Source organism: Poecilia mexicana, unplaced genomic scaffold (assembly GCF_051168715.1).
Source record: "Poecilia mexicana isolate PSO_F unplaced genomic scaffold, ASM5116871v1 scaffold_8, whole genome shotgun sequence".
In the NCBI taxonomy this organism is placed as follows: Eukaryota; Metazoa; Chordata; class Actinopteri; order Cyprinodontiformes; family Poeciliidae; genus Poecilia; species Poecilia mexicana.
In genome coordinates, this window is record NW_028263377.1 from 4,364,642 (window position 1) to 4,613,037 (window position 248,396).

Here is a 248,396-nt window from a genome sequence, read left to right on the forward strand (position 1 = left end):
AAGCCAAAAGCCAAAGAGGAGAACAAATCTCCTTAGTGGACGACTCTTGCTGATTCTAACTGAAAGTGTAAGTAACAACCAGGAAATGGCAATCAAATGTACTTCAGTAACTAAGGGTTACAGTGAGCCAAAGCAATGATAAATCCAATATTCTGGCAGGTTGCTGGTTTGACATTGTCGGCCCAGACAGTTGGCAATCTTCTCATGAAATGACGTCCAGACAGGAGGGCTGGTTGTGCAACCTTTGGGAAGGTAAAAATCTCCATGAGCTTCAGATTTGATCTGAAGTTTAAATAAACTAATCTGGGCATGAATGGCATTAATTTGTTTTGACACTCGAGTGTGTGTGGGTGTGTGTGTGTGGGGTTTTTTTTGTTTGTTTTTTTTTACAATTTTGCGTCCTGGGTGGCATGTTTAAACAGCAAACAATTGCAATCATTTTCAATAATAAAAAAGTACATGTGCAAGTTTTAATCTAATTTTCTCTGATATGTGCATTGTGTGAAAAATATACATACCTGCTAAAAATTTTGCATCCATGCTCACCGATATTTGGTTAAATCTTTTTGAGCAAGTTGCAGCTTGACAAAACTCTCGGTGGGTATTTTACCTGCAAAATTAGATTTGGCAGAGTTCATGATTCAGTGTTCCTAAACAAAAACCAGTTTTTAAACTAAAAACACAATTATCCAACGACGCTGAGAACTGGGCTCTGGGATTGACGTTCCACAAGCTCAGCCAGTTTCCACGAAACATTTCACCAACCCTGAAGCCGGAGGCTCTAATCAGCTCTCTGTCAGCACACAGGACGATCTCCGGCCCAAAGCTCGTCTCTGGTGCAACCTGTAGTCCTATAACCATCAGACGACATCTGTGAGAGATGTCGTCTCTCAGAGAGATGCAATGTCGTGCATTTAAGTAGGAATGCACAACATTGGATTTTTGGCCGATATCTGATATGCCAATATACTGAAACTCATTTGGCCGATAACTGATAACAATGCCAATATTTATCCAAAGCTTGCAGAATGAACTGCTGGTGAGGCTTCTTTCTTCTCCACGGTTAACTGCTCTCTTGCTTTCCTTTTTGGCCACCATGGACTCATCGTAGTGGTCAGAATGGTGGATTTCGAGATGGTTAATGAGGTATAAAGTGTTGTAGGACTTCGTTGTCGCTCCTTCTCTCATCACTGAGCGGATCTGTTATCAGTTTCTGACACTTTAAAAAACTTCCATACCGCTGACATTTTCACCTGGTCCTGCTCTCCCGCGGTGATCAGATTAGTTTGGGGCACGTGTCGTCATGACTGCTGTGCTGCAGCCATTATTGGCACTGGTTTGTCATCTAAAAACAAAGCCTTTTATATCGGTGAGTTATTTTGATGGAATAGCCAATGTCCAACCTTACATTTTACAGCTAATATCTGCTGATACCGATACCATGCTGATCATATTATGCATCTCTAGTTTTAAGAAGAAAAAATGTCTTCTGAGGCCTCGTCTCCTACAACGGCACAAAATTGCCCGTTTGGATTTTGGACGAAAGCAACAATCATGGGACCTTGAAAGGTGGAAGAAAGTTTTATACTCTGATGACAAAAAATTTAACTTTGACATTACTAGTATGACAAGGATTCCACTTGAGAAGTTTACTACACAGCTCAGTAAATTGGGCGCCATCCTGGCCTTGTGGGCTGAGGGGTTTCCTACCATGGAACAATGAAGCCTGTTGTGAACCCGACCAGACATTTGGGGCCAGATTGGGCCAGAATTATTTGCTTGATGGTTGGCTCTGGATTAGACTCAAGCATTTGATAATATGCACCACATGCAATACATACAGTGCACTGTAAGCCTATTTCAATTTAGTCATTGTTTCCAATAAAATGGTTACTCAGTTTTTTTTGTTTGTTTGTTTGTTTCACTCCCATTTCTTCTTTTTTCATCTAGAAGCTCTACAATACAAAATGTAAATTCTTGCCATTTTTCAACTTATCTTAATTTTTTTTTTATCTGGAGAGTACCTGGCAAAAAAGAAAGTTCTCAGTATTGAGCCTTGGGGAACACCTGCTGCAGAAGTGTGACCAAGCCAGACATGTCACAGCAGCAAAACTACTAAGCCAATGGCAGCAATCTGAAGATCAGAGCATCAGCCCCCTCTGGAGGAGCTGCAAATATTAAATAAAACCTCTTGACAGCACAAGCAGAAATGCTATACTCTAAATATGAGATTTAGAGTATAGCAGAAAGAAGAAAGTCATTGTTGTAAGAAAATTAAAAGAAATTCTGTTTGCAGTTTGACACCAACAGGTGGTGCGTGGAGGAAAACTAAACCTCTAAACCACGAAACACGCGGAGGCAGAATCATAATCTGGGCTTTCTTTAGCAGGAACAGGGAAGCTGGTCTGATTTGGTAGTATGATAGATGGAGCTAAATAAATGACGAAAACCTTTCACTCGACAAAAGGGAAGAATTCCTAATCTGATGCATGTCTAAACACAGCATGGGTACACCCAGGGTTATCACACCAGCCATGTCATGTCCCCTTTATTTTAGGAAATGCCTTGTTTCGAGGAGGAACCTGAGCTCAACAGGCCAAACTGTAACCTTTGTTGAGGTCAACTAAGACTTTGACTCACCCTCCAACTTTCCCTACGTAAAGCCATCTCAGCCTGTCTCTCTCTCACACACGCCCTGCTCCCTCCCTCCAGTCAGCTTCTCATACACAAACATATCGAAGGAGACACACGTGGGCGGGTTGACGCCACGCTGTCTGCAGCACGTCGAGGAGTATTGTTATTAACTGCAGTGTGAATAGACGCGGCAGCACATCCCTCCGCTCTCTGGCTGCTGCAGGGCTCGTCTTTGTTCTGCACGCCATAATTACAGTCTTAGCAGCGAAGGCGCACAGGCAGCGTTGACCTCACCTCACGGGGCAGGAGAGGTGCAGCACTTGGGTTTTTACATGTGATTTTTTTTTCCTGTCAGTCTCTGTTGTGCACGTGATTCTCACTGAGCCATTCAAACAGATTGTGTGAAAGAATAGCACCGATGATTATGTCACAGAGGACATCCACTCCATGTTTTGTTGCGATGCAGAGACCCTTACCAGAGTCAATGACAGCGGCGCTTTATGGGACCAGGAAAACATTTCAGGTACATGTGAAGGTGTATGAGTACATGCACCTGCAAGATGCAGAGTGCGAGGCTGCATGATTTGTTCTACGCTAGCGTACGTAGATAACAAGAAAACCTCTGGCGGATATCATTGTACTGCGTTGTGCTACTTTGCTACATGAGAACATCGTTTGTGACGCATTACTGTTTTCTGAGTTGGGAGGAAGTTAAAGGTCAAAAAGCGAATGCGCCTTTTGACGACATGCTAAAATCACAGTGCCACCCAGTGGCCTGGCATGACAACTACAGCCATGGTAGTTTCATCTATACTTGGAACTTTACCCCAATCAGTATCCGAGAACACTATGACCAGACGGGTCAGGTCTTCTCTGACACGTTTAAGGCTACAACATCACACATTTAATCTCTTTTGCACAAGAAAACTCTTTTTTATTTATTTATTTTTATTTTTTTTATTTTTTTGCATTTTGTTATTCTACAACTAAAAAGTAGTGTATAATTGTGAAGTGCATGTATAGTCATTGTCCGGCTGAAATGTGAAGTCAGCAGGTTTTCTTTTCCAGCTTCCATGTCTCTAGTTATCCCCATGGCATGATGCTGCCACCATCATGTTTTGGTAAATGTCTTTTTTCTTTAAGTAATTCACTGTCAGTTTTCTAGTGCACATAATATTTTGTCTGCAAGCCAAAAAGTTCAGTTTTGGTCTCATCTGACCTGAACACCTTCTTCCTTCTTAACTTGTGACTGAAAACTGGACTTGAAAACTTGATGCATAAATAGACTAATATCTCTCCTGTCAACAGATTCCGATTCCCTCACGTGAGCTGTGGATTTCTGCAGCTCCCCCAGAGGTAACTGCTTCCCTTCAGTTCCAATCGAGGCCAATTGGTGGCATTAGATTTTATTTAGGGGTACCAGAGTGGGAGACGAGTGAATGGAAAAGTACAACAAGCTTTCTGGATTTCAATACGAAAAAGCTGCACTTAGAAACCTGCAATTTTCATTGCACTTTATAATTGAGCTCTACTTTATGTCGGTCTGTCACATAAAATCCTAAAATATACAGAGCTTTATGGCTGGAGGCTGATAAAACCTAACAAGATTTATTGTTTTTTTTAAGCACCTTTCTGTTTTAGCATCAACATATCCACACATTAGGAGGGCAGTTTCTCCAGATTACCGTTTTTCTGCACTATCTTTTCCTAAAGGTGTAAACTGACCTTCAGCTGCTCCACAGTATCTCATCTCCTCAGACTGACAGCAGATGACAAATGACCTGCCTTCAGGGCGACAAGTAAGGGTTGCAGATATCAAAGCATAGACTGCTCTTCCTGCGATGTAACTGCTTCAACCACAAGAAGAAGAAAAAAAGCATTTGAGAGGAATGATTTATTTATTTATTTTTTATGCTTAGAGTCTTTTTAAACTTGGATCTGGAGCTGCAGTATTGGCTAATAGACTCGCACAATTTAGTTTCAAGAGACGTATAATTTGCACTCACACTGGCTGTCTCTGGCTCTCACTTTGAAAAAAATTTCCCCCCCAAAAAAGAAGAGAAAAGAAAAGACCAAGTAGAAAATCAGCAGTAAATAACAGCGGTGGTACAGAAGGCAGGGTTTCACCCAGCGCACCTCGAGGTGAAGGGAGGGAGGAGGGACGCTGGCATCGGATAAAAGCTGGGGAGTCTGCTGGGATGTGTAATAAGTCTCCACACATCAGCATGTTGGTATAATAAGCTGGATCTAGAAGCTGGAGAAGAAAGCAGGAGAAACATGCCGTAACACTGCACAGTGTGTCAGACCTGCTCGCTCTCCTCCATTTGTGTTGCTCCTTTTGTCGGCGGTGCCTTCAGGCTCCACACAGCAACTGTTATTTTCCAGTTACAGTCATAAATTTGCTTTGTCGTTCAGGACAAAAAACTACCTCTGTGTTCTTCAAATTATCTTTTTTTTTTACCAATTAAATATTTTTAATGCATTTTATAGCAAGCTTAATCAATGTTTGGTTTAATCTTTTATTAATCTTTTATGAAACCGAATTATGCATTAAATACCAACTATAGGACAGGCGGTTTAAAGCTGCAGTATGGAACTGTTGTGATTTTTTTTTTCACATATTTCTCAAAACTGTTACTATGTGGTGAGAGTATGAGACAAATAATCTGAAAGAATGGAGCTCCTCTGCTTTCTCCTGGTGTTAACTGCAGAAATCCACAACCAATGAGAGTCAGGAGGAGGGTATTAGCGCTGTTTATCATCCTCGTGCATGCGCCACTCATACCTCTGAGCCCGTCATGAATCCTAAGACCAGTCAGCATGGCCACCAACAATGATGGACAAACAGTTTTCCTGCAACTGTAAGCTGTTTCTTCACCATTAGCACACTGAGCTGTGAGTACACAAGGATGATTGACAGCACTAAGACCCTCCTCCTGACTCTGATTGGTGTGTTTCTTCACTTAGTACTGGGAGCACTAGGAGAAGGCAAAAGAGTTCAACTTTTCCGCAGATTATCTGTGTCATGTTATTGACACAACATAGTCATGGCTTTACAAATATGGAAAAAAGAAAAAAACAGATTTATTTTTTTATGAAAGTTACATACTGGTCCTGCTTCAATCTACTTGAAACAGTGAAAATAATATTGGCAAACAAACAATTTATAATTTAAAAATAAAAGAAATAAAACTCAAGTATGTGGATCAGAAAAGGATTTTCATAATAAATAATAAAAGCAGACAAAATTACAATTGATCCAAAAAAGAGACACATATTTCTTTACAAAATTAATAAGTGGAAGTTTTTCTGCATTTAGTACATTACAACCACACTTACAATATATTTTATTGGAATTTTATGTGACAGAGCAACATTAAATAGTTCAGAACAGTGAAAAAAATCTGAAGTGAAACATGATGAGCGAACGTTTGTATATTCTTCTTCTGTGCTTACGTTACATTACAGCTATTTGTTTAAAGCTAGTTATCAAACATTTCAGATTTTTATCTGTAAAAATATTTCTTGAAACATTGTGTTTTTCTTTTACCTCAGTATTGTCCTGCGTTTGGGTGTTGAAAATAAAAAAATGTCAAGTTTGTGGGCATAATGTGAAAAAATTCAAGGGGTGTGAATGTCTTGACAAGTTAATTATACCAAACAGCAAAAAAATATTTATATTTTTTTAAATAATAGTTTTGATGACATGGCCGTAAACTTTGTGAGTCAAACAGAGAGAGGATTCTGGTGACCTGTGTGGTTATCGACGCTGTGATCTACAGGAACAACAAGCTGACGTTTCCTCTGATGACTTCTTGGAATCAAAGTGAAATAAAGACATTTTCATGTAACTCAGCTAACATGCCCTCCATATTTAACAGGAACTTTTAAATCTGCTCAAAATCTCGTAAGAAGCCACAGGAGAGAAATGTTTTCACTGCCGGCAGTAATGTTCAGCTCTGCTGAAGAAATTTGAGTCTTCAAGAGATTTCCAGTCATCAGACAGATAGATCTGATAATTAGAATGAAGAAAAGGAACACGGAGAAATGTTCAGTTTATGATTTATAAGATAATAATCACTGATTATTATTTGATCCAGAGCGACTGGGAGACAAATCTTGAACGCAGCTTGGTAAAAAAGGAAGTCCTGATGTTATCTGATTTTGAAATGAGACGACTGCAGGCTGTCCAGAGCTTTATGACAACATGTCATCCTTTAACTTAATGTTGATAAATTGACTGAGAATCCTTTAAAATGGCAACAGTCCAAGTACAGGTCCCTGTGGAACACCATCATTAAATGACATGGGGTCATTTATGTACAAACTGGAATCTCTCAGATAAATATGTTTTTTTTTTTCATTTTCCTTTGATCTTGGTTATATGTTTAAGTTTTCAAGTCTGTTTGCTCTGAAACATCCAGAACAAACTAACAGGATTTTCTCTCAGACTGTTTTGGGTCAGATCAGCAGTACTGTACATAAATATCAACCCCAATGGAATCTGTTCTTAATAGCTTAAGATATTTTGATGTGAGTACAGTATTTTTAATAAAATATGCAAATGTGTTGCAAAATGAATACATAAAATGTCTATCGCAAAACAACTCAAAAAACAATAACAGTATCTAAGTTCTTCTGTCTGTCAGGAGAATTACAGTATTTGCTTTAAATATGACTGTTGTTTGAACATTTCTTTCTTACAGTACTACATTTAATGGTCATTTTTTCTCATTTATGTAAGAAAAAAATTAGGATTTGATTACAAAACCTATTAAATTAGATATAATAAATAAGCTTAGCTGCTTTCATTAACTTCACAAGATATGTTGCTTTAAAAACCAACTGAAAAAGTAGAAGAAGAAAAATTCTTCTAAAACAGTGAAGGGATGCAAGTAAAAAAAGAGGCTAAAATTAAAATTATAATTTCAATTTAAATGGTGAAGAAAAACACATTAGAAATAAAATGTTGCAGAATATATATTTATGTAAAAGCAAACAAGTTGAAGTTAACTGGTCAGAGGTGTTGAAAGGAGAAAATGCAGTGCTGCTGGTAATAAGATCTGAAAGTGTGGAATGCGACTGTATAAAAATCTCTCCCCCTTTACTCTAATACCCCTGAATTCAAGGCCTTTCAGTGGAATTTTGTCTGAATTGTCAAAAACAAACTGTGTCTCCGAACATTACTGTGATTTCAACTTCCTGGAAAAACTTTACTTCTAAAACGATGCAAGACATTTTTTTAACTGTCTGTGTCTAGATGTTTGTTTCCAGAACTGCATGTTTCTGAGTGGAAATCAACAGCTATTTTAAATAATCTTTTTTTTATTTTTTTTTTTATCACTAACATCACCTCCTTGAGTTTTCTTGTCTCTCTCGGATTTCTCTAGGCCTTCACACATTCTGCAAAAACACAGACATTTGTTATTTTACTCAAGAGCAAAGTTGTGACTGGTCAGGACTTCACATTGTTCAGCAGAACTAAAGGACTTCAACTGTCTCCCACTGCATATTTCTCTCTTATCCATTTGCATTTTTTAAAGTTTGCGTTTTGCCATTTTATGTTGGGATGCTCTTTTTTTTCTTTTTCTTGGAAGTACAAACAGTTCTGAAGAAAATACTTTTATTTGGTCGTTTGTAGGCTTGAATTTTCTTTTATTGAAGCATTTGTTCATAATCTCCAGATAAGTCTTTTGTCTCAGATGCTCAGAACGGTGACCAACACTTGGTTCTGTTTCATTTATTTTTAGCTTTTCCTGCTAAAATGATCCCAAGCATGGTAACAGAGGGTCAAAGTGAGGGCTGAGAAGAAAAACATTTCTTATTTTTTATGTTACAAAATGGATGATTTTAGGTTATTAAAAAAACTTTTCATTTCAATTTAAAGGTTTTATTAGTGTTTCTTCACTACACAAAGGCCCTAAATGGACCATAACTGTTAAGAAGAAAACTGGGAACAAAATTTCTTTATGCATTTTCAGATAGCATACTCTGCTGGAACTAAATAGTTATGTAAATATGTAAATATATGTTTAACCATCGGTTTGAATTTAGTTACTTATTTATTTATGTGCCCTTCAGCTGTTTGACAGATTGCTGCTCTACTTTTAATTAGCTAAATGCCAGTTGTTTGCTCTCAGGGCTCCATAATGGGCCCTGGTGGCCTGTTACTGCTGCTCCGTTATTGGAAAGAAGCTGCTGGTGAATTTGATTTAAACCTAAAAGAAACACAGGATTAGAAGCTGGATACATTTATGGTCAATTTGAGAAATTACCTAAATAATTTGTGGAAATCTGCATGCACTTCAGAATAATGCAAAGGGAGGTTTAGATTTATTTATTTATTTATTTTCTTCTTTTATTTAAAGCTGAATTTTAGAAAAGGCCTACAGTCCAGGGATTCCTCTGTGACTTCAGAGAAATTACAGAGTTCGAGCTTTCAATTGGAAAAAAAGAAGAAAAAATCCAAACTTTGAGTTTCTCTATAGAGCATCGATGTTTGTTGCAGAACCATAGGCGACTCGCTTAACATGTGTGCGCTATTACATATAGCCTCATTGCATAACGAGCAGGTTTTATTTTGCTCTGATTCAAAACACATAGAAAATAAATGTGCTAAGTCATGGAGTCTGATCTCTTAGTAAATATTTTCACATTCTCTTTAGGCTTTGATCAGATTCTTTATCTCCTTTTACTACTATTTTTTTAAATCTTTAAAATACAAAAATTCGAGAGAAGAAATATCCCAAAATATGCTGAACAGAAAGAAAAATAAAATAAAAACCGTCGGTTTTAATGCGCCGAATGTATTTATTTACCTACTTATTTATTTATTACCTCAGTCAATGTGTTGTCGATTGTGCAGCACTGATCCCTGAAATAATTTAGTCGACAATCAGCGCGTCTCAGCGCCGCATCCCGCCGGTTTGGTGCTGCGTGTGATTTGTTCGCTCCGGTGACGCGCTGCAGCCAATCAGTGCAGTGCATCTCTGCGCGTGGAGAAGGAATATATGTGTGTAAGCATACGCGCGAGCGAGTGTGTGTATGTGTGACGGACTAGGCTGTGATGAAGAAGAGGATCCCACGCGCCAGTCCTCCGCGCGGCTTCAGTCCTGTTTACAACACCGGACGAAACGAACGTCAGTGCAGTAAAAGTTGATTTATTTTTTTTTTTTATTTTTTTTTTTCACCAGTAGAAGGAAACTTGAGAAGGATTGCTGGGAGCTCCTCGTCTGACTGCCTGCTGCTGCTGCTGGTTGTTTTGATCCAGCTTTCACTTGCATGACTCTACTTGACTGGACGTAATGGCTTTTTCACGCAGAAGGTTACAGAAGCCTTCAGCTGGGATGTAGCGGAAGACGGAGCCGCTCAAAGCCGCAGCTGTAACCGCCTCCTTCCCTCAGCAGCTCGGCTCGTCGTTAAACAGTTCGTGCTGATGAAACTCTGCTGAACATCCGAGCGTCGGTGGGCTGTTTATGATGCCTCCCGCCTGGAGGTAGCTCTTTTTTTCTTTCTACCTTTCTTTTTTTCGCACCGCAACACAGCCCCTCACATCAGCGATGACTATGAGCTCTATATCGGACGCGTTAGTCTCGGCTGATCCTTCAAAGTCGGCGTTTTTGGAGTTCGGCGGCCACGGCTACCCGGGACACCAGCAGCCCCCCTCGGGCCTGGCCCACAACCATTACCCGGTCCACAGCCTGCACGCTGTCGGGGGCCACGGTCAGCACGACGGGCCCTTCGCGGCCGGAGCATCCTCGTATGGCCGCTCGCTGGGCTACCCGCCGTACCACGCTCCGGTGAGCTCGCATCATCCCGGGACTTACCTGCCCTACCAGCACGGCGGCCACGGCGGCGCGCTGGGACACACGAGGCTGGAAGACACTGGTAAGTCCTGAGTGTGGTCTGACTGTCTTTATCAACATTTTTACATACACACACACACACACACACACACACACGCGCGCACACATTTATTAGAAAACTAAATTCTTCCTTATAAACATAACATTGGATTGAACATTGAAAAGTAAAAATAGGATTCTTACAGACGTAGTGGGTAAAAATTTATAAATAATAAATTAAATATACGATATATTAAAACAATAATAATAGTGATTATTATTATTATTATTATTATTATTATTATTATTATTATTATTATTATTATTATTATTATTATTATTATTATTATTATTTTGCGCTGTATAAAGACCACCCTATAAAATGTTGACATTAAGCATGATGCCATGGATAGGACAGGATAATAATAATTATTATTATTTTAATAATAATAATGGTGGTAGAGTAAATGAACAAACAAAAGGCTAGCGGGTCTCCAGGCTGTATACCATGACAGCAGGCCGCAGTGGAGCCCAGTAATTGGATCCACACACAGGTCGGCCACAGCGCCGCGTTTAAGGAGCATTAAGGCGGGTAGAAGTTCTCCACACCGGGGTTGCGGTCTCCCGCAGCGGGCCTCATATTCCTCTATCATCATCCCGTCCGTCATCTTCTACCCGCTGATTGGTGTGGCCGGCTGCCTTCATTCGATTTAAATTAACGCCGACAAAAAAAAAATTGAAAACATGAATATTGTGATTTTTATTTTTATTATTATTTTTCTGTCTAGTTCTTCCACAGTCCCATGAAGAGCCAGTAGCCTGGCATGTTTATGGATGTGCCTTATATAATAACTAGGCTACACCCTCCAGGAAATTCAGCTGAATAATCATCAAAAGACGTTTTGTTTCCCCCCTTCGAAATTAGATCGAACAATGAAAAGTAAAACTGTAGGTGTTTATAAATACATCTATTCTAATCTTCGGGGCGATCAGAGGGGCTCACCGAAATCAACCAATTCCTTCACGTTGTTTTAGTCAAATTTGAACCAACATATTGAGCATGTCATGTTTTCTGGCCTAAATAAACACTAGAACTGGTCAATTTGCAAAAGTTATGAAAGAGACGGAAGTCCTGGGTATGTAGTGGGAAAAAAACCCATAAACATGAATAATTCTGCATCTGATTAATATCCCATGACCCTTGTAGCTTAAGTTGAAATTCGAAGTTAAGTAAAATGTGACATTTATTTATTTCACTTTTCAACAGTGAAAAAAAAAACAACAACAACAACAATAATAATAGTATTTTTAATAGTGATACTGTATTTAGAAAATGTATTTATGTTAATTTAATTTACATTTTGGACTCATCAACATCTTATTTTGTAAGTTTCAGAAATATAAAATCACTAGAAATCCAAATTTATAAATAAAGATATAGGTGATTTGACAGAAGTATTAGATAGAATAGAAATATTTCCTCCTGATGTGAAAACGTCAGTTTATCAGGATTTCATATATTTGTAAGGCATTAAACCAAAAGCCTGACCAAGAATCATTTGAAGTTTTCTGTGAACAAAACGTTTTTTATTGATCTTTAGACTCAACATAAAATAAATTAAACCAACGATTTTCTAAAAGAGAAAACAAAATAATTATACACATGATGTCTATAAATGACCTAAATCCTGATATAATTGTTTCTTTGTGTGTCTTATGGTCTGTGCAGTATTTCCCTCTCTTGGTTTGAGGTTCACAGCACCAATTCAACGGTCACCTTTAACCTTTCCTTTCATATGTGATCATCAGGTCTGTGGAATCCTGAACACAATCCATAACCATGCTAAAAAAAAAAAGAAGTTTAAATCAAACTGAAAATGATCAGCTTCAAGGTTTTCCTCTAAATGAGAAATCGAGTTGAGGATTTTGCGAGGCCGTTTTTTGTCTCCTGGTCTCCTGCCCATCGCTACAGCAGCTCAGTTACCCAATCTGACCTCTTTTTGGGGCCTCGGCTCCAAAGCAACTGTCCTCTCCTCCCACTGCAGGCGTACAGTTCACGTCATGTAAACGATCCTGGGAAAACCTGCTCAGAGTGACTTTCTAAGAGGAACACAAAGAAAAGAAGGAAAGCCCTTGCAGCTGAGCTGTGTGTGTTCTCAGTATTTGTTAGGCACACAGATTTTAAGAGGATCAGCAGGATTCATCATGCATATGCTCTCCAAAAAATATCTGTTTTACACTCTTTAAACGTGCATTAGGTCATTTAAAGAGCAGAGTTTAAATCAGTGTGACTGAATGGATGGAGCTGCACTACCATCTGGGCAAACACAAGATGACATAGACTTTTTTTCTGTTTAACGTTTGGAATAAAATGATAAATATAGTTAAAATCCATGTAAGAATATTATACGTAAAGTAGGATGGGTGTTTATTAAAATATAATAATGTGATGCGTGATAGTTGAGACTTCCATGGTATAAACCTCAAGTAAAAATATAAAAAGACATAAAACAAATTTATCTCATGATATAAGTGAAAGCAACAATTACTGCTCCTGCAGATAAAATAATGTTCTGACTATTACAGCTGTGATTATGTTACCGTATATTTATTGTTCTTTCTGTTAAGATAAACAATGAGTATATGTAAAATCTGCCAGGGGTTACACAGCTCTGAAGGGGACTATAGCTTTTTGTCATTCTGGGCGATATTGACTGAAAAGCACAACTTTACTTAATCCTTTATATAGCAAAAAAAAAAACACACAAGTCAATCCAGCACTTTCTCTGCCACGTCATTCACAGGATTTTGAGACGCGATACGACGAGAAAAAGTATGTTTGAAGCTATAAATCTTTAAAGGCTTGATATGCCGTCACAAACAGCTTATTGATGTTTGGTAAATAGAGCAGATAGAAAAGACTGGCAAAAATACTATTAAAAATAAAGTTTTTGAGGTACTAGAGGTCTTTACTCATTAGTAACTGGACAGGCACAAGACATATGATAATAAAAGGAAATACATTTGGTTTTTCTAAGGCTTTTCACTTCACACACATCAAGTAAAATTGCAAACACAATCCTAATAAATATGTCAAACAAAATCTTAAATATGTTAAAATTTTATGTTAAAAAAAATTTGTAAAATAGAACAGAAATATCCTTTTTTATTCAACAGTTTAGAAATTCAGGTGTAACAGCAAAATCAAGATATGAAGGTTCACACAAAATATCAAAAAGGTGGTAAATTTATATCATATATATATATATATATATATATATATATATATATATATATATATATATATATATATATATATATATATATATATATATATATATATATAAACAATTAACACAATAATAGTAATGTAATGTACAAGATTATAACATAAAGAATACAGTTATCAGACATAGAAATATCTTACTCACGATCACGGAGATGTGAAACCGAGTAGGATGACATTTTACATGTGCAAAATGCACATGTGTGTCGACCAATAAAAAACACAACAGGCTGTTTACTAAACAGGATATCAGTGCAGAGCAGAAAAACAGATGTGAAATAACAGCAGAAATGTTATTTAAAAATGAGTAAAAACCAGCGAAAATGATGGTTCTAATGCTGGCATGCATGGAAACGGTTCTGAGGCAAACGGCCCGAGCCAGAACCGGTTTCAGAACTGAGACGTGTTCAGTGGCGGCGTACAGTGGACACACACTGTGTGTGTCGGGTTTTAGGGAAAGATCTGCAGGATCAGAAGGACACACAATGTCATCCAGTCTGAGATGTTTTCATCAGCAACTTAAGACTTTGAATTTAAATATAAGTACATTTGTGTAAACTTGCAGGCATGGATTTATATAGTTACAGTATTTTAAACTGGTAATCCTTAATGTTTCCTAAATGTGTGAAAGCATAGATATTTAATGGTTAAAATATAATATTCTATCAAGGTATAATCAAGCATACTGATTCAGTAGTGTGCTGGATCATTACAAAGATAATGTATGTTTTTTTATTGTAGCTATATAGTTTAATGATTTAGTGCAAACTTACAACAGATGTCGTCTTCAGGCACTTTACAAAAACGGTACAGTGTGCTGAATTAATTACTCAAAGTCGATTAAAAAGTTTCTAAGGAAACACATCAGATTGCATCAAGTCATTTCTTTTATATTATTGTGCTTATATTTTCACACATTGCCTGTTTTGTGTTTAAGAAACACAATTAATAATAATAATAATAATAATAATAATAATAATAATAATAATAATAATAATAATAATATATTACTAACCGTATCTATATGGACGGTTGATGTCCATATAGTCAATTCACTGCTGATGGCAGTGAATTGACTTTTGAGAGAAGAGGTTTTTTTTCTTCCAACTACTCCTTTTCATTCAAAATATTGTTTTATGTCAGCATGTGATTCAAACTGTAAGTAAAATAAATCAATCAATAAATAATGGTTCAGTGTATCTCAAAGAATGCTAGACCATTTAAAAAGCTTCATTCATTTTAGTTTGGTGATTTTTAATAAAAAAAATAATAATAAAATGTATTTCCCTAATTGTGAAATAGTTCCGTATTCTGCCGTTGTGCTTTAGTCAATGTTTCTTTTTTAGTTTTGCATTTGCGTCGTAAAGCTAAAGCTAGTTCCAGCTCTCCTTTTAAGCGAGGCATATTAAGCAAATTGCTCTCTTCCCTTTCGCCTCGCAGAACATGAGAAGCCCACAGCGGTGATAGAGAACGGCGAGGTGAGGCTGAACGGGAAGGGGAAGAAGATCCGGAAGCCCCGGACCATCTACTCCAGCCTGCAGCTCCAGGCACTCAACCAGCGCTTCCAGCAGACGCAGTACCTCGCCCTGCCCGAGAGGGCTGACCTCGCAGCCAAACTGGGCCTCACACAGACCCAGGTACCTGGAAATGCATGCAAAATATAGAAGCTATTATATTTGTTGTTTCTTTGTTTGTTTGCCTTCTGAAAGCACAGAAAATGAACACGAAAGCATTCCCAAACACGATTTTTAGGATTTTTAGACCAGCTAAATGATTCTACATCATTTATGTTGTGAAGCTGCTCACACACTGCAAAAACACACACTTTTACCAAGTGTGTTTAGTTTTGTTTCTAGTGGAAATGTCTTATTACACTTGAAATAAGACAAAGCTAACTTACATGTATCTTTTCAGCAACATATAGCAGGCTCTTTTTAAAAAAAAAAACAATTCTTTAATATCGATGAAAAAGTTCTAGTTCCATCAGCAGATAAATTTATTTATGACAAGACAAGACAAGACATAATCTGCTGATGGAACTAGAACTTTCTCACCAATATTAAGGATATATATATTTTTTTATTAATATATGTCCACTAACAACTAGACAAAAATACTTGGTGAGAATGTGTGTTTTTTTCCCAGTCATTGAAGCATTTTAACATGCTCACTCAAATAAAAAATAAAAACAAAAAAGAAACAAGATTTCCTGTATGTTTATATCAATCACGCCTTTAATTGTTTCTTTTGTTCACATCGAAGCGAATCAAACGCCTAAACAGGCGGCGGCACATTCCTCCACAGGTTCCTCCAGCTGGAAACAGATACCGGTTCTTTTACCTACATTAATGTAACATCTCATGAGGCGTTCATGTTCCAGCGTAAACAAACCTTGAGCTTATCTCCAAGCAGGTTCATCAGTCATTGGTTTGAGTCCAGTTGATTTTGTGGTCACTGTGTAGTTTGGCTCATAACTGCAGCAGAGCTGCAGAGAGGATCATCAGGCAGGACTTGAACAGGTGTAGAGTCAGAAAAAAAGGCAGTTATCATCTCTGCAGACCCCACACATGCTGGACACAAGCTGTTTTCAAGTTCAGGCCGGCGATACAGAGCTAGCAAAAGCTAGCCGCTACGGAGGCAGTTTCTTCCCCCGGGCTGTCACTGATGAACTCAGGGTTCCACACATACTTGCACTAATTAAAACTCCTGCTTATGTGAAAACACTGCACATATGCATGTTTATAGTGAAGAAAACAATTTATTTGCTTATTTTTATTTGCTTATATTCCAAATGTCTACTTTGAGATAAAGCCAAGTCAAATTTTAAGATGAGCTTTGAACCAGATTATTTTCCTCTTAAAGTCATGTTTTCTTTTGTTTATGCTTTTTTTTTAACTCACACTCGCGTATTTTTTCTGTCAAAAATTTAGTGAGCCACTGAACCATGTTTACTCCAGGTTACTTTATTTTATTACTTTTTTAAAATGAGATAATTTAGTATGCTAGGACAATTCAGGCTGTCCTGTGGTGCAGTGGTTAGAGCAGGCGCCCCGTATGTGAAGGCTAACGACGTCAACGCGGCTGTTCTGGGTTCGAATCTCATCCTCAGTTCCTTTCTTTCCCTTTTCTCTACACTAAAAAAAATAATAATAAAACATTCACATGTTCCCCACACCCAGGTATAAATTAACAACCGTAATTTAAGCAACTGGACATTTGCCATATAAACCTTTGTGCTGGCATTTATGCTGGATTACCTGCTGTAGACGTGGCCCAGCATCAGACTCTGACTGCCTGACGCAGTCATTACTAAAAAATGTAGAGCAGACTGAAAAACCTCTATTTAAAAATAATATATCATTATAACATTTGTTAAAACATCTATTTTTTATGAGCTAAAATATAGAATAAACACCTGCTAAATTGTGCAGTAGTTTCTGGAGCAGCACTGGGAGTTAATACGTCAGTCTGTCTGCATCCAGCTGCTTCATCATGGTTTACTTGTCCTCTGTAGCTCTAAAACGGCGTCACCTTTCCGTGGCATGACTGTCCGTGTTTTCAAGAGGGAGAATATCTTTGAACTTGCTACTTTGTCCTTCTTGGAAGCAATAAAACAAAATTGCTACTACCTTTCTGTTAGCCAGCTGAGTCACTGGGTGACTCTGAGCTCCCCTTAAAGCCCCAGAGCCTTCTCTTTCATCACACGAAAAGGTCTTTAAACCACAGGAACAGTTTTGTAGTATCTCTTTTGGTAGTTTGGAATTTGGAAACCAATAATAAAAATAATAGTAATATTTTAAAAAAAAACAAAAAAAACAACAACAAAATTATTAAAATAATTAAAAGAAGTTGGTGTTTGTTTGTAAGGGTCTTTGCTGCTTATTTTTAAGATGTTATTTGAGAAAATATTTTTTCTATTACTTCTTACTGATCACGGTTGCAAAAAAAAAATATAGCACTTGCTGTTTATCAGCCTCATATTTATCAGTATTTATAAAACACTGATGTCCTAGAGTTTATTTAAATTCAGTGTTGAGTGATTCTCTGTCTTGATGCAGTGGAGGTCGTTTACGGTCAGCTTATACCTCCAAAACCAGCTCCAAACGGTCAAAGGTGGAGATTAAAGTTAGTGTGAATGTAGATTATTTAGAAGTCGCTTTTCTTTACTTTGACTGGATTTGGCCACAATTCCATTTAATTGTTGAAAGATTTAAAAAGACCTGCCAGGCAGAGATTTTGTCAGTATTGTCTCATAGCTTTAATTAGAAGCTAAAGAAGATTTTTAACGTAAATAAAACAACATCTTAATGGTGAACTTCGTCTTGACACAGACCAAGCAACTTGTTTTTAATGCTGAATTGTATGTGGTAAAAAAATAAAATAAAATAATAATAATATAATAATAATAAATAAGAAATAATATTAATAAGGTACTTGAAACTGAATACTTTAGGTTAAGGTTAGTAAATGACAGCCTAAATATTCCCTTTCATTTCCTGTCAAACTAGGAAGACTCTACAATGCAAAAGCCTCCAAAATGTATTTAACACACAAATTCAACAGGCTGCAAATTTAGCATTAATCTCCAGAATATTCTCAGTCTTTAAAAATGAATGATAATTCCAAAAGCATTGAGGAGACTTTATATCTGCAGTTCTTTGTAATTAAGAGTTCCTGTAGCTCAGGGCTCTGCAACCACAAACCAAAGAGACGCTTTCTTGCCTTCAGTGCGGCTGAATAAACGTCGTTTAGAGCCACAAATCTCACATAATCTTTTGTGAAAAGATAACATAAAAACTGTTTCATTGAATATCTATAGTTGAAAATTTGTGGTCATTTTTTAAAGAACAGCCGTTTTAATTTGCTTTGAGGATTTAAAACTAAGAACATAGTAAAACATTTACAAAAACAGGGCTGATACATTTTCTTCTATGGAATGTTAATGTTTGTGGAAAAGGATTTAAAAACAAATCAGTCCCTGAAGTAATGATGGGAAAAAGTAATAACCCATACTTGTGTCAGTCTGTTATGGAAATCTAATGCTAGATTTATTCCATGCACAAAAAACCCCTGCTAAATCTGCGTTTGTTATATCTGTATTTTAAAAAAAAACAAAAAAAAAAAAACGTGCTGGTTCTTCACTTTTTTTGGGTCAAATTATTACGAGCCTTTGCGGAGAGTTCATAGAGCCGCCTGTGGCTCTGGAGCCACAGCTTGCGGGCCCGTGCTCTGGCTTTAACAGGCAAAATGGCAACAGTCAAAAACTAAACTCTCAGGTTGAAAAATCCATCTGTTGGCAGTTTATGGGTGTGACTCGGTTCTTTGAAGAGTAACTTCATTTGAATATTAACTCCAGTGGAAACAAACAGTAACAGAGCTGTATTATTAACATGAAATAGCATATTACTATATGTTATTATATAGTCAAAAAATCAGCAGCTACTATACATGTGGGATTTTTTTTTTTTTTTTGACACATGCTTAGGCGAACAGCTCTATCTACAGTTACGCCAGATTTGTCAGTAAAAGTGAAAAATCTGGTTCTGAGCTGAGAACAGGTGTAACATTAACTCGGACTGAGTGGGAGTACTGCAGCTGCTATGTGATACGTGTGTGCGTGTGTTGATGTACTGGCTACACATTGCACCCTGTGTCATCAGTTGAAAGGTTCTAATCCCCAATGAATGAACAGCTACAGATATGTTTACACTGGGGGAATTAGATGATCCATCGATTTGCCTCTGCCTGTTGTGGTAATAAAGCTCTGGGGAGGCAGCAGTTCGCCTATAATTTACACGTTTACTGAGGAAGTAGTCGTAGAAAGTGGACTGTAACTGACATTGGCAAAGGTTTGATAGGAGTTTAACCGCCGCGCTATTAAAAGGAGTTATGGGAATTATCAAGAATACAGGCCCAGTTTCTTTAGAAAGGTTCTTTTTTTTTTTAAACGTGAAATCATGCAATTATTTTTGCCTCATTTTTACATCATGATATAAGAATGCAGTTTATGAAGTGTTATCGGCGAGCAGAATTTCTGAAATATGAATAAAACATGATTAAAGGAGGAAGGCGAGGCATTCTTTGTACTAGTTTATTACCCTGTGTGGTTCACATTTACAGGAAAAATAAAGTTTCCCACTAAAATCTTGACACTGCTCAGCATCGGGCAGACAAACCAAATCTGCTCCCATCACTTCGACAACAGCGCCTCACAACAAAGAACTAAATCAATTATGATCACCCAGAGGGTAAAACTGGGAAAGATTAAAGATTAATTAAAGATTAACCTCAGTTTGTAGCGACTACAAACTGAGTAGTCGCTACATTGATAAGCTAATGTTTCTCTTATGCAGATGTGTGTAAGATAGCTTGCCGAATTGTTAACTTGAGTCCTCTTTTTTGTGATACTTCTTCTTTAAGGCAGAAGAAGACAAACAGTTCAACTTCAGTTATAGAGTTTTGTTTTCCAACCAAATGAATTGAAATTTCTTATCTTGCCTCGGACACTTACATATGAAAAAAATTAAGCTTTTTTGTTAAAAATCAAGTCTTTCAAAACAACTAAAAAGTGACAATTGTGCAGAGTGTAAAATTTACAGTGTACAACAGGAACTGACATCACTGTCTCATTTTTAACTCTTGTCGCTTCGCAGTTCAGTATTTGCTAATTCACCCATTGGCAGATTTTTCTGTGGAAAGTAAATTTGCCTTTTTTTCTTTTTTATTTCTTTATCCTTTCTTGCCTTCTTTTTTCTGTCTTCTCTAAAATATTGAAAAGAAAAATAAGCCTTAGAAACTGAATAACAGAGCTCCAATGCTAGCTGACATGCTATTGGTTGGTGTTTCCAGAAGAACCGATCCAGTAGTGCCCTTCATTTTTCTTTGCAGTAACAGACTATTCCCATAAAAAGCAGAGATAAGGAAGGCTATAGTGCTAAGACACTCTCAATGGTGCGTATTAATGCATATTCAGGTACAGTTGGTGTTTGAATGATTAGAATAAGCAGTTAAGGTTAAGGAGTCTCAAACGTTAACTTTTTTCCTTGAGTCTTGATGGGTTCACAATGCCTCAGAGTGTTTTGTGTAAGGCTGGAGGTGGGATTGGACCCACTGGGAGAAACTCACAAAGCAGTTTGCTGATTGGTGTGAAGCCAATTCCATTTCAATGAACTGCATGTTTGTCATTTGCATCCATGATGATTTTTACTATATCAGCACAAATCACAATCTGGATAAAATCATGTTTGTGTTTAGGGGCTTACTTTATTTTGAAAGATTAGTATGCTTTTTACCCAATGTTTCTGTTGCTTGTCTTTCTATAAAGTGACCAAAATCTTCCGCGCTGTGGTTTTTGTGGACGTTCTACTTGGTCTAAGTATAATTACGTTTTAAAAACTGCATTGTAAGAAAATACAAGAACAGTTAAAAACATTATTTTTAGCTACTCTGCATTAGCGGTAATTAGTTATTCATTCCAGTATTCGCTGTCACATAAGCAATGTCACCATTGTGTTAGAGAGCAGGAAATAGGATTTGACTGTACTTTTAAAACAAAATAATTAATTATTAATATAATGTTTTCAAATGTTTTTAGCATTAAGCATCAGAAATTGGTAAAGTTAATTTCTCACAGGCTGCGTACTTTCCCAAACCCAGTGTGTTCCATAAAACACCAATCTCAAACGACAACACCGAGTGACTTTACTGGGCTTGGTTTAGTTTTCCTCACACGGCTCGACATGTTGTAGGAAATACAGTTCCTTTTAAAATAACTAACTACGCCTAGTGTTTTCTCTCACTTCACTGACACTGAAAAGAGCAAAATGCATCTTTAGTCTTCTTCTCTCAGTAACAACTTCCACCGTAAAGAGTGCTATGGTCAATGTTATGGTCACCTGGCAATTCCTATTTATGGTATGCTTACAGATCAGAAAAGGATCTGAGTTTCAGTATGAGGGCCGGTTGTGCTGCCACTTGTTGGTCACCAAGGGATTTCAGAGGAGGCTCAACTCCATCAAGTTTAATTTTACCAATTGTTGGAGCAACACAGATGCATGAAAGTTGCATTCAACCAAACTGTCCTTATTTGTCATAAAATATGCACAACTAGCTTTGAGCATTCCTTTGTTTGGCCAGTACTATAGCAATAAACTGCCAATGAGTAAGAATGATCTTAATTAATCTCACAATAAATAAAAATGAGCTTCAGTTTTGAATTTTGCAATTTTTGTATTTTCCATTCTGATGATTTGTATTTTTTTTAAAGAGCAATTAAAAGCAGTCTGAAAATTGATTATGACACGTCATGATCTATTTTGCTTATGGTTTCTATTATGTGTTTATTTCTGTTTCATTCATTATTTTTGAATGCTGTAGTTTAATTTGAATATTGAAAATATCCTCCTGTCCCTGTGTTAAGTGTTCTCTACAAAATTAAAGTTTATTGGTCTTCGAGAGGGCAAATTGGAAAAGGGCCTCAAAAGAGCAATATTGTCGTTTATTGCGATAATTACGTGGACAATTTATCGTTCAGTAAAATTTGTGATTCTGACAGGCCTATTAACCGTCTCATTTATTTTCAATAAACAGATCGACAGCATTTTGCTGTCTTGGGTGAGGAATAGCTACTTTATACTTAGGTGGTGTGTGCATTTTTATCTCTGTCTTCTCTCTTTACCTCCTTGTTGTTGTTTGTGACACACAAGTAATCTCATTATTTAAACAAATTGAGTTTTAGAGATGCTTAGACATGAAAAACAAACACATTACCATTTAAAAGAGCACAGCTTCTCCACCTGTGCACTTGAACCTTACATGTGCATATCCACGAATCAGTCAATCTTAACAAGCCTTTGTATAAACTCTTTCCTCTCCTTGTGGTCACATGGTCAAGTGTAATTAGCTCAGTCTGCGAATGTTAATACTGTCTGTGTGTTATGTACCGGCCAAATTCTTCTCAGTACCCTGGAGCCCACACAGTAACACACCAATACAAACATATGCATCTACTTAAATACATTTAGCCCGAGTGGATGCTTTCATACACGTATAAAGAAACACACACACTTGGAGATAGTGATCATACACCCCATTGCCATCCCTCCTCCATGCCATTAGGCCGCCTGCCAAACACTGACCACTTTCCACTGAAATCACAACTGTTCCCAGACGCTGCTGAGAAATGGCACGTAGCACATTTCTGATGTTTTTTTTTCTTTTTTTTTCTCAAAAATGTATTCATCATACATATGCACACACAAGCTCACACACACACACACACACACGCATTCATGTAATTGTGGTTTATGACACCATTATGACTTTTGAGGTATTTATGGGGACAGACCTCTTTCTCTCTCTCTCTCTCTGTCTCTTTCTGTCTCTCTCTCTCTCTCTCTCTCTCTCTCTCTCACACACACACACACACACACACACACACACACACACACACACACACACACACACACACACAAAAGCAAGCAAATTTAAAGGTTGCAAGTGAATTCCTTTTGTGATGAAGATTGTGAAATATTTTGAATTTAGTGTGATTCACTGATGGTTCTCATACACACTCAATGATACCTGGAATGCCTCTGAGCATTCCAGGTATCATTAAATCTGTGGACTGCTCAAAATGTTACCCAGTATTGTGGTCCAGTTTATTGTACAAAAAAACTAACTTACAAGTAACTTTTCAGCAAGATAAAGGAGCTTGTTTGAAGTAAATAACTCTTTGATATTGATCTGACAGTGGAACAAGTACTTTTTCATTAATATTATGAAATTATTTACTTAAAATAAGCTCCTTTATCTTACTGAAAAGTGACTTGTAAGTTAGTTTTTCCTAAAAACCCTTTCTCGACTAAAAACCCAACTGTTTAGAACTGCTTTTGAAACATAATCAATGAAACATTAAACATTTTGATTAACGATGACACTTGACAATTGTTGACTGCATGCTCTACAACTTTGTAGTTTTTGTGTGTGTTTTTTATGTAAAGCACTTTGAATTGCCTTGTTGCTGAAACATGCTGTACAAATATACTTGATTGATTTATTGATCTGATTTCAAGTACAATCAGGTATCTGCACCAGAAACTAGACAAAAATACTTGCTAAGATGTTATGTTTTTGCAGTGTGGTGTTGGTAGTATTTAGTAGATAACCTCTCCTGAACGCTGTCAGTTGTCTGCTGCTTTGGGAATATGAGAGCCATAATCACTACAGAAATCCTCTCACTTGAGCTATTTTTCACTTCACAGGCTGTTGATTAACTGTTAGCTCAATAAACTTTCTTCTCTTGCTTTAGGTGTTCACTCACTGCAGTTATGATATTTAATAAACTGCTGACACTGATTAGTATCTCTTTATAATTGCAATATTCTGATTCTTATGCAAACACACAGTGAGCTTTAAAAGCAGGTCATGATGTGTTAGATTCTCTTCAATGCGCAAAATGTAGGATCTGAATAATTTTGGAGATTATTTTAAAAAACAGTTTGTTTTTCAACAACATGTGCTTAAATCAAGTTTTTATGGAGTGGTTATTGTACTTAATGTGTTTACCATCATGCAGTTTAACTTCAGAAGGACAGTGTGGTCAGCAGATACTCTTGAAAAACAAAGATCTGTCAAAGTTTTACTGTCTGTGATTTTGTGGCTAATTAGCTGAAATGTCGAATGTGGATCATTTTTTCCACGTATTTAAGTCAATTTAAGAAGTCAGAGGTTGGATAGGATTTTTATTTTATAGGATTAAATATCTGCTATAAAAGCACTTCAGACATCAATATAAATAGCCATAAACTCCCACTGTAACAATACCAAACAACCCCACTGCCAACACTGTTGTCTACTTTATTCCTTTGTGCTTTTTCCTCTTTTTCTCTTGCCAGAAAATGTTCTGCATGAAAAAAGTTTCACTTATGAATGTCAGAATCAATTGCAGACAAATGTTTGAACTGTGCTATAATTGGCGATTTGTTTATTTACCGTAAGAGGCTATTGCAATTTGATGCTTCACTGGCAGGCATGCTGGAACAAGAACGTGCCAGTTATGTTAACAACAGCATGACTGAATAATCTTTGACAACAGAGAAATGAATGGAGTGATAATCAGCTTCATTATCTGAAGGCTGATATTCTATCTCTAGCCATGCTTTTCCTTCTTTTAGTTAGAACCAGCGTATTTCACAAACCTCAGTGCCAGCATACATTAAAGCTAAGTGCTAAATGTTTCAGCATTTATGCAAATGTTTAATACTATAGCTTAGTAATACACCTGTTAGTCAGGTGTAAGATCTTAACCCGGGTTCTATATTTTTGGATATTCTTCCACTAGCTTAACAAAATAGTTCCCTTTATTCCTTTCCTCCTCGCAGAACTGGTGTTACTGGGTCAGGTGTGTAGATCAGACACTTTCTTTTTTCTGTGTTACTGAGACCCGGGCTCTGTAATGACCACCCTAAAATACTGACTGTTTCAACCTTAAGCCACTTAAGCCACTTTGACACACTTAGGGTCAGGCTTTAACTTCCTAGCTGATTTCTTGAGATGTTGTTTCAATATTTATATCTAATCTTCTGTCCTCACGATGGTTTATATTTTTAGCCACGTGTCACTGTGGTGCTTATTATGCCAAACACTTGACTTTTAGTTTCATCGGATAACAGGGACATTTTTCTACAATTGAGGGTGATCGTCTCCGTGTGTGTTTGAAAACAGCAGTCTGGCTAATCTGGCTAAAGATGGCTAATGCACAAATGAGCAAGTAATAGTAAAAAAAAAGGCAATTTTTTACAAAGGATTTTCAAAAGTTTTTCAAAGTGAGTTTTATATTATACAGATGAAGACTGTTGCAGGGCCAGCGCCAGCCGTGTGGGTGTCCTTATCTCAAAGGCTTTGTGGTGCCTGCCACCCCCGAACCCCTAGAAAAAAATAATAATTCAGTATTAGTCTCTTTATTTGGTGCTGGAAAGTTAAGGCACACAAAGATATTTTAGTGCTGTTCCCACATGTTGTATTTGTTTGATGCCAACCCCTAAAACAACAAAAAAGGTCTAACTTTACAAAGGCAACGGACTCATTTATTCATGACAAGTTTTGTTGTCCCAAGTGAGGTTCATTAGAGGGAGCTTTTGAAAACCAAGAATCCTCAAAGTCCTTCTGAAAGTCTTCCCATTAAGTTACATATTTTTTTTAGATTAACAGAGTTTAGCTCTGCTATTCAACGCAAATCTTGTTTGAAGCAGGATAGATGTAACAGGCTGGGCCTAGGGTCATTTTTCATCTCTTTGCTTTTGTAGTTAGCATTTTTCATGTTTTTCATTTGTTAAAAGCAGTTTAGTTTTGCTTCAGTAGTGAGTAACTGCATGTAAAATGATGCTTTGCTACGATTATTTTGTCTGTAGCAGTAAAATAATTTTAGTGAAACATTCTGCTTCTCTCTTTCTCTTCTCCACCGCTGCTGAGGAGGAAGAGAAATACATGTGTAAAGCATATTTACTAACATGCTTTACATATTTTTGATTTAAATATGTATTTTTTTATGATTTCCATAATTATGATGAGTTTTCATGAGTCTGATTTTTTTGGTACCTCATGGTGATTTTTCGGTGCAGTGTGTAATTTCCGTGAACATTGGACTTTTGGAAGAAAATGATTTTCCTACTTAGGCTCCATGTTGAACTGAAGACATTTTATTTAGTTTCACTTTTATCTCCTTTTAGATTTTCAGAGTTTCATAAAATATGAGCATAAAAACAGACTGGAAAATGAATGCTGAATGAGAAAAAAAGTGTAATACCAAATGCCTCGTAGAGTAACAGCCAATAAACTGTGAAAAGAATAAACATGAGTCTTCTCAGAGCTTACATTTTAAACCTTTGTTCTCAGCCCATTTCTTTTTCCCCCTTTTCTTTCCCCCAGGTGAAAATATGGTTCCAAAACAAACGGTCAAAGTACAAGAAGATCATGAAGAATGGTCCTTGTGGAGCCGAGGGAGATCATCTCGCCCCACCGCCACCAGCCTCCTCCTCTCCATGCTCTCTGTGGGACATCAGTATGGCTGCCAAAGGCCCGCCTGTCCACTCTGGAGGATACATGAACAATTTTGGACACTGGTACTCTGGACATCAGCAGGACACCATGCCAAGGACTCAGATGATGTGACTGATGGAACAGATGCCAGACCTCTTGGATCAGTTGTGGATATTATACCAGCAAGCTGAACTGGAAAGTACATGGCTACATGTGCGTTACATTGCTTACAGTCTGAGCCACTTTGGAGGTAAAAATAGTATTGAGTGGCACATCCTGCTGTGCCTAAGAAGACATACTGAGCAACTTCTTGCTGAACACTGCAGCCCTGCCAACACAGGACGATTAAAGGAGTGCAGGAACTGTCGAAGTGTTCCTTTATAGCTGTTGCTGAAATAAACTTATGGACATGCAATGTGTTTATTTTCCACAAAAACGTATATAAAAAAAATAATTGTTTTTTTTTTAGGGCTTTCTAATATTTTTTTTAAGAACTGTAATAATTCAGTTAACCTACTTGTTTGCGGATGTGGACAGTTTGAAGAGCTGAATGAAATAAAGAGTTCATGGGGAACTGAAGTTTGAGCATTTTTTTTGTTTGCTTAAAAATCTGGCATTTATTGAATACTGACCCATTCAATAAATGAAAACATCACTGAAAAGTCAATTTATTTCAGAAACCTCATCATTAACTGTAGCACAATATGTAGACTAGTTACATACAGACCGTTTACTGCTTACAGTTAATGGAGACATGATATTTAAAATGAAAACATTACAATAAAACCAATAAAGAAAACATTTTATGTTATAGCAATTTGGGTTTAATAAAAAAAGTACATTTAAAACTTACCAAAAGATTGTTTTCAAAAAGGTACTTTTGATCCGACAAAAAGTCTCATCAGAAAGCATATTTCAATTTACCGAATATTACTGTAATCTACTAACATCCAACATTCTGACTCTGTAATGGGACTTCTTGTTTGGTGGTAAGTATTGACCTGGAAAATAGACTATTTAATGACAATTTAATGTTTTATTTGGAAAGAATCTTATTTTTTCCTTTTCATTATATGGAACTTTAACAATCAAATGTTTCTCTGTTTTCTCAGTTTCTTTTCAGATACTGCAGGGCATGATTCTCTGTTTCCAGTCAGACGTATCTAATGTCATGACGTGTTCAGTGGAAGTGGCTCTCCAGCCTTTGAAATAAATAAAAAAATCAGTGCTTTGCTATCTGAGAGAGAAAATCGCTCCTGTAGTTTAAACTAACCTTGAATTATAACCTAAACACTGTTTGCTCTGCTGCCTACTTCCACCAGTCAAAGGACATTTGATCATAGTTCAGTCAGACTGAAGTTTCTGTCCAAAATGAAAAGGTGTTCTCTTAAAATAATGCTTTATTACCCTTTCAATTATTGTGCTGCTGTTTACAGTAAACTCATCTAAAGCTGCATTAATTTATGAGATAACGAAGATGAAACATTTGAAAAAATGCCTGATTGCTGAGCCATGTTGGAATACTGAATATGAGTTAAAATCCTGAATGAAAATGTGAGGTTTTTATTATCGTGCACTAAAACAATTAATCATATTAATCATGCTGAACTGATTATTGAAATTAATAATCAGTTCCTTGAGTAATTGATTAATTTTAAACTGGGGTGTACAGATAAAAAAAAGGTCATTTGCTGAAAGAGCAACACATTCAGCGCAGTAATTAAGTCAGGACTGCAAAAATATTTATACATTTTGCATATGACATAAAAGCTGTTTTCTCTGTAAATCTGTTCCACCCAACACTCCTCAAGCTTCACCTGGTTCAAATTTTGCAAAAAAAATAAAATAAAATAAAATAAAATAAAAATCTCAAATCAAGCACATTTTGTTTAAACAAAAGTTAAAGGTGAAAAGTTTTATCCTCAATAAAAATCCGACCATATTCAATCAGATGACAGTAAATTTGTCATTTACTCCAGTTTATGTTTGTATGTTTAACTTATTACAAACAGTGGACACAAATCCTCTTTCACATGTAGAAGCATTTGATGCAGACATGAGAAACATTCTGCTCCTCTGTCGGTTCTCCGGTGGCCTGAGGCAATTTTGTCTGAAGTCATAAATCAGAAGACGGAGGTCACGTCTCTGCGCCCAGGCAAACATCTGGAAACGCAAAAAGACTTGTCAGACACCGCCAATGATTTTTTTTTTTTTAAATGACCGCGTCAATTAAAGGTAATTTAGGATACAGCTTGTTAAATAAAGCTTTCTCTCTGACGGCCTAATTATCTGTAATTGTTAGTGGAGGGAATATCTTCCCTCAGTGGGTCCTGAAGGAGAAGCTCCTGCATCAGGCTGGATTACTGAAGGCTAATCCTTCCACTGCTAACCCAGCTGGTCAGCTATTACTGCAGAGACAAATAGTTTATCAGTTGTTTTTTTTTTTTTTTTTTTGTTATTCAAATTTTTGTAATATTTTGTAAAGGGAAAAAAAACATGTAACCATTCTGATATTTTTTATTTTTTACTCTTGTACATATTTAAGTGGATGTAGAATAATGCAGCAGTGGCTAAACAGACAAACGGTGCTGTGAGTTAATTCATATGAATAAAAGTTACTCCTTTGCTCATATTTTCAGATAAAAGTTTGTTTTTATCTTAAATGTAAATTTTTTCTGTTTTGTACAGTTTTGGGCTAAATTCTGAACTTGTTCTTTCGGTAACTGTCCGTTTTTCAGTGGATTCTAAATTAGCGGACAATTATTTTGATCGTCATCTTTTCTCAGGCTAATTGTTTCATCCTTAGTTTTTACTCCTTTCCCAGGGGAACCAAAAACTATACAGAAAATGAATGGAGGATTATGATTAATAAAACCAACGACCTTTGACACTGACCACATCTATACAAACCTTAGATGTTCTTGTAATGAGTTATTCCAGGTAACATGCTGATAGAAAGCTTCCACAGCAGCTATGGATTTGTTTGGGCTTCGTTCTGGGTCCAGATGTATTCCTGAGTTTCAGCTCAATATCTTGATGAAAATCTTCTCCAGTTGTCTTTGGCCCGATGTAAACGTATTAACTCTCTCACTTTAATCACTTCTTATCTTAATTGAAGATCAGAAATTTCCACAGTGAAATCGCTGAAATATATCTCAAACTTTTACTTTTTATACGGAGATTTTATGCATTTTTTTTTATTTTCTTTAAAGCATTGCTTAAAAAATCATACAACACACTGACTGTCTGAAATGTGATAAATCTATAAAGTAGTTTAGGCACAAGGGTCAGAAGGTGAACAGAAAATCAGTACCAGCCACCCGGTTTCAGTTTCTTTGAATTACTTTTTATTCACTCTTTTCTCTGACTTCTCTCTCAAGCATCCAAAAGCTCACTGATTTTATATCCAATTGGCACCACACCTGTGCTTGATTGGACACAGCCACAAAGGAACAGGTCAAACAAACAAAATCTAAACAGAGAAACATTAAAATTACTAATTAATTTACAAACTCCTACATAATGAAGTTGTCTTCAAAATAAATTACATAATACAAGATAACTCAAAAGGTTAAGAAAAACAAACAAAGCAATACACAAAAGAAAAACCCTCTAATTGGTAGAACCCAGCAAGGTCATCAATGACATCATCCAGCCTGGGCCGGCCCCTCCCATACTCCTGCCCTGCTGCAGATCCACAAGCAGAAATGATGGTGAGTACAAAGGAAAACAAATACCTTAATAAATATACCTGGAAACGAATTCAACCTATAGTCCAGAAATAGTAACTTTAACCTAAACCTACATAGATAAACACTGCAACATAATGCTAACACAAACAAACCCGGGATAGTAAGTGAAGCAAAATTGCAATGTTTAAATTAATCATTATAACCAAATATAGAAAGTAAGTGAATGAGAAAGAATAAGGGACAAGTGGTGAACACAAACTGAACCACTTTGTCACAAAATCACCCTTTTATTTTGAAGGTTTTGAAACTCCTGTGTTCTACAGTTGTACTGAGGTTGTACATCTACATTATCCTGACAGAATTTCTGACTCTTTAGTTTTCAAATTGTCTGAAACTTTTCTAGAGTTTATATGTATGGCTCTGAACGATAACCTCAACTGTGATTGTTAAACAGTTGGTGAGTTTGTGGTTCCTCAGGGACCCATGTGTGTTTCATCCAGTGCTGTGCTGATGCTGTTCTTGATGTTCTTGTAATGAGTTATTCCAGGAAAATAATTATCAGAGGGGAAGATATCTGAGCTTCATGAAACAGCATGAAATGGGATTGATAACCAACAGCATCCAATCTCAAAGTGGCAAATGAGGAATTATGTTATAAATAAGCCATGGTCAGGTAGATCAACAAAACATTCTGCCTCAATAGTCAGAACACAAAAAACCCCCACAGAAATGTTAGCTAATATCCAGGACTCTCTGAAATTGATGACATAGCTGTTTCTAGATACACAATAAGGAGGATGAATGGTCCAGTCACCAGAGGAAAGACCAAACAGCACAGACACAAACATGACCAATGTTATCTTGGATTTATAAGATAACATTTTTGGTCATGTTTATCAAGGCTATATTTGGCAAGAAAGCGACAAAGCCAATAATGAAGAGTATGGAGGAGGACTGCAGATGTTTTGGGGATGCCTAAGCTAGGAAAGCAGAAGTAGATTGGTCAGAACTGATGGCCAAGTTAGAAGACAATACTGAAGGAAAATTAGCCCCAATGTCTTGACATCTTAGTAACTTTATTGCCGTTACAAATGAACGCTCAACTTTGTTGATATTCCACTAACGTCAAAAAAACACAAATTTGCAATAGCTGTGTTTCCGTTAAATAGGAAATGTAATTAAACTCACTCGTGAATAAGTTTGTCCACTCAATAAGTCATCAAAAAAACATCCTCTGACTACTTCCTGTCGTCTTTGTCTTTTAAGTCAGTAGCTGATCACAGCAACAACAAAAAATGTTTATATTGCAGTTTTGCAAAACACACTTTATCCTAGCACAAAAACTTTTTAGCAAAAAACTGGAGTTTTTACAAAATGGCCGTGTTTCCATTGAGCAAAATTTTGTAATTCCAACTTGTGTGTATGAATTGGTTGGTGGGACGCAGGTGTTGGATCTGGAAGGACCAAAATTACTTTCCTAACATCAACACCAACAGGCCATTCTGAGGAGATCTCAGTACATTAAGTTTCTCTTTTGGATTGAGGTTCAACTGAGGTTTGAGGATTGAGGTTCTTGTTTGGTTCAAGCAAGACAACCCACTAATGCACTAGAGGCCTTTTGCTGAGAAGAACGAGGAAGTCTGCCATCTGACAAAACAAAGCTCCTCACCAAGGCGAGGTTAGCAATGGTGGGCTGCTTGTTCAGATTCCTCTAACAGTTGTGCTCCACATGCACAAGTGATAAATATGCCTTTGTCTTCCTTGATGGATTTTTAATGTTGGCCTCCTGTTTGATCTGCTTCCTCAGAGCGACATCTATCACCCGTTTCTGGACAGCTCCTAATCAGGAAACAATAACAACGTCTTCATAAGGCCGACACGATCAGAAAAACGGAGCCAGCGCTTGTCACACACGGAGCTCTGAAGTTATAACTGATCATTTTATTCTATGATACTTTGAGCCCAGCAAAAGTTAAATATGCAAATATCTTTAGAAATGTATCAGAAATTTGTAATTTATTATTATTGTGTTCAAATCCCAGTCGGTTCAACAAACACCAGAAAGTCATTTTTTTCCGGTGCTGATAACCCATGACAGAAAAAATAAATGCAAAAACATTTTCGTGCCCTCAAAGAGCACGTTTTACCAAGTGTAAAACACTGCTCACTAGTGGAGTTCCTCAAGGCCCTGTAATGGGGGCTGTTTAGTTTTTACTACACATATACTGTTTTTTTATTATTATTATTATTTATTTTTTTAATTACACTTAAATATTATTGAACTAATTCGGCTGCCATACAAAAGTCACTAAAGTGTTGCAATATGCCATCTTAAAAAGACGATTTCATTTATCATGGGGAGAAAGTTCCCAAATGACAATAAGTTACTTTTTTAACACGCTTTGATCATGGCGGCCTAAACGGACAGCTGCATAATGACGAGGACAGCACAAACTACATGACGAATAACAATCTAGACGAAAATGACATTAGCTCCATTGACCAATTTGATATTTTCGAAAATAAAACTACTTTAAAGGAAACGCGGCAATTTGAAAAAAAAATCTCTTGTTTTGTCACTAGGATGAGGTGGGTGTTTTTCTTCTTCTTCTTCAGGCGTATCGAAATTGGTTTATCTCACAAAACCATCGCATCACACAAGTCACATGATCAACAACCAGACGTTGACACGCAGAAGACAACGACTCATTGTGAGAACAAACATATTCAAGTGTGATGTTTGTTGTGCTTCTTATTTAAGGGAGACACCGCAATTGCCAATTGTAAAATTTTGCACAAATTTGTAATGGAAATGCAGCCAGTGAGAGAGACAACACAGGAGAGAGCGAGGAGGGAGTGCAGCAGCTACAGTGGGAAGACAAGGTAAAGGTCAAAGGACTGCACTGCAAAAACACCCAGTCTGACCAAGTAGTTTTTGTCTAGTTGCTGGTGCAAATATCTTAATACGCATAAATTAAAACAAAACTAACTGAAAAGGGTAACACTTTATTTGAAGGGTTGTGCATAAGACTGACATAACACTTGTCCAAGGAGTCTTTATCAATGTTTATGACTGAAGTCATGAAGCGTCAGTCGGTAAATAATGACACGTTTAAAGTACATATGCATTAAAAATGCATTTAAAGTGTCAACTTAGCATTATTTGGTAAATAACTACATTATCATGAAAAGTTGCATTAAACTGGCATTAAAAGTTAATTAAAAGAGTCAACTTTGGATTAAAAGTGTCATGATTTACCAAATGACACTTGATGACAACAGTCATTAACATTCATAAAGACTACGCGTCATGTCAGTCTTATGCAAAAACCTTCAAATAAAGTTACCCTTAAAAGTATGTTTCCAGCAAGCTATAGGAGCTAAGTAAATAATTCCTTAATATTGATGAAAAGGTATTAGCTCCATAATCTGCCAACAGAACAAGTACTTTTTAATCAATATTAAGGAATTATTTACTTTAAATAAGCTGCTATACATTACTAAAAAGTTACTTTAAAGTTAGTTTTGTCTTATTTCAAGTTTTCTATGACATTTGTGCTAGAAACTAGACAAAAATACTTGGTAGTATTTTATGTTTTTGCAGTGGCTCCTGAAGGCCTCGAAAGCAGCAGACAGCCACTAGGAGCCGCCCTGGTGTCTTCCGGGGCCACAAGCTGGGGCCCACATATTGGGGTCCACATGCACAGAGACGCAGGGCACCCACCCACCCACCACCTCCTAAATGACCAAAATATAGTTTATATAAAATTTAAGTGTGATTTTGTCCAAAATACAGATTTTTTTTTATGTGCTATAGACCGACATGTTCACATATGTTCAGAACATCCCACTAAATTTAAATTTAACAGGGAACAGAAATTTAACTGTTAATTGTTCGTTCCAGCAGCGTTCTGTGGTGTTTGTTATAGCGTGAGCAACAATAATAAATATGAAGAAATTAATCTTCAACGATAAATCTCTTAATGCCTTCATTAAGTTCTTCCTCTGAATTGTCTTCCTCTTCCTCTCCAACCAACAGTTGACTGTTGCTTCTCCAATGAGGAACTACAACATAAACTGGCTAACACAATGCTAATAAATAAAGAACTATGTTAATGGCTCAATACTTATGCTTTTTCTTCTTCTGTTTATTTGTTGGGGGGTTTTTTAAGGATCAAAGCACTTTTCTAAAAAAGGAAGAAAGAAAGAGAGGCTAGACAGCGGAATTTTTAAAGCTCTTTGATTCCACCACCAGGAGCTGCTTCCTGTTGCTTCGGGGAGAGTTCACACCAGAGAGTTTTATAGAAAACTTGGAGTCCTAATGAACTGATGAAACCCTGACAGAGGCTCAGTAAACATGGCAGCCAAGTAATGTCCACTTAAAGAGGCAGAAGCAGCAAAAAAGAAAGACAGAGGAAAATAAATCGGATCGTCACCTTCATAAGTCATTTTGTGCCAAAAGGGATTTTGGCAAAAAAAAAAAAAAAAAAAAACATGCATACAGTTTTGATGCAGATATATTCAACCATATTATATTTAGTGCTTAAAGTACTCCCGTCCCTTTAAATGTTTTATATTCTCTCATCTAATAAAATTAAATGAATTACCATTGTTCACTGACACTCCAATCCAGTCAAACTCAGTTTGAGTTGTTTTGCAAAGAAGAAAGTTTGAAAAATGTCAGTTTTCAGATACACAAAGCTGGTAGAGATAAATCCTACAAGACTTTGACAGCTGTAGCTGTGGTGGTTCTTCACACAGTCCTGATCAAGTACATTGAAATTTGTGACTATAACATGACAGGAAGTGGAGAAGTTCAACAGTTCTACTTGCTTAAGGCTTTTTAAGGCCCCATAAACAAAACTGATACAATCTGACAGGGAAAGCTGAAAACTGGGATTGGTTTCCAGTAGCTGGGGTTTAGCCGTTAAGACTAATCAAACAAGTTTAACTATTAGGCTAGTTTTTCCAGGTAGAGAACAAAATCTTTCATTTATCACGAGACAGTCACAAGTTAATGACCTCAGAAGAAAAAAGCTTACTTTCAAATGCTAATATATTGAAATGTATTTTTTGCTAATTCTTAAATGCTAACCAGCTCAAACTCAGATTAGATGAAAAGTTAATCTGGCTGAGTGGTTTCCATCGGTGGGAACATCTGATTGTTGATCATGTGACCTGTGTGATGCAAAAGAAAGTGTTTCCATTAAATTAGCAGTTAAATTCACATGTGAATAAGTTTGTTCACATGATAACCCATATAAAACATGCTGCGCCATGATCCTCTAACTACTTCTTGTGGTCTTTGTTCTGTTGTTGATCAAGAGCTTCCTGTGATGTGAAAAAAGTGCCTCCATCGCTGTTTTGCAAAATGAACCGATTTCGATATGGACAAGAAAAAAACCCAGCTCACTCTGGTGCCAAAACTTTTTATCAACATATTAAAGGTTTTTCATAATTGCCGTGTTTCCATTGAGTGAATTTATTTTCAAAATGTCAAATTGTGCAATTGTATGTTCAAAGAAATGCAGCTGGTGACTGCAGAGTGAAACATCCCTGGTCCTCTGGACCCACTGTCCCACATGGGGTCCGTGAGTCCCTGCTCCAAATGAATAGATGACTCCTCAGCATGCCAGCGAACATCTGACTGCTTCCTCAGCACACAGTCGCTTCTACAGAGTCAGATGATATGAGAAAAGTCACAAGTATTCACATTTCATGCTGTTTGATAATCATAATCAGAGTTCAAAATGCAGAAAAAAGACAGGAAACATAATAAAAAGCTCAGACATCCTGATACATTTAAAAGCACAACAGTGTGAATGCCTAAGTCAGATTTAAAATTTGTTTTAGATTTTTCTTTCTTCTAAAGGCGAGGGGTCCAAAGCGCCACTCAGTGCCCGTCTGCAGAACCCCGACTGTAAAAGGAAGGCTGGAACCATGAACCTGGAGGTCACATCTAACTTCACTTTGGCAGAAAACTTTTAAAAAATAAAATAAAATAAACAATTTGGATAGAGGTGTGTATGGAAATTCATAAGTGTCACAATTCAGTAGTTATAAAATGTCACAAAGCTGATATTCATGCATTTGAAATTTTTAATATAATAGGAGATGCAAACAACAAACTAATTATTCTGTTGCTACCTTAGATTTTTTTAAATATTTAAATCTGTAGTAACTGTTGATAACACAATATGTGCTTCATCATTTTGTCATTTCATCACACACTTTAGTACAGGAAGGGAAAACTCATTTTTAAAAATGCCACTTAAATGTGTGATTCAAATTTTGATTTGAGTCGCCATTTTAACCAATAAATTGAACAATGAATTGAATGAGGATCTATGAAATATATTAAAAAGAATATTTATTTTTTAAAAATAGAGATTTCCAATTTTATTCAGACTATCACACATATCACTGTTAGATGACAATGGCAGGAAGGTAATGGGATAATGTAAGAGATAAGAGTAATGATGAAGATGAATCATGTCTTTAAATGAATTTAAATATTCATTTGTTTTCTACTAGTTCTAGGAGGCCATGTGTGCAGGGGCCCATCTGGTGTTATCCTGCCCCGGCCCCTGGCAGAGCTGTCAGCTGGCCTGGAGGAAACCACAACTCTAGAATGGAGCAAATCTGGCCTCACGTAACATTAGGTACAAAACAAATTATTTCTCATTTATTAATCAGGTTTACACATTCATCCAAATGAAACAGTAGAAATCAATGAATGTACAACATTAACTTTTAACTTACCTGATTAAGCAAAATGTTAATTTCCATCCGTACAAACATACAAAAAAAAACAACACAAAAGACCCTCCAGATGAAGAAGTATCAGTTTTAAAAAAGCTATAAAAAAAAAGAGATTATGTTTACGCTGACAAAATAATTCTGACCCCAAAAAGAAAACAATCACCGCCGAAATTTCTGAAATTGTACACTTTGTATTCTAATAATAATATCAAGACTCTTGTTATATTTTCAACATACAGTGATTATGTTAAATATGTATGTTGTTCAATTCAATAAAATATTGCATGTTTCATTTACTATTGCGCAGATAAAAATAAAAAAGGCATTCATTTTTACATCTTTAGTTAGCAAAGTTCATCTTTGTGACCCCTCATGGCAAAATGTTTGTCCAGAATTTGTGGTTTAAATTTTGAACAGCTTGTTTAAATTTAAATTAAGTTTGAATTTGTATACTTTATTTGTTGATTGTTTGCGTGTATTTCTTTATTTTTTCTTTCTTTCTTTTACATTTTTAAGTTCTTCTCACAACCTGATAATGAAAACAATTTATTTGCAGGTCTTTATCTCAGGTCTTTCTTTCATTTATTTTTACACTTTTTATCTTGTTAGGTGGCACATGGTGCCCTGGAGTCTTTATTGTGTCTGACGTTTCTTTTCCTACATGGCTGAACAGATGCAGATCATGCAGGGAAAGGAAAGTCAAGTCAGCTCTCAGTTTTCCTGACACTTTCAGAGGTTTTCTTCTCTGTGTCGAGTTTTCCTGTCAGCTCTGCTTGCAGAGGCTGATGTCATCACCTTGTCTGGCCATCTTCAGTTTGCTCATGATGGAACTGTGATGATTTTTATCATCTCCGGAGGAAGGAAAACACATCTGAATCACATCGTATGAGAGTAAACGTGAATGCGCCTGAACTTCACACTCCACCTGGTATATTTGTTTTTTGGCTATGAGAATATAATCTACCGATGAAAAGTGTTTGCTGACGAGTAGAAACTCACAATGGCTTGTTTTCTCTGTGAAGTATCAGTCACAGGTTGCTACAAGTCCTTGTTTGCCCTCCCTGTCTGCCTTCCTGTGATGTTCAGATGCATTCCTCTGTGACACCTGGAAGCTGAGGGGATCAGCACAGGAAGCCCAGAGCCTCAGCACACATCACTGCTTTTCTCAGGGGAACTGCAGGTTCCCCAGTCAGAGGCTCCAGTAAACCATGATTACATAATGATGTGCACAGCGCTCTGCGTTGTCTTCTGAATTTTTTACCAACTGCGTTTCCATTACAGATGAGCACAAAACTTTGTCAATATTCTGCTAATGCCCCCCCAAAATACTACAGTTTTGCAATTGTTGTGTTTCAGTTGAATAAGAAACACAATTTGAAAATGTGAATGAATTTGTTCACACATTAAGTCATTTAAAAGCACACCACGCCATAATCCTCCAATCACTTCCTGTCATCTTCTCCTTCATCATTTCTGCCTGTAGTGACATCCAGCTGTTCATCACGTGACTCGTATGATGTGAAAATAGTGTTGCCATTGCAGTTTTGTGAAATACACTAATTTCATCTGAAAAACAACTTCATCCTGGCTCAAACACTTTCTATCAAAAAATTTTGTTTTTCTGAAATTGAGCAATGCCTTTCCATTGAGCAAATTTATTTGCGCAATTCCAATTTTCGCAGTTTCACCATCAGTGTAAATGCAGCTACTGAAGATCTTAACTGAGGCTTCTATATGAGCATGAGTTGGTATTTGCTGAGTATTTGCAACTTTAAATTGCTCTAAAGTTTAAATGTCTGTGTGGATGGCCATCTGGCTCTGTAGCCACCACTTGCCCTCTAAATATGGGCTCTAGGCCCCCCAACCATGCTACACTGAACAGCAGGCCTGTTTTACATTAATGTCGTAAAGGAGAATGGTAAGATGCAGAGATGGATAAATAAAATGAAATTTATCTCAAAATGTATCATAAATAAATGTTAAAAATTAGAAAAGTGTGTTTTCATTCAAACATTTTACAGAGATTACAGTTTATTGTATCATAAGCCTGGCGGGCCACCAGGCTTTACTCCCCCCCACCAGGCTAAGTTTGTTTGTTTTAAACAGTTATCAGAATTTTTTTCACCAGTAACAGTGACAGTAAAGACGGATTAAGTTGATGTACTGAACTGAGTGTGAGTGGTGAGCACTGTTGGCACCTACCTGTTGACAATTTCAATTCCTACAATGCCAAACTTGATTTACTAAAGTAATTCCAACTTGCTTGGATTGCATAGACATAATCTATGAACATTAATTTTTTAAATCTTGCAGCAAATTTTCCGTTGTTTCTGGGTCTGAACTTTGACTGGACCATTCTAACACATGAATCTGCTCTGATCTAAACCGTTCCAGGTATGTTGGAAGGGAAACCTCTGCCAAACTCGCATCTTCAATGAGTTTTATAGTTTTGTTTTGTTTTTTACCACACATTATTGTTCATGTTGACCAAATTGGTCAATGTTGGTTTCACTGGACCAGAGCACCTCCCTCTGTTTACTGGATCTTCTGCATGGCTTGTTGCAAATTGCAAAAGGGATTTTTTTTTCACCCTTTTGCAATTTGGTGGAGGTTTTTGTAAAAAAAAAAAAAAAACAGTGAAAGAGGTCAACAGTCGTTGATGTCTTACGGGTCCAGTCGTGCACACACACTAAGAGGTTCTGGCCAGTTTGTGCCATAAGAGTGTTAGTTTGCTACCTCTTTTCCACGATTAAACAAGTTTTTTGCAACTTGTGAGAAGAACAGTGAGAAGAACAATGGTGTTCTTCTCACTGTGCAATGACATTGGTGTCAACATAATAAATACCAGATCTGAATAGTTACCCTGTCAACAGATGCTACCAACAACAGTGTTGTCCTCTGCAGGAAGAAATGACTCTTCTTGTGAGATTATCTACAGATGTTGTCAGATTCTTACTGGAGTTGATGACATTAATTCTTGTTCCTTTTAATCTTTTTCCATATTTACAGTCACAGCTGCTCTCCATTCTCCATGCTATTCCCTCCACAGCGACAACTTTGCTGAAATAAAGTTTTTTAATAGCTAAGACTGGTGCTATTAAAAAAAATGTGTTGTTTAAATCCAACAAATTTACACTTACCCATGATAGACACAAAAGTCTAGCTTGTGTGTATTAGCAGCTTGTTAGCAGTAGCTTCCACCACCTTTAGTCACGAGCACTGAAGATGTCTGCCGTGCGACTCAAACGTTTCTGTAGAAAAACCCCTGCAAGAAAAATCAAAAAACTATGTAGCATGTATGGAATTAAATAGTCCTGTCATGGCAAGATCCACCTTAAGACCAGTTTTTAAATTGAATTCAAAACATTTTAAGATAGTGACTTTTAATACTTTTTAAGGACACGTGGAAACCCGTAAATCCAATATCAGTAAATATGTTATTGGCCAAAGCAGCAATGTTGGATATCAATATTGACCCAAATTTTGATATTGATGATTCCCAAGTTGAAGTGGACTTTATTTAGGGATCTCAAAGAAAAGTTTTTTTTACGTCTGGTGACGAGAGAAGAAAATAAATCGTGGCCATGACTTAATAACTCATGGGAACGACTTATTTTGTGGGAACGATTTAATTATAACAAGTCATGTCCAGGAGACAGTAAGTGGAGATTTTTCTCTCCCATGTCACCAGTCGGGCTCTGTTGTTTCCTCTTTCTTTCTTCTTTTTATGGAGAAATGATTTATAATGATTTCTTTTTACTTCCCAGTCATCAACTACTTTATGTTGTCTATCACGTAATTTTTTTTTTTTTTAATTTGAAAAACGGGACCAATATGCATTATCTAGCTCTATTTATTAGTCAGTCTCATGATGATTATTTGCACTTTCAAAACTTCACTCTGAAAACAAGACAGAAAAAAATCTGGACTAAGACGTTGCATAGAAATATTTCAAATTGTCTGTCTACATGTTACCTCGTCACACCCTTTTTCTGTCAAGTGTTTGCAAGTTTCTCTACACAGAAGCTCCTCTCCTCTCCAACTGGATCCCACATGAAAGCGCTCGGCTCCCATCTCTGTCGGTGTCAGTGGTGTGTTATTAGCATCTCCTGACTCCGGCGTGTCTGCAGCATCGTCACCTCCCACAGGCTGCTTTACACGAACGCTGCATGTGAATGTAAAATATATAGCTGGGTGCAACCTGCCTCTGTTGTCTGACTCACTCCAACAGGTTTACCGGGAAAGCACCGTCAGCACAACTCCGCGGTGTGTGCGTGCACGTGTGTGTGAACCTGGCTTTTATATCCTTGTGGGGACCTATATGTGTCTGCACTGTGGGATTGTGGGGACCACTGCTTTGTGTGGGGACATCTCTTAGCCCCCATGATGGGAATTGCTGTTTTTGGGTTACAGGTTAGGTATATGATGGTTAGGGTTGGGGTAAGGGACTGAAAATGAATAGAAGTCAATGTGAAGTCCCCACAAGACATGAAAACATGACTGAATGTGTGTGTGTGTGCAGGCGCATATGTGTGTGTGCGCGCGTGCGTGTGTGTGCGTGCACGCGCGTGTGTGTGTGCACTGCATCCAAAAATAAATGCAGAAGTATGGGAAGAACATGACCTCTTTATTTTATTAAATGAAAAATTATCAGAAAAACAATACTTAAAAGGCATTTAGAATTATATTTCTTTGTATCAACAACTTTAATTAAAAAAACTTGAGTACAGATCAGAATTTTTTCATAAATCTTCCAGCTTTTATTTACTATTTTTAGTCGCCTGGGCCGATTTTCACTGTTCTGAACAAATGGGGCGTTTTAGGGATAAAATACATCATAAGTGACTGATTTATGATTGTTAATCAAAGGTAAGTAAGAAAAACAATGTCATTGTGATGTCATTAAATGCTATGTCTCATTTCAGAAGTAGAGTATTGGAAATTAACATACTAATATTTCACTAGATGGTTTTGAAGTTCGGCAAAAATATACCTGAAATGCTTGTCTTGTTTTTCCTTCCAGTCTTTTTGTATGTTGTAACCAGCTCTGTTTATCTGCTGCTCACACTAATGCCACGCAAATAATCTACCAGAGCTGCAACATCTTAAACGCCTCACGTGCATGTCTTGGTATTCAGTATTGCATGCGCGAAAACCTTTGAAGTTCTTCGTCTGTGAAACGAGTTGATGAGGGATCAGGACAGACAGCAGGATGTCCGCTCTCATACAGAAGCTCCTCCGGATGTGACTCAGGTTCTGTTTGCTCTGCATCACATCCAGACGCTCCAACGTAGCCATTAGACTGCTTCAACCGGAGTTTTGGCAGCTTCATATAGAATAGTGACAGAAATACATGTATACTAGCCAGAGTTGGGTAATAACTAGTTACATTTACTTGAGTAACGTTTTTTGACTATTGAGTAATTTTATTATGAAGTATCTCTACTCTTTCTTGAGTAAAATTTCTGGATTTTCTTCCCACTGAATGAAAAACAAACATGTTTTGACCAAAAATCCACCAGACAAAGACACTCACCTGCAGTTTTTGTTAAAGTTTCAGAAGTTTTATACCGAAAGAAACTAAATGGAAAAATCTCCTATTGCCTTTTCTTTTTACTTCTATGAAATATTGTCAGTTTGGTTCTTAAAATTCCAAATTTTCCACTTAACTTTATGTTTTAGTCCATCTGATTATGTAATTTTTAAGTATTAAATTATTGATAATTTGATCAGTAACTCAGTTCTTAAGTAGACTTTTACCAAATACTTTTTTTTTAAACCCTCACCTGAGTGATTTCTTGGACGGCTACTTTTTCTTTTACCTGAGTACAGTTTTTGTGTATCCCCCCCCAGCTCTGCTGCTGCCCTAAAATAACTGGTCTATAAATGTCATGACTCATGTTGATGCTTTCCTGTAAATTTCCAGACATTACTGCTTTAGGCTGAAAATGATTTATATTTGGGCAGAGAAGCAATGCAATAAAAAATAAAAAACAATGTCACATTTGTAAAAATGCAAAATTTTATTGCTGTTCAAAGAAAAGTGCTATGATAGACCTGGCTTTCCGTCATTCATAATACTGAGCTCACAAAGAAAGGAAGAACTAGGATTTTAATGATGGTAAATTATGAAATCATTTATGTTTGATTTTTCACACCAGGACTTATCATTTGGATTCGTGATTGACTGCTTTCTCATCCTCTATACTAATTATATGCAGACTAACATTTTAAGCCTTATTTATGTTAATTATATCTTCTTACAGCTGATAAAAACCTATTTAACATTTAAAGAACATAATTTTGTTAGATCAATAATGAAAACCTTTAATACAGAAATGTGGGCTAAATGAAAAATATGTTTAATGCATGTTCAAAGGTTATTTACATTTCTTTAAAATTTATTTTACAAAATTATTTAGATTTTTTGAAATTGAAATATGGCACTTTGACTTCTAGTTTAGCAGCAGGGGAGATGGGAGCCTAAAATCAGAGCTCTAGCCAGAAAACTACAAATTAAACTCCACACAAAAGACACATCGACATCGAATAATAAAAAAAATCGTCTTCTTTTATCTGTGTGGGGGAGATGAAAGACGACGACAATGACTAGTTCGTAGACTCTGAAACCAAACAGAGGAAGACTCAAACATGTAAGAAAACACTGGAGAAGACATGGTGACAGCCATTGCTCAAGGGGACATGCTAACGGCTAACGCAGCACCATGAATCCATGATCCATTTGCTTTGGGATGAGTACTTTAGTTTTTTCTCACTTTAAATATAATAAAGTGAATTTCATTGTTTGTTTTTGTTTTTTTCATTATAAAGTTGATCAACATTAGATATGTTTTCTACTCTTTCTAAAGCTTTAAGCTTCTCTATTTATTTATTTTTCACCATTCAGTTGTCATTGCATTGTTTGTTTTCCATTTAACCAGCTGTCACTGGTGATGGTCAATTAGGACTTTTTTTGTCAGTTGCTTTGATCTGAAAAGTCCCCCTTATTTCAATCCCTAAATCCAGCAATTTATGGTTCTTACGCTAAAGTTTCAAATAAAAATAAAAAAAATGAAATAAAAACCAATGCCTCCAGCCAGGACCCTCCAGAAGTTTCACTTTGACATTTGAAATGTGTTGTTAATTGGTGAGATTAAACAAAGTTGAAACAAGTTGCATCAGACAGAAAATTAGAATTGTCAAAAGTGGAATAAGCACAAAACCTAATGGGTTACATTTCCACTATCTCCATTACATGACTTGTATATTCATGAGTTTTTCCTTAGTTGGAATTACTGTGAAATGTTGTCAAAAAGCAAACAAACAGTAAATAACTATAAACTTTAATTCAGGGCTTAGAGGAAATGAATCAATGTGCAAATGTGTTCCTTATTTTAATTTATTAACATCATATTTACATGAAATGCTTTACAGTATGTTTGGTACAGGCTAAAAGACTGGCTAGCGTAGCATCTTTGGGACAAATTACTGTTAAATGTAACCACAGAAATAAAAGCAGTTGTCTTCATGTTCCCTTTCTTTATTTAGAAATTCAGTCAAGATGACTTAAATAAAGACAAGTTGTTTTTTAAGTCTGTTTAAATAATAAAGATTCAAACATATCTATTCTCCTCATGCTAACAGGAGCGTCTCCACAGTTCCAGGTGGGTCCATATTATATGCAGTTTGCTTCATCCTTCAGGAGAACTCTTCTGTTTGTGTCTGTTGTGAATCATTTTCTTGAGCCAATTCATGTTTTTCTCTGAAGGGGGAAGTCTGGGTGGTTGATGGAAAACTTTCCAGCCCCTTTTGTTTGAACATCAAACCGCTTATGTTAAGATTTGCTCTCGGTGAGAGAATCGAAGAGCACAGAGTGAACGGAGAGGCAGAGAATGAGAGATGGTGACATGAGGAGCACCAGGCGAGGTGTCAGGTGAGGGATTTTAAAGTTCCCCTGAAGGGCTGCACTGCCGCAGCAGATAAGGACAAATTCCAAATGTCATGACAGCTTTGAAAAGAAATTAAAGTTGACTCACAAAAGGACATTTCTGACACGCTGAATGAATGACTCATATTCTGTTATAATGAGCCTTTGAGTTAACAAGCCGTCCCTTACAAATACAGTTTTGGTGTTATCACTTAGTCCTGTTCCCTCTGCGCCTGCCCTTTGGCCGTCACCACCAGCAGGACGTGTCCTCAGCTGAGATGGAGGACATAATTAACTTTATACCCAAAAACATTGTTAGAAAAAATCTTTTTCTCCCTGCAGTGTTAATAGTGTAAAATAAGGCTCAGGATTGTAGAAGAAATTAGAACATTTCTGAAGAAATTTAAACGAGGCCTGCCACAGTCTGCCCATCAATTGGAGCCCAGTGTTATGATGCTAAAAATTAGCTTCAATGCTAATGTAAGCTGTTGTTGTGGATGTTCACCGATACGAGGAGACTGGGTCAATCAGTCCTGGTCAATGTTCAAGGTCAAAACAACAAAGGGACCATGAGTACAGGAACCCTTCCCCAACCTGTTGCTGATGGGGATTTTTGTTGTAGTTTCTCTTTCCACCTTTTATTCAACTTTGTAGCAAATACAAGTAATTGAGTAATTAGTCGGTTTTCCATTAACGATTTTGGAAACATGTTTGCAGAATAAGTTCCAGCGTAACAAACTCTCCCTGTCCAAACCTTCAGCGCAGATGGGAGGACTCTCCTGTTTTTCTGAGATGTCCAGTCCATGCTGGTCTGCAGCCATGCGTAGAGTCAACACCTGACGAAATCACACTTTGATTTGCACCGAACCAGTAAATGGAAACACACTTTTTTATTTTCCTTCTTCTTCTTTGTTTTAAAAGTTTGCTTGAAATTTGCTTGACATTTAGAAACAGAGCTACTGTCTCAGTTGGAAGCTGAGACTCTTTTCCCTAAATACACAAGGCTTTAATATTGTGACATGACTTACATTTGATTGCAGTGTTTCTATACAGGATAATATATATGAGAAATAAATAAGGAAATCTTAGTTTGAGTCTTAGCTCAGTTTAACACAAAGACGAGTCCATCAAACTGTTCTTTTTTTTAACTGATTAAAAAAAAGGTTTACCTTGATAGTCTTTATGTTTGGTAAAGTCCAGCAGTGAGTTTCAGTAGCACGTTGTTTCAGTAGGGAACAGACAGAGGACGAATCCAGAACATAATTTATTGGAATGACCAAATAATTAAAAGTTTTTTTACGTTAAATACGGAGAAATTTCAAACATATATATATATATAAAAAAAAAGAATTCACAAAATATTATCAGACCAAGCAGTGCAAAAACACTTCAATCCATGTGATCTCCCACAAGAATATCAGTCCGACTTGGGAGGAAATTTTGATATATTTGTAGTTTCTACCAGTCATTGCTTGAGTCTGTTCTCTTGTCAGGTTATTTGGGGTTACAGCATCGCTGAAATTCCTCTCAAGAGGAGAAAACAAAACAAACAAAAGGTCTGGTTTTTCAGCTGTTGAGCGTCCAGATTGGTGGCTCAGTAGATGGCTCGCATACTCTGTGCGTCTGACGGCGCTGTTGGCGGCGTGTGGTGTATCTGGCCTGACTGCGCCAAGCCTAAATGCGCCCCTTGCTGCTGGTACCAGTTGTGCTGTGTAAAGTCCTCCATGTAAGCAGGAGAGGAGCTGATCGGGGGCTGATACGGACCCTGACCCCTGCTGGCGGGATCCAGCATTGCGGTGTTCTTGAGGCCGCCACCGTTTGTGTCGTTGATGCTGCTTATGCAGTTGCTGCTGCCGTTTGTGTTGCTGTTGTTGTTGTTGCTGCTGTTGCCGGAGGCGTTGTCCCACACGGCTGGGGACGGGGGAGAGTTGCAGGCCATGGAGTCGCTGGCATCTGGGCTATGTTCACAGGGCATGTCTCCGAGCGGAAACTCGCCATTCTTGTAGAGCTTCTTGAATTTGGAGCGTCGATTCTGGAACCAGATCTTGACCTGAAAAAGAGAATATTTCAAAACAAATCATAAGGATTTTTCAGATACACTTCACTCTAATCTGTAGGAAAAAGCAAAGTAAGTTGTGTTAAGTGCCTTTTTTATTCAAATTCACTGATATTAAAATTTGGGCCGATACCAATAACCGATATTACTACTTCTATTATAGCCAATAACCAATATGTATCAGCATTATGCACACGACATGAATTAAATATATTTTCCTATCCTCTGACACTGTGAAAAATGACCAGACCATTACTATTGCAATCCTGCACTGCATCACATGACCACATGGCCAACCCCACGCCCTTCCATAAACACAAACAGCAACAAGATGGAAATAAACATCGCTTGTTAATATCGGCCCAGTTTTATTTATCAGACTGGAACCGAAATATTTTTTTAAATGGCTAACATCGGCCGATACCGATGTTAACACCGATGTATTGTGCGCCCTTCAAATTCAATCATAACCTCTGAACCTTCCTGATTATTTTTAGCTCCATTCATAAAGTTTGCTTGTGACCTGAACCTCCTCTCCACTCTCAGGTATCTCACAGTTTCAAACAACCTACATCTTCCGCTCTAGTCCGTTTAGCTTCTCTTTCCTTGAGAGGACAGCATCCCCTCAGCATGATGCTACCACCACCATGTGTTTCTGCGGAGACTGCGTCATGACCCAAAGAGGTAAGTTACTGTGTCTACTGGTTGCATTCTACATAAATAAAGTTGATCACGGTATTTCATATGCTTGTGAGAGTCACTCAAGGATAACACTGAACAATGATCTACAACGGCCACAATAAAACAAACCACATGTTATCACTCCTGCAGTGGTGGCTGGTAGTAAATCATTGGTGTAGATTACGACTTCAGATAACAATAAACAAATGAACATAACCCATCAACTGCTGTGAAACCTTCCTTGCATTTTGTATCTTACATATTATATTGTAGATTCGATATGTCTTATTTACATAAAAAATATAAACAAGACATATAATAATATTTTTGTCATTATTTTAATATTATTTCAACTACTGTAGCTTTAATTTTTACAGTGCAGGTTTCATCTGTTTAGCTGCAACAAAACAGCTGAAAGACCTCAACTTTACTTTGAACTCAAAGCAAAATTTGTGCATAAAAATAGCTCAAGCTACACCTGAAAGCAGCAGTGTGTAATTTTTATTAAAAAATATATGTATTTTTTATTATTATTTGTTTAATCTGTCACCATGTTGTGACAGGACAACATGAGACAGATAATCCGTGAAAAGATCAATCTCCTTCACTTCCTCCCTGTGCTGCTATTGCTGTCTGAAGCAATGCCCCACTACCGGTGAAGAACAGCCAATCAGAGTGAGGGGGAGGGGCTTAGCACTGTCAATCAATCTCAATGTGTTAATGGTGGAGAAACAACTAACCACTACAGGAAAACTGTTTAACTGCCATCATCAGTGGCCATGCTAACTAGCCTTAGCATTCAGGACGGGCTCTGCTAGCTGCAGTGTAGTAGAGAACAAAAGAGGAAGGCAGGAGGGAGATGAGCAGCGCCATAAAGAAAGATGATTGACAGCGCTAAGACCCGCCTCCTGGCTCTGACTGGTTGTTGATAGTTAGCACTGATTTTTTTTTTCACATTTTATCTACCTCATAAAATATTGTTATGACATACATATATTTTTTTAAAAAGTTACATACTGCAGCTGTAAGTTAAAATTATTTTCCCTTCAAACCATTCAACAAATATCATTTTTACATCTACACATTAATTTTGAATTTGTTCGTTGTGAGCGCTGTTCAGTGAATCAGATGGTGACTGCTTCGTCTAAATGAACAGTTCCAGCTAACAGATGACTCCCATCCCTTCCTGAATGTCTTGCCAGGTTAAAAACGTCACCAGGTGTTTCACAGACAGTTTCAGTTTGGCCGTTGCATCGTTTTCCTCGGAAGCGTCTTTTGTTTCCACACAGAACTGAACAGAACACGGCGGCTGACTCGCAGCATTTACCTGCGTTTGGGTGAGGCCCAGTTGCGCAGCCAGCTCAGCCCGCTCCGGCAGGGCCAGGTACTGAGCCGACTGGAATCTCCTCTGCAGCACGGCCAGCTGGTAGCTGGAGTAGATGGTCCGTGGTTTACGGACCTTCTTGGGTTTCCCATTGACCATCCGGACTTCCAGGTCTGGTTCCTCTTTCACTGCACCGGTAAGGGGGAAGGAAGACAAGACAAAAAAAATAAACCGTAGGCCTACGTCTCCTGCTTTGTCACATAACGTTTTCATAAGAGCGCTCTGGAGCAAAGACTCCAAGTTGAGAAGTTGTGGCACAAAAATAGCCGCGGCTTCTGTAACACAGAACTTTCAAAGAAATTCCTCCCGCACTGTGAACTTATAATTTGGTCTCAGAGTTTCCCACAACTGGGGGAAGGAGAAAGAGATTTATAGGTACTTTTGCAGTAGCCTGAAGGCCTGCCTGTGTAGAACACTCCCAATTTGTTCTGGTATTCCAGCAGCAAATGTTCCATGAAAAACAAATTCTTCAGTAAATTCCTGCAGAATTAAAACAATCTATCTGCTTGATTGGGAAGAAACTCTTCACTGGGAGACGACAACATCAAGTCCCAGCTCAAAGTCAGCATTTCAATATGCTGATGGAAGCCGATCTTAATCCCTAATATGTCAGGTTAATGACATTTATAAGATAATAATTATATTCTTATAAATTGAAGTTTACACAAGAGACAGTAAAAGACAAGTCAAGCCTGTGCAGCACTCTTAGAACAGCTGCTTTTTTATATGTTGTCACTTCCTGTTGCTTCACATGTGATTCTGATTTCAAACTGAAAGTTGAAACTTTCCAACACATCGCTGCTACAGTTTAGACTAAGTAACTAAGCACCAAGTAACATTGCTGCCCCTCCCCCACCAGTTGCTGCACAGCTAGTGTTTTATTTTTAACATTTCAAAGGATTAAAAAAAACAGACTAAGATAATAAAAACAATAAAATAAACAAAATAAGAGAGCGCCACCTGTCCCTCCTGTCATGTTCACGCTGTGGCTACAACAGGGTGTTTTTAGAATGTTTTCATAGCACCTTAAATAAAATGTAAGACCATAAAAACTATAAATATAGGTGATGATTGGGGGATTCTGCTGTATTCCATTCAAGAACAGCATAAGTTGAGATTTCTGGGGTTTGTTTGTAGCTCTTAACAGTTTTGTGCTTCTCATTCTGCACATGATGCTCTCCAGTATCAGCTCCCAAAGAGCCTAACTTAAGTTTTTTTTTTTTTTTTTTTTTTGCAGAGAATTCACCTAGAAATAGAAGTGAGCCAGTGGCAAAAATGAACATCACCCAGCTGAGACGCAGTAAATCTGCACTTTACCCATAATGAACGCAAAAGGCTAGCTAGTTAGCTAGCATGAGTATATTCGCAGCTAGTTACTAGTAGGCTCAACCGCCTCGTGTCACAGAACGAAGTGAAGATGTTGGGACACGACTCAGTATTTTCCTTGACAGAAAAATCCTGAGTATCTGAGAATATAACGACTTTAAACAGTCCTGCTGCGACACAAGACTTTGGATTAACGTACAAACTTAAGGCCAACCTACATTTTTAAAGAATCTTAAGGCCTTAATATTTCGTACATGAATTTAAGGCTTTTTAATGATGCGAAGACAGCCCATACAATTAGCAAGCTAGGAGTGGCACGTCTGCAAAGTGGCTAACGTTTTTGTTGTTGTACCATTCAATGGTCTCTCAGCTGACCTGGGGACGGCAAAGTTCTGGATGCTCAGATTACGACAACGACGTTCCATGATTATTATTTTTTTTATGTCAAAGAATGTGCTGGAGTCATTGGTGTTTTCTCCGATTGTCTGAAACATAACCCCTCCCCCACCTGTTGACATACGCTGCTCAGATTTGACTTGTTTTCACTTTCATCAAGAAAGACTAATGAGTCAACAAAAAAAACATCAGTCTTATTAAGGTAAGGCTGTTTAAAGCTATGGTTAGCAAAGCTACGAGCAGCATGTTAGCAAAGCAGCTGAACTGTTCTGACCTGATGTATAAAGTCATATTAAAATGATTTTAGTGTCAGAACAACCAGTGCTTTCTCTGACTCTTTAAATTCACTCAGCACTGACACACATGCTACCACATGTTGCTGTTCACCGACAGTTAGCTGAGGGACAATTTGGGTCATTTCTAAGTATTTTTGGTCCTGACATGTAGACGTTCATGGTGCGGTAACTGCAGCAGCAACAGTCATCACTCTTCCTGAGGTAAACACTGCTGACAAGCTACCTGAGCAGACAGCCTGACTAATAAAGCTGTTTCCTCTGGACTATCAGAACAACCAGACATGATAACATCCGGTGCCATTGAATCTTAAAAATTATTTCTAAGTCTGCCCATCAGAAATAAAATAATAGTAAATAAATAAATATACATTACAAGTTTACAGCTGTATTATTATTCACATTGCAATATTTTAATAATGCTTGCTTTTTCCCATTTTAAATAAAAGCAGCTAGGTGAGATTATGTGTTTTTGTTTTCTTGTGAAAAATGTTCTGAAGGCTCAGAGGAAAAGAAACATTCCCACATAAATGAACAATAGGAGGGTAACGTGAATATTTAAATAAATATTAAAATAGTAATTATTGAGGAAAGTGCCTCGCATGAAAAAGGAATATTACACAGCAGAGTAACGGTGGGTAGTTATTGTATCGGTATCATTTATCGGGAAAAGTTTCTAATCATGATAAGGATTTTGATTTATCATTGACTTAGTAAATCACAATCATTAATGTTAAATAAAAATGTTAGCAACAATGTTATTTTTACAATATTCTCCACTGTTCATTTCACAAGAGCATCAATAATTATCTTAATTCTAACATATTATTAAATCTGGATACTGTGTGCAGCTATAAATCATGCTGCGTTCAGTAACAGGCGTTCTGAAGCGTGTTTCAAATGGGAATATTTTTCAGGAACAGTATTTATATTTGTGGCGCTGTGCCACGCATTCACAGTCATAATGTTACCTAAAACATGAAGTAATACATAGTTTTTAATCATAATTTTTATTGTTACAACAAAAATATTGTGATAAAATTCAAAATCCATATCGCCCACCCCTGAAGCAGACTTCCCAGAAATCCTTAAAGTGGCATTAGAGTAATAAATCGCCGGGATTACTGGGAGTAATCCTGTGAGCTAAAATCAGAGCAAATCTCAGCTTTAGATTCATTTCAGGAACATTTTTTGAGAGGCATGCTTTAGCTTTTCTCTGAAAAGCTAAATTGTATTTCACGTATTAGAAGCTTTGGAATATTTGTAGGTCCAGTTGAGTTTATAGTCTAATTAAACTCAACTGTAACCTATAAAAGTCACTTAAAAAAACAAAACAAAAAAAACTACCGAAAAACAAACGGTGTGAAAGACGAGACCTTCAGAAAAACCTGAACGTCAAACCAGTCTGAACGCTTTGAAGCAAAAGATCCTGACAGAGGTTTGGCTTTTATGATTCCAACGTTTTGTATGACACAATACCTCAGAATCCTCAGCAGTATTCTGCAACATTATTTTTCTTTTTTTATGACATGTTGTAAAGTCAAAATTCATTTTAAAATGTTGGACCTCGAGCCAATGTTGGATTCCTGTCCACATGAACATACACGGCATGAGACACGGGGACGGCTTCCTCGTTGGCATCGTTGTTTGTTTATTTATTTGTTTGGGCGTGACGCCCGAGCCTCGCGTGATAAGGAACTTTTCGTCGGTAGATGATTCAAAGGCCAAGGCTGGCTGACATGCCGTGACACCTGACGTGCCGTGGCTGTGGGCCAAAGTCCCCCGGGGCCAGTTCCAGGAGTCAACTCCCAACTGGAATGCCAAAAACACAACACCAGTTCATCTAGTTTGTTTTCCTTTCTCCTGTGAGCCGAGGTGCCCAGCAAACCTTGAGGAAGAGATGAATAAAAACAGCTTTTGGAGGGAAAGCTGAGTTCATGCTCTGCTGTGCAGCTTAGATGTCTGTTGGGAACAGATTTGTTGAAGAGGTGGTAAAACTGGTGGGTGCTGGTTTACTGTAAGTCTGTCTTTAACTGTTCTGATGTTACAGAGTCTAGATGTTAGAGCTGCACATCTAGACTCTAGACACATGGATTCTTGTACAACGTTACAGCTTAAGTCATTGAGTCTGTCTCTGGTTGACATGAACTAGTTTTGTGGCGTCTTCTGCCTCAAGCCTCTGGCTAAGAACTAAATGATATAAAATGGTTTAATTAATACATCACCTAGCAGTCTCAGGCTTGGCCTGTCATCCTCTCTCCAATTATTGGATCTCTCAGCATCAACAATCAACTACAAGCAACTACTAACCGTCAATTAGCTAACAAGCAGACGATGCAGCTCTAATTTGGCATATTTAGATGTTGTACATTTGGATGGAGCAGACAATGGGTGGGACGGTGGGCTGTCAATCAAACTTTTCCATGTTGGATAACGTTCACCTCAACAGACAAGACAGCTCACCTTGGTATGTGAGGTGAGAGTTTAACCGCACCTTTGAGAAAACTAAGAACCCCCTGTTTTTAAGAAGTAGAGGTTTCAAAAATCACAGCAACCATACAGTCTGCGTCTGACTCAACCAGCTGTTACAGATTGATGCTTGTTTTATTCTAAAGCTGCATTCAAAAAGCAGATTTTGATGCTTAATTCAGTTTTTTTTTTCGCAGAAATGCAAAAACAAAAACAAAAGTTAAAAATTGTGTCCTACTGAACGACACAACCACAATGTGACTCACGTTAGAACGATTTACGATCCCAAAGCAACACATGCGCTGAATAAAAAACAAATAACACTGTTTACAGATTGTTAATGCATCGATTTTAAGGTTTTTCAGCAACAGGAGCCAACAACATTGTAACAAGATTCTAACCAGAAGAAAAAAGGTAACAGGACTAGTAGCGATTGCCTTTTGAGAAGGGTTGACTGCAACTTCTGAAGAGAAGTCTGTTTGGATGCAAAGTCAGAGCCATGAGTGGTGGGACTGGGACGTGACGCACTTCATAATTTTATAATTATAGTTTTTAACCGTTGTTTACATGTGGATGTACGTCGTCTGGCTACTGGTGCAGAATTGTGATGCATGTGTCTCGTCAGTAGCTGCGTTTCCTTTACAAATCTGTAAAACACTTTGTATTGTGCTAATGTCCAAAAACACAATTTTGCAAATGTGGCAATTCCATTTAATAAGAAACACGATTAAAATCACACATGAATAAGTTTGTTCACTAGATAAATAACAACAAAACATGCTACGCTATCATCCTCCAACTACTTCCTGTCGTCTACTTTGTAGTTCCTGCCAGTGGCAACATCTGGCTGTTGATCATGCCGCTCGTGTGAGGTGGAAAATGTGTTCCCATTACAGTTTTGCGATATAAACCAATTTCGATATGGCCAAAAACCTCTTCATCCCAGCGTCAAAACTTTTTATCAAAAAAATAAATACAAAAAATTTACAAAATTGGCATTTCCATTAAGCAAATTTATTTTCAAAATGTCAAATTGTGCGACTGTATGGTCAGTGGAATACAGTTGTAGACTGATATAAATGTCGGACAAAATGTGACGCCTTGTTGTTCAGATGCCTAAAAAACTATCGGATATGAACCCGACGTAGTGCCACATGTGGAAGTGGTACAAATCAGATTTTTCTGGGAGGGTGAAAAGATCGGAATTGGGCTGATCAGACTGGCTCGTTTTCGGGTAGCATTTTCCTGCTGTGTGAATGCAGCCTTAAGATGACCTCAATCCCACGACGGAAGTGAAAACACTTAGGAAACAGAATGACTTTTATGAAACAGAATAACTCTCAGACTTTGTTTTAAAAGATCTCTGTTCAGTGTAGAAGACCAAACTCCATCACAAATTGGGAAATAGCCCTTCAGGATGGCGTAGTACGCAGACAATAACTTTGATGCTAACAGTTAGCCAGAAGTTGTTTTATTACAACACTTAGAAATCCCTTGTATCTTTTCAGTCTCTCTTCATTCCTCCAAAGCGCTGCCAAATGATCAGTTTGAAAGAGGCGAGGGCGTTCTCTGCTATTTTTTTTTTATTGTACTTTTAGATAATCTGATGAGCAGTTTGTGAACAGACTCTAAACAATGCATAGCAATCCAACAACTACTTCCTTTCTTGTTTCAAAGTAAGAGCCTCAAACTAAGCTACAGGGTGTCAGTTGATATGCGTCACTGGTGATATTATAAACGTACGTCAGCACACAAAAACGCAGAAACTTAACAGATTTTCATGGGAAATAATTTCCTTTGATAACTACTGCCGTGACATTTTAATTAGGCAGAATCTCCAACAACATATTGACTATTATTATGCATTTTATTGTGAATACTTTACATTTAAGCACAGGAGATCCCTGTATTATACGTTTAGACCCAGTCAGAGCAGAACGTTTCCTTTGTCTAATTCGCAGCACAAAGGAATGGAAACTTCTGCATATGAATGGAATGCATTCATTTTCAGAATTCAACATTTTTTGAGTTTTAGGAATGCTCCCTAAAAGTCAGATTTCATGCTGAAGAGTTCGACGTCCCTCACATCCCGAAGTTCAAAATCCAAAATGGCTGCTGCACATATAAAACACTTATTTATATTTCTGATAGTTATCCACATCAACTTCTCTTCGCAAATATGTTGTTGCAAACTTTAAATCCACAATGTACTAAATGAGCTGTTTTATTGGTATTAGCAGCTAGCATGATCACTGGAAACAGCAAATCTCTCTGGTTTCCCAATTGTTTTAAGTTCAACATTTAAAAAACTTGCAGTGGCCCAATCTATGTGGATAGGTCTATTTCTTCATGTGACTGAGATTGATGATTTTTAACTATTAGTTTATTTGGAAAAACAGAAAAAAAGAGCAATTTGAGTTTTGTTTTTTTGTATGAGCCACTTTTAGAATAAGACAAGCATGAAAACAACAACACAGATTCATTACACCTGGACTGAAACGTTTACACTGACTACAGAGCATTTAAAACACATTTTATGACCTATATGTTAAAACAAAAAACTCTTGGGATTCTTAGTTTTCCTTTGAATTTTGCTAAAATCTTGTTTCACGTCGTTCTGATCAACCCAATAATCCTGCCTTGTGAAAACTGCACTGCTACCTCACAACTTGCAATCTCATAAAATCTCACTGATTTAAACTGCAGCTAAATTTAACCTATACTGACAGATATAACTGCTGTTTACCTTAAAAAATTAAGATTGATTTTTTTAGAGAGGGTGTAATGTTTCCTGAAGACCTCAAGGCCAACAGAGCAGCAGATCACAAACCACTTCCGTTTAGAGACAAAAAGAATTAACTTTGCTTCAGTAATAAATATCTACAACAAAATAACTCCTGATTCTACGCACTTTGAAGTTTCTATAAAAAAATTAAAAAAAACTAAGTGTAAACTGTAATAAAGACACTCAGGAGAAAAGACGTGACTTACTGAAAAGTTAAATTTAACTTTTTTTTTTCTTCAAAATTATACACCAACTTATTTACATTTTTTTAAATTAATTTGATTGTTGCATTGTTAATTTAACATGTAATTTTTTTTTTCTTTACTGAAGAATTTAACAAGTTAAATGATGGTCACTTTGCTCAACAATCTTTAAAGATGTTAATCAAAAATATTCAGTTTGAAACAACTTGGAAGAATGGATTTGATTTAGTCGCGTCTAGAGCTGATGGGGAAGCGTTATGTAAAACTCGCTGAAGCGCATTTAGTTGGATGAAGCAGAAGTTTAGTCTCACCACCTTCTTGCAGCGCCGTCTGCACCTCCCTGCCGAAGGCTCCGTGATCTCTGTACGCCGCATGCGGGTACGGGTATTCCGCCTTGCCCACCGAGTACGCGCCGCTGGGCGCCATGCCGTTCAGGTTGTAGTGGTGGTGGTGGTGGTAGGTGTACGGGTTCATGTGCGGAGCTCCGTACGGCTGCTGCGCCGCGTAAAAGTCCTGCGAGTCGTGCAGCGCGCTCTGCCCGCCATAGAAGCCCGCGTCGGCGGAGGAGGACTCCGCCAGGGTCGGGGGGGAGTCCTTGGTGGAGATGGAGCTCCCCGCCACGCCGGGCAGAGACGGTTTCTTCTCCTCAAAGACAGGTGACGATTGACCGTTCATTTTAAAAGCGATCTTCTCAGCCGCTTTTGGAGTTGGCCCCGTTCGCTCTAAACTCCTGCTGCCCTCAGTCAGTGTGGAGCTGGCGTTCCCAAACTCCCTTGACGCAGCAGCCAGCCAGGCTGTCCACCGTGGCGGGCGGCGCCCAACCCAGCAAGAGCTCCTAATTACAGGGCGCGCCGAGCTGAGCCAAGCCAGGCAGGACAGAGAGGAGTGGATGTCTGCTTCTCATTGGCTCCCGAGCCTGTGCCCTAAAGCCAAGACCGTGTTCACTGTCGCCTGTCTGGCTCCCTTCTCCTCCCCGCAGAAACGCACATAAGCCTCTTCATGAGCCGGGAGCCGCGCACGCATGAAGCGTTGGCAAGACTTGCAGAGACATTTGACCGGTTTAAAACACACGGTGTCATGCAAAATCACCGGGACTCGAACCTTTCTACATTTGACACCCGGCATCCTTGATGCATAAAAAACTTGAGCGGTTTCTGTTTTCTTAAATTGCAGCCCTAAATTAGACCTCCAGAAGTTCCGTCTGTGTGATAACTGGGTAACAAACAGCAGGCAGGTCCGGGAGAGAGTTCAGAGCAGGATCAGATCATAAAGCTTTGAACATTTCACAGAATTCTGTTCAAATCCATCATCTGAAACTGGAGAGAGGATGGCGGAAACTGCCAAGACCAGGTCTTTCACTGAAAACGACAGGTTTGTCAAAAGGAGCATTAAAGGGACAGTACTATGTAAAGCCAACTTTTTTGAGATTTACATCATGCTATAAAGTTATTCGCCAAAAACATACCTGGAGTGTTGCCTTGAAATTTTCATGCATGATTGAGAAATCCCTTGATCTCCCACGGCAACCAAAATGCCTGGACTGACCAAGCTCTGCCTTTGAGGCAAAGCTCCTCCTCAGAGCTGCAAGTTTGCAAGCTGTGGAGTTTTCACCTCTCAGACAACGCCGCCCCCAAGACGTCTTCACTCAGCTCCTTCAGACTAGCCAGCAGCTATTAGCACCTGGTGGAACTGCACGTCTGCTCAGCTCATTACAGCAGCTACTCCTAAAAACATTGTTAAAGCGTTAATAGAGGAGCCATGTTGTGATGTCTTCCTGAAGGCAGAGTTTCAGAAAGAGCAGGAGTTTTTAAAGAGACAGATGCCCAATTTCAAGTCAAGTTTCTTTTAACATTATTTGTGGAAAGACTTGAAAATTGAAATTAAACATTTCTCATCCAGTCTAACCAAATGTGAAGTATTTAGAAAAGCTTTGTCTTTATGGGCAAACGTGGTGGAAACATCCCTGAAAATAATGGCAGCAGCTATTGCAGTGAAAGACTCAGTGGGGGGTGAGGATGATTGCAAGAACGTTCAGATTTTTATTTGGAAAAATATTTTCCTTCCAGCTAACAATTTTGCTCTTCCTTTATGTTCATCTCTCACCTTCATCCAATTAAATCTTGTAACAGTAACTTGTGAAAGTTACTGCTACTTTCGCAAGCGACTGGGTGTGAATACTTTTGCGATTAAAATAATGCCTTTCAAAACTTAAGTGAGCCTGATAAAGGTTTTTACATGCATGATGACGTTGTGATAATGATTGTTTGCTCACCGGCCTGAAGGTGCTGCCTCATTTAGATGCAAATCCAGCACTGCGTGCTGCCAGCAGTTACTTAGTCAATCGAGACTTTTTATTGGGCTTTTCTTCTTTATGAGGTTCATGGAGCCTGAGGGAAGTCAACAGTTCATCCCAGAGGATTTGTTGTATGTTGTCCCAACGGGCCAATATAGGAACGTAAGACCTTGATAGAACTTTGAGAAATTATTCAAACTATAAACTAGAAGTGAGAGGAAACCTTTGCTGAGCGTTGAGGGTTCCTCAGTGTGGAACTGCAGTATTTCCCAGGTCTGGATAGTGTTAAAGGAAAATGAAAGTCTGGAAAACTAATAACTACAGACTTTATCCCCATCATGTTCTGTTCTCAGTCACTGAATGCTTTGGATAGGACATGAAACAAGACAGGAATTACGACTAAGAATTTTCCACTGGAAATCCATCAGCATATCCATCCACAGACTTCATTACAATCTCTGATTATTTTTTTTAGTAGGTTATATATTTAAAATCTGAGCTTTGCAGAAATATTTTCAGTTTATTGTGAACTTTGAAATGTATGATGTATGTATGAGATAACTGGAATTTCTTCAGTGTAATCTTAAAGTGTAAGTCAGCTCAGTGAGGCAAAGACACCTCTAGGTGTCACTGTTGCTGTTTAGGATGTAACATGGAGGAAGTGTCAGACGTGGAAGTTCTGATCTGTTTAGCTGCTTTGCTCTTGCTGAGACGGTGCTCCAGCTTTCTGCTCTGGGTTTTATGAAGAAGTTGTTTATGGTGGTGTTCACAGGTAGGAAGGTTTAGAAAATTATCAGGCTTTCATCTGCATATGAATGATTTTCCAAATATAACAAGCAAATGGAAAGAAAATAGGCTTTACTTGCCTTCTTCTCTCCTTTGGTGTTCTTATTCCAAGGTGTTAATTCGTTGTCAATGTCTTTCTTGAACCAAACTGCCCACTTTCCTTTTGATTGCTAAACTCTAAGCTACTTGTGTCAGTATTCATCCCATAGAGTTCTGGGGTCTTTCTTAAATAGTGTTGGGCCTACTTCTCATGTAAACAGGAGTTATGGATCAGTTTGAATACATCAAAACACTTGAAGAGGTCGTATTAGTTTATGACGAAATTGAAACACACTGAAAATGGGTGTTTCATCCAGACATTGACATAAACAAATGAAAATGAGCAGAATCTTGGTTTCAGACAAGCAAGATCAACATTATGGAGAGACTGGACCAGTCTGGACCGGGAATCTGTGGGGTGACGTCACACCTGTTGTTTCTAGGTGTGTGTGTGTGGCGGGGGGAGGGGAGGGGGGGGGCAAGAGCTGCAAATATGGAACCATTCTGGGATGGACTACCTGTGCACAGGTGCCAGAAGCTGGTAACATAGACATGAAGCTTTTATCAGAAAGTACAACATACAGCAAATATCGTAGTTTGTAAAGAAAACTGAAGACATTGCTTTAAGCCAAATAATTCTTCCTAACATTCTATACTAAAAACAACCGTGATACATTTTATTTCATGAATTAATTTGAAATTAAGCTAGCAGTGTTCTTAAGGCATTTTGTCTAAGCAAAAGCTGCCATAAGGATTTGAACTTAGTTTTTCCAAATACAATATTTTGCTCACAACTACTGTATAAGCACACTTCCCATTTCTTCTATGAAGGGGAAAGCCAAAAGAATAGGCCGACTCATGGTTAAAGTTTTACGTTAGTTCTTTAAATGTGTTTTGTTGTAGCTTAACTATTTCCATGCCTAAAGAAAGTACTTTGAATTGTGTTTGAATTCAGATTTCTTCTAAAATTAAGAGTGCTTGTTATGCATTGTCAAAAATTATAGCAGTTGAAGGTTATAAATAAATGGATGTGGTGAGACTGTTTGCTAGATTGTTTTTTTTTCTTCTTGTAAGTTCAAGGTTCAACAAATGTTTTTATAGAATATTTTTCCTTTAGCTGATTCTGCTCTATTTTTAAGTCTCATTTATTGGTCTTGTACATTTTACCAACTGAAGATATTTCATAGGTCTTGCATTAGATGTTTTTCCTCCACTACATGTTTATCAATTGCCTTGTTTCCGTTTTTAATCACATCTCCCATGATTCACCATTTCATACAGTTATCATAGTTACCATGCCATTTACAACTCTGCATGTGCTAATCTGAAATTCTTCAAACATCAAGTTAAAACCCTCAACTACTAATAGCGAGTGCTTTTTTTCTTTATCAATTAAGGGACAGTGGAATACATTCAGGACTATTTAAAGACAATTTTGCCACATCATCCAACTTTGGAAATTTTTTTGTTTTTTTTTAGATTAGCTCTGCTTGAGTTATCACTAGCTGCGTTTCCATTACAAATATGCAAAAAACTCATATTCTAAACACAATTCTGAAATTGCTGTGTTTCCATTAAATAAATGCAATTAAAGTCACACGTGAATAAGTTTAATGCTATAAAAACCATGCCGCGCCGTTATCCTCCAACTACTTCCTGTCGCCTTCTTCGTGGTTTGAGCAAGTGGCAACAGTGTTGATCATGACTTGTGTGATGTGAAAAATGTGTTTCCGTTGCTAAATCAATTTCGATACAGCCAGAAAAATAACAAAAAAACACACACACCTCGTTCTACTGCCAAAACTGGTCGAAAAAGATCGTTTTCAAAATTGGTGTTTCCATTAAGCTAATTTATTTCAAAATGTTAAATTGCTCATGTATATGGTCAATGGAAACGCAGCTACTGATTCAGACTCCTGGCAAAAGAAAACAAAATAAGCAGCTTCAGAATGAGATACAGAACAAATGCAGCTAAACTAGAGATCAGTTTAAAAAAAAAACAACAGTATGTCTGCAGTATCTTAAATTGACAACTTATCCGTTTCTTTTTTTTTTATTAGCATTTATCTTTCTCTAATTCATACAAGGTGAACCAATAAGTCTTTGCAAAATTCAGTTCCCAAAAAATTTACAGCTCAATTTTCTCCAGCAAAGCCAAGTTACCCCTCAGAACCAGAAAAGTTCTTTGAGGGAGCATCCAAGCTTTTCAGAGGCAAGGTTTATTCTGTTCTTACACATTATAAAAAAAAAGAAAAAAGTAAGGGTGGGCGGAGTGGACACATCCAGCCTTGAATGAACAGAGGCGCTTGGAAATTGTATATACAAACGGGTAGTGGTAGTACATGGGGAGGGGAGGAAGTTCCGTGGTCTTGAGTGGACAGAAGAGCGGTTCCCCGTGTTTTCCACAACCCCACTATTCCATGTGAATGAGTGACAGCGGAAGAGGTGGTGGAGGGTTCGGGAGGGGGGTTCTGATGCCCTGCAGATTCAGAGATTTATCTGTTGGCCTGTAGTTGCTGTTCCACAACTATAAAAAAATGCAAACATTCAGTTTCAGCGCCGGCTGGCAAATAAAGACATACAGACAAACCAGGCGCCATTTCTCCCGCTCTCAGAACAAACTGAACATCTGTTTTGTTTTTTCTTTTTTTAGCATTGTTTATCATAGATGTATGTATATGTACTGTATATTTATCCTCTACTGTTATTTTACAAGATTCCCTGATGGCCAGCACAGACAGAAACTGGAAGGGAAAATAAAAAACAAACAAAAGAACAAAAAACAAAAGAAAAGTGAAGTTTGTCCAATTTTACATACAGTAGAAACCAGCCATGGGAGGAGAGGAGGAAAAAAAAAAACGCAGTGCTGCGATTGGTCCACTAGGAGGAGCACTGTGTGCCCTGATCAACCCCAAAGGAGGAAGAGACAGTGAGAAGAAGCAGGGAGAACAGAGGGCTGATAGAGGAGTGACCCTGTTCCATTCTTCTTCTGTGTTGTGGTGGAGGGTGGTTCGTCTTTATCTGGACAACAGGTTGGTTTGCTCACTGGGTTGAATGTTAGTAATCTCCCTGTCCCCCCTCCTCCGTCCCTTCCAGATCGAGGTGGGAGAACGAAGGAGATCTGACTGGCTCAAATCCCTTCCGACAGGAGGACAGACGTTTTCACTCTCTCTCTGAGGAGACAAAGACATGATGATTAACATCTGCGAAACTCGACCAATCAAATGCAACAACATTCTCATTGATGGCACCAGGCTGATACCTGTGTAGAGTTAAAAGCTGCAGTGGTGAAACTTTTACCAAAATGTTTTTCATAATAGCAGTATCAACTTTATTGCTGTAAGTTGTAACATTTTACAGTTATGACAGCAGGTGATGGATGTTTTGAAAGCTTTAGCGTGTCTGTTGGTAGAATCTGCAGGATTGCTAACAGGGCGGCTAACATGACTATTGAAAAAAGTTAGCAACAATTGTCAGGCTGTCAAAATAACTTTACAAAGAGCAGAATGGTAATAGTGTAAAAAGCATATTATTCAGAAAGGAGACCTAAAATTTGTAAACAAATATGGAAAGTGTTTCTTAAGCTCTTCTTTAACTATCCATATCTTCTATATTTTCACAGTTACATCCACAAGGTTTACTGTGTTTTACTGGAATTTTATGCAGTAAACATTATGAGAAAGTAGAAGGAAATGACACAAGGCTTTCGACAATTTTTCAGTTAATATTTGAAGAACAAGGCATGCATTTATATTAATGAGTTTTACAATAATTTCTGGGATTATTTATAATCCAGTAAAATTTGTTATGACATTGCAATTTAAGAGTCAGGAGGCTGTTGGAGGCTACACTAACACCGGACAAACTGTTCAATAATAAACTTTGTCACTGTTTACGTTGTCAATAAAGGGTGAGTCATTTGATTTGCATTCGGATGTCTTCAGGCTGAGTCCGATGTCTTCTTCATAATCCGTTCTACATGTTACTGCTTTTAAATATTGATTATTTAATTTCCTAGAAGCATTTTGCTGTAACTATTTTTAAACAGTTGTCAGACAATTCCTGCTCCAACATCCTGTGAAGACAGTTAAGAAGGATCAAACCGAGTCATGGTTTCATAATAGGATTGAACATTGATAAGAAGCACACACAATATATCGGCACTAAAATATCGCTATCAGTCTGGTAAGTAAACCTGGGCTGATATTAATAACCGGCGTTGATTTCCATTAACGATTGAAATAAAAACACCTTTTTAAGGGGGTGTGTAAACATGTGCTGACCTTATGTGAGTTTCTTTGCTTTGTTGTAGAGCGAGTCAACCACTTTGCTCATGTTCTGAATGGTCTCCAGAGCCGCTTCGTACGTCTTGTCCACCACCGGCTCGTCGAAAACGATCAGCACGCCTTCGCCTTGGTCCAGAATACCTGGAGAGGGAGACACAGCACGAGTGGAAACCATGAGAGAAGGTCCATCAAAGCAGAGAGAAACCCTAAACAAAGCAAAAAAGTCCTACCATGAAACTTCTGATCCAGAATCATCTGAGATAGTTTCCTCTCCACGTCTCTCTGCAACACACACAGTAGCCATTTCTCAGAAAAAAAAAAAAAAAACGGCGACGTAAAACAGAGATATAAAGGAGATCAAGGTTCCTCCAGTTGTATCATAAGCCTGGCGGGTCATCAGGCTGAGCTTTGTTTATTTTAAACAGGGTTTTTAAAGACGGATTAACCTAAGTATATGGTGGACTCGTCCCTGCACCTGTCCGTTGGTGGGGTTTTTTCTTCTAAATTATGATGCCAGCTCATTCACCTCTGAATTTTTGTAACTTATCTTTTTTTTGTTTTTTTACACAAAAATACGGTGGTGATTGTCCTGCTGCAGACCACCACTGAGCTTAGCAGGTCTTCTGGGGGAAACCCTGGGAGATGGAAAACCTAAAAACCGGCAGCAAGACTTACCTTAGGAAGCTTAATGAGCGAAGAGATGTGTGTAATCTGTTAAAAAAAGAAAACAAGCCCACAAGTTTCAACATGCTCGGCAGCAGTAAACATATCAGAAGCTGGAAAATGTCTGCCTTTGGTGGAAAAGCGTCTACCTGCACCCTGGAGAAGGGCTCGATGACGCGGATGAGGTTCTGCTCCAGCAGGTTGTCATACAGCTTGGTCAGGTGGGTGCTGATGATGGGGTCATCCCTCAGCTCCGCTTTGTACTCTGTTAGCGCCTTAAAGTCGAGCAGGAAGAACGTTGTCACAAACGAGGGGAATCGTAAAAGTTTTCACAGTGAAAGAAGACGAAGAAAAAAAAAGAACAAAAAAACAAGGAAGACGCAGCAGAGAGGCCAACCTGTTCAAAGTCTGCGAGCGACCGGTTCTTACTGGCTTGTGCCACACATTTCAGGGAGTCTGTCTGTTGGGAGGAGAGAAGGAATGAATCAAAGTATATGGAAGGAACATGATTTATACACCAAGATGAATTCAGGAAAAAAGCGAATCCAATTATGATTCACAGGAAGATGGTGGATGGGTGGAATGTCTAGTAATCTAGGCGTGTTAAATTGTTCTGCAGACATATTCATACTCTGAACATTTTTGTGTTATGTTTGTTAACTTGTTGAGATTTTGTGATGGACCAACAAAAAAACCCAGAGCTACGGGAAGCTGATTCAAATATTTACTTGTGGTTAATCGCAAAGTAATTATTGATGTTTTTTTCTTTTTTCAAATCTTCTTAATGTACCCTAACAGAATATTTTAATGTTTATAATATTTTTATAAGCAGTGGGGTGGAACAATCTACATGTGTAACACAAATGTATGCTGATTATAACTGAAGCAATACAAATCAAGACAAATATTGTACAAGAAAATCTATAAAGACACCACAATCTCTACAGAAAAAAAATAAAAAAATTGTTCTTGTGCTTATACTCCCACACACAATAACTGTATTTTACCATCATAGTGATAATTAAAGGTAACAAAGAGACTGCGTGCAATTAAAAGGAATCAAAGCACAATGACTGAAATGCAACAAAGATAAATGTAATATAGAACTAGGACTATAAAGCAGTATTAAAATAAAACTTTTTATTGGGCTGTTTTCATGTGTTGCATATGTTTGATGCAAACTTCTAAAAAACAATAAAAGCTCAGATTTTACAGAGGAAACCGGCTAACATAATCATCATAAGTCTAGACTAGACATGTAATATGATGAAATGTGAAGAAAGTCCTGGCAGTATGAATATTTTCACAAGATGTAAAGAGAACTGGGAAAACGTTTTTGTAAAAGCTGAGCCGAGTCGTACCTGTCTGCCTGCGTACCGCAGAGCAAGTTTGCCACTGATGAGGGCCTGGACGTCTTCTGGGCTACAGAAACAGAAAAAACTATTTACATTTTCTTTTACACTAAAACTTAGTCTCAATTCCTTCTGACTGCTTCACAGAAAACCATTTTTGATTTGAGTTCATGAGTTCAGTTTAAGGAGCTACATCCCCTCTGCTGTGAATGCAGCACTCACGCATTGAGCATGATTTTGCAGAGCAGCATGTATTTGAGCGCGGTGATGGCTCTGGGGCTGTCGATGGAGTCGTAGCCCTCAAAGGCCTCGTAAAAGTACGAGTACGCCGTCTTCCAGTCTTTCTCCTCTGCTGCGTGAATGATCCCTGGAAACACACACACACACACACACACACACACACACACACACACACACACACACACACACACACACACACACACACACACACACACACACACACACACACACACACACACACACACACACACCAGCTTATTGCTAGGCCTGGTAAGGTAACAAATTTGGCAAAAGGAAAAATTGTCCCAGATGTTATTGTGATAAATGATAATATTGTTATTTTGAGACCATTTTCAGCAAATATATGGATAATGGCTTAATAATGTAAGAACACATTCTCATAGACCAATTAGCTTTAAATGAACATTTAACACTGGAACTGGAAAATAAATAAAATGAATTATGAAGTCCCTGTTAACAGGACAAAAAAAAGGTCTAGTTAAAGCACCAGACTGAAGACTTTTATCATCCAGAATAGATAACAGAATATCATGCCAATGGAAATTATTGAGTTTTTTTATTATTATTTATCATGCAATAGGCAATTGATTTATTGTCACAAGCCAAGTTATTGCTTCACACAAAATCAATTAGGGCCCCTACAGGCGTTCCTCAGGGTACCTGACTGCATGTCCAGAGCTGCCTGCAGTTTGGGCGGGCAGTAGATGGCGTTGGCGGTCGTCCTGGCCGAGGTGAGGGCGGCGCGGGCTTTGGGCAGGTTGCTGAGCGCGTGGTACGTCTTGCTCTCCAGCAGCTGGACCTCCACCAGCAGCGCCTTGTCGTCCATCTTCTTCAGCTCCTGGAGCAGCTGGGAGCCTGCAGGGGGCCAACACACCAGGGGTGAAGGGTCAAGCTGCAGCTCAGACTTCATACACACTTTCTTCTCTGAGTATACAGAAGTTGATAACAGCATGCAAGATTGCCACTTACCGAGTTGTAGTGCTTCCTGGTAGCATTTTGTGTCAAAATACAGAGAGATGAGTCGAGCCTGAGGAGAGAGGAGACAGAGTTAATGTGTATCTGGGTTCTGCTGACCTCTCACCTCTAAACCTGGTGAAAACTCAGCCCTGCCTTGTGTTTAAAACCCGACAGCAGAGTGGAACTCACAGTAGGGCTGGACGACATGGCTGAAACATGAATCACCATATAAAGGATAATTATTGACTAGTTTTCTGTTTTCAATATCTGAAATAAAACCAAACTTAATGTAACCTTTACTGTTCTATCCACGGTTTTCTCTCCATGTCGCTGATTTGTTGTTTCTATGCAGTTATGAGGGACTGTGGTGAACCATGAAACTGATGCTACACAAAATACTCTACAGCTTGTTGCTAGGTAACCAAAGAGAGAGTGAGTTTGTTAATGTCAACCTCGCTTAGAGAGAAGTTGAGCAGCTAACCTCTCTCTACCTACATTTCCCAGAATGCTGTGCAATTCTGGATCGGAGTTCAATGAAATTATTGAATATCCTATCAGACGTATTCTCAATTGATATTGATCACATGTCTATATTAGTATGTATTTTTTTTGATTTATTGATCAGCCCTAATTCACTGATATAAACAGGAAGTTCATGATGAATTCAGCTACATTCTGACAACATCCTGGTGATCAAAAATCCTATTTTTGCTCAGACACTGACTGCACCATATCAGCACTACCAGGTCATGCTGACAACACTCTTCAGAGTGGACATCATTACTGAGGGAAACAGAACTTGACTACTTTCAATTAAACATATTCAGGGTTCATTCAATGGCAGACTTTCACCGGAAAACCGGAACGCTGAAGGGATTACAGTAACATGGCTCTTTAGCCGTTTTTAGCTTTTGACATGTTTGTTATGGAACATCCTGGATTTGGAAATGTAGTTAATGTAAAGCATGTGACTGTACAAGTTTTCAGTAGGCAAAATCAAAAAAGAAAAAAAAAGAAGCCACTGCACTCTCAACTGTAAGTGGTGAGGTGAAGACATATAGTTTGTTCACATAAGCGAAGTAATTGCAGTGTACCTAAAGCTCACTAGACCAAACGAGTTCCATCAAGTTCACAAGAACAAGATGAGATTTTATTTTAACTTTCAAAAAACCTCAGCAAACAAATTTGCTCAACAAAAATGCCTTTATTCTGCATTTTTATATATTTCTGCCACAAACTCAAACTGATGCGTCTCTTTTCATCTCTTCACATGTTATTGCAACTATGCATGGTTTATTGATCAACATTCCCAGTTATGCGAGTAGTGATGGTGATGTATTGGTTACCATAGCGATGCTTTCTGCCTCTTGCTGCCATTTATCATTCCTACTTTTACCTACTTTCGTTTTAATTTAGTGAGATCTTGTTACACCCCAAATAATTAAGCATGAAGCACTGCTGCCTGTAAAATAATATTCTTAACCTGGTCCTAATACTCCATCATAGAGATGATCTGAATTCAGCAATAAGTAGAAGCTGTAAAACATGCTTATCAAACAAAATGGCGGCGTTAAATGTTCCCACATCCCTCTGAACTATGGAAATCCAAGGGGATGCAGATTTTCATAAAATTAAATCTTCAAACAAAAATAAAATGTATTTATTTTCCCACCTCAACAAGACTTGGAAAGTAGCATCTGAAAAACTGAGCCAGAGCAGGACAGTGGGCCGCACTGGGACTCACCTCGAGCGCCTGTCGGAGGAACGTCCTCTTCTCAGCCTTGGCCCACTCGATGCACTCCAGACAGAGCTCCACCTCCTGACCTGTGGCTGCCTCCATGTCCAGGAACAAGTCCAGCAGAGAGCGGACCAGCCGGGCTGCTTTGGCCTTGGAGATGGAGTTGAGGAAAGGGCGCACATACTTCAGGAGGCCTCCGAGCTCTGGGAAGACGGTTGGTAAGACGAGGTTACTGTTCACAGGGTTCCTCCACAGTTTTCACATGTTCTCACTTCTTTTTCAGCAAATCTTAAAGAAATCTTATCGAGGATGGATGAAGAGTGGAGTTAGTCATCTGGTGGAATGAGTAAACTGACATACATTTGAATGGATGAATAAATATTTACATGAATGGATGGAAAAATTGATTTCAAACAGACTGACAAATGGGATAACATAACAGATGCTGTCCCATTTTAGACAATGGGATTTGAAACAAAAAAATAATTCAAAATCATTTCTCTTTCCACAGCAGGCAAAAACTAATTCTATTTTTTTATAGCCTGCAAAGTCAAAGTCAGTGTTTGTCTTTTATTTTAACGGAAGGACAACTTACAATTTTTGCTAGATATCTACCATAGAAAATCTGTTGTTATTTTAAAAGTGCTTTGTTATTTCTGTTTTTAGATTTTAGAATAAAAAAAACAAACTATTATCTCATAAAGGAAGAAAATTATGCTAGAAAATAAATCATATTTTCCAAATTGTTTAGAAATCTATTTCTAAAAAAAAAATTCAGCTGTTAATTTTAGCATTTGTAGCAAAAATTTAGTCCAATTATTCCATGGCAAAATAGAGAAACTGCTAAAACATGCATTTGTTATTATCTATTTTAAAGAAAATTTATAAATATTAGCTAAAGTTATTAAGAGCCACGTTGCAGAACCCTGATGTGGAAAGCGCCTGAAATGCTGAAGTTCTCAGAATCATGTACAAAATACTTCTACACCAATCTGACCTTTCTTTTCATGGCGTTTCATTACATTAATGAAACTAACTTTAAAAATAAAAACTGAAATCCAAACTTTTGGAGGCAAACTGTAACAAACACTTTGTGTTCTGGTTGAACTGTGGTCAACACAGCCAAACAAAGCTGTTTCCCTCCTCAGTGTGCCTGAATAAGAAAGTGTTCAGGAATACGACCCCAGGCTCCAGTTACCTGCTGCTTGTCCAGTCTTCGCCAGCAGCCCACCCAGCTCCAAGATGCTCTGCTCCTTAACACGCACCGCCTCCTCATCGCTGTCCTGGATGTCCCGTTTCACTGAAATACACACACACACACGTTTACACAGCAATTTTATAATGTGTTTGGTTTCAACATGAAGCACCAGTATGTCCGAGCGCTGGGGTTAAATTCTGTAAGGCACCAGTACAAAATGAAAGTATTCTATCCCGGACTGACTGGGATATATGGCAAAGAGCCAAGCGGCTAACAAAGCTGCGAAATACCACAGGAATCAAATTAGGCAAAAATATGCATATAGTCCACTATGAGAAAATAAACAACACATATTAGCTTGTTATAAACCAGCTAAACCTGAAAGGAACTTAGTTGTGTAATTCTACAGGGCTGACAAGGAGTGTTTATAATTTCCCTGACGGCCCTGCCATCTGACAGACTCGGGAGAAGTAGCTGCTAACAACATTAGCTGTCAGCTAACGCAACTAGCCGGCTGTCAGCGAACTTCCAGCCAAATCAATGAGACCGGCTAGCTAGCGTTAGCTTAAGCACAAAGCTAGCCGGTATCCTGCTAACCGGCTAGCCAGGCTGCTGCTGACTCACTGTCCAAACAGTACAGAAAGGGTGACGGTCTGCACTAGGCTAACTCGTGTAGCGTAGCTTTGCTGCTAACTAAACAGCGTACGGCTGATGGATAAAAGTATAGACTTTGAGTCGAATCGTTCAATGAATGTATCCCTACTGTCCGGGAGAGTCCGTTCCATTTACCTATAGAGTGCAAGATATCGATAGAAGCGTTCCGGTCAGTTCCAATAAGAGACCGAGCTCTCTGAAACTCAGCCACAGCCGCGGCTGCCATCTCTCCGCTACCAGCCTCTGCTCTCTCTGCGTGGTTGTCTTCCGGTTCGGTGGGTCACATGTTCGGTACGCTGCTGCCCCCTAAAGGCGGGTTGCAATATATGGTTGTTTGTCATGGTGAGAAGAAAACAGGTTCTTTCCAGGCCACATATACCAGGGTTCTCCAAACTTTTTGTCACGTGGGCCAAAAATGGTCAAATCCGAAGTTGTATTGTACAACCAAACCTTGAAAAAGGGTTTTGCATGTTAACCTTATAAAAAGAAAGGCATTGGGGGTTGTTCCCAGGCATTTCATTTTAAACTGGAGACAAGTGGTAGAGTTCAGGCCAAGCAGATGTGGGAAATGATGGAGATGAAATTCACATACAGGATTCTAGCATAAGCATCAGTCTTATCCAAATGAGAAGACAACCATCCTCCACATTTGCAGCATAAACTGTGTTGGCTGCAGTTTCAGAGTCTGTAATCTCACCAGTAAGGCTGTTAAACTCATCCATCTATACCTACATAGTAATCCTGTATGCACCAAACGCTCTTCAGTTCTATCTCCTTCTGGACTTTAAAGTTAATCCTGTTAGATTTTTCTAGATTCCTAAACTTGACACAAAGATACTAACTTTGTTGATAAGTTTTAAAACGCTGGATTAGTGGTTCTGCGATAGACTGGCAACCTGTCCAGGGTGTACCTCGCCTCTCGCCCAAAATCTCTTGCTGGAGATAGGCACCAGCACTCGTCCCAACCTCACTAGGGACAAAAGTGTAAGAAAATGGATGGTTGGATGGACGGGTTAGTGGTCCAAGAGAGGGGTTAAATATTAGGCTAATCTCTCTCCATTCAAAATATTATAATCCTTAAAGCCTTTATAAAACATAACTTAGAAAAAAACATGTTTTTACGCATTTTTTGAAACCACTATGTTGTGACAGTATGTTTTGAGACAGATGATCTGTGAAAAAAATGTAACTCTTCTGCTTCTTCCAGTGCTGACTAGAAACAACCGATACGAGTCAGGAGGCGGGTTTTAATGCTGTTAATCAGGCGGTGTATGAGTCACTCATCCTCCTCTTTCCCAGCTCCTGCTAAAGCTCCTTCCTCCTAGCAGTTAGCATGGCCACCGACAACGGCAGATAAACAGGCAAGTTGTTTCTCGAACAATTTACCTGACATTTAACAGCGAGTACACGATCTTGATTGACAGCGCTAAGACCTTCCTCCTGGTTCTGATTGGTTGTTTTTGGTCGCTGCATTTTTTCCCCATACGACCACAGCGACTCAGGGAGGAAGGAGATTCACAGATAATGTCTCATATTAAACTGTCATGACACGGTGACAGTTTTTACACAAAAGTAAAATAAAAAAAACATTGTTATAACAGTTATACTCAGTAGATTTAATAGGTAATTTGTAGTTACCATTCTCACTGGATAATAAAGCACATCAGGAACCACTTGGAGTGAATTTCTTTTCATGTGATCTTGTAATTTGCAATCTTTCACCCTACCTCACTTTAAGTTGTTTATTGTAAAGGTAATAAAATATGGAGATCCTCAAGGAGAATGAATACATTTGCAAGGTATGGTAGATAAATGAGTCAAAGCCTTGTGGGTGTCCAAAGAAGAACTGTTGTCCATGGTCCCCAACTGCAATTTCAAGAATGAGATTTGGCCCCAAAAGCAAAGATGCTTGAGAAAAATAGTCATTTTTTAATTAGGACAAGAATGTTCAAACAGGATGTATTTTTTAAATGAGGCAAACATGAAAAAAAAATCCTTTTAAGTTTTTGCCTTTGCATTGATCTATATGCTTGGTTGCTTGCTTAGTTTGTTGTTGAGCAGGCATAAAATGACAAATTTCTTTAAAGTGTTGTTTTTAAAAATCAAAATCAAAAGTTAGTTTTTGGCCAGGAAGTATTGCTGACATGATGATTTTGCGTTACGTGACAAAAAGTTTGAACGCTCCTCCCTTAAACATACAAGACAGCAGTGTTGTGTTCAAGACCACCTAACCCGAGACCAAGACAAGACCAAGACCAGAGTGTATCGAGACCGAGACAAGACCAAGACTTTTGGGGTCCGAGACAAAGTCAAGACCAAGACCGAGGGGAGTCGAGACCGAGTCAAGACCAAGACCAGCGGCCCGCGCTACATGACACAATAAAATGTAAAATATGATCGAAATTGCTTCTCAAAATAATCTGAAAGATCCATATTACCATAAAACACCTAGATATTAAATACTTAATACATTTTACCAATATTAAATATTCCATTTATGTGCTAAAAAGTGTGATGGTCTCGTGCCATCCCTAAAAACATAACGCCCTGGGCATTTGCCCATATTGCTCATATAAGAAACCACCACTGTCTGCACCATTAAACATAGCAATTGAGGCAATGCCCTGACGGTAAATAACGCTCAACCATGAACACTGACCAAGGAGCAACAAGCAAGAAGTAACCAAACAGAAGGCGCTCATCGTAACTGTTCTCACTCTCTATCCCAGTACATGAAGCCAGGCAGTCTGACACCATGGCAGACATTATAGCTGCCACTTTGAACAAAAACAATCAAAGAGCAATGTGCATGCTCTGCGTGCTCTTTCGTTCTTGTGTTTTAGTTATTTATTAATTTAAATATTAACGTACATAATAAAAGAAAATAATGATGCAGTGTACACAGAGCATTATAAGAACAAAGAACGGGTGTTCTGGCAGATCAGCATACGTTGTCAGATAGTCGTACGCTTAGCTCAGATATGCATACGCTGTCATTACCATATGATTTTATTTAATCAGCAACATAGAATCATGACGTAGATCATTATTAACAGTTATTAACAGTTGTATGGCATCCAGCTGCAGCCAGACCTGCTTTAAACACACTTTGAAACCACGACAACGCATGTATATCCATGTAGTTATCACATTATGTCATATTAGAAACAATTTAATTACTTATTTTCGTCATAACGTGTTGCGTATACTGACAACTACACTGACGGTCGGACTTAATGCGCATGCGCTGGCATGGTACTCACTGCATGTATGCTATTCTGACAGCGTATGGCTATCTGATAGAACACCGGCTATATCTGTCAGACACGTCATTACCATAAGATTTTATTTAATCAACAACATAGAATCATGACGTAGATCGTCATACACTTTGTTATTAACAGTTGTATGGCATCCTGACTTAGCGGTTAAGTGAGTTTTACACGGGCGTGTGTTGTAGCTGACTCCAGCTGCAGCCAGACCTGCTTTAAATACACTTTGAAACCATGACAACACATGTATATCTATATAGTTATCATTGAAAACAATTTAATGACTTATGTTCATCATAACTTGCTGCGTATGGTGAACTGACAACTCCTCTGACGGTCAGATTTCTTAATGCTTAATGCATGTATGCTAACTTGACAGCGTATGGCTATCTGATAGAACAACGGCTCTCAGTGAGTGACACTCCAGTCCTATCTAATAAGTAAAGAGCAGTGGAGAAGAATCGACTGTTTCTGAATGTCACCTCACTATATTGCAGACTTTTGGACATAGCGTTGTCCCATATATGCGACAAGTCAGTCAACACCTCCGCACAATAATTCAGCACAGTGAGTGATAACATTTTTCATCACAATGCTTATGTGTCTCTGTACAGCTAGCTTTGCTAACATCACGTCAACGGAGCTTACCTTCTTTGAGCTACTTTTCTAAGTGACGAAAAAAGTTAGACGTTGTCCCCACCGTCTGTGAAAGCGAAGCGCTGCTGAGTTAGCTGTGGCCATCGGATTTCTTACTATTTATGCAGCGCTATTATATTACTGACGATTAGACAAACATTTTCTGCCGCTGAGAGGAAACCACTGCGTGTCCTGGAGCGCCGCGCGCTAGTGAAAGGTGGGGAGGGGAGGGGGAGGGAGAGTGAAAGGTGGGGAGGGGAGGGGGGAGTAACAGAAACACGTGGTTGCTTGGATTTTAATCGGTGCGTTTTGCATCCACTGAAAACAAAGATGTTAACAAAGTGGACAGAATGCTGTACGTTTAGTGATATTTTCACAGTTGCGGTCTTGACTGGTCTTGAAATAAAATGCCGAGTCCTCAGCGCCCGAGACCGAGACAAGACCGAGACCAAATGCGGTCGAGTCCGAGACGAGACCGAGACCATCAAAAAATGGTCTTAAGACCGGTCTTAAGACCAAGACCAACTTCGAGTACCACAACACTGCAAGACAGTATAGTTTTATATAGAATTTCTTTATTTCACAAAACATTTACAGAGAAGTAAAAGGAACTGAAAATTAAATTTCATATGTGCATTCCTGACAGCAGCGCCGCTACAAGACGATAGACAGGTAGTCACAAGCCTGGAAGCAGAGAGAAAATATCCTATTAATATTTGAAATGAACACCAAATGTATGCATGAAGCTTCTACAAACGTCCCCTCGCTCGATCCAATAGAAACAGAAATGCTAACATAGCATGAGCTCCAAAATAAGCTCACCTGGCAGCTGATCATCAGGGAGGCGTGGCTGTCTGTGTTGGGAGTTACAGAGAAAACAGGGCTGTGCAGACAGTCCTCCATGTGCTCTGACAGCCTGGCCTCCAGGAGGCGCAGCAGGACATCTGAACTGATGTTCCTCTTCTATGCAGAATAGGAAAATGAGAGAAGTGGAGTCCCTATACATCACATCCCACATAGTGTTTAATTCTACAAAATTTATTAAACAGACGGGGACGAAGGTTTTCAACTGGGACCGAAATGTCTTTGATTAGTTTAAGATTTTGTAATTTATTTTTATGTGCTTTTTCCCACTTTTTGATAAGGGCATAAACTTAAGCTTTAAAATTTGCAAAACAATGGCTACAGTATGTTGATGCCAAACATTTAGTCCACAATCACACAACGCTAAATTGCCATGACAACCACAGATTTGAAAAAAAAAATTTATAAAAAAATATAACTATGTGACACAAACCTTAGTGTTGATGTAAAGTCCACAAGGACAGGAGATGAAATAGCTGTTGATGCTCAAGTTGTTCCTGCAAGACGAACAAACATGCCAACAATCATCTTTGCTTCAGTGAAAAACAAAGAAATGCTAAAATATAACTTTCTCTGGTTGCCTTCATAGTGCTGAATATTCACACTTACATCTGACATATTGGGCAAATGATATGCATCTCATCCATTCCCTCCACCACAGAGGAGATGTACTGCTGTTCGAACTGCAGGTTCCTCTCATACTCGTCGATTATAGACATCTCTGCAGCAGAAAGAAAAGAACGAAGACACACAAATCTGATCAGGTTCACACACTGCAAAGTACCAATCTTTGTATAATAACTGGTGAAAGTCAATTTTTTCCAGATAAAAATCCAAAGTGTGATTCATATTTCTATTTAACCTGCTTTACCCCATCAAATCCCCTACTCCAGCATCTCTTTGCTCGGCTTTCTAACTGTACGGCCAGACAGACATTTAAAGAGGAGCTGCAAAAGCAAATGAGGTGGATTAGCAAGTGATGGCGTCATCTTGTTACTATGGAACATCTTCACCACCAGCTGGACAGTGAGCCGTTAGCATGTCATGAGACCAATTAGTTACAAGACCCGGGGTTCTTGGACCTTCAGCAAAGGCTCTTAGTAAGTAATAAAGTTAGTGTTCCAGTTTCTTATGGAATAATTGCATTTAATTTCCACATGAGAACACTAAAGTACCAGTAATGTGTTTTTAAGTCTTTTTTTTCCCTTGTCAAAGTACTGCTAATCCACCTTTACTTTTGCCACTCCTCTTTCAGACTCTCTGGTGGCATAGTTGGATCCCTTTTTATGTTTTCTTTATTTTAAAACCTAACATTAAGAATACAATGGTGGTTCTTTGAAAATTACAGCAAATTTCCTAAAGTGCAAATCAAAAATTTTATGCTGCCCTTTCAATAGGTCAGCTAACACGACTTTTCAAAAACACTTGGATGACTTGGTGACAAATTAAAAATTTTCTTCGGGATCAATAAGGTGTTTCTAAATTGAATTTACTCTGATCCCCCTGAATAAAACACAGTGCACTGATCACCTTGAGACATGAGCTCCTGGTGGATTTCCTCCAGCACCGCCAGTTCATCATACTCCTTCATAACACTGAACATCTGCTAGAAAGTAAAGACGTCAGCACATCTGTAGGCGTTGTTAGAGACGGGTCTGTTGTCTGCGGCGGAGCCCCACCTGTGCCACGCCGTGAGGGCCCCAGAGTGAGGGCAGCCTCTGGTCATCAGACTGCAGGGCGCTCCATTCCTCTTCCATCACCTCCTGGACGATGATGGACGGGCCGGAGCTGCTCCGCGTCTGCTCGTCGCCCATCTGCCGGTATCTGTCCAGCAGCCTGGTGCGGCTGTTCTTCAGCCGGTCTACACACCGCTTTAGAAAAAAATACAACAGAAACAAAAGCAAAACCATTTAAAAACATCATGACAACATGCTAACAGAAGCTAGTGTTAAAAACAGAACGTCAACATGCTAACAGACGCTAGTGTTAAAAACAGAATGTCAACATGCTAACAGAAGCTAGTGTTAAAAACAGAACGTCAACATGCTAACAGAAGCTAGTGTTAAAAACAGAACGTCAACATGCTAACAGAAGCTAGTGTTAAAAACAGAACGTCAACATGCTAACAGAAGCTAGTGTTAAAAACAGAATGACAACATGCTAACAGAAGCTAGTGTTAAAAACAGAATGACAACATGCTAACAGAAGCTAGTGTTAACGTTTTCCAGCGAACCTTCCGGTAAGTTTCCTTCCATGGCGGAGTGGTTCCTTTGTAAAGCGAGCGGTGTCGGTCCAAAGCGTCCATGAACAGCCTTATAACAGGACACACAGTTACATTTTAAGGACGGGGAGACTTCTGAAACACAAGATTTCAGTTATTTAACCTCCTGTCCCGGAAGTCGACCTGCAACACCGAGAAAGACGTGATGGAATATGTAGTTCTTTTCTTTCTTTTTTTTTTTTTTTTACCCAGAACTTTATTTAATGTTGAAAACGATACAATTTCAAGTTTAAACAAAGAAAGGTAAAATAAGATGAAGGATTAAGGAAAAAATAATATATAAATAAATAAAGATAATTAAGTTTATTAAGTCCATGCAGTTCTCATATAAGCATGCTGCTGTTGGTTTTCCATGAGTTTAAGGTCCGCCTAACATTTTGAAGAGATTCACAGCAGTTTCAAGAATAGTTAAAAAAAGGCCAACAAAATAGAAAACGATTAATTTACTTTACTCAGTCTGAAGCCATTTTTATGTTTTAAATCTTTAGTTATACAGATTTTTATAAAAGCTGTATTTCCTGTTGAGTGGGTAAAGCTAAAAAAGAGAGGAAAAGAAAAATCACAATAAATAATTTTTGGGATTTTTATTTAATGAATTTTGTGGCATGCCTGTAAGTTAAACTTTCTCAGTTTTGCCCTTTAGGACAAAAAGTTTGGACACCATTGGTCCAAATCTAAGGAATCTATTGTTGTGTATGAAAAGTTTCCATAAAATGATAAAGGAGTTTATTATCAGATCAAGGGTGAATAAACGGACATGAAGGTTACTTGAACATTCCCCATATAGCCAAATATAAGGAAAACGTTCCACTTTGATAGAAAACATTCCTTTAAAACTGCAGTGTGTAACTTTTATAAAAAAGAAAATATGTTTTGTACATTTTTATTAAAACTGTCACCATGTTGTGATAGTAAAATATGAGACAGCTAATCTGTGAAAAAATATTAAGCTCCTCTATTTCCTCCTCCCTGTCCTCCTACTGCCATCTGCAGAAATACAACACTCAGTCAGAAATAACAATCAGGGCCAGGGGGAGGGTAGGGAGTTTAAGCAAAGTGAACGGATTTCTATCAGATAATTCCAGAACATCAGTGTTTGCCTGCTTTAGAATTCCAGAACTAATTGGAATATATTTGGGGTCATTGTTCTGGTGGAACAGTCAGTTTAAGAAATTGGATGTGTCCATTGGTCATCAGCCTTGTGCAATGCACCAGTAATTTTACATGGTGTAATTTTATAGCATAATCAAGTAACTGTTACCTTCAGTTATATAAATGCTATACATATCATATATGATATACAGCAGTTTCAAAAATTGTAAGACTTTAATGTTTTACTATTAAAGAAATTTGACTTCGTAATTTGTAACACCTCTGTCTCTTTAAAACCTCATGATCTTTCTGAAACTCAGCCAACAGGCAGAACGTGAAGTACCGGGAGGAAGCGAGAGGAACCAGCAAGGAGTAACTGAGAATACATTGTGAACTGAGGAGCTTGATTAGTGAACAAGGAACAGATGGCTGAGCAGAAGGCTATGAGTATGAGAGGCCCCATGGGCCAAAACTTACAAACTCTCTTACATTCACAGTCAAACTCTCTTACACGTACTATCGTACGGAAGTTCAGTTTCTGATTGGACCCCAGGCAGGAGCAGTCGGGTTTGCACGGACAGAAAAATAGTTGAGTGGCAGCGACTCACAGAGGCAACTAATATTTTAAATGACATTGTTAGCGCTCCTACAGTAATGTCAGCATTATCAGAAGTATTTAGAAGCCGACAGCCAGCATCTGTCAGTGGGATAAAGCTAGTCGTCTCTTCGGAAATGGCAGTAAAGCCAGCTTGCACTCTGTTTTAATGTGCGCGACAGCACAAGGTATGGCGCTCTTTTTTCAAAATAAAAGCGGACCTCCGGTTTATGTTTGATTCATGTTTCTCTCCTGCGGCTTTAAAAATGTAAAACTTTGTGTTAATTGATTTGCTAAAGGAAATCATGTATCTGAAAATAAATTAAAACATATTATGTGGGCAAAAAAATTCTGTAAACCACATATGTACTACCTCAATCAAAATTGCTGACATTTGACATGCAAAAAAAAAATCTTTCAGATTACATAAACAATACCTTACCAGGAACTTCTCTTGCTTCAGGATGACACAGGGACAACTATAAGACCAATTTTAACTGAGGTTGCACATATGTGCTTTACAGGATTTTTTTGCCCACACACAATATATATATATATATATATATATATATATATATATATATATATATATATATATATATATATATATATATATTTTTTTTTTTTTTTTCAGATACATAATGTCGTTTTGCAAATTAACACAAAGCTTTAGCCTGTTATAACCGCCAGAGAGAAACTTGATGTGTAAAACTGAAATTTTAAGTTAACTTCTGTTGCAATCAAACTCTGTAAGAGAGTTTGTAAGTTTTGGCCCATGGGGCCTCTCTCTCTATATATATATTAGACAGGTTGCCAGTCCATTGCAGGGCAACACAGACAAACAACCATGCACACACACTTTAGAGACCAATTAATCTGACAGTCATGTTTTTGGACTGTGGGAGGAAGCTGGAGTACCTGGAGAGAACCCTCCATGCACAGGGAGAACATGCAAACTCTGGGAATTGAACCCAGAACCTTCTTGCTGCAAGGCAACAGAGTTACCAACTGCTCCACTGTGCTGCCCCACAAACTGGATAACTAGGAAAATGAATCTAAAACAAATAACTAGACATAAGGAACATAACACAGCTAAAGCAACTAAGGTAAAACAGAAACAAGGCTGATCTAATCAAAGAGACTAAGGAACATAGATTGATAATGACACTAGAATCAAACACCAAAACAAGTCAGGACCTGACACCCAGACGTTTAGAAAAAGAGACAAAACACCAAAAGTTAATCCTGACCTTTAACTTTAGTATATCTGGTTAATTCAAGTGAATGCCTGACGTGGCATTTTTTGTTTTGTATATTATATTTGTATTAGTTAGTTCCATTTATTTATTTTTATTTCAGTTATGCTGCTAGAGGCTTAAACTGCTGGAGGACAAGCTATCCACTTTTCCTACTTTCTCTACTTCTTTATTTGCTGTAGAGGAAAGTATTTTTATGTTTTCTTTGTGTGTGTTTTTTCCCCTCTATAGAAGCTTAACCTGGTCTGAAGTTCTGTTAGCCTGTCATCAGGGAGTCGTTCTCCCTCTTCCACTGGCTTCTTGCTTTGCATGAGCATAGAAAGTCCTCCTTTCAGTCCTTTTGTCTCTTTTTGTGTCTCTGCTTTGTCATTGATTCCTAAATTTAACAAATCAAAAAAAAAAAACAAAAAAAAAATAGAATAAAATAATGTATATCACTGGTCAACAGTCAAAACATTGTTTGGGGTTTTTCCACCGTTGTAGGGTCCTTTTGAACAGCTGAATCCAAAAATCAAACTGGTTTTGTTAAATCAAGTCAACTTTCTGAACTATGGAGCAACATGAGCATCAAAATGCATGACTTGTTCTCACATCTGGGTTGGTTTCCTGAGAATCTGGATCAGTGAGTGATGAGCAGGAGGAGAGATTCCATCAGGACAGAAAGGAGGTAATGTTTAATTCACATGTACTTATCAGTGTTTATTATTCAATTTATAGAAATCCAAGTTTGTAACATTTAATTTATACACCATGTTAGAAATCAATTTTTTTCTCCTAAAACCTTTCTATGGATGAGAAATATTAACAGAAATGAACTGATAAAGTCACAAAAATGTCATCGATTTAATCAGAAGATCAGATTTCTTTAAATCAAATTAGACTAAAAACCTGACCTGATTGAGAAAAATGGACATCAATTTTGGATTCAACAAAATAGTCCTAATTCAGCTGAAAAAAAAAATGTATATATGTATATATATATATATATATATATATATATATATATATATATATATATATATATATATAAACCCAGTGTAATGTCTGTTTTTTTACGGTGAAATGAGGGAGTAAGTCGATACAATTCCCCGGATGAGGCTGTATAGATATCCTGTTGGGTTTCGACACCCACACGGTGTTCCGTGGGTCTGATTCATAAAAACCTGTCAGCAGCTGCCCCCCTCCCGCCCCCCGCCTCCAGCCTCCCCCACCCGCCTCGGCGTAGCAGCAGCCGCCGCAGTTTCAGTACCGCGGACAGCGAAGCTCCCAATAGGCCCCGGCGGCCAGCGGCGGGCCAATGGCTGCAGCGGCGCGGGTGAACACTGAACACCAGCAGCAGCATCAACAGCAGCTGCATCCCGGCAGCAGCCAATCGGAGGCCGCCGCTTCTCCTCCCACATCCAACCCGAATAACTGCAGATGCCCGCATCCAAGCAACGATTCTCTCTCTCTCTCTCTCTGGCAGCTTTACAGAGAGAATATCTGCCATCTATTTTTGGATTTCATCTATCCCCCCCCCCCCCCACACACACACACACACACTCTCTCTCCTCTTCTTCCCCGTTTTCAGCTTTTGTGTCAGTTTAGGGATCAGAACCTGTTGTCTCTCCGTTCTGTCTGAAGGTCCGTCCGAGCTGTGAGCAACAGCCTCGACCGACCAAAGTAATCTCTTCTTAATGGAAGACACCTTCTCTCGCGCTCTGAAGCGCTTTTTCGCATCTATCCTGGGCCCGTGTTCCCATCGACGAAGGAGGGGCCCCCAGTGAGCGAGGCAAAGGCGGGCGACCAGAGAGACCACCGGCTGGGGGGAGAGAGAGACGCGCGTCAGGCTCTGTTTATGTAGGCTACCATCCGGGACGGAAGCCGTTTTGAGCCGCTGCTGGTGGATGCCGATGGTGTGCAGATTTTTTTTTTTCTTCTTTCAATCTGAAAGCGCCGATCCGTCGAGAAGGAACACATGGATCCCACAGGAGAGAGGATTAATTAGAAGGTAGGAAAACACAGAAAGGACAGAGGCATGTTTCTTTTCTTTTCCTTTTTTTCTTTTTAAATGAAAGGCAGTCCAACAAAAACGCTAATAAAATGTACATTTTGCTTCAGCGTAACCCCTCTGCAATCATTCTGTTTGATTCATTCAAACAAAACCCTGAAGATAAATCAGCATGTTTCTGTTCATTATCTGTTTTTCTCGGATGGGTTGAGGCGGGCAGGCGCAGCGGCTGCTGATGTCTGCTGGTGGGGGTGGATTCAAGGCTTCCATTTTGAAGCTAAGATGGATGCCTGCGCACATTTCTTTTTACTGTCTCTGCATGTGGCCTTTTCTCGCTCCTTATATAACGCCGATGATCACCAGCTGCCTGTGCCATGACAACGAAAAGAGCAATATGCCTCCAACCTGCAGGGCGGGCATGCTTAACGTGACCTTGTGCCGCGAAATGGTGCACTTTCACCATTTGTCACCACAACACCTACAGGCCTGCACTGATTGCACAACACGTTTATTTTACAGTATGTGGTTTAAAAGTCAAATGGTGCACCACAATGTTAATGTTGAATACAGATATTAACTGTTCTTAATAAATAGCTACAAATAATTTTCTGCAGTTACTTTTATATGCAAAAGTATTTATACGTCTTCAAATTTGTCCACATTTTGTCACAAACCATAAACTCTGATGTATTTTATTGGCATTTAATGTGACAGGAACACGATGCTGGAAGAAAAGTTCTACATGGTCTTCAAACCTTTTCAGAAATTCTTAGAAATCTTAAAAGTGTGGCACACGTTTGTATTCCGTCATTGGTTTGTTAAATGACCTGTTGGCATCATAATTACAGTAGCAACTATGATATGTAAGATAACTGATTTGTCTCTCATTGGAAAATTTGGTCTTAGAAGACAGGAGACAATGCTGCATAGCAACAAGGACCGAAACAAAGAAGCACAGTGGTGCACAATGTTAATATGCAAGAGAAAAACTTACCTATTTCAAATGGAGATACTTTGTTTCCCTTTTGATGATAGCTGTTTAGCGCTACACTAACAGATGGCTTCAGGTATTCAGCTACTTGTTTGATGGGTGAAAAGTAGTTGACAGATTCTCCTGATCTAGATATCAACACTTTCCTAAAATAATGGCCTAAGTCATTTTTTGCCAAAAAAGCGTTGTTTTTTGTTGATGTTTTTGGCTAAATAAATAAATAAATAAATAAATAAATAAATAAATAAATAACTTATGCTGTTTTTACAGGAAAGTGATGATATGACTCTCTGCATCTCCTCCCAAGTTACCTCAGATGTCTTGAGTCCATATCTGGTTAATGCTCTGCTAGCCCAGCTGGAGCGTTGTGTGCCATCCTCCTTCTATTTTCAGATGATGGATGGGTGGGTCAGCCAGAAAAATGTAATCAAAACTTTGAATTTTGTTTAAGAATCTATGCTTCAATCTTTCTTCAACTTTATTTCTGACCGGTGTGCTGTGTTCCTCGTTCATCATGATATTGTGTTTTGGGGTGTCCGAGTAAATGAGGCTGAACACACAAATACACGCATAATTTTCTTTGACTTGTGAAAACCTAAAAACCTTGCTTCATGGCCTTCTTACCTCCCATTTTGACTTTTTGTGGTGGTCGAGCAGAACAACAACCATAGACACAACAGAATGGTTTTCATCAAAACCAGTCGAAATCCAGAGCAAAACAGAAATGAAAATCCAGGAGAAGATGTTAATGTTGTTGTTTGCAAATTTTCTGCATCCAGTCAGAATGAGCTCAAGCTGTTGTGTAAAGAAAAGAGGGTAAAAACATTATAAGTTTTGTGGCTGTAACTGCACCAAAAGGCGGTTTTAAACTGTGCTGATGCATGACTGACCAACAAATATCACATAAAGTCAAAATAAAACAAGTTCAACCTTGGCATCACTGTTTTAGCAAGGAGCGCAAGACAATAAGATTCCCTGAAAAGTTCTTGTAAAAGGTTCCCTAACATCTTCCAGGAAATATGTAAAGATTGGAGGTGCTTCACGGTTGAGGCTTTGATTATTCATGTTTTCGGTGCCAGTGGAAGAAAAATACCACAAAAAAAAATGCAAAGCATCTACAGTCACTTAGCCTAAGTATAAATCCTGGGCCTCTATGATCACTTGATTAATATCTTTTACTATGTTACTGGAACATTTAATAAATATGATTGTAGTCTACCTCAATATTGAGAAGCTTTACACTGACCTCTACAACAGAGTATGAGAGCCAAATCTAGATGAAAAGAAAGGAAAATTGGCCACAGAGGATTATATTTCAGCTAAAAAACTCTGAAATCTAGAGATTAATTTCACATATTTATGAGAAAAAAAAACAACTTGCAATTTCTTTAATGTTATAAAGTCATAAATCTGCAAAACAAAATTTCTAATTTTTCCAAATTTACTCTAAAGGCAACAACTTTGTGACATGAAAACTAAGATGTTTTCTGATATTAAAAAGTCAGAAATAATAATTTAAAAAAGATCAGAAATGTCTTGGAAGTTTAGAAAAATTCTAAAGTATTTTTTTGTCATTTGTGACAAAAATGTCAGAAGTTCTCCGAGATTGAAGTGGTAAAATTAGAGAAGTTACATTCTAGATATTTTCCAGAGAGTTAAGTGGTAGATCTGAGATAAAATTACATGGCTCTGGTGCAGCCTTGATGGAAGCCATGTTGGAGCTTCTTCCTCACCGTCTCAGGCGTGTATTCTGGATCCCATTCGATGCATTTATGGCAAGTCTGCACCAGAGAGCGCTTCTGATACAGAGACACAGCCTGGATGTACCACTGACACTGGAACATATCCAGGAAAAGGAGAAACTACACAGTAAAGGAAATACTGTAATACTGCACTGTAGTTAAAAATAGCAAATAGCATACTCAGGAAAAAAAAAGATGCCAGTGAAATAGGTGCCACTATGCCAGATGTTTTTAATTGTGGATAGAAGGCAACAAGAAAAATATTTATAGGAAATTAAAAAGACTGCATGTCACTGCAGGGATGTGAGCACACTGAGTTTGAGTTTGGATCCGTGATGGTTATAAAGTCTACCAGCTGCAGCAATGCCTTATATAACAACATTTCTATAAACATTGCATGATAAATAATTAAAAAAAAAACTTCTAAAGATAACAAACACTGTTTTTATGGGTCGTCCACCTGTTTGGAGACGGCTGACAGGTGTTTTCAATCACGACCCAACAGACGTCACAGGTTCCCTCAGAACACAAGACCCAGACAACTTAGCATTATTGCCTCCATAAAGACTTCTCTTATATGTGCTTTACAATGTTATGGAAAACTTTCATAGCATTTCTTTATTGAAGAGTTCTACTGAGATAAAAGTAGAAAGACATGTAGAAAGACATGGGCCATTGGCCTTTTTGGGGTTGTGGCAGGAGAAGGACAGAGAAAAACACAATGCATGTAGCAAGAACATGTAGGACCTACTGTCAAAACACAGCCTGTGTGCATTCGTTTTACATCCATTGGGAAAGTCATCATATGTTGGCCAGCCCTCTTTCCAACACATTGACAAGACGGTGAAGTCTCAAAAAGTAACTCACCTTGTTACTCCAGGATACATGAACGTTTGACAACAGGAGCTCATCAAAAGCAGCCGACATACTTCACTGATGCTATGGGTCTTGTTCCAGAAAATCTCCGTCATTTCTTCACATTTTGTTTGATTTATGGAATCCACCATTGCGGCTATAATAATGACAGACTTCTATTTGTTGTAAAATGTCTTCATTAGTAACTTTGCCGTCCTGTTTTCCGTTTACAGGTTGTAACTCCTCCGCAATAAGTCACTCTGGCCCCTTCAGAGCTCTTTGTCCTCACCAGTCAAAGAGCTTCCCCCCGTTGAGTCCGGTCCGTCTAAGGAGTCTGATCAGACATCATGGGAACGGTGTTGTCGCTCTCGCCGAGCTACCGCAAAGCTGCTCTCTTTGAGGACGGCCCGGCCACAGTGGGCCACTACACAGCTGTTCAGAACAGCAAGAATGCCAAGGAGGCTGCGGCAGCGGCTAAGTCCCTCAAACGCCCCTCCATTATTAGTGCTTTGCCATGGAAACGGATCGTTGCTGTATCAGCAAAGAGGAAGGGTTCCAAGAAGCTGCAGTCAGAAGTTGGGGACGGCGGAAAAGGGAGCTCCCCGGACGGCCACGCAGCCACCACGACCAACTCAGCCTCCAACAGCCTAAAGCTAAAAAAGTCTCAGTCCTGCGCTAACCTCACGTCATACTCATCTGGTCAGGACCCCTCGGCTGCCACCACCACTACCTCCTCCCACCTGCCCACCTCCAAGACCGTTGCAAACGTAGCTGCTGTAGTCGCCAAAAAGAATTCCCTCACAGGACCTGGAATCCTGCCTTCCACTGCCGCTGGAACGCCAAAACGGATCATTGTTCAGGTAAGGCAAATGTCACGTTTTTAATCTTTTTGCCTGAACTCAGCAGGAACAACAAGTTGAAGTTATTCTCCAAGACGACTTCAACTTGGCCCGAATGCAACTGTCCATCATTTAACAAACACCTGAGCCTGTTTATAACGACTTCCTGTTCATTACAGAATTGATATTAAAATGTTACCGTTTGTTTTTAAAGCTCTTACTGGCCTTGACTAACCTTACTTATTTGACCTTTTAAGTCCTCCTGTATGTGGGAGACCCCTAAGGTAATCAAATCAGCTTTTATTAGATGTCCCAAAGGATGAGGCCGAAGCACTGGGATGACTGGGTCTTTTCAGAGGCAGCACCCCAACTCTGGAACAATCTCCCTCTAGACCTTTGATCCATCTTTAAGTCTAAAGCTCAAGACCTGAGCTAAAACAGGGGATTTATTTTGCATAATAAATCCCCTGTTTTTAAAGGGGATTTATTATGCAAAATTTCCATTTTGCACATTTTTGTACTTTCATTCATTCAGCCATTTTCTTATGCAAGTGTAAATGCTGAGTTGGGGTTTGGGGAGCAGCAGCTGTTTGTTTGGATTTAAAGTGATAAGAGCCCCTGAAACATCTCCTTCTCAATATAGGCAGAACTGACCAAACCGAATCTCATTATCTTAGAAAGATTTTGTGCTAAAAATCTTGTGAAAATCTTATGAATATGTTACGTGTAGCCCATAGAGTGTGCTACACAAACTAGGTGACATGTCATGTTCAAGGAAGCATGATGTGTCACCTTTAATTAATCGATCAGTCAATCAAACTGACAGCTGTTTCGCCTTGCACCTTCTGTTTCTTTCCATTGACCTGTATTATCTTTTCTGAACCCCAGGCTTCCACCAGTGAACTGATGCGTAGCCTCGGAGAGTTCCTCTGCCGCCGTTGTTACAGACTGAAGCGCTTGTCCCCCACAGACCCAGTGCTGTGGCTGCGCAGCGTGGACCGCTCCCTGCTCCTGCAGGGCTGGCAGGATCAGGGCTTCATCACTCCAGCCAACGTGGTCTTCCTCTACATGCTGTGCCGCGACGTGGTCTCGTCCGAGGTGGCCTCTGAGCGGGAGCTCCAGGCCTCGCTTCTCACCTGCCTCTACCTTTCCTACTCCTACATGGGCAATGAGATCTCTTATCCGCTGAAGCCCTTCCTGGTTGAAGCAGAGAAGGAAGCCTTCTGGGATCGCTGCCTGGAGATCATCAACCGGATGAGTGGCAAGATGCTTCAGATCAACACCGACCCACACTTCTTCACCCAGGTGTTTGCCGACCTGAAGAATGAGAGCAAGAAAGAGGAAGAGAAAACTAAGCTTCTCATAGGCCTTGACCGATAGAAAGGATCTGGAAGGTGAGTTAGGAAAGGTGGAAGGATAGAGAGGTTACAGTCAGGGAAGGCAAATGGGAAACAGAGTTGTCTTAACTTAGAGAGATACAGTCGTCTGGCATCTCTTTCGGTCCACCATTTACCAAATTTCTTGTTTGTAGCCCCAAGGAAAAAACATTTCAGTTCATAAATAGAAATGAAATAACCAGAGCCAGCTAATGAATCACTTATACACAAACAGATGGCCTGTGGGACAGATTTACCACGTCAGAGTCAATACAGTGTGAGACCCTGAGGTGGTTCCTACACCTTCACACCAATTAGTCCACTGGACCTGATCAAAGTATGACCTCTTAGCCTGAATAACTAAAGTGACTTGGCTAGAAAAAAGAAATCCCAAGACATTTTTTCTAACTACAGGTAAACACTGAACATCATTCAAATGGGGAAAAATGTCTCTTATAGTCCCTTGCAAAAGTATTCAGACCTCTTGGAGTTTTACACATTTTGTCATGCTGCATCAAAAAACTGTGGCTTGTTTTAATAAATTATTTTATTGTACACAATGAAATAATTTATTTTTATTGGGACATACATGGCTTACAGCAAGAAGACATGATTGTTTCTAGAGTTGGACAGTGCAGTAAGTACAGTAAGTAATTGAGATACTATTTTTGAAAATTGCAATGAGACTGTTGGCTACAACAGACCCATGTTCTTAGACTCTTTCCTCATCTTTCATCACAATGTTTCCACCAGTCCTTTTGTGATAGAGCATCTAGGCCAACAAAAATGTCCATCCACTGTGGGACCAGAGAACAAAACGATTTCTGACATCCAAAAATTGCATACATGGCACTTAAAATATAAGATTCCTCCAATTAGTGCATCAAAGCATTCTTATCATATTAACTGTGATGTGTCACTCTGATATGTTTTTGAAAAATTGATACATTGTTATGTGACAAAATGTTGAAAAGTTCAAAGGACTGGAATACTTTTGCAAGACACTGTATAATATCTCTTATCTAGAAAGCAAAGTTCTTTTGGAGATACTAACAGGAAGTATTTCAGAGATATTTTTGATATCAGTCTTTAGCCTTAGGCAACAAATCAGTCTGACCTGGAACTTTTTCAGGGGATATCATCTGAAATCTTCCAAACTGGTTCAGAGACGCCAGACATGGACCCACATTCACATACAGCACCAATCAATAGTATACATTTTGAGTCAGTGGCTTGACTTTTGACAAATATGTTGTGTTTTACACTAATTGGCACTAAATCACTCCATGAAACCCAAACACACAGCCGACAACTGGCCTCCTCCTCTCAGGCTTACTCTCATGGTCTTGCTCAAGCTCCTTAGCTGACACCATGATGTGGGAGAGGGGAAGTCAAGCAGTAATATTTCTCCCCGGTGAAATCTTCGCTGTAATTAAATATTCCATCAACAATATATCTAAAGTACTGTATTTTAAAGGAGCATTCACATTTTATTCAGGAAAACTCCGCGAACCGACTACTTATATAGAAGGTTAAGTGAAATCTTAGTCCTTCTTGCACAGATCATTGATCATTAAGCAAACCTACCCGCCCTTAAAATGTTTACATTTACGAAAACATGACAAAGTGCAATACTCAACCCTTCAGGGCACATATTTACATGGGGAACAGATTTAGTTGTTTTAATTGCTGCATGTCGGTGCTGAATACTGAAAACATAAGTAGGGAAGGAAAAAAGGAAAGAAGCAGGGAAGGAAGAATGGAAAGAAAGAAGGAAGGAATATTGTATTCTTGGTGACTTCCTGTGTCATGAGGGACGTCCTTAAGCATAAATACTGAAACATCTGAAGAAAACCTAGTCATATCAGAGAGTACATAGATGTATTTCCTCTTCCAAGGCAGTTCTATGACTTCACTGTTTGGTTCTAGAGACCCGGGCTGCCGGTACCATCCTCCGTCTCCACTGCTCAGTGCTTTCAACAGCAACACGGACAAAACTTCTTTCCCTTCACCTACCTTGCTCCGGACCAGTCAATCTAGTCCAAACCAGAGACTAGATACATTTTTAGGTCAGGCGACCTGGTTGGCTTTATGTTCTGACCAAGCTGTCTGACATGCATGTGTGCTTCTGTAGGTTCCCTAGCATGCTGCTTTGTGTTGGACACGCCGCACCTCAACAACACAAAAGAGACTGAGGGGTGGTCATGCTGAACTACTGGAAGTAAGACACCATGTTGTGGCATCAAGATGACATCTCTCTCATGGGGGAGACTGAGTGACTTGGCTTAGAATTTATTCATGAAAGAGCAGGCAGTAGCCCTTCATTTTAAACTTCTATTATGTGGTGACACAGCACCAGGGTCGAAAACGAGCCCACATGACTTCCAGTAACTGAAGTTCACTGTAGAATAGATAGGCCTCGTCTACACCTCTCCAGATATTTTTTGAAGCAATTTTTTTTTTTGTCCTTCAGTTTGGAAAAAGTCTGCATCTGCATTGCCACGGTGCAATAGGATTCCATATCATAATGCTGTAATGCCTATTTTGTCCCAGCGGGTGGTGATAATGATGACAATAATGATATCGAAATTCAAAAGCAGAGGATCCTCTTATAAACCCTCGTAACGCCTTGTTCATGGCTACCTTTCTGTCTACGCAAATGGCATCTCAGAACTGAAATGCCCTTACATGGGCACCAATTTGTCAACTCATTTTGTAATCAGTATTACTTCAAAGTGATGTTCATGACATCAGAATGCTCAGTAGGCATCTATGACAAAAAGCTGGACTTGAACTGGGCCTCAACACCACTCTAAGACCCCACATTCCAAAACCCTTTCTAGTTCATTCATGCCATTTACAGAAATGTGTTTGAAATAAAAAGTAATTTTACTTAGGGCCTGGTCAATGCAAAACATGTTTTAGGGTCAGGGATAGGGTTAGGGTTACGTTTAGGCATTAAGGAATGAGGGGATTGCGAGCGGTGGGTCCTAAGGCTGGACCACAAGACCACTGCCTGGACAGTGTCAGCATTTGATTGGGGAAAAGGTCCACATTTAACCCAGGCACCTTAAATCCGATGTAGTTGTCATGCCAGGGCGCAAGATAGCGAAGGGGATTTTAACATGTTGAACCTTAGCTTCCAACTCACTAGCTTCCAGCTCATTTAGAAAACAGTAACCCGTCTCTGATGAATCAAGTAACACACAAATTCCTAAGTTGTGTTAAAGTGAACAGGTAAAGTAGCATGCACAGTACAAAATGCTATCCGCCACTGTTGATGTTATTATCTGATTAAACCCTACAGTCGCGTGTTCTGCACATGTGTGCTTTCACACCTGTGGAATACTCCACACCTCTGTGGAGGTTGCTTCAGAAAGGTTTCACTCTGAGCCCTGGCTTCAAAAAGTGCCGGTGTGAGAAACTCTGATCACTGGAGTGGCTGGATTTCAACAAGAATGTTACGGTTTCAGTGAAAATATCAGCTCTGATGCTTCAGACTGAAAGCCTCTCTGAAGCTTTTCCATCAAGAAAAGATTCAAAATATTCTTCCAAAACAATTCTAACTCAGTGTGGACAGGCACAAAACGGGATGATATGTCATTTTTAATATTTTCAGTGTTATCAAATCATATGGATGCACCACAAACATTCTAAAGTTGATGGTTTTTAAAACTCACCTTTGGAAAGGTTTTTTTTTTTTTTTTTTTTTTTTCTGAGCTGAAAATATATCTGGTTTGTGTGGACAGGCCTTTAGTTCATAAACTTCTAACTTGCTACAGAATTTTCACCTAATTTGTGAGACAAATGAAAGGTACTTTCGATTGCTACTCATCAAGGTAAAGCAACAAGAGTAGAGCCACAGAGGATGACGGTTTGACATTATCATCCCAGAGGCTTTACCTTGATCATTTTATGTCATAAAGTCAAACTGTAGCGAATAAACTGTCTTCAGTTGTTAAAAATCTCTGCCTTCTCATAAAGGTCAGAGATCTTGTGCCATATCATTATGAAGACTCATTATTTCATATAAAACTAAAAAATAAATAAATAAATAAAAAAACACAAAAGAAGAAAAATGAGCCAACTCAGAGTTTCTGAGTCCTGAACAAGAGAGACTGTAAAGAAAAAAAGTTTTTCATACATTCTGTATCAGAGATGTAGAGCAGAGAAGAAGGACTTTGGTGGGTTGCAAAAACATGGAAGCTTGTGATTTTGTTACACAATGAAATTGTACGATTACCTTTGTTAAATGTATGCCAACTTTGGAATCACATGACTACAGCATTCAACGCATCTATGTGGATTTTATGATTTCTGAAGAATGATAATAGGCTATTTGATGTTTCAGAGTACTGAACAAAATCAGAATTGCGTTTGTAGGTGGCTTTTGAAAACAGAAGGAAATGGCTTTTTAAACATGATAAATGACTATGAATAATCTGCAAATTCCAGATGAGATGTGTCCATGTTGCAGATATTTGTCAAACTCTAGTTGCAGTTTATGTATATGGTACTTGGCTGGGCTGCAGCAGCTAAAATGATGAAAATCATGTAGCCATATTACTACATCAGACCTCACAAGTCAAATATGCAGACAAAGGATGAAATTAGGCCAAAAGAGCTTATTTATGTGTCACTCTACCTGGAAGTTTCTGATGGCTTAATCAGACCAGTAGCATCTCTTTTAAAGGCATTTCCAACCTGACTTTCCACATATTGTTTTCTCTTTAGCAGTACAAACTCCTGTAGGTAATACATCTGTTGCTGCAGGGTAATGGAGGGTAAAAGTTGTGTCCAAACGGTAGAGATGCTAATTTTCCCAAGACCGTCCAATGAATCCACAGAAGTCAAGGTGAAAACAAATACCTTGTTTTTCTAGATTTCTGTGATTTCGGCAGGTCCAACATTTCAAAGAGCGATAATGAATGTGCTGTTATTTGATTTCGATTCTTAGAAAAGTAGCTAAAATCTTAAGGGTTAACCAGTACAAGCTTTCTGTTCTCCTGCAGTGATTTTACAATAGCTATATCTTATCACCTTCAGTTAACCCGTAAGCTAACTTTTCATTGCTGCCAGGAAATTTATTTCTAATTGACCTAATGTAGGCCTATTTTACAGGCAACAAGGTAAAACTGTGCTGGAAGACTTTAGTTATACCAAATTGGTCTTTGGCAAAAAGTCAATATCTTAATATTGTTCTTGGAATGTAATGTTGGTGAATCTTGGCACATGAATTTGCACTGTCTAACTGCTTTACATTTAATGTTGTGTGACAGAATTTAAATGTAAAATTGTGCTAGCAGGTTTGCTAAAGTATGAACCTCCTCAAAGGGAGCTAAGTTTTTCCAGTAGTTCACACCTTAAGGCTCTAACATTCGGTACCAACACACAGAGTATGTTCAACAAACTGTTGAACATACTCTGTTTGTTGGCAGACAGGCATTTGGTTCATAAACCAAAGGCCATTTAATTCAAATGCCTTTGAATTCAATTTGTCAGGCATTTGAATTAAATGCTAAATGCTAGCATGACTGTAGCTTAGCTAGTCTACATGTCTGTTTACTACAAACTCATGAAATCTCATAGATATATCTTCAGTTTGAGAAACCCAAAGCTTGATGAACTTTTTGTGCCAAACTCCAGCTGCCAACCTGTGACTGAACAATCATTCTAGAAAGATTTTTTTTTTGCTAGAAGCTAACTAGTTCATGTTGAAATCTGAAGTCTCCACAGGGCCTGTCACTGAGAAAAAATAAGCACCCAGCTATATGGGGCAGTCAGTTTGCACTCAGAAGTCATAACTAATATGTTATATGTTGGGAAAATCAATGTTAACAGGTTACCAATGGCTGCCACACGTTCAAAATATAGTGACAATTCTAATAGAATATATTTATTTGCACTTCTGATGGTTTGTATGTCATGAAATCAATCACAAATCATGATACTCATATTGAACAAGTTACAGTGTTTTCATCCATAAGATGTAATGTGGACTTGTATAAGTTAGCCTGTTCACATAGTAGAACAATTCTCAATTTCCACTCATTTTGTATCTATCAGCTGGAATATATAGTTAAATTCAGGGTGACATCATTTCCAGATTAAGCTTTGACTTCGGTGATAAATGGACCATAACGGTATATTAAAAATAGAACAACTATGTGAATGTCAGATGATGATGTTTGTCAGACAAGTGTTGATGTGTTTTCTCTAAAAACAAAACGATTCGTGAACATTTATCCACATTTTTGCACCAAGCTGCTCCCATCTGCTAGGGGACAGTAACCTGACAAGCTTAAGGTGATAACACCAGAAGGATCGTTTTTGTGATAGAAAAGTGTGACTTGGCAATTTCCGCCCAAATTTTCATCGAGGATCAACTCATTGCAATGTGCCATATTTTATCTTGCGTCATGTACAAGACAAAAACTATTGTGGAAGCTTCTGATATGATGAAATTGGTTCAATTTTACTCCCTTTTCATTTGTGGCTCATGTGTAAAGAAGAATCTTTGTTGAACAAAAGTCAAGGCTACTAGTGTTACTAGAGTGCTAATGCTGCAATATGTAATGTGGATGTATGAATATGTATGTGAGAAATAAGAATTATTTGATCAACTGTTACAATGACTTTATATAAAAATCTTTCCAAGCACTGTGTTTTTGTTTATTTCTAGGATACAGAGTTGTTTTCTTTTTTTCCCCTTATTTTATTTAAACAGACATTTTCAAACTTTGGCCTCAAGGGGGCAACAGGAGATGTTTGAAGAAGATTTTAGCCATTCATGGTCTCATGTCATGTACAATATTACATAAACTTTTTTATTATTGTTGCTACTAACAAACTTATGTTATCACCATAAAAAAGGTACCATAGCGTATACATTATGTGTTTGCACTACATACTAACAGAGAAGAAACAAAACAAAACAAACAAATGAATCAAAAACTTAGCAGGACAATTGTACATACAACAGAAAAATCCAGGGCAATGCATTAAAGTACACATATTTTCAAACAAGAGGACATCTTAAAAACATTTTTTGACTTAAGAAAAAATAAGGACTTATGAAACAAATTCAACTAAATATTCCATTGCATAAAATCAGGGATGGTTTTAAAAGAATCAACATTTGGCCAATAGGAGAACGTTCCTTGATGTAAAGTCATTAATGATGTCATCACATGAAATCTGCTCAGCTACTGTTGGCGTTCCTGAGACATGGTGGACCTCAGATATGTTTTTGTAAGTTTCAACTTTGAAAAACGTCTCTCTGCTCCAGCCACAGATTATGGGACTGACCACAAGGAAGAACCAGCGAGGAGGACTGAGAGAGAGGTAATTAAATACTGGCAGTGTGAATGCTGGAACAACAGACTGGGCTGATTGACTAATAGGTTGCAGGTGTGAGGGGGGAGCGAGGGAAAATGGCACAGGGGGCGAGAGAGAGTACACAACAGGGAAACTAGAAAAATAAATCTAACATTAAAGAATAACTAAGAAACTAGAGTAACAAAAAATAACTAGACATAAACATATTAAAGTGGAATCACAGAAAAAACTGAAGGCTGATTTAATTAAAATAAGAACCTAAGGAACACAGAATAATAAAGGAACTAGAATCGAGATCATTGTTTTGATGCCATAAAATAATATTTTTGCTCATGATCCGTTACAACAAACTAAAATAAGTTATGTGCTGACCGGGGCAGATTTTGGTGTATGTTAACTAAAACCACAACAAATCTGCAGTAGCAAGAATTGGTCTGTGGCTCATTGGGTGCTGTGTGCAGAGAAAGGGACGGGAGTTTAGAGGCTAAACGACCCGGTGTTCTTCCTGAGAAAAAAATAAAACCGGACTAATTTGAGTTCAACTAAAGAGAATTATCAACTGGCAATTCTAATGTCGTGACTCCTGTCTGTCAACAGAATAGGGTGTTTCTATTTTTTCCTCAATGTGGTGAATATAAAATAATAGTAAAACAAAACCCACCACAAAATAATCAAACAAATACACGTTTTTTTTACCTTTTTGTGCCGAGATTATATCTAAAGTCAGTGGGTTTGAAAAGACAGCGGTGTTGTCCAGACTTAGCGTCAGACCCACGTGACCGGTGAGCAGCAGGGCTCTGTCCGAGGTGCTGAAGCAGGAAAACCAGCCCAGCAGCCGAATCCACCGTTAGTTTTCAGTGATATGTGGTCCAACAGCAGCTGTACGGTACAGCAGCTGCTTCGCGTGCTGCTGTACGGTCACTCATAGATGGTTAGCGTGATATCTCCAGACTCATCCCGCCCCTCGCGCCCCCTTTGGCACGCTTCCGCCTCAACCGACCAATGAGAGCGCTATGCGCTGCAGCTTATAAAGCGATCTGCCGTCGAGCTGTTCACCCCACCGTCCCCCGCCGTCCTATGAATCACTGAGCCGAGCCGCATCCCCAGATCTACCGCAACCCGCGAAGATGGCGACCCGGGTAAGAGAGCTATATGTATTACTGTCCCGCTGTAAGAAACAGAGTCGGCCCAGTGTTTGTCATGGGACAACATGCGGCTCACCCACTGCTGCAAGATGTCGGTTAAGCCTAATCTTCCCATTAACCTGGAGCGCACGGCAGCCTCGTTTCCGCCTGAATGTCACCGTGACTGAAGAGCGGGGCTGTGTGTTTCAGATTTAGCTGCCCTCTCTCTCTGTATGTGTGAGGAACATTTTGGGCCAGGTCTGCATGGTCTCAGCCTGCTAACAACTACCAGAATGAACAGAAAGCCGAGGCTTCGCTTTGCCCTTGAGCCGCCGTAGCTGCCTGACATGCAGCCAGTCCTCCGGATGGTCATCAAATAAGGAGGCAGGGGCAGGCTTTTTTTTTCTTTCTTTTTCTTTCGTTTTTTGGTAAAAAAAAACAACAACAAAAAAACAGCGCGTCCAATTTCGCGCAGAATGCGTTAATGTCGCCTCCGATCCGCAGCCCTGTGGCGCTGAAAAATCCGCACACAGCGGTGCATGGCTGGCTGCTGGATGGTGCATGTTGATCTGACTGGTTTTGTTCAACCCGTCGACGCGCAGGGGAACAGGGTGTTAAAGGTAGCTTGTGTTAAATCTGCCCCGCTCGCCTGCCATCACTTTCACTACAAGCCCCTCCTTGCAGTCCTCATCATGTGAACGGGATGGATTTCATTTAACAAGGCGAACCTCTTTTTTTCTGCTTTAAAAGCCTCAGAATAGCGCGATCTCTAAGCAAGGATTATGTAATTACCTCTAATTCCAGAAAATAAGTCCATTTGATATGCTGCAGCTTTACTGACTTGACAGATGAAACCAGAGTTTTGTCCCCATGTGTTGACATGTAATGTACTGAATGTACCCTAGTAGAATATTTACTACTAGAGCGCATTTATCGTATCGTTTATAATTTACCGTGATCCGTTTCTAAGAAGCATTTTGATTTAAGGTTAAATTATAATTATGGATCTTAAAATCCACTGAAGCTGTCAGTACTGTAGGGATTGTTAGTTTTACTATTTTCTCCACTGTTTGTTCGATGAGAATGTCTTTAAATATGAATACATCTAAAATATGATTAAATGCAGTTACTGTGTATGACTGGTGCCCCAAAGAAGTGTGTTACAAATAGGAATGTTTAAAGAGCAGCATGTATGATTTCTGTTATGCAGTCATAAAATTACCTAAAAAATGTAGTAAATAGTTCTTATGGTCACTTTTTTCGTTATCACCGTGGTACCACAAAATATCATGATGAAACTTTAAGTCCATGCCACCCATCCTCATTTACTAGTCTAAACTAATCAGATCTTACTAAAGTTGAACCCTGTGGGCCAAATCCTGTCCACCATAACTATTTATTTGTGGAAAATAAATAGAACTTCAAGATAACAGCTGTGTGCTTATATGTTATCAGTCAAATCAGTTTTTATTGTACAAAAGTACATCAATGTGAAAAGATGTTGAATATTATTGATTGATTACTTTGCGAGCGATGGAAACCCAAATCACATTCTTGGTTTGTGCCGACAAATCTGGTGAATAATTTTGATTGAACTTTAAGAAGTACTCATTAAATACTAGGATATTTTTATCCTAGAGTCTAAATAAAGAGACTAAAAAACACCCTAGGAATTGTGTTTTTTTTTTTCACATGTTTAATCAGATCTTCCCGTCAATCAGAACAAGCTTCCTTGTAAGGATTCTGCCAACACCATGTTTTAGAGTCACAGTTATGTTTTTAATACCTGGTAAAAACCCAAACCAGCTCCTGGTTCTACCCCTTCCTTCATAGAGAAGGTCTGGAACCTGGGTTGCTGAGAACCCATTGCTTGCTGGAGGCGTCATTGATTGTGCTGAAGTTTGAAATAATTGGATCTGGTTTTATACACTAGCTAACGTTTAGCCATTAAATAGAGCTGCAACAATAAGATATCTTAAACATTCCTCCATCAATCACTCAATATTTGTAAGTGTGGCCAACAAGCTCTGGGTAGCTTGGTTTTAGGGCTGTTGTAAACGAATATTTTAGTAATCGAGTAATCTATCGATTATTCTTACGATTAATCGAGTAATCGGATAAAAAAAATATATAAAATGAAATATTGGTAAATCTGGCATAATACCGGTGTTACTATCAGATATCAATATCAGTCCAATTTTTCATATTTGAGCATCCCTAACAGTTGCTTTTTTGTAGTTTAGAAAACTAACCTGTAACAATAATAGCTCACTTTCTAAGTTAACCAGAAGAAAAGTTATAGAAAAATCTGAAATTATATTGAATTTAATAACAAAGAGGCAGGCTCACAAATATGCTTATAAAAATGTCTACAATCCAGCTTTTAGTTTATGTATTCATCTTCAGTGAGTTTAATAGATTAATTAAACTCACCTTGCCACCTAACCTGTCACGCTTTGGGTTTGAAAATACGGGAAATGCCGCCTGGATTGGGAGGAGAGGGTGAATGAACGAACGTAAGATGGGGTGGAGGGGAGGAAATAGACCAGCGGACTGACGAACCGTTAGACCGGGGGACGAACACGGGGGGAAGCAATACGGGATATTTACGACACCTTCACTGGTCACACTCAGAAACTCATCTACCAGCCATGTACGATGCGCTCCGCCACCCGTTTCTTCAGACCGGGATATGAAATTTATTGTGCGGTTCGTCGGTAAAGCTACATTTACACGGTAAGCATCAGCTACTCAGCCGCCCGCCCTGTTCAGTCTATCCGCTCACCTCAGCGCTCTTCCCGCCGTTCGCTTTCAACCAGCAGCCCCGGAGGAGAAATGCTGCCGTACTCCAGGCATTCCCCCAGTCATTTTAAGGATGCTTATTGGTTCCCCAAAAACGATAAAAAGTCGGGCATTATCATCAATCAATAAAATCCCCACGGGCCAATCTTGAAGATTGGACTTTATGCCGCTGAGACTTAGCTTTTGTCAACAACTCAGAGGAGGAAGTGAGAGCTCCGCGCAACGCAAATGAAGTCCCGGCCGGAACACGGTGCGCTAACTAATAAAACATAAATTAACGAAGCTTCGAGGCAGGTAAATTTTCCTCGAGGAATTTTAGTAATCGAGGTACTCGAATCATTCGAGGAATCGTTTCAGCCCTACTTGGTTTAATTCCAAAATATAACCCTCTATAAAACAGTGTAGAAAATCACCATCATCTTTCACAACTTCTTCTGTTCTCTGATTGGCCCCGTTAAAATTCTACTGGAGAAATCCACTTCAATGGGAGAAATTCAATTGAAGGCACATGAGAGTCAAGCAGAATTCCATAGGAAGGCAATGATCAGGCTGATGTTTTTAGAGAGATGTGCAGTGGTAGTTTTCTACCACATATAAACCTCTGATCATCAATTTTCTAGACCTGCTGCCGATTGTCAATTAGCTTGTCTCAGTTCTTCCAGTTTTTGCCCATCCTTTCAACTCTGACCAATGTCTCAGCTGAAAAATTAAGGCCTGCCCACATCATGATGTCGCAACAACCATGCTTTATGGTGGGATGCTGTGTTCAGGGTCATATAGTTTCAATTTTCGAGTACATACAGTGTTTTGGATGAAAAGTATCATTTTGGACTCATTTGACCAGAGCCCCTTCAACATGACTTAGCAAACCTTAGCAATGGCTTTCTTGTGTCACAAAAGCCAGATTTATGACAAACAGCTGCAATGTTGACTGGTTATCCTCCCGAGCTGTCTGTGGGGGTTTTGCTAAGTAGTCATTTCTACAGGAGGTCAGAGGCTGAGATAAGAAAAGACAAATCTTGGCAATCCTGTAACTCATCCTTTATGTTGTTGCCTTGGAGACGCTCAGGTTTGGGAGTCTACATGCTGTCATTTTACCTTAAAAATCACTGAACATGTCACATCAGGGTCATTCGTTTTCTATTTTAATCAGCAACACGCCCAGTTTCTGTCCTCATCAGTGCAGACAGAATGCATGCTCATGATGCTAACAGCTGCTAACAGTTCAGAGCTCTCCCTTAGAGCTCATACTGCAGCTTTGTCCTCTTAAATATGGTATGTTTCTGAAGGAAGTTCCTTTAAAGGGTTGATCAGCTGCAACCAGCTAAATCTGAGCTATCAGCTGTTAGCTTGGTGCTCTTATCTAAAGCAGCATTGTGCTGTTTGTGCTGAGACATAAATTTTTATCTCAGAGGAAATGAGTGACTCACGCACGTAAGGCTCTTCTTCCCCAAAGTACCTTTAACACATTTTACCTAATTTTGTGTGTTAAAACAAATGAAAATAGTTTGTATGGAGCCATGGTTCTTCTTCTCTCAGGATAATGACACCGGTTCACTGGCAGGATCAGAGACAGAATCTGATTTTTGGTAATCTATAACTATTTGGATTCTTTCTGCAGAATTTCAAATAAGCCAGTCAAGTTTCATTCTTCAGCTAGATGGCAGTCACCAGATACTAGATATTAATACCTGTATCAGTTACGATATTGAGAAAAATTCGGTGACATTGTGTCTGATCCATAAGGTCATATCTATTCAGCCTATTTCTATGCTTTGTCCTCTGAGTGATGTCATGTTTTATTATTTATTTTACATTATATTTAGAATTCCCAATTGCACTTTCTGAACCATTTGAAAGGTTTTTGCAGTTTATGTTGTACGTCAACCAATCGTTTTCGTTAGTTTCATTGACTGTTCTCCTAATTGCACTGACTGAACAAATGAAAGTTGTTGTTTTAACATGTTTGACCAAGATTATGAAGCTGTTGGTGTATTTAAGTTAGCAAAACATTTGTAATTCAGTACATTTATCTTTGTGATAAAAAAAGACATCTTTTCATTTGATTCAGGTCTGTTTTTCTGTATTTGGATTGTTACTGACATATACTAAACCTCAGAAATCTGTGTCGGTGGAAAAAAATGGAGCTTGTATAATTTTTTTCTGTTTTGATGGTACATTCTCATTTCTGGTCATCCAGCATCAGTCAGAAGTATCCACCGGCGTTCTGATCCCAGAGAAAACCACAGACTCTCTCGGCCATCTGAGCACTGTTGCATCCTGGGATGTGTCAAAAGGAGTCAGTGGAAAGCAACTGGCTATGCAGACTGACAGCTTGATGACCTCAACACCAAACTACAAAAACAGAAAGTCTTTTGAGGCCATCTGAATAAAAATAAATTATTATCCAGTAGTGGGTCTGTGTGTGGGATACTAGCACTGCTGAATAGAAGTGTTGGAGCAGACTAAATGCCGGAGCAGACTAAATGCTGGAGCAGACTAAATGCTGAATTAGTTTAAATGTTGGTTGAACTAACAACATTTGCTGGGGCAGACTAAATGCTGGGATGGACGGAATGATATTTGCGGCCAATCCAGGAGCATGATTCTTTTTCCTTGGTGTTGATTGGCTGTACCCTCAAGAGTGGCGATAACACAGACTGTGGATGCTAGCTTCTGCAGTTGTGCTAAGATCATTTCCATTGTGTGTGCATATTGAGGTATATTTTGTGTTTAAACTATTAAAATGGGAAGTTTGTAATGCTTTTAGTGAAGGACTCAGTTGTTCATGATTTTCATCATCATCCACTAGATAAAATAATCTAACTTTTTTCTGTTTTTTTAAAGTTTACTTGCACTTCTGCAGCAGAAATGCAAGTAACATTCACACTCTGGTTGAGCTGAGATGAACAATTCTGTAAAATACTGATTTAATTTAACATTTTTCCGCTATACAGTGTGTGTAGATATCTGGCCTTGTTAAAGCCCAGAAACCAAAGATCCGATATATGACATTTCAACATCTAAGCAAGCAAACAGTGAGTTACAGTTCTCCGTATTCTCTGTGCAATGACTGTTAGGTGTGAGACAGAAACAGTGCTGGGCTTTAGAAGAGGGTGGATAAATTTCCTTCTATGCGATGTTGACATTGATGGAAAATTGGGTAAAAAAATAACGCATCAAGAAAAAAGCATTTAAAAACTCACTGATGTCAATTTTAGTGTCAAAATTGGTGGAAATTCGATTCAATTATTTCTTTAAAAAAACGACTAAAACCTACATTTGTTATTATATGTACATATCAAATAAATTATTTGTCAGTCTGGTCTGGTCTGGCAGATTATCATCATGTATCTCAGATTACTATTAAAACAGGAACTGCTTTGTTCATGCTGAACAGCAACGCTGAACTGAAAATGCCAACAACTACAATTATTTTTGTTTTTTGATGGATCTCAAGCACCAAAGTGAATTTATTCCTTGCCAGATGGCTTTGTGTATGAACAGATATTATTCAAATTGCTTGCCTAGTATGGCAGCGTGTGGGTGTTTTCAAGGACAGCCTGATTGATTGGATAGTGTCAAGATCAATAACTGGAGATTGGGAGGCGTTTGCTCTTCTAGCTAGCGAAGGAGAAAAAGAAAAAAATCTTGTTTGATAAAACAAGTGAGTGGGCTGCAGAAGCTGGAGGCTCGTTTAATTTGTGTCTCTCCGTCTCTGCAGTCTCGCTGGTTATGCTGTTTAATGAAGTGCGTCTCGAAATCTCCCACCAGCTCAGCTATGCTGTCATTAGCGTGCTGGCTGTCTTCATGCTAACGTTTCAGTAGCTAAACTCCAACTCTGGCTGGTGGAGTCTTTCAGCACTTAAGCTGCTAATCTGGTAAAAGGGAAGATTGTTGATTTTTCCTCCTGTTATCTAATCGATGAGTTCCACCTTACAGCTAGACTCTGAGCTGAAGAGGAATCAAATGCAGGAAAGAGGCTAATGACTGGAGAGAGACGGCTCAGAGTAGAAAACAACACGTAGGGAGGATCAGAAATAAGATAACGTATGGAACATGATTATAAGTAATAAATGCAGGTCAACTAGCAATTGTTTTAGTAATTGAGTGTACTATTGATTATTTTTGATGATTAATCAATTCATCTACAGATTTCTCATTTAGCAAGTTAAGCTTCTTTTAGACAATATTTGAAGTACGGTGCAATATGAAAATCATTCAATAACTTTTATTTACAAAAAAGGAAACAAACATTTATTTAAACAAACATTTATTGCCTGAAAATAATCAACACAGCGTTCCTTTAGTGTACTCTAAAGCAAAGTGTACACAAAGGAAGCATCTGCTGCCAAAAAATTTACTTCTAACATCAACATATGAAAATCTCATTCCTTTCTGCTTGACTTAGCATCAGTACAGCCTCCGTCTGAGTGGGTGGTTATATTTTGTATGCACTGACAGGCCAGCAAAAAGTGTTAAATAAGAGATTTGATTTTTTTTACAGAATTTGAACCAGTTGATGCTGAAACCACTTGATGATTTCTGGGTAGAACTAATTTGCAGATGATTTCTTTTTAATTCTAAATGTTAAATGTGTAAAGGCTTTGACATAATCACTGCTTTGGGTGTGTTGTTCTTTCAGCAAATGGAGTTCTTTCCAGTCTATATTTCAGTTAACGATTGATTATTAAATTAGTTGACAATTATTCCAATGATCACATGTCATCACAATTATTCCGATAAATTGTCTCCAAATGTTATGCTAACTCCTGGTACAGGAATTAGCATGTTTATAGACAAGATGGGACACTGCCACTCATTCCTCTATCAGCAACTGAGTACGGTAGTGGATGATGTGGTTTGGCCCTGGCTCACAGCTCCAGTGGGAGACATTTTAGGTTGTCTGTGTGAATCAGAAGTCACGAGCATGTTTGTGTGTGTGTGTGTGTGTGTGTGCGTGTGTGTGTGTGTCAGCTGTGAATTAGAGAGAAATGGTTAATCCCAGATTCTGCAGCACAGAGCCTTCCTCCCTTAGCTCTGATCTGCAGATATATTTAGAACGCCACTCTGCTGTGGTCAGACGACACTGCAGCAACACTTCCACAGCAGGTGGCGCTCTGCTCTCCTGCAGCCAGCAGTAGCTGTGATGATGCTTAGAATACAAAGCATCATCTGTGCTAACGGAGAGTTTGCAGAGATAGGAATTAACAGTCAGCTATGAAAGATAGAGAAAACATGGAGGGGGGTTTATGGATTAGAAATGCACTGAGGGTCAGGATTAAGTGCTGCAGCATTAGTGTCAAATATTTGGCTCCAAAAATTAGAGAGGCTTTGACCATTGTTGACTGTGTTCTATAACTTTGTATTTTTTTGTGTAGGTGTGTCTTTATGGTGTAAAGCTCTTTGACCTGCCTTGATATGTGTTCCACAAATAAACTTGATTGATTGATTGATTGATTGACCTGATCAAATATTGGAGACTGTTGACATCTATTGAAACTGTTGCTGATGTTTGGAAGCTTTTATTCCAGCCTGCTATTTGTGTAGTTAACTCTTAAAAAGAACCTTACATTATGATAAACCATGGAGCATATGGTGGACAAGTGAACAAACTCAACAGTTAGATTCAACAGATTATATAGTATCTGTTTCCCAGGTCCACTTAGGGTGAGATGTATCAGGAGGAAACAGTCTCCTGGTGAGCAAGGAGTCAGACGATTGTAAGAGGGTTTGACTAAGAGTCTGATAAAAATAATAAGTCATTGAAAAAAATCCAATTACTGCTAATCAAAGGCAGCTCTAACCAGATCAGTTAGAGCTGCCTTGATTTAAAGAAACTCAATGTTTTGGCTGTTTTCCAGTTTTCCGGAAGTTTGTTCCAGATTTGTGGTAGATAGAAGCTGATGTATGTCGGCTATAAAACTGTAATAAACCTATTTGCCTGAGTGTAAATATGACTCTCATGATCCATAAGTCATGATTATGCACCAGTTGACCAATCGTCAACTGGTCAATGGACAAAGAGGCTGAAACAAAAGGTGACAAAAGCATCAATTTCTCTTCTTAAGACAACAAAGATCTTAAGAACAGAAATTTCTCCTTTTTGTAGTATTTTCAGTTTGATTGTTTCCATTTGATCTGCTTTTCATTCCAGTCTCTGATTGCTGATCATGTTTGGCAATAGTGATGGATGACATGATTGTTTTCACCGCTCACAAACAGGAAGTGACCATTTTTCTAACGAATGAGTTTTATCCAGTTTGACATTTCATCTGGTCTGATCGTACCACTTTGTTTTTGTTTTCCATAACCTGACAGGCCATGTTGTTTTATAACCTCAGCTGTTTACTTATTCAGTTGTGTCCCCATGCTAAATGTTTCATTTTAACCTTTGTAATAATATATATATATAAATGACACCAGAGTGAGTTTAAATGAATGCTCTTTTGAACTCCAAAGACATTACTCGTGTGAATTATTTAGAAGTGAACAGCAGTTAGTTTTCTCATGTGGCTTATTATTTTCATTATCAGCTCAGAGGGAACTGATATCATGTGAAGATTGAGACACCATCAGATCTGTGGTTTAATCAGATTTGACCTGTTTATTTGTTAATCTTCATATAGCACATGTACTCATCCTAAAACCTGTCAAATGTCTCTAACATGATCAATGCCACTTGGGTTTGAATCATATTTTTCTTTCTAATGCATTAATGGACCAGCAAAGCTCTTAAATTACCACAATGGAAAAGTGTCCAGTTTTATTAACAATAATTTAATGTATGATGTAAAGCACTTTGAAGTGCCTTGTTGCTGAAATGACCAAAAAAAAAAAAAAAAAACATGACTAACTTGATTGATTGAATGTAGAGATCACAGAGTTCGATAGGCTCTATTCAGAACTGAACAAACCAGAATGAGATAACTATTTTTTAACAAAAAAGTATAAACATAGTGTAAATATGCTGAGTCACACTGGTGGCACTGAGAGGTCTTTGTGGATCAAAACCTCTCAAATTGAAGTTTTTGATCCACAAAATGGTGTAAACGTTTTCATCAGTCCGTACCTGAGAGCTAAAATACACGGTGGGTCTGGTTGCCGTGTGATGTCAGGGCAGATTTCCTCAACAAAAATGGGAGAATGAGACCTTCTGTATGGGAGACTAAAAGCTAAATTGTAAGATAGTTTCCAGGACGATGACAACATTTATTTTAAACTTTCACTATGAACCGTATTAATCTAGACGCAATCAGATTATTTTGGTGAAAAGGTTAGCCACGTTTGGCTGCAACATCTGAATTATCAGAGGAAAATGATGTCATCAGACAGACCAAAGGGCAAAGTGATGCATACATTTCTGGAACTTCAAAGAATAAAAATCTAAAGTGAGTAAAAATAGATAATATCAACACCAAGTTACAAATTCAAGCAGAAGAAGCAACACGTTCTCAAATGACATTTTCACAACAGAAATCTACAGAAATCAAAGGTTACAGCAGGAACAGTTTTACTCAAGCAGATGAAGAAAGTGCATTTTAAAGATGGGAGTAAATTTACTCAGGTAAATGAAACTAGCTACTAATCAACTGTGGTTATTGGATGACTTCAATGGCAACGTGTATAATGTCCAAATTAAAACTGCTGGAAAATCTTTATTTTCAGTCAATGAATCAAAAACAATTCAGCAGAGAACAGCAGACGCTCCGCTCTGTTCATGTCTTAAACCACGGGACTCGCTGCAGCGTTACCAATCAATTGCCAGTGCAGACGCCACATTCAATCCGCCGGCTCAGGCACCGTGGGATAAATAATTTAACGGAGGGAGCTTGAAATAGAAGAATATTTAGAATGAGTGGGGGAAGCCACTCCCTATCTCTGCGGTTTATCCCGTTTTGGGAGCGGATGCTGCAGCGACGTTGGCAAATGAGAAGGGAGCCGGTAGATGCAGCAGTTTTCTTGTTAGGTTGATTTAGACTCGATTCACTGAAAACTTAATAGGACCAAAAATGGGTGTGGAAATTATGTCATTACTAATAATTTAGAGGCGGTGGAGGAAATGTCAACGGGTCGCGAGGGAATTCTCCAAGTGGATAATGATATTTATCGAAATGAAGGCAAAGCTGTTAAACTGGGGCATCGCATTAAGCCAAGACTCATTATTCAGAGTGCTGCTTGAGTTTTTAATATTCAAACAGGATGTGGATCGAGAATATGAGACTGAAATACACAATGCAGAAGGAGATCAGATAGATTACTACAGCAGGAAGCGACTGTATGGTTTAGTTAGGATTGAATAGTTTAAAAGTTTGTTTAAAATTGTATATTTTAGTCCTGAGCCAAGAAAAACAGTGGCTCCAAACTAATTGGCTTCAGAAACACACACCTGATTCACTGCAGTATTCATAAAGTAGTTCCATTTTCACATCACATCAAGTTCATCTCTACTTTCAGACTGCTGGGTACATCTGCTAATGGTAAACATTGATCAAACATTTGATATGCTCATTTGTGTATTATTTCATAATTGACTTAATTTGAGCAAAATCTCAAATCTTGGTGGTGAAATAAATACTGGGAGGGATCAATCGTTGAGCCACACCATAGATTTCTAAGATTAGCAACAGTAAGGACAAAAGTTTGAAAGAGAAGCCATGTTTGGACTTTGCTACGGAAGCAGAAGTACAGGCTGCTTCCAATGTGGGTTAAAAATACCAGCATGACCAGTACTATGGATGCAGGTTTGGCAGGTTGATGGTGGCAGGAGTTCATTCCGTAACCGGCGGGTTGCTGGTTCGATCCCCGCTCCGCCCATCTCTGTCGTTGTGTCCTTAAGCAAGACACTTCACCCGCTTTGCCTGTTGGTGATTACCAAATTGCTTCACATTACATTCAGTCATTCATCCACATTCATTCACTGATGGTGGTAAGCAGCAGTACCACCAGGCCCTCTGTCCACCACCAGCAAGCAAAGTGTGTTGTACCCTTGGGCAAGTGTCTTTCCGCTGTAATAAGGGTTAAGGAAGCAATGATGGAGATGGACATAGCAGGAGTTGAGCCAGAGATGAACTCCTATCCTCGCTGCCACCGTCGTCCCATCAGTGTGTGAGTGTGTTTTGGGGTCTTTTGCACAAGTACAAGCCATTATCAATACCACTACCACTGACTGGAGGAAGCTGAACATGGCAAAAACAATACAATGTGTTGAAAACTGAGAGGAAAGAAATATTAGGGGTGTGTACTGATCAGTACCTGGAGTGGATCTGGTGACAGGAGAGAATGTTGGACATTGATGGTCCAATCGAGTCTTGAACAACTGTGAAAGATCACTCTCAGAAGATCTGAAACTAACACCTGAGGGAACGTTTTTCTCAAAATTTTGAAAAACTGATTGTGTTCTGTGCCGAGCTGTGACACATGAGCGATCGCTACCTAACAGGACAGATGGCTTATTTTCATACCTGAACAAGTTGGCAAAAAAATTGATCAAATCTTCAGAAGCCAAAATGGCCAAAGAGTGAAGAGACCAAGATCAGCCAAAGAGTGGAATTCTGTGGTAGCCTTAGGAAGTCTTTCCCTGTTACAACTTTCACTTTGAAGAGTGTTGCTGTCTGTCTGACCTGGAAGCATGAAGTTATGATGCATTCTTTTGTCGGAAAAATGTCCATTTTCCGATCACTGGTCTGAGTCAATTAAGCTGAAAATGGACTGATTTCAGTCATCTGATAATTTGTCAGTCCATCTTTTTATATAGTTTTTTTATTTTTACATTTCAACTCAGAAATAGAATGAAAATTAAGTATTTTACTGTTTCTATCCTGCTGTGTTCACTGAAGGTGCCAAAATACATTAAAAAAAAATGCCTTTGTCTGCTGAGTTTATAGAAGGAGCCCAGACTGTACTTCATGTCAGTCTTGAAGAAAGAGTGTTATACGTTATTTTTTAATAATACGATGTCATGTCCTGTCTTGTGTTTTGACTGAAAATGCTAACTGGTGCAGCCAAATCCTTACACATTAGATTAGATATCATCATAACCAGCAAAAAATAAAATTCTTCCCCGCCTAAAGGAAGAGAGCTAAAGTTACTTTTACATAAGAATGTGTTTCAAATACGCTTCTGTTAATTATTGGTTCCCTGATATGGAATCTATAATTGACTCATTTCTGCATATTTGACATCATCAGAGTCTCCTTCCTGCTATGGGCACCCTGATAATACCTCCATTGTCACTTATTAAACACGTCTATTCACATATAAGAGGAAAATATTCATGTCTATCCATGTAAGCATGATGGGATAGTTGTCATGTGTTTCCTATATGCTTAATAGATGATGCCCTTTGATTGACATGCAGTAGTATAAAACCTCCAGACTTGGGGTTCAAGTCATACCTGGAACATTAGTTCATTTGGAGAACTGAAAGAAATACCATTTAGAGTCCAAATCAAGCCAACCCCAACTCTGGCCTGCATGCTGAGCGCTGTAGTTCAACGTGTGCAGCATGGCCTTCTTCCCTCCTACATGTGAATACAGCTGGAATTCACGAGTCTGCAAAACATCAGAGTTTCTTCATGCCTTAGTTCCTGCAGCTTGCTGCTCCAAGTCCCCTTCTGTCTCAAACACTGTCTTCTGTCCTTCTCCTCTGCTTGCCTATGCTGGTGCCCACCAGGTCGTAATATTTTATAAGGTATGTATGGATGCGTGATGTCAAAGCAAGCTGCCATCATCAGCGTCGTGTGAAAACGCATTTGTCCCTGCAGTTTTCTTTTTGTCGCACCTAAATGCTTCAGATCATCAGTATCAGACAAGGAGAACTTGAGTGAATACAGAACACTTTTCAACTTGTCATAAATTAAATGTAATTCTCAACATCCTTGTGAAGCACTGAGTTAATTTTCACCAACCACACTCAGGCAGATTTTGCTGCTAAACCAGAACAGTCAAGGAGTTTCCTGATAGTCCAGTTGACTCGGTTCGATTAGGGGCCAAAGTTGCAACATTTATTACGTTTTCAGCTGCTATGTTTCACTTTCACGCCTCATTGTGTAAAACTAATCAAACCATTTGGAAAACCTGTTTACTTCTTTGCCTGTGGCGGCGCTATACCAAGAACCACTGAAGAAAACGACATGAAAACTTCTGGAGAAGACACTGAGCACAACTTCCTTCTTCACAAAAATGAAGTGATTTTAGCGGCGAAAGGATTTCTCTTTTGTCTTTAATAAAGGACCAAGAGCCATTTCTCCCGCTAGAGCAAGACACGCACGTTTGTTTTGGTTGTCTTTACGCAGAATGCCCTACACTGTAGTTGCCGGTCCGCTTGGCATTCACATATGCATTCAAACCGCACCAGAGTTCAGTTCAGTCTTCGTCTTAGCGTGATGTGCAGCAGATGTCCTGGTCGGAGGTGTGTTCCATCAGACCATCAGTTCCCGAAACCACAAAAAACTCATAAAGGCGCACGCGGGATCAGTGCAAACCTGCCAGAGTAAAACGCAAGAAGAAGGGAGGAATAATAGAACTGAGACTTTCTAAAGGAACACATTATGCATTCTAAAGAACATGTAAAACAGAAGGTTACTGGCATTCATCAGTTTGGAAAGCATTAAAAATTATTACTAAAGATTTGGGACTCAAATGAACCAAACCTGTTTGGATTTTTTTTTTTTTTTGTAGTAGTGGAGGATGCTACAAAAAAATACAGTTGTAAATAAAAGAATATTAAAGAACATTCAAATCTGGTGGTATTAAAATGATAAGCTTAAACCAATTGTGCTGATAAACCTTTGCCATTTGCGTAAACATGTTTTTAATATCATTTTGTAAAAAACAAAAACAAAAAAACCCCCACTTTATTCAATAATTTAATTCAGAAAAAGGATTAGCTAAATTAAAAACAATACTCAGCAAACATTATTGTTACCAGCTTGTGCTTAGCAACAGCACAACCACAGCAGGTTTCACAGTCAGACAGCAGGGAAGCAAGGTCGTTCCTAGCAACATCACAACCATTGCCATTTTGAATAAAGGTTCAAAGATTATTATTTATAACTTCATTTATGACATAGACTGAGGTAAGACTGGGAATAAATCTGAAGGCCAGTCTGTCCAGTTCCGCAGTCGCTCTCCTGTCTTCCCGGTCGACAAATTTCCCGGCCTGTGTGAACCGGGTGGGTGTGGCGGGATCCTTCGAAGGATGCAGCCTTAGAAACTGGACACACCCATTGTCAGGTTTTGCTAACGTTTGGTGGAAGCTGTTGTTGCCAAAGGTGCCAGAACCAGTCACTATTACTCCACCACAGAGTCGTGTTGGTTTGGATAGATTTTATCCCTCAATAATTAAAATCAGTGCTTGAAAACAATCTTTTGTATTTATTCAGGTTGTCCTATGAAAACAGTATTTATTTGATGATTTTCAAAAAACATGTAAGTGTGACATAAAAAGCAAAAACAGCAATAATCCTTAAAGGGACAAATGCTCTTTTTCACATCATTATCTGTAATGTTTGTGATGTCGTGCACGCGTCCTCCCTGAAGGCTGGATCGACACTTCTGCAGCCGAGCAACTCAAACTGGTGTCGATTGCTGACTAAACGGAAACACTCGCTCATTAGCATTCATTAATCAACTCCACTGTCGCACTGCAAGAGTCCCTGGAGATGACAGCAAAATTCCACTTGGAGCTCTGCCGTTTTACTCCAGCAGCCAAGATAACACAAAAAAAGGTTCAAAGGTTATTATTTGTGACTTTAACATTAATAAAAAATAAAAATTACCCAGTAGTCTGAACAGGTACAAATAACTACATTTTAGACTCAAATATCTTAAACATTCACTAATCTGGTTTTTCCTCAATACTGAGTTTTGAGAATACATCTTGAAAGTTGCATAGATAGTTTTTCCAGACAGAGTATAAGTACATCAGTTTTATTAACTATTAGTAGTTAAGTAGTAGCTCATAACCAGCCCAGAGTAGTTAAGTTGGTACTTATATTTCACACAAATTTTGAAACCACAGTTATTTTATTTAGACTCTGTAACTGTTTTAATAAATCATAAATAGAATATGACAGATTGTTTAGTCTTCAGATGCTTTATCAGACGATCATTCACCTTTCTCTTCACAGCTTAGCAAAGCACAGAAAGCAGTCTGTTTACCTTTGTGTTTACTTTGAAATATCTCCAAACTACGGATCTTTTCGTTCCATCCTGCGATCTGACTTCTTCCTTCTTTTTTTTGAGAATCAGTAAGTAACTTATTGATGTGTCACCACCAGTTGGTATGAAGTGTAGTTCAGTTTTTTAGCTGCAGTGCAGAGCAGGAAAGTCCAGCAGAAAAGTGTATAGTTGTGCACCTTGCAAAAGATAAAAGCAAGTATCAATACTGGTATCAGTATCAAGTACTGATGTGATACTTGATGTTGGTATTAGTATCTGCATTGGGCCAATACAATACTGGTATCGGTATCAGGAAACCTCAAGCTTTCTGCTTTATGAAACAGACGTGAAGCCTCTGCTTATTAGTTTGTGTACTCTACTGCTTCCCACAATGCAAAGCAAACCTTGAAAATCTCGTCTATCAAAGGAAATGGTGCCGCAACGTTTCAGGCCACATTCATCTTGGTTTTGCAGTGTTTATTTGAATGTTTTTAGGGGGTGGGGAGTTTGTCCAGGCCAATACATCACGCTAAGCTTGTTAACAAGAAAATGCGACTAACTTTGCTGTTATATGTCCAGAGGTGGGTAGTACTGGTGACACTTACTTGAGTAACTTTTGTAGTTTTGTAGCTTTACTGAACCGTACCTTTTACTTTTTTGAGTAATATTATGAATGATTACTACTTTTTCTTGATCAAGTAAGAGTAGCAATCCAAGTCTATTTCTTTTCTATTTAAAGAAATAGACTTCAGAGATTGGAAACATTAGATTCTTAGATTTCTGCAACGTATGAGCTAATGTTTATGCTAATCTGAACATAACTGGTATTTTCTACATGTCTCTGTCTACATCATTATTGTTTATTTGACATTCATAAAATACATTGCTATATTATTTCAAAGATTACAAAACCATTTATGCATTTCTATTTAAGTGTAAAGCTTGTTTACTGTGACTGCCCCTCCCTCCTAGTGTCCTGAGATTTTTTTTTTTAATTTTTAATTCTTTTGTTTTTTAGTGAAGCTTCAAACTGGAACTGGATCATGCCACACAGGCTGAGGTTTTAAATAAACTGCTCTGATGCACAAGTCCCTGCTTTCTGGGCTAAACATGTTTTCTAGGTTAGCCTTTCACGAATGCAGATAGAAGAGAAAACATGAGATTCCTGCTCTGGGATTAGATTCCGGCTGCTTTGGCTTTTTACTGCTTTATTTACTGTCCATATTTATTTCCGCATCACTTTGCCGTCCTGGATAAAGGGATATTTTCTATCTGCATAAATACAAAAATCAGCATGTTTGATATTGTCTCTTATTTTCCTTTCTAATGGAAAAAAAGGAACTTCTCAGGCTTCAAAACTGTTCTTGGTCAGCTATTCAGAAATGTGGTTTCATGGGTTTTACTATTGAGGCAGCAGTTTGTTGTGTTGTGCTTGTCTCAGAATGCTCTAAATCTAAGAGACACTACATATAAAAAGAGAAACCAAAATGGAAGTGTTTTCTCGAGGGTGAGTCCTCCTGTCAGACCTCGGTGCGCCTCGTGTGGCCAGACTACGGCTGTGCAGGTGATCTGGAATCCTGCCAGCACTGCAGTGTTTGTCTCACTTTGTCTTCTTATTTCTTCCCTTCATTCACAGTTTGTCTTGTAAAAAATATAAAGTAAAAGAAACTTTAAAACGTTTTGTTTTGTTTTTTTCTCTTTTCATATTTAAAGGGATACTATTATGCAAAATTGACGAGCATACATTGTGTTATAATATTATTCCCTCATCCCTCATGTTGCTTTGATGTTTTTTTATGGATGTTTGAGAAATCCTTTAGTCTCCATGGCAACCATTCACATTTGATCTTGTGTGCAAAACACCTAGCTGCACCAAGGCTCCTCCTGGGATTTGCAGTTTCCAAACTTCTGAGTTCCTCCACTCAGCTCCTTCAGACTAGTCAACAGCAATTAGTAAACGATTGGTGGGACATCTGCTGAGGGCATTATATTGTCCTTCTCAGTGTAACGCTGGTAAAAAAAAAAAAAAAAAAAAAAAAAGTTAAAGAGTTATCAGATCCATGTTGTGATGACTTCCTGAAGACGGGGTTTCAAAAGAGCAGGAGGTTGCAAAGAGACAGAGGCCCAATTTCAACACGCTAAGTCAAATTTTTTTTAAGTCTGCAACAACTGAACACTCAGGTCCAGGTTCCAGAACAGTCTTTTGTGAATAGACTCAGCTGTTCTTGAATGATTTATAGTATTCTGAGTATTCTGACATTGTTTTGCTCCATGGTTTCTTCATACATCTGATAACAGCACAGACCTGCACAGATTCATCCTTTCACCAGGCAGCAAAAAATATTTCACTGTAGTTTCACAAATGAAGGTTTAACACTTCAGTTTGAGAAATGACTGACTCTTTCCTAAGTTTTTACAAATGTTCTACACAAATAAACTATTTCTGTTGTTATGGTGTCTGCTGAGATGTTCATTCAGGTCTAGGACAAATCATTGCAGAGAAGAGCCTGATTTACCATCCCTGGCTCGGCTTCGTTGTTGCTGTGTTGTTACTACGGTTACTAGGTTGCAGTGGTGCGTGCTGCATTTCTATCTCCAGGTACATCTTTGTGACAAAGGCTTTTTTTATTTGTGTGACAATGAGAAAATGTCAGCATGTTTATCAGATAGCTGTCAGTCAGTAGAAAACTAGATCAAGGAGATCAGAGTTTCATCACCACCATTATGCTTGATAGATTGGTAGCACAATCAGAATCGAAGTAAAACGGAAAACCCTGAAGCATCAGCCGACTCATTTCACAAATGTTATGAAGAAAAGTGAGACACATGGAACTCATAGTACATCAGCGAAGACAAAGCTGAAATGGAAAACAGCTTTCCGATGTTTTACATGCATTAACCATATCATGAGCATGAAATATTAACGCGGTTCTGTTCATTTCTGTCCTTCCAGTGATTACACTTCTTATAACACAATCACTTATCACAACTCAGCTTCTTTTTTTTTTTTTCATTTCCGTTGGTTCAGCTAAAAGGTTAGCAGTGTTAATTCCTGCCTCCCTATGAGATGTAGCGTCTAATACAGTGAATCATTTTCTCCCAGGCACTCATCGTGTTTCTGAAGATGCAACTCGGCCTGCTTATGTTTAGTCTAAAGCTAAGCTGAGTGAAGGCAGCTTGAGGTCTGTTTGGAGACAGTCCGCTGTTTTTGTACATTTATTCATCAATACTGATTTTGTCCAATAGCTAATCTCCTCAAGGATTAAATTATAGCACCATTTAGAAAAAAAATATCACAGGGTTAACACTATAAACTGTTTTACCATCTTTTATTTACAAAATTTGCATGGGTGGCGTAGCTAGCAATGCTAGAACAGCAGTCTCTGTTTCTTCCCTCCCTTACAAACTTCTTTTAATTTATTTTTTTTTTCAACTTAAATGTTTCAAGTCATCAAATAAAATGTATCTTCAGACTAAATTAACCAGTTTGTACAAAAAGAGGGGGAAAAAAACTATTCCAGTGTTTCTCAACCCTGGTCCTCACCCCCTTTGCTCTGCATGTTTTAGATGTGCCTCTATTCCAGAACAGCTGATTCAAATGACTGCATGACCATCAAGTTCTGCAGAAGCCTGTTAATCACCCAGAGATACAATTCAGGTGTGTAGCAGAAGGGAAATGCCTCAAACATGCAGGACAGGGGGGGCGGTGAGGACCAGGGTTGAGAAACACAAACTATCCAGCTTAGCTTAGTTTAGGGTTAGCTACATTAGCTTAATTTTGAGCTTTTTAAGTGGCTGCCAACATGTTTCATCACAGACAGGTTAAATAAAACACATTTCGTTTCCTCTTCTCAGCCTTTTTGTTACCTGCTGAAAGTCTCACTCTTTCAGCTTGAATGAACCACAAACATGTTTCAAAAACATGCTGTTTCATTTAGCTAATCTTTTCTAGTTTTTATGCTTCTTTTAGATAAGTTCAGCATATTTTAAACATCCACATGTTTTTTAGTTAGTTAAAAAAAAGGAATTTATTTGAAGTTCACGTCAAAAAGTAATTTCTTATTTGCTTTTTGCATTTTGAAAAATGATCAGTATGAAGTATCCATTCATTAAATCGCCCTCCAATGTTAAAACAACTATCCCTGACTTTTTCACTAAGCCTTTCCACGGTGAATGATATTGTCAGGGCGACCTGATTGCGATGATGCATCCAAATAAATCCAGCAGATACAGTGTGCTGTTGCTCCAAATACATTTCAAATGATTCCTTTAGCTCTTTTCCATCCCTGGACACAACCATATCACGAGCATGAAATATTAATGCAGTTCTGCTTTCTCTTTTCATTTCTCAGACCATGCAAGCTGCCCGATGCCCGACAGATGAGCTGTCGCTGACTAACTGTGCTGTCGTGAGCGAGAAGGATCTGCAGTCCGGACAGTGAGTAGCAACCATCCAGGAGTTTGTCAGTGCAAATTCAGAGCAAGGATTCTCAACACACATCTGTTTTTTGCTTCTTTTTTAACTGAAATCAAATTATAGCACTGAATTGATGAGCAACTGGAGAAAAAAAAAGACATAAACTCCAACAATATCAATGATTTTTTTTTCTCAGCTCTTTTACCAGAAAACAAGATAAGGCATGACTTTATTAAATGTCTTTTGGAGCTATAAGATGGAATATATGGCATTGGATTTTCAACATTTTCCAAATCATATACATCACAATGTGAATTTTGATCCAATTCACCAATCATTTTGGTTCAGGTGTTGCTAAGAGACAAACTAATTTCATCGTCTTTTGGCCTCTGTATCATTTTTGTTTCTAGTTTTTAATTGGAACAACTGAACTGGATTGTGTTTGGACACTAGACAACATTCAAAGTCTTCATCAACTCACAGCTTTTGACATGTGACCAAAACAATTCATATTCTTAGGGACATGTTTGGATTGTCAAACAGCAACAATGCAAACATTGAACTGAACAGAGACCAGGGCCAGCAGTTGGGGGTGGGCATTTATCGTATCAGTTATCATTTATCATAATCATTTTTCTGTTTCAATTTATTGATGTCATGGTAAATTCCAATTAATGATGTCTAAAATCCTCCAACATCTTTATTGTTTCTGTTGGCTTATTGTCAGGATTGTTATTTTTACTATTTTCTTCACTGTTTGTTCAATATCAGTATCAAAAAGTATAAATAAACTGAAATACATGTTTAAATGCAGGTAATTTGTCTTGTTTAGTGATACAAATCACACTTTTTCAAGTGAGTTGTGTCCTAAAGAAGCATATTAAAAATGACTATGGTTTTTCAAGAGCAGTATTTGTTTTTGTGGCGTTATTATTGCTCTGCCATTCAGTCGGACCAGTACAATTATTTCAAAAAGGAGTAATAAACAGTTTACAGTTCTTATTGTCACTTTATCATTAATGGAACAGTATCGCAAAATATTGTGATAAAACTTTGAGTCCATATCGCCCACTTCTACCAGCAACTCACATGTCCTGATTGCTGCACCACTGAACAAGTGTTCAGAATTGAACTTATAAGTTATAAAAACCTGTCTAAAAAGCTCAATCGGGGTGTCCTGCCTCTCTCTGCAGACACGTGACAGTGAAAACGACACCAAACCACAAGTACGTGTTTACAGTAAAGACCCATCACACTGTAGCAGCTGGAAGCATCGCCTTCAGCCTTCCACAGGTACACAAAGCTGCCACTGACAGACTAAAACTCAGCTGTATGGCCCATTCTTAGCCGCTCATCTTTTTCTGTTGCAGAGGAAATGGGCCGGTCTCTCCATCGGCCAGGAAGTGGAAGGTAAACATTAGTTTTTTTGACTCATGCATCATAATAATTGTTTTATGTTAATATGCAGAGTTATGAAAAATAACGTATTTCGTTCGCCCGTTCAGTGTCCAACTACAACTTTGACAAGTCCAAGCAGTGCATTGGCGCCATGACGATCGAAATCGACTTCCTGCAAAAGAAGAGCACCGACTCCTCTCCCTACGACTCGGACAAGATGGCCGCCGAGTTCATCCAGCAGTTCAACAACCAGGCCTTCTCCGTCACCCAGCAGGTTGGTTCTCCATGGCTTTTTTTCTTTTTTCCTTTTTATGTTGGATCATGTTGTTAATATTTGGTGTCCACATTTTCCAGTTAGTGTTCAGTTTCTGTGACAAGCTGTTCGGACTGATGGTGAAGGACATCGAGGCGATGGATGCCAGCATCCTGAAAGGAGAACCAGCTTCTGGGAAGAAGCCGCAAAAGGTATGTGACCTCAGGAGGGAGTTCAGACCTCGAAGCTGAGGGTGAGGAAGGAGTCAGGGCTGCTGATGCTGCTGCTGCTGCTGCTGCTGCTGCTGCTGCTGCTGCTGCTGCTGCTGCTGCTGCTGCTGCTGCTGCTGCTGCTGGAAGCGTCTGTGAGTTATGTTTTGGTTCTGCCACTCATGAGATTTTGTTGATTGTTCAGAGACATATCATTAGTTTTAAGTAATTAAACTCCAGAGAACAAGCTGGAAAATTGCTTCCCAGAACGTAGAATGATCCAGATAGGACTGCAGTCGGGCCATAATGAATTAGAACATGAGCATACAGAGATATTCAGTTCTAAATAGACGTGAGCAACATGAGGGATCAACTCTATATTCTATAGGAATTTACATCATCAAACGTTACCACAGCATCATCAGGTGTTGATGTCCAGGGAGGTCAGTTTGTAATTGTAGTTTGTAATTTTATTTGTAACATCAGACTTGACATGATTCACTATAAACAAATAAAGTTCCACTATCAAATATAGAAGTGCTCCAATGTCAATATTTTGAAACTGAAAACTCATTTAAAGGGGCAGTGCTGTGTAAAATCAACTATTTTGAGCTTTTCATCATATTGTTCGCTCTTCAAAAACATAGCAAAACATACTGGAGTGTTCCTTTGATTTTTTTTATTCATGTTTGTGAAATTCTGTAATCTCCCATGGCAACCATTCAGCTGTGCAAAATGCCTGGGTAGAGCTAGCCCTGCCTTCAACGCACAGCTCCTCCTCAGAGCTGCAGTTTCCAAGTTTCAGAGCTTCCGCCTCACAGAGCAGCTCTCCCCAGCCACGCCCTCCTCAGCTCCTTCAGACTAGCCAGCAGCAATTAGCAAACACCTAGTGGAACTTAGCATCTGCTAAGCTCATTATAAGAGCTACTTTTGAGTGCAACTCTGGTAAAAAAAAAAAAAAAAAAAAAACATTAAAGGGTTAATAGAGGAGCCATGTTATGATGCCGTTTCAGAAAGAGCAGGAATTTTTAAAGAGACAGAGACCCAATTTCAAGGCACTATGTTAAGACCAATTTCATTTAAGTCATATTTGACATATATATCATTTTTATAACAACTGAAGATAACATAGTTACTTGATTGTGCTATAAAACAGCACTAAGTGCCTAGAAAATACATAACACAGTCCCCTTTAATAAATTTAAAACTCAAATGGCAAAGATGTACATGATCTTTTTTTAAAACAGTGAATTAATGTTGCAATATCCTTATGTTTTTACCTCAGAAAATGTCCAAATAATAAGCCATGAAAGTAAATAAATTAAATAATTTTTTAAGTCAAAAGCTTCTAATGAGGCTACGTTATATAGTAAACTACAGTTGATTAGTAGGACAACAGACCAGCAGCATATGTTCACAGGCCCTCTGACTATATAACTCAAAACATTAAAATATTGTGAGAAAGATTATTTTTGTCACTCATTTCAGAAAGTGAAACTGATACATTTTGTATATGCTATAGATTAAATAGTAACATTTCCGAGTGTTTATTTCTTAAAATGTTGAAGATCAAAGTTTACTGATAATACATAACCAAAACTCAATTTCTTAAAATGTATAATTCTGGGAACAATTATTACATGGAGAGTTGAGTGGAAGGAGCATGTGCTTGGTTTCCACACATGGGCTACAATTGTCTCATGTATTTCATTCTTTTCAATGAATCTATATGAGCTGCACTTTTTTAAATGAGTGGCATATTTTTGTACTTTCTAATGGCATCCACATTTTAGCTGCACCTGCATTTAAATTAGTCAAACAGAAAATACAGCAAGAAAATGAATCATAATGATGCATTTCTCCCATCAGAAGCATTTGGGTCATGTCTGATTAGCCTGTGTCTTTACTGACCTTATGTCTGACTGCGTTTCCTGAAATATGACAAAAATGACACAGATCTTAGATTTGCCTTCTAATTAGACTTTTATATTAAACTCTTATACGGGGGTCATTTTAATTTTTCCTATTTTTATTTTACTTTTTTTCCTATTTAAAGTTTTATTTTTTTGTTTTAAAAGCACTATGTGTTTTACAAATTTAATTTAAATACAGGTTCAGCTCAAGAAATGTGAATATCATAAACATAATTTATGTTTAGGCAGGATTTTATTTCAATACAGTAATAACTGCTGAGCATATAAAAACATTTTGAATTAGCTAAACGAGGAATGTGAGTAACTCTGGTTTCTCCAACAGATCGACATCGGTCTGATGGTGGGCAACAGCCAGGTCATCTTCGAGAAGGCAGAGAATTCTTCGCTCACACTAGTTGGTGTGTTCTTCCACTTCTTTCCATATACATATGCCCTGACTGTGTTTGAATACCAACTTATTGGTAAATGTAAAACCAAAAAGCTACATGAGCAACATGGATAGTGTGTGACTGAGTCCGTTTTCTCCACAAGATGGCAGCAACAACAAACAAAAATTGACCAGAGCTGTCTGTAAAGAAAAACGCAAAAATAAAAAAAAAATAAAAAAGAAGCAGGCTTGCGCGATTTTACTTTAGAAATAAATTTAATTTACAAAAAAAACTCTATTGAAAGTGTTGATACATTTTGACTTTATATTTGTTTGGGCTTTAGAATATCTGATGATATGTGTATGTTTGAACAGGTAAGGCAAAGACCAAGGAGGCACGGCAGACAATCATCAACCCGGACTGGAACTTTGAGAAAATGGGTATTGGAGGTCTGGACAAGGAATTCTCTGACATTTTCCGCAGAGCCTTCGCTTCCAGGGTTTTCCCTCCTGACATTGTGGAGCAGATGGGTAAGACATCTATCACTATTATCTGTCACTTTTCACATTCGTAATATAGAAAAGATCTAAAAAAATATATATTAGTTAGATATTGGAATGCTGGAAAAATAATCATACATTTAGCAAAAGTAGATGACCTCTTCCTTCTTCTTTCTTGCATCCACAATACCTGACTCTTCCTTAATTTATTATGAGTTTTTTTGGGTCACATATCTTCCTTTTTATAAGCTCTTTCTAGTCTTTTTTTTTGTTTACTGTGAATTTTCTTACTCCAGGCTGCAAGCACGTGAAGGGAATCCTGCTGTTTGGGCCACCAGGGTGTGGAAAAACCCTGATGGCCCGGCAGATCGGCAAGATGCTCAACGCCCGTGAGCCAAAGGTGGTTAACGGCCCAGAGATTCTCAACAAGTATGTGGGAGAGTCTGAAGCCAACATCCGCAAGCTGTTTGCCGAGGCAGAGGAGGAGCAGAAGAGGGTGAGAGACTTTTCTGTCCTGTGACTTAAAGCAATAAATTCCAAGATGGTGAATCTGGTGAACGACATGTTGATTGAAGACAGTGTAAATAGGGAAGTTTGGGTTGAAGAGGAATTTTTACATTTCTTTGGAGATCTGAGACCATGGTTTTGAGTCAGAAAGGGTAGAGTGCCTTTTCTGTGTCGGGGAAGATTTCCTGCCCCAAGTGGGTCAGTATCTTGGGTTCTCCTTCATGAATGAGGGAAAAATGGAGCAGACGATTGATAGTTGAATTGGTGCTATGTCCTCAGAGATGTAGGCATTGTGCCGATCTGTCCTGGTGAAGAGAGATCTGAGGTAAAAGGCGAAGCCCTTGATTTGCCAGTCAAAATATGTCCAAACCTTCATCTATGGTCATGAGCTTTGGGTCACGGATACAAATAAGCAAAATGAGTTTCCTCTGCAAGGGGTCTGTCTCAGAGACAGGGTGAGAAACTTGGTCATCTGGGTGGGACTCAGAGAGACTCAGAGTAGAGTCACTGCTTCTCCATGTCAAGAGGAGCCACTTGAGGTGATTCGGGCATCTGATTAGGATGGTTCCTGGATGCCTCCCTGGTGAGGTATTCCGGGCATGTCCCACAGAGAGGAAACTCGGAGGAAGACCAAGGAGACGCTCCTCCAAGGAGATGATCCCTCTGTCCTCTTTGGATTCCAACAGAGTAACTGGATGGAGGGACGGATGGAACATAGAGGATGGTGTTTCTCCTCTAGAGAGCTGTAAATTTTTGTCTGGTGTCTGTTTAAAGCTGATCCTCTTTGAAAGAACCTTTTTACTTTTTGTCGATGAAGAGTTAAACTGCAGACTAATTCGGTCTGGTCATCGTTTTCTTCCAAGCCTTCTCATAGCTGGAGTCTGTCTGGTTACCAAGAGAATATCTTCCTGACCTGTGCTGCCAGTCAAAGGGAAACGGAGAGCTGGTCAGAGAGTAACAGGCAGAGTTGGGTCAGTGAGAGCTTTTCAGAGAGAAGAGGTTGGCAACAGCATCTTGGAGTCTTCACTGTTGGAAACACCTGAAATGAGCCTTTGTCCAACATAGGCGAGCGAGAGACGGTTACTAGGCTGCCTAGACCAATATGTTGTATCTTTTCTCTAGTGAAACAAAGTGATTTCTCAATGGTACTTTTTAGGCTACAAATGCAAAAACATTTAAGAATAAAACTTAAAAAATAATAATAATTTTGTTTTCAGCTTGGTGCCAACAGCGGCCTGCACATCATCATCTTCGATGAGCTGGATGCTATCTGCAAGCAGAGAGGCACGGGCGCCAGCAGCACGGGTGTGCACGACACTGTGGTCAACCAGCTGCTGTCGAAAATCGATGGCGTGGAGCAACTTAACAACATCCTGGTTATTGGTAAGGACTGTGAACTCAGACAGAAGCCATGTTGTAGAGTTCTTACTATTGACAACACTTTTGCCTCTGCTCCTACATTAGTTTTCTGGTCTCCCATTGAATTCTTATTTTTTTCCTCTGATTCCCTAACCCCTGATTTTCTGTGTGTGAAGGAATGACCAACAGACCCGACCTCATTGATGACGCTCTGATGAGGCCTGGCAGGTTTGAAGTGAAGATGGAAATCGGTGAGTTGATGTCTTTGCTTGACCGCCATTTTAATCTCTAGTTTTAGTTTATGAAGCGATTATTCCAGTGCACATACCATATGCACCATGAGAGGAGTGTTTGGTGGGTTTTCTGTTGGGGAGCATGTGCAAGATAAACACATATGGGCCAGAGACTTCTACCAACATAGGCCTAGTGTAAGACCCAATAATTGGCTACAACAATCTTTTAAACCTCCCATTGGTAATTGACTTGAAGGGTATCTTTTCTGCACCTACTGCGTTTTGGTTTGATCTATAGGATTTTTGCAATAATTTTTCAGTGGTACCTTTAGAAAGACTATCAACCCAGGTTCAGTGGACAGTTCAGTATGATATCAGTTTTAGTCTAGTTTTCTCTCATTGCCACTGCACCCGTCCTCCAGGTCTGCCTGATGAGAAGGGTCGCGTCCAGATCCTGAACATCCACACCAATAAGATGCGGAGCTTTAACCTGCTGGCTGCAGATGTTGACGTCAAAGAGCTGGCCGCAGAGACAAAGAACTACAGCGGCGCCGAGCTGGAGGGGCTCGTCCGGGCCGCACAGTCCACCGCCATGAACCGACATATCAAGGTCATCTGACTCTCTGGAACACTCAGCGCCTCAGCTTGAGGTGGATTCAGTTTCATTATCAGCCGTTACGGATGAGGACAAAGTCAATCACCAACAGGATGCAAATATTTCATGTTAGGATCTTTAGACTAACTTGGTTTTAGGGGAGGAAATCTCATCAAACAGCATAGAATGAGGCTCTATTTTCACTGAAGCTCTACAAATGTTTGCACACATTGTACAGTCAGCAGACAGAAGCAGGTTAGAGTGACAGCAGGGATCAAACAAAATCAATAGGCTGCTACTACAAGGACCCAGGCCTGGTAGATGTGAGGGCCTGAAATCCTAACACCCAACGTCTTTCTATTTGCTTTAAGTCAGTAGAAAAGTGAAGAGATCCTCAGAGAAATGAAAGGTTCTAATATCCTGACATGAGGTCTCATTTCACCCTTAGTAGTAGGCGTACATGATTTGTAAATCTGAAATGACAAAGTAGTTTAAAAAGTTACCTCTCCATCAATATGCCATTGGTTTATTGATCTTCTCCAGGCTACATCTACAGTTGAGGTGGACATGGAGCGGGCGGAGAAGCTGCAGGTCACCAGGGCTGACTTCATGGGATCCCTCAACAATGACATCAAACCCGTATGTAACACTCTAGGTTCCTGTTGCATAAAATCTCTGTGGTCCATCGACATGAAACATGAGCGACACGAAGTTTCTCACCACCCCCAATGCTTTGTTTACAGGCTTTTGGCACAAACCAGGAGGATTACTCCAGCTACATCATGAATGGGATCATCAAATGGGGTGACCCCGTTACCCACGTCCTGGATGACGGAGAGCTGCTCGTCCAGCAGACCAAGAACAGCGACCGCACTCCTCTGGTGGCTGTACTCCTGGAGGGTAGACAAACAGTTCAACCAAATCCTTCCAAAGCAACAAGACTCGGACAGTAAAGTGTACCACTTGTGTTTATGCCCACAGGTCCGCCCCACAGTGGGAAGACAGCCCTGGCAGCGAAGATTGCAGAGGACTCCCAGTTCCCCTTCATTAAGATCTGCTCTCCAGACAAGATGATTGGAAACTCTGAGATCTCCAAATGCCAGGCTATCAAAAAGGCAAGTCCTGCAGACGGTTTGTGGCTTCATAGTGAAACAATCACATGTTTATATTCACCTACAGTCTTCTCTGTCTCTCCCAGGTCTTCGATGATGCATACAAGTCCCAGCTCAGCTGTGTGGTGGTGGATGACATCGAGCGCCTGCTGGACTACGTGCCTATTGGTCCTCGTTTCTCCAACCTTGTGCTGCAGGCTCTGCTAGTGCTGCTTAAAAAACCTCCACCCAAGGTGAGAGGTCTTCTGAAGCCTACAGACATTCATGTTGAACACTGAAAAATACACTCAATATAATCCTCAGTTATCAGCAGAAAGACTTGTGACTTCACCATATTCAACCATGCAAATCAGATTTTTATTTAAACAAGAAAATCAAACTATTCTTCTACTTCCACTTCACAATTGAGTAAGACATAAGACATACAATTTGTTTATTTGTTATTCTGTTTCTAGAACATAATGAAATTGTAGTGGTAGATCAATAAATAATGTCTCAATCAGTCCTTAGGGTGCAGTGGTGGTCGATCAGCTAGATACTAAAACTAAAGCGAAAATATTGAAATTAAGTTTGACAAATTTGCAGAGCTGAAACGATTAATCTGATTAATCAACCATTGAAATAATCGTCAACTAATTTAGTTATCGATTAATTGTTAAATACAGAAAAGGACAACTGCTGAAAGAACAGCATACTCAGTAATTGCCACAAAACTGTACAAAAAGTAAATATGGTTTGTATTAAAGATTAAAAAAAACTTTGTAAACATATTCTATGTAGAACTCCTCAAAATGTGTTTTTGGCTTCACCTGTTATTCTTTTGTTATCCATTAATGAATCTGTTAATCCGAAAAAGGGATGAGATTTTCTCATGTTGGTGTTAGAAGTATTTTTTGTTACAAATGATCAAATGTAGACTAAAGAAATCCTCTTATTAAATTTAGGCAATAAAATATTTATTTTCTTTGAAAAGTAAATTCATTTTTATTTGTATGTTTTAATGCATTTCTAATATTGTATTAAACAGGCATAAGCAGATCAATTTTAAAAAGATGTAGAATGGGACATTTTTAAAATCCGATTAATCTATTAATCATCAGAATGATCTATAGCATAATCACTAAAATGCAGTTGTTCATTGCAGCCCTAAAAAATGTAGGGCCTTTAAAAGATTCCCTGAAGAGATTGGACCCTACAAAGGGCAGAGTGCCGGGGTGCCAGGATCGGGTTTGTAGAATTTTGGTCTTTATGCCAGGATTTGCTCACTCAGCAAGAACACAAATAAAACACTGTCAAATCTGTTGAAATTAATTTTCAGAAATATACATTTTTTTAAAAGCATTATCATATATTTTCAAAATAATCTGTATGTTCTATACTGCATATTAATTTTCTAAGTATAAAAAAAATGTTTTATCTTAACAATACCATCAACAGCAATTTTGCATGAAAATATGAGCAGATGATATTCGGCATTTGAACGTGAATGGAGGGTTTTATCCTGCGGTGCAATCAGAGACTGATGAAACGGCGTCATGTGTTGGTTGTGCAGGGCAGGAAGCTGCTCATCATCGGCACCACCAGCAGGAAGGACGTCCTGCAGGAGATGGAGATGCTGGACGCCTTCAGCACCACCATCCATGTCCCCAACATCTCCACTGGGGAGCAGCTGGTGGACGCCTTAGAGGTACAGCACAGAAAGAAAGATCCTGAAGGGTCTACACTTTTTCAACGATGAATAAAAAAATGCTTATTTTAGCTTCTTTGCTCAAAGGCACAAAGTCAGTTTTGACATCTTCCTTATTTTTTTAACCAGGATCTCAAGCTACTGGAAGAATGTTTTTCATGTCATCAGTGTTGTTATGAGAACATGTCTTTCTCCCTGTGGGTGGAGGGTTGGAGCGTGACACTGAACATCTCCATAAATCTCCTTTTGGCCCTTGCAGCTGCTCGGAAGCTTCACGGATAAAGAGCGGGCCAGCATCGGCCAGCAGCTGAGAGGGAAGCGGGTCTGGATCGGCATCAAGAAGCTGCTGGTGCTCATAGAGATGTCGCTGCAGGTACGAAGCCTCAGGTCACAGGCAGAAAATCGAATAAGATCTAGCAGAGTTTGAAGTCAGGAAGAGCAATGTTTCTGCAAGCTCTTAACAAATTAGAATTTTTTTTATTTCAGAAACAAATTTTTAATATTGAATATTAAATGAAGTTTAGCTACGTCTTACATGTTCAACCAAATGCTTCTTTTCATCATTAAATAATTGCCTTTTGAATAATGTTCTGGTAATAATGTTTCTAATCTGAGATGTAGGGAATCATAGCCATACTTTGTAATGTTTTTCATGTCACTGCGGTTCTTATAGCAGATATTTATGTTTTATGTTGCTTCTCAACCCATTTATTTCTCCTTTTGCCTCCCTCTCTGTCTGCAGATGGATCCAGATTACAGAGTGATCAAATTCATGACTCTGCTTAGAGACGAGGGAGCGTAAGTATAGTCACTATTTTAAGAGGCGGTAGCAGCCTCCATCACCTGATGAACTCATCCTGTGTCTTCATCACCCTCCCTCCTTTAAAGCAGGGGTGTCCAAGGTGTGGCACGGGGGCCATTTGTGGCCCTCTGAGGGGTTTGGGGCGACCTGAGTTCTAAAATTGAGCAAATCTGGCCTGAAATCATAGTTGGTTGATCCAGATGGACACTTTTTCATCTGTTAAGGGATTATTTTTTTACCAACTGCTATTTTTTAAATATTATGTGTAAAAAGTAGATTTCTGTTTCTTACAGTTTTTGTATTAATCTGAATTTTGGAGTAACAAAAATCAGTTATTGACCTGCTTTTACTCAAAATCAAACCTTACAGCCCAAATAAGAGAACATAGAAACAGTGTGACTGTCTTTTACTAAACCTTTTTTTATGTTTTGTTTAACGGTTTACTGATCCATTTTCCTTAAAAATCCAACTAGGCTGTTAATATCAAATAGTTCTTTTTTTTGGTTTATTATTGAGTAGATCAAATGAAAAAAGGCACAAAAAGTTTTAAAAATTATGTAAAATATGACATTTTTGAGGCCCTGTGTGCTTTCAAACTTTTGTCATAAAGTTTGGACACCCCTGCTTTGACATGTCTCTTCTTTCAATTTTCTTAGTTTGCATTCAGTTGAACCCTAAAGGAGAACTTATTGCTCCATAACAAACCCAACAGACAGTGATTTAGACTGAACACTAACTAACCTCAGTGACTTTATTTTGCAATCACCAGGTTGAATGAAGGCGATCAAATCCGAATTTAAGCTGTCAGTCACTCTTTCCTGGTAAGACCAACAGCTAGATCTAGAGCTAGTAGATTCTGTAGTTGGCTAGTTAGAGTAGCGATTAGATTTTGGGTCTTTTGCTAACAGACTGAGTCGTACTTCGATCACAAAGTAACTGAAATGAGAAAACCAGCTGATGTGAGAATCATTAGCACTTTGCTAGCATAATTTAAGTTGGACATTTGTTTCTAGCTACAGTATGCTAACATTAGCTAACACTACACTTTATAAAGTGCTGCTGATTTGTTTTGTAAAAGACAAAGTTGCCTTAGAATCACTTAATTTTGGCTATGTGCTGCCATTTTCATAAATACACAAATACATTTCACTTTAAAGGCAACTTGAGTTTGTTCAATCTTTTCTCGATTATAACAATGTATCTTTGCAATGAATCTCTACAACAACAACAAAAATCAACAACCAAAATAAAATTCCATTGTTTTTGTTTTAAGTATATGTTAATTTCATGGACCATAATATTTCACACTGCTATGGATATTTCACCAAATAAACATTTCCTGTTGTTTGCTCTGCTTACCTATGGAATAGCTGTTAGAACAGAGGTGTACTGGAGGATGATTGACAGCGCTAAGACCCTCCTCCTGACTCTGATTGGTTGTTTCTGGCTGAGCAGTGCATTTCTGCAGTATGTGACGGGAAAACACATAATGCTGCCCCTTTAAGAACGATGTTGTGATACACATATTGATGACTGAGTTATTCTTATTTTGAGCTGTTTGTCTTTCCGTTCTCCTCCCAACATCTCATCTGTGTACATATTTTGTTGTATTTTTTCTCAAAGGTGTCAGTGAGCTTCTCTGAACTTTCAGAATGAACAAAACAAACCTTGCCTTCTTTTTCTAATTCCTTCCTTTCTGTAGTGATCGCAGCTTGTAAGAGCATAGGGAGCAAGTGGAGCTGAGGAGACTTTCCCTTTCTGCAAAACCATAAACATGAACCAACGTGACAGGAGAAAACCGATCCCTGGTCTAACGCCTCTCCCCCTCCGCATGTCCAACCGAGAAAACGTCTCCGTGTCTCCTTCCCTCACGCTCACCGACGTCACTAACGGCACTTATATCAACATGTTGCAGCCAGCTATTGGAAGTTGTAATGTGAAACTGTTCTCTGTAAAGGAACTTGCAATAGATGATTGTGGAGAAAATAAAAAAGGTGTTGTTTTGTGCATTGTGTGTAAAAAAAAATACAAAAAAAAGAGGAGGCGGCATTTTTAGCTCTACTCTCTGTTGTATTTGTTGCCTCCTTCTCATCCCGCTGACTGTAGTTATTGTCTTTTGTCCTCATGAGGCGTGAAAAACGAAACACTGACTCTAGTACTGAGGCCGTTTGGCTGCTGAGGTGTGAACACATGAGAGGCTTTTAGTGATTTAGGTGTGGCTGTACAAAGACGCTGTTTCATGTGTAAATGTAATCCCTTTAAAGACACAGTATGACATTGTTCTGTAAATAGTATATATATATAAAGAGAGGAAAAAACAGTATATGAACAGATTATTGATATTTCCTAGTATATCAGTATGATCTTCCTTGCTGTGGAGAGGTTGAGTTGATTTTAGTGTAGAAATAAAATCACGTAACGGATCGTTGGCCGCTCCGCCTGTACGCAGTGATGTTCCGTTCGTTGTGGGGAACCCCATGCTGCATGTGTATGGTGTGGGTATGCATGGTTGATTAAGGTTTATTCAAATGCAATTGTGTGTGTGTGTGTGTGTGTGTGTCGGGGTGTGTGTGTGTGTGTGTGTGTGTGTGTGTGTGTGTGTGTGTGTGTGTGTGTGTGTGTGTGTGTGTGTGTGTGTGTGTGTGTGTGTGTGAAATAACTGTGTACACCCCCTGAAAAAAGACAGCTGGCTATCATTTTGTATTTTTTGTTGCTTAAGCCATGTGTTCAGTGATCAAATAAGAAAAAAGAAATCTAAACTTACTGTTCTGTTCAGACCATTGGCGGTGTGTGTATGTGTGTAAATAAATGTTAATGTGCAGATGTATTATTGCAATAAAAAGCACGTGCACAGCAAAACAGAGCGATGGTGTGTTGTGTGTCTGGCGTCTTTTGTTGATGAACAGGATGAAATGATAGACAAATGTTCTTCTCCAAGCGCTCATGACAAGCTGCAAGCCGCACTGAAAAGCTCTCGAGGAGTTTCTTAAAGTTGAACATGTATGAAAAGTGCCCAAAAATGAACACGTTGACCCAAAATGGCCGACTTCCTGTTGAGTTTAAGGCATAACTCCAAGAGACCTTTTTTTCTTGTTTTACAGAGTGATACCGATGTACCAAATTTCAGCTTTGCACAACTTGTCTGTGGGCCTACCTCACGTTAGGGGGCGCTGTAGAGCAGTTAGCCACGCCCAATTTTAAATCCACTTAAATATTCAAATTTCATACAAGGGACAAGTTTTATAAAGATTAATACGTTTTTGTAGCGTTTTTGTAGCTCAACTGGGGGTTCTTTTGTCTTGGCCTAATAGCACAACACTGACAGCAGCTTTTAATTTACAGACTAACATAACCTGAGAAAATACAAAATGCTGTTTTAAACTGATTGTTTCATTAATTAGGGGACAAAAAGGTTTTCTAACCTGATCTCATTTGGAAAAATAATCTCCCCTCATGAAAGGGGCAGTATTATGCAAAATGTACTTTTTTGAGCTTTACATCATGTTATAATGTTATTGCCTCATTAAAAAAAGTCAAAAAAAAAAAAAACAACAACATGTACCTACAGTGTTGTTTTGATTCTTTTGTGCATGTATGATAAATCTTCTAATCTCCCATGGCAACCATTCAGTTCTGAAAAACACCTGGGTGGAGCTAGCTCCACCTTTGAGATGCTGTTTTTTTCTTGAAGCTACAGTTTCAGAGCTTCTGCGTTTCCGCCTCACAGAGCAGCTCCTTCAGACTAGCCAGCAGCAATTAGCAAACACCTGTTGGAACTGAGAATCTGCTGAGGTCATAATAGCAGCTACTTCACAGTGAAGTGCTGGTAAAAACATTGTAGTTATGACAACTTCCTGAAGGCAGAGTTTCAGAAAGAGCAGGAGTTCTTAAAGAGACAGAGGCCCAATTTCAAGAAATTAAATTAAAAACTCAAATTTCTTTTAAATCATATTTGATATAAATAGCATTTTTATGAGAAGTGAAGATTACTTAGCGTGGTGATTTTACAAGTCACACATTTAAGAGTGTGATTTAAATTAATGCTATTTCATATAATCCACTGTAACTCATTTCAGATTTTTGCTCCTGTTGTCCCTGTAAGCGTCAGGTGTCTATCTGATCCTCTCTAGCATCACGAGACCCTCTGAAGGAAACGTTTTCAGCAATTTAGATGACAAAGCTCACAATTTATTGTAATAATGAAGAGGAAAAAAATACAAATGTCTCTGGAATAAAGTCAAAGAAGCAGAACAAAAGCCAGTTGTTGTTCTAATCTAGATCTAAAGAATTCAAAACAGCATAACTTCTAAGTTGATGTTAGTTTCAGTTTCTTCATAGGATCACAATGAAAACAATAGAAGTGAGTTCATTTCACTTCAATATCAACTGAAGAATGATTGTTCTGCAGATCAGTGGAAGAAAATCAGAACATCCAAATACATCAATACACATATTAAAGCAAAAAATAATTGAACCCCAGAGAAGATGAGATTTTCTGGTGGAGAAATATTTCATATAAGAATAAAAGAAAACATCAGCAGAGATCATTAATGGTTCCTGGAACACAGAGACTGAGAACTACATTTAAACCAGAGAAATAAAGGAGAACAGAACAGCAGAACCATGAAGCCTGATCAGCAATCAGAGAGAAGAGAGGAAATCTAGTTGGGTTTCATGAACTCTGCAGAGGATCCAAACCCAAAAATACTCCCAACCCAAACTCCAGCCAGCAGCGGCTGAGTGAATGTGGTCTGGACTCTGTGGAGGAGAATGAATGAATGGAGGAAGAAGATAGTCTGGTTGTTATGTTTTATTTGGTAATGAAGCAACAGCAGTAAATAATGAAGAAGCAACAATGTTAGAGCAAATATTTTCTAAAATTCATAGTGAAAACAAAATTAGTGAAAAGTAGAGAAAATGTAGAATAGCAACCTTATTAGAAAATCAGGAAATAATAAAACAAGAACAAGGTAATGTATTTATTTTTTAATAGTGGAGTTTAGACCTTACTTGAGGAAAGTCAAATGTTATATAGTGATAAGTGAACTTAGTGAATATCAAAGTTAATCTTATTTGATTTGTATAATAAAGTATGGAAATGTGAAATGTTAAGCTGGATAGAGACTGCAGTAGTACCAATACCAAAACCCAGAAAAGATTGCTTAAAGCCTGAGTAGTTATCTGTTCTGCAGTGAAACAAAATAATTATGTTTGCACTAACACAACACGCCTTTATTCTTTACACATTGTTAATTTTATCCTTTATTTTATTTCCTCTACAGTTTATATATTGACACTTAATGTCTATACGCTGTGATTGCTTGAAACAGGAGGCAAATCGCTTGTCTAAACAAGACACAATCTTGTCTAATAAAGCTGATTCTGATTCAAAAGTTATATTCAGATATAGTTTTAATATATTTTAGTTCGCCTTCCAACAAACCAATCAGTGGAATAAATGGTAGTTTTTCCACTGTGGTCACTTTTGACGTTAAACACAGAAGGTCATTAGCATACTAACTGTAGAGTTGAATGTCATGAAAAGAGCTTGTTTGGCTTGACTGTTTATTATGTAACCCCCATGGCGGCAGTGTTCCTGTCTTGCCAGTAGAGGGTGCTGCAGAGCCTAGTCAGGCATCATCCCCGCTTCCAGCTGACCCGCATTCACTAGCGCTGTACAGACACGGGACAGGACCCGAGCGTGGCGAACTAGTCAACAACACCGTGGAGTTTCCTCCCCCACGTACACCGTGACCGTGAAATTCTGGCAGTCCCGGGGTGGCAGGTCGCTGCTGTCGCCTGTTTTCGCTCTTGACAGCGCGTTGAAAGAGGAAGCAGTCTCCCCCAGGAGCTTCAGGCGAACCGGCTGAAGCTGACCGGAATTACACTGTAGCGTTCATTTGTTTCTCTTTTCTTTAATTTGCCGCTCCCGGTGACATGTTTTATGTCGACTCTGCTGGAGGTGCTTTTCTATCCGGAGTGGACTACAGCGCTACAAAGTGACCCGGAGAAAGAGACAGAGGCGCCTCGCAGTCAGTCACGGCGGTGCAAGGTGAGTGGTGTCCTCACGTCAACCCCCCGGCCTGCTCACTGTACTTCTGCCCGCAGATTAACGCGGACTATGCCGGCTTTCTACGAAACGTCAACGTTCACTTTAACCTCTGTCGAGACTTTTGTGTCTGTCATTATGCTGCATTACCTGACAGCCGGAGCCACAAACTTGCTAACCTACATTCTCCATTAATGGGTCAGGGCAGTGACGTTAGGGGCACGGTGCCAGCATATAGACCGGGAGGAATGCGGATGTTTCTGGGTGTTCTGTTCGCACTCGTGGGCTTTCGTCTATGTAGCAAGAGCTCACGTAGTTCAGCTCCAACACATCCAACTGGTTGCTCTTGAAAAGCTACTGGAGACTCAATAGGGAACGTTTCTGTTTCAGAGCCGCGGCGATACCAAGGGGGGAAGAGAGGGGGCGGGATATCCACCTCTATTAGTTTGCTGACCACCTCGCTGCTGCCTGGGTGGTTAATATTAAAAAATATTTTACCTTGGAATATTTTATTATCTTTTATACTTGAAAGATTGAGAATAGCACATTTAATAACGACAAAGAAACTTGTCTGTAGAACATAACTCCATTTTATTAAATTTCCTAATTATGGATTCCGCCCAGTCTGTAAGAATGCAGTTTGAGAAGCTGGAAATATTTAGTTGCAACATTAACAGATGCGCTATTAGCTGGCGTTTGCAAAGCAACCAATCGAGGAGTGCCATTCATTATCACTAGTCATTAATTAGCTTTACTCCCAAGAGCAGAGATAAGGAGGATTGTAAATTATTAACTTCTATGTGGTAGAAGTTAATCTACCACATAGAAGAAACTGTCTTGTCAAGACAGTTTCTATCACATATTAGTGCATATTTGGCATTTGAACTATTGAAATAGGCAGTTCTATGTGTTTTGAGAGCTCAAGTAATTGTGACTTTCAGGTATCTGTGGGTGGTTGTGGTCCCTGACCACAGTGATATCAACAACCAAACGGCATGCTATGCTATTTTCTCTACATTTTGTTAAATAAGGGCATCAACAAACATATGTATTAGCTAATTAGAATATATGATTAAATGTCATGATTGTGTTCAGCTTAATGATATTAATCTTTCTTTTTTTAAAATAAGAAGTTTGAAGAAGGAAGAAGTTTATTTCTACAATAGCTTATCGGAGCCATTGTACATTGAGGACTGACATAAATTTTAATTAGAGATATTTAACGGAAATTTACTCCTCCCCTTTTCTTTTCTGTCTATCATGCCCCTAAAATGCAGTCGTACATTTCAGATTAGATTGTTTTTCGAGAACAATATTTGTGCTTGCGGCACTGTGAATGCTGTGCCATGCATCACTATCCTAAAAGACTATTTATTAGTTAAAAAATATTTTAATCACAATCTGTATCATTATCACAATAGCACCACAAATATCACAATAAAATTCCATGTCTACAACACAGGGCTGCACAGTGGCACAGTTGGTAGAGCTGTTGCCTTGCAGCAAGAAGGTTCTGGGTTCGATTCCCAGCCCCAGTCTTTCTGCGTGGAGTTTGCATGTTCTCCCTGTGCATGCGTGGGTTTTCTCTGGGTACTCTGGTTTCCTCCCACAGTCCAAAAACATGACTGTCAGGTTGGTCTGTCTAAATTGTCCCTAGGTGTGAATATGTGTGCATGGTTGTTTGTTCTGTCTGTCTCTGTGTTGCCCTGCAACAGACTGGCAACCTGTCCAGGGTGACCCCGCCTCTCACCTGGAACATTAGCTGGAGATAGGCACCAGCACCTCTCCATCCTTTTTCTCACACCCTTGTGTAAGAAAATGGTCTGATGGATGTCTACGACACAAACTCACATTGTTAAATCACATTGTTTTTGATCGCTTTTTTTTTTTTTGGAAACTTCATTTTTGATTCTGAGCTGTATACATAATTTATGAGAATAGAGTGGTGGTAGAGTAATGATCTGCTCTTAAGGACCTGGATGATGAAGATTGGAGCTATGAAATGTGAAGTTTTGTTTCTTCTGAAATATTTAAGTGTGACAAAGAAGCATTAACTGTAAAAAAACCTGATGCCTTTGCTTAGATACAACAGATATTGTGCCTGCAGGTTTCGCTGATGTAGTTTTACACTTGCTTATATTCAGGCTGTGGAGCTTTAAAGGAATGTAGCTCGTATTGGGTTGTGTAGTTTTAATAATGACTGTTGAGCTGGAATCCATAAAAGTTCCTGTTTCACTCTGCACACACATTGTACACAAAATGTCAACACAATACCTGCATCTTGGTGTGTTGGAGCTGTCTGTAGCAGGCTGTTAGCAGGGCATTAGCAGGATGTTAGCGTGCATCTTGCCTGGTCTGCTGTCACACCACATTTCATCCGTCAGCACGTCTCCCAGCAGGCTCAGGAAGACAGCGATGTTGCTGGAACAAGGACCACTTTCATAGTTAAGAAAATTGGTGCTGATCTATCAGTGAAACTCTGTATTTTTTATGTGATGTTCTTAATATTTACCATTGAGATGCTATTTTAGTCTTGAATAGCTTCACTGATAGGCTATTTCCTTTTTTAAATGGTAAATGGACTGAACTTACACAGCGCTTTTCCAGTCATTTTGACCACTCAAAGCACTTTACAATGTCTAAGTCACTTTCATCCATTCACACACACACACACACACACACACACACACACACACACACGCACACACGCACGCACACACGCAGATCAGTAGGCAACTGGGGTTAAGTGTTTTGCCCACGAGCACATCAACATGTGGCAGGAGGAAGCTGGAATCGAACCTACAACCTTCCAATCAGAAGACGACTACTCCCCATTCACAACTTGAACACATCAGTAGTTTTTTCTAGCATCCAATCAGATTAGTTTTGGAAAGAAAAATATGTCCTTCCTCACTAGCTCTTCTGCCTCTTCTTTGTGGAGTGCATGATGTCTGGATGCTGTTTTATGGGAGCAGACCCTCGTTCACCAGGGTCTGCTATAAAACATGAAAACTTTAAACAAACTGCTGTGGAGTGAATAAGACCATCAGCTGATTCTCCTTTAAATTAAGTCACACAGAAAAAGAAAAAAAAATCATTTTCAAAACTATTTCAAACTTCTTTAAGCAAACTTTCAGTGTGACTTTACGTGCTCCACTGACGTCCACTTCAGCACCGGACAGCTCCTGAAAGCGGCACACCTCAGGGAGCTGACTCGCATATCCAACACAATGTTAGGAAAAATATTAGGACAATCACTGTAACACATCAATAATATGCCTGCAGTTGGATGGACTCTCATAGTGATGTATGAATTTAGTCTGAAATGTTAAAACTCACAGAAGGAAGTGAGGACAGTCTTTAATGGTGAAAAGAAACAAAAAAGCATCTGTAACACAACAATACCTTAAAAAAACTTTTCCAAGCTTTTTTCTCACCAGACTACATTTTTTCTAATTTTAAGACATTCTTATGGTAAAATCACATCTTTATTCTGTTAATATTACAACTTTGTCCTCATTGCTTGACAAAAATTCTCATAGCCCGGCACTAATACTCCGTTGTACAACTCTCAGAATGGATGAATGAAATAAAAATATTTGTGACAATATTTCCTGTCATTTTTATTTTTGTTTTTATATAAGAAAGTGAGAAAATTTTGATTAAAATTAGGTCTGGTATGAAAAAAATCATAGATTTTATTTCTAACCCATATTGCCCATCCCTAATTTATTGTGATAACAATCTTTTTTCCCCAAATTTCAGAGCCCCTAGATTTGGTATTATAACTTGGTATTCTGCAGCAGTGTTTATTATATTGTCTGAGCAAAAGTTCCAAACGGTGCAGATAATTGTTTCTACCATGCAGAACTAACCAGAAACATATTTAAAAGTGAGCCTTGAATGAATCAATAACGGATGTACGCACGTGGAAACGTAGCGTCCATGTGACGCTGTCTCACGTAGACCAACCTGCGAGCTGCCAGCAGCTACACATGACCTCTCATGTCCTCCCCCTCCCTCTTTTCCCCTGAGGCTAAAAGCTGCCCTCTCCCTCTGCCTCTGCATGTTTCTATATGTGTGTGATGTTACATAAGCAGAGCGCAGAGCGTCGAGGCCCCCGGGTCCCACTGTCTGCTTCCCTCATCCACATGCAGACAGACTCACTGATCTGATGAATTGTCCTCATTTCGTTTGTAGCGTTAGCAAACGCCACAGAAGGCTGATAGACGTATTTTTATTTTATTTTTTCAATTCAGCAGCATCCCGTCTAGCTAGTTAAATTAACCGTTGCTGTGTAATGGCCTGGTTACGGTTCCAGATACTATCGAGCTGCGTTGTAACAGAGCTGCTCTGCTTCAGCAGCAGTAGTAGCTGTGCTGTTCAGTCTCTTTGTCTCCTTCACAAACTGCTTTATTTATCAGTGTTTCCTTCTGTGTGCCAGACAAACGGAGCGTGATTACACAAGCCTGAGAGCTAAAATAAACACGCCGCCACCGAGGCGAAAAGTCGTGAAGATGAAAATAGATGCAACGATAAAGTGCAGACCTGGTTGGGTTAGAGCTGTCTGTATTAGAAACACCAGCCAGTCTATAGAGTGACTTATATTCTATTACTATTGGCCTATTGACTTGGGTGAATGAAGTAGTAATTTTATGAGTAGGCTTGTTGCAATAAATAATAAATCAGTTGTTGATTTGATAATTAAAATAAGTAACACATCAATAATATGCCTGCATTAATTTGCATGATTTATTATTTTTTTCTCTTTTCTCTCTTTCTTTCTACCAAAACTGCTCTCCAGTCTGGGGTTTTGGTACAGCTTTGTTTACAGAGACGTCATAGTTAAACAGTCTCAAAACAACACTGGGACAATTTATCGTCCAGCAAAATGTGTTATCATGACAGGCATATGTATAAGAATACTAACATGAAAAATAACAATAAATTAGTTATCCACATTGTTTTCAAATAAATAACTTTTTTTATTATAATTTTTTTAAAATAGTAGACCAATATAAAAATAGACCACTGTAAGTTGTTTTTTAAACAACGTATATTCTCTTATAACATTGACTTATATTACATTCATGTCTTTTGAAATTGTTTACAGCCACAAACTCCTGTATACGTCATTGGGGTTTTATATGACAGAAACCTTCAAAAACATATTGAAGTTTTCAGTTGTAAAGGGAGAAAGTATAGAAAAAGACTTATGATTACTTTATAAAAACTGCCTGTCCAGCCTTTATGGTGACCCCCGTCGACCCTTCAATGTTTTAAACAAGTTATCACTTCTATGTTAATCAGCTGTCATCCAGTTTATTTATCAAGAAGGAAATTCAATCTGATGTTATAAAGATTAGACTGCTGTAAAGTATAAAACCAAGTTGGACTCTTGAGCAGCTTTTTCAGTCTCACTCACTCCTGGAAGCCTGAGCAATTCGCTGTCTGACAGATGTGTGTTACTGCTGCTGACATCACGGCTACTTCAGCTCCTGCAGAAGCTCATTGGCAGCTTCTCTCTCTTCCTCCTGTGAGCCATCAAAGTTTGGTTTCAGTTCAGGAGAGTGTGCAGCAGAACCTGCAGTAAATTTTGTCCCAATCTGTCAAACACTGTCTACACATTTGTTACTGTTATCTGTTACTTAAAGTATACATTGTTCATAACAACCCCAGAGCTTTGGTGAGACAAATTAACTCTTAAACAATCGTTCCTTTTAATCAGAACCTGATAGAAGTGGAATCTTCTAGCTTTCCTTGATTATGTAGCGTGCTGAAAGGAAACTGGCCCTGCTACACACAATATCTGACTACAGGACTCCAAGTAGGACATAAATGTGTAGTTAAAGGAAGGTGATATTGATTGGTCTTCATGAATAATCAGAACAAAGAGACCTGAATACAAGTGGTGCAGATATTTCTATTACAAAAAAAAACTTCACACTTATTCACTACTTTGCATGACAAAGTATCAGGAACACTTGGAGGGAAAAAAAAGTCAATGTTTGTTGCTCACCAGTTTTAAGATTTAAAAACAAGAAGTCACAAATCTAGAAACCGTAGATCAACAAAAGTGTCGATATGACGAGAAAAGTGTGGAAAAGATGAGTAAAATGTCAGTATCCTTCATGATATATCACCTTCAGTCTCAATGTTTGGAATTCAGTCACAAAATGGAATTTCAACTTTTTTTTTCTTCAACATCAAAATGTACTTGAAATCTTATTTTCTTCTTCTTTGTATTTTAACTTTAATCTGAAATGGAAATTTACTATTATTTTTTTAAGTGAGCCCAACATTCCTTAGTAAGTTTGAAGGCTTGAAGCTCAGGAACAAAGTACGGTGTGGAAGCAGCGGGCTTTGTGGGAGATTTGCTGCAGGAGGGACTGGTGCACCTACCTGAATGGAATCATGAGGGAAGAAAGTTATGTGGAAATATGGAAGTGACATTAGTGAGTTCAGGCAAAAATACGTCTTCTTAGCCACAATCATAAAACCAAATTATTGTGAGAAGCTCGTCTGACCCAAGTTCCACAATTTAAAAGGAAATTAAACCAAACTTTAAGGAAATCTACGATTTTATCAGATTTAATTAATGACAACTTCATATTGTAGATTATTTAGCCCCCAAAGATTGCATCTTTAATTACAACTAAGAATTAAAAAAGATGATTTTACAAATAAGATATGAAAAAATCCAAAGACTTAGACTTGTGATTCAGTCGCCTATAATTTAAACTTCACCTCCTTGATCACCTTTTGTTCCTCCACTGAGGTTTTGCATTTGCAAAAATAATAATAATAATAATTAATAATAATAATAATAATAATAAAATAACAGAAAGCAGAAAGTCTACTGTGGTTGGCAGCACACAGTTAAGTGTTTAAAACATCTAATCGCTTTACAGCCATAAACAGGTTTTTGTCTTATCTGTAAACACAAAATACCCACCTACTTTTAATCTTCATTGCTCGCCCTTCTAAAACTTTTATCTTTTTTTCTGTCTATCCTTCATTTTCTTATCTGATGGTTATGCATCTGTTTTTATGTCCCTGGACAATCTGGCCAACTTTCTGTTCTCCTGTCTCTTGTTATCTGGGCTGAGTGGCTGGTCATTATGCAACAGCCTTCCAGGTTATGGAGGACTGATCCTGCCAAAATGTACAGTGTGTGTGTGTGTGTGTGTGTGTGTGTGTGTGTGTGTGTATATATATATATATATATATATATATATATATATATATATATATTAGGGATGTGCCGATCAGGTTTTTTCCTGCCGATACCGATACCGATCACCCATGAGGGCAGATACACCGATACCGATCACCGATACCGATCACATAATTATTATTATTATTATTATTTTTTTTTTATCATAAACACTACAGGTTACATTATGTGGAAAAAGGAACCATGAATTCACCTTAATTTAGACAAAAACTTGTTTTTAATAACTTTTTTCAAGAAGAAAACTAAACAAAACAGGCTTTGTGCAAATTGTACTGCTATTGATAATACTATCTTTAACAGACTGATAACATATGAAGGCTCTGAAGAGGCTAAATAATACAAAGAGCCAAAATAAAACCTCTCAACATTGCCAAAAAAATTCAAGTATAAAACTTAACATTCAAAGGCAAAAACAGGTTCCATTACAATAAACAATCCAGAGTTACTGAATGAAAACTTCCTGTTAGCATGGCGGCTAGCTGATTACTGCTAGCTCTGATTGGCTGTTTCTGACTGAGCGGAGTAATTATGCAGATCAGGGAGGAGATCAATTATTTTTTCAGAGATTATCTGTCTCATGTTAGGACAACTAAAGTTTTAATACGTATGTAAAATGGTTTTTTTTTTAAGTTAGATGCTGCAGCTTTAAGCAGGTTCGGTGTGAGAGTCACTACCAGGTGGAGCAGAAGCGAAGCTCCGTCTGTGAAATATTACTACCTGTAGCGTAGCAGCGGTAGCAGCGGTTCAACAGCGAGAGCAGAACCAGCGTCTTACATCGCAGCTCGAAGACTTAAATAATTTTCCAGGTTATTTGTTTAGCTTTCTGACCGTCATGCTAATCCGGGTGAGTGTTTGTAGCTGTGCGCTGCTTTACCTGCTATCTGATCCTCCGTATGTCTTTTTTACTGCAGTGAGCCTCGATGTAGCCAAACTCCGTCAAGTATGTCATTGTTTTTATGTCGTATTAGCTTCGTTGTGTTGATGCATTTTGACCTGCTTCAATTTTCCGCAGCAAACTTCCCCATTCACTCAGTGCGTTATAGTTCCACATCGCTTAGGATTTGTTGTTGCGCGTTTGCGCAGAGTGAAGGAAAGAGGAGACCAGCTGCACAGGCAGGATGCGAAATGAGAAGTAGGTGATCGGTATCGGTAAAAGAGACAATGATCGCCGATCACCGATCATGCACTTTTTCACGAAAATCGGCCCGATTATGATCGGTGACCGATCGATCGGCACACCTCTAATATATATATATATATATATCTATATATATATATATATATCTATATATATAGATATATATATATATATATATAGATATATATATATATATATAGATATATATATAGATATATATATGAGACTTCATAAAGTAATTAATGTTTCAGACATTGCATCCAAAAAAAAGAAAAAAAAACTTTCCCAATTAATCTTATTATACAATGTGAATAAGTTCATAAATTATTTGCTTAGCATTTTCAACAGTATAAATTTTTGATTCATTTAATTTATTAAACAAGAAATCTATCCAAACCAACTTGGGTCTATGTGCAAATAAAATTTCCCCTTTAATTTTCTGAACTACTTAGACACCGTTCCTCTAATGTCTGACCATGGCTCATTGTTTTGTTTTTTCTTTTTTTAATAATTTCAGCATAATTTTACCCTACATTCATTTTACTTAAGGAACTATTTCTTTCTTTCTGTTCCTCATTTTGCAAACAAAATGCTGACTCGTAACAGGACAGCTGTTATTCTTTTGCATACGTTGTGCCTAAGATCACAATTGGCAATATTTTTCTCTTTTCATGTCAAAATGTATAAATATTCTTTGTCATCATCTTTACATACTATCATTTGTGGCTGAAATACCTGTCAGCCCTGTCCAATAGCAACAACTACTAGTAATCTCTAATTTATCTTCAGTCTTTTCTTTCCACTGCTCTGTTCTTTGATGTATCAAAATCTCACAATGATAAAAGCTGTGTTTTGTTACTTAATATTTAGAACAGTCAGATTCAGATGCCAACAACAACCAGTTCTTTTAGTTTAAGCTCGATATCTTCCAGTTTCAGTCTGCACTGCTTCTGTCAGTGTAAGTAGGAGGGAATGGAAGTCCTGCCGCCTTCTTCCAGACTGATGCATATTACATGGGACGACACTTCCCTCGTGCACTCTCATGTCTCCAGTTGGCTTCCTGTATTGCATTAGTCTGAGAGTCATTTTCATTTGCGGTTTCATTTTTCTGGTTGGCTGGACCCCTGCTGGTGCCTCAGAAGCTCCACTAACAGCAGCAGCTAAACATTTGACTGGATGCAGTTTAAGTTGACGACAAACCTGCCACTGGTGTTTGGTTTGGGTGAGTCTAACGTTTAGGTGCTGTTACTGGTTTGTGTGAGAGGAGATTTCTGAAAGTGTTGTCATATTTAGCATGTTTTACCAGCAAGGCAGTTCAAAGTGCTTTACATCATAAAAAGACATCATGCAGTCATCAGTCATATTACAAGCATTAAAGATTACGTTTGGTCAAATGCCATCATTAAGTCACATCAAGTCTGTTGATTAATGTTCCAGTTATTATGAATCAGAGGCTTAAAGAAGTTCAGTGTTTCAGCTGTTTTACAGTTTTCTGGAAGTTTGTTCCAGATTTGTGGTGCATAGAAGCTGAATGCTGCTTCTCCATATTTGGTTCTGGTTCTGGAAATGTAGAGCAGAACCAGAAGACCTGAGAGGTCTGGAAGGTTGATACAATGACAACATGTCCTTAATGTATTGTGGTGCTAAGTCGTTCAGTGATTTATAACCACAACAATATTTTAAAGTCTGTTCTCTGAGCTACAGGTACTGTAAGATGATACAAGCTGCTTTAAAGTTCATATTGTCCAGGTTAACATTTGTAGGTGACATGGCAACCAGAGACTGCTCTGGTCGGATGAAACCAAAATTGAGTTTTTACTTATGCACAAATCTACGGGGCAACATGGTTGTGGCTGCATCATGCTGTGGGACTGCTTTTCTTAGTAGGGGCAGGGAAGATGGGTGGAGCCAAATACATCAGCATTTGGTTTTAACTTGTCTGAAGTTGCAATGAATTGCAATCACTGTGTGAAACGGTCTAGAGCTGAGATGCACGGAGATTAACTGGGCAGTTTAGTCTTTGGGTGTGTTTCCTACATCTGTGGATGTACCTCTGTGTGTTCAAGTATAGATGGGTGATAACAGGATTACACCAGAGCAACTTTGCATGCTAAACAAGTCCGACAGCTTCTATTGCACAATAAAGTCTTCACATTTGTTTGACATTTCATACATGTGCACGCTCTCTACCTGACACAATGCATATTTGCATTCTGTTTTGTGTTTCATTATGTATCACGTTTCTAAAGTCCTGCTGTTGCTTCACTTTGAACTACCGAGATTACCGTGAGCCTTTTACAAGATTATCCTAAAGATAAAGGGAAGTATACGTTATGGTAATGATTTCAATTGCTTGCTTCTTTGTCACAACCAGATGTTTCAGATCATTATAGAAATGTAGACATATTAATACAAGGCCATGTTTTGAGACTTCTGAATATGGCACTTTGCCTGCTGGTGCAGGAATACAAAAATGACTGAATACAAAAGTTAGATGGTGTCAAAAAAATATATGTTGGGAGACTCTTTAGCCTACTGAAGCTTCAGTCATAGCAAGGATTTCCTTCTTTTGAATCTTGCTGGTGTTAATATTATTGCCATTTGTTGGACAAGGGGATGTATTCCAACGTTTTTAACTTGAATCTCATTGACCATATTAACAATAAGTTAGGTTAGGGTGTAGCAGATTGGGGTTAGAGTACTATAAGCACTACAACTCTTGCAAACTCTTACCATGCTCTTAAATATTACATAAACAACCCATCTGTTTCTTTGAAGCTCTTCTGATTATTTCCTTGTTTTATCTTCCACAGGTGGACATCCTGAGACAACCAATCAGTTCTTGTCAAAAGGCAGAGGCATTTATCAAGTCTTTATCCTCAGACGAATGCAGCTGCAAACACTAAAAACTGACAGTAGCACCTTTTTTTACCTCCAACGATCGTCCCACAATCTTCCCAGAGAAAACTCTTGTTCTCTCTATCTCACAGGACTCTAGAAGTTTTCTCTGTTTTACTCAGGTCTTTTCTCCCAATGCCTACCTCCTCCACTAATGCACTGTACCCAGAGACAACCTGCTTTACCTTCTAAACTCTTCAAGCTGATGAAGAGCATTGACTTAAGACCTCGAACATCCTGTCGTCTATATAACATAAGCTACAAAGCATATATATAAGCTACAAAGCAGCCACACTGATCAACCTGGGCCAGTGGAAATTATTCAAACTGGAAGACGGACAATAGCTACTTCAGCCTCTCATCGTCCGCTTGTTGAATCTGGCCGAAAGCTTTATACCTCAGTTATTATTTTCTGGAAGACATTTGTGTGCAGAAAACACAAGACGACAATCATTGACGTAATTGATCCAACAGACAGGAGTTAATATCCAAGCAAGGTGCAAGCTGCAAAGTAGGGAAGCAGCACTGGTGTCTTCCATTTGCCTTGGGGAGAAAAAAATATGACCAGGGAGAAAAGCGGAGCACTGCCTTGGAGAAAACATAACTTCATGTTTCCCAGCATATAAGCCGGACTATCTAAGCTATCTAAATACACCAGCAAAAAACACAGGGGGCTTTCAGTGAGCTTATTTTTACACCTAAAGCCCCCAAGCAGCAGCAGAAGGTCTTGAAAATTTTGCCAGCTCTTTCTGTGCTGCAATTGAGACACAAAGAATCTTTCTGGGAGTTCAAATGCAAATAATCCTCACAGGTGGCAGAAGAGGCACAGAAGAACTGAGCAAGTGAAGAAGGATGTAATGGTGAGTTTTGTTCTCTTATTTTGGCTTGCCATGTATGTTGTGTGGGTTTGAACATAAGAAAATTAAGTCTGTAAAGTGTTGCATGTGCATTGGGAAAAACGGGCTTGCGGAATATAGATTTGTGACATGGCAGAACAGTTTTTATGTGTTAAATTAAAAAGTATGTTGCTTAAATTTGAGGAAAACTGACTTGGGAACATCTCTGTGAGATCCAAAAAATCCATGACAATCTTTGCTTTGACACTGCACTGTGTCAAACAAACCAAACCCCTTCTCTCACTTGTGGTGGCGCTGTACCAAGAACCACTGAAGAAAATGACACAAAAACCTCTGAAGACACTGAGCACAAATTACTTTTTCACAGAATGTAAACTAAAATGGAGTGGCATCAGATTTTAGTAGTTGTAGGATTTCTCTTTTGTCTCTGACAAAAGAGCACAAGCCATTTCTCCCACCGACGCTATGCGCTATGGTCCGCTTCCTCCAAGTGGAGAAGTCAGAGTTCACTTTTTTGGTCCGCATCAGAGTGCTATTATGCATTCACACTTACATAAACAAACCAGACCTTCTAGGCAAACATACTGGAGTTCAGTTGAAGTCCGAACAGGATTGGTGTGTATGAACCCTAAGAATACCAACCTGACATGAACATGAAGTTGATCATGATTGTATCTGTTTTAACAAAGATTACCTGTTATTTAAACCAATGTTTTTAAGGAGGCCAGTGGTACTAGTACACCTGTTGGCAGGCACCTGAGTGTGTCATTTGACTCATTACACAGTCTCTCTGTTATTTATTCCTCTATAGAAATTTGGAATATTAAAACCATCTCAGAATGGATGTATGTATATAGGGTTTTTATTTTTATTTTTTATTTTTTTGTGCTGATGTTTTATGGGCTAGTTGAATATATTGAATTTTCCTTGTGATAAAGTATTTATATATCTCTATCTGTTTTATAACAACAACGAGGAAACTGGAAACAGGAAAAACTCTTCATCAGACTACGAAATGACTATGTAGTATGTGGTTCTATTATTTGCTTTTTATGCTCACAGATGAAAACAATCTTTTTCTCATTTATTATTTCATTACTTTTTATCTCTAGCTGGCAGTTAAATGTCATTCGAATCATTTTACGATACAGAGCTGAAACAGATGTCAAACCCTGATGTCAGTAATTGAAATGAAAATATTCTAATGCCAAAACAGACCAAATTCACTCCAGCTATAGTGGTTTAGATATCAGCACATAATAAAACTGATCCAGTCTTTAGATTCAAAAGTTTTTCAGATATACTTATGGAAGTCAACAACTGGTTCATTTATTTAACAAAGATGAAATAGAAAAGCTGCTTGTGAAAAACTAAGTACACCCCATGATTCAATAGCTTGAGTAACTTGAATTAATCCATTTCTATATGATGTCAGTCATTCCAATCAGTATGGGAAAAAAATGAAATTTTGATTTCCTAATGACACATTTGACTCCATGATACCTTAGTTTGTACAACAAATCTTAGGGGCCTGGGAGGTATTGAGTACCCTGACATAAGCCCTCCACCACCATGCATGGAAGCTGTGCCGCATAACATGGCCAGGAATCTCCACTTTGTTCTGATCTGTCAAAAGAAGGTGGCTCAGTAACATTCTGGTTTATTCAAACACAACTTTTCAAAGCTAACATGCTAGCCTAACCCCCAGACTGTCAGGGGCCCCATAAATGCTGAAATTTCAACACAGACCATCGAAGTAGAATTTTAGCATTTGGTTATTGTGAATGACAATGTTATTAAATCTGATTTAATGATTTCAGCACAGATAAACAAAAAATATAAAATTTGTTTAGCACTTAAATTTACTATTTTGAGTAGTTGGTAAGTTTACTTTGTAAAAAAACAAAATCTTCTCATTCTATAAATTTAATCTTTGTGTTTGAGTTTAGCTTGCCCACAAATACATAGTGGTAGTGATGTTGTTAACAGGAAGAGGGGCCATTAAGTCATATTCTGCCTAAGACCCCGTACAACCTTGGCCCGGCCCTGCTGCAGTATTTTGATCTGCTGGTTGTGATTGGTTGATATTTATTTAAGCAAATTCAAGGAATACTCCGGATGATAAAGATGTGTCTGTGATTAGTGTTGTTGTTCAACTACATTAACTTTATCTAGCTGCATTTGCACATACAAAGTCAAGCACCTACCAGAACACGTATTGACCCTTTGAGATGCAAACACACACAATTTGTTCTTGTGTGCTCGCATCAGTCTCACCGAACACGCAACAGGAACAGGCCGAGTTATGGTCGCTGTTCATGTTGAACATTTGATCCGTACGCTGGTGCAGTGTTCTCTGACGATGAACCCCAATAGAGAGTCATAGGAAAGATGATCGTTTCCTAAATCTGCTTAGTCATGTTTTTCATTGTACAGTGAATTTAAATTAAAGCAAATAAAATTGACTCAAGTTCTCCACATAGTGAAATGGTGCATAATTTGCAAAATATGACAATCTAATGGACTAGTGGTATAATTCAGAGTTATTTATCTGGATGTTTCATAAGAAGATCTTATTTGCTGCTTTAAATTTCACATATATGTGGAAAACTTTACTCTCCACAGATTTATGAATGAAAGTCCAGTTTTGGGCTACATATCCTAACCATAACCTGCACTTATTGGTTCATATTTTTGCTTGCTCTGTTCGTAAAAGCTGACGTTGTATTGAACGATTGCTACAGTTGAAATGTCAACAATATAATTATATAGATGTGATCTTCACTGTGTAAACATGACATAGAATTAGAGGAGAAGAAACCAGTGTGATGGATGGATCTCTGCGATGAAAGTAGAATTAAACTGTGGCGTTTTCCCTCAGAAAGAGATCCAGACACATTTTAAACATCATCTTTGATCTTTTCAAATCCTTTACAGCCTATGTCTTCCCTCTGGTTGATGTTGCCACAGCAACACGTAGCCCTTCCTCCTCCATGTGAGGCTGTTATTTTCAGTGACATACAGAAGGCAGAGGTAGCTGTCAGAGAAAAAGCTTTTGCAGAATAGGAGTAAAACACACCACACTATATATTGGGCGCAATATTTGAGCTACTTAATGTCACAAAATAGTTTTTACTTAAACAGTTATCAACTGTTCTGTTTTGCAGAAACACTTGGCTGTGGCTCATGTAAATTAAATATTAACTGAGCATGATTTTTTTCCTTTTGAAGTGTTGAATCAATATATAAATGATGTCGTTTTTTTTTTTTTTTTTTTTTTACTTTGTTATGATTTCGGTTTTTATCCTAACCAAGAGGCACCTCATTAAAGTAAGCGTATATCTAGGTTGTACAAAAAAAAATAAAAATTACTTGAAGGTTTCATATGGTTGTGGTAGCACATTAAATTCTGTGATGTTAAAGCTATCATGAGTCACAATGCAAAATGAACATATTCCACAGTGTTAGTGGGAAATGGCGCGCACATATTCACCATCAGGCTGAATGTACTTCAACTCCGTCTCCATGATGATGAAAGTTCTCTCCTTGTAAAAGTCAAGTGTGACGGCCCCCCCGTGGCTAGACTGCCCCATTAAACGCCAGCTCATGATGATGAACGCTCTCCTCAAGGTCGTCATCCACAGCGAGGGCTCCCGAAGGGATGGGGTGAGGAAGAAAATGTTGGAAAATTCCAATCAACCCTGTTTCCTGACAAATAAAGCTCAGATTTCTCTGCCCAGGTTTTCTGAATGTTGAAGTTGGTCATTTAGGGATTTAATCAAGAACGGTTCTGTGTAGCATTGTTGAATAGTGGCAAAAATCACAATCTTTTTGACTGCTTTTTTCCTGATCACAATAATTTCCATACTTTAGCCTCCATTGGTTCATAACTAATGTACACCAGACTGCTTTATTTTACTAACTATTAGCTCTGCACAATATATTGAAAATTATTGTTATTGCAAGATCAGTGTGAGCAATATCCATATCGTAAAGGACTGCTTGGAGAGCAGTAATTGTTGATTAATATATTTTATGAGTTGTGAAGTTGTATTTTACTTACTGATGCAATATTTAGCCAGTAGGACAGTCTCACAGTAGCTAAAGCTCACACCCAAATTTCTAAAGGTCACATGTAGTAGGAAGCACAAATTAGAAGGAAAGGAAAGAAGGAACCAGACATATAACAGACCTGATATTATCATCACAATATCTACCAATGTTATCGCCATTGCAAGATTTCCCTTTTCATGCCTTTGTCATTCAAGTTTTGAGGAAACTATTAAAATTTGGCAAAAGTACCATGGCTGAAATAAAGTAGATATAGAGGGTGTAAACCAGCATGGAACACACATCTCAGACAAATGAAGACAGTCCTTCCCTCTGAGGTGGAGGCTTGGAAATGCTTTCGAGGTGCATGACGCTGGTAAGGTACAGACAGCCATTACTGTTCTCACCCCAGCCCAGAGCACCACCAGGTGGCCACTCCAGGCTGATGGTCCTACCCTCAGCCGTGGAGGTTTGGACTGAGAAACTTTTCGTAGCTCTGGTACAGCACAAACCCACCAGTGGATTCTAGCGTTCGCTACGTTGGAACTTATTTGGCAAATGTGTTTTCATCTCCCCTTTAGCGTGTTACATATTTCTTTCCGCAAAGCCAAAAACCACCTAAAACCACCATAAAAATTGTTGCTTGTAACACGGCTGTGGTGTCACTGTTTAGTAGCAGCCTGAGCTGTCACCTAAATACAGTTTTAGTTCCTTAATTCATACCACAATAGAACGAAAAGTTTTCAGTTTCGATGAAGCTAATATTTTTCACAGACAGTGTTAGCTTATGTCATCCAGTGGGTTTACCACTTCACTGTTGCAGTTGCAGGAGCTTTACTGACCTTTTCAGGTTGCCCTCTAGCATCAGTGTTGTAGAGTTAGCATTCTAGCGTGGGGCATTGTTTGGCGTTTCTCAGTCTGACTTCAGAGGGAAAGTACCTCCAAGCAGCGCTGTGGTGTTTGCCTTGTTAGCTAAAGAGGCTACATATGTTTTTTTTTTCTGTGTTAGTAGAATTGAAAGTGTTAATAACCATACCTTATTGGTCATTAATCACTCGTTTGAGCTCAGATTTCTTGTCCTTACATTAAACAAACGAGTTTCAACAAAGTTGTTCTTTGTCCAAGTTTGTAGAACATGGACTCGGCTTTTGGAAAGCAACAGTCTATATGCAGTTTATTTTTCTTTCTTTTTTTCCTCCCGCGTGAGTAAAAAGGGTCAAGAAGAATTTCTAAAACCAACTAAATCTCACATCCTTGGGATGCTGTGAAGAGCTGAGCAGTGGGATATAAGTTGAGCCAGCTCAAGGTTTATTACCCGTTTTCAATAATAACGCATTTTCAGAAAGATTTCCAGAGATAAAATGAAATGCTGGATGGGTGAGAAGGGATCTGGAGGTCATATAGGGTGAGCAGACAAGATGAAGGCTGGACTGGAGGCTTAAGGATGTTCAATAACAGGAATGCAAGGTTTTTACAATTTATGGAGAAAATTCTGTTCAAAGTAAGACAGACTTACTTTATTGTCGTTGCACAAAGACACAACAGTGAATTTGGCAATGAAATGCTGTTGGTTGGCTACAGAAATACACATAAAAACTATAAATGCTACTATAAATACATACATCTATGCAAATGTGCATGCATGTACAAAAAATACTAAAAAATAATTAATTGGAGAAAAAAGACAAAAGCAATGAACATGGTTAAAATTGGAAAAAGTTTGTTCTTGCTAAAAATATTCTTTAAAAATAGTCAAAAGTTAACTGTTGTCTGCTGATGTGCATACATGACTACATTTATATTAATAAATTATTTCATATAGATTTGTTTGTAGTCGTAAATGTTTAGAGTATTTTTAATCGCATTTTGTTGATTTTTTTTTCCTTTCCTCTTCTGCACAGATTTCACATGACTGAATATGCAAATTAGGTGATGATGCCATCACCTAATTTGATCATGGCGACTTTTAGGACAGCCAATAGCCGTTTTCTTTACTGACGAGTTGGCAGCTGTGTTTCTGACGGAGAGCGGTGTGTTTCTGCAGATGGCAGCAGGACCACAGGAAGAAAGCACAGACAGATTATCTCTCATGTTACACTGCCAACACACGCTGGCACTTTTAACAAATATATTCAAAACATTTTCTATGTAGAAGTTACACACTGCAGCTTTAAGGCAGCTTTATTCACTTTTTACTAATTCAATAATTATTTGTTGAGCAAATACCTTCTGGTTTTAGTCGGCCAGGTTCTTCTCAGAAACTCTTCCATTTGTCCATTTGTGCTTGAAGAGCAAAGCAGCTTAAATTTGACTGGTGGTCAACCAGAAAGACGATCATGGCAAGTAATATTTCACTAGGTTATTTTAACTTATTTTTTTATAATAAAGATTAAATAACAATTGGGTATGTTTCAGTCTAGTTAACAAAAACAAAAGGCATGGATTATCAGCAGGTCAGTAGCTGGTCAATCAGTTCTGTGTTCACCCGACCATTTAATAGTTGTCACTAAGCAGCGTCAAGGCTGAAAATGTAAAACTGCAACGGACTGGATGTGAAATTGTTTTCATTCACTCCATAACTGCACAGCGTTTGGGCTGATAGATATGAAATTTTGAAAATTAATCCAACCTGGTTTTAAAAGAAAATATTTAATCTGTTTTATCTCTGTGGTTAAACAACTTCCACCTTATAAAATCCATAAATCGGACATAAAAAGTTTGAAACAAACAACTACGGTTCATCTAAGTAAAAGAGCGACACAACGAGTGATTGTTTTAGTTCCCCACTAAGCCTGCATTCGGGCCTCGCTAGATCAGCGGTGCCGGGTGTCACATTCTGATTGTTCCTACGTGTTAGCATCAGCAGAGCCAGTTCTGCAGCTACAGATGGAGCCGTGGCCTCCGCTCAATGAACAAAACCCAACCGCGACGGGGGGAGCGCAGTCGCTCCAGCACTTCCACGTAAACGGAGGGAAGAGGCGAAACGAAGGTCAGCCATCACAGACTTAGATTCCTGGCAGTCGTCACAGCAGCTGATCATTAAAGAGGGAGAGTAGAGGGAGGATGGAGAGGAAACAGGAGGAGGACGTGGAGAAGCTGGTCGGAGTTGGATACAGCTGCCCCGCTCCGATTTCAGAGGTTAGTGCTGGATTTTATTCAGCTTTTGTACACCAGCTAGCTTTTAGTTATCTCCTAGCAAGTCTTGAACCATGAAAAAAATTGATTTTATCCAAACAAGGTTTTTCTATTATATTTTTTATACTATATGTGTTTGCTTCTGTCTTCAAAAATGCTGTGCTGCAGCAGGGAAGGGAATGGGTTTCATGTGTGCTTGAGCTTAAATAAAAAAGTTATAACTTAATGCTGAAAGTAAAAAAGAAAAAAGTTTGTTGTAGTATTTTACCTAAAAAATCTTTTTCAATATTCTTTGAGAAAAAAGTGTTTAGCATTTTGTCAAAGTATAAAACAGGTCTGCATTAGACATGAGAAATATTAAAAAGTATAGGGTTAGGGTTAAAAAAAAGCATACATTTGGTGTTTTATATAAGCTTCAAATGTTAATATTAGAGAATTCTGGCAAAGACTGGCAGCAGTTTACAGAACATTCACAACAAAACGGAAACAGTTAACAAGGTCATAAACAAATTTTACAAATACTTAAATGGTGAATTATATTAGACACAAGAACTTAAAATCAGAAATCTTAAATTATTTTGAATTCGTTGAACAGAATATCTTTGGAAAAAGCTGACTTAAAGCTTCAGTCAAACTTCAAATGATCATGTTTTAAGACCAAACTAAAGTAGAATATGTTAAAAGTGTCTAACTCCTTATAAACCTTTCCACATTTTCTTTCATAACAACCACAAGCTTCAATGTTCTATTAGAATGTTATGTGACTGATCTATAGAAATATAGATTTATTTCACAGCAAGGAATCATGAATGAAAATAAGACATGGGTTAGAATTTGCTTTGCATGGAGACTGACATTTAGTTTGATTTACATCAGGATTGCCTGTGCTCTGTGCTGGCTTAGCAGTGTAACTTCTTGCTCTTTTAGCTTTTGTTTAACATCGTCCAGTTCTGTTTTGTTGCTCGTAACAAAGTGAAATGAATCACGGCCAGATCCTCTGGAATGGGTGATTGATAGGAGCAGAAAAGGGCTGGGCCACGTGTGAATTAGCTGTACAGTGTTCCGCTTGTTTCAGTCTGATTAATTTCTGCACCTTAACTTTCTTTTTTTTTCTTCAACAGCTAACCTACCTACTGCTCTATTTAGACTAGAATATGTAGATTAACACAACTTTATATCCAAACACAGATTCTCTGTTTGAATTCAGGGCTGGACTGTAAGAGCCACTCTAGAACACTCAAATGCTTTCAATTATTGTAAGATGGACATTATCCTTGTTGTGGTTTTTCTGCTGATTCTCTTCGAAAGCAAGCATTCTGGGTATACGACCAAAATAAATGCGCGAGATAGCGCTAGCAGGAGAAACGGCTCGTTGTTTTTTCCCAAAGACGAAATGGAAATCCCACAAACTCTAGAATCTGACACCACTCCATTTTTGTTCACATTTGGTGAAGAAGGAAGTTGCAAACAGTCTTCAGATGTTCTTGTGTTGTTTCCTTCAGTGGTTCTTGGTGCAGCACCACCACAGGTGAGGAGGGCAACAGGTTTTTCAATTTCAAAGGGTTTGGTTTGTTTGACTCAGTGCGTTTCTGATACCAATGTCTGAGGTTTAGCACCAGCTGATACTGAGTCAATACAGAAACGGCTGCATTTAAAACTTTTCTTTTTTTAAATACAGACATAAATGTACTGAATTACAAATGTATACAGGGCTTAAAAAGCTACGGCCGGGGGCCGGATTTCCGGCTTTTGACCAAACGGTCCGCCTCAACCAAAATGTAGTCTTCGGACTAGACGGAACGTGTCGGCGGCGACACATCTAAATTTGCAGTACCGTAATTCCGCCACACGTAGCGCTATCTGAAAAATTCCAACGGTTTCTGAAAGGGGAGACGTTGCACTTTCCAGAAAATATCGGGTTAATACGGTAACTTCACAGCTGCAGCTGCAGAGAGTGTAATTAATCAGGGGGGCACTCGTTTAATAGACGGTAAATTGCGAAAATAACTTGCTGGATATTGAAAGTTCCGGTTGTTATGGATACATGGGTAAGTATATCATCTCACAGGACATTTAAAGAACTACTTACAATTAAAATAAGGAAGATTTATTTAGTCAGACGTTTGAAACTTAGGCGTAAAGAGCTCCGTCTGCGGGGCCAGACTTCCAAGCAAAGTGAGCATTGGACCAAACGGCCCGCCTCAACTAAACTGTAGATAATAGACAAAGATGTCTGCCAATCAGAATTCTAGCTCCCATGTTCTTGACCAATGACTGTAAAACGTTTTGTAGAAAAGAAGTGGATTCGTTCAGTTAAATCAAATGCAATATGAGAGAAGATGGAATTTGTCTCACCCGGTAAAGAAACACGTTTACTTGAGAAAGGAATTAAAAACAAGTGGCGCTGGGCAAAGGAAAGGGGAAAAGACGGGAAGCTGGTGGAAATTTTTACAAAAGGGGAGCAATGGGATTCCTTTGTGGGGCGTTTGGTTGAAGGTAAACTTTACACCTTACAATCACAAAAATACCAGTTTAGACTTTGAGCAACTTCCTAAAACTGTATTGTGTAACATTAGATCATTCTTGGCTGCAACGGTATCGATGGCAGCGCTCCTTCTTCTTCTATTCAGTGTTTGTAGCTTGTAGCTCCGCTCCTGCTACTGGTAGCTTCACCGCATCAGGTCAGAGTTACACCAGCTGACGTTGCTATGATTCACTTTGTCTGCTGTCTGATTTTGTAATATTTTATGTTTTATTGAGGATTTTTGTACATATGTTTGGGCAGTTCAATCTGGAGAGACTCAGACGGAGAGAGGGAAGCAGTTAAAAGGGTTTAATGACAAAAACAACATGAAAATAAACACAAAGTTCTTTGGCGATCAGGCCCCGGCCAGGGACGTCGAGCTGGACTTCGATAAGCTCGATGAACATTCCTGATGCAGCGAGGGAATGTAAACCCCCCAAAACGGGGCAGAGGCCGGGGCCGAAGCCTGGGAAGGAGGTGCTCGTACAGGGTTTCGAGAGTGACTTAGGAACGGGAGGAGGCAAAAATAAGGAGGTGACTTAGGCATAAGAGGAGGAACTAGGGACTCGATAAGGAGTGAGGTGGATAAGGGCCAAAAGGGGGCGCCCCGGAGCGGTAGTGATTGGCTGCTGGGAGATGTAGGCCAGCAGAGGTTGCCGCGGGGCGCAGAGCGAGGGGATGCTGGTAGATGAAGGCCAGCAGGGGACGCTGGAGCGTAGGTTGGCGAGAGGCTGGTAGATGTAGGCCAGCTACTGGTGACTGGGGCAATAAAGGTTTAGCGCTGGTAGATGTAGGCCAGCTACTGGAGACTGGGGCAATAAAGGTTTAGCGCTGGTAGATGTAGGCCAGCTACTGGTGACTGGGGCAATAAAGGTTTAGCGCTGGTAGATGTAGGCCAGCTACTGGTGGCTGGGGCAAAAAAGGTTTAGCGCTGGTAGATGTAGGCCAGCTACTGGTGACTGGGGCAAAAAAGGTTTAGCGCTGGTAGATGTAGGCCAGCTACTGGTGACTGGGGCGATGAAGGTTTAGCGCTGGTAGATGAAGGCCAGCTACTTGTGACTGGGGTGAAAGGTGAGGTGCCGGAAGAGGGAGCTGATGGGGCATGAAGCTAATTAGCTAAGGGAGAAGGTAGAGGAGGGCCTGGGGTAGAGATGGGTGGAGCTAGGCGCGATGTGGGAGGGTTTTAACAGAGAAGCGTTACCTGGGCCGGGCTGCACGGGGATGGGGAAAGAGGGGTGGGATAGAGGAAAAAGAAAGTTAGGACGATACTAGGGCTAAAAGCTACGATGGGACCAACTCACGGTAGACGGTAGAGGATGAAGAGGGATGGAGATGAGTGAAGATGAGGCCTAAAAGGGGAGAAAAGGACAAGGAGAAAAAGGGGGGATGAGGGGGATGCTTAGAGGATGGGTAACGAAGGCCAGGATGACCAACCACCACCAGCGAATGCGCAGTGCTTACCTAGGCACTGAGAGAACGTTGGGCTGCGAGTACAGAGGTGACGTCTGGGCGGATGTACGCTGAGAACGCTGAGGACGACCATCGTCCGAGCTGCTGAAGGGTCGTGGCGGGGATGTTCTGAGCGGCTGCAGACGTGGCGGCCCCTATTCTAAAGGAGTGGCCCGAGAACTGATTGGGCGGGAGGTTGCATGAAGCCAGGAGCTCCCTCAGGTGGTTAACGAACCAGGAGGCGGACATGGGGTGGCCCTCGGGAGTGATGAACAGGGGCCCGGAAGGGGGAGTTAACTTGTGACGTAGGAGCGCAAACTTGAACATGGCGCGGAAGGGGCAGAAGGGGCCGTACGTGCGAGCCACGGCGATGGTGCACGCGCCCCTGGACTTGGAATGTTTGAGAGACAGGCTGTAGAAGTCGGGGTGGAACTTGAGGTCCGAGACCGCTAGATCTCGGGAGGGGACGAAAGAATAATCTGGAGTGGAGAACTCGCCCAGGCGGAGGAGGCCGTAAAAAGCCAAAAGAAACGAGGTTGAGAGGAGAGATTTCAGATAGGGGGAGTAGGGTTTTAGCTGGAGGGCGATGAGCAGGTCTTTGAGGATGGGGAGAGTGATGGGTAGACGCCTATCAGGGAGGGTGGGATGCCGTTTAGATATGCCCTTCAGAAAAAGTTTCACGGCGTGGTTGGAAAAAAGGCTTAGCGAAGGGAGGGGCTGGTGAAGCTGCGAGAAGAAGTTGACGCCGGCCAGGAGGCTGCGAATGTAAGAAGGCTTAAAACGAGAGTGCTCGAGGCAGAAAGTAGCGAAGGCCAGGACGGTGTTGATGGAGATGGGTAACGGGGGAACACGGTGAAAGGAGCAGAATTTAGTGAATTTGGACCAAGCGTAAGAGTAGGATTTAAGCGTGGAGGGGGCCAAGCCGTTCTTGATGTGAAATTTGGCTGACTGCAGCAGGGGGAAGAGGGAGGCGGGAACTAGTCCAGGCGGAGGCTCCCGAGAGAGGGCACCGGAGTTGGAAAGGGGCTGGCTGACGGGCAGAGTTGACGGAAAGTCAGTAGGCGGCGCCGGATGGGCGTTGGCGAGGGTGAACGCCGAGGTGGGAGGAAGGGGGGCGGGTTGAGGGGGGGCGAAAGTGCCGATGGCGGGGGTGGAGGCCGTGGCGGCGAAGCCGGCAGTGGTCTGGAGCAGTAGAGCGGAGAGCGAGGTAATGGAACGCTGAAGGGAGTCCATGGAGGCGGCGAACGAGTCGGTGAGTAGGTGCGGCTGGGCCGAGGAGGGGGTGGGGGGTGGGGGGTGGAAAAGGAGGTCCGAAGAGGGACCGGGCCTTCCCTGGTTGAGGTCCGGGGTATGAAGAGCAGAGTCCTGAGTCGGGCGAGGAGAAGGGCCTTGGGCGCGCTGAGCCGGTGGGGAGGAGGCTGGGGGTCCTCTGCGACGTTTGGCCGGTGGATCGGCGGACTTGCAGGTTCGCTTCCTGCTGGTCGGGGGTGGCGAGGGGGAACGAGCGAAAGGGTGGGGAGAGGAGTCCCTGGAAGGCAGAAGGGCGGCGAGAGAAGCGATCTGGGAGGACCGGAGGCCCGGGGTGGGCGTGACCCCTCTCGACCTGAGGGCTGAAGCAGGAGACGGGGGATCCGGGCGGGTAGCCAGGCGAGCGCTACGGCGCGCGGGGGGGAAGGACGGAGGGACGGGGTCTTGCAGGGAGGTAGCTGGAGAGCCGGGAACGAAGTCGGAGTCGGACATGAAGAAATGCGTGCCAGGACGATCGAGGCAAAAAGCGGTTGATCGGGGCTGGTAAGCGGAGGAGGCTTGGAGTGAAGGTCCTTTTGAACCTGAGCCTGGACGATGATTGGCTGGAGTGAGGCTTGGACCTGCGTTGATAGGTCCGGGTGCGGAGAGGGAGGCACTGATAGCAGGGCCAGGTGCGTCAAAAGAGTCTTCCAGCCTGAACTTCAGTCAAGACTCCATTTCTGTGATCATGTCAAAGCAGCAACTTCTATTAAAAAGTGTTTTATTTCCGTTTGAAAGCTGCCCGCTTCCATGGAAGAACAACAGAAAATCGCTCTTATAAACATGTAATTACTAAAATCACGATACCCTCACTTTGTATCCCTCTGAAAAATTAATCCATTTAAATAAAGAAATCCCTCCATGGGTGATACCACGATAGAGAGCGTTCATTATATAGCGATAACAACGGTGCTGTAAGTGGTCCGGTATGAAACGGGTGTGATAGAACAACGGAACCACAGCACTTTTAAATTTCAATAATCAGAATACCGAAATTGTTTCTGTTGTTTTAAAAGATTTATGTCAGTCTGCCTTTTCCCCATCGATACGCCCTGCACCTTAGGGGGTTAAAAAAAATAACTACGCGCACAATGGGCAAAACTCTGAAACAGGAGAAGCGGGACATAAAACGGAGCGACGAACTAGATGTGAATTATGGCATAAAAACAGAGAATCCGATGCTGAACAGTGAAAAATCAACACATGATGTGAAACATGATGATTAGGAGGCGCAGCAGGTGATGAGTGAAGATTAATGATGGTCAATAAATGATAAAATAAATCTAACAACAGGAAAGAAACTAAAGTGGACATAGCAATAAACCAAGAGAGGATAATACTAATCAAAGGAAACTAAATGGAAATGAATGACGAACAAAATGCAAGAATAAACTAAGAAACTAAAGTAAATTCAGAGGAATAAACTGGTATGGCAAGACCTTTCGAGCAATAATTAATACAGAGGACTGTATGGCAAGAATAAACAGACACCATTTCCAGATAAAAAGTAAAATAATATTGTTGAAGTGCCATGGGTTTGTTGAGACCATATCTAGTACTGAGAATAAATATATCTTACAGATCATAACAGTAAAGAACTTATCACTTATTTATGGTTTTAATTAGATTTTATATATTTATTTCTTCAGTATTATTTTTCATGTCAGTGTTAATATCATGAGGCTGATGACTCCATGACACTTTCAATTTGAATCATTAGGATTTGATTAAGAACCAGATTTGTTCTTTGTAATCTCTGTCCAGTAAACTATTAATCTATAAATCAATAGACAGGTCTATATAAAGATATAATCCATGTTTCTGTCTCATATTTGTGTGGCATTAAAAGGACCTGGAACTTTTGTTTTTCCGCTGAAAGCTCTGGTTTGCACATTAAATGCCATGTGGGTGAAATTTTATGGATGATACTCTGATGTCCCATTCTCCTGAAGGCAGCACAGAGCTGCTCCACCAGAAACCAACAGAATCACTGAAGAGAAGAAGAGCTATGATTAATGTAGTTACAGTTCTATCCATGTTTTAATGTTGCAGAGCTCAGTCGATTTGCAAATAGTTCAAAGTTTAAACTGGCATGTTGTTCATCCTTTATCTGGTAATTTTGTGGAATATTTAACAACTAGAAAATGGCAAAGAACAAGAATATTTTTTGCACTCTGATTGGCTGCTGTTGGCCAAGGAATTTTAAGTTGATTGTTCATAAAATTTTTCATAAACACCTGTGAAAATAATTTTTATTCACATGGCTTTTTTGTTCTCTGGGAAATTATCTTGATGATAAATACAGAAACAAGCCTAAAAGTCTAAACATCTACAATAGTGATAGTTATATTAATAATAAAATAATAGTCAGTGCAAAGTAGCCTACAAATTCTTTGTTGGGGGGGTGAGGGACCTGGAGAAAGGCTAGAGGGGCGCTTTCCGGAAAAAGGTTGAGAAACTGATTTCGTTGGTAATGTTGCATGTTCTAAATTACTTGCAAAAACATTGACTGAAAGGACTCTTATTTAATGTTGAGGGATTTTTGCCTGTAAGGCTAAAACCTTTAGGGCACAGACATTTTACATTTTGTTTTGAGTTGAAATGAACTGAAGTCTTATTTAAGTTTGAGTGTTTAGCTCCTTAATTGTATTGTTAGAAGCAATTGTTTGCACTATTCAAAGACACTTTTTATTAAACTGTGGCAATAGCAATGCTATAGTTAATTTCTATCATCACTATAAGTTTCAGGCTCAGGATTTTTTTTATACTTTAAGCCCTGTGTATATGATAACTCTACACTAGTGCAGCACATTTAAATACACAAATAGCTTCACAAGTTTGGGCAAACATGTAAAACCAACTTTCATTTGTTCAGTTGGTGGAATTAGGAGTAGAACAGCCAATACAAAATAATCAATAAAGGAACTGAAACTGATAAAAACAATAGGTTGACTACATTGGCTAAACATGTAAAAATAAACCCAGACAAACCTTTTTTCAAATGGTTCAGGAAGTGTAATTAGGAATTTTAAATATAATATAAAATAAATAACAAAACATGACATATCTCAGAGCACAAAGCATAGAATTAGACTGAATAGATCTGCCGATATGGATCGGGCACATTACCACCGATATGCGATCTAGATTATTTTTATTTATTTTTTTTTTCGATATCGGGACTGATACAGATATTAATATCGGATCAGTGCATCTCTACCTAAAACATGGAAATCTTTCCATCTTTCACTTCCTCTTTTGCAAAACCATTGCATACACACATAATGTCTTCACTATATATATATATATATATATATATATATATATATATATATATATATATATATATATATATATATATATATATATATATATATATATATATATATATTTTTTTTTTTTTTTTTAGTTCCCTTTTTATATATTTGTACAGAATGTATTGACTCCAAAGTGAAAGTTAAATCCTTGTTAGTGTGTGGATCCAATTCCAGACGTTCATCTGATGGAGCTGTGGCTTCACGTGGAACCTGAATACTTTATAATCCTTGTGTGTTGCTCAGAAAAGGGGCATTTATTTTTAAGTAACTTTGCAATTGTTCTCTCTTCATTTCATCCTTCATCAGCTGAAGAGAGGTGAAACATTTTCAGACCTCACACATTCCCAGCAACATACACATTCCCTAACTCTGACTCTGTCACATCCAGAACTCAGATACTAGAAGCGCCCACGCATCCACATGCTTCCATCACTGGTTAATTACGGGTGCTGCCGAAGAAACGGCAGCCATACATACTCAATGAGAGCAGACGAACAATGGACGCACAGAGAGGATGATTGCTGTAAATAAAAGGCTGGAAGTGGAGCGAGGGAGGAGAGGAGGAGGAGACCATGCCTGTTGGCACATGGTGGGATGAAAATAACCAGGACAGAGAAGAAAAAGGAAAACTTTTTTTTCCACAATGGAAGAGCGTTCACTTGGAATAAAGCCTCTGATTTTATTTTTAAATATCTCTGTCTTTACCAACAGTTGTTTAGAAGTAAAAACATCTAATACAGTTAAATTGAAAAAAAAAGTCAGTAAAACTTAAGAAATTAATTTAGAAGGTTAAAGAAATTGAAAATATTTACTATTACAATCATGTCCAAATGACCCAGGTGGTATAAATGACTGCTGCATTTACTGTTATGCAAAAGTATTGAACTTTTTTCATGTTTCAACCACAAACTTAAGATGCAGTATTATGTAAAATCGACTTTTTGAGATTTACATTATATTATAAATGTACTCCCTCTTCAAAAACATACCTGCATCGTTGCTTTGATTCTTTTATACATGTTTGAGAAATCCTTCAGTCTCCATGGCCACCATTCAGCTGTGCAAAACGGCTGCTCTCTCCTCGGAGCTGCAGCTTCTGAGCTTTGGCCTCACAGAGCAGCCTCCACCTCCTCAGCTCCTTCAGACTAGCCAGCAGCAATTAGCAAACACTTGGTGGAACTGCACACCCACCAAGCTCATCTCACAAGCTACTTTTTCAGTCTGACACTAACAAAAATGCTTAATGGTGTCATGATTGAGGGTAGACTTCTGACCCACATGCAGAATCAGACCCGGAAACAACTGGTGAGTTAGTATTTTTATTAAAAAAAGAAACGATCTAAAAGTACTGCAGGTGATCCGAGGATATAGGTCCGAGTCACGCCTGGAAGCGGAGAGAACAGGTTAATGGTCTGGCCAGAGGAGGGCAAAGTGCGATGGGGAACCGAGTTTCAGCTTACATCTTCTTGGAAGGCTTCCGACGGGGGAGGATGCGATCGAGCAGTGGACTGGAGCAGGAGAGGCTCTGAAAGCTGCAGGCAGCTTCACTGGTGGAAGTTGGCCAGATCCTGAAAGTGAATGAACTGAGGGCTAGTGAGGGGCGTTGACTACAGGGAGAAATCCTTTCGAGAGAATAACAAAAACTAGTGTTTCAGAAGAAGGCTTTAACGAGCTAGAGACTACCGTGGAGGGATAATCATCCGGCGGAGAGGAGAGGTCCGATGGCTCCTTAAATCCTCTCGACTGATGATCCAACTAGCTTCAGGCGTGCAGCTCCACTCCAGGCCACTCCCCAACGGGAAGCCGAAGGGGAGAGACCTTTCTTAAAGAAAAGCCCAGAACCTGACAAATGGAGGAATATTAATGTGACGACTTCCTGAAGGCAGAGTGTCTGAAAAAGCAGGAGCCATTTGCTAGACCTAGATGTAGCTAAAACAAACAGAATGGCCTATTCAAAGTCAAGATCTAAATCAAATCCAGAATATGTGGAAAAACTTGTATATTCATATATATGTACTCGTTTATCTTTTTTTTTTTTTAAATTTGCAAAGGAGAACAAGCAAAAACATTTCTGAATATAAGTTGTAATATCCGCAAAAGGGCATCACAGAAGACAAATGTCAAATACATGTCTCTGGCAACTTGTAAAGAAAAAATATAGCAGAGCATGTATTATTTTTGTTCATACACATACAACAAAATCTAGTTTTGTGTTGCAACATAAACTGTAAAACATTTGCAAAGCACTGAGAATCGGGCCAACCTGCTGATTGTTTTGGTTCTTTTTTAATTGGCACGGTCCCTCTCTGTGACCCAAATGTTTAAATATGTTGGTTTAACAAACTGAGGACAAAGTTCAGCTCGATTCTCTTCAGAGTTCAGTCCAGTTCACTCCATTATTTTAGCTCTAGTTCACAGCAGAGGCCATCTCAGGACACTGGACAGAGAAAACCAAAGTTCAATTCAGATCCCATTAGATACAATCCAGCTAATCCAGTTTAATCCCAGGTCATATAACTGTAGTTATTTCATAGCTAGATTCTAAAAGTTATACATATGGAGAAACAAATGGACAAAGTTGAATCTTTACATTCAAACCTTAGTTTCACACTAGCAGCTTCGAAGAGGAAGAGTATCTGTATAATTGTGAAGTTATGTCTCTAAACTGCATAGTTCTGTATACATATGTCTTAAAAGGGCGGTATTATGTAAAAAAAAAAATCTATATTTTTTTTTTAGCTTTACATTATGTTATAATGTTATTCCGTTATCAAAAACATACCTGGAGTGTTGCTTTGATTCTGTCATGCATGTTTGAGAACTTCTTTAATCTCCCATGGCAACTATTCAGCTGTGCAAAACACCTGGTTTGACCAAGCCCCGCCTTCTTGGACGGAGCTCCTCCTCTGAGCTGCAGGATTGTCCTATATTTAGCTCCATCCATCTCCTCAGCAGCCTGACGTAGGAGAGTTTTTGTCATAGACAGAAGAAGCATCAGGACTGATGAGGAGATGGATGGAGCTAAATATAGGACAATCCTGTTAGAAGCTGAAAAAACCCTGAGACTGGGGCAGGCATTCACCTTAGCGACATCTACCACAGGTAAAGAGCTTCCAGCTCATAACCTCACATAAAACTCCCATAATAGTTTATGTAGAATAAAGGCAACCTGCAGAACCGTCTGCCACTAATTCAGAAAATTCATCATGATGATGCTTAGTTTTTCTCAAGTAGGTTTATTTTGAAACCTTGACGTTGCGAGCACTCTAGTTAATGAGTTTCATCTCAACGAAACCTATCAAGTACTTTCAGTCACCTTGGCTACGTGAAGCACCTAGTGCTCAATCCCCAAACAGTCATTAAGTCCTTCCAGCTAAAAAGGGTTTGGCTCAGGAATTAGTAATCGTTTTACCCTGTTCTGGCCTTCTAAGTCTTGACATCTACGCCCCGGGAGTGTCAAGTCTTAAACCACTGATATCTCTAGCCAGTGAATGCAGAGCTACACTCTATATTATTGACAGGCCTTGTTATCCTCCGGTGCTACTTGGCCTTTTAGCATTATAAGCCACCTAATGCGGTGGTTTGAACATCGGAGCATTATCGGATCGTTTCTGGAACAGCAAAAGCGGCTTCTTTCACAACTTTTGTATCTTAGCTCGATCAAAGGGAAGTTTGTTTTTCTCCTTCTTTTGATCATATTTCATAAGGCCAGAGAAACTGTTGCTCTTTAAGTGCTGTCGGCATCAAATGAAGCTCAGCAAAATGACGGCAAGATGAAAGATTGGATAGAACGTTAAAGAGATTTCACACAACATAGCGAATAGATGATGAGTTGGACCCCAGTAAAAGATGATTGGGAAGGTAAGAAGAGTTGGATGAAGGAGAATCACTTATCTTTGATAGCTCCACACTTGGCCTAATAGACTTGGATCTCATCCACGGCGTGCCAATACAAGGTGTGTGTGCTCACCTGTTCACCTTGCTTTAGTGCAGATGTACTTTGCTTTTAATAGACTGTGAAGCCAAACTCGATGTGGAATGTTTTCATATTTGAGACTGAATTCAAAAACAAATCCCAGCTCATAAAATGTGTCTTTTTTTTTTTTTTTTTTTAATTCAGTCTTCTCAGATCATGGTATTGTTTGATGTGAGATTTTCTTTTTGTTTTTATTCTTTGATTATTTTATGTTAGCTTCAGATATATATAAAAGAAGATTGAGTGAAGCAAACTGGCTTTAATTATAACGTTCCTCTCTAGTTTCATTTTAGAACTTAACAGTTTAGGCATTAGAAGCAGGTTTACCTGCCTGATTGTAGTTCATTTGGGGATTTGTGTATCCTGAAGTACAACACAAAGACAAAACAACGATTATATTGTGTTTCATACTCTGATGCCATCTGCTGTCTCATAAGTGAAAGTGGGCGCCAGCAACTCAGCTTTATTTTCACTTTTCCGTCCTGCAGCTACAGAACGTTTGTTTCAGTCATGACAGAAGCTAAGCTGATGGAAATGTGGAAAAATCTATGGGGCAATAAAAAGTTGCCGTCTTTTCTTTTGTTTTGAGAGTTTTCTGTCTCTAAAATAGTGCACCCACTATTCAAAAAAGAACAGCAAAATACTACTTATCGTTCAATGGTGATACAAAAATATTGTGCATATACTGTATGTAAGACTGGGCAATAACATTCACTTGCTGTTTCTTACATTTCTGTAGAGAGATATTTGGCACGCCAGGGGAAATCCAGGAACAAGTTTCTGGAACAAAAAATTAAAACCTTGATTTTCTGCCAAAGTTTATTTTCACGTTTATTCAAAAAGTAAATATCACAAAGAAAACCCATATTCTATAAATGGCATTTTTGGAGTTTTTACATTGTAATTTTTTTTTTTTTTGACAAATGGCCAAATCTTTTTCATTTAGTTTTTTTGTAATTATTATTATTTCTGTATGTTTTGGATTAAAAATTGTTAGTAACTGACTTTGCACATTGGATCACATTCCAACTACACACTTTAAAGAAACTTTTTTTTTCTTTCAGTAGTACAAACGCTTTTGTGAAGAAAAAAAATAGAAAGCAAATCACATTTACCCTCCTCTTCACCACTGTGTTGGTCTTCTGCATAAAAACATATTGAAATAAGATAGTTTGTTAAAAGGTTATAAATACTTTTTCCTGGCAAATATCACTTTTTATCCTGCCTACAAGATTAACTAGAGTCACCTTTCAGGCTTTATCAATGTTATTACTAAAATCTAATTCACATTAATTCAATTCAGTTTTATTTTAGTAGCAACAAATCCCAATACAATACAGGTCATCTCAGGACAGCTTGACAAAGTCCGCTTACAAAACAAGAAAAAAAAGATCAGAAACGTTCTAAAAGTCATTATTTAACATTTATTAGCATTCAGAAGCCATGTGATGTTTTCACTGTGATAAACTGTGATAATCAGTAAAGCCTAATTCTCTCTCTATTCACCCTGCTGCAAGCTGTGAGAGCAGCCTCTGTCCGCTGCACCTCAGACTGCAGGTCACCTGAGGACACGTTCATACACACAACACCGGTGTTGTGGTAAAACTGGATTCTTCTCTCCGTCGCTTCATTTAAAAAAAAAAAAAAAAACTGAACTGAACTGGTAGTGGAACCCAGAACTCAGTGGAGCTAGTTCTACTAAAGAGCTTCCAAAACAACACAATTAGTAAGTAAGTAGTACAGTAAGTTTACTGTAATTGTTAAAAAAAAAAAAAATACACATCGATATCGATACACATTGATATTGATTTATTTTTATTCCAATTAAATCTCAGTGCATTGGATTATTTCATTTTCTAAATCTAAGATTTGGAAAAAAAATTAGATTTCTATTTGCAAAACCTTTTATGTCCTACTGGTGGGTTGACGGAGAACAAATTCTAAACATTTTCAACAACAAAACACAAAACAGCAGAAAATAGAAAAATGTCATAAAACACAAAGTCCAACCATATTCATAGAGACTAAACATACCATATACAGATGAAAAGGCCTGTCGTGATGTTGTTTATCATACCAATTAATTGTTTGCTTGACGATAAATTGTCCAGTAAATTATTGCGATACTTGATAGTATTGGTGTTTTGAGGCCATTCTATACTAATTTAATGACAATAGCATAGTGATGCAAGTTCACCCTCACAAAAACCATGAAACTCTTCACATTGAAACTAGGAGATATTTCAAATACCCAAAATAAAACATTTACAACCAAAATAATAAATATAATGGACTGTGATGTCTCTGTAAACAAAATGCGAATAATCAGGCTGGAAATTATCAAGCTCATTTTAATTGTGATTACTGAATAGTTGATCATTACGACAGGCTTACCCATATCAGACATTTATTTATGAATTGCTTCAAAATCACAAGTTTTCATAAATCTTCGTGTTGGCTAGGAGCTCTGTAACTCAGACTTCGGATGGGTTTCTTTCCACAAGCTTATTGTAATAATTTGCCTGAATACTGGAACGTTCTCCTGACAGACCTGAACAGAGAGACTAACCCTTCATAGTCTCTCTGTTTCAGATCAAAACATTATTTCTTTAATGGCTCTGAAAAGTCACAAATTAAAAGTCTACTCTGTTCTGTTTTGAATGGGCATCATCAAGAGGTGAAATGAGTTCTGTTTGTGTTTGGGGAATGAGGGGCTGGGACAGAGAATTACCCAGCCCCTCCTTCCACTGCCACTGTTTTGAAGGCAGAGTAGTTTAAAAGGCCTCATGCGTTTGGGAAATCTTCATAAGTTGGGTATAAAACTGTGAATAGATGGTACTATTTTGATCTGTGGCAAAAGTTCATGGTGTTAGCAGGATAACACCACTGTGAGCGCTGCATTGCTGAGAAATAACACAATTACCAGTAAGGTATCAACAAGAAGGCACTGTTCTTATTAAACTGTTCTGGTTTAACAAGTAGGAGCAGCAGTGTAGCTCTCCAAAGACTGTTTAAGCTTCTGGTTTCATTTGGAGGAAACAGAACTAACGCCTGGTGACAGGCACTAATTGCTTTCACTAGCGTGTTTGTTGTTGCTGTTGATGTATTTTCAGATTCATACGGCTGTGTTCACACTGCAGCCTGACGTGACCCAATTCTGATTGATTGATTGATTGATTGATTGATTGATTGATTTATTTATTTATGTGACCTGCGTCTGATCTTTTCATGGCAGTCTGAACAATACAGGTCTGAATTTTTTCTATTTGCATATCCGATTGCCAGTGGCTCGCATTCTTCCGACTTGAACGTCATTGATGCTCGACAGACGACACTATCCTGCGTCCTGATACGCTCAAGCTGGAAGAAAAACAACAATCATGGCGGACTCTTCTCAGTTGATAATTCTCCTGCCACTTTTCAACCAACATGTCCTCCTTTATGTGCATTTTCAACTTTGTACAGTCATCGCATGTTTTCCTGACATTTTTAGTGTCAAACTGATTTATTTTTGAAATAGTTTTACATTATTTTAAGTGTGTGAAAACGTTGTTAAAAATCTGACATGAAGTCTTTATTTACTCTCTCAAAGCTCAACTCATGGATGAGCTTTGAGAGTTTAGAGAACACTTTCAGCAGTGACCTATACAGATTGAGTCTTTTACAGAGCTCAGCTGACATTTGGAGCATTCAAAACTGGAAAACAACAGATAAAAACTCCCAAAGCAAATTAAACCTGAATTTGTCTTGGTGTGCTTGTAAGCAGCTTATAGCGAATTAGATTTGGCTGCAGTCGCTTTCCTCTAATAGAAGCAGGACTGTAGCAGTAAATAAGGAACACAGAGGTTGTATTGTAAAAGCAGATCTACTTCCAAGGAGTCTGTCTTACAATGTTTCAAACTACATGAATACCAGGAATCTTGCTTTTTTTTAAAAAAAAGGGTTTTCAAAGAAATAAACTGGGCTTAATTTGCATTTTTTTTCCACACACTGAGCCATAAATTCTGCAAACCAGGTGGGAACATTCGGTTTTATCTTCTAAACATTTTAATCAAATTACTTTCAATCACACTTTGAGTCTTTTTTTTCTTTTGGTAGATTCAGTACATTTTTCATCAGTTTTGAACTGTAGAGTGCACTCAGACCAGCACTATTTGTATTTATTTATTTATTTATTTATTTTTCGCTTTAATTGAACTCAAAAAATCCATTCAGAAAATCGACTTTATTTGAGGAAATAAGCTTAATTCTGACGGAAACCAAGAAAATGAACGTTGGCCCACACAAAGGCCCTGGTTTTGGGCCGGTTGAAGTTAATTCTGGTATATGTAAACACCAAGTGGACCAGAGACCACTGCATAAACAGGAAGTGGACTACAGTGCAGGGCATTTTGGGTAAATACAACCAAAACAAACAGGAGAAGTGTCACATGGGTTCTTGTTTTTTTTACCAACAACAAAAGAGAAATCCTAGAACACGCTGCGTCCCTGTTCTAAAAATTGGTCTACCTCTCCATTACAGGGGCTGAGATCAAGTTTTTGATCTCAAGTCCAGCTCGAGTCTTTAATCTCAAGTTTTTGATCTCAATTCTTTGATCTCAGATCTCAAGTCTTTGATCTAAAATCCAAGTCAAGTCTCAAGTCTTTGATTCTGAGTCTCCAAGATTCCAAGTCTTCAAGTCTCGAGTACCCAAATTTGCAAACTAGACATGCCCAATTCAAAGTAACCTAAATTCCCTTTGTGTCCCTTTCAACAGCTCTCTTCGAACATTAGTAAGTTGTCTTCACCACGTTTAGATGTCTAATTGAATTTGGTTGCTGCCATGGGATTGGTTTATTCAATATTTCTGCCCCATGCATCCTCTTGACCTTCTTGACCAAACTGAAATAACGGTGGATTAAGCCGAGTTTTTGTGTCCAGCCATGAATCGGCAGTCTGTGGGCGTTCAGGGGGAAAGGGTCACCATCAGGTCAGCATTCTTCCCACTGAATATGTACTTAAATATCAAGTAGTGTTAGAAATATCCTCATGGAAAATCTTGCACCGTGACGGCCGCTGTGATCTATGCTTTTTCATCATCCTTCTTCTAAGCTATGAGCTCTTCCTCAGCTATATCCCTGTCCTGCCTCTCCTCTTCCTCTGTATACAACTCTAGTTTAATAATAAGAGCAGTAGCAGAGGATATTGCTGACATTTCTGTTGGAAATTTGGATGTGACTGGCTGGTACAAAAAAACCCAAGACTGGCTGGTACATTTTGGGGGCGTTTATGATTATTGAAATTGTTCCATGTGTGCCAGCTAATAAATACCACGTTTTTATCACAGCATGTTAGCTGAAGTCTTTTAGCACTTAACAGGGGTGCAAATGATGTCTTTGTAGCTCCACTACTGTTTCGCGCTCATTAATTATTTATAACAGGATTGGAGGCATCAGCGGGTGAGCTATCACAGTAAAACATGGCTTTAAATGTTCGTTATGAGAACAGGATTGAAGGCTAACGGATAAACCAGGGCAGCGTAGCAGCCTGTGAACAGAAAGTGCAGCAGTTCTAGGCTTGTTCTCTCAAAGATTGTCAGAACATCATGTTAAAAGTTGAAAAAAAAAAACAGAAATTATGCTACACTGGAGAGGAGAATGTAGCAGAGACATAGAAGAAGCAGTGGTCATGAATAAATCTTAGTTTACAATCATATTTAATAAGTGATTGCATAAACTGACCTCATTCAACAGTGGTCCAGCCAATAGGTGCCATCTTCCTAAGTGCATTCAATGTTTCTCAGGACCATCCACTGGTCCACCAGTATCCCTGGCTACCATTACAACACAAAATCAATAAAACAGTCCAAGCAAATCAGAAAAAAAGTATTGTATAGGATAAGTCAGGGGATGGAGATAAAAACATCAATTCAAGGCCCTGAACATCCCCTGGAGTTCAGTTAAATTCGTCACTAAGAAAAATCTACCCAGATCAGATCGTCCTCACAAACATTTGAGTGACCATGAAGAAGAGGACACCAGGTTACCATGACTACGTTGAAGGAGTCACAAGCTGAAATGGAGAATCTCTGGGGATGTTGTCAAGGTTCTTCACCAGGCAAAGCTTTGTGGGAAATACTTTGCAAAAAGGTCAACAAAGTCTTTGTAAAATGGCAAACTTCAACGCAGACAGAACTCAGGTTGATTCTGTGTTGACTTTTTCTTTGGTTTGCTGGTATGGAAAACAAGACAATCTTGAATCTCGACATGTAAAATTGTTTCACTGCATATTTTGATGGTTATGGTTATGAAACTGATAGATAGCCATAATCAGGTGGTTACTTATTAGGGTAATCATCTCAAAGAACAAGAAAAAGGGAAATAATGTAATGTTTTTAGAAAACTTTTTACAATAAAATGAAAATAAAAACTTTTTTTACATGATTATTGCTCCTCATATTTCATAAATAAAATGTAGCCTCTTAAGTCCCCTGGTAAGAAGTGAGCAGAATGGGTTGAAGTGGCACCACATGAGGACAAATTATCCAGGGACAAAAAGAGTGGGGGTCCTTCTGGGAAGCGACTCATGGATGAATAATTATGCCTTAAGGAGCTTATTGTAACTGTAATAAACTGAATGCTTAACACCACTGAATTCGCTCTTCCCTGAACTTAAAAGATAAAACTCACTACAGTGTGCAGTTTGGATCCCAGCAAGGCCACAGCTTAAAAACAGGTCAGCTTGACCCAGTTCGGAGGCCTTAGATAACATTCAACGAGTTCAACTTTTAGGGGCATAGAGTTTGCTCTTGCTGGATACCAGCATGTGAATTACTAACGGATTGATTTGTCTCCGTCCCTTTCCATCATGCAGCTCTCCGTCCAACTTGCCATGCTCCCGTCCCACGGTTCCCGTTCACGGATTCCTCTGGTTGGCTGTTGAGAAGGCTGCCGGTGAATGCTGAGCAGATCGACCTGTCTGAGGTACGCCTCCCGGCTCTGCGATTGGTCGCTGGATGCTACTGGAGTTGAACGGCAACGATGTTCGACAAGCAGGAGAGCAATTCATCAGAGAGCGATGAGAAAGGGTAAGGCAGGTTGTTTGAGAGATTAGAGTGCAATGAATTGTTGAGTAGAAATAAAGTTTATCTGAAAAAGTCTCAATGAATATCCCAAGGTAATTCAGAAATAAACTAGGTCCTTCACTCTTTTTGGTAGAAAATTATCCCGTTTTACTTTTTAAGTGCAAACTAGTGCATGAGGTTGTTCAAACTTGCTGCTATCTAAGTATTTAACATTTTAAATTTTTCAGAATATTAAAACTCTGAGCAGATTATAGAGAAGTTTCTCTGACCTGCTGGAAAGCTTTTTAAAAATCTTTTTAAAAGGCTTACAAGCAATGAAGAAAATGTCGTTTTTAATTTATTGGAAATGGTGATTTTTTTTTTTTTTTTGTTTTAATTTTTTTTTTTGGGGACTACACATAAGAATTGGGCTAAGATGAGAACAAGAACGATGGGTTTCTGGTGGTGAAATCTTTATAAACTTTGGCAGTCATTAGCTGTGTTCCCATTGACCTGCTTAATGAAAAAAGCAGCAAAAGACACAGCTAACTAATTTTGTTGGTATGAGGTGTTTTTTTTTAGGCAGTATAAAAATTTGTTTATTTCACAAAACATCAGTGGAAATATTTTATTTTTTTTGCGACACACGAGTCACATGATAAACAACTGGATGTTGCCACTGACACAAACCATGAAGAAGAAAACAACAGGAAGTAGTACAAGGATCATTGTTAATGACTTAAACTTATTCACATGTGATTTTAATTGTTTCTTATTAACTGGAAACACCACAATTATGAATTTGTTAATTCATAATCAACAATTATGAATTAACAAATTTATAATCTGTTAATTCGTAATTAACAAATTATGTTAATTTGTTAATTAACATAACAAATGTTATGCTAACATTTGTTATGCTAACATAACATAATGTTATGTTATGTTAACATTATGTTAATATAACATTATGTTATGTTACCATCATGTGAACATAACATAATGTTATATTAACATAATGTTATGTTAACATATTAACACAATGTTATGTTAACATTATGTTAATATAACATTATGTTATGTTAACATCATGTGAACATAACATAATGTTATATTAACATAATGTTATATTAACATAATGTTATGTTAACATAATGTTATGTTAACATATTAACACAATGTTATGTTAACATAATGTTATGTTAACATATTAACACAATGTTATGTTAACATTATGTTAATATAACATGTGTTATGTTAACATAATGGTGGGGGATTATTGACAAAGTTTTACATATTTGTAATGGGATTGCTGCTGCTGTGGGTTGGTATTTCAAATATCTAGGTCACCACAGCTGAATAATTTTGTCTGAGCTTTGAACTTGACCTTTTCCTCTGAGATAAATGTTGCCATGAAGCATATCCACAAATACTTTTTGAAGTTTATTTTAAGAAAGTAGGACATCTACAAACAGTTCCATTGTGGTTGGTTGGTTGGTTGGTTGGTTGGTTGGTTGGTTGGTTGGTTGGTTGGTTGGTTGGTTGGTTGGTTGGTTGGTTGGTTGGTTGGTTGGTTTGGAACAAGGGAAACTGGTTTCCTATGTTTGTTGTGTTTGATGGTCACCGCTTCCAGATATTTAGCAGAATGAGCTTCTTTATCCAACATCTTCCTTCATGGAAGGCAAACTGTCTCCCCATGTGAGACAAAGATCTGTTCCCACAGGCTGTGAAGACGAAGACTTCAAAGCTGTTTGGGTTTTGCTGAGTCTCTTTCTTCAGGCAGAGTCCTGCAGCTAAAGAAATAAATCCAACATCAACATCTCAGCCATTTCTGCTCGAGTTAACATCAGTGTTAACAATGTTATGCAGGACTGATTTGTTGATAATATTTAAAATTAACCAATAATTAGTTAGATAACAAAAGGTTTTTGATAAGGGATTGTTTAAACAGAATTTGAATCAGGTGGAACTACATCTGCCGCTTGAGGAGTTCTGGGTAGAACATTACAGACAAATACTGTAGGGATTTATTTTTATCTTAAATGCAAAGTGTTTGTATTTTACTTTTTGTGCATTTTTGTTTTAGATACTGCTCTGATTGCGTTGTTTGAGTAAAATTGCTTGTTTTTGTGTATTTACTCTACTTAGTGATTAATCAGTTATGAAATTAGCTGACAATCACTTCAATATTATTATTATTGTTCCAGCCCTAGTTTCTATGTTATTAATAACACACTATCATATATCATTATATATCAGTTTACTTTTTTATATGTATATATGTTTAAAACTGTAAAATAACTGAACCAAATTTAATGCCATAGCTTTTACATCCAGATTTGATGCAAAGAAAAACAACTGTGATGTTCTATAATTGCAAAAATATTTTCTATTAATTATTTCATTTGCAATTATTTTAAAAGCTATGGACGGCAAGGTCAGTGTTTTTTGTTTTGTTTTGTTTTTGTTTTTTTCTCCAATTGGTTCCTGGCTTTCTGCTTTTTTTTCTTTTTTTTTTTTGCTCTTACAAAACAAAAGCCCTGCATGTCGGCTGTCAAATGTGTACATGTAGAAGTTGTGCCGGTGTGCCTTGTGTGCGTGGCTGTGTGGGTGTGTATGCGTGTGTGTGTGTGTGTGTGTGCGTGTGTGTGCGTGTGCGTGTGTGTGTGGATTAGCAGAGCGGGGAGAGAGCTGGATTAGGACTACAGGAGGCAGATGGAGCCACAGAAAGCAGACGACAACTCAGGATCTGACATCAACAGGAGATTTCACTGTCGCTGTGCGTTTATGCGCATGTGTGTTTCCCACATAGTGTCACTTAACATCCACGTGTCCTGGTGAAATCTGCCTCATCCTCCGACCCCTCCCTTTCTGTGAATCCCTCCTTTTTTTTCAGAGTACACTGCTTTCTTGGTACACACACACACGCACACACATACCCATCTGTAACTCGACATAGCCCGCAGTAAGGGTGCTGAAATAGAATTTGTTGTGTGCCTGAGCGCGTTTGTGTCACATTAACTGAAGTACAAGGCGTCTGAATATTTCAGGAGTTAGTTGGCTTTCAGTGATGCTCCATAGTTCAGATCCAACCGGAAGGATTCAGATATGTGTTCATGTTGTTTATTCATCTATTTCATCCAATTACAGCTTGAAACAAACATGGAACATGTCGAGATAAACAAGGATGTTGAATGAAAAGGAGTAGTTTGAAGAAAAAATATCTTATATAGTCTACCCCTTCTCTCAAAAGAGGTGGACTGCCATAAGCAACTAAACATCAATCAACCATCTATATGGATACATCTTAAAATAGGCAATGTGTATATGTAAAAATAATAACAACAAAGAACAACAAATATTATTTTCGTAATGATTCAGCATTCTACTGACTCGATAAACTTTATTATATAATGAATTAATGAAAGCAATTACCAGGAATATTAGACTTTATCAAGAGCTGGAGTTTTGATGCTGCGCCTGATATTGCAGATGAAAGGATTAAATTTATTTATGAGGATAAAATACTAATCAGGACTGTGCTGGTTTGTTTCTACCGGGAAAACATTAACGTCACTTAATACACTCAGAATCAATTACTAAAACCAAGCTTCTTTTTTTTCTCATTTCAATCTACTCATGGCTAGTTAGAGTCAAAACACTAACATTAGACAACTTTGTTAATCTTTAATTAAACCCATAGTGTAAGTGCAGGCTTCCTGGAGCTTCTAAATTATGAATGTGTGATGTAGCAGATGAAAGTTTAACTCAGGGTTCTGATGGCTGCTGCAGACTTGCTGAAATGGGGCCGCGGCTGTAAAATTGTAATTTATGAGAAGGTTGCCAGAGTTCATTTGCGCAGTTGAGACCTTCAGGTCAGTCTACCCAACACTAGTGTATAGTTTCAAAAGTTAACACTATGAATGTGTTAATCTAACACAGAACGGTGTAAAGTATATATTAACATAGAAATCTGAGTTTTGAAATACTACTGGCAGGGTGTGCTGTGGTGGTGCAGGGGTTAAGCACAACCCACATATGGAGGCTCTAGTTTCACTTCCCGGTCTTCCCCTTCTCTCATTACCCACTATTTTGTGTCAATTTACAACGAAATAAAAGCCACTAGAGCAATTAAAACCTTTTTTCCCCAGAAACTATTGGCCATCAATAATCCCCAAATTCATTTTAAAAGACATTAGATACCACATTAGAGGCTACAAAAACACCAGCACCAGTTGCAGTATGTAATCTACTTTTATTTCAAAACATCAAACAGCACTGACAGCAATATACAACAAAGGTCAATCATTCATGGTACTTTGGACTGAAGGTGAAGTGTGCTTTGAAAGTTAATTGGAAGCGGCCATGGATGATCTTGTGATCACTGATGGTGAAGTGTCTTTGGTGCTGCTCTTGTTTTCGCCATCATGAAGACTTCCAGCCTGGAAGGAAAAACAAGACATATAGCAGAAACATTAGGATAATAAATAAATATTTTAAAAAGAAGTGTGAGCAAAACTAATCAGACTCACCTGTGTGTGTCACCGTCATATTCATTCAAATTACTCTGCACACCTGGCTTACAAGATAAAGCATAAAAACGTCAGAAATAATTACTAAAGAAATTCGTCAGCTTATAGAAACATTTTTGGACAGTATTAAAAGTTGTGCCAACCTGTCTGAAGAAATGTGTTGAAGTCATCATAACAGGCTTCAGTCACCAACATGACACACTGACAAAGAAAAAACATTTTGGCAGTTTTTAGATGTGCCACAGGTGCAAAACACCAGAGTCAAATGGCTTAATTGCCTCCTCACTGTGTAGATATGTTCTCCAGAATCCTGCTAATCACCTAATTATTCTATTCAGGTGTGGTGCAGCAGTGGCACATCTAAATGTTGCAGAGCAGTGGCCCTCCAGGACTGGAGTTTGACACCTGTGGCATAGATCAAGCCAATGGTCCAGCACAGTCACTCTCCTATTTTGCAGTCTACAGCCAAAAACTTAAAGAAAACGACCCCACAACTAAATAATGTTAACTCAAATGGCCTCCAGATTCTCCTGACAGTTCTAATGTTTGGTTAAGATAATAAATAGTCGTATATACTGTGATATCCAAACAAATAAACGTACGTTAAGCGAACTATGTATATGAATCGATAGTCTTGTGTAAACGGAAAAATAATGCCTCCATACAAAATAGTCAAAAACATGATCATTTTAACATGGTGATTCCTTTTTGTTTAACTCTTTGGAACTCTTTAGTGAGTGTTAGGGAAACTAACACTCATGTTGTTGAATTAACACTGTATTTTTAACATACAACACTTGCACTGGAAATCTGACACTTCCGAATTTGCTGTGTAGCATTAGGGCAGAGGTGTCCAGCGGACGTCTGCTTTGAATCCGCTTCCAATGCGTGCGAATCTCCATGGTGGGAAATACGCCCAGGAGCCTTAAAGTTGTCAACATTTTCTACCCACATCAAACCTCTAACTGGTTTTTGCTACCTTCAGCAACGTTTCCTGTCCCATGTTGCCATGTTTTACAGTGGGGACGGTGTTTAAGGCAAGCTTGTAATATTGCTCTAATCTAACATTGCTTGAAACTCCTCCACAGTATTATACTTCACCAAGAAGGTGAATTCTAAGGATGACCTCCTTTAGGGGAGTCAGAGTAAAGGAGGGCTGAATATAAATGCACAGTGCTTTATTTGTAAGAGGAAAAAAACATTGCAAGCTGTTCATTGTTTTCTTTCTACTTCACAATTATGCTCTACTTTCTGTTAATCTGTCACATACAATTCCACATTCAAGTTTGATGTTTATAATGTGACAAAATGCTAAAAGGGTTTACATATTAGCAGTGTCACAATTAATGAACCTCAAACCTACACTCATGATGGTTTGCAAACATTCTGGGAAATCCCTCTAACTAAATCCCATTGCACTCACCATCATTTTTTTTTTTTTAAAACAAGAACAGATGGTAAAACCGTTGCCCTTGGCATGACCTTGCAAAAAAGAATGGATGGAGTAATCTGTGAGAAACTAGAGGTAAGATGGGACTAGATCTCTGTGAAAAAGAGAAATACAAAGAGGCATTTATCATGTAATCCAAATGCAGTATATCCAGTATGTTATCTTTCAATATCAACCCCCAAGGTCTTGCATTTCCTTCGAAATGGAACCATGAGCAAAAACAAGCCTTTCTTTATCATAGACAATGACCGACAAATCACATGAAGTCTGAGGGGAGAGGAGCAACACATTGCTAGCTGCAATTGTCACAAGAGTTGGTGAACAACAACTACAGGTATTAGGTGACTAACGGAGATTGGTCCCTCAGTTCTCGTCAGAAGTTAACAAGTGGAATTGTAAAATTGTGATACAAAGAAAAACAATACCACTTTTGATGACAGTTCTCCTTCTTTCTAGTTCATTATTCAATGATATGAATAATTTCAGTCCTCTTATTTGGGTCAAAGCTAAAATGTTGGGGAGAATTTAGTCCTAAAATACATTGCTCAGTCTGTAACTCCAAGTTAACCACACTTCTGTGAAACCAACCCGTTCAGTTAGGAAGTAACACTGAATGTATTGTGCTTGAAACCAAAGTCATGCTTCTTGTTTGAGCACACAGTCTTTGCCAATAAAGCTGATCCTGAATTGTTTTTTTTGTTTTTTTATTCATTTGTCAGGAAAATGTGTTTTTTGGGTTGAGCAGCAGCGTTGAGTATGTTGGTTGTTCCCATGCCAACTAATTAAATCTTCTATTTGAGTGCCAAGCATTTTATTCTGCTATTGACTCTTGTTTGGTTTTGTTAATTGGATTGGCCAATTGAAGTCTGAAGAAACAAGACATGTTGGCAATTTAACGAGCTGTTCCGAGGCTTCAGCTGTGTGTGAGAATGACATGTTGGTCACCAGCTTGTCAGTGGGATGGAATCCCAGACTTTAACCAGTTTGTCACCGGTCAGCCAATGGGATTGCACTGTGTTCGGCTAGAGCTGCCAGTTCTGACCCAACAAAGCACTCATTGGAGTTAAGGTCCAGCCATTCGGTCCCTAAGAGTAGGAATGTAGAACTCTCTCTATTTGGAAAATCTCATCTTACTGCTTTGCAATGTTTTTTCCAAGTTGAGGGGAAAGTCGCAAGTCATACCATCACACCGCAGGACAAAAGTAGTGATGCACCGACCCGATATTAATATCTGTTTCATTCCTGATACTGGAAAAAAAAAATCTAGATTGGGTATTAGTGACAACATGAATAATCCATAAGGGCAGATCTATTCAGTCTAATTCTATGCTTTGTGCTCTGAGTGATATTATGTTTATTTAATTTACATTGTATTAAGAATTCCTAATTACACTTTCTGAAATATTTGAAAGACGGTTTGCTGATGTTTTTTTTTACAAGTCTGACCAACAAAGTCAAGGTTTTGCTTTCATCAATTTCTGTTTCTCTATTATTTATTTTCCATTGGCTGCTCTAATTTGAAATGCACTAACTGAACCAATTAAAGTTGGATTGTTTTTACATTTTTGACCAAGATTCTGAAGCTTAAGTATGTTGTTCTGGTGCACAGTTAGCAAATAAACGAGTAATTCAGTAAATTAAAAAGAAACATTTTAAATCAATTCAACTCTGTTTTTTTTGTATTAGATTGATGATGGCAGATACTAAATTGCACAAGACTCAAAGAACAATAGTAAAACACAAAATCGTACTAAAAATGGAAATAAAAAGAGCATCAAGCTCTCAGGAATCCAGTCAATACACATTATCTTTAACTATAGTTCAACACCTCAGATGTGTCAGTCAATGTATCAAAAATTTCTAAAGCCATGACATCATCAGGACATTCATAAATAAAAACCTGTAATATTTTCTCCATCATAATTGTCACAATTAGCAAATAGAATTAATTATTGTAATTCTGCCTGACATAAAACAGGAGAAGACGGCAAGAAAAAAAAAAGTGTCTCTGTATTCGATGAAGCTGCTGGTTCAACTGTAGATTTGTACTATTTTTGCTCAGGAAACAGAGCAGTTATACTTCAACATCCAAATACAAAAGCCTCCTGACAGGGTTAAGTTGGGACGTTCACAAGTCCAGACAGAGGGTCAGGAGGAATAACAGCTGGAGCTTTTTTTTTTTTTCAGCCATTTCAATTTCCTTTGCTTTCATCCACAGTAGCTGGCACCAAGTGCTACACCTCCCCGAGGGGCTACTGAACGAGTTTTACAGCCTTTGTTTTGTGTGTGTAATATTAGGGCTATACAGAATGTAATATTGATGGAAAATCCTTGTAGTTTGCTTAAAAGAAGACAAAGTTTTAAATCGGTGGGGTGAAGGGGGAGTACACGGTTTGATAGAAAAAAAAAAAAACTTTTTGTAAAGTTTCTCTAAAAAGTATCTCACTCAATGGATTGACCTTGTATGTAAAACTGAGTTTGTTGTAAGAACCCACAGTGGACCAAGAAAAGTGGCTTATTGTTGTCGTCTACGGATGTCGCTTGTGCGTCAGATTCATGGGCGTACTGGAAATGCATGAATACACAAAGGTTTCATAACCTTTGTATGTAACAAATAATAATATTACTGTGATTCATTGCTTTAAAATTTTTTTTAACGTTTTAAAATCTACCCAGTTAATCAAAATTAACTTGTATAAGTCCCAGTCCTACTTTAAGTCAAAATGTATTCAATGTCCAGACTTGAAGAAGACTTACATGGGCAGTATGATGTTTTCTAGGCACATAGTGCAGTTTTACAGCAAAGTGAAGTAACTATGTTTACTTCAGTTGTTAAAAAAATGTTATATACTATATATAAAATATGACTTAAAAGAAATTTGACATTGTAAATTAGCGCCTTGAAATTAGGGGAAGAGAGACAGAGACTGCGGCGGCAGCGTGTCGGTTGGTCTGCGTTACCCAGAAAGCAGTTGGGCACAATATCGTAACACCAACACCATTAATGAAACAATGACTCGGGCAGCCTACTATATAAGGTACTCGGGGACCACATCTTTATTATTACATGTCCACATTTGTAGAGTACGGAACAAATCGCGTCCCATATAGGTTCAATACGGGACGGTTCCGTATTTTAAGGGACAGGTGGCAACCCTAACTGTAGTCTATTCTATGCGCCTTATAATGCAGTGCGCCTTATATATGAAAAAAGTTTTAAAATAGGCCATTCATTGAAGATGCGCCTTATAATCCGGTGCGCCTTATCGTGCGGAAAGTACGGTATTTCTCAAACAGGTATGAAACAATCAAAGCAACACTCCAGGTATGTTTTTGGTGAAGAAATGACATTATGACATGATGTAAAGCTCAAAAAAGTTGATTTCACATAATCTGGGCTTCTAAGGGAGTTCACAATACTGTTTTAAACTGATTCACAGTTCCCTTTCCACTCATTCCTTCACATTCTGAACATAACCACATGACCTCTCATGACTGCCTCCCCACCCACACACACCATATAAATCCCTGGCCTTGTGACAGCTGTGTAGCAGTATGTTGTGAGAGCTACAGGGATGGTTTCTTCTCAGAAATGTATTGCCATTTCTGTCATTAATGAAGTGTGACAGTAGGTCATTACTTCACATCCCGTGGACTGTTTGCACCCAATCAGCTGTTAAAGGCAGCCATGTAAATCAGGCTTTATGTTCCTTGATACGCTGCTCGTCTTGACTTTGGACGCCACAGCTGCAACATGAGCCACCGGCCTAAAGCTCCCTGGCACACGGTTGGAACTTGGCTGGATCTAAAGGGCTAACGTAGAGAGATCTGTCCCACCGGTGGCTGCCAGCAGCTCGCTCCTTTTAACATGAGTAAGACCCATCAGGTGGTGGTGGATTATGGTTGAACTTTCCCTCCCTACAGGAAGAGTAGAAAAGTTGGTGCTGTGCAATTCCTGAGTGGACGCAGTAAAAAATAAAAGCCATCATCAGATCTGAACTCAGACAGCTGTCAGCTCAGGGAGGCTGAGTCAGTCCAAGGCAACTGTTTTGTTTCAGACATGATTCACAGAAACTAAATCATCTTCATTAACTCCCTTTCCACTACAAGTGCTAATGCACTTGTAATGGAAAAAAAATTGTGATTTCCTTTGAAGAAATAAAGTTAAAATCACACCTGAATAAGCTTGTTCATGTGATAAGTCATTAAAAATCATGGCAGCAACAGATGTAAACAGTTACATGAGATTTATTCATAATTCTTTCAGTGTTAGTGCCCATATTATATTAGCCAATCAGAGGAGGCATTGGCATCTCAGGCGTTGGAGTGATAAGCCCCACCTACTCAGGAGCCAATACATGACCAATGTTTAGGGGAATTTTTAATCATTGATTTAACACAGTTAGGGCTGTTGTAAATGAATATTTTAGTAATCGAGTAATCTATCGATTATTCTTACGATTAATCGAGTAATCGGATAAAAAAATTATAAAATGAAATATTGGTAAATCTGGCATAATACCGGTGTTACTATCAGATATCAATATCAGTCCAATTTTCCATATTTGAGCATCCCTAACAGTTGCTTTTTTGTAGTTTAGAAAACTAACCTGTAACAATAATAGCTCACTTTCTAAGTTAACCAGAAGAAAAGTTATAGAAAAATCTGAAATTATATTGAATTTAATAACAAAGAGGCAGACTCACAAATATGCTTATAAAAATGTCTACAATCCAGCTTTTAGTTTATGTATTCATCTTCAGTGAGTTTAATAGATTAATTAAACTCACCTTGCCACCTAACCTGTCACGCTTTGGGTTTGAAAATACGGGAAATGCCGCCTGGAGTGGGAGGAGAGGGTGAATGAACGAACGTAAGATGGGGTGGAGGGGAGGAAATAGACCAGCGGACTGACGAACCGTTAGACCGGGGGACGAACACGGGGGAAGCAATACGGGATATTTACGACACCTTCACTGGTCACACTCAGAAACTCATCTACCAGCCATGTACGATGCGCTCCGCCACCCGTTTCTTCAGACCGGGATATGAAATGTATTGTGCGGTTCGTCGGTAAAGCTACATTTACACGGTAAGCATCAGCTACTCAGCCGCCCGCCCTGTTCAGTCTATCCGCTCACCTCAGCGCTCTTCCCGCCGTTCGCTTTCAACCAGCAGCCCCGGAGGAGAAATGCTGCCGTACTCCAGGCATTGCCCAGTCATTTTAAGGATGCTTATTGGTTCCCCAAAAACAATAAAAAGTCGGGCATTATCATCAATCAATAAAATCCCCACGGGCCAATCTTGAAGATTGGACTTTATGCCGCTGAGACTTAGCTTTTGTCAACAACTCAGAGGCGGAAGTGAGAGCTCCGCGCAACGCAAATGAAGTCCCGGCCGGAACACGGTGCGCTAAATAATAAAACATAAATTAATGAAGCTTCGAGGCAGGTACATTTTCCTCGAGGAATTTTAGTAATCGAGGTACTCGAATCATTCGAGGAATCGTTTCAGCCCTAAACACAGTGTTTCTCAACCTTTTTCGGGCCAGCGCCCCCCTAGCCTTTATCCAGGTCCCTCACCGCCCCCCACTTTTGTTCTTCAGCGCAAAAACAAAAGTTCCAGGTCCTTTTAATGCCACACAAATATGAGACAGAAACATGGATTATATCTTTATATAGATCTGTCTAATGAATTATCAGATTAATAGTTTTACTGGACAGAAATTACAAAGAACAAATCTGGTTCTTAAATCCTAATGAGTCAAATTGAAAGTGTCATGGAGTCATCAGCCTCATGACATTAACACTGACATGAAAAATAATATTGAAGAAATAAATATATAAAATCTAATTAAAAACTAAGTGATAAGTTCTTTACTGTTAAGATCTGCAAGATATATTTATTCTCAGTATTAGATATGGTCTCAACAAACCCATGGCACTTCAACTATATTATTTTACCTTTTATCTAGAAATAGTGTCTGTATGTTCTTGCCATACAGTCCTCTGTATTAATTATTGCTCGAAAGGTCTTGCCATACCAGTTTATTCCTCTGAATTTACTTTAGTTTCTTAGTTTATTCTTGCATTTTGTTCTTCATTCATTTCCATTTAGTTTCCTTTGATTAGTATTATCCTCTCTTGGTTTATTGCTATGTCCACTTTAGTTTCTTCCTGTTGTTAGATTTATTTTATCATTTATTGACCATCATTAATCTTCACTCATCACCTGCTGTGCCTCCTAATCATCATGTTTCACATCATGTGTTGATTTTTTTCACTGTTCAGTGTTGGATTCTCTGTTTTTATGCCATAATTCACATCTAGTTCATCGCTCCGTTTTATGTCCCGCTTATCCTGTTTCAAAGTTTTCCGCAATGTGCGCATCGTTTTTTTTTTAACCCCCTGTGGTGCGCAGCGTTCGGGAAACGTATCGATGGGGAAAAGGCAGACTGACATAAACCTTTTAAAACGACGGAAACAATGTCGGTATTCTGATTATTGAAATTTAAAGTGCTGTGTTTTCACCCCCGTTTCATACCGGACCACTTACAGCTCCGGTGTTAAAATGAACGCTCTCTATCGTGGTGTCACCATGGAGGGATTTCTTTATTTAAATGGTTCATTTTTCAGAGGGACACACAGTGAGGGTATCGTGATTTTAGTCATTATATGTTCATAAGAGCAATTTTCTGTTGTCCTTCCATGGAAGCGTGCAGCTTTCAAACGGAAATAAAACACTTTAATATAAGTTGCTGCTTTGACATGATCACAGAACTGAAAAAAACATTTGTACAAAAATACCAGACAAAGTGAATCACAGCAACGTCATCATCCGGCGAGACGCTGAACTGATGCGGTGAAGCTACCAGTAGCAGGAGCTACAAGCTACAAACACTGAACAGAAGAAGAAGAAGAGCTACCATCGATACAGTTGCAGCCAAACATGTTTTAATGTTACACAATACAATTTTACCAAGTTGCTCAAAGTCTAAACTGGCATTGTTTTGTATATAAGGTGTAAAGTTTACCTTCGACCAAACACCCCCCAAATGAATCCCAGCGCCCCCCCCCTTTTGTAAAATTTTCCGCCAGCGCCCCCTACAGTACTCTGAATGCCCCCTGGGGGGCGGTACCGCCAACGTTGAGAACCGCTAATTTAACAGAAGAGTTATGGATTCAACACGTTCAAATGACACAACTTTTTAGGAACAATGATGTTGTCTGGAAAAAAAAAAAAAATCCTCCTCCTGCCACTTCCTGCCGTCTTCTTTGGTATTTCCACTAGTAGCAATGTCCAGTTGTTGATCACATGACTCATGTGATGCAAAGAAAGTTTCACAGTTTTGCAAAATTCATCTACTTTGAAACAGCTGAAAAGTTTTTTTATTTTTTAACAAGAAAAACATGAGTTTTATCAGAATTGCCATGTTTCCATGAAGCAAATTTATTTTCTTAATTCCAATTTGCAGAATTTTATGGTGAATGGAAACATGGCTATTGAGGCTTAATAATGGAGAGGTGACTTTGATTTGATAGAAATGAATCAGTAAAAACATTTGGAACAATTAAGAGAAAGTTTTGAGAGCAAATTTGACGGACAAAAACTATAATTTCACATCACTGAAATGAGTGTGCTGACACTTTAAAAGCATCATTATCATTTTATCAATATAATTAGACCGTATGTGTTAAAATTGGTTTCCAATTGGTATCAATTAAACACCCCAACTATTAGGGAGAGAAAAAAAGATTCTTTCTGCAGTGACATGTTTAATGGTCAGCAAGTCGTCCATAACCTTTTTAAAGGAAAAGCAAAGCAATAGACTGAACGAAAAAGATTATTAAACATTTATTAATGTTTAATAATGCAGTATACAGTATAAATAAAGCAACTTTAATAATATATATTTATTATTAATATATATTTTTTAAAGAATCAGAAGTGTTCTTGTTCACATACATTCTTTTCCTAGAACATAATCTATAACACAGTAGACGTCGTCATGTCTTCAAAACAGGTTGCTGTCACATCAAAAATATTGAGCATTGCGTATTTTTTTAATCTTTTTTTTTTTTTATTATTGTAACGACCCTTGTCAGAACTGCATACTTGAGGTATAAAGTCCATCCGACTGGATGAAAAAGAAAACTTTTACAGGAATGTGTTTTTTTTCCAAGCTGCTCATCCAGTATGGTGTTTGTTAAACCTACCAGATCATCATAAAACTCAGTGTTTTACGTCATCCATGTTGTTTTGCTGTTGTCTGCCCTTACAAACATCAGTGACCATAAGCAACCTCTCCTGCTCTACTCTTTGCTTTGTACACACAGTCTGGACCCTCACCTACTGAGAAACTAATGCTTCCTGGAGCCATGTTGAAGTGTGAAGCGATTGGATCTTTTTCCATCTAATCAGTAATGTTTGGCCGTGGCGTATATAACACACCAGTTTGATGAAACCTACTGGAAATTGTAAGCCTCATCAAACTGTAAACAACTCCTATGGGGAGCAGGACCACTGCATCTTTGCCAGCAATAAATTTTCTTAAACATTACTCTTGCTCCACCTTTAATTGCTCAGTATTTGGAAGCAACATGGAATGAACGGCTTCAGTCACTTCCTCCGTTACTACAATTCAGTCCAGAAAATTGACGTCATCGTTCTCACCTCCTCCTTCCGTTCAATGACCGTCCGGTTGAAATTCTCTCAGAGAAATCAAGCTCAATAGGAGAAATCTCGGACAGAGTACTGAAAGGAAATGAGAATCCAGGGTTATTGTGATGGAAGGGAATGATTGGTCTATGGGTGACTTACAGACATTAAGTCACCACTTAGTAACTGCTTTTGCTTAGTCCAACTTACAAAATCCATGGTTTTTGCATTCTGCTTTTTTTTAAATAGTAGTTGTGTGGTTGTTTACTGTACAGGTAAATTTGCACAGCAAATTCAGAAAGCCTTCGCCTCTCTGTGCCTCCATGAACAGTTGTTAACATGAGCTCATTTGAACTCTTTATTCTCAGGTCATAGGTCAGGGAATGATACACATCTTGCAATGTCATAAGTTCCTTTACAAACACAACCAAAGCTGTGTTGGACGAAATCAGCGAGAAGCCTTTTTATTTTCAAAATCCCTTCTGTAATGTAGAACATTGACTGTGACATGGTTCATAATGATCGAAACAATGTGTGGTACATGTGTTTGTGTACTGTCAGTGGGAAACTAATTTTCCACCTATTCCCACTTAGTTATGCCGTCTCCCCCCTCTTCTCCTCCCCCCACGTAAAATTAATTTATGCTGCTTAAACAATGACATTCACAGGCTTGTCACAGCCGTGGAGGCTTTTCAACTTTACACATGAACACACATGACAGCGGGGATTAGCGCTCGACATGACTCATACGACCAGCCACCGAGCGCGCCTCTCAGCAGCCATGTGATTTCAGGCATGACACTAAGTGATTGCTCAGACAACAGTACGACTGCACATAAAACTACCGCTGTTTGCCTCGGACAACCTTTCCAGTGCTGCTTTTATGTCTTTGGGCAGCTCGGCGTCTGATTCGTCGCTGCGGCTCTGGAATTCACCTTGAGGTGTTGCTAAAGCGGTCAGTCGGGGGGTGGGGAAGGGCGGTGAGACAAAAGGGTGACATTGTCAGTGAAATGAAAACAGCATCAGCAGAGGCGAGAGGTGGAAGAAGGGCGTGACGGCAGATGATCGCAAACGGCAACAAAGACAAATGCAAACTAGAGGGGACGCCGGCCGATGAATGACGCCGAGATGGAGTGTGTTTGTGTCAGATCTGGCGACACGTGTACCTCAAACAGTGAAGAAAACGTGATGCTTTCCGCTCGCCTGTCAAACCACACATCAAAGATGTTGCATTCTGCAGTCTAGTTACACGAGTACTTGCGTTCCCCGCACGCCTGTCCTTATTTCCCCTCAACTGCAGACAGAGCCGATTGCAATATACTCCCTAATTCTGTAAAAAAGAACATATTTCATACATTTTGGCTTGTCATTTCTAAAGTGTGTCCTCAAATTGAAGAGTTCAAATGCAACGGGTGGCTTATTGCAGACAAAAGTTGCTGGTTAACTCCTTCAAAGGGAAAAAGGTCTCATGCCATTTTAAAAAGCAGCAGAGCAGAAGAATGTGCACATAAACAATTGCATGCGAGAACTGAATGTCAGAAAAATGTTCACCCTTATGGTAAAGGTGCCTCCGAACAGCGTTCCTACATGCTTTACCTCGTTGCATTGCCACTGCGCCTCAGATAACCCCTGCTACCGATCATTAAGCCGCGCAAATGTGGATCCAGCTGCAGTTCTGGCCATCAAAATAACTTTTTTTACACTTGCAGCCAAGAAAGATGAAAGAGCAGTCTAATTTAATTATTAGGGCATGTAGCTCTATCTCTGTGTCCTCGCAGGACTTCAGTCAGCCGTACTGCAGAGACTGCATCACCCGGCTGTTATGTAACAGAGTTCACATTAAAGCTTAAGCAAGTTTTGGGGGTGGGGGAAAGAGAGGGAATATTCTGTTTTCAGTTTTATTTTCCTAGGGGGCAAGATGAAAAGAGAGCTAAATATAAGAGAAGAACGACGGAGAACTTGATGAAAAAAGTGACAGGAAGCTAACATAACAAGGTCGGATATCTGTGAAGAGCTTCTTACTGGCTGGTTCAGCTCCGTCTGTACTGTCATGTTGTCATGATACTAACATTTCAAATATGATACCAATGCTAATAAAAACTATGTATATCTGATAACATTGTCGATACCAATATTACAATTTGTCAACATTTGTAGTGTCTTAATTAGGGCAAAACAAACGAGGGAAGATCTAGAGTTCAACCCTCATTTAGAAAAATATCAAATTTAATGCTACATGTTTTATAGGCAGACAGTGTCATTTTATAGCACAATCAAGTTAAAAATATTAACTTCGGTTGTTATAAAAATCCTATATGTATTAAATATGGCTTAAAATAAATTTAACTCCTTGAAATTGGGCCTCTGTCTTTTTTGCGCAGTTCAGTGGTTGCCATGGAGATTAAAAGATTTCTCAAACATGCATGGAAGGATCATAGCAACACTCCAGGTATGTTTTTGATTGCTGAATTCAGAACTTTGCAGGTCACACGTGCATCTCGACCCCTGTCACTATGGGGATTGTGAAGACCCCTCTAGTGACTTTGTAAAGGTCTTTCATAGTTCTAAACATATCTGGTGTTTTTATTAACTTTTTGTTTCGTCTCATGCAGCCTGGATCACATGACCAGATATTCAAATTAGACGATGATGTCATCTAGCAACTGTTAAGCCAGCCAGCCAATAGAGACTTTCTTTGAGGAGGAGTTGAGGGGCAGGAACTCTCTTCAAAGCAAGCCACATCTAAAACTTAGACAAGATAACTCTGGTTTGTGTTTGTATAATTTTTGTGGCATGATGTAGGTTTAATTAAGGGAGTTGTATTGGTTCAACCTGTATCTACAATTAATGGTTGCATTTATACATTTCTGACATAATTCAGGCCATAGCTTTGCATCCATTGCTACGCGTAAGTCGGTCTCCCATTCCTCCATTGACCTGCATGACCTCGGCTCTGAAGACAGAGCACATCTTTGAAATAAGACAAGGAAAGTTCCCTTCATGAAGTAGTTTCTCCAGGATGTTTGACCATATATGAACCCAAATACGTTTGAAGAAAGGATCTCAGCTGAAGATTGAAGAAAATCTTCCTACTTGATGGATAATACTTCCTCCTCATGTTCTCAAAGACATTATTACTCATAGCTGCCCGCTAAGTAGCGAACCCGTTCCTGAGGCCATTGTTCCAGAACCTTGTTTCCCAGTGAAATAAGTATGAGTCCATTTTGCTTCAATGATGTGTGAGGTGAAATAATGTTCTCCTGCTCAATAGCTTTATGAGCTCTGTGCCATATTTTAATGAAATGAAATGAAACAGGCTTATCCTTTTTGTTAGCGATAAGTATACAAACTCCATGGGTGAACTGTCTTTAATGTCTGTGAATCCCACATAAATCCAGGAAGGGACATTTTCCTTCTCAGTGTAAAAAAAAAAGAGATAATCTGCCTTTGACCAGCTAAGTAATATTTTTCCAGGTAACTTAAGACCAGCAAATTTATAATCCCAAGTTAGAAACACCCAAGTCTTTCTAATGAGTCTCTTTGGGTTTTACTGTTGAGAAATCAGGTCACATTTTGCTTTCAAGACTCCAGAGCCCTGAAGCTACTATATTGTACTAGATTGTACTCCAGCGGTCGGAGCTCATCCCACAATCGGTGGGTTTCCAGTTCGATCCCTGGTCACATCCACCTCTGTCGTTGTGTCCTTGGGCAAGTCACTTCATCCGCCTTGCCACCATCAGCATGAATGGGTGAATGACTGAAAGTGGTGTGAAGCGCTTTAGGAACTTGAGAAAGCGCTACACAGGTACAGGTCGTTCTCTGTCCTCTGTCTTTGTAGTTATTGAGAGAAGAATCGTAAAATAAGCATTTCATATGCTGATACAATAACCGGATAGTGGAAATCGACGTGCTGAAGCAAAATATCAACATTTCTGCATAAAACATGACCACAAACTTCTGCTCAATCTTCATTTCCTGAACCTTGCACACGGTGAAGCTCATGTCAGGCTCTGTCTCCCCAGCCTTTCAATAAGAAGCAAAACGAATCCAAATGTTCGTCTTCAACGTGACGGTTGAATCTCTTTGTCTTTCGTTTTTGTAGCTTCGACCCAGAACCGTTTGGACCTCAGAACATCCTACATAGTTATAAAATGGCCGACTGATGGCAGATTTTTTTAGTTTTTAAATTCATTTTTGGAACATTTTGAGTAGATTCTGAATCGTAGTGAATGAGAATCAGGATTCTTCTGTGTGATTCTGTGTGAATCGATTCTTTGGGACACCCTGCTATCCATCCTAACCCCGGTTTAAACTTTAGCAGGACTTTTCCTCTGACCTGATCTGTTCCTTAGTCTTTATGATGCTGTGTGTTCCTCTGGGGCCTTTGACCAAACAACTGAGATAAAACAACACACCGTGTACTAATTAGGTGACATTTAAAGACAGTTGGTTACACTAGTTGTATTTGTGAACATCAGAGTAAACAAGCTTTCCCTTCACAACGATGCTCCACTTTGGGTTAGAGACATAAAGCTGAGCCTGTTTGCACACCATAGACTGCATACAACAGTGTTATGATGACAGAGAGCAAACTACTGCGACCAACAACACACACACTCAGCACACACTCAGGTGCACAGCAAGGGGAGGGTGGACTGGATCACAGAGAGGGAGGCGGGACCAGAGCAGCCTGAGAGCGAGGGAGGGAAATAAACAGAGCGCTCCATCGCTCCGGCCGCCAGTCTGAGAAAGAGAGCAACCACCGCCGCAGATGTTTCAGCCCAGAGAGGCGACTTAAGCCCGACTTCACAGAACTGTTCGAGGATCACTCTGGAGTGCTGCCAGTTGGGGATTTTAAACCTGCGGCTTGCTTTCCCAAGAAAGAGCCTGGATGGCACACTCTGACTGATTCAGAGGAAAAGCTGAGTAGTTTTAATTCCTGCACAGGGAGCAACATGCATATCCTGCAGCCGTACTGCATTAACAGGTTGGTACGGAGGAAATAGTTCATGGAGGCGCCTTCGTGTAGTTTCAGTAGTTTCAGCATGTAGTTTTTGTTCTGATCATAGTGGTCACTGTGCTAAATTTGCAAATCCAATTAGTCGGTCAAGAAGTTTCTCAAGCATAATAACTTTCGATCAGCTAATAATTGAAGCAACGTTAAACAGCTGCTCAGTACAAACACACAGAATCTTCAGACCGACAGTGGGTTGTTTTGCTTTTGATGATCGTGCAGGAGGCAGCAGGCATGTGATTCTCTAAATCCTGTTTGCTAAATAAAGAGTCTGCTGTTAAAATTCCCAGCATACAACGTTTCTGAGCAGCTTTCAGCCTCCAGGCTTTGCTTTCACGTTCCGCCTGTATTGCATTTGTTGGCAAGTTTTATAAATGTTTCCACATTTCAATTTGAATATTAAGTATGTACTCTTACTCTTACTCGCACTTTCAATGCTAATTTAATTGCTACGCCTTCACTAACGATTAAATAATCATAAGACTAAAATACATTGTTATTATTATTATTATTGAGCAAATTATTATTGACTACATGTTATCATGCTTGTAGCGCCCCTATTGGTTAAAGTAACATTTTAATAATGTTTGAAATGCGTTCCGTTGATTCTGGAATCATACTGCCTCTGGTTCCAGCTCGTAACCATGGCGTCACACTGGACAGCCAGCTCTCCTGGACCGCTGCTGCTGTCACTCCTGCTCCGGTTGCAAAAACATGACCTGACTGAATTTAACTGAGAGTTTGTGTTTTTTTTCCCTCATTGCGGGCGTCTTCCCACCACGATACAAACCGAGCGTGTTGTGTTGTAATTAAACCTATAATGTACCCGCTCCACCGTGAAGAAGCAAGAAAAGGAAAATGTCAGCAAAAATTAGCTTTCTTTCTGGTTGGAGAAAGATGGGATTTGACAGCGAGTGAGAGACGTGGAGCCAATGGGAGAGGGAGGCTGGAGTTATCTAATGCTGCTGATGGAGGTTAGGAGAGGGGGGCGAGAGGTTCAAGGACAGCTGCAAAATAGGAAAACACTAGAATGAAATGAGGGGGGGATTTGGTGTGGAAGCATAGATTTGGAGGCAGAGATGGGAAAGGAGATGTGCATCCAGCAGGCGGCCGTGTGTGGATTGGCTGGTGCCGACCTCTCCCTGAAAACGGCAGGAAAGAGGAAACACAGAGAATCACAGAACAAGACAGGAGGCAGTAAAGAGATTACTAAAGGAATTATCTTCATCCTGGAAAATCTGCTTGTGCCGACTACCCATGCATGTGTTCGTCCATTGATATGATTTACTCAGTTCTGAGTAATCCCAAAAAAAACCACTGAAATGATAGAGTGGCCTGTCCTCAGGATACCTGGAGATAGAATGGAATGAGATGTAGGATTTAAAAAGAAATACTAAATTGTGTTCTAGTCCAGGTAAATATTATACACACCCTGATATCCTGTTGTAACCACAGCAGAAGGCGCATGGAAAACAACTGATAAAGAGGAAAAGTATCAGATCAAACCAAAAAGATAAATTTAATGGATCCATCCGGCTCATGGGATGAGATTTGATCAGTTTTCTTATTCTTTCCAACAGAATAATGTAGAAAACAATCAGAGTTAAAAGAATTCAATTCAAATTCAAAAATACTTTTTTGATGCCAAATGGAAATTAAAAGGTTTCCCTTATCTTAGGCGTAGGACCAGGCATATTGTATCGTTGATTATCGTGATAGATTTTGTATCATGATAACTTTGATTTATAGTTTTAACTATTAATTTCAATTAATGACGTTTAAAGTCCCACAAAACTATCAGTACTGTAGGGATTGTTAGATTTACTATTTTCTCCACTGTCCAATGAGAGCATCAATAAATATATATATCAATCAATAAATATCAATACATTTGAAAATATGACTTAAAGCAGGTACTGTATGTAGTTTAGTCAGTTAAGAATGTTTTTCTTATTGTCAGTTTTGTTGTTTTCACAGTAGTGCCACAAAATACTGTGATAAAACTACTGAAGTCCATATCACCCATCTCTGGACTACGGTGGCCGACAGGTGCAAATGCACAGCAAAAGAGAAAACATGCAAACAAAAGAAAAGACACACGCACAAATTAAATGCGGCAAACAAAAAGCAAATAAAATGCAGCAAACAAAAAAGAAGACACCCCCGAATGAAATGCAGCAAACAAAAAAGAAAACTACGGTGGCCCTGATACGGCCACTGGGACCTACCTTTTCCGTTTTCTTAATGTCGTTGTGTTTTCGTTAATGTTGTGTTTTTGTTAATGTCGTTGTGTTTTGGTTAATGTCGTTGTGTTTTGGTTAATGTTGTTGTGTTTTCGTTAATGTCGTTGTGTTTTTCTTAATGTCGTTGTGTTTTGGTTAATGTTGTTGTGTTTTTCTTAATGTCGTTGTGTTTTGGTTAATGTCGTGTTTTTCTTAATGTTGTTGTTTTTCTCTTAATGTCGTTGTGTTTTCGTTAATGTTGTTGTGTTTTTGTTAATGTTGTAGTGATTTTGTAATTTGTAATTGTGCTTCGTTAATGTTGTTGTGTTTTTGTTAATGTTGTAGTGATTTTGTAATTTGTAATTGTGCTTCGTTAATGTTGTAGTGTTTTGCACCTCAGGGCCACCGTACTGGACCCATCATGCTAGCTTAGCTTACACGTCCTTCACCAGAACTAGCTATGTTGGCAACAGCTAGACTGGAAAAATTTAGCTGTTTTAATATCTCGTGTTTGTGATGAAAGAACCCGTCTCAGGGCCAGGAAGCAGAATATTTGTGTTTTGTGATCATCTGTCTTTCTTATATTCAAAAGTATTGCTATTAGTTAACTGGTTCTCACTTTTGCCTACCCCATAAGTTTCACAGCAAATATAAAAACTGCTTTGTTTTCTAAATCTTATTCATCTGCAAAAATATTTACTATTGCTTCCCTAAATATGAGCTTGTTTGTCAAGCTTTGCAAAATCAAATGTTTATGGTGTGTTTATGGAGAGCCTAAGCAGAGTGTAATAATTTATTGACAGAGGACAGTTGCTACTAATTCCTGTTGTTACTAAATTAATCTTTTAGACTCAATATTGTTTTGGGTCATGTGGTAAATTGACCCAGTTGTTAAACCCCCCGTACTGTCCAAACCGGTCCTGGATGAGTCAATATCCCAACGGTAAAACCTCGTTCATATAAACCTTTTCCTGATTGTTTGTCCTTTTTCTGTGCGCTTTCAAGGATTTAGATGCTGAGGATTAAGAGGCGCTGCCGACTTTTCCCGTTCTTTTTGTGGAATCCCTGTTGCCCACTCATCTCTCTTTCAGTGGCAGGAATTTCCAGCTTCCAGCTGTGAATGATTGAATTGAAGTGACATTGGGGTGGGGATAAAAAAATTGGTTGGCTAGATAATTTAGGGTTGGGCCTGCAGCAGCATCCTGTAAATCTGAACAGCTCACTGAAAGTGATATTATTAGACCAAAGTAGCTCCAGGAGGGAGAGAGTTTTTTGTTTTTTGGATGTTGTTTTCCTCATACTCTCGCATTTGGTCTTTCAAGCCCTGAAACTGTTCTTTATGTACAGTTGAAACCAGAAGTTTGTATAGTGAATAAAAAGATACATAGTTAAATTTGACCAAACTTCTCCTGCTTTAGGTCAACTGGAATTACCTGAATTATTTTTATTTGCTAAAGGAAGCAATAATAGGAGACAGGATATGCCAGATTTATTCATTACATCATGTTTTCAAGATTAGAAGTTTACATACATCTCCTGGGTATTTGGTAGCGTTGTCTTTAAACTACATGAATTAGGTCAAATGTTTTGGGTTTCTTTCCACAAGATTCTCCCAATAGTTTGCTGGAGTTCTGGTTCATTCCTCCCGATGGAGCCGGTGGAACTGAGGCGGGTTTGTAGACCACCTCGCTACCACACACCTTTTCAGACCTACCAACAAAATCCTTGTAAGGCTGAGATCAAGGGCTTTGTGATGTCGCACCAGAACTTTGACTTTTTTTTTTTTTTTTTTTTTTTTTTTTTTACTTTGGAACCACTTTGACTGTTTACTTCGAATCATTGCCATTTGTCCAACTACACTCAAGCTTTAACTTTCCTTCTTTAGCTTCAATATTCCCTCATATAGTCTATCCCCTTGATGCCATCTATTTTCTGAAGTGTTACCTGCAGCAAAACACAACACAACATGATTCTGCCACCCCGGTGCTTCTTAGTTGGGATGGAGTTCCCAGGCTTACAAGCATCCCACTTTTTCCTCATTATGATCAAACAGTTGCACTTTAGTTTCATCAGAACACAGAACATGTCTCCAGTAAGGATGTCCCAATCCAGTATGGACATTGGAAGTCTGTCCGTTCCATCATTTCTGTCCAGCAGTGCTTGTATCCCACACACAGACCCAAAGGTTAAAAATAAATAGGTCAGTTGTTCTCATACCTGTTGCTGTTGACTACGTTCTCTGTTTGAGTAATATCACTTGATCAAGCCTTTTTAACATTCCACACTAAAAAATAAATATTAAAATTACGTATGATTTGTCCTGATATTGAATTGGGTCAATATTAGTATTGTTTGATACGCAAAGCTACAATATTGGTGCCGTGTCGGAAGTGAAAAAGTTGCATCAGGACACCCCTAGTGTCCAGAAGTGAAGGTTTTTGTCCCTGTGTGTGTCTGCAAACTGCAATCAGGCATTTTATGTTTTGTGTGGAACATTAAAAGGCCGTTCCTCCTTACTGAGTGACTTTCAGCCCATGTTAGTACAGCACACATTTCACTCTGCATAATGACGCTGTCTCACTGTCCTACAGTAGCATCTTCACCAGGTCTTTGTCCTGTGATTGACCTGCACATTTTGGATCAAAACCCATTCAACTCTGGAACTCAGAACCCGCCTCCTTCCTGAGCGGTATGATGGTTGGACATTCCCATCATGTCTATAGAGGCGTGCAATGTTTTTGAACAGATGAACGAGGAAACCTGAAGCATCTGGAAATTGTTCTCATTTCACTTCCTGGTATCCTGACTGATTTCTTTTGACTTTCCCGTCACGTCCAACTCGACAGCAGTGTGTTCGAGGTGTGGCCAAGAAATACATCCATAGGCATTCCTCCGATTAACTCAAATGTGTCAGTTAACCTGTTAGACATCTCCAAAGCCATGTTATTTTGTTCTTGCTATTATCACTGATCCCTATAATGTTGCTGTTTTCCTCCAGATGGCCAGATGTGCCGAAGAGAAAGAGGAAAAACAGCCAGTGCTCCATGAAGAGCATGTCTGGTAAGGATTGTTAATCTCTTCCTCCCTCATTCGGCTCATGTTTTCACCTCCAAACAGCAGAACGAGCAAAACCGAGCACAATTCAAAACAGGTTCCCGCTGAGAAGCTCAGGCTAGAGGATTCAGCCAGGATCCAGCTGTGGATTCAGTCAGTGACTCCACAGCTGGCTCTCCGGAGCTCTGAGTGGATTCCTCTTTTGCATTAAAGTAATAATCCCCTCTCCACCACTTTCCATTTCCCCTCTGAGGCTTTGTTGGACAGAGTCACCCACCGAGGTGTGATGACCTGCTCAGAGCTGGTGATAGGAATATGAAGGCTCGGAGTTTAAGTGAACTGTTAGGTGAAGTATTGTTATTTAAAACATAGGAAATGAATACAGGAACATCCAATGTCTCATGTCTTTGTACCACTCAGTGGGTCAGAAAGCAGTTGATACTTCACTTTTATTAGCATGGTATTCAGCATTACATTTTTTATTGTTTATTTTATTTTATTTGTGTAAAGTGTGAAAAGTAAGATGCATACAGATGGGAGCAGGGTGAAATAAGTTTATTCTTCTGCCTGCCTCCTTTTCAAATAAATAGTTTTTAAACTACATATGTTTTATTTCATAAAACTTTCACCTGCCCAACAAATCTTAAAGGAATCAGATTTCTCTTTAAGAACTATAAGAAACTATTAGAACAGCATTGTAGATATTTTATTTTTATCCTATTCTAAACATGACTGCTCATTAATTATTTTAGTAGCAGAGAGCAGTTTCTGTAAAATAAATAAATAAATAAATAAAATTAAAAAAAATAAAAAACTATATATTGTTTTAAAAAATAAAAAAACTATATATATACATATAAAATTACACACACACACACATATATATATATATATATATATATATATATATATATATATATATATATATATATATATATATATATAAAATGGGAAAAAATGGGTCCAATCTTTATAATTTTCAGACAGTGACTCGTCCATCACAGCATTAATGCATGAACACACCGGTGTCAAGAGGTCACTGTCATCTCCATTACTGCATGTTAGAGAAGTCATGTGGCTACAAACCAGGCCATAAACAACACAGTTCCACCAATCTACCATGAAGGGTTGTTTCTGACATGCTGTCTGTCTGTTTGTCTGTTGCTGTTTTTGCTTTTACATTTAGTTATTTGGTCAACTTTGCAACCAAGAGAGAACTTTTGTATTCTTTTGAAAGAAAAAGAAACTTAGACCTTTTTTCTAGCAACCTTTCTAAGTAACCCAAATCAGTTCAGCGTTATTCCAACTGCACTGTGATGAACTTTAGCATTTAGCATGCTAACTGAGGCCTGTAGAGTCTGATCAGCAGCAGGGAGGTTTTATTTTTTCTGAGTAGTCCAGCAGTTGAACTCAATTTGAACTTTCTGGTTGGCTGTCCTCAATGCTGTCCACTAGAGTCTACTCAGATAGCTGATTGCTAACCATTGAATTCTTGTATAAACGGTAAAAATCAGCGTATTTTGTTCTCTGCAACGCAGCTGCAGTTCAGGGTGGCACAATTCAAAAAATGAAAGGCATCAGATGAAAATAAACAAATATTCAAGCGACATCTCAAGAAATGAGCGAGAAAGCAAAATAGAGACGACATTAATGGGCCAGAAAGTGAATCTGAGGTTATTTTCACACCTGACAGTCTGGTTGACTCAGTTCAATTGGGGACCAAAGTGGAAACATTTGTTCCATTTTCAGCCGGTGTGGTTCTCTTTCACACTGACTGAGTTTGTCAAACAAAACAAACTCGTTGAAAAACCTGTTCCCTCCCTCACCTGTGGGGGCGCTTCACTGAGACCCACTGAAGGAATCAACTTAAAAACCCCTGAAGAAGACACTGAGCACAACTTCCTTCTTAATGAAATGTAAAGAAAAATGAAGTGGCTTCAGCTTTCAGCGCTTGTATGATTTCTCTTTTGTCTTCGGTAAAAGACCACAAGTCATTTCTCCCACCAGCGCTGTACTAAGGCGTTTTGCTTTGGTTGTATTTACCCAGAATGCCTTGCGCTATAGTTTGCTTCGGGGTGGCTTCCAAAAGCAGGCACTGGAGTGTAGGAACCGCCCCAGTTTCACTTCAACCAATCTGCGACCTAGGTTTATAGGAGGACCAGAGTTTGCCTTCGATCACACATTCACACCTCCACAAACCAGCCGGACTGTCTTGGCAAACGAACTAGGATTTGATTGAAGCAAACCAAACAGGGCTGGTGTGAATGAACTCTGAGTCTCTCATCAGAGGCATACAATAAATCTAACTTATATTGATCTATGTGAATTGCCTGCATTGAACTCATGGTTTACATCAGAGACCTACAGGCTAACCTTTGAGACTATTTGCAAACTAACTTCTTGCTTTGAATAAAACAATAACAGTAATAAAACTAACACTTATGATCAACACCTGGTTGTCAGCTGAACAAAAGGCTTTAGATGGACCTCTGCTACTCCTGACTGATGGTATAATATGTCGTGTGTTCTTTGTAGTTTTGGCAAATCCCCTTTTATTCTTAAAAATGAGAACTTTTCTTCCTGGATTGTTGTCTTCTCTGCTTTCCGGGTTTTGATTATCTAAACTATATTCTCAGCAGACCAAATCATTGACATGTCTTCTATTAAAAATGATACCAGGGGGGCGCTGGTGAGCAAGATATGGCGTAAGACGTACTTTTCAGAGCTCCTGCAAAATCCGTAAAAATTACATAAAAAACAGCATTAACCACGCTAATATTTGTCGAAATATTGGAGAGAAAACCTTAAGATCACAACAGTCGGACAACCAGAACAAAATCATCCTGAATGGCCGAAAAACTGCAAAAGTATAAATACGGAAGCGATGCTAATGCTATAAGGCCTGCTAGGACCACGAGACAGCGGGCAACAAACGACGCGGACCCACCGACAACCACTGGGACTGAAGGCCCAAACATGAGTAACGAAGAAATGAAAGCAGACATTTTATCGTCACTGAGAGGAGAAATCGCTAAAGTGATAAGAGACGAGCTTAAAGGCGCACTAGCGGAAGATTTTCAGGCTATAAGATCCGAACTGCAAGCGGTCCGCTCCGAAATTGCTAACAGCTCAAAGGCCATACAAGCGGAAGTGGACATTGTAAAGGCGGACATCTTGGACTTAAAAGGGGGTCTTTCAACGTGGTCAGACGAAGTCACTTCACTACAGTCTGCTGTAACAAGCTTACAGAAAGAAATGTCAACGCTCAAAGATAAATGTGAAGATCTGGAGGGGAGAATGAGAAGGTCCAATATCCGCATTGCGGGCATTGAAGAGCTCCCGGGCTCCAGCTCCACACAAGCTGTGGCAAAAATTATCAAAGAGGTTCTGAAGATGGATCGAGACATAAAGGTGGACCGTTCACACCGCACACTTACCGGGAGAAGACCGAGGGACCGTGAGACGCCAAGAGTCATCATCGCTAAATTACATAATGACGGGGACGCGGCGGAGATCCTGAGGAGAGCCCGAGACAGAGCTCCGCTCTTTTACAACGGGCACCGCGTCGCCTTCTTCCCCGACTACACGGCCAGCGTAGCCAAAGCAAGAGCCGCTTTCACGGAGGTGCGGAGGGCGCTGCGGGGCACCAAGGACGTCCGCTATGGCCTCCTCTACCCGGCCCGATTTCGGATTACATATCATAATGTTGAAAAGGAGTTCCTTGACCCCAAAACAGCCATGGAATACGTCCGGAACAATATTTCCCCGACAGAGACAGTCGAATAAAGGTACCGTGAGCTCATAGAGACAATAATATCAGAAAAATAGTTTTCATCGTTATGGCTAACTTTCATACAGCTCTCTCCATAAGTTTTATGAAGATAAATCTATAGATTTGATGATACGAGCAAATATGCTGTTTTACTTTAGATTCTTTTTTTAAGGTTTGCAGGAGCCTGTGCAGTATATTTGAAGTTTACGTAGCTATATTATTTACTCCATTGTGACTTTTGTGTATTTCTTACCTTGTACATGTCTAAGCGCACCTGCTGCACACTCACATTCAATCTTGGCTGTGCACTTTAGCGGCTTATTTAGCTGCTGGGGACTATGTCCCAAGTACTTAAACATAGTATTTACCTGTTCTGTGTTTTTCTAGTTCTGGTCCCTCTGTTCCCCGGGGACCCTGCGCAATTTTTTTCTGTAAACTTATTTTCTTTCTGTTATTCTTCTGCATCATTACTTGTTCATACTCATTCTGTTGAGACTAGAGATGCTGATTACAGTTGTCAAAATGTTGCTTTATCCCCCTCTGTTTGGTTCTGTGGACATTGTGTACCTATATTCCTTAGACCCCTCACAGATAAGACAGTGTTATGCATAAAGGGTGTGTTGTCATTCATATTTTTTGAGATGTCAAAACATAGATGGTGTAGAGATAATGGGTGACCCACTTAAAATTGTAACTTATAATGTAAATGGGCTCCACAATCCAGTCAAAAGAAAGAAAATATTGAATCAATTAAAACAAATTAACTGTCACATAGCTTTTTTGCAAGAAACCCATCTGTCTGATACAGAGCATGAAAAATTAAAAAAGTCTTGGGCAGATAAGGCTTTCTACTCATCTCACCGATCGGGGAAAAAAAAGGGTGTTGTCATACTTTTGCACCGGCAGGTTAATTTCACACAAACGCTGTTACATAGAGATACAGAGGGAAGATATGTATTGGTTAATGGTACAATTGATGGCATAGAAGTATCGCTTGTAAATGTGTATGCGCCCAATACAGATGCACCTGAATTCATAAAGTCACTGTTTAAGGTAATAGTACAGCACAGTACCGGTCTGTTGCTGCTGGGTGGGGACTTCAACTGTATCCTGTCACAAATATTGGACAGATTACCCACTCCAAAAACCCCGCTCCCTAGAATGAGTAGGATGCTTAAATATCAGATTATAGAGGCAGGAATTGTAGACGTATGGAGAAGCAGTTTTCCCAGAACTAAAGACTTCACTTTCTACTCGAGCAGGCATGCATCCTACTCTAGGATCGACTATTTTTTTACTCCAAAGTCAGAGCTGCATAGAATAGTAGATATAGAAATATTTCCTATTACTATTTCTGACCATGCACCTGTCTTATTAAAATGGGACATAGGACACAGACCAACATCTAAACAATGGAGGCTTAACACATCCCTGCTTAACGACAATGTATTCATTGCATTTATTACAGAAGAGCTTAAGACGTATTTAGAAACTAATATGTCTGTAGAAACATCACCTCTGATAATATGGGACTGTGCCAAAGCATTCCTTCGGGGCCGCATAATTTCCTTCACGTCCGCAAGGAAAAAACTGAAGAATGCTAAACAAAAAGATCTGGAGGACAAAATCAAAGATTTGGAGATTAAACATAAAAGACATGCTTCAGCTAAAATCATGAAGGAATTAAATGCAACCCGCAGACAACTAAGCAGTCTATTGTCAGATAAAGTAGAGGGCAATTTGAGGTTCACTAACCAAAAATATTTTGAATATGGCCAGAAGGCTAGTAGGTTATTGGCATTTAGACTGAGAAAACAACAGTCCTCCAACATGGTTCATAAAATAAAATCTCAAGATACTGTTGAGACAAAACCTGACAAAATAGCAGAGGCCTTTGCGAAATTTTATAAATTATTATATACAAACTCCGATACCTGTAATAATGACCAAGAGCTCACAGATTTTTTAAATAACATAAAATTGAACCACTTAACAGATGAAGCGGCTTCAAAATTAGATCAACCGATTGAGGAATGGGAGATCAAGCAGATAATTAAATCGCTTAAGAACAATAAAAGCCCAGGCCCAGATGGATTTTCCAACGACTTTTATAAAACCTTTATAGACCTTCTGGCTCCTTTGCTACTAAAAGCATATCATCATGCTTTAAAATCCAAAACTATGGCACCATCTTGGACAGAAGCCACGATAGTAGTAATCCACAAAGAGGGCAAGGATCCTACAGACTGCCAGTCCTATAGACCTATATCACTGCTGAACACAGACCTACGCATACTCACTGCAATCCTAGCAAGACGACTTAACAAATTCATCACCCAAATCATACATCCCGATCAGACAGGATTTATCGCAGGCAGGTACTATGCTGACAATCTAAGGCGCTTATTGAATGTAACAAGCATCCTAAAAGAAAGAAAGATTGAATCAGCAATCATATCCTTAGATGCCCAAAAGGCGTTTGACAGAGTGTCCTGGAAATATCTAATTCATACTCTGAAACGCTTTGGATTTGGTCCATATTTTGTTGATTGGGTGCAGACTCTTTACTCCTCTCCACAGGCAGCAGTTAAAGTTAACGGCTTTAGATCTGATAGATTTCTACTAGAACGGGGGTGCAGACAGGGGTGCTCGCTCTCACCCCTCCTGTTCGCCATTAGTATTGAACCGTTAGCCCAAATCATTAGAGATTATGCTAATATTAAAGGGATAGAAATTAACAAGGTAGTACACAAAATCTCATTATATGCCGATGATGTATTACTGTACTTGACGGAACCTAAATCAACAATCCCCCACCTAAAAGAGCTCATCTCTCAATATGGATTTTACTCAGGCTACAAAATTAATATTGAAAAAACGGAAGCTATGGATGTAAACGGCACAATTTCAGATTCCACAAAATTACAGAGTGGATTTAAGTGGCCCAAGAACGGTATCAAATATCTGGGTATTCATATACCTCTATCTCTATGTGACCTTTATGAGGCAAACTATGGCAAACTTCTACGAGCCATTAAAAATGATCTAGAGCGTTGGGATACACTCCCTATTTCTCTGATGGGCCGGGTTGAAAGTATCCATATGAATATTTTACCAAGACTACTCTATTTATTCCAGATGCTGCCTGTGGAGATTCCCAAATCTACCTTTGACACCTTAGACAAAATGATAACTGGATTCATTTGGCAAAAAAAGCGTCCTAGAATCAGACTAAAAACTCTGCAGTTATCTAAACCCAAGGGGGGCCTCAAACTCCCAAATTTAAAATATTATTACTGGGCTGCACAACTTAAACCCTTATTAGTATGGCTACAGAACTGTGCAGATACTCGATGGCTGGAAATAGAGGAAAGCATGTGCTCAGTGCCACTGCAAACATTACCCTTTTTAGATGCTCCTGCAAAGGAAATGACAATCTGGACAAAAAACACCCTCAAAATTTGGAACAAAATACAATCGGCTTTTAAGTTATTAAAACAGATCTCTCCATTATCAAGTATAGGATTCATGAAGTCGTTTGCACCAAACAATTTAGATTCTGGGTTCAAAAACTGGTCTAATTATGGACTATTGCATATCCATCAATTAATTAAAGAGGGAAATTTCAAAACCTTTGAACAGATTAAAAGTGAATTTGGTCTCCCTAGGACAGACTTTTATAGATACTTACAACTCAGAACCTTTGTGACGACACACAACAATTGGACTAAACTTCATGAGCCTACACCTATAGAAAATTTCCTAATGGACATACAAAGGGGAAAGGGGAATAAAAAAGTAATTAGTAAAATATATGACCTGTTTTTATCTATGAATATGCACAATTCCACAAACATTAAGCAGAAATGGGAGACTGAATTGCAGGAGTCAATAGCAGGGGACACATGGGAAGAAATATGTACTGAAGCACAATTAACAACGAATTCTAATACATGGAGAGAATTCAAATGGAAAGTAATAGTCCGGTTTTTCAGAACGCCAGCAATAACTAGTAATATGGGCCCAACACAACCCAGCTCATGCTGGAGAAATTGCGGGACGCAGAATGCAAATCATACGCATATCTTTTGGTCCTGTCCCAAACTAAGTGTGTTCTGGGAGGAGATTTTTGAAGCTCTCAAAGTAATTTTCAGGAGAGATGTTCCAAAAAAACCCCTGGTGGCAGTTTTGGGAGAAATACCTGATGGAATAGACAGGAAGGGTGATCAATATCTTCTAAATATCTTGCTTACGGCAGCTTTGAAATGCATAACTATCAGGTGGCTGAAGCCAGGGCCTCCTACATATAACACATGGATACAAAAAGTCTGGGACATTTATTTGATGGAAGAAATCACATATTCCCTAAGGCTTCAAAAAACAGTTTTTAATATAAGGTGGAGCCCTGTCATACCATTATTAATTCAGTGACACCTTAACAGGATTGCCTTTTTGCATTCACTGTGTATTTTGAGTCTTTTAAAATATCATTGTGGTTAGCAATGTGTGGATCATCTTACCTCAGAGGGGATTTAATTGTATGTTTTGTTTATTTTATTTTGCTGCTATCTTTTTATTTCACTCTGTTGTTGTGTATTCATTATTACATTTGTTAGAACATTTGCAGTCTCATTTTCTTTTGTCAAGTTATAATGTTGAAGATATTTGTCAATAAGAGACAGAAAAATTTAAATGTGGGAATGTGTTGTTGCTAAAAATAAATAAAAATAAAGTTTAAAAAAAAAAAAAAAATGATACCAGCAGTTACAGAGTTACAAATAGCCTCTTTTGACCCAAGAACCCTGTGTAGGTGGTTTCACTGTGTGTCCTAAGGTTGTTGGTGGCGTTTATCCTTTTCAAGCAGTGTCTCACTGTGTGGAAATGAATACTAAAGTCTCTCTGCCACAATAGATCTGTAGAGGTTACACAATCCAAGGAGCAGATCGCCTTAGATCATTTAAGGCAGAGCTTAGGGGATCAAAGGAGAACAGGAAAACATTTATGAGAGAAAAGATTGAGAGCAAAAGAATATTTCAGGAATCCTTGAAGCCTGAACCTCCTGAGCTTGCATGACAACGGCCCCCTGTGGAGAAACAATGCCATTCTTGTGTATGTTCAACCCTGCATCACAGTCTCTTGGGGCCCCTGTGTACAGGTGCTTCAGAGGCCCCTGTGATAACGCTCAGCTCCCTCCCTCCTCCTCTCCCTCCCATCCTCATCCTCAATCTCACTCCTCACCATCCACCCGTTCCTCCCTCGTTTGCACTATTTGTCACCCCGTCCTGTCTCACTCTTCATTCTCCTCTTCCTCCTCCTCCTCTCCTATAGCTCTTAGCGTCTCTGTTCCAGGATACATCCCCAGCTACCTGGAGAAGGATGAGCCGTGCGTGGTGTGTGGGGACAAGGCCACCGGCTACCACTACCGCTGCATAACCTGCGAAGGCTGCAAGGTACGCCGCTGGAGTTCAGGGCTGGACCACAACTGCTGCACAGCTCACATGTCATGTTACAGCCACACATTTTAAATATTGATACTTTGTTAAATAGAAAATAACTAAGTAGTGTTTTGTTTTTTGCTCTTTTTTTTTAAATGGGGGAAAAAAATGGTGTGTTGTTTTGGAAATTAAAAATGAGGACAAATGGGCCACGCGTTCAGGCCCCCTAAATCAATAATCTGTCTCTGCCAGCATTACATTTTCCAGACTTACTACTGATTCTCAATCGGATTTATGTCTGGACTTTGACTGGGTCAGTCAAGCACTCAAATTTGTTTCGATCTAAGTGGCGCTGCAACTTACGATTATTTTAATAATGGATTATTCTGCCGATTTATTCTGATGATTAATTGATTAATCAGAAAAGAATTGCCACATTCTGCAAATTTTCAGTTTGAGCCTTTTTAAACAGTATTAGAAATGCATCAAAAATGAAAATAAATAAAAAATAATTCAATTCCTTTTTTAATAAAATATACATTTTAGTACTTAAAATGCAATAACAGCATTCCTTTAGTGAAAAGATGCATCTGCAGCTAAAGCAGAATCAGAAGAATTTATTGTCATTGTCAGAAAGACAACGAAATTGCAGTTTCAGTTACAACCATCCATTACACAACAACACGGGGGTGGGGGGTCTGGACGTGGGAATAGAACAGACTAACCAAACACTTTTTTATCTGGTATGCAAAATGTATATTATATTTTTTGTACATATTTTGGATTTATTGAGCTGTTCTGAGTGTGTTGTGCTTTTAGAAACTGGACTTTTTTGAGTCTCTATATTCCAGTTAACGATGAATCTATTCCTAAATGAGTTGATCATTTCAATAATTGAATTATTAGATTACAAGTTAAGACCTGGATCTAACCATTCTGTTGGAGCTCATCTGAATGTTTAGTTGAATCTGTCTTGGCTTCCTTCCTGGATTTCTCTGTATTTATCTTCAGTAATCCTCTCATCAACTCTTCCCTGCTATAAAAAATGAGATCACCACAACATAATACTGCCACCACCTTGTTTCATGTTCACGGTGATATTCAACCCAGTTCATGTCAGCTGATCAAATTCTAAAATGTTTAATTTGAATTTAAAATGCACTGTAATGCCTTTAGTAGTTATTTGTTCTAACTCTTACATGTGAATAAAACCTTTTTGAAATTTCATGTAAAAGATAAACTGACCTAGTAAAGAGTGCTGATTGGGAGTGTGTGGAGTTTCTACAACTCAGTTATTTAACAAATTTAAAAGACTCGTTTCCACTTTTGTCACATTCCAGCCAGACGTCTGTAGTTCTCCGTCCAGGTGTTAGCTCATGGATTTCTTGACTTTAACCGTAACGGTTTTTTCAAACTCCTTTCTTTTAACTCCTTGTATTCTGCCTATGAGATCAGGCTACAGTAAGCTAGCATACCTCAGGTCAAACAGTCTTTACTTTCTTGTGAGAGCTTATGTAAGACGTCCACTTATGTTATTGCTTGATAACTTGATCACTCCACTGTTCTTGGAATCCACAGACACCATGTGATGAGATCAAGGAGCAAAAAGAACGCTTAAGTGATAAATTAAATGTTCTGGTTGAGGGGTCAGGTTAGATTATTGAAACTGAATCTTAAATCCTCTGAACCAGGTTCTTTGACCAAACTGGAGATTTTTGACGATGGTAACGGAGCAGTGAGGATTCAGTCCTGCTTTAAAGTCAATGTCATGAAAGATAGTAGGGGAAATTGCATCATTGTGACACAATAGATTGTTTCGTACGGAAAATAATTTCAAGCGATTTCAGCAAAAGGCGGTGACATTTAGTCAGATGTCGTTCATCAGACATATTCTTACCGATATGCGTATAATGATCCATCCAACTCAAGAGACCAGGTGATACAAAGCATTATGGGGACACCTAAGACTTCCAAACTTTTTATTTTCACAAAATAACTTTCACTAATTGATAAACATAGTTTAAAAACTTTGCCATCTTCTTAGGTTGAAATACCTAATACATTGTCTCTGTTTATTGCTTGTCTAATTCATAGATGGCCTTAATGCCCAATTCTTAAATTGAGGCATTTAAGAAACATTAAAATGCCTCAATTTGTGGTTTGTTTGTTTGTTTTTTTCACAAACAACATAAAGGTATTTAAAGACTCTGTTCAGTGTCGAATTATCCAGCTCAGGTTTGAACTGGAGAAAGTAGAATAAACAGCAGATTATGAAATAGCCCTTTAAATGTTGTGCCACTGGTGGAATTTATTGATTTTTGCTTAGCCTAAAGAAAGCCGATAGAGAAGCGAAAACAAACAGCAAATAGCCCGAGGTCAGGAGTTGAACCAGGACAGCTACGTAGAGGACAATAGCCTCCTCACATGGGGCGCCAAGCGGCACAAAGCCACAACTCAGATCCTAACTTTACCTTTGTTAGCTCCTGTAGGCCAATTTTAGATCCCGTCTGCCACTCTGTCTACATTTTATTTTTCTACCATGTGCCGTAAATGATGCCAGATAAACAGGCTTGCTCAATGCTATGGTCAGCCAACTGGTAAAACAGATGTTTCTGTTAGCCTTTTGCTAGCCTGGTTAAAAACCATCCATTTATTCTGCGCTTTGCTTCGTACAGAGGGTCTGGACTTCCAGCTATTGAGAAACAATCGTTTGCTGGAGGCGTGGACTCTGATTTTTGAATTTTTTTTTTTTTTTTTTTTTAAGAATTTGTCTTGGGAGTAGTTGCCTTTATTTGACAGTAGTCTGGCAGGAAGGGGACGAAGAAATCCAGGAAAGGAACTGTAGCCTCCATATGCGTGGCGTCTGCTCTAGCCATTGCGCCACCCCACTCCTTGACTCTGTGAGTTTTAAACACATCAGTTAGTGATTTTACCCAATCACTAACTTTTGGCTGGGCATCAGCCGAATGAAGCTGAGTGGAAATTGCGTATGATGTAAACTACCTTTTAGTGAGTAGGGCCACGACAGCTAAACGTCTGAAACATACCTATTGCTCCAACTTTAATTTCTCAATATTTGGAAGTGTGTCCAACACGGACTGAACTTTGCTCATTTCCTTGACACTGCAATGCTAAAACAACATAGAAAATTAACGTCACTGTTCACAACTCCTTCTGTTTGCTGAATGACTTGATTGAAATCCAGCTGGAGAAATTGAACTCAGTGGGAGAAATTCCAGACAGAGCAAAGATGAGAAGTGAGCGAAATGGGCCAGGGTAATTCTCTGCAGGGAATTTAAAAACTACTTCCTTTTATACTTCAAAATAAGAGACTCAAACATAGCTACAAATGTGTGTAATGCTATAAGCATTCATTTTTAAAATGAAGTTTTTCCAGTAGGAGCTTATTCTTATTTTCTCAGTCAAAATCATATGCTAACAACAGCAATGCGCTTTGGGAGATATGTCATTAAATATTGTGACATCTCTGACTAGCCCCTTTATAAAACATTTTGTAGAGTGATAGGGTGCTTACTGTCTCTCATTCTGTCCCTCCTTATAGGGTTTCTTCCGCAGGACAATCCAGAAAAATCTCCATCCTTCTTACACCTGTAAATATGAAGGCTGCTGCATCATTGACAAGATCACACGCAATCAGTGCCAGCTGTGCAGATTCAAGAAGTGCATCTCTGTGGGCATGGCCATGGACTGTGAGTCATCCTAAACCTCTGACTTAGTAAAATTGAAGGCATATATTGATGTAGTAGTTAGCTGCTAGATACAACACAGAGCAGCTAACTAGTTGCCACTCCAAGCTGCTAGCTAACTACCACACTGTGCAGCTATGAGCAGCTAGCTAGCTACCAAACCGAGCTGCTGGCTAACTACCACACTGAGCTACTAGCTAGGTACTACACTGAGCAGCTAGCTCACTGAGTAGCTAGCTAATCACCATACTGAGCTGCTATCAAGCTACCACACCGAGCAACTAGCTAGCTACCTCACAGTTAGCTATCTACCTCACCAAGCAGCTAGGTTGCGGTCCTTTTGGTCCTGTTGATAAGATAATTTCAGAATACTTTGTAAAACTTTATAAAAAGCCAAACTCAGAACTTATTGAATTTTTACCATGTGCTCAAGTCTGCATCTCTCTATATATGAAACCACCAACCCATTAACTCCACCCATTCTGTCTCCCAGTGGTGCTGGATGAGAGCAAGCGCGTGGCCAAGCGGCGCCTCATCGAAGAGAACCGAGAGCGGAGGAAGAGGGAAGAGATGGTGCGGACGCTGCAGATCAGGCCGGAGCCAGACAGCGCAGAGTGGGAGCTGATCAGGATGGTGACTGAGGCGCACCGGCACACCAACGCCCAGGGCTCCTCCTGGAAACAGAAGCGCAAATTTCTGGTAATTTGTAACTTTGAAGAGAAACAGTTTATTTCTAGGGCCACCACATGTGGTGAAAGCTGCACAAATCTGTAAAGTTTTCACTTTCCAACAACAATTTAAGCGGATTGTGCAAATAAGAGAGCTTAGATGAATTACAGAAATTTAAGCCCATTTTTAAAATTCACTTAATTATTGGTAGTGTTTTACCAAATCAAAGGAGGTAAGAAACTTCTGCTCAAGAACCGAGAACACAACACTTAAGTGGTTTAAGTGTTTAAACCACTTAAGTGTAGTTTAAACAACACTTTAATAGAATTCCAAATTCTTAAGGTAATAATTGCCTTCTTTAATATTCACATAAACTCTATACATACACAATGACAGAACAATTGTTGACAGAAACTAAATTTTTAGTTAAATTCTTGACATAGTGTCAGAATTTTTACCAAATTTAAGCAGCTAAATGTATTAGTAAACCATTATTACACAGTGCAAACTAACATGCTTTATCATAATTTTAAAACTTTCCAAAGGTCCTTTTTATTGTACCAAAATAGTAAAGTGAAAGACTAATCTTCAGGAAAAGGTTCCACTGATTAAAACCCAGTTATAAAATTTTGAATAATGATTGTGGTAATCAATGGATACCTTCATACACTGGGTTTAGAAAATGATGGTTACCGAGCAACCATTTAATACAGAAGCAAGCAGTTTTACACTTGAATACATTTGTGTGCAGCGATTTAAAAAGGGGAAGGACATTCAAGTCTGAAGAAAACACTGTGTGGGAAAAGCAGGCGCAGCACAATGGCTGCTGCTGCTTCACAACCTCAATGCTGCTTCACTTCAGAACGACCCTGATCTGTGCAAACAAAACTTTGGAACAAAAAGTCCTTATTGAATATGTTTGAATTTTCAAAACAGTGCATGCATGAGTTTTTATGTTTTCACCAAAAAAGATTTTTTTTTTTTTAATAATTCATTGTCTAAAGCAATTCAGCAGTTTAAATGAGGAGTTAGTATTTAAAATGTCCTTTTTAAAGGTCCAACCAAGGACTTTTATAATTTGTACAGATTTGTGAAATATATTTTGACTAGAAACCCTTTGTGCAAAACAGTTGCATTGTTTTTAACATGTAACGTTGTCCTTGATTAAGTAAACTTAAATAAATGCCGTACATATATAATTTACTACAGCTTTATCGCCTTACTTTGTAGAACCAGGTGATTACTAAACTATGTCTTCAGTGACTCTAAAAGTCCATGATTATACATGTAAAAGTTACATCAACAATTACCGTATTTTCCGCACTATAAGGCGCACCGGATTATAAGGCGCACCTTCAATGAATGGCCTATTTTAGGACTTTTTTCATACATTAGGCGCACCGCATTATAAGGCGCATAGAATAGACGCTTCATACTCTATTATTACACATCCACATTAATAAAGAAATGGTCCCCGAGTACTTTATATAGTAGGCTGGCCCAGTCGTTGTTTCACTCACGGTGTTGGTGTTGCGATATTATGCCCAACTGCTTTCTGGGTAACACAGACCAACCGACACGCTGCCGCTGCAGTCTCTGTCTCTCTTCCCCTGCCCCTCCCCCCCTTTAAATGTATTATCAAACTTTATTAACAAACCAGTGTTCTGACAACTATCCCAGCATGCACCGCGCACTACTTCTTCTACGGGGAAAAAGAAGTTGGCGGCTGCTTACTGTAGTGGACCAACTACGTAAGCAGCCTACTGCATGTCTGTGTAAACATGACGTCTTTCATTTCGATCTGAGTTAATTAGCGTAGCATTTCTGCCGGATTTTCACAACATATCAGCCACGACAATGGACAGGGGAACCAACAAGTTCATGTCATCTTTTTTGGACGACATCAAGGTGTTTGAGCCACTGGATGCCTCCAACATTGTGCGCGTCACAGCTAAAAGCTACCGATAGATGAGGAAAACAGCAGATCCTCACACCCTCAGCATAAATATAGCTGTGGACAAGATCACTGATGCCTATTGTTCTTGCAAGGCTGGGTAAGTCGGCATTCATGGTTTTGATGGTCCACAATGTACATTAGCATATGTTTACTACTGTAGCTTGTGTTTGTGAGACGGTCACGCACGTGGTAGCTGCACTGTGACCTAAAATGGGCATTAGCCAATGAAACGCGGCCCCTGTGGTAAGGTCCGTTGCTGGACCTGTTGTGGCTCAATATTGGTCCATATATAAGGCGCACCGGATTATAAGGCGCACTGTCGGCTTTTGAGGAAATTGAAGGTTTTTAGGTGCGTCTTATAGTGCGGAAAATACGGTACGTGTTGAAATATGTTGTGTGTTTTTTTTGTGTGCAAATGACAGATTTTTTTGTTAGTTTATTTAGGAAATTGAGCTTAAATCTGCTTCATTTATTGTCAGTAAATCTCAACATATGTACTATACACTCGTACATCCTGTGTGGGTTTTACATCCACAACTTTCTGAGCAGACAAAGCGCATTTTAGTCCAAGGTTTTCTCTTCTTTCTCCTGCCTCATTGACTGCTGACCGCGTTATTGTGCTGTTTGCAGGCGGACGACATCGGCCACGGTCAACTGATGCCCACTTCAGACGGAGATAAGGTCGACCTGGAGGTCTTCAGTGAGTTCACCAAGATCATGACCCCTGCCATCACCCGCGTTGTTGACTTTGCCAAGAAACTGCCCATGTTTTCAGAGGTTGGTAGGAAAGGATGCTAAATGTTGTTTTTCATGAAACAGTTTATGATGCAGTCTCTTTCCATCCCGTGCTCGAACCTGTCACTTCAGTTAAATAAACACTGGTTGTGAAATCAGAACTAAACAAGCCAAAGTAGGTATGTCAGTAACAAGAGTTGCATTTATTGCCACCGTAACATGTTATAACAGCCTCACAAAAGTTTTACCTGCAAAGTAAAAGAAGAAAAATTAAGTTTTTCAAATATTTTGCAGATAAAAATCTGAAAACGCAGCCTGTAGTTGTTACTAGCTCCCTTTAGATTGATATCCACAAACCCGACATCATCAGAAGCATTTCACATCGTCGTGAAGTTCTACTCAGAATGTTTCACTTGTGATCCTGTTGCAGTCACTTTCTTAAATCACTTTCTTAAATCTTGCATTATGACTTGATGTGAATTATACAATACAGTACAATGAAATGTACAATTCAACAGGCCTGTCTGTCAGGGCCTAACTAGCAGACTGAGGGCGGGACCAAACACACCATTCCCACAAAAATTCACAAATTTATACCACACTTTTCTGATTTTAGTTCTAACAAAAATTGTTGACCTTGCCTTAACTGTCTTTTTGCAATGTTCTATGAAGGTTTTGTCCTATTAAAAGCAGTAACCCTGAATTCCTGTCCACCTGACAGCTGCCTTGTGAAGACCAGATCATCCTGCTGAAGGGTTGCTGCATGGAGATCATGTCACTGCGCGCCGCCGTGCGCTACGACCCCGAAAGCGAAACGTTGACGCTCAGCGGCGAGATGGCCGTAAAGCGTGAGCACTTGAAAAACGGCGGGCTCGGGGTGGTTTCAGACGCCATATTTGATCTGGGCAAAAGCCTGGCACAGTTCAACTTGGACGACTCCGAGGTGGCACTGATGCAAGCGGTGCTGCTCATGAGCTCAGGTGAGGCAGCATCACCTTTTATAGGAAGAACTACTTGAACTGGCTGCAGTGAACATGTCGTATTACCAGTTCTTCTTTCTGCACTGGCTTCAGATCGGTCGGGGCTGATGAGCATGGAGAAGATCGAGCGGTGCCAGGAGGCCTACCTGCTGGCTTTCGAGCACTACATCAACTACCGTAAGCACAACATTCCCCACTTCTGGCCAAAGCTCTTGATGAAGGTCACAGACCTGCGGATGATCGGCGCCTGCCACGCCAGCCGGTTCCTCCACATGAAGGTCGAGTGTCCAAACGAACTCTTCCCGCCACTCTTCCTGGAAGTCTTCGAGGACCAGGAAGTGTGACATCGCGCCCCGCAGCTTGGGGTTTGGCAGTAAAGGAAGCATCGGCCATGGATGAACATCATAGGAAAAAACTGGATTTTGTTTTCATTTGTGAGAACGTGCCCTGTACATTTTTCTGTTATTTGCCCATTTCTGTCAAACACAAGACTTTGACCTTCTGCCACCAGCAAAATCTCATCAGCATCATGAAACAGGTGTTCTACAGCTGGTAGTTTTTCAAGACTATGCCATAAACGTGCATCTATATGCAAATCCAAATTGCATCTATGAGGAGGGCTGGACTGGTGCCACACCTAATGCAAACTGAGGGGCTTTGCTAGCGGCACACTTTAGTGAAATCTCAAGCACATGTCTTTGAGGGTTTTTTCTTGTCCTTGACCTGACATCTGGCACTTTTGACAATCCCAACAACCATCCCACTGAACTCCCACCTCCCCAACATCTCCAAGAGCAAAAGCTTCCACTTTCAATCCACTGTGGCCCTGAGAGTGTTTGTCAACCTACCTCCGTCACACAAACCTTCACACTGAGAAACACACTCACAGAATGTACGTGCACAAAAAAAACAACACCCCAACACTGTTACCTCATTTCTTGTCAAATGTATTTCTTTATTTATATTTGGTGGGCAGGGAGGAGCCAGATGTAGTTCAGTTAGAGGATATGGAGCCATGCACCCCACAGTTACCCATATGCTACTGGCAACTGCTGAGAGAACATTCAGAGAAAACTTTGTGTAAAACACTAATCTACAAAGCATTATTTGTACTACAAGTCTTATAGCCGAGGACACTACAGCAATCACCGTGCATCACTAGATGTGATGAACATCACAGTGCATTCTGTAAGCACTGAACTGTGAGTATGTATGTAGTCTGATTTGAGTCAGTCTTGGCAAATAAAGCTTTTTGAATAGCGAACATTTGCAAAGTGCAGAAACTCAACCTCGCTGTTCAAAACTCCTTCGCTGATCGGCCCTGTTGTAATTCACCCTGAGAAATCAAAGCCAATGGGAGAAATCCCTAAGTGGAGATGAGAATTCAACGGAGTTGCGTCGGAAGGCAACGGCCAGATGACTGGTGCTCCTTCAGTCTTCTGGGCTTTACTTGCGAAGGTTCTCAAATCATATTTACATATTTTTAGGGTTACAAACAAATTTGTCTATATCTGCATATCCCAATTGGTAAAATTTATGATTTCCAAGCAAATAATCTGAATAAATGTGTAGCCTATTCATCTTAAACTTTTGAGATCTATCTCCTTTATTCTCATTGATGAAATGTTTAAACAATTACAATAACTCCTGGAGAGCTTTGTCTTTTTTTTTCTACACATTTCTATTTGGTAATTACAGCTTATGTGTGACTTTTGTTAGTAATTTTGATAACTTTCTCACTTTGGCTGTTTTTAGTTGATTTTCAAGATTTTATCAAATTTTATTGACACAAATCTCGTTCCATTATTTATGGCATGTTCCAGTAAAGAAAACATGTCACATTAATCTGATCAATATACAATTTTTTCCCTAACTTTAAAACATAGCACAGTGCTTTGATCACATTATTATAATCATTATTATTATTTGTTTTTAGAAGAAGCCAAGAATTTATCAATTTATACATCAAATGCATGGCTTCATAAAGAAGCCATGCATTGATTGTCTGCTGATTTCCAACGTGACTCATTAGCAAATGTTAGCTGTTTCGCTAATATTTCCTGCAGTGTGGCCTTCAGGTCATTATTTATGGCTCTGACCAGATTGCTCGAGCTAATTTATTCCTCCATTTCCAAAAGAACGTTTGTAACAAACATACTTCAGCTGTGCCTGTAAATTTAAAGGCCTTTTAAGTACCGGAGCACTGAATTATTTCACTGAGCAGTTAAAACACAGCTTATCAGTTTAGCATGACTACAGGGCGCCTGTCCATGAGTAGCTGAAATCTGCAAATACTGAAGACTCCCTCTAAAAATGCTAAATATTACCAGTGGGAACGAAATAGGGATGAATTGGTGAATTGGCCCGAAGCTGACTGTGCAGTTGCATAATTTAAAAAAATAATTTAATCTGGAATTGTGCACCATTCAAGTCAAAATGACTTTTTTGATCCTAAAAGAAAATAAATGTTATTTTAACTTGTATTCATTCAAATTCTTCAGAGTTATTGTAGATTGTGATGGTCGCTGGCAGGAAGGATCTCCTGTAGCAGTCTGTATTACAGTAAATTTGAAGAAGCCTCTGACTAAAGACACTCTGTTTATGGAAGACACTCTCATGGCCTAAATTAAAGCACTACCAGCCCCAAATTTAAATCTTGAAAATGACCTAAGCATGTAGCAGTCAGCTAATTTATTTTTTCTTTGGCAGCCAGACATAAGATACTAGACCTTTAATCATCTTTGGAAAACTTCTAGATCAAATCATAGAGGATTGGATCGCTGTTCCCATCAGCTCATTGTAGTTCTAAACTTCAGCCTTTGATCTTGTAGTGTCATTTCTAAGTCGGTGTGTTTACAGAAAGCACTTTTTATTCAGAACATCTAAAAGCTCTTCAGCCATTTCCAGCCTACACAGGGTGTCTGCATGTAGAATACCTCACCCAACTCGTACCTCCTGATTCATTACCTCACAGACACACATTCACTTTTCAGATGTTTTTACTCTTTCTCATTGGCTTTTCTTTGTTCTTTTTATTTATTTATTTATTTTAGCCCTTTCTGATAAGTTGTGGGAAGCAGCCTCTCAGTCTCCATGTGTTCTCATCTTGACCCCCTGACCTGTTTCCTCCCGAGCCCACCTTCCCTGGTAGGGACCTGTAGCACCCCCTCATCTCACCCAACCCCTCTGCCTGTAACTGCCTGAAACCAACAAGACTCTACCTCACCTCTCGTCTCCATGGAGCCGCCCCTCAGAACCCAACACGAGCACATCTGAAACTTAAAACACTAACAGTTATTAGCTGTACGTCCCCACTGTGAACGGATACGTCAACAGCGTCAGTCTGCTGAAGGCGCTGCTCCTCTTTAACGTGCCGTCTGTCACTTTCACCTGGTTTGTTTTTCTAACTGCCCACATGGGACCAAGAGTCGCTCTGAGTTCAGGGTTTTCCTTTCAGAACCAGAACTTGACGGCGGCCTGGTGGGTGAAGGAGTGACGGTAAATAAATGAACTTCGAAGAGACCATGACAGCGTTCTGGCGGGTGGAGCCGTTTCAGCCCGGTCGGGTCAGGACTCTGGTGGGTGACTCAGCAGTTTGGAAAGCACATAATGGACTAAATTCCTCCCCGGAGAAACGAACACCCGGCCTCCAGAAACCTGCAGGGAGAGAAGCTCTGTGAACCACATCTTCAGGTGCCATCCACTACAAAACAAAAAAAAAGAAACACAGACTTATCAGGTTCTGTTTTGCACTAAAACCACGCTGTCTGTATCCTAAACTGCTCTGGACTCTTTTCCTCTCCGTCTCGTCGTCCTGCCGTTTTCATCTTTCACTCCATCTGTTGATTCCGGATGGTGAGGCTCGGGCAGTTAGGGGTCACTACCCACTAGCTGCGTTTCCATTGTAAATGTGCGCAAATCTTTGACGATATTCTGCTGATGTCAGGGAAAAAAAACACAAGTTTGCAATTGATGTGTTTCCATGAAAAAAGGAATTAAATTAAAATCACATGCGAATTAAAACGCGAGAAGTCATTAAAAATCATGTCAGGATGGTTGTAAACAGCTCCATGAGATTTATAGCGCTCATCCGCCGAGATGTTGACATTTTATTCAGACGTTGGGGCGACAAGCCCCGCCTACTTTGGAGCGGCTACATATGCTGCGGTTTGGGGAAAAGAGACCATCATCCTCCTTCCACTTCCTGTCTTCTTCTTTGTCGTTTTTGCCTGTACTGACATCGAGCTGTTGATCACGTGACTTGTGCGATGCTTAGAAAAAGTGTTTCCATCGAAGTTTTGCAGAATACACAAAGTTTGATACCGAAAAATCACAAACCTTTTGTCGAAAAACCTGAGGTTTTTTTTTGTTTGTTTGTTTTGTTGTCGTTCGTTCTGATATATGTTCATGTGCCTCACATGGGTGTATCGTTACACTTCATAGTGCTTGCAGAAATATTCGTACATCTAACTCTTTCACGACTTTGTTGCATTACAACCACAAACATTGATGTATTTCACTGGGATTCCAGGTGACCAGCACCAAGTTTCACATGATGGAGGTGAAAGTTTTACATTTTTTGAAAAATAGGAAATAAGTTGCTCCTATTTGAAAATTTGGGGAAATACCAATATCCAATATTTATATTGCTGTTACAGCTGATATTTATCTATATTATGTGTTTCACTTCTCCTTCAACACCTTGAACAAACCACAGCTGACTTAATCACCAAACTACCCACAATCCTTTGCTGCATCACCATCACTGTCACATGACCAGACAAACATTACACCAGCAATGTCGACCCCTCCCCCTCCAAAGATAAACGGCAACAAGATAGAAATAAATATCGGTTGTTAATATTGGCCCAGCTTCGCTTATCGGTCCAATACATGATTTTTAAAAACGGCCAGTATCTACCGATACCGATTTTAGTGCTGATATATCGTGCATGCCAACTCAAAAACTTACTTTGACACTCCTAAATAGTGTCCAGAACACCAGAATGTGTAATAAAAAAAAAAAAAAGTTTGCTCACACCAGACCAGAAACATGGAGGTGGCAGCATCATACTGTGGGAATACAGACAAAGAAACATTTACAAGAGAAATTATATAGAAAAAGTATTAGCTATGCATTATTACTGCCAGTCTGTTGCTAAACAAACATCCCCACAGCATGATGCTGCTACCACCGTTATTTACCACAGAACCATTTCATTTGTGTTGGTCTGGACAATAAACTCCCAGTAAAGTACATTAGAAGTTTTTGGTTGCAATATGACAACATGGGACAAAATTAAAAAATGAAATGCAGTATGAATGCTTTTGCTGTGGACTATCTGTACTATACATATAAATATCTGTAAATATTTAAAGCTACATATATATATAATATAAATATTTCTATGCACTCAGGCCCATTCAGATGATTTCTCCAGGTGACAGAGTCTGGATGAAAATCAGCAGCATTTCTCTCCGGCTGACATGACGATGCTTGTTGGACTCGTGGCGATTACCAAGTAACCTTCTCAGTCCGCTGACCTTTGAGCTCGCCTGCAGGTCCAGCCAGCTCTCTCCTCTCTATTTTTTTTCTCTTCTTTTTGCTTTTTGCTGAGGTCGAGGGTCAGCGTTCCCCGTCGGTGATGTAGATGTGAGCTGGCAGCGCCTAACGGTCGGCGGAGGAAAACCACACCAGCACTCGTTTATCTGCTCCAGGATCTCTGGAGTTGCTCCGGCTGCTGCAGCTTTAGAAGCCAGCTCCGTTTTTAATTTGACAGAAAAATGATAATTAACTCCAACCCAGGACGACTTTACAACCTTTAAGTCGAAGCCGCAGAATTAATCAGGTGTTTGTTTTTTGTTTTGTTTTTTCACTTTGTAAAGGGAGAATTGTGATTTCTCTCTCTCGTGTTTACAGTCGTCCAAACTGTGAATCGGATGCTAATCTCTGCCACTGCACCAAACCGTAACAGCTGAGGCGTTCTCCTCCTGACTTACCCAGGGGAAACGGCTCTGTCTCTAGCTCCGTCTGTCCTTCTGTCCTCTGTCTCTCTGTCTCTGCCTGTCCTGCACCCAGACGCCCATCCTGCTCCTCGGAGCTCTCATTGGTGGAGGAAAATATGACAATCCCTGCAGGAGTGTGTCTCCATGTGGAATGTAAAATACTGCAATTATGTGATTAAAGACACATTGTGAAATCTTCAGTTTCTTGTCGTTTTACTGGTTTCAACTAATCGATCAATTGAGCGTTTGTTTTTTTACATGTCCTGTCCAGCAGTGTGACACTGAATGGTTTTCTGAATGTGGAGGTGATGTCCAACAGAGTTACTCTCACTAGTGGAGTGTCCAGGCTTTCGCTATGAGGATAAATGTAGGAAACTTTATTAGAAATTGATTTCAGATGTAAAGGAAAGGGGAAAAAAGTGAAATTAGAAAAAGGGAGAAAGGTGGGAACAAGTTTACAGGGAAAGAAGCATAGAGGGAATGCTTAGAAAACTGTAATAAGAAAATAATTTTTTTATGTCTCCTGTGACTCCTCGGAAGTACAACGTTGAGACGAGTCAGTATCAAAAGAAGTCTGCCTCTAGACCTGCAGAAAGAGGGAAAAGAAACAGAAAAACCACAGCAACAAACAGCATGCATGTAAAAATAATAATTATAAAATCACTGAACTGTACACGGTACAAGTTAATACAAAATGTGTTTAGTAGAAAAAAATCCTTTAAATTTGTTGTTGGGAGTCATTATATACAAAGGATGGTTAAACTAGGGGGCGTTAGTGATGTCACTGTGTGTCACTGCCAGGAGAACCATAGTGTTTGGTTTTAGGTGTTTGTTAGATAAATTCCATGTTGGGCTGCGTTTCCTACTAAACACTAAAATCTTTCATCTGGACGACGTTAAAACATGGAGGCCAGAGAACGATGGAATGGGTTTAGACTCAAATATGTTCATGTGCTCTGTTCATTTTCAACTTCTGGGAATTTTCTGAGTTTGAAAATTTCAAAAAATGTTCAACTTTTGAGACTCAGAAATTGTCCATGTTTTTTCTAGAAATGTTCTGAGAGTGATGTCAAAATGTCTGTTTTTTCTAACAAATTTGTGACTTTTCAAACTCAGAAATGTCCAAGTTTTTTTTTAAGATGTCTCAGATTAATCTAAAAAATGGGTTTATTCAATCAAATTTTCTACTTTCCAAACTTAGAAACTTCCCTGTTTTTTTTTTTTTTTTAGAAAATTTCTGAGTTTCTTGGCAGAAATTTACTCCTTTTTTTCTACAGTAGCTCTAATATACTGTCGTACAGCTCTCTGTCCTGCTGAACAGTATACATCCTTTTCCTTTAGAATTATTTTAACACAAAGTAGTTTCTGTTATAAAATGACAAAATGTGAAATCTTTTCCATGCTTCTCTGTTCTTCTTTCAGGCAGCGGTGGTGATAAAAGCAGGACTGTGTTGTCTCGGCCTGCAGCGCCTCTCCAATAACTTTATTTGGTAACACACAGGCTCTGATTACTGAATCAGAGGAGCATCATGTGAGACTCAGCTCCAGCAGCTGGGCTCATCACGCAGCCACAGTTTTTCTCTTTCAGCTGTTGATATAAAAGCTGAGCCGATTTGGCCTGGAGCCACTCAGATAACAATTCAGAGGAAACAGGATCCGTTGTTCTCTTGTTTTCTGTGACAAATCGCTGTCTGCACAATCAGAGAAAAGCATTCCAATAGTTTAAAACCTTTTAAAAAATTTTTTTTTATTGGGCTTGAGACATTTCTTATGTCAAAGTATGAAGGGGAATTCTGACTGGTTTCATAGCCGTTAAGGCAGCAGCTATTTAGCACTTTGGTCCTCAACCAGATGTGACTGATCAATCCGACTACTGATTTTATGTGAGCCTGGCACAAAGCTACGACGGAATACTAGGGAAAAGAAAAAAAAGAGGAGTAAATTCCATCCGAAAAACTTTGAGATTAGGCTCAAACATTTTTTAGAAAAAGAAGGAAATTTCTGAGTTTGAAAAGCCAAAAATGTTTGACTTTTTGACATTTTCAGAGTTTGAGAATGGGAGAAATTCTGACTTTTCAAACTCAGAAATTTCCAAGTTTTTTTCTAGAAAATTGTTGAGATTAATCTAAAATTTTCTGAATTTTTCCTAGCAACTTTTCAAATTCAGAAATGTCCTTGTTTTTCTTGAAAATGTAAGTTTTCTGGCAGAAATGTACACTTTTTTTATATATATACAGTATATAAAACGCCATCATAGAAAACAAGACCGTACTTTTCAGATTTTCCACTTTCCAATTATGTTGAACGTTTTGTTAGTCTTTCACATACCCTAATAAAATACCATCATTTATGGTTGCAACATGAGCAAAGGTTCAAAAGTTTGTAGATACATGTGAGGCAGCGTGGGTTGAGAACCAATACTAGAAAACATCATGGCCGACATTCTATATGAGAACAAAGAGTTAGAGGTCAGGATTAACTGCTAAGCCAAGTGTTGTGTTCGAACAAGGTAACATGGAGCTGTGGGATTAAAACTGCTCAGCCAGATATTAAATGACCTCCAGTATTCGGAGTCATTTTAATATGTTTTAAACCGAATACTTGTGAGGCTTCAGAGAACTGAACCTCCACTACACTCTTTTCATCACACAGGAAACCGTTTGTTGTGATTTTTGTCAACCAATCAATCAATCAATCAATCAATCAAAAATTAGTTTACTAATGACAGGTTATTTAGCCTGTCATTAGAAAAAACTGAAAGAAGAGAGAAAAAAATTGAGGTACGTTTTTCAAAGTCAGTTATTTCTGGATATCATCCAGAAATAAATATATAAACAATAGCTCCAAACTAAATATTTAGCTAGCTTACTATTAACAAGCTAAATGTTTCAAATGTTTGCTAGCTAGCTAAGTATTTAGTTTGGCGCTAAATATTTAGCTTACAACTATAATTAGTTTGTAAGCTAAATAGTTAGCCTCAAATTAAACATTTAGCTTGCTAACTAAAGCTAGAAAGCTGGCTTTAGTTAGTGAGCTAGGTAACCTTTTGTTAGCCATCTAAATATTTATATTCCCTCTTTCACAATGAGAAGGACTGGCTGTTTGAACAGAGAGTGTACATTATCAACCCACAGAGACCAACACTGCCATCACACAATCAATACGTAATCAATGTTGGCAACGTTTATATGATCAATATGTATGACAACACTTCCTGTTTCAATTCTGATCCCAGATAATGGAACGGATGAGATGAGATGTTATTGGTCTAAAACAGAGGACCCCAAGCTACGGCCCGCGGGGCGGATCCGGCCCGCCGAACAATACCAGAGTATTCAGATTTTTTTTTCATTTCTTGTATTTTCCGATTTATATGTGGATTTTTCTTCAACCACCAGGGGGCTCTTTAGCAGGAAGTGTGTCCTGTAAACTGTGGGGCGCATTGCTGCCATCTGTTGGACTTTTAGGGAACTGCTTGACTTTTATGTTATTTAATCAGTACGGTTGTTTGGTAGCGGTAGAGCAGATGAACACACGTGTCTGTTATGAACGCCGCATTCCAGGTCGAGTTCTTCGAAGCGATTCCTGTAAGTAGCAGCTTATACTTCAAACCAAGCCTTTATGTTAACATATGAGAAATTAATATGTTAAAGTTACATTCCCTCAATGGAATATACTTGTCAGTCCCAGTGACCGTTTCACTCATGGGTTTTGCCCATGTGCTTTCTCGGTAAAAATCAATCGAGAAACGCATCCCCCCCAAATAACCTGCGGCCCCCCACCAGAGAAGGGAAAAGTTATTTAGCCCTCGCAGGAAAAAGTTTGGGGACCACTGGTCTAAAACCTCCTAATGGAGCCAAGAATCTTCAGGGTTTGGAATTATTCTGCATTCTGATGTGATTTGAAAGCAGATGTTTATCAGTCATTAACCCACATCCTTACATTCACTTGCTTACTTTGAAGTCTACGAAGATAATTGAAAGTTGAGTTTATATTCTCCCTTCTTTATTCTGACACCCCCAAATTAAATCCAGCACCAAACTGGCTTCAAAGTTCACCTCCCAAACTCTGAACATTTCACAGAGCTCTGTTCAGTCACATCGTCTAAAAATGGAAATAAGACAGCCCGGCTCCAAACCACCAAGCTGAGTATGATCAGATCATGAAGGTCTGATCATACTCAGCTTTTCCTACACACCAACAGTCTGGAGCAGTGCCTGTGTCACAGTTGATGAGACCTCATTCCGTCCGTCCATTGCTTGATCCTTTCATCAACCAGAGACAAGATGCCAAGTTACACCCAACCTGAAGGGAGCAGTTCACCAGACAAGCACAGCATTGATCAGAGAATCAGTTTCTAGGACATCTGCTGGCTGGAGACTTCACAAATCTGACAAGAAGAAAGTGATAGTGGAAAGACAGACAGACGTCCTGCTTGTAGTTTGTCACACACCATGTAGAGGGGGAACACAGCAGACATGAGGACGAATAGGGCAACATTTAACGTTTAAATAGGAAAACCAACTTTGCACATCACCTTGAACACACCGTCCCCAAAGTCATGTGGTGGTAGCCTCATCCGGTATGAAGGCTTTTATTAACAAGGGAGTGTGAAGACGGTCAGAGTTGAAGGATGAAGGTTTAGCTTTTAGCTAGCCTGGTAAAAATCAGCACCTTGTTCTACACTTTGCTTCATCCAGAAGATCTGGACCACCTGCTGATGAGAAACGATGTTGGAGGTGTGAAGTCTGTTAAAATGTTATTGTTACCCAATTATTGAGGTTTGCTCGTGACCTATGTATGACGCTATGAAGCTTACTGGAAATTCCTGCATTGTTTACAACCATCCTCCAGATTACAATTCTAAAACAGCTCAGAAAATCAACGTCATCGATCAGAACTTCTCCTTCTGTTTACTGATTGACCAGGTAGAATTTCTACTGGACAAATCAAGGTCACTGGGAGAAATCCCAGACTGAGCACTGGAAGGAGATGAGAATCAAGCAGAATTGTGTAGGAAGGCAACAGTCAGGCTAGCTGTTAGCAGGAAACTGAACCTAAACAGAGAGCCAGAGCTACAGTGGAATGTGTTTGACCAAAGCATTGGCACATGTTAGAATGGTTCAATTAAAGTCCAAAGACTTGTGGCTAGAATTTCAGTTTCTAGATGTAGATATCTTGTAGCGATGTGAAGCTAAAAGACTTCCAGCTTTAACTGCAGCCAACAGTTTTCCAATCAGAGAAACTCCAGTTTGTATTGTTAGAGGGACCAAATCCACAAACGTCTCCATTAAGCCACATATTAAGTCACACATTATATATCTGTTATCGGTGGCAGACATGAAGGATCCTGCATCCAGTTGTCAGTCATCTAAGTCTTTATAAAACCAACAGTAACACAACATTACAGAAAGGGAACCAAGGCGCTTTAAGTGAAAGTTTCAACATGTTTGAAATATTAACCAACATTTTTTGGGGGTGGGGGGGAGGGGGTAATTTTACATTTATAATCAAAAGTGTGCATGAACCTACCCAACTGATTACGTTGTAATGAGGCAGACGGAATTATTCCCAAACCTTCGCTGTCATGGCAGCCAGACGACGTCAAATTTGCTCTTAGCTTGTTGTGGTGGAGATGATGTAACAGTGAGCAGCTTTGCTCTCCACCAATCCAAAAATCCGTCTCTGCCCAGACCGACACAGATAGCATGTGTGTGCATAAAGACTGCTGTGTGTGTGTGCGTGCGTGCGTGCGTGCGTATGTGTGTGGGTGTGTGTGTGTGTGTGGAGGGCCAGTGAGAGAGGCTCACACCCCTGCACAGAGATGCAGTCTGACAGGCCAGGACATCCATTACAGATTTTTCCTGTAAGGGAAAAATGCTTCCAGGGAGTCCCTAAAATGGGTTTGATAGAGCGGGTTTTAGTAGACATTGCTTCTGAGTTTCTTTATGTTGCAGATTAGCATGAATGATCGATTCTTTCACATAACATACCATTTCTTATACATTAATGCTGCAGTATGTAAATTTAACTAAAAAAATAGTTCCAACAAATATGTCAAAACATATCACCATGTCATGATTAGGCCTGTCAAGGTAATACATTTTGCTGGACAATAAATTGCCCCAGAAGTTATTGTGATAAACAATAATATTGTTGTTTTGAGATCATTTTCAAATATGATCATTAATAACCCAAGAACACATTTTCCAAGGTCAATAAACTTTCAATTTTAATGACCGTTTAACACCGGACATTTTAAATATTCAAAATAAATAAGCAAAACAGAAACAACAAATAAAACGAATTGTGACGTCTCTGTAAACAGAATTGTCCTTTAGGAAAAAAAGAGAGACGAGCTGAAACTGAAACACCAATCTGAAGACTTTTGTCATCCAGTTTTTGGTAGAAGGAGGGAAAAGAGAAAAACAAATCATGTAAATGGAAATTATTGAACTTGTTTTCATTTGTCAAGCAATTTATGTATTTATTGAGCTGCTATTGCTGTCTGAAGAAACTCACTGACCAGAAACAACCAATCAGAGCCAGAAGGGAGGGGCTTGGTGCTGTCAATCACCCTCATGCATGCTACTAAATGTGCTAATGGTGGGAACAAAACTCATTGTTAAAGGAGAACTGTTTATCTCATCCTTGCCATGCTAATTAGCATTAGCATTCACAAGCTCTGCTAAGACGCTCCACCTCTTGGCTCTGATTGGTTGTTTCTAGTTAGAACTACTGGCAGAGGAGCTCAGTTTGATTCGCAGATTATCTGTCTCATACCATATTGTTGTCATATAGTGACAGTTTCAATAAATATGTGAACAAATATTAGTTATGACAGTGACATACTGCAGCCTTAAAGTCATTTCATAGCCTTGTCGTTTTCTGATAACTGGCCCACTGGCTGTGTGCGGCCCACTTTATAGCTAATGTATTTCTATCAGTTCGAGAAGAATTTCCCAAAAATAGATTGGACACTAAACCCCGTGGCTGCCCCACCCCGCTGATCCATTCATGTAGACTGGTGTTACGTAAGAGCATTACCCTGCTACCCTGGCAGACATGTCCTTGCTTCAACTCGGTCAGCCAAATAACAGTTGGGTGGGTAGAGATAATACAGGAGGGAGGGCAGAGGTGAGCGTATGTCAAGGGTCCTGCAGATGCACACGTGTTTAATAAGAGATATCATGGATCCTGTTAAAACTTTGAGTTTTGATTCCGCTCAGTGAAATTCTGTTACATAAGAAATACGCTCGAAATATGAGTGTGTGATTAGAGCAATGGAGAATGTTTTATTGAATTACACACATCAACAAGCTTAATGCAGGGGAGATGGGATCGTTCTAATGAACAAGAGACCTTGATAAAGTCGCAGGGATCGATAGGATCCGTTTGAAGTACTAGTCTGCCCTCTAGTGGCGGACTCAAAGTAGTAATACCTTCATCGTCAAGATTTTATTAATGCTTCAGTCACTAAAGAAGAGAGTAGTTATAAGTTTATGATAAACGTATTTTGTGTATCATAAATTACTTTAAAGAAGCAGTATAGAGTCATATTATAGCACTGTCAAGTAGCTTCTTTTGTTCCAAATTGCTGTATATCAAAAAGTAAGTTAAAAGAAATTTGTAATATAATGCCTTGAAATTGGGCTTGTCTCTTTAAGAAGCTCCTGCTCTTTCTGACACTCTGCCTTCAGCACGTCTGTGCTTCTCATTATGCTGTTTACAGCCGTTGTTTGGAGCGTCGGACTGAGAAGTAGCTCTTACTTTTCACTTTTCTGTGGGTCTCATTCAAGAACCTAACAGTTTTTTTGAATAGTTTCTCAAAAATAGAATTTATCCATATGAGCTGATAACGATGACTCAGCTACCACTTTGGAAGGACTTTCATACCAAAATATTATCTAGAGACATGTATCTTAAAAAAAAAATAATAAAAACAAATGGATAGACTTTGTCGCCCTGAGATGGACCAAAATTTGAAATTTTGGCCTTTGGCCCATGGACTATTTGGCACAACGTATTGATCCAAGCAAAACCAAAGCAATCCTGTATCGCCCTCTTCAGGACAACATGGTTAGTCATGTCCTGCTATTTTCAATCAATCAATCAATCAAATTTTATTTGTATAGCACATTTCAGCAGCAAGGCATTTCAAAGTGCTTTACATAATAAAAATGCAAACAGCATGTGACATAGAGTAAACAGTGAGAAAGGGAAAGAGATTTTGAAAAAGATTATAACAGATAAAAACATTAAAACCAGCACCCCTTTTAGGACTTCAGTTAAACGTCGTTTAACTGGGACTCAAACCCTCTGGGACTTTAGTCAAAACCACCGTTTGACAAGGACTACAACCTTTATGTTTTTAGTTGAAACGCCGTCAACTGGGACTCTAAACCCTGTAGAAATTTAGTTAAATGTCGTTTAACTGGGACGTTTTCCAGGGGCTTTACATCATTAAAATGTAGACAGTGAGAAAGACAGGTTGACTTTATTCAAAACTGAATAAAGTCAACCTGTCAAATTCTAGTGTAGTAAGTTTCAAACAAATTGACAATGGAAGACTAATACCTGTTTTGCCTCACTTCATGGATAAAAAGTGAACAAGGAAATGTAAAAAAATAAAATTAAATAAAATAAATCAAAAAATAAGAAATAAAGACTGTATTTTTTTAAATTATTATTTTATGTTTGAAAAGAGAACAATCACAATCCCAAGTGTCATCAGATAAAGTGAACTTCATCAAAGCTGAGTCAAAATCTAAGTCTTCTGATTTGACCAATTAGGCTACAGCAGCAGTAAAGTACATCATGATTCACAAGATATAGGCACAATAGAGTGACATTAGTGACAATAGTGACATTATTTGTCACAGTGTGCTCACTGTGACAAATAATGAACACTCAGTAATGCACATTAACACACAGAGACACAAGTGTGTCCATTAAGGACTGTAAGCAACACTTTGGCTGACAAATATCACAAAGCATGCAACTTAACAATATAAAACTGCATTTAAAATGTCAAAAATACAAACATGTAAACACTCTACTATGCAAAAGATGTTGACTAAAAAGTTAAAAAGTTGCAGTTTGACTTTCTGACATTCTGGCAGCAGTGATGTTACATTCGAAGTAGAGCTGCACTGCTGTATGGGAATCCTTTTCTTATTGCAGGTCTTTAACTGACATTTTACTTAGTAGTTGGCAAATTAGTGAACAGTTAACTATGTTAATATTATTAGAAATACTGTCTTTTAAAGCTACCTCTCTTATGCGTAAGCACAAAAAATAAAGCTGCCTTTAGGCTAGTTAGCTTAACACAGACTCTAAAACCTAATGTTTAAGCTAAGCTACAACAGCTTAATTAAGAACTAATCTGATACACAGTACTTACATATTTACGGAAATTTTAGAGCTAGAGGAATAAATTGCTACACTTCTCATCTTTTCACACCAAACACACAGCTGGTTTTAGGCTACTTAGGCTAATTACCCAAACACAACAACGCAGTACTTACGCTAAGCTAAAAGTCATTTCTTTATTCGAATTATTTAGCTATTAATAACCCTAATTACAAAATTAGGATAATTTTGTTGTTTTGGAGAGTGATATTTACAACATTAAACTCTGTGTTTAATGTCACCATTAAACACTTCACTGGTTTTAGGCTTGTCGGCTTATCGCAAACTACAAAATGCAGAGTTTATGCTAAGCTAAAAGGCATTGTCTACTAGATTCTTTGTATAAAAATGGCTTAAACTCATTTTTTTATTCTTTGTGTGTCTTTTGCGCACCAATATTATATTTGTTTTCATTTACTATAGTAATAATCTAATTAATTTATTTATAAAAACCACGTGTTCTTAAGCAAAGAATTTAAGGATTTTTTGTTTCATGGCCAGACCAACATCAAAAAGCTACGATTTACTAATTTTTCTCTCCCCTTACATATTTCCTTGTCCATGACAATTTTATACTAATTCAATATTGTATTTTTGTCCGTGAATGCAGTTGAGCTTAAAATGGCTATTGTCATGGTTACCAGGCCAATTTCAGCGTTCGTCTAATTCTATAAAACAATATTGTTTGTTTTACATTCTCTTCATCAATATAAATTCTGTTTTGTTTTCTGTGTAAAAGTGATAAATTCTTTGTAAAGCACAGAAACCACAAGAAATAATTCAGAAATACATCTGAGGCAGATTTCTAAACGTGAGTGCAATACTGTTCAAAGAGTCCAGAAGAGACATTAGACAAAAATACTGTAATAAAATCCTGTAGTTTTCCACATTACAAATCACAGTGGGAGGGGCTGTGACTGAGACAGTAGGCAGTGTTAGCAGGACAGGGGCCAATATGAGGGGCCCATGGCTAGAAGGGTGGAGGACAAATTAGACTGGATGGGACAGTAACTCTAAAGTCTCACTACTTATAATAACTGTATTATATGCCTATTAACTAAACTGATAATCATCAAGAAAACACAACAAACCATACAGAATATGATAAAGAACTACTGAACTGTAATAAATCTGTTATTCAGAGAATATGTAACAATAGTTAACCCGTTCTACGTTAAACAAGTTATAAGCAATGTTTATGATAAAGGGTCATTTCATGCAAACTCACCTAACCTAACTTTGAGTTATTTGACAGTACACATATATTATTTTAGTTTTGTCGTCATTAGAACTCTTCATAAATGAATAGGTGAATTTTCCAATTTAGCTGAAGTAAAGTAGAAAGTCTGGAAGAATTTTTTTAAATTCACACCACAATAAAAAATTGGAGATTTTTTTTTTTTTACCTGATCTGAATGGATCAGGTGAGTCGGCTAGTGTATGACCCAGAGGTATGTTCATTTCAGTATAACTAAGACACAACACAGGGCAGTGTGTGTGCGTGTATGTGTTAATCTACAGTAGATACAACACTTCCTGTTATCACCCTCGGTCAAAACGTTTCACTTTGTTCTGAGCATTCCCTCACCGGCCTGAGGGCCACTCAAGCTTCAAACAAGCGAAAAGCAAGCAAAGTACAGCTGAGCATACTTCATTTTCCTACGACACATTTCTGTTTACTCGCGTCTCTCATTTGTTCCACAGTTTCCCCTCGGCGGCCAACCTTTGGTTTAGCCGACAGAGCTGCCGCAGGAAGCCGTCGTTGGGTCCGATCTCTCGTTTCTGCCGCACCATGGCCAGAGCGGTGTGGACGTCCATTTTTTGGTGAAGCATGAGGTAAGCGACGACCAAGGTGGGCGACCGGCTGTAGCCTTCTCTGCAATGCACGTACACTTTACCTGGAGGAGACGGAAAAAAAGCAAAAAATTTCAGTTTGATGGAAAGCAAACTACACCTCAGAGTGAAAACAAAAACGTTTGTCAAAAAGTTTCAGATTCATCTTATTTCTAGTGAAGTGATGCGTGTCAGAGTTTGTGTTTGCTACGTTGCACCTTTTCCACTTTTGTAGGCCAGGGCCTTCTTGATAAAGTCCGCTGCCTCTTCGAAGTAGACGCTGATGTCGAAGTGGTCGGTGTCGTTGGCCGGGATGCCGTGGTAGGTGATTCCTGAGCCCATGTAGAACTCCGCGTTGGTGTTGACGTGCATGTAGGAGTTTCCTTCTGCTGCGTTCAGGATGTGAGTGACTCCCAGGCGCTTGAGGCGCATCACGTTAGTCGCCACAAATCTAAATAAGAAGGTAAATCTGTGAGGAGCATTCTTAAGATTATGAATTTTACTGAATTGAATTTTAGGGATGCACCGATCGCAGTTGTTTGGCCGATCGCTGGTTACCGATCTTTACAAAGTCTGAACCTGCCAGTTTAGATTTGGCAGATGCAGATTTTTTTTGTGTCTGAAATGTTGCTAAACATAACAAAAAAGTTGCTGAATTGGTAACAGTGGGGTGACTGTTGTTAACCGCAAACATGCAGATGCGACCCGGTGGGCGGGGCCAACAGTCAAACCTGTAACAGCAGAGCTAAAGAGGACAGTGGCTGATTTTTAGACGATAGGATCACTGAATAAGATCGACTTCATATTTAAGTATCGGCCGATCACTGCTCTCCCAAAATTAAGGAACTCGGTGCACCCCTGTTTGAAAACAAGTTTAGTTCCACATATGGACGTGGTTTAGGTCTGAGTTTTGGTTTTGGACTGGACCGTTCAGACTGCCGTTAAAAAGTCGGGTGTGGGTCACATTTGAGCAAAAAAAAAAAAAAAAATCAGATGTAGTGATTATAGCCATAGATTTGTTCCTGTTCAAGCCGTTTCCATGGAAACCTTTGTACTTGATGCCCTGGCTCCCTGCCTTAGAGCTGCAGGACTTATTTTGATGCCAATCAATATTTTGCTTTCACCAAACATGTTATCTGTCAGACCGTAGCTGAACTCAAGCTGAAGCACATATGAACATGAAATTGAGGCTTTTCACTGTGTTTTTTACCCCTGAAAAAAAATTCAACATATGACCTAAACATCCAACATAACATATATGAACAGATCTCAGTCTCCTTCATGCCGGCGTGTTGTTAGCCTTTTGGAGGACCAGGACTCGTTCTTCCCTCCTCCGTCTTCTCCCTGCGTCCCTTTTGTGCTGGAACAAAGACGCGCTCCATTTAACTGTGAACCTCTGCTGCTGCGTTGCTTCACACCTTCATCCTCTCAAACCCAAAGAGCTAAAAATAGTCAGTGGAGACTGAAGGCAACACAGCAGAGATCAAAACATCCGCCAGCCAGCCAGGCGTGGGCGCGTCTTCTGTTCACCCAGCTCCACCGTCCTAAATTTAGTGGTTCCCTGGCAACCATGACCACTGTTCTTCTGAATCCTTTTAAACGTAGGTGGAATTATAAGAAGAAAATGAGACCTTAGAGTTTGTCTTTAATACTTTTAATTTTGCCATGAAAAGCTGAGAAGTGTATTTTCTTCTGGAATGTTCCATCTCAAGCTCCACTTTGTCTGTATTTATGGTTTTTGGAGAAGACGTGATAATTTCAAGTCTTTTTTTTCCTCTTGAAAAGACAGTTGAGTGTGAATATGTTTTATAAGAAATTTGTTCCTGCATTCACTCTGCCGAACATAATTCAGTGATACGTGCTTTTCAAAATGTTCTACAAACAAAAATCTGAATTTGTTCGACTCATCAGAGTCAGTACTTTCTAGAACCACAGTTATCTGCCTTTCCAGGTGGTTTTATTTTGTGGTGCATGTGTATCTGTACCAGCTTTCATTATGTTTATCCAGTGATTCTTGAGAATAGGGACAAAATGGGTTTTAATTTTCCCCAATTTTTTTTAATTATTTTTCAACCTTTTGTATGCAAATATGACAAATAATGGTTTTTAAATGTAAAGATGCTAAGGTGCAGGCTCCCAGTTGCAACATTTTTTTAACAATTACATTTTTAATCGACCCGACCCAGAACTTTGTCATCACCATCTGACAAAAATAAATATAAAATAATTTTTTAATGACCCTATTAGTGATATTTTACTCATTTTTACAGACAAATGCTTCTCAAGAAACGACAACAAAAAAAATATTTAAAACAAAAAACAACAAAAAGGCCATCTGATGGAGTTGACAGTGCATGACGAAGTTGACACAGAATTGAAGGTGGTGACAAATTAGTGAGTAAAAAGAAAAACTTGATACATGTGAAGTAATGCAATTTATGTAAAATATATTAAAATGAATTAATTGCACATTTGAGTGAGATTTGTCAACAATTTCACTGAAAGAGTCTCAAAAACTCTGACCGAGTTCACAAAAAGCCAAACCACCTCAATTTATATGATGTTATTCTGAAGGAGGCCATATTGTAGCTCGTCAGGTCCATGAAATCTTTACAGTAAACCAAAATTAATCTTTTATTTCACAAAATTTCATCAAGATTTTCTAAATTGTCAGTTATGGTGTTGACACATCATGGTTGTGACGAGCAATTTAGGAATTAAACAAAAGAAAAAACTAAAGAATAACATAAGCTAACCAGCGCTAACTAGCCCTCTTAGGAAAGGAAAAGAAAGGAAGTGATCATGGGGTCCTTAGAAGTTCTGATGCCCCCCAATAATGCCTGATTTTTTTACATTCTTTTCATTTCTGATGGTGTTGAAAAAAACTAGGGACAAATTTCAATGGAGTTGGAAAATATATAAAAATGATTTTTAATTCAATGTATTGATACTTTTATAATTATTTATATGACTACTTATACTTAATTGTCATAATATATAATTTTAGTATTTCTTTAATTGTTTTAAACTATTATAATGTTTTGAGTTCTGCTCCTGGACAAGCAATTTTAAAGACACCATCCACCTACTACAATGTTTAAAATAAAAAAATATTCTGCAAACACAAGGAAAATATACATTGTTGTGCTCACATGACCCAGGTTAGTTTAGTCAGATATTTGAAAAAAATATATTTTGTGTATATTTTATTAAAATTTTGTGCTTTATCCATATTCTCAAGAATCTCTGTTAAATCTATTTTAATAAATTCCTCTCTCTTTGGGTTTGGCTGACCTACTTGTCATCACCCTAATCTTCAGCTCCCTCTCTAGAGTTTCTACAGTGTGCGTGTCAAACTCATTTTCATTTTGGGCTCATGAAGATCACAAAGTTCTGAGAAGAGCCAGCATAAAATAGCATAAAATAAATTGATAAAACTATTAATTAACAAACTTTTAAAATATTAATGAACAGCTGTGTCTGCATTCGACTTGGTTAAAATTTATAACCAAGTAGTTGCAGGATCTGTAATCACAATTCAATCAAATTCTACATATTGACAAAATAAACAACATTTTCCATTATGATTATTGAATACATTTTATATTTTTTGCCTATTTATTCAATACAACAAATATATGCATAATTTTAATCTGTTATTTAGGTTCTTCAAAAATCAGATCAGTGCTAGGACTATCATAGCCATTCAGTTTTCCAGTGTTTCAGGAAATCTTAATAATTCATGGAACGTCTTTAGGAATTAGGACTGTGGGTGTCTGTGCTGCTGCAGCGCGATTAGCATGGAGAGGCGAGTTTAGCCTTGAATAGGATTCAGTAAGTACAGTTAGTGAAATATGGAGCATGTCTCCGGGGATGTTTTCCTTCTACAGAGGACAGGTGAAGCACAGCAGCTATTTTCAGCTGCTCTCAAAGATCCTGGTCTAATCTGAGCTCCTTTAGGTTTGAAGACGATGTTCTCAGTTGGTCACAGACCATAATTTCTTCGCTGCACGTATATATTTTTATTCCACAAACAAGAGAAGCAGCAGACAGACGGCTGTGGGGCTGCACTCACTTTAATGAATTCATTTTCTAGAAAGATGTAGAGAGTCCTGAGATAACACAACTAATCGTTATATTATTATTATTATTATTATTATTATTATTATATTTTTCCAGTAATATTATAACAAATCATTTATCCTACAGATCCAACATAAGTTTTAAACATCAAAATATCTTTAACCATTACTTGCTGAAACTGACAATAATTACAAAGCAATAAGAGGAATAAACCGTGATAAAAGGCGATTTTATTCAGTTAAATTGAACAAGAGTCTTGAATAATGACAGGAAATCGGTGGAAGTGGTTCAACGAGCGTGACCTGAATATGAATACTGCTGGTTGCTTTATTTATGACACACTAAAGATGGATTTTTATGGCGCAGAAATGGAATAAACTATGGCTCTGGTATGTCCGGAGCAGGGACTCACGCGTTGCCGATGTAGATCCGCGGGTAAACCTCGTGGAAGTGTTTGGTGGGCCAGCTGTAGAAGCCGCTGTCGTCCGTCAGCAGGTCGTTGAGCTGCTGCAGGGAAACCTCGAAGCTGGACATGTCGAAGCGGTCGGGGAGCGGCGGCTTTCCGCTCCGCTTTTGTTTGCTCCTCATGTCCGAGGAGGAGTTCCGCAGGACCTCCAACAGGCGCATTTGGTGGGCGGTGAGGCGGCAGACAGGTGTCGGCTTACAGGGCTTGCGGCAGCGGTCAGCTGTGTTTCCACAACAGGCTGAGCTGTGAATACCGAGCTGCAGCTGAGCGCCGGGATGCGTCGCTGAGCTGGGGCGGAGCAACTTCTGTCACGGCCCCTACCTGTCTGTTCTAGCAACCAGCCCCCCTTCTCCCCCCACCACCCCAGAACAGATAGGTAGGTTACTGAAAAGTTATTTTATTACGGTTAATTCACCAAATAAAACACATTATGTAGACCAATGGCACATAGACAGACGTTTTCAAACCTTTATTTTTGTGAACTATGATGAATTTCCAGCTATCAAAGACAAAATTTAGGATTAGAACATTATGTTAATGTTATTGATTATCAATTAATTTGAAAATACAATTAAATGCAGCTTAGTGATATAAATCACATGTATATGTGAGTGGTGTCCTAAAGAATAATAGGTATGTTTTTCAAGAGCCGTATTTGTGTTTGTGGGGTTATAATTGACACACAGTTTGTGTTTTTGAAATGTCTTTGATACCAAATCTCTTGGTATCAAACCTCAGTCGAGTTGCTACTCGTCTTTTTACAAAGAGAATGTGTTAAGAATGTGAAACAATAGCAATTCAGCCTTGCAGTGGTAGGCCACGAAAACTGACAGAGCGTGGCTAACAACTGCAGAGGAATCTAAGGCAGAAATGTTGAGTTAACAGCTGCTGAACTCAAAATTTCATGTCTTTACATCAGTGAAAAACGGTTCACAGATTTTTCATATATTACTTTTTACATATATTATTGTGAATTACTATGCACATTGGCAAAATTTAGGCATAACTTTCCATAACTCTGACCACTAGATGGAAGCAAAGTGCTTCTGGTACAATCCCTGCAATTGTAAATATCACCAAATTCACCTCCTGAGTTTGGCCTTCTGTGAACATTTACTTAACAAAAAGCATCATCAGAACCATGGAGCTATTTTCCAGATATAAATACTACCAACAAGAAAAAGAAAAATCCTTCATGTTACCATGGAGACAGTTTCTGCTACAAGTAATACATTCTAGGAATGACGCCTTTCTGATATTCGACTGAAAAAAAGACAAGTATTCATTGTGCAAGAAATAATATTTATTGATAAACAGACATAAAGGAAACAATTCAGTGACAGGCACTGCATTGAATTGGGAATAAATCTAAAGTGCAAATCCTGCAGAGTAAAACTGGGGAAGAAGAAGAAACCCTGTGCTTCAGTGCTCAGCTGTTGGGGAGACTGACTTTGAGGGGAGAACTGTTTCAGAGAATGACGAGACGAGGAGGAGGCAAGATATGGATGATACAGAAGTTACTGAGTTAGGTTAGGAAGCAATGGCCAATTTGTAATGCCAGACCAGCTGGAAAGAATGCCCCGGTAAAAAAAAAAAGGCAGCAATGACGACAGTTGACTACAGCGGAAATGATGTCATTAACAGGAGAAATCTGTTCCTATGAAAAAAAACATAAAAATGTCCTTTTTGACCAAATTCCTATGGTTTACCCCGACAAATAATTTGGGCATTGAGTGTTTTGAGTAACTGCTAAAAGTTCCACATTCTGTCTTCTATATACCTCCTCCATATCTCCATCCTCTGAAAACTTACACTACCTACTACTCAACAATTAGAATGGTGTTGAAGTGCTAGCTCTAAGCTAGTAGATAGTAAGAAGCAGAACTCCCCCCAGAGTCACGCTGGCCTTAACACAACTCGGGCTGCAACTTTGCTGCGCGACAGCGAAGGACTTTCAAAAAGCTGTCGATCTTGTGCGAGTCGCGGCGAAGGCAGGACAGCAGGAAGTTGAACTTGTTTAGTATGGTGACCCGGTCCTGGCCCAGGTCAGTCCCGCCGGTGTAGGGCAGGAAGGAGATGGCTTGAGCAGACGGACCCATCTGGAACAGAGAGAGAGTGTTGAGGTACAAATGGGGAGCATTTTATCAAAAACCACATTAGGTGTAAGAAGTCTTGCCCACCTTGCCAGACAGTATGTCCAGACCGTCCCCCAGGCTTTTGGAATGCTCCTGCAGCTCCTGGATCTTGCTTGATATGCTGCTTTTGGATGGGTGAGGCAAGGTGATGGCGCTGGTAGACAGGACTGCCAGCGGATCCACCCAGGCTTGGAGCAGGGAGCGGGCCAGAGACATCAGATCAGACTCCTGGAGAAGAAGCCAGCATGTGAAAGAACAATGAGGAAGTTGTTCAAAGACAAGTCTCTCAGTAGAGAAAAGCTCACAAAAGAGCAAAACCCAGACCAACTTACAGATACTTGCAGAGCTTGCTCTTTGTCATTGGGTGTCTGTAGAGCGGAGGTGTGGCAGTCGGCAGGACGAGGCATTTGCATCCTACCATAAGGAGGGAAGTGAGAGTCCTAGGAGAAGAAAAGGGTGATCATCACAATGTCCAGAAGACAACATCTCTGAACATTATCAAGAACCAGTTGTCCTCTAAGAGTTCACTCAAGCACAAGGACATCTAATCAAAGCCATAGAAGTGATCTGATTGGGTTTAATCAGGTAGCAGTGAGGTCTTACCATCTCCTGGGTGAGCAGTGTGCTCAGAGAGTGCATTTTGTCGGAGCGCTGTGAGGCTCGGTCAAGCAGGTCATTGACGGGCACGGCTCTGCACATGGCCACCAGGTACACCACTGGAGCAGGACGCAAGAGACAAGGCAGCTTTTAGACTCTGAGTTCTGCAGCTTTGGTGTCTAAATATGGTTTGTTTCTGGTAAATTTTATTACTTATCACTAAGAAGATGTTAACTACTGGTATCAAGGTGTTCCAGCATTTAAAGAAGTAGCAGTTTGACAGTCACAAAATGTTTCAGTCATGTTTCAGGCTTCTCATTTAGAGGAAGCGCTCTCCCTTCCCCATCTGTTGCTGTGCACTGCCAGTCATCTGGCTGAAGAAAGGCTGCTACACTTTTCCCTGAGTTTTCTCCCAGCAAAGAAGACTTCTAGTTGCAAAAAAGCACAGACTGTGATGATGTGGAAACCAAAGGCTGATAACTCAATCAGTTTAAAATGTAACAACAAAAGCATGCAATAAGCACATAAAAATTCTTAGTTTTAGTGATTTTTCATTCTAGAATTATGAGAAATTTTAAAGGTTTGTGCTTTAATTTTAACTAAAAACCATGAAATCGTTGTATCATAGCTCAAAGCTATGATTGTGTGAAATTCATGTTCCAGCCAAACTCTGGGCTTGGTTTTGACTGTTATGGTTTATCTTTTATTGAAGAAGCATTACCTAAATGTCTGTTAGATGTATTTTTTAAAGATATTAAAGAAACATTCCTGATCATCAGACTTCCATAGGTGGGTTTGAACTCTGAGGTTTCTTGTTCTTGCAGCTTAGAAAGTCAGAAATAAATGTATTTTCTTAGTTTTGTGTAATATTGCATTAATAATTTTTTTGTTAAAAAAATAAAATAAAAAACCATCTCACCTGTGATGAAGAGTTTTCCTCCGCTGATTCTTCTCTGAGCCATTGTTCTCTTGTCTGTCCTGCAGGTTCTTAGTCTGTTCTTTCTTTGGCCCAGTTGCCTTTTTTCGCTCTTTTGCTGCATTTTGCTTCCATTTTATAGTTGCCCAGGTCTGACACTTTGTTTATGGAGCAGCGGGTTGAGTCTGCACTAATTGTCCAGAACTTGCTTTGACCAGTTTATAATGAGAAACATGGTGAAGGGGCTTTGAATGAATGCAGCTGGATGAGGTGAGGCGCTAATATAAACGTGTGTGTGGGTGTATGTGTGTGTGTGTGTGTGTGTGCGTCTGTGTCTGCATGGCATTGAAGTGGAAAAAGTCCCTCCCTCGTGTTGATTGAAGTGATGAATAAAAGCAACAGCTTTCACACTAAGTTTTAGGAGGTTTTCCTCATTTTGTTAAGAATGTCACTGGTGACCACCTGGTCATGAGCAGTGGGTCACCTCAGCAGGATTCATCTGATCTGTCAGAGGTAAAATATGGATATGAATAAAAATTAGGATAAAGATTAATATGACTCTTTAAGTACCTGTAGAATTCAATATTTACCTATATTTTTGAGCTACAGTTTTAAGATTTTAGGGTCAGTAAAATAGTTTTTCAGATTTTCAAACTGCCCTGAGAAAAAGTTTTCTTCTTCATGATATTACAGAACTTTATCTCAGTGAGGCTGAGATAAACAGCTGGTGCGACACGTCTTCCTTCCCCAACTCACATGAACTTTTTATAAGGCATCTTAAATGCTACATTTTGTTAGGGTTTTATACATCTCAGGAAGTAATGCATCAAAAACTGGTCAGTGCAAAAACACACATTAGATTCGACTCTGATTTCCCAAAAGCAGAGTAGCCGATAGGATTTAGAAACAGGAAGTTATTGTAGTTGCTGCGAACAAAATTAAATTAAATTAATAAATTAATCAGCAAGTATGTCCCAGCTCTCTCAACAACTTCAAATTACAGTGTGCATGATTTCCTCAGAATAATAAATGATAAAAATAAATTTATTATTTTATAGAGAGAGAGAGAGATGTAAAAGATCTATTAAATGTTTGTACTTATTTTTCTTTAAAAACTTTGTATGTTTTCTCTTTTTTTATTTTTTTTTTTTATTTTAGCAAAAATGTACCATGTCCAACTTAAACCAAAGAAGCAGTGTTGCCTAGCAGTGTTTGGGCAGATTTGTTAGTTATAGTGATAATATTTTTCTTCTTATTATATATTATATTATTTTACAGCACAAAATTATCTTGGACAATAAAAATGTCGTCACACATTTCTGAAACATTAGAGAAAATCTCTCAAGTTTTCAAATCTTTTGAATATATTATTGTTTTTTGTTGTTTTTGTGCATTTTCAAGTCTTTCAGCTTTCAGTCACTTTTTTGGCTTCAGGAAATGTGAAAAAGTTTAAGATGTTGAGGGCCTTTTCTTAAAACCTCTCAGACTGAGCTGCAGTTTGAAGTATGATTGTACAAAAGACTTAATTCTTTTTGTTTGAAGTCAGTCCATTTAACATGTAATATGGCCACAAAAGTCATTGATTTAGCTCCCTGTATTTGATTGATTGTCTACGATAAAAAAAGTAATACATTTCAGCATTGAATATTGGGCAATTATTTAAACTTTTATTTTAAAACATTCCTTCCTCAGTGTAATTTCGATGTTTATACTTAAAGGTTAAAATAAAATTGTTCTAAGAGTGTGTTACTTATTTTGCTGACATGTCGGCATCGGTTTAGCTCACCTCAGTTTTTGTGCCTACAGATGTTGGCTTTTGAATTGGCAGAGTGTTTATGGCGACATCTGGTGGATATATGTGGAAGAGCAAGTTTCCATCTGAACTTAAAGGGAAAATCCTTTGAGATCTAAACAGCACAACTTACTGAGATCACATGGAAATGTGTACTTACACAGCAAGGATGTTAAAAGCCTTGTTCTAGAGCTAAATAATCACATTGCTACAACAGCATGATAGAATTGTTCTAGATAGAAAACAGGAAGACGTTTCCATCATAAAAACTCTGAAATTTTGAGACTCATCTCAAAGATTTTCTAGAAAAAAACATGGAAATTTTTTTTGAAAAGTTGAAAAATTGCTAGAAATTAACTGAAACTTGGCTTAATTTAAAGTTTCAAAAGTTTCAAACTTTTGACTTTTGAAACTCAGAAAATGTCCAAAAGTCGAGAATTTACTAATGTGGAAATGATAATCCTTGTAAATGGATGCTGACTTGGAAATGTTCAACTTTTGAAACTTCCATATCCAATTTTTTTTCAAGAAAATGTCTAATCCTACTGATTTTTTTTCTAGCAATTTTTTTTAATTTTTCAAACTTAGAAATTTTTCCAGTTTTTTTTTTTTTTTTTTTTTTAATTTCTGAATTTATCCTAAAAATTTCAGTTTTCTTCTCTCACATTTTCACTCTTTCCAGCTCTGAAATTTCCAAGCTTTTTCTAGAAAATTCCTGAAGTTAATGTAAAATATTTGAGTTTTTTGGTGGAAATGTACTCCTCTTTTTATCTACAATGGTCCTAATATGCCCATGTGCATCTTACTGGGTAAAAAAAATGGCTTTCCAGTCTTAAAGGTGTGTTGTGTCCCAGTTAGAATCTGGCCAAACATCTCCATTGCATCATCAGTCTTTTCACAACAAACAGCTGGTAGATCTTCTTTACAGTCTTTGTTTCTGGGCATCTGTTTGGGCAGTGATCTTACAATTGATCTGGATAAGCCAATTTCACTAACATGGTTACCACGGGAACAATAATGCTCATTAGTACTTGCGTGCAAAGGGTTTACTTCAATCAGTGAAAAGCCGTTTACAGAGTGGGGTTAACGGGGTTAATGCAGACAGTAGTTATCTTAGAATGTTGGTGAGTAGAAATGTCAGTATTCCTTTCACGGGATTGACTTCCACTTCATCTGGATTCATTTCTAAAACGGAGTATGGATTCAACCAAATCATAGGTGACCATGTGAATCAATATGTAGGGTTCTTCAGGGTTCTGTTAGAGATCAGATAGTATCAATATCTCCAAGGCTTTGGCACTAACTAGTGCCAAAGCCTAGTTACTGCCCAAAGATGCATTTGCATCTTTGGGCAGTAACAAAAATACCTCCCTTACTAATAGTGCTATCCAAAGTGATCTACACCCCTTTTTTATTAGGTCATTCTAATACATGTGTGCTTTAATCTAAGCCATTCCTTTGTGGCTCTAGATGCATATTTAGTATCTCTGTCCTCCTGGAAGGTGAACCTCCCAAAGGTTTTCCTCCAGGATCTCTGCGTATCCAACTCCACCCATCTTCCCATTAACTCAGGCAATCCCTGTTGAGGGAAGGCATCCATATACCATAACGGGATGGTGTGTTCATGGTAAACTCCAGCACACAATATCTACATACCTCTATGGTTTGTGGCAAGCAAACAGAACTTCTTCTGACTTTCTTTCAGCAGTGTTTTTTTTTTTTTTACTTGCTTCTCTTCCACAGAGGGCAGATTTGTGGAGTCTGTCCACCGTTTAAAACCTTTAAACTGTGGAAGGGTTTGTCCCTGTCTCCAGTGGTACTTTGAAAAGAAACAGGTACAACCTCAACAGGTTGCTGATTCATCATAGGCCATTACACTGACACACACATCGATGCACACACTGCATCCTGAGGGCAATTCAGAAGGAAAGTTGAACAATAAACCTGGCACGCAGGTTTTGAGCTGCAGGAGGAAAGACATTACCTGGAACTGCAGTCTGAAAATATAAGGTTGTAGTTTAGCAATGGCAGCAAAGGAATGAAGCAGTTCAGTCCGTGTTGCTTCCAAGTATTGAGCAATTAAAGTCAGAGCAAGATGAATGTTTAAGATATTTGATCCTGCTCCCTAAGGGGTTGTTTATGGCGCACGCAATTTTCAGTATGCTTCATCAAGCTGGCACATTACATATGTCATGGCCAAACATTCGCGATTGGGTAAAATCGGATCCAATTGTTTCAAATTTCAACAGGGGCCACGCCTTCAGGAAACAAACGTTTCTCAATAGCCGAGGGTTCCAGACCCTCTGGACGAAGCAAAGCGTAGATCAAGGTTCTTACCAGGTCAGGAAGGAGAGAAGCCATACGTCCTGTGGGAAAATATACAAACTCTTTACACAAAGATCCCAGGCCAGGACTGAACCCCAGACTCTGGTACAAACAACAGTTCTAACAACCAAGTCACCATTTAGCTCCAGATCTAATAAAGTACATGATTAACAGTTATTGCATTGACAGATTGACGGGTTTAGTTAGGAGTATCGGTGGAGAGGAGACACATTTTCCATATTATTATTTGTTAAAACTTTTTTTTCTCCACTACATACTTCTGAACTATGTTGTGAAGGTCTATGACATAAATTCCCAATAAATACACTGAAGTTTGTCACTGACATGACAGAAAATCTAAAACATGGGCTTTTGTTTTCACTTTTAAAATGCTAAAAATCATCTCGAAATATAGTAGTAGAGGAAAATAGAGCACAAAGTGTCTACAGATATTCCTGAATGTATGAATAAAGCTTCAAGCAAACCTTTAGTTGCACATTACCTCCCCTACCTGGGACGTTTCTATATGTTCCTCTCATGCCATGCATGGTCCCCTGTGTCCTTCATGTGTGACATTTATAGGCTTTTGCTTTCAACATCCTGAAAACCATCTGTCAGTATACATAATATAAGCGGTATGTGCGAACATGAAAGGCTCATACTTGACCCATAGACTGACTTTGAATTGATCTTCTTTCCACAAGTCTTCACCAATTCAGGCGATTTTAGTTCAACTTTCAAATGTTTGACTTCAAAATGCGTATTCATTGACAGGAAACTCATTTAGCTGTTGATGGTTTAATGTTACAAAGCAACGCTACGCGTTTGTCCTCAAGTTGATTCAACAATGAAGAGTCAGCAAAGAGCGTAAGGTGCCAAAGCATGAGGAGCCTTTATATTATGTAGGAGGTGAGATGGAAACAGGCTGAAGTGGAGAAACGACACAGAGGAAACAATGTGAGGGTCGCCGGAGCTGTTTGTCTAATTTATGACCAGAAGCTTTAAAGACTGCTGCAGTGCACCGCTGTCGGTCGGTCTACCCTATGTTAAATGTCACATACACCCCTTTGTTCTGCGGCGGATCTCTGTTTAACTCTCATGGAATTTCAACAGGGAGTGTCTTCTTTTTTAGCCCGTTGCTGTTTTGCCGTGAGCCGTTTGAGGAAAAAAAATTTGGCCCTCTTTCAGCTGTTCACCCTCCACCCCCTTCAACACTCGCAATCTAACTTTCTGCTCCTGGCCATGCAAAAACCGTAACTGCATGCACGTGTACACGTGTACCCTTGCACACGAACTTGCTCACACTCTCATAAACCAGAATCCGTGTTTCTTTGAAAGAAGAGATCCAACCCCAGAGCATTTGTTGCACGTCAAAGTCCTTGTTTAGACATTCTCCGCTGCGTCCTGGACACAGAGACACTTCTCCAGCCCCGCTGACCTAGACGTCCCATCTGCTGAGGTCGTAGGTAGGGGTTACCAGCTCTGATGTTAAAACTCAGGATTCTGCAACTTAACGTACATGGTGTTCTCTCTTATCCAGTCCATCATCCACCCACACCGAAGTTTGGAATTGGCTTCTATTAGCTCTAAAGAACTAAATTTTCTACTTCTGCAAAATCCTTTTAGTAATCTTGACAGTATTTATGGTGTTTTTAAGGACTTTTCTTTAAAAATGTCATGATCTAAACGGTGCTTTGTAACTGCAGTCTCACTTTCATGAATGCATTCATTAAAAGGCTTTTTTTTTGGCAAAAGGAGCTAAGATATGTTTGAGCTGAGGTTTTACAGCAAGCTAATTGGTTGGCATTTGATGCTAATGTAATTTAGGGACACTTTCTTTGTGGATAATGAATGAGGAAGAGGATTACTTGAGGAGCTGCAGAGTCCAGTTACAGCATGTCCTTTTTGAATTACGAGTGACGCAGAGACGTGAGGTGACGTTCATGACTGGAGACACGGACTCCTCTGGAGTGGGACAAAGACATGAAACGCCCCAAAAAAATTATAGTTCAATTTTTACCTTAATTGAAGCATCTGTTGCTTTAAAAGATTTAAATTTATGGTTTAATTATTCAGAGATGTTCAACAATATGACAGTACAGAGGTCTTCATCATGAGGGCTGTAATCTAGTAATGCAGGGCTTGTGAGATTTTTAATTAAGTACTCATTTTTTGCAGTTTTTATTCAAAAAATTGTCCTTCAATGCACATCAACATGAGTCCAACATGTAATAAATTGATAAACATAGGCATAAATTAAGGTATTTCAGTCAGAAATGCACCCATTTACTACAGAATATTAGGACCATTGTAAATAGAAAAAACAGGAGTACATTTCTGCCAAAAAACTAAGAAATTTTGAAATTAATCTCAGAAATTTTCTAGAAAAAACTTGAAAAAGGTCGCAAATTTCCAACTTTTTTTGGAAATTTGCAAAGATATTGGTGGAAATGTTCTCCTATTTTCTTTTAAATCTACAATGGCCTTAATATGCCATTGTAAACATTCAAGGAGCAACAGTTTGTTCATTATGTTAAAAATTTTCCATTATACGCAAAACAGCTTGTTAGTTGACCATCACTTTTTAAATTGTGATGCCTGTGTTGTAATTTGACAGTGGCAGTGTGGTTTGACGAGTTAACAAAGCCATTGTTTTGGCCATGCTTGCCGCAGCAAGAGAAATGTTAAGACATTTTATTGCTGGCAAATATGTTGTGGCCCTTCTTCCTCCGGGCTTACGCAGTTTCCCATAAGCTTCATTCCTTCACGGGTGAGCTGGCGCATTACACACTAAACATTAGTGACTGGGTAAAATCCGGTATGTTTCAGACTTCAACAGACTCCACGCCTCCAGTAAGCAATCAGTTCTCAATAGTCCATTCCCTCTGTACGAAGCAAAGTGTAGAGCAAGGGGCTGGTTTTTACCAGACAAGGGTTAGATTTATTTTATGTAGCTTTTTCTTTAGCTTTGTATTTAAGCTAAAAAAAAAAAAAATGTATATGATCATACCTTTATTTGTTCCACGGAGGTGAGTTGTCCTGGGTCGTCGACTTTATGTTTTCAGGTTTTCATTGCATAGAAGAAGACCACG

The 248,396-nt window shown here is 38.9% G+C and overlaps 9 protein-coding genes across 13 annotated transcripts; 4 read left to right on the forward strand and 5 right to left on the reverse strand.

Moving 5' to 3' along the window:
- The first annotated feature begins 9,439 nt into the window (after positions 1-9,439).
- LOC106907343 (homeobox protein Dlx4a-like) lies at positions 9,440-27,376 on the forward strand. Its single transcript, XM_014972992.2, has 3 exons — positions 9,440-10,521; positions 15,205-15,401; positions 26,692-27,376. Exons 1-3 carry the CDS (start codon positions 10,194-10,196, stop codon positions 26,932-26,934), a joined length of 768 nt encoding a protein of 255 aa, XP_014828478.1. The 5' UTR covers positions 9,440-10,193; the 3' UTR covers positions 26,935-27,376.
- A 17,261-nt stretch (positions 27,377-44,637) lies between these two features.
- On the reverse strand, positions 44,638-57,806 carry LOC106931824 (homeobox protein Dlx3b-like). Of its 2 annotated transcripts, none has more exons than XM_015010174.2 (3): positions 57,088-57,806; positions 49,248-49,432; positions 44,638-47,233 (listed from the first exon to the last, which is right to left on the reverse strand). In XM_015010174.2, exons 1-3 carry the CDS (start codon positions 57,449-57,451, stop codon positions 46,778-46,780), a joined length of 1,005 nt encoding a protein of 334 aa, XP_014865660.1. In that variant the 5' UTR covers positions 57,452-57,806; the 3' UTR covers positions 44,638-46,777. The 2 variants fall into 2 exon arrangements, with proteins under 2 accessions (XP_014865660.1, XP_014865662.1); XM_015010176.2 differs by having other exon boundaries at positions 57,091-57,805.
- A 3,917-nt stretch (positions 57,807-61,723) lies between these two features.
- Positions 61,724-71,277, reverse strand: LOC106931822 (26S proteasome non-ATPase regulatory subunit 11A). Its single transcript, XM_088008053.1, has 13 exons — positions 71,139-71,277; positions 70,350-70,451; positions 69,158-69,354; positions 67,426-67,483; positions 67,117-67,311; positions 66,418-66,562; positions 66,205-66,265; positions 65,241-65,303; positions 64,993-65,118; positions 64,856-64,891; positions 64,411-64,462; positions 64,178-64,321; positions 61,724-63,067 (listed from the first exon to the last, which is right to left on the reverse strand). Exons 1-12 carry the CDS (start codon positions 71,227-71,229, stop codon positions 64,179-64,181), a joined length of 1,269 nt encoding a protein of 422 aa, XP_087864179.1. The 5' UTR covers positions 71,230-71,277; the 3' UTR covers positions 61,724-63,067; position 64,178.
- A 4,189-nt stretch (positions 71,278-75,466) lies between these two features.
- Positions 75,467-78,283, reverse strand: rpain (RPA interacting protein). 3 transcript variants are annotated; one of them, XM_088008055.1, is made up of 7 exons: positions 78,009-78,283; positions 77,455-77,646; positions 77,306-77,381; positions 76,385-76,496; positions 76,209-76,272; positions 75,734-75,871; positions 75,467-75,595 (listed from the first exon to the last, which is right to left on the reverse strand). In XM_088008055.1, the coding sequence occupies exons 1-7, from the start codon at positions 78,078-78,080 to the stop codon at positions 75,566-75,568; spliced, it is 684 nt and encodes a 227-aa protein (XP_087864181.1). In that variant the 5' UTR covers positions 78,081-78,283; the 3' UTR covers positions 75,467-75,565. The 3 variants fall into 3 exon arrangements, with proteins under 3 accessions (XP_087864181.1, XP_087864180.1, XP_014865652.1); XM_088008054.1 differs by having other exon boundaries at positions 75,734-75,874; positions 78,009-78,246; XM_015010166.2 differs by having other exon boundaries at positions 75,734-75,874; positions 77,306-77,378; positions 78,009-78,224.
- Positions 78,284-85,709: 7,426 nt separating this feature from the next.
- On the forward strand, positions 85,710-88,796 carry LOC106931821 (cyclin-dependent kinase 5 activator 1-like). The gene is made up of 2 exons (XM_015010172.2): positions 85,710-87,437; positions 88,305-88,796. The coding sequence occupies exons 1-2, from the start codon at positions 86,925-86,927 to the stop codon at positions 88,794-88,796; spliced, it is 1,005 nt and encodes a 334-aa protein (XP_014865658.1). The 5' UTR covers positions 85,710-86,924.
- Positions 88,797-97,193: 8,397 nt separating this feature from the next.
- On the forward strand, positions 97,194-128,594 carry LOC106931820 (vesicle-fusing ATPase). Its single transcript, XM_088008056.1, has 19 exons — positions 97,194-97,269; positions 117,573-117,658; positions 118,831-118,930; positions 119,008-119,047; positions 119,143-119,309; positions 119,390-119,500; positions 121,754-121,829; positions 122,174-122,329; positions 122,596-122,795; positions 124,024-124,189; positions 124,342-124,416; positions 124,821-125,008; positions 125,537-125,632; positions 125,737-125,893; positions 125,975-126,108; positions 126,192-126,338; positions 127,658-127,792; positions 128,052-128,165; positions 128,535-128,594. Exons 1-19 carry the CDS (start codon positions 97,258-97,260, stop codon positions 128,592-128,594), a joined length of 2,220 nt encoding a protein of 739 aa, XP_087864182.1. The 5' UTR covers positions 97,194-97,257.
- Positions 128,595-134,190: 5,596 nt separating this feature from the next.
- Positions 134,191-221,946, forward strand: LOC106911422 (thyroid hormone receptor alpha). Of its 2 annotated transcripts, none has more exons than XM_088008073.1 (10): positions 134,191-134,646; positions 145,832-146,776; positions 173,365-173,578; positions 198,430-198,491; positions 207,607-207,707; positions 211,255-211,402; positions 211,893-212,098; positions 214,656-214,802; positions 215,482-215,740; positions 215,834-221,946. In XM_088008073.1, the coding sequence occupies exons 3-10, from the start codon at positions 173,532-173,534 to the stop codon at positions 216,082-216,084; spliced, it is 1,221 nt and encodes a 406-aa protein (XP_087864199.1). In that variant the 5' UTR covers positions 134,191-134,646; positions 145,832-146,776; positions 173,365-173,531; the 3' UTR covers positions 216,085-221,946. The 2 variants fall into 2 exon arrangements, with proteins under 2 accessions (XP_087864199.1, XP_087864198.1); XM_088008072.1 differs by having other exon boundaries at positions 134,235-134,646; positions 207,586-207,707.
- A 6,005-nt stretch (positions 221,947-227,951) lies between these two features.
- LOC148157900 (dual specificity protein phosphatase 3-like) lies at positions 227,952-237,813 on the reverse strand. Its single transcript, XM_088008074.1, has 3 exons — positions 237,486-237,813; positions 233,209-233,441; positions 227,952-233,055 (listed from the first exon to the last, which is right to left on the reverse strand). Exons 1-3 carry the CDS (start codon positions 237,698-237,700, stop codon positions 232,847-232,849), a joined length of 657 nt encoding a protein of 218 aa, XP_087864200.1. The 5' UTR covers positions 237,701-237,813; the 3' UTR covers positions 227,952-232,846.
- A 1,011-nt stretch (positions 237,814-238,824) lies between these two features.
- prl (prolactin) lies at positions 238,825-241,296 on the reverse strand. Its single transcript, XM_015011578.2, has 5 exons — positions 241,191-241,296; positions 240,278-240,390; positions 240,007-240,114; positions 239,720-239,902; positions 238,825-239,638 (listed from the first exon to the last, which is right to left on the reverse strand). Exons 1-5 carry the CDS (start codon positions 241,231-241,233, stop codon positions 239,447-239,449), a joined length of 639 nt encoding a protein of 212 aa, XP_014867064.2. The 5' UTR covers positions 241,234-241,296; the 3' UTR covers positions 238,825-239,446.
- Positions 241,297-248,396: the final 7,100 nt, after the last annotated feature.

What these genes read in the sequence shown, in the direction of transcription:
- LOC106931822 (XM_088008053.1), bottom strand. Translation starts at nt 71,229, where the DNA reads ATGGCAGCCGCGGCTGTGGCTGAGTTTCAGAGAGCTCGGTCTCTTATT. An exon ending in AGCCCTTCTCCAGGGTGCAG is followed by an intron (nt 64,892 to 64,992) that starts GTAGACGCTTTT and finishes TTTTTTTAACAG; the next exon opens with ATTACACACATCTCTTCGCT. An exon ending in CGCTCATTAAGCTTCCTAAG is followed by an intron (nt 64,463 to 64,855) that starts GTAAGTCTTGCT and finishes TGTGTGTTGCAG; the next exon opens with AGAGACGTGGAGAGGAAACT.
- LOC106907343 (XM_014972992.2), top strand. Translation starts at nt 10,194, where the DNA reads ATGACTATGAGCTCTATATCGGACGCGTTAGTCTCGGCTGATCCTTCA. An exon ending in CACGAGGCTGGAAGACACTG is followed by an intron (nt 10,522 to 15,204) that starts GTAAGTCCTGAG and finishes TTCGCCTCGCAG; the next exon opens with AACATGAGAAGCCCACAGCG. An exon ending in TGGGCCTCACACAGACCCAG is followed by an intron (nt 15,402 to 26,691) that starts GTACCTGGAAAT and finishes TCTTTCCCCCAG; the next exon opens with GTGAAAATATGGTTCCAAAA.
- LOC106931820 (XM_088008056.1), top strand. An exon ending in GGTGGCTGTACTCCTGGAGG is followed by an intron (nt 125,894 to 125,974) that starts GTAGACAAACAG and finishes TTATGCCCACAG; the next exon opens with GTCCGCCCCACAGTGGGAAG. An exon ending in TTAAAAAACCTCCACCCAAG is followed by an intron (nt 126,339 to 127,657) that starts GTGAGAGGTCTT and finishes TTGGTTGTGCAG; the next exon opens with GGCAGGAAGCTGCTCATCAT.
- rpain (XM_088008054.1), bottom strand. Translation starts at nt 78,080, where the DNA reads ATGGACGCTTTGGACCGACACCGCTCGCTTTACAAAGGAACCACTCCG. An exon ending in GGAAGGAAACTTACCGGAAG is followed by an intron (nt 77,647 to 78,008) that starts GTTCGCTGGAAA and finishes TTTTTTCTAAAG; the next exon opens with CGGTGTGTAGACCGGCTGAA. An exon ending in GACTTTACATCAACACTAAG is followed by an intron (nt 75,875 to 76,208) that starts GTTTGTGTCACA and finishes TATTCTGCATAG; the next exon opens with AAGAGGAACATCAGTTCAGA.
- LOC148157900 (XM_088008074.1), bottom strand. Translation starts at nt 237,700, where the DNA reads ATGCGCCTGTTGGAGGTCCTGCGGAACTCCTCCTCGGACATGAGGAGC. An exon ending in CGGATCTACATCGGCAACGC is followed by an intron (nt 233,442 to 237,485) that starts GTGAGTCCCTGC and finishes CTTCTTATTTAG; the next exon opens with ATTTGTGGCGACTAACGTGA. An exon ending in GGCCTACAAAAGTGGAAAAG is followed by an intron (nt 233,056 to 233,208) that starts GTGCAACGTAGC and finishes CGTCTCCTCCAG; the next exon opens with GTAAAGTGTACGTGCATTGC.
- LOC106931824 (XM_015010174.2), bottom strand. Translation starts at nt 57,451, where the DNA reads ATGAACGGTCAATCGTCACCTGTCTTTGAGGAGAAGAAACCGTCTCTG. An exon ending in GACGGCGCTGCAAGAAGGTG is followed by an intron (nt 49,433 to 57,087) that starts GTGAGACTAAAC and finishes TTACCGGTGCAG; the next exon opens with TGAAAGAGGAACCAGACCTG. An exon ending in TGGGCCTCACCCAAACGCAG is followed by an intron (nt 47,234 to 49,247) that starts GTAAATGCTGCG and finishes TCTCTTTTTCAG; the next exon opens with GTCAAGATCTGGTTCCAGAA.
- prl (XM_015011578.2), bottom strand. Translation starts at nt 241,233, where the DNA reads ATGGCTCAGAGAAGAATCAGCGGAGGAAAACTCTTCATCACAG. An exon ending in AGCAAGCTCTGCAAGTATCT is followed by an intron (nt 239,903 to 240,006) that starts GTAAGTTGGTCT and finishes CTTCTTCTCCAG; the next exon opens with GAGTCTGATCTGATGTCTCT. An exon ending in TGGACATACTGTCTGGCAAG is followed by an intron (nt 239,639 to 239,719) that starts GTGGGCAAGACT and finishes TCTCTGTTCCAG; the next exon opens with ATGGGTCCGTCTGCTCAAGC.
- LOC106931821 (XM_015010172.2), top strand. Translation starts at nt 86,925, where the DNA reads ATGGGAACGGTGTTGTCGCTCTCGCCGAGCTACCGCAAAGCTGCTCTC. An exon ending in CAAAACGGATCATTGTTCAG is followed by an intron (nt 87,438 to 88,304) that starts GTAAGGCAAATG and finishes TCTGAACCCCAG; the next exon opens with GCTTCCACCAGTGAACTGAT.
- LOC106911422 (XM_088008072.1), top strand. Translation starts at nt 173,532, where the DNA reads ATGTTCGACAAGCAGGAGAGCAATTCATCAGAGAGCGATGAGAAAGG. An exon ending in TGTGGGCATGGCCATGGACT is followed by an intron (nt 211,403 to 211,892) that starts GTGAGTCATCCT and finishes TCTGTCTCCCAG; the next exon opens with TGGTGCTGGATGAGAGCAAG. An exon ending in GGTGCTGCTCATGAGCTCAG is followed by an intron (nt 215,741 to 215,833) that starts GTGAGGCAGCAT and finishes CACTGGCTTCAG; the next exon opens with ATCGGTCGGGGCTGATGAGC.